The sequence below is a fragment of the Lutjanus erythropterus genome, chromosome 1 (genome assembly GCF_056507025.1).
Source record: "Lutjanus erythropterus isolate fLutEry1 chromosome 1, fLutEry1.hap2, whole genome shotgun sequence".
Classification (NCBI taxonomy): Eukaryota; Metazoa; Chordata; class Actinopteri; order Lutjaniformes; family Lutjanidae; genus Lutjanus; species Lutjanus erythropterus.
Window position 1 is genome coordinate 27,234,963 of NC_139317.1, and position 254,178 is coordinate 27,489,140.

General features: G+C 39.6%; 5 protein-coding genes and 2 long non-coding RNA genes across 18 annotated transcripts; 4 read left to right on the forward strand and 3 right to left on the reverse strand.

The window, feature by feature from the left end:
- Positions 1 to 325: 325 nt before the first annotated feature.
- wt1b (WT1 transcription factor b) lies at positions 326 to 10,784 on the forward strand. The gene is made up of 9 exons (XM_084718422.1): positions 326 to 1,141; positions 3,682 to 3,804; positions 5,229 to 5,334; positions 7,414 to 7,494; positions 8,012 to 8,120; positions 8,255 to 8,402; positions 8,587 to 8,676; positions 9,780 to 9,872; positions 10,026 to 10,784. Exons 1-9 carry the CDS (start codon positions 724 to 726, stop codon positions 10,145 to 10,147), a joined length of 1,290 nt encoding a protein of 429 aa, XP_084574548.1. The 5' UTR covers positions 326 to 723; the 3' UTR covers positions 10,148 to 10,784.
- A 10,031-nt stretch (positions 10,785 to 20,815) lies between these two features.
- On the reverse strand, positions 20,816 to 29,153 carry rcn1 (reticulocalbin 1, EF-hand calcium binding domain). Its single transcript, XM_084718431.1, has 6 exons — positions 28,640 to 29,153; positions 26,552 to 26,745; positions 26,284 to 26,462; positions 24,350 to 24,410; positions 22,405 to 22,604; positions 20,816 to 22,280 (listed from the first exon to the last, which is right to left on the reverse strand). The coding sequence occupies exons 1-6, from the start codon at positions 28,861 to 28,863 to the stop codon at positions 22,173 to 22,175; spliced, it is 966 nt and encodes a 321-aa protein (XP_084574557.1). The 5' UTR covers positions 28,864 to 29,153; the 3' UTR covers positions 20,816 to 22,172.
- An 8,850-nt stretch (positions 29,154 to 38,003) lies between these two features.
- Positions 38,004 to 43,446, forward strand: LOC146333027 (uncharacterized). The gene is made up of 3 exons (XR_014770597.1): positions 38,004 to 38,166; positions 39,178 to 39,263; positions 41,896 to 43,446. It is a non-coding gene; the product is annotated as an uncharacterized LOC146333027 (long non-coding RNA).
- Positions 39,083 to 51,800, reverse strand: LOC146333028 (uncharacterized). Its single transcript, XR_014770595.1, has 3 exons — positions 51,194 to 51,800; positions 48,533 to 48,593; positions 39,083 to 39,254 (listed from the first exon to the last, which is right to left on the reverse strand). It is a non-coding gene; the product is annotated as an uncharacterized LOC146333028 (long non-coding RNA).
- Positions 51,801 to 51,936: 136 nt separating this feature from the next.
- pax6b (paired box 6b) lies at positions 51,937 to 80,498 on the forward strand. 9 transcript variants are annotated; one of them, XM_084718479.1, is made up of 15 exons: positions 55,007 to 55,165; positions 62,726 to 62,908; positions 65,500 to 65,573; positions 65,836 to 65,889; positions 66,706 to 66,729; positions 69,074 to 69,204; positions 69,523 to 69,558; positions 69,644 to 69,859; positions 70,158 to 70,323; positions 75,146 to 75,304; positions 75,704 to 75,786; positions 75,930 to 76,080; positions 76,680 to 76,792; positions 77,475 to 77,616; positions 78,743 to 80,498. In XM_084718479.1, exons 4-15 carry the CDS (start codon positions 65,877 to 65,879, stop codon positions 78,826 to 78,828), a joined length of 1,320 nt encoding a protein of 439 aa, XP_084574605.1. In that variant the 5' UTR covers positions 55,007 to 55,165; positions 62,726 to 62,908; positions 65,500 to 65,573; positions 65,836 to 65,876; the 3' UTR covers positions 78,829 to 80,498. The 9 variants fall into 9 exon arrangements, with proteins under 9 accessions (XP_084574585.1, XP_084574605.1, XP_084574615.1 ...); XM_084718459.1 differs by lacking the exons at positions 55,007 to 55,165; positions 65,500 to 65,573 and adding an exon at positions 51,937 to 51,953; XM_084718489.1 differs by lacking the exon at positions 66,706 to 66,729.
- Positions 80,499 to 85,813: 5,315 nt separating this feature from the next.
- On the reverse strand, positions 85,814 to 163,990 carry elp4 (elongator acetyltransferase complex subunit 4). 3 transcript variants are annotated; one of them, XM_084718519.1, is made up of 10 exons: positions 163,793 to 163,989; positions 162,380 to 162,415; positions 155,853 to 155,974; positions 153,980 to 154,114; positions 152,393 to 152,529; positions 147,095 to 147,179; positions 141,654 to 141,842; positions 135,181 to 135,289; positions 131,875 to 131,981; positions 85,814 to 87,479 (listed from the first exon to the last, which is right to left on the reverse strand). In XM_084718519.1, exons 1-10 carry the CDS (start codon positions 163,968 to 163,970, stop codon positions 87,351 to 87,353), a joined length of 1,227 nt encoding a protein of 408 aa, XP_084574645.1. In that variant the 5' UTR covers positions 163,971 to 163,989; the 3' UTR covers positions 85,814 to 87,350. The 3 variants fall into 3 exon arrangements, with proteins under 3 accessions (XP_084574645.1, XP_084574662.1, XP_084574654.1); XM_084718528.1 differs by lacking the exon at positions 85,814 to 87,479 and adding an exon at positions 95,738 to 96,718 and having other exon boundaries at positions 163,793 to 163,990; XM_084718536.1 differs by lacking the exons at positions 162,380 to 162,415; positions 163,793 to 163,989 and adding an exon at positions 157,805 to 157,944.
- Positions 163,991 to 164,010: 20 nt separating this feature from the next.
- On the forward strand, positions 164,011 to 183,724 carry immp1l (inner mitochondrial membrane peptidase subunit 1). Of its 2 annotated transcripts, XM_084718556.1 has the most exons (7): positions 164,075 to 164,148; positions 173,417 to 173,480; positions 174,004 to 174,113; positions 174,222 to 174,310; positions 174,495 to 174,621; positions 182,873 to 182,983; positions 183,565 to 183,724. In XM_084718556.1, the coding sequence occupies exons 3-7, from the start codon at positions 174,009 to 174,011 to the stop codon at positions 183,649 to 183,651; spliced, it is 519 nt and encodes a 172-aa protein (XP_084574682.1). In that variant the 5' UTR covers positions 164,075 to 164,148; positions 173,417 to 173,480; positions 174,004 to 174,008; the 3' UTR covers positions 183,652 to 183,724. The 2 variants fall into 2 exon arrangements, with proteins under 2 accessions (XP_084574673.1, XP_084574682.1); XM_084718547.1 differs by lacking the exon at positions 173,417 to 173,480 and having other exon boundaries at positions 164,011 to 164,148.
- The last annotated feature ends 70,454 nt before the right edge of the window (positions 183,725 to 254,178 follow it).

Below are 254,178 nucleotides of genomic sequence, written 5' to 3' on the forward strand. Positions count from 1 at the left end.
AGGTGTTTAAGAAGCCTTATATTTAACTAAAACCTGCAGAAATCTTGTAATTATAATTACTCATTAACTAATAATTACTCATGTCCTGTGTCATGTTTTAAGTCCGTCAGTACAGTTAATCATTTTCAGAAAAATTACACAAAAACACCTCTCTCCTCTTATTCACACATACTTACACAAACATTTTGATATGAGCAACACTTGAACTTGTACAAAGAATGAAGAGCAACACCCGCTCATACAAATGTGATGTTAGTCAGAATCTACTCAGAAGAAGGGCTGTCTGTGCTGGCCCAGCCAAGGCAGGGGAGTCATCTTCTCAGCCTCCTCTCGCTCCTCCCCCTGTCCAATTAGTTACACAGTATTTGAGGCTTCAGGAGAGTAAGGAAAGTCAGACATTATAGAGACAGAGGGACAAGGCACTGTTACCCTCACACACTCCCACTGCAGATACCACGGAGGTTGAGACTTGGCATCCAGATTTGATCATCATCTCTCATTCATCTCTTTTCATCATTCAGTTCATCGCTTGTGGTTGGAAAAATGGCTTCTCTAGTGTAGTGTGACCACTGATGTTTGTTTCTGCAGAAGAGTTCGCTCCATGCTCTTTGTTTCTTCAGGTGGTCTTTCTGTTAAACTTTCAGGAGTTCATTCCTGTGTGACTTTTTAATCTACTGGAATACCATCTCTCCATCTTTGGACCGTCTCCAACCACCTTAACCAATGCTGACCGAGCCGTGTGGAGCCATGTCGATGGGGTCAGATGTTCGAGATCTGACCCTCCTATCTCCAGCACCTCCTGTGCCATCCTTACCAGGAGCCGGTGGTGGCTGCGGGATGTCTGTCAGTGGAGGCCAGTGGACCCAGCTTCTGGACATCCACCCTGGTTCTCCCTACAGCTCCCTGCCCTCCCATCACTCCCTCATCAAGCAGGAACCAGGCTGGGGCACCGCCGACCCGATAGAAGATCCTCACTGTGGACTCGGGGCCTTCACGGTGCACTTCTCAGGCCAGTTTACAGGCTCAGGCCCCTGTCGAGTCGGGGCCTTCGGAGAGCCGCCTACGAGTCAACCGAGGATGTTTACTAATGGAACCTACCTTCCCGGGTGTATGGACAGTCCTCCTGCACCCAGGAACCAGGGTGAGCATGCTCAGTGGCTGTCCCACCCCACTACACCTCTCTGTCCTCTCTTGTCAGTTTAACACAATGATTTTCACATAAATTCAGGTTTTATTATAACCCAGTGTTTCTCTGCAATTCCTGCTGCATGTGTTCATGATGTAACTCAACAGTGTTGTGTCTGAGCAGGATGTTATGTGCAGTACTTGGTCATTCTGTTCCATCATGTCAGGAATAATCTTCCTGGTAATGCTCTGGCAGAGATCTATAACAGTTTTGTTACACTGCTGGTTCACAGACCTTTTCAGTAAAAATGTATGTTTGATTTTTTCGTCACGACCAAACTCACAACAGCTGATATGATGTCTGAGCATTCATAATTCAGAACAGGTAAGATCATTAATAAGGGTTTACCAGGGCTTATTACTGCACAGCTTTTTATGTCCCAAAATGATGAACTTTTTAACACGTCCATCTTAAGTTCAGATACTTTTGCATATTCAAAGTATTTTATGATGCTCACTAAAAAATAGTGGGTAGAAAACCAAACAAGACAATGAGTTGTTATTTTTTATATGATTATTGGCCTTTTGGGTTATTAACCCAAATTAAATGTGGTGTGGTCATAAACCGGTATAATGTACCTCTTTTTAAACTTATACATCACTATTTCTCAGTGGTAATTAAATATGTGTATTAGTTGCAGTTTTGAATGTTGTGCATGTACTTTGGTACAACTAAACAAAAAACTGTTTAAAGCAGGGTTGCATATATAATTGAAATATTATCAAAACTGTAGTATGGCCAAGCACAACATCCAAATTACAGAAGCTGCTTTTTTTTTTTTTTTTTTTTTGATAAAGAAAAAGTGTGTGACAAAACAGCATTGTGATGAAGAACTGTAGTGCTGCAGTGATGTCCTGGCTACAGATCTTGTTCTCCAGGTGTAAAAAAAACAAATGTCACATCATCATGATTTTAATAGTTTGTTTGTTTTTCAGTGAAAATAAACACTGTGATGCGAAAATGATCATTTCTACTAACCATGATATTATATATTGCAAAATCTGCCAAAGTAATTGAAATATGACTATTTTCACCATATCATGCGGCCCCAGTTTTAAAGTCAAACTTGACCTTGTCCGACACCATATACAAAATATCACCAACACTGGCTCAAAACATCCCATCACTACTGGGTAAAGTTAACACAGTATTGGATTCATACCAACCAAGTTAATAAAAGAATACACATATTTGAAAAATATGTTGCCTCAGTGAATGTTGCAGTAGTCATACAAGAACCTTATTTAAGAGGCAAAGATATACTGAAATTACTTATCAATTTATTGTGTATAAATGACCATTAAGCTTTGCATTTTAGAGTTTTGGTTTTATTGGCATGTACAATGTTATTTTGTATTGTGTGGATACTTATAAAAATGAAATCCTTATTGAAAACGAAGAAGGAGATGAGTCCCTTCACAACTATTGCTTTGATGAGCAGCAACACAGCAGAAAATTCAATAAAGAGAATGTACTGGGTTGAGATCTTAATTCATAAGTATTTCTCTAAAAGCATTCCCAATCTGAAAAGGTGAATCATAAGCTTGATTTAATACCCAAAACAGTATCTCTGGCATGTTGTAATCCCATTGGACTTGTACAAAACGGAACGCTGGGATTTAAGCTTTTATTTATCTGGAATCTTAATCTGGAAGATCATCGTTGTTTCCTGTGAAATGTTGACGTTGCTGCCTTTACTGTAAACAACGGCCGTGTCTGTTGTCTGTGGGGGCTAGTTACTCAGTGGACAAAGATTTGAACCTGTACACGTGTGCCGGTGTGAGTTTCAGAGACAGTATGCAGTGGGTCTTGTTTGCTCACTGGAAAGTAGTTTTTTGTTAAAGTGATAAAACAAACAGTGAAGTGTTCTGCAGGCTGCAGGGATTTAAGTAAGAGTCGCGTGAGTCATTTTTCTCAGAAACTTTTCAACATCCTTCTCAGGCCTGACTCAGGACAGAGCACCCTGTCTACGCCACATGTGTGTGTAAAATAAATGTCTCTCAACTTTTCTCTCTACCCTAAAGTATTACATTAAAATGATTACAATAATAGACACAACAAAGTGCATTGTTACCATTTTTTGGCATTGAAACTATGATTAAGTTAGCATGCATCCAAGTCTTCTTCTACTTCTCAACCTTGTTTTTTGTACTGACCGTATTCGACAGTAGCTCATGTCAAAGCGATTGTGGAAAATTTCTTTTTCTACCTGCCATAAATATTGCAACCACAAGGCCAAAGATAGATGAGGGGAAAAAGAATACGTTACAAGGACAGAGGATTTAGTAGTTTAATGAATGTCTCTCTGTGGTAAACCTGCCAGGGACTAAAAGCAAGATACTAGCAGGGGGATTCAGATAACTGACCAGATATTGGAGACTTTGCAAAGCCTCAGAATGCTACAGTCATTTACGAGATTTTAATCTAATGACTTGGCCAGGCAAATGAGATCATTTTAACTTTCCGTTCTTCTCTTTTTTATTGTCTCTTTTCAGGTTACGGAGCCGTGGGTTTAGACAGCAACCCCAGTTACGGTCACACGCCATCCCACCACACCCCTCAGCTCTCCAGCCTGTCCTTCAAACACGAGGACACGCTGTCACCGCCAAACAACATAGGTAGCTGTCTGCATCCTGAAGTGTTTTTCACTAAATTGACTCACAGACTGGGAGACTGTCATGTCACAGCAAGGTTATATAAGTAACCCGTCATTTTTCTTATCACAACAGAATCGCTATTATCCTTTTTCCTTCATCTCCCTCCATCTCTGTCTGCACACACATTCATACACACAGACATACATAAACACACTCTCCCTCTCGCTCTTTAAGCATACGTATGGTTAATGACTCTGGAAATGATAACTTGAGGAAACAGCTTTATGTGACTCTGCTGGAATGTCAAAAACTGTCTGGGGACCAATATACTATATGAACCTGAAAAGGACCACTGTGTCTGATTGACCCGTTCTCTCTTTGAGAAGAATAGCTGTGCGTCTCTGTGCACACATGCGTGTACAAAAGTTTCCCTATATGGCTTTGAAGTGAACTAGAATTTATTTTAAAAGTACTGTATATTTTTCATAGGTGTACTTGAATGTGTTTTGTGTCTGTTCCAATGAAGAGAAAGTAATACAAACAATACAAACTTTTTAATACAAGATCTTAAGAAAGTTTTCAGCTTAATGAGATAGTCAGCTGTTGAAGGACATTTTTAACAGCTAGCAACCTTTTTAAGTGAAGCTGTAAATATTAACTGATTAATCAATTAGTTGATCACAAGAAAATAACTAACAATCATGTTGATAATTGATTGATTGTTAAAGTATTTTTTTTTTTTGGCAGATGCTATCAGCACCAATGTGTCAGTATCCAACAAAACTATTTACACCAAGGATGGAATAGAAAATCTGGCTGTTTACACTTGCATGGCAGAGAGAAACCATGATCTGTTCCTAAACCTAACCAAGTGGTTTTGCTTCCTTAACCTAACCTAAATCTAATCAAACTGTGACTGAAAATTGAAAATAATAATAATTAAAATTAAAATACTACATTTACTTAGTTTCACACCCCAGTCTTCTAGGGGAGAGTCCTGTGTTTAACCCATTCAGCCACCACAACCTCACCTGGTATAAATAGCCCTATTCTTACCCTGATGCAAATAGACACTCTGATTAGTTTTTGTTTTTTTAAAAGGGGAAATGCCAAAAAATCACAGGTTGTAGCTTCTCAAGTATGATATTTGTTATTTGACTATTTCTGCTCCTGGGAAAATACATTTTACGCTATTTTCTGACATTCAGTGTAGCAAACTATACCTGAGCAATTACCCACAAATACCAAACAGTTTCTTTAGAATCAATATAATAATTGGCAGAACAATTGATTGGGTCTCTGTAAATAATATTATAAAGAGTACATTCTAGGCATGCTCTGTGAAAAGGGCCCTGAGATAACTTCTGGTATGACTGGGTGCTATACAGATGAAATTGACTTGACTTCGCCTATCTTGAAGCAACTTTTGTGTTTTTTATTTTCAGTTGACCAGCAGTACCCGGCTCCTCCTCCTCCTCCCATGTTTGGTTGCCACAATCCTTCAGAATCCTGTCCGAGCAGCCAAGCTCTGCTGCTGAGAAACTACAACAGGTACAATTATTTGTCCCTGCATGCACTTATTGTTACTTTTATTTGACTCGTGCTGCCTTGAATCCCCTCTCAATACAATTCCAGTCTTCCCAAAGGTTTTCAGCCTCCTCACCCATCAGTTAATGTCAAATTCTTTCCACTAACACCACATGCAGGCTCTTCACTCACTGGTGATTTTTCGAAGTGTGAACTCTCTCTGATCCTATGTTAAGCCCTGCGTCTGCTTCTGCGCTGTCTGGATTGTGAATCCTAATTTGTTCTGAGGTTAAGTGCTGCCCACTGGTGCTCAGCAGGCCAAAACAAACAGTGAGTGATCTACTGCTGATGTGTCTGAGTCCACCCTGAGGAAAAACGAGGAGAAAAGTAAAAGAGACAAGTTCAGTGAAAGTGAAAGTTGAGTCAGGGGTGGAGTAGTTTAAGGCTGAGAGTCTGCTTATTTTAACCTCTTGAGTGTTTCCATCTTGTTTTCATTTTGATGCAAAACATCTCAGAGGGGTAAATTAGGATAAAATTCTTTGAATGCCGCTCTGAGATGTTGTTGGAGAAAAGGAACATGTGCAACCCAAATACAGGAACAGCAGCTGATAAGAGAAGGGAAGACTTTGCTGTTGTTACAGCTTATGGCATGAACTGGAAACCCTCAAACAAACAGGGATGTGCACGCAGTGCGCACACACTCACACACACATACACTGTGAAGACTATATGTCAGATATCAGTGAGTCTTTCCACAGTTTAACATAGTTCAGAGCTGATTAGTGAGCCATCACGATCCTTCCCTCAAGGACTTCTCAAGGAATGCCGTCCAGAATTCCCCCGAAACCAGTTCCTGCCTCTAATGATACTGAGGACAGAGTGATGTCATGCACTGGTCCACGGTGTACTAGGCACGGAGACACTCACCCCCACAGAGTGCACAACTGCATCTCCAAGTGTGTGTGTGTGTCTGTCAAATGTGTGTGTGCACTGGTGTGATCTGCCAAGGTAAAGAATGGCTCAGAGCCCATGTTTTTTAATGAAGCCAGTGAGGAGTGTGGTGGTGGGTGGACAGGATGTGTTAATAAGCGAGCCGTTTGGAATTCCCCCCGAATGGAATGTCTTCATTATCCATACAAGGGAAGAGAAATGACAGGAAAACTGCACTGTAACATAAATATTGTCGGTGTTTTCTAATTTCAGGATTTCCCAAAAATAACTTATTAATAAAGAAAGAAAAACCGAAACATGTCAAAATATGTGTACAGAAGGCGAGATGCAGGGCAATTATAACAGGAGACAGGATCATTTTGCCCTAGCAGAAGTTAAAAAAATAAATAAATATTGTGAGGTATGAATGTACCGTATTTTTCTTCTGCTGACTAAAGTTTAGATTAGTGGTTCTCAACGTTAGGGTTTTTGGGGGTCGGCAGATGGTTGTGGGGAACAAAATAAAATAACATATTGCGGCAAGCAGCACAGAATGAGAGCGACTTGTTTGTCTCTGTTGACACAATGTTCTGTTAGAAAATTATATCTATATTATATCTTATTTCTCTAATTTTAAAATGACTTTAAATGCAAGTCAAATGATTAAAATCTAGTTTCCACTAGTTCAGTTTCCTAGTCTTCTGCAAAATAGAAATAGACTTTTGCTTTGAATGCTTGACGATGCCTGACATCTACAAGTCACTATATACAATAAATAAATAAATAAATCTTGATTTTCAGTGTTACAGTTGCAGCTGCCCCCACCAATAGGGTAACTGTACACTCTGAATTCTTGTATTAAATTTGATATCATAGTCCTATCCTTAGTAAAAATTATATTATCAATGGTATTATTCACTTGTGAACACATATTTTTCTTATCAAAAAAGTTACAATGTTACAAATGTTACAGCTGCCCCAGGTCTCACCTATTTTCCTCCTCATCTGTTACAACATCAGAGCTAAGCTTGTTCCACGACCTTTTAATTTATGTACAGTATGTAATAACATATTTAGTTGCCTTGAAATTTCACAAACCAAATAAAGAATGAAAATATTTTTCTTGTACCACAAATACAACATTGTAATGGTTGTGTTGTCTGTTTCACGCAGTGATAACCTGTACCAAATGGCATCCCAGCTGGACTGTGTAACATGGAACCAAATGAACTCCCTGGCATCTTCCATGAAGAGGTGAATCTTCTTTTTATTATTTCTATTAAAGCAACACGCTGTATTCGTCAGTATTGACCAGTGTTTGTGACGGTGCAGAGGAGGAGGAGGAAGAGGAGGATTTGACCAGATGGCGGTTGGCCTACTGCCTAGAGAAATCAGGAAGTGGAGAGGAGAGTAGTCGTATGTGTGTTTATGTGTAGTCTTGTACTTCTGTTATATGTTTTTGCTAAGTGGGGACTGGATCTCACTTCTTTGAGGACTCGGTTTCAGAGTTAAGTCTTGTTTAGGATAGCTGTGTAGTGGTGATGGTTAAAAGGTGCATGTCCTGTAGAGGACTGAACTCTTTTTGAACTCACTTTTGGCTTTATTCTGTGGTTTTACTCTTGATTTGGACCGGATGAACACAATCTGTCATGTACCTTTTCTCCCTACGGATCTGCCTGACAAATCTCTCCACAAATTGGCTTTACTAAAACTATCAATTTTACTAAAACTTTCAGTGTTTTAATTCATTTGTAATTTTGCCCTTGTTCAGCAGTGGACATACAACTAGCTATGACAGTGACCCCACAGTCCCACCTCCACCTGTGCTCGTCAGTGCCCAGTACCACATACATGCACACAGTGTCTTCAGAGGACTTCAGGTCAGTCACATGCAAGAACAAAATGTACACTCATACAAATACATTCACAGATCTGCAATGAATAAAGAAAAAAACATAAATTGACCTTCTCAACTAAAAAGTCCGTTATCTTCTGCTTCCTCTTTTTCTTACAGGATGTTCGAAGGGTAGCTGGTATTGCGCCACCAGTTGTGAAGTCATCAGAGGCAAGCGAAAAGCGTCCATTTGTCTGTGCTTATCCTGGCTGCAGCAAGAGATACTTCAAATTGTCACATCTGCAAATGCATGGCCGCAAACACACAGGTCTGAGATCTGCCTGTTATTTAAAAATTGTTATAAATAATAAAATTGTTTGTCTGCTTCCCCCAAATGAATAACAACCTTGAAACATATGTGGTGATAAAGGGTAAAGTTTGACTTATTCTGACATGGTGATGGCGCATGTGGGTGATGATAATGATGCTGATGTGAGCGGTTTATTTTCCAGGAGAGAAGCCTTACCAGTGTGATTTCACAGACTGTGGTCGCAGGTTCTCTCGTTCAGACCAGTTAAAGAGGCACCAGCGCCGACACACAGGTACGCCGGTATCAAACCACTGAATGAGTTCACTCCATTGCCGATGCTTCCATTGAGGACACTGATAATCTCAATTTTGTTTTGTTTGTTTGTGTTTTTTTCTGGGAATCTGGAAATTTTAGAATGCTTGAGGGGAGGCAGGTATTTTATAGGCTGATTAAAGTATTTTCAGACTCAAAATATTTCAGTTTGACTACTTTTAAGACAATACATATGGAAATAAATGTAAACTTGAGGGATTTAATGGAAAAGGCCATGGAACAGGCTTTGGGATGTAAAATTCTTTGAAAATAGATGTTGTTATCATTTTTACAAAACAGCAGAAATTGTACAATATCCTTAAATCAAGCAGAAAAATACCACAAATTACATCTTCAGAAATTTTGTCTCAGATACAGGCCTAACAGCAAATTAATGTTAACAATGTATCTGCCGGCTAGAACAGTCTGCTTCACTTCTTAATTGTTCAAATATAGGACCCAACATGGAAAACAAGACAGATCCAATTAATTGTTTTGGTTAATTGAGGTTATTGATTTTTCTTCTAGTTGGTCACTACATAAGAGGATAAGGATTAATTAGGAAAAGGATGAATTATTATGTGCGAATTGGAGGCGTTGTGATATACTGGTATTAAATATAACTGTGATATTTAAGAAATGAATTACTGATATCATGTTGATAATAGAAAAAGAACAATACTGTGATTCATAAATAATTCAACACTTATTGTATGTTATAAAAATCAATTCAAATTCTTTCCATTCTCACTTAGTCTCCCTCCTCCATGGTTAAATGTACACGTAGCATTATTATTATTATTTTTTTTTTTTCATATTTTCTATGAATATTGCCATCATGAGTTCTTTTTGCCATGATAATTGTGTGGGGGAAATCTGATATCGTGACAGCCCTAGTGTGAATTCAAAATGATTTGAGTTTAAAGAGTGAATTTTCTCTCACAAAAATGTGGAGAAACTGTCAAGTCTCCCTAAACAGTTTTAAATTGTAATGCTTGCTCTGTCCAGTTTTATATATAAACTTTTGACCCTCTTCTCATCTCTGTCTCCGCCACCACAATACCTGTTTGCATTTCTGTGTAGGAGTGAAGCCATTTCAGTGCGAGACGTGTCAGAGAAAGTTTTCACGGTCAGACCATCTTAAGACGCACACTCGGACTCATACAGGTAAAACAAGTGCGTATACCTTTATTTTCTACCTCTCCATTTAAGATTTTTGTGTTAACATGGTCCACTTGGCTTTAATTCATGTACAACAATTCCAGGAGATGAAGTCACTCTAAAGCAACGATTTCTCTTGTTTTTCCTTGTTTGTCCCCTCCCTGTCAGGTGAGAAGCCCTTTACCTGCCGCTGGTCCAACTGTCAGAAGAAGTTTGCCCGCTCTGACGAGCTGATGCGCCACCACAGCATGCACCAGAGGAACCTGACCAAGCTGCAGCCTGCCATCTGAGCAGCAAGAGGAGGAGGAGGACGAAGAGGAAGGTGACAATATGTTGTGCCAGCTAGTAGAGAAGGATGCTGGAGCTTGGTCAGCGGTTATGGTGCCTTGCCAGACTCACTGAAGTGGTGAGCACAGCTGATGCCTTGCCTCCCTCAGCCAGCCGACACCAAGAGATGATCCTGGAGATCTCCAAGATGCACCTCGAAGAGCACTCTGGTTATCTGATATTAAAACTCAGACTGAGGGGGTACAAACCCCAGTAATCCTGAGCCAAGAAGAAGATTTTTTTTAAGTGTAATGAGGAAAATGTTGATACACTATTTTGGATATTTTAGTACACTTGCACTGGCTTCTTTTTTATTGTCAAAATTGTGTCACTTTGAAAATGTGCTGGACAATGTAAACTGGATTTAGGAAATGGACAACATGTCTTTTTTTGGCCATTAAGTTGAACACAGAGAATCTTCTTACATCAAACATGATATTCACGAAAATGCTTTGTATATATGTGATGTATTTGCTTACCTTTATAGACATTCCTTTTGTATTTTCTGTGTTTTTGTATGTTTATAAAATGTTGACTCACACTGTTTTACAAAGAGTTGGTGATTGTGTGCGAGAGAGAAAGAAGAGGTGTTGGCGTTGTCAGGTTAAGCGGCCACCTATGAATGGTGGAGGTGGTGGTGGTGGAGGGGCGTGAGGAGGCGGGGTGACAGACAGTGAAACAGCACCCCACTGTGACTCTGACAGGGTGCAGGTCTCACCCTCCTAAATCTCCAACACACATCTTCATAACTAGGAACATCTGGAGCCCGGTAAATCTCATTAGAAAAGACACATACCTCAGTGTCAGCTGGCTGTACTTCACTGACTGGCCCCTTCTGCAGAGGCTGGGCCCCATAAAGCGCACACACACACACACACACACACACACACACACACACACACACACACACACACACACACAAAAGCACACACACTCAAATCCCTGCTGTAAATAATAGCCTCCAGTTTTAGAATGGCATTTTACACGCTCAAGCCACATGATGGCAGTATCAGCCTTTTCAGTCCAGCAGATGGGGCTTCAGCTGTGAGTGCTGGACCCATAATACTGCTCAGTCTTCAAAGAGCCCATGTCCACTTCACTCTTGCCCTCAGTGCTCCTGAATGACCACAATAAATATGTTAAAATCAACGAAAGTGAGAAACACAAGGGCGCATTCAGAGTCACATCAAATATACATGATGTGGATGAAGTTGTGTGTGTGTGTGTGTTGTGTGCGAGTATATAGGGGAGATGATTCAGCTGCAGCAGGTATGTTAATAAAATATGACTCAATGTGGCAAGAAAAGAGCTGTTGCATGGCTCTGTGGGCTAATGATGTCACATACCTGGAAAAGCAATGTAAACACGCACATACAAGCATGGTATATTTAGCTGTTGGCTACATGTTCACACATGGAAACCACAGCACTTGTTTACTGAAGGCATTCATTCACTCAGCAGAAGTACACACGTGCAGTATGTACGTACTCATGTGCTCCTTTAATTTCCACAGCAGATCTCGACACTTTCCAAACTAACAGAAAGATTAAAATGCCGCTCTTCCTATTTCAGGGTCACAGACTGCTCATTTGAAGTGGTGATTCAGGTTGTTTTCCAATCCACTTAATGGCAGCGAGGTAGTATCTCTGTGATGTTCTGCTTTTTTTCTGCTTCTTAATCCAATGCACTTTGATTAAGAAGTGCTTCTCTTTGTTCTCTCTCTGCGGGGAAGCTGGGAAGCGGAGGAAGATCAGAGGGACAGCGGAGTTGAACATTTTACTCACTCCAGTTCATTCCTAACTGGAGACTGTTGGAAGGTTGTGTGAAGCATGTGGAACCCGTGCTTTAAAGACCCAGTGTGTGAAATTTATGCAGATTTACTGGCTGAATGTGGCAGAAATGGAACATAATGTTCATAATTATTTTTTCATTAGTGCGTTATCACCTGAAGATAAGAATCACTGAGTTTGTGTTACCTCAGAATGAGCTGTTTATATCTACAGAGGGTTCAGGTTCTCTTCAGTGGAGGCTGTTTCTACAGTAACCCAGAATGGACAAACAAAACACTGCCTCTAGATAAGGGCTTTCACATTTTGCACATTCAATCACTATTTTAGAAGGGCCAGATTTGGAAAAAAAAGTGAAAGGGTGCCATTGGATCTGACCTGTAAAGTTATAAAGTGAAATGTATATGTTATTTTTTTTTTTTTATTACAGGAAAAACGATGCATCTTTGTAATTCTTTGTAAGATTTAGAAGTAGCTTGATGTTTTAAAGTTATAACATTATGCATTAACATGTGTAAAAATACTAGAAAAATATGTTATATATTTTCATGGGTTGTGTACTTACATAATCCCACGTTTCCAACAATGGTCAGATCCAAAGAAATCTGTATTTTATTGAAGTTAATCGTGTAACTCTTTGGAAAACACTGGATACGTTGGATACAACAGAGAATGAGGAAGGAAGTTGGCAAAAGTTATTAAATGTAAAGTGAATAAAACTTAAACACATCATCTCTTCCATGAACATGATTTCTGCCTGAGTTATGTCAGGTAGATTTTCATCAGCTATAGTGGTTGTTGAACAATGAACAATGAAGACAACAACTCCCGTGATCGCATTCCACTTAATGACATCATCAAACTACATCTTTAGTTATTGTTTTAGTGTGAGAGAGGACCCGAGCAGCAGAACTTACATAGTCTACATTTGATAAACAGTGTTGCCTTTAACTTTTTTTTTCATTCAGTTTGACCTTCCTAAATTCTCTCTGCTTAAACAGCCTGAGTATAAACTTGAAAATAAGTGTCTCTGTGCTTGACAACAGACATGACCAGAATGGGTTGATTAGCCTGCCAATAAATGATGATTTTCAAATAAATAGTTTAAATACCCATAAATATAGAATGTTAGTAGGTTATTTAAATAAAATTACAACAATATTCTTTTTTCTTATTTATAAAAGGTCAAAGTGTGGGATTTAGGTTGTTAAAGGTCATATTTGTCCTACAGGCCCAAACTGAACAGGTCTGTCTGACACAATTGGAAGGGGAGAGTGAGATGAGGTGTCCTAAATCCTAACTCCTATACACTGGTCCTTTAAAATGCCCTGCCATCATTATCACCCACACTCAAGGAGACACTGAACACACATTGATCTGTCTGATTGATTGAGAAAGTGTGTGAGGAAATGTAATGCCTGAAGTCTGCACTCAGTCCCATTCTGCCAAAACGTTACCACTGATCTGAATGCATGAACACATATACACACACGCACACACATTTACATGCACACACGCCACCAGATGCCCCCTCAGCTGTACTGTTGGCTGTTTGCCTTTAAGGGGTGTCAGCGTGGGTAATCTCAGGTGACGTACACCTGGTAATGCACAGCCCAAGACATCTGTAGGACAGCAGGCCTGCTAGCTTCACAGCCTCCGTATCCACGTGCAAAAAAAGGTTTCTCTTTGAATGCAAGTGTGATATAACCTTACTGACACAATGAAAACCAATAAACAAGCACAGTTCATTGCAAGTTCTAACCTCTCCAATGTTTTTCTTATAGTTTTATTAAATAATGAGTCTTTTATTTTTCAATATGTCAATCAGTAAAGTCCCAGGTGCACCCAACTTCACTACAAAGCTCCTGCTGGGGGCAAAAAAGACGTTATTTAACCTCTGGAGCAGGAAAGGTCAGTGCACATGTAGCACACAGAGGCCTCTATGAGCCCTGAGGGATTGTTAACAAGGTCAAGGCCCCAGAGAGGAAACTTAACGGGGTTACAAGGAGGCCCGCATGCAAAAACAATGCTGCGCCAACAGGAGGCGCTGTCAGGGACTGTTCAAATGTTAAGTGAAGCATGTTCTCAGTTGTATTCCCAGACAGCTTACCCCCTCCTCCCCTCGGGCTAGCTCTCTTGTGCAGAGCTGCTGCTGCACAGTCTGAGGGGCCTAGGGGTTCTTGGGGGGTATTCCCTGTGGTATAGCAGGGAGCCTGAGGGGCTCCGGTGTGTCGGAGCTCTGGGAATGCAGAGGCCTTGGGGGGCCTGGAGCTCAGATGGGGCCTAGAGGGTAAACTTTCTCACTCATGGAGCAGAGATGGAGCAGATAGAGAAAGACAGCGAGGGGAAAACACCTTGAGAGGAGTCTGTCAGATATGCAGGCGGCAGCAGCCGGGAAGATCCCATGAGGGTACACACACGGAAACACAAACACACACATATGTACACTCAAAAACCAATATGTGGGCCAGCGAACAGAGCTTTTTAAATATTCCCCTCTCTCCTCAACCATCCTGTCTTTCATCTTCTTCTCTTGTCCTCCCTCCTGCTGTCTCCTCTATTCCGCTGTAAGATATTAATGCCTAACAGGATTAGATGTGTCTCTATCATGTGAGACACAAGATCACAAACCAAACCCCAAGCCCCCTGGGGAACATCAGTGGGATAGGAGGGATGAAACAAGGCCTCATCTCCTCCCCCGTCCTCCCCTCCATCCCAAAAGTATCCAGATGCTGGGACATAGGGGTAGACAGGACCAGAGGAAAGGACGAGACAAATGTTGACAAATGGAGCGAGAGAGGCGTTTTGTCCAAAGAATCAGTCTCACTGGGATAGCATTGTCCTCCAAAACAACTCCACCGTGGGCCCGTCTTTTAATTAAAACTTAAAAGTTTCTCTTTGCGTATATCATGTAAGATATGCAGCGGCCTGTCAGGATGAGTGGGCGACTAAAGCAGCAAAGCAGCTGCGTAAAAGCTGTTTGAAACTGATTTTGAGTCATCCTGACCTCAGTTCAAAGGGCTCCCATTACTCCAGAGGCACTTACAATTAGTTACCAACTCACTAGTTTTATGGTTCCTAAATTGAAATGTATTGCTCTTTAAAGCCTTCTCTCTAATTGTGTAGTCATTAATGGCCGATCCCGTATCTACACTGCGTTGATGGGCACATAAAAACTCATGATGATAGACGAGCACAAGTGCAGTTGTTAAAAAAGGAGACTAGGTTGTCTCCTGGTGTGTCTCATCATCACCACTAGGGGGAGTAGAGTACTATGGTGTGAGAGAGAGAAAGATAACCACTTTCTCTGAGATGACATGAAAGATAGATGGATTCCTTCAAGCTTCATTGTCCAGAAGTAGAAACATGCGAGCTGCTGAATTAGCCTACATTCACGACACGCACATACAATCACACAAACCTGCATGAATACAGAAGGGTTGGTCTGAGTATCATCAGAGGTGTAGCCTGCATTTAAGAAAAACTGAGGTCATGAGACCTCAAGTCAACCCAGTGCAGAAAGTTGGTCTCTACATTTTAAATTGTCATTTAGATTAGTCATATTTATTTTCCTGTTTTTGGGATAATTTATTTTAACTAGTATAATATATTTCTTGTATTACCTGAACAATGATCTTAATACTGCTTACTCCACAGTGTAAGGAATTAATTTCTGAAGGCAAAATATTTTTATCACCCTAAAAGTACTCATATTTAAACATACTGACCGTTAAAATACTGAAATAACTTTCCACTTTTGAGTGATGGGCTCTTCTGGATGGATAATTTTTTAAAGGAGAAACTTTTTGGACAGATTGTAGGAGGAGACAAAGGTCTTGCAGTGTAATAAAAGAAGTTCTATTTGGGGCCCCCTGGTAGCCCCCCCCCCAGGGACTCAACAGTATTTCTTGTCAATGTGGGTATAACACAATAAATCACAGACGAATCTAACTGGAATCAGCCTGAAAAACCCTCCATGTGGATATATTTGACTGTAGGATGTAAGGTCTTCCCTTTAGGTTGGTAAAACTGCCAAATTCCCAGAGAAATTAGAAGACATAACACCATAAAATTATTGCAGTGACTGAATTTCCCATGTGGTTGTTTAGGCTGGCTATGTGTATGAACAGCATTTGTTTTTGCAAATTTCATTCATGATAAATAATGCTGAGTGTAACAGCCCAGCAGGCAACTTAATGGTCTGAGCAAGCTAGCTGCTGAGTGCTGGTCATAGTTACCCAATGTTGCTAATGAATTCCTGCTGTTTGACCATTTATTTTTCACATGTAGCTATATCATTACCTTCAGTGCATGTCTATCAAATAAATTTAATGCTATCTACATCAGCAACACTCACAGGCTTCTGTACAGCCTAACAACAAAGCTAAAGCTAGCTGAGCTAGAGCATTAGCGCTACAGTATTTCACTACTTATACTTACACAAAAGCAGCATGAAAAAACAGTTAGCTGCACCAAACCTACTTGGGTGACCATGTTTTCAAACCCACAAAGCAGAACCCTAATGCCAGAGATATATTTACTGCTTAACCATGAGTCTGTGCTCAGTGTTAATTTCTGAGGATGTACACAACCATTGCGCAAAATGGACGCAGGATTTGCAAAGTATCTACGATACGTAGGGATGCATTTGTGAATGCATAGTTAAAAGCAAGTATATTTCCAGCCTAAGTGAATGTTTACATGTACATGCACATGTTTACACAGTGTTTCAAAATTGCTGTTATTGTGACAGCCGTACATATAACTAGATAAGCTATTAACACACAAAGAGGTAGGAGGCCTTGTAATACTATTAATGTTGGTGGTGACAGCAATAACATTCTTTGTAATGTTATTATTCTAAATTTTGTGTAGCATGAAGAAAATTTTCCTGTGGGCAGCTGCAGAATACAATTGGCTCATTCACTGCAGTTTCAGCAATAAAAACTATAATTTGACCTCCAGTGAGAGGAGAAAAGGAAAGCCTATCCCTTGAGCTGTCATGCTAAGGCAAAGACTCATATTAAGTTCCTGTTCAGCTTGGTAAATACAAAATGTTTTGTCTAAACAGCTCGATAATGAATAGAGATTGTACTTTTTTTGTTTTGCTATTATGCATGTTATTATATAATGGCCAAAAAGCCTGTTATGAAAGCCTCGGCACAGGATGGGTCAGATGTCCCAAAGATCATTGCAAACAACACCCTGGGCTACAAATCCCCAGGGCAGAAGGAACAAACACAAGAGATAAAAGACAAAGATGAGGGAGTGCAGATAGATTCAGATGAAAAATAGGGCATCATGATGGTAAGAGTCAGAGAGAGGAGCAGAGGAGTCGAGGGGAGAGGGAGCTGGATGCAGTTTACAGTTTGTTATGCAGGCAGTTTAATTGTAGTCGTCATTTTAGCTTTGCTGCTGTTAATTGCTGATATGGAAATGGAAGTGTGCGATGAAAAAAGCTCTTTAAAAGGACACCATTGGTGGACTAACTGAAAATTATACTGGATGGGGGGGCTTATTGTCTCATACATTAATATTCTACACTTTATGACCCTCCTCTCCCACTGTCTCCACCCTGTTCTCACCCAGAGGGCTCATTATTATCAGTGGAGAGGGCTTGATCTACGCAGACACTCATATGAGAGCTGTCTGAAGGCATTACTATACACACACTCCCCCAGTGTGAATGATTAGGAGCCTATCATAAACAGGAGGGGCAGGCTGTTAAACATGACCTGGAGGCAGGCTGCACACACAGTCCGTGTGCCCCCGTCTTGCTCAGGCAAACACACATTTGGTTCTTTTAAAATCTCTGTACGCTCTTAGAAACAAGGGTTCCAAAACGGTTCTTCTGAAAGGGCTGATCCATTTGCCAGGTCCATTAGCTTCTGAAGAACTTTTTTTTTTTTTTTTTTTAAAAAGAAAGGCTTCATCAACGATTCTTTGTAAGACTAAGGGTTCCATTAAGAGCCCTTTTTGAAAGACAGCGTTCTCTAAAGATGGTTGAAATACTTGAAGAACTTTTTCATCAAGGGTTCTTTGTATCATAACATAAAAGGGTTCTTGGTAGAACACCCTGGGTGAGTTCTAGATAAAGCCCTTGTAATATAAAAGCCTCTCAGTAGTACCTCCCCTAGTAGATTTTTGATACAATGCTTGGAATATACAGGGTTCTCGAGAGAATCCCCCCACTTGGGTTCTAGATATAACCCTTAGAATACAAAAAGATTCCTGATACAACCCCCTGATGGATTCTAGAAAAAACTCTTGGGATATAAAACAGTTCTAAGTAGATCCCCCAGGCGGGTTCTAGATAAAATGCTTGGGATATGAAAGGACTCTTGATTAAGCCCCTGGAGTATAAAAGGGTTCCCAATAGAAACCCCCAGGTGGGTTCTACATGAAACCCTGGGGATATAAAAGGGTTCCGGGTAGAACCTCCCCAGGTGGGCATTAGACAAAATGCTTGAAATATAAAAAGGTTAAGAGGTGGAAAAGTTCTTAATAGAACCCTAAGTGAGGGTTCTAGGTTGAACCATTGCACATAGAAAGGTTCTCTTTAGCACCTCTCATAGGCGGGTTCTAGGTGGAACCTTTCATAGATGGTTCTAGATATAACTGTTTATGTTGGGTTCTAGGTCGAAGCCTCCGAAAGGCTTCCAAGGGGAACCTTTAGAAAAGGTTATATTAGACATAAAAAAGTTCTCTCATGGGGACAAGCTGAAGAACGCTTTATCGTTCTAGTTAGAACCTTTATTTCTAAGAGTGTGCAGCACTTTAAACACTCCTCCACTTCCACTCAAACATTGGCCTGGACACACAGATGCACTCTGACACATGACAAACCTCATATGCTATTTGGAGAAAGTGCATTGAGCTACTTAGTGTTTTAGGCCTCCCAATTATTCAAATGTAGGATGCAAGACTGACCCCACACTCTTTAACAAGGCAATAGAGCAACCATTACATTATCTAATGGAGATTTTTTTAAAAAAAACTTCAGATGTCACTAGAGGCAACACCTCCACTTTGAAGTATCCTCAGATCTGGAGCTTTTTGTCAGATGAACAAAGAAAGAAATATTTTCTTTGATGACGCTGTACAAGTGGAGCCACGCCAGAATCTGGTAACCTATTTCTGCAAATTTTTATGATATAATCATTCTCATTGTCATGTCGCCCTCTTGCAAAGTTATTTAAACCTGGAGAATGTCAAAGAAATTTATATAAAAGTCAAAATATCAACCGGGAGCTGAATATTTAATAGTTTTCCAGACATTTTTGGCTTGTGCAGAGTGTCTGAAGACGGTCCTACATCACAACAGAATAACACAGCCCACACATACATCGCCCTGTCCCTTGTTCCTAATGAGCTTTATCGCATTGGTCCCGCTTGACTTGTCTTGCTAACTGGCACACATATATCCATATGTTCCACATGAGCAGGCAGAGGGGACAGGCTGGGTGGCAGCGCTGCTTTCTCAGTTACATTTGAGAGTTTTACTGCAACAGCCAGCAGCAACAGCAAGTCAGCTTAACTCCATCTCTGCTGTGCGTGCATGCAGGCCGTAATTAGTCATGAGAAGTGTTAACAGCATCTGCTTGTTCCTGATGTTCAATGAGTCAAAAGTTGAAGAGAGGCTTGAACATTTGAACCCGATATAACTACCTGAGATACAGTATGCAAGTGTGAAACTTGCAACTATGAAAGCACTTGCAGCACACACACATACAGTACATGTACTGGGACTAATAGTTAGGAGAATCTAGTCAAAGTACCAAATAGCCGCTCAAATACACACACACACAAAAAAACACTGGCCTTTGCCAGTGAGCAGAGGCAGAATTACTAAGCATTGGAAACTGAGAAACTAGCTCAGTGAATCAGTCTGGAGGACTGAGAGGGTGTTTAAAGTATTATGTGTTGTAAGCTGGAATCTGCTAGACTGCAAGTGAATGGACAGGGGTCCACCTGTTCCTGTGCTCTTTAACAGCAGACAGACAAAGAAAGTAGGACACTGCTAAATCTAGACACAAGTCCAGTATTTTAATTTTATCTTTAGGTAAGTCTGATGATACTGAGGATCGTCTTCAATATCTGTCAGGACTCGGAATTCTGAAATTCTGATAGAACATACCATGAAGGTGCATGTAAAACTACACTAGTGTTTTAAGTGCATTGTAAAATTGTATTTGACAGATCCACAGTGAAATGATTTGGCTGATTAAAGGAATAGTTCAACAAATTGGGAAATAAGCACATTTACTTTGTTGGCTAGAGTTCCATGAGAACAAGGGCTAAATAAGAAGCCACTGTCACTGATTAACATTTTACATCTTGTTTTTTAACCAGTAAAAAAACACAAAAATTGTTTTATAGAAGGTTATAAGTTGGACTTTCTCTTGGCCTAAGTAACATCTGAGAGTCTTTGTGCTAAGCTGAGCTAACCAGGTGTTTTCATTTTCACTTTCTGTCACAGTTTGTACAGGTATAGATAACAAAACTACTTGTTAGCTTTAGGAAAAGATCATGGTTTGGGTTAAAATAGACCATTAACCACATGTTAGAAAGGTTTCTGTCAGAAAGGCTAACTTCCCCCATGTGTGCAGGTTTGGTCTGCTTTTGCCAAAAAAGTGAAAAAGCAAACTTTCCATGATGTTTAACAACTCCTTTAAGCTGTCTAACAAGACACAGAGCAGAGTCTGTTATGTGTCTGTCCTTGAACAGCAATACTCAAACAGAAATAATGACACTTATTGTTTGGTATAAACACACATCACTTCTAAAAGCCTCAGTTTTCTTCTAAGCTCAATGATGATGCTTTGTAGCTTAAGACACAAAATATACAATAGTTTTTTCTTTTTTTATTTTGACACAATTCATGAGCATGTGCAGTGCAGTAAAGGAGAGACAGTGATGTGTTTGTTCCCACATGGACTACTAAAGCAACTGAGGTTTGGGACAACAAAGCACAGCAGAAAAAGGTAAAAAGGAAAAAATGGGTTTGAGTGAAATTAATTTGACTAAAATTACAAAACCCTTAGTTTCTGGTCATAGTTTGTTATTTTCATGAGTTGCATATAGGTTCTATGCACCTGTCATACAAACTATCCATTAAACAACACACAAAATGTGATAAAGAGAAAAGAGGAATATCTGATGTTCGAAAACACCAGGCTAATATGTACAATACCCAATGGAGTGGAAAAAATTCAGTACATCAGATATAGAAAATGACCTCCGAGTGATGTAACAGGAAGCAAAGAGTCATTTGAGGTGAGGGAAGGAAACTTTTCTGTGCTCCTCGCATGTATTCAAGCTAGTAGAGTATGAAAATAACAAAAGAGTCAGCCTTATTTAGGTTAGACAGTTGTAAATGGGTAAAGTTCAAATATAACATAGGCAAATGTCAATAAAAAATGAACATGGAGATACTGTTGGCCTTTGTATACCAATAAATACTTTGCAAACTAAGTATGAAGAAGAATAATCTTTCACAGGCTAAACTAAAACCAAATACGTGCAAAAACCATGCCATTAAACATCAATTAATTAACAGTTCTTAAAGCACTTAACTACTCAAAAACAACAACATTGAAATCATTTGGCCAGAAAAAAAAAACTGTAAACAAAGAAACATCATTTGTGTCTTAAAAAAAATCTCTAGTTGAACACTGCATCCCACTCAAACCTACAGTTCAGAGGATATTCGATAAATAAATAAAATCAGAATAAAGGTTTTGCACTGTAGTTTCACATTAACACCACTATCAAAAACTGTTCCTGTATCTGACAATTCACATAAAGCTTGGCATTCGTCTTTGACAGGTTTTCTTAAAGACTATCTACACACATCTTTGAGGCAGCGAAGCCGGCGATGCGGCTGGAAGGCACCATTGATGGAAAGTAGGTCCACTGGGTCCGGATTTGCTCCTGAATGTCAGAAACAGAGCCGTCGATGGACCTGTAGTGTTAGTGGTAGGACCAACTCTTATCCCTCCTCTTGTTTGGTATCTACAGTGTTAGTTCACAATCCAACACGCTGACATCTGTCCCGCTGTCATGAAGAAAGGATGGAGTTGTGCGTTGCGGTGGTGGAAGGAGGTGCAAGAGTCTGTGATTCTGTCTTAAGACAAATATGTTCACTGCCCCTCCTCTCACAAACACACACACACACACACACGTCAGAAGAACCGAGAGCTCAGAGCTCGTCATGGTTCTTGGTGAGGTCCTCTCCATAGTTGGTGGCCTGACTGCCCACAAACATGTTCCAGTTTTCAAGGATCTCCTCTTTGGTCAGCATCTGGTCCTGATGGGAGAAGAAGTGGGAATTGCAAGATAAGTAAGCCTTATTCTAACCATATAAAATGCAAATGAATCATTATCAGTGTGGAAACGACCTTATATACACAAGATGACATGAAATGTTGTACCTTGTCTTGGTCAGACTCATACACCAGATGTCTGGCCTCAGCTTGGGCATGGTCGTAGTCTTGTGGCATAATCCAGTGACGGATTTCGTCCTGGTCCATCTTGCCATCCTTGTTTAAATCCCGGAAGTCAGAGAACTGCTCCCTCTCAGTCTTGACCCATTCTGGCTCTGGACCCCCATCCTCATGAGCAAACATGTCAGCTGAAGCAACCAAGGGCAATGGTGTTAGGAAAGGAGTGGAAATTAATGACAACAATGGGACTGAAAACCTTAGTTTTAAGTCAATGTTTAGAGTAAAAAACTATTTGCAACAAAAGTATACTGTGATCTCTACATAAATGGAACCAATTGTGGCCAGATACACCACTAGTCTAGTCCAGACCTTGGAATGCAGTTCAAAACCATAAATTAATAAAAAACCCTAAAGGCACATGGAGTATACGTGCCTTAATAGTGGGGGCAAAATAAAGAAAGGTAATGGATTTTGCCATCAACAAGTATGTTTATGATACACAACTGTATATAGCGGTGTCTGTCTGACAGTTGGCTTGTTGTTGTGTCTTTTTGCATGTGGAATGTTTACAATTATGAATTTCCAGAGTTTAATCAGGACAAAATGCTGCACTAGGACAAACGATGCGCCATATTTACTCCATATTCTCACTTGTATAAACAGAAAGTGAGACTGCTAATTTTTTTTCTACCTCCACCTAGGCGGTTATGGTTTAATTGCCATTTGTTTGTCTTTTTGTCAGCAGGATTAAGGAAAAACTACTGGCTCGGTTTCATGAAACCTGGAGAAAGGAAAGACAAAGGTTTACACTATATTCACACTTGCTCAATGAATGCCAGACATTACCTGATACAGTTTAAGGTGCTGCACAGATTATAATATTCAATACCTCAACTCAATAAAATATTCCTGAACATCTCCAGTCTGTGTGATAAATGTTCCAAGACACCATATTAATCCATAATTTTGTACTTTGCCCCAAATTAGAAAGTCTTTGGACAGAAATATTCAGCATTTTTTCCTCTATACTGAAAATCAGATCCGGAAATGATTGTATTGGGAATATCAGAAGCTTTAAGAGAACTGACTATCTCTCATCAACACTTTATCTCCTATGGCTAAAAAACATATACTTAAATTTCCGAAGAAAGCCAAAGCCTCCCCAGTGAAGTTGTGGATCATGGAGCTAACTGATACACTCCAACTAGAGCAAATTAGGTTTGTCTTAAATGATGAGCAATTTTTAAAGAGTTGGTTACCATTTATCTCTTTTCTTAAACAACACACACCCTCAATAATTACAAATAGTACAGGGCAGACGGACAAGTGGGTGGGTTAGATGGGTTTTTTCCCCTCTTTTTTCTTTTCTTCTACTTTTCCTCTCTTCCTCTACTCTCATCCATTTCTCTTTCTTTCATGTTGAGTCCCGTCTGTGAAACACTGTAAAACCTGAAGCAGTTTCTTATTCTGTAAAAATGTCAAGCCTTATGCACAAAAGCTTCCTTTAAAAAACATTCACAGGCACCAGTAATCCTCTGGGGTAAGCTACACATGAAGTCACTCAAAAATCATACAGAAATTCGTTGTTATTGAGGGACAATGGTTTCATGGGATATTACTTTTTTTCCCCTCAAACTAAGGTGTGGCTACGGAAATATAAATACACACATATCATGCAAATAATTATACTCTTACTCACATCCAAATGTGAATTGTCAGCAATAAACTCCACCAGAGATATTAAGAAAAAATGTCTGCGCTCTTTAAATGCCCTTCCAGTTAAGGTATGGTTTTATTGCGTTGAAGAGCATATTGCAAAGCTTTATTTGTCTGTAATGCTGCTGTCATTTTGTATTGTATTGTATTATTTGGTTAATTTATTGAAAATAATTTATTTGATTTAATTTATTTTAATTAATTGCTTAAAACTTACCAATATACTCATCTTCATCCACGTGTCCGTCACCATTCTTGTCAATATCCTCCAGGGTTTCCTGCAGTCATAAAGAGGTAATGATGTCATTAAAGGGGGACACAAGGTGTAAACAACAGTGGAACTTTCACTCTGAGCAATAAAAGAGAAACTTGTCTCTTTAGGCAGGAGTGAATGTATGAGATCAGTTTACAGCTGGGCTGCAAGACTGACATTACAGTCAGAGAATTACACTGTTGATGGGAATCAAACTCTGATATTAAAAGAAGATACACACTTGTTTAAAAAAACTGGTGAAACACTGGCTTCTCTCTTTTACATCCTGGATGTAACAGAGTGTGAATTTGACTAAATGGTTGCTTAAAGGCTTGCCGTGTGAGCTGATCATTAGTAATCAACTGCACACACACACGCACAGTTATTCCCATGCATCTAGGCATATCACACACACACGCAGCTACACAGATTCAAATCAGTACATGCATCCTTTCCTGCAGGTGAGAGGCCCTCTCTGAACCCTGCTGAATGATTAATAGCCATGTAGCCCCTGTAGTTTTACAGCTGACTAATAATAAACAAGAACATCCACCCATCTTCTATACCCACTTAACCTGTGAAAGGTTGTGTGTAAACAAGAGGAGAAGTTCATTAAAAATATAAAACCTATAGACCACTATAGACCTCTGTGAACACTGACCCTATGAGAGATGTTCTGTACATTTAACCATGTGAGAGTCACACTGGTCTATTCAGGGATACATATAACTCCGGGCTCAACAGTAACTTTTAAAAGCGGTTGCCAGGCTGGCAACCAAGCGTCACCTTTTGGTTGGCGAAACTAAAAATATGGTTGCCATTTTAAGTTACGTCATATTTTGAGTAATTAAGATTAAGATGTAAAATCTTGCCAGGTTCTTTCCCAAGAAAATGTACTTGCTGTCTATGCAGAGGCATACAACACACTGCTGATAGAAAACATCAATCTACTGGACAGTGAAAAGCAGGGGAGGTGGTCAGTGTTTGTTTAATTTTATAGTGTACTGTAGCAGAGGTGTCTGGCCTCTGAAAGCAGATATCAGCAGGTAGACGTGAAGTGGGACATTTAAACAAAGTGCTCTGTTATGTGAATGAGTGTGTAGGTGTACAGTTGGCATACAGTCAGATGACTTCATTTTTCTGCCTGACCCAGCACTACAACCTCCATCAGTTATCTATCCTGCTAGCATACAATCACGGCCTGTCTAATGCTGTGAAGTGACTCTTTCTTCGAGTAATTTTCCAGCATATGACAACATACAGCAACAATTACTCTCTGTGCAAGATCTGTGTTATATAAAAGCCCCTGACTACTGTGAGAAATGGGGCTCTTTATTAGCTTCAGCCAGATTCACCACAATCAGTGAAGATGCCCTTGGCTGAACAGTTCTTTGGTAACATTCGGTGACATCATAAAAATGAGAGATTAATAATTAACTCAGTCAAATGGGTAGTACAACTTTTATGAAGACAGCGGCATAGTGCATCACTGCTAACGTCTGCCACGCAACTGTTCCATGAAGCCAAATTTATATTTAAAGATCGAGTCTTAAATGGGACAGTCGGTCCCATCCCACTGGACCTGTTCCAAAAAATATAGAAACTCAATCATTTCCTGGCCGAGTTAAAATTTCATTAAGGAGTTACCCAAATGTAACACATTTATCCAAGCAGCCCATCAGATTAAACACGTGGAATAGAAACTCAGATCTGTTCCTGTAATGAAATAATATTTCTTAGAGGAGAGACAAATTACAGAACTCTAAATTTAGGGAATTTTATTTTCTCCTACATATGTACTGAACATCTAACACTGAGCTTAGTGTACCTTCTGCAAAAAGCACCAGCCTTATTACCCTGCCCCTTTCTAATCACAGTTGTGGTCACAGAGCACTTACCAGAACCACAATATCCTTCATGTGTTCAAACTCCTCAGGGTGGAGGAAGGATGTGAACTCCTCTCTGTCAGCTGCCAGGTCCCCGTTCAGATCAGCTGTTTTAAACCTCCTCTCATCACGAGGAAGCATCTTCTTGAAGCTGAACTGGTCTGTTGCATCATCAAACTCCTCTGGGTTGGCTAAAAGGGGCAATTAAAAACAATAGATGGCTATGTTGTACTTTAATACTGTAATGAATGTGAAAAGAATGCCATAAAAACCCACATACCAAGGTAGTATCCATATGTGGCTTGCTTGTACTCCTCCCAGGAAATCTTATTGTCTTTGTTCAGGTCATAATCTGTCCACACCTTCGCCACATTGTCATAGACGTAACGCTTCTGTACACGTTTGATCCAAGTCTTGAGTTCAGCTGTGGTGATGTATCCATCAGCGTCACTGTCTATCCGGTCCACGATTTTACTGTAAAGCAAGAGAATAAAGACAGGGAGCATTTGTTATACATGTTTCAGTACCATTTTTTAACTTTCTGATACATGAACTATTGTGTATTGGCTGATACAGTAGAAAATATATATAAGTATGTAATTTTTTTTAAATAGTTTTTTTAATCAGCTGTATACTACTATCCCTGTATGGATGTGATGTGATATGATTGCTATCATTACAGCCTGGACCAGGTTAAACCTTTTGTAAAACATGAACAAATACAGAGAATGAATGCCATAGCATGTGACTTCACCATCCTGGGAACAAAACATGCGGGACACTGCTTGGAAAGTAGCAGGGTCCCGTTTTGAAGATAATAACTTAGTCTATGTGGTATCGGATTGATCCACAGATTCACATGCTCACCAACACCTGTTACAACATTTTAGGTAGTTTCAAAATGTATTTTAAAATACTACACTAATCCTTTTTAATGCTGCAACATGGTGGTAAATATCCGGTATAGGTGCAAGCATGTGCCACAAGGTCCCAGTTTACATACTGATTTTGTTATGTGTGTCTAACCACTAAATACAAATATACTATAAATAGCATTGTGTAGCCGTTTGCTGTGGCACTGTAGCCGAGTGGTTGTAGCTGGTCACATTAGCAGCAGCAGCCAAGGAAGATGTCCAAGAAAAGCTGATGTAAAGAGAAAGCAATTTAATGAGACTTGCAAAAGCAACACAAATTTCTAGTGAATGAAGATGAGCTTTATATATTTCATTTTTTACACAAATTTTGCTTGTCATTGTTTTTCCTAAATCTGTGTTTTCTGAGCTTATTATTAAATTATTACTAAAACAAATAATAACCAAATGTGAAGGCAATTATTTACTATGATACGAAGAAGATACATATATACAATTTTACATGTACAACTGGCCCTTTGAGGGCAACCATACTGCTGAGGTGGCCCAGGATGAAAGTGAGTTTACCCCTGTTTAAAAGCCTACATTACAGTAAAGTCTTGTGGTTTTCCGAACTTACCAGACTGTTCCAGCTGTTTTATTATTTCCCTTCCATCCCTTAGTCAGTCTATCCACATTACAGTTAAATATATATCAAAACTTTCATTGTGCTAATATTTTAAGAAAGAATCAATAGTCACTCCTACAATATAGTCCCAATATCAACAAATATCAGTATCAAGGCATTTGGTCAAAATAACAGCTTGATTCTGGCCGTATCGCCCAGCCCTACACAGAAGTCATCATTTTTACTATAAGGTACCTGGCTTCAATGGGATTACTCTAGTAGGAGGAGCAGCAAACCCATTCTAGTAAAAACTGCAGTGTAGCAGCTGTGGTGTATTCTTAGAGCTGGGTTGCCACGTTGAGATGTTACAGGGGTCCTCCCACTCTCACACCACAGGAAAGAGCTGTCTTTTGGAGGGGAAAGCCCATCAGCCTACATAGTGTAACATGGTGCCAACTTGTCACCCAGGCAAAAAAAAAAAAAAAATGAAGAACCACACAACAGAACCACGTAGCACATACACTTAAGTTAGTGACAGCAGCTCTATACAGCCACATAACTTTATTCAAACTTCATCGCCTACAAATGGTTCTTTAATGATGATCTATAATTAAGATTTCGACTTAGCAATTAACTCTTTAGGAGTGTGTGAGAATAATGCCCTGTTTCAGTCTTGTCGACCTGCTGGCATGCACATCTTTCTCAGGCACTTGTGCTTATGTTGTTAAATTTTAATATCCTGAATGGTAACACGCAACAAACTCCAGCAGAGGAGAAGTGAGTGTGCGTGATTTACTCAACGCAGCACCCAGACTGTCAGTACCTCACAGACCTCGTGTTTTCCACAGATACCAGCTCATGTATATCAGAGTAATAATCGTGTCCTTACCCGAGCCTGTCCTTGCTCTCCTCAGGGGTGAGCTGGTCAAATGTTTTGGCCTCCTCTTTGCCAAGAAAGGCCTCATGATCGTACTGGAAGCTCTTATTGTCTTCGTGGGCTTGTCTGGCCAGTTCGGGGTCCTGATAAAGAACTCTGTCTTTTCTTAATGTTGGCTTGCTGTGCACCATCACAGTGCAAAGGAGCACCGCGCACACGAAGCCGAACACGTCCATCAGTCTGGGATGAAGCTGTCTTTCCCTCTCAGTTGTTTCTAAACAGGCCGGCCTGTGACACCACAATGAACAATAAGCAGAGCCTGTGTGTACACACTCGCCGCCTATACCGATACACACTAACCTTTTTCTTCCTCTTTTCTGCGCTACACTGTTGCAGCCGCCTGTAACCAAACCTGCAGAGAGCACCTGAGGCTGCACACAGGTCCACTGAGAGCACCACAGTCCTCACTCAAAACCGTTTTAGGCAATCCTGTCCCTTTTCCCCAGGAAGCGATGCAACCAAACCGGGATTTTCTGCCGCCTTACGTACAGCCAATCACAGTACTCGTTTCAGGCGGGGCCCAGCCTCCTTCACGGGCATGAGCACTTCCATTGGTCCGTGGGATGTCGGTAACAAGAGAGGGATTCAGGCGCCACGTTGCAAGCTGAGTTTCCCAGCAGCTCGCAGTGGAGTTTAAGGACTAAAAATACAAGTTGTTTAAAACAGTGGCATTTCTATAGCCTACAAGAGCTGCTTCGTTATCATGTGCATCTTCCCACCAACATGCACCCGCCATGACAGTGTGGCTGTGTGTAAATGTGTCGAGCTCACAGGTATGTGTACGTGTTGTTGAATAAAAATAGGGTTCAAGCCCCCATTGCTTTAAAGGGAAACTTTGCCACTTCTCACGTGGATGTCTAGTAAGTGTTCATGGTAAATGAAGTCAATTGAAGCAATAAATTCCTCCGTGTGTGCTGTATTTTAAAAAAAAGCTTTTTCAAAAAAGCAAAAGCTGTTGGTCTTCCTGCATCCAGTGAGGTCCTTGATTATAAAGAATAACTACAGTATGTTTCAGCTTGGATTTCTGTAGTGTCTGTCTCTAGCTAATGACTATATCTGTCATCTAACTTATTGCTTGGTTGGCTAACAAACTAATAGCTATAAGCTAGGTTGGTGAGTTGGAGTCAAAAGCTCACCCACAATGCATCCTGGGACATGTAGGCACTGCTGCACAGCTTCATGAGCAGGAAAACTCACTCCTCTGGCCTTGCCTGGAAAAGTAGACAAGATCACAAGAACCGTAGCAGGAGTTGGTGACAAATAAGCTGCAGTCAAGTCAGTCAGTTTCCAGCACTCTTCAGAGAATATACAGGAAGAGACAGAAATTTCCACATATTGTTAGATCATCTGTAGGTTACCTGTAGTCTGTAGGCCGCTTTTGGAGAGCAGAAGGATCCACCTACATGCACATTATCCTCTGTTCTTTTCTCTGCCACATAAAGCACTTTGTAAGTGCTCATTTTGATGAGTCACATATGTATGTATGTATGTATGTGTGTGTGTATTTATGTGTGAGCAAGTTGGGATCATTTCGGGCACAAATCTTACCAGCATGCATTGTGCAGCAATCACAGCTGATTGAGTCTGCAGACATGGCTCATCTCAAACAAGCTTAATATAGCACACAGTGAGGAAATTTTTGCTTCAATTTACTACATTTACCATCAATACTGACTGCACATCGACGTAAAAAGTAAAAGTTTCTCTTTAACTATGCACTGTCATTTGTCATATATGACCCTGTAAAGTCTTGTGTCTGCTATAGTTTGTCATCTAGTAGACAGACTCAGCAATTAACAGAGCAACCTGAAAAACTTTAAGGTGTCCCCAGTGCACATGTTCAGTCATTGTATTTGTGTGTTAGAGGCAGTGTTGTTTTGTGACTAAGGAGATCTCTTGTCTATACAGAAACAGTTGAGTCTTTTTGGACTGTTGAGTTCATACTTATGTTAATGATAACCAGAGTGCACCATCAGAGTGAGAGAAAAAGGAGCCTAATGCCTCTTACTGTACACATGTACAGATATGCAGAATGATAAATGCAAAATCTTTGGAGTTTTTAGGCTTATAGGCTGGATAGTTGCTAACCTCCAGTATTTGAAGAATAGGGACTGTATAAAAAGGGACAGTTAAGTTACCTTTTCTTTTCTACTAGTTAAAAACCAGATAAAGTAAGAGCAGTATATATATAAAACCAAACCCTTATTCAAGTAGTTCAATCTCCTCTCCACCTCTCAGCGCCTGGGCCTATTCCCACTCGTCCAGCTCTTTCAGTCACCTTGCATGTAAAAGCCACGTCAGCTATGCAGAGTTCCCTGGTACGACAGAGTGAGAACACACGCAACACACAGCTTTCACTATTTCTTCTGTGCATCAGCAAGCACTGTAATTTACTGACAGTAATTAACATGTGTTTTGATATTTATGTCTCCAACATGTCTGGCCATGCAACTTGGGTGTCATATGATTTAATTATGACAGACAGTGAGACATCTGATCTGAAACATAGCACAGTACAACATCACCTGATGTATTTTATATTTATTTTTTATGATTTTGAAGTCTAGGAATGAGGTCAAAAATCAAATATTGTCATTGACGCTCAAGTCCAGCACCAACAGAGCTGGCACCTATACACAGTTAATTACAGTAATACACATTTATTTAGCGTTGGTTCAGTCCAGTTATGATACACTGTGAGTTCAGGGAAACACTCTTCATATACTACAGAAAGAAGAGATGATGTGATACTTTACATGATGTATTTTTTGCTCATCACTCATTTCAAAAGCCCGACCTCTGACACTATACATCCACTAACTGTGAGCACAGCTGGAGCTGCTCTGCCAGGCTGCCTGGTTGAAGCTGTTGCTGTGGTTATGGTTAATGTTTGGACTACAGCTGCATTTGTGTTTGAATCTATGATGCTACCAATATGGCTACAGTAGCTCCTCTGTGACTACTCTTTACTGCTGTTAACATCAGCCAAGAAACCATTATTCTGCAACACATGACTTACACTGGCAGTGCTTCTATCAGATATGACAGATGTTTTACCAACACACCATAAGTGTTCAGAGATACAGCATCTTTATCAGACTCAGCCAGCATAACCATGTGCCGCTGGAGTGTTAGACCCCTTAAAAAGCACAGTCGGCCACAATTGGTAACAGCCTAAGCAAAGTCATCCCTTGGCTATAAAGTCTGTCACAATCAGCCACAGCAACAGTCGGTTATAATAACACGGTGTTACATTACCTGCAGTGACGCAAATGTGTTGGTGGTGGACCTCAGAGCGCCATCTAGTGGGTCCCGGTGGCAGTGGTGCTGCCAAATGGTTAGATTAATTTTTTGGGTCCAACTTATAAAGCTAGTTATTTTTTATAAAAATGTGCCCAACATTTCACATAAAGAATTAAAATGCATAATTACAATGAACATGTTTAAATATCACCACTTACAGCACATCATCAGGTAGAGACAAACGTGTTTTGCCCCAATTAGCCAGCTAATGTTCATGACACAGAATGGGTCACTTCTGAAACCAGAAAGTGATATGGGAGACAGCCCTGCACCATTAAAAACTTCAAAGTGTGTGGTGAAGAAATAAGACCCTGAATACATTTGGATTCATAATAGCAGGCAGTGATGCTGAGCCAACAGCATAATCCTGTCATAGCACAGTTTATTTTTTTCTAGCATTTTGTCAGATTTTTGTGTTGATTTTTTTTTTTAAACAATCAGTTGTGGGCCAGTACAACTCAGGCTTCCTCTATGGATCAAAGGGAATGGAAAACTGATTCTGAGTTCACACCAAGTAGTTCAGAAAAAAAAAATCCAACTTTGAGAGCTCTTTGTCTTTTTTTTCCTTAATAAAATCACCTCTATAATTTTTTGTACAGGTCCTTAATTTAGTGTACTACTATCATTTATGGGAGGAACACATGTAATCACACACATCAAGGATGACATGATAAAGTCCAAGACTTGTTTCCAGTGACAACAGTGGAGACTGAGAGACTCTACACTAAAACTATCAATAAAATTACTGCAAGTCAAACAGTAAAAAGTGAACACAAAAATACAGTCAACCTTAAAGTCTCTATTAAAGGTTTAGTGTGTGAGATTTACAGTGATCTATTGTCAAAATATGGCAGAAATGAAATATAATACTCACAAATATGTTTTAATATATGTATTATCACCTGAAAATAAAAATTGTGTGCTCCTCCTCCCTGGAGGCTGCCATGTTTCTACAATAGCCCAGAATGGACAAACCAAAAACTGGTTCTAGATGCAGCCTTTTTGAGTTTGCAGATATTTTGCAGCCACCATAGGTCCTCTTACACCCTTGGAAGAGGTAAAGCCTTTGCAATCTGCAAGCTCAGGACTAGATGACTTTTTACAGTGTAAACATGTGTAATGTTACTTGAGTTATGTCACATGACTTATGCAACGTATTTAAGGTCCAGTCAGCCTGTCACTGCCAGTATTCCCTACTGATAATATATTGTATGTCATTTTGAGAGTAATTGACAATTGACCTATTCTGTCATTTAGGTATGATGATGTGTTCAATTTAAACTTCATTTTAAAAATTCATTTTTTTAAGTGCAACTTAAGTTATTCCAGTTTCTGGCACCAGAGAACCACAAGCAGCTGACATGCCCCATCAGTATCGGCTCTAGTACTGAGCTCAATAAGTGGATTGGTTATCGGCTGGGATGTGACCGATTCACAATAAAAAGGGTTTCATTGTCATTATGAAATTTACTGTTTCCACTGTCACTTTATTCCTTTGTTTGCTGTGGGCTGCTGACTCATATAGCAATATTTGGCCTCATGTTACCTTTATATGGCAGTTGTTCTAATTAATTCCACACAGTGAGGTAGAGGGATTTTAAATTTAGAAAAAGAGATCCCTGATAATGGATCGTACTCAGTACTAGTAGATACCCTTAGTTGAATTTGAGAGAAAAAGGTAAATCAGTGCATCCTGGTATTAAACCAAGCACAAGTCAGCAACACTAGTTCTAGTCTGCAGTAGGAAGTCTTTCTCCATCAGTGGATGTAAAGAGAAAAGTCTGCGTGTTAGAGTCGGAGTGTGAAGGTGAATTGGTTTTGTTAACTCCATGCTCACAGCGTAACGTTTTGAGAAAGACGCAGAAAGAGTTTGCATGGGAAGACGGGTGCGATCATAACTACATGAAGGAGACTAGAAGAATCACATTACTCAGATGCATCTCAACACGCTGTAATGTGGACGAGCAGTCTCTGTACCCTGGAAACAACTTGCTGACACTGCCATGCCTAATCCTCCTTCGTGGGCAGGAGAAACATGTACTTTGCCATTCATCAGTAGCATAATAAGTCAGCACATGGCACTTTGCTGTTTTGCATAAATAGTACACCCCAGTTTATGATTATAAAGGAGCCCTGGGGCTAACTAGCCTCTTTATTCAATTAATGAATAGTTAATGTATTTAAATTAGTCCTGCCTGGTCAATTTGAATCAGTGTGTTGTGCAGACATGAAGAAATGCAAACATGTTTTTTTTTCCCAGTGAAACAGTGAAATTTACATAAAAAAACTAAAAATCAATATACTTATGTTGAAATAAAATCCTCTATTGATACTTTATTGATATTAGCTTGAGCTGCAAGAATAAATTATATTTGATGTTAACAATATTATAGATGTTTAAGCTTCAGTCATAGTGTTTAATTCACTTGAATTAAATAATACACTGTTTATACATTTTTATTAGCTCAATCCTGCATAATAGTGGATGTTTTAAGGGATAGCCAATATATTGAATATTATTGATAAATTAGGATTAATCTCAAACAATAGCATGGCTGAACAACTGCAGGCATTAACATGTTGAAGGGAGAAACTAGATGGGAAGAGTGGCTTTCAACATGAATATTTCACTGAGGAATAGAGAGAGGGGAGGGGGCTGCAGCTACAGGGGTGTTCAGTTAACCATGAGATCACACACACTGCAGAAGGCATTTGGTTAATGTAATTAAGAAAACCCTATGGTGGGAGACACAGAGCATTAGTGTCCAGGATATACAGTTCCTCCTGCCCCACACTTACAGCCACAGACTATTTATCGAATTTGATATATTTTTTTTTGTGTGTGTGCAAAAAAGCTTTGTAGTGAGTTTAAGCATTAAAAAAATAATCTGAACATGTGAATATTTGTGATTATTAATAACTGAGATCTTACATGGATCAAAGAGCTTTTTTTTTAGCTTATGTATTAGTGGTAGTATTTACTTGAAAATAAATCTGTGTCATCTGAGGATAAATATATGGTAGTCTAACAATATTTAGCTCAATACTCGTAGAAAAATAGGTGGTCTCCTATTGTGTTTGAACAAATGTACCCGCATGAATCTCATGGATGTTGCTGAGGCTGTCCCTCTTATTTTTGCTGTCAAAGCTGAGTTTGTTGCTCGGCCATCTGACCAGTTGAGGTAAACTTTAAGATTGTGCTTTGCTCTGTGTTGTCAGTTAGCTGCAGCTCATTCCAAAAAAGCTAAGTGGGTTCATCTTGCTGCTTTCCTTAAAGCTTTTGCAAAGCAGAGAAGAAAACAATTCAAACTTATAGCGTGATTTTAAAGTGAAATGAGAAGCTGCTGAGAAACTGAGCTTTTTGCCAAAAATAAGTTTTATGATAAAAAAAGTTGCTTGTTCTGAAATGTACTCATACCCAGAGAAATCCAATTTGCTTAACAATATTTGAATTCAAGCTAAATTGCAATTTTTGTTTTGAATTTTCTATAACAGATAGCTGATCATGCTAACAATCATTAATCAATCAATCATTAGTGTTTAATAAGTTACAAAACACCTGAATTTTTCTCAGTTTAAGTTTCATGTAAGCAACTTTAGCAGCACGTTAGTTATGTGAAACATTAATTCATGAAGCACAAACAATTTAAACAAACAGAATGATAAAACAATATGGCTCCCAGTCAACACTGCTGTTCTTCTCCATCTGTGCTTATTTAACTTATGGCTCAAAACGATGTCAAATGAGTCGCAGATACTCTAATTTCTAAACTAACAAGGCAGACCAAACAAAACTGTGAGAAAAACTGTGAGCTTCGGAGACGTGGTACACAAAACATACATCATCAGTTAATCAGTTAATATTTAATCAGTTAAATTCTTAATAATGATTAACCAATTAATGATTAATCATTAAGGTCCCCAAGCAAGGTGATAGAAAATGAATCTGCAACTGTTTTGATAACAGATTCATTGTTTTAGACATAAAAGTAAACAAAGTAATTGTAGGTTCCAGCACTCAAATGCCGGGATTTTATATTTTTCTTAATCATAAATGGCAGTAAACTGAATGAATTTAGGTTGTGGATAATTCACATATTAATCTATAGTGAGAACAATTGTTAGTGGCAGCCTTAAATTTAAAAGAGAAAAAATGTATAAGATGCATCTTAGATTTATGGCTGCCTGATTGATTTTCCTTGTTTTGCCTTTATTATGATAGGATAGCTGAAGATATGACAGGAAGGGGGGTAGAGAGAGAGAGGGGATGCCACACAGCAAATGGGCTGCAGGCGGGAATCGATCCGGCAGCTGCTGCAGAGGACTGAAAATAATGATGACTGAGGCAAACATTTACAGCAGGATGCATGAGAGTTACAGTACAGGGCTTTTTCACCACCCTTCCAAAACTGCAGATGTGTCTGCAGACATTTTTGTTTACCTTCTTCATAATCAGCCCATTTAATCATTCTAGTTATTGTAGACGCATCAATAAAAGCACTAGGTGACATTTTCTTCCTTCCTAAGTTGTTGTATAAAAGTTGGTAACAGTAGAGTCAAAAAAGCAGATTAGACTAAAACAGTCGGAAAAATCACTGGCTGATTCCTCAAACAACCAGTGAAGCCTTTATAGATCCAAACCATGTGCTGATTTAACGAGAGCAGACTGGCTGTATGTAATCCTTGTAGGAGAGAGAATTTTGCAAATTTATTGTTGTTGTGACCTTTGAAGATAATATGTTTTTATTTCTTAATTTACTCCTCTGCTTTGTTTCTTCAGTCACCATAATAACCTCACCAAAGTTCCTCCTTTGTTTTGTTATTGCAGTTGGGTTTGGAGTGTGATCAGTGTGATCAGTGTGATCAGTGCGGTGTGCTTGTGGGATTTCCCGCTGCTGTTCTTAATTAATATGAGTCCTGTGTCACCTTTCCTGCAGCAGTTTTCCAGGTTTTAGGTTGGCGGAAGAGTTGAAGTAGAATATTGATGTGAGTGAACAATAACAGGGAATATAGAGTCTCTCATCATACAATTACTCTCCCCAATTTCCCTCTCCCTTGTGAATTTTCATAGTTATAATAACTCACCGCCCCTACTATTCTGGATAGATTAATAAACTTCTCATTGCTGCCACATAGGAGAAAAGAAACCTTTGCTCTGTTTAATGACAACTGTAAAGTGGAGGCAATCATGGGATGCCTCCCATGACATTTCCCCGGTCCTGTCTGCTCCACTTATCTTAGACAAATGGCCGTGCCAGGCCACTATCGAGATGAAGCGTTTTCCCCGAGTCATTACGTCTGTCACCGGGGCCATTTCCATATTGAAAAATCTGAAACAATAAACGACGCCTGAGCCTTTAATAACTGTGAAGGAATCATATTTGGAAAATTGCATTGAAGCAATAACCTTTTCTCCCTGTAATTAGATGACAGAGAGGTCCTGGTTTTAATTAAGTCAGCAATTTATAGTCGCGCAGCCATACCTCAGCGTGCTGATTAGTATAGGAGGGATCACAGAACAGCGTTGCCTCAATTTGAACAGATTTGATCTAGTAATTACTGTGTTATATGGCAAAGGCCGCAGCAAGTCTCCGACTCAAGACTCTGTCGATGCGCTGCTCCGTGAAGCATGGCCCTTCCCATCGTTACTCGAGCTGCAAATATGTGGCGAGCAAGTGTCTGTCTGAATAGGTCTTCAAAGGGGGTCATCAACAGAGGACATAATGTTTGAGGAGGCATATTAAGGTGGAATTGTGAATGTGAGGCCCTGTGTGTGTGTGTGTGTGTGTGTGTGTGTGTGTGTGTGTGTGTGTGTGTGTGTGTGTGTGTGTGTTAGAGGGGATTTGTTTGGGTGCAGCATCATTTTATGCCACTTCTTAATTGATCCCATTGGTCACTGTTAAACGTTAACATTTGCACGAGGGGGCAGAACAGTTAAGGATGCTGTTTTAGTGCTGTGTTAATAAACATGGCAATTTACTGTCAATTTATGTCCTGACAGGTCGTAATGAAGACCATGAAAAGAAGATTAGCTGGAGCTGTTCTAGCAGACCGTCTGGGGACCGTCATCATGAGACTGTGGGGACCAGCGCTTGTTGTTGTGTGAGCTGGCACCCTCTGGCTTTCTGTAGCTGTCCACATGATTGACATTAATGGTCCGGTTTGGGGAAAGAATGGTAAGTTCGTGTTCTGTCTTTTGGGAATATGACATTTATCACATTACACAGACATGCGTCTATAGGCGATCGGTACAATAGCACATGGCAGTCCCCCTGACACATCATTAGTGACATCAAACAGATGCTTGTGATCTGTCCTGCTAATTTCATTAGCTTCTCCAGCTAACCATCACAGTGTTACAGTGTGCTAAAGGCCTGTGTAGCATGGAAGGATCTACTGTGCATGTGTGGAGCACTTCCTCCAAGTGGACTCCAGAATGTAGTGAAGAAAATCGATCATTTTACCATGGAGAACACAGGAGCTGGTGGTCTACTGCTGCCTCAACTGGTAAGTTTCTTTGTGTTATTGTGTGACTTTGGTGAATCCAAATGGTCGTTTTTAACAAATTAAACTCACACAATAACACAAAAAACTAACAAATCAAGGCAGCAGTGGACCACCAGCCCCTGTGAGCTTCAAGGTAAAATTACTGATTTTGTCCATGGAGTCTGGTTGGTGAGGATTTGGCTTATATAACTGCAGTTTCCCATTGGAAAAGACTGTCTGAAGGCAAAGTAAAGTGGGGAGTGTAAAATCTGCTGCTGCGTTGCTCTCTGAAGTAGCGGGGGATCATTTAAGTTGTTATCTTCACTTTAAAGCAACCACCAGAGCTAACTGTTTGACCTGACACAGGCAGAAATCATGTGCATTGAGGAGGTAATATTAGGATTTTATTCACATTACATTTAGTTATGCGTGGCAAATTCTTGCCTCATTCTCTGACATATCTGACATATCCTGTGTTTTCCTGTAAGTTATACCAACTAACTAGCAATGGCTTGTGGAAATGCACCATTACCTCGAATAAATCATGGATATTTTGCATTTGAACATTTATTGGAAACATTTGGGATAATGTCAATACACAACTTAACAAAATATATACCATATGTCTAGCATTTTTAGACACTGTTATGCAGAAATGTTACATATTATAGTTTTTAAGTGGCTGAAATCCATTTTTGCAGCTGATCCTGTCCATTGCTGAGCTTCTGTGCTGGTACTCCTCTCTGCTTCTCCAAACTGGGGGCGTGTCGACCACCATCTATTGTAGGTAATACACTGACTATCAATAAGTACCTCATACAACACCACATCAAATAATCTGAACTATCCCTTTAATTTTTGTTGCTTACTTACACAGTTACGCCACAGGGGAGAAATGGTACACAAAATCCTGTCCTCCAGCAAAATCAAGGATTTAACAATACTATGACACATTATGACACATTCTTGGGGGACTATGTTGTCTTTAAAATTGAACAGGAAGTGGCCACACCTGGTAGAGATCAGAGGAACAGTGCATGTAGCCTCCTCCAGGACTCCCAATCTAAAATATGCAAATCCCAGAGGCCTAATGGGAGAATGGGGTTAATTAATCCTAGAGGACATCTCAGATTGAGGAGAGGGGCCCCTCAGCCCCCTAGATCTTCCCTACATAAAGGTCATATTTCACAATAAGATACCAATGCATGTGTTGCCCCTCCGACGACTCCTCGTCCTCTTCCCCTCAGAACATCTAATTTGATCTCCTTCCTTCAATCAGCAGCAGCCATATCGCCTGAGAACAAACCCTGGAACACACTGGGACATTAAGTGCTAATACTAAACGCCGTCCCGAGGCTTTGAATCATCCATAGATCTGTGACAAAGTGCCCTCAGAGGCCATGGAGTCTGGTGCTAAATGTCCGCCACTGGCTAAACATCATTTGTATGCTGACGCTGGATGCTAAAGAGTGACTCTAGGCCCTGGCTGCGTGTCTGCAGCCTGTGATTTATGGGTCATCATTTGGGTGACATTTTCCTCTGGTCCAACGTTCGAGTCAGTTGTGATTACAATACTTTCTTTACACCTTCTCCACAGAGAGGGAAGCTGCGCTCAAGTGTATGCCTGTGCCACAACTCCATTTCCAGCCTTTTTGCTGTTGCTGCGAGGTTATTCAGTGGCAGAGGACACTTTTTACAGCCACAAATATCTTAATATTATGTGATGTAGAGAGGTTTGTCTCCACACTCTAATGACCCTAATTCTTCTCACCTTACTGTAGGGATGAAACAGTTATCAGTTTTACGATAAACCATAATAAAATTCTTGATTTGTAAGCATTACTGAGTCAAAGCTCAAAGGCACTACAGAGAACTTTAATATTACGTTGACTTTGGAGGCTCCTGTGGACAAAAGCCGTAGTGTTTCCCCTGTAATAACCACAAAATATAACTTTAAGCATAAAATTATCTAAATTAAAATCTCCTCCTGCTTCTTTCTAATTGGCAAATGTACGACTCACTGTACCTTTGCCTGGGAAAATGTAATCACAGGCTCATTTCATTTGATTTCATGGAGAATCTGAGACGGTGGCAGGCATTAAGAACAACTATGTAGAAATACATGACTTTCTCGTCTTGTTAACTTATGTAGGTCATATAGAGGCATCAGTAATGAATTGAGACAGTTTCAGAATTAGTCAAAAACTTCTTGTAATAGCTTGAATTATCATTAAAATCACATTTAATTGCTTCACTTTGAAAAACTCATCAATATAAGGGTTGGTGAAATGATTTCAGTGTGTGTATTAGTACTTTTTGAATATTATGGGAACATTTTAACAAAACCATGATAATAGTGATAGCAGTGAAATTTTCATACTGTTTCATCTCTAGTTCAGCGCATCAATAAACACTGCAACAGAAATCAAGAAACAAAACATTTGAGCTGCAACAATTAGTTGATTAATGATGAGCTGATTAAAAAAGAACTCGGTGCCAACTTATTTTGAATATCAATTCATCTTTCCAGTCACTTCTAAAGCAAAAATGTCAAACACTTGCTTGTTTCAGCTTGTTTGCTGCTTTCCTTTATTTGTAATAGCAAATGAGGAGTCATTTCTTTTTGGAAAAGAAGCAACTTGAAGTCGTCACCTTAGGCTATGGGAAATTACAATGAGCATTTTCATTTTTTATAGACAAAACGATTAGTTGATTAATCGATTGGCCCAAGTTTCAAAGTGGGAGGGGGTTGGGAGGGGTTCCACACAGTTTCAGAGGAGGCTCAGAGAATGGAAGTAAAAAAGTATTGCATTAGTTAACAAAATGAGATCACATAGACTAAATGTGTGTGATTTGGTAAAATACTACTGTATCTCTGAACTGTTTTCCCAACTTTCCCAGGTGCAGAAACTAATAAAAGCCTTTGGATAGACCTTTTTTATGTATTTCTTATAGTCTGAAGTTTTGTCATACAGCAGTATTAGTCTATCTGCACCAAATTGTTGAGTGTCTGTCATTGAGTGAAACTAAGCATGTAAACTAAGGGCAGGCACCTTAATCAAAGCTTTATCTGAGGTGAGGCCCATAGTCTGCAACCTTCGAAACCCCTGGGATTAGTTGATTCAAAGAATATTAGTTACCAATTACTTTGACAATTGGTTAAGTTTTTAAGTAATTTTTAAAGCAAAAAATGTCAAACATTTTCTGATTTGAGCTTCTCTAAGATTAAGATTACTGCTTTTTTTTTTGCAATTTATCATAGTAATAAAGCGTCTTTGGGTTTTGACTGTGGGTAGGACAAAAAAAGACATTTGAAGATGTGGTTTTGGGTATTTTTCCCAATTTTTTGACAGTTTATAGACTACACGATTCTTCCTCTGTAATCTCTGACTGACTTGCTTCCCCGCTTCTCCATCCAGCAGATAGGGTGGTGGTGGAGCGGTTTTTGGCTGCAGAACGAGCGTCTCCCCTGGGCTGCAGCGCGGCTCCTGTCCCCTTCTCTCCCTGCAGCTGGAGCTACCAGAGCCAGATGCTACGTAGCTGCACCACCCTCTGTCCCCCCTCTCCCTCTTCCAGGAGGATGGTGCCCAGAGAGGAGGATGACAAACGCCTCTGCCTCCTCTTACTGACGGATTTGGACGACCTGACTCCAGCCCCGCACTGTTCCAACCGCCAGCACAAGATGTTGACTTAATGGAAGGGGGTTGGCTGTGGATTGGCCCATATGCGTTTGTATTGGGAAATATGGCAGGGCGGCGTGTCTGTGTATCTGTGTATTCAATAGGATTGTGTGTGTCTATGTGTGTGTGTCTTCACCTAGCCCAGACTGCCTACATCCATCATGCCATGGCACTCTGGCAGAGAGTGGGACTCAGACAGCTTCACTAACACACGGTCAGTTAAATTGCCTGTTAAATTGTCCTGGTCCGTAGCTATCTTAGGTGTAGATAAAAACACTGCACTTAAAGCCTGCACTTAAAGGCAGAAATTGTCAAGTAAATGCCAGCCTCCCTCCATGCATAGAGAGAGGAAGAGGGTGAGGGAGGGAGAGACAGAGATCCTCTGAGGGAAACACATTTCCATTACGAGACAAAATTCTGCAGCACACACTCACATGGGGGAATGTACGTGTCTCTATTGTAGATGCCACAACTGTTAGCTTATTTAGGAGTTATTTCTCAAGCTAAAATATCAATAATGTTTAGAGTTTCATCAAATTATGCAGTTTATATTCAGATATTATGACTTAAAGGATATGATTAGGAATGCATCCAAATACATTATTCAGAAAAGCACAGATAAAGCGATGGAAGCAGATATTTCTTTCCAAAGTTGCTCATAATTATTTGGAAAAGTCAGCTCCACAATGACTTTGGCACACATAAAAGCTGCTACAAGGAGATTTTATATAGTTATGAAACAGTCTCAGTTGAATAACGATGCCTCTATATGACCTACATAAGTTAATGTGACCATCCGATAGTACACTATTTCTGTGTAGTTGTTCTTAATGTCTGCCACCGGGTCAGATTCTCCTTGAAACCAGATGAAATGAGCCTGTGTTTACATTTTTCCAGGTAGAGTTATAGCGAGTAGTATGTTAGCCAGTTAAAAGTAAGCAGGAGGAGATTTTTATTTAGATCATTTTATTTTTAATATTATATTTAGGGATTACAGTGGAGATTGCTTTGGCCCACAGAGGCCTCCAAAATCAACAAAATATAAAAGTTCCTTTTAGTAGCTTTAAAAAAGATTGCATCTAAGATTATTCCCTTTAACTGAAGGAGATTTCTATACACTTTTATATCTTCACTCTAGAGTTTCTGTTTTCAATGCAAAACAAAATCTTTTGATTTATAAAACATTTTTGTTCAGTTCCTGATTTTTCAATATCCCACAGTCAAAGGGGAGGGGGTGGTGGGTTTCAGACAGCTCATAAAACTTAGAATAAAATAAAAAATAAAAAGAGAGATGAGACGAACAGGATGGGGATGTGGAAATACTTAATTATCTGCCTTTGAATCATCTTGATGCTTTGAAGGCACAATAATTACATTGCCAATGAATGCTAGGTTAAAAAATAAAACATTTGACTGATTAAAAGGCATAATATGCACTAATAGACTCATATGTGGTGGTCTCTGGATCTGTAGAGAACCTGCCCACTGCCTGTGTTTCTTTATTTCCTCATTATTTTGCTGTACTCAGGACACTTAACCATCCAAAAACAGCAGTATTTGACATCCTAGGATTGAGACTCAACTATCAATATCTTTGTGGTGCGTTTACGAAATAGCTTGGACAGGTCCTACTGATGCTACCTTTAACATGACTTTCGGTATAAACCCTGCTCACTTGTGGCCTTCTAGCCAAATACAGATACAGAAACAGATTATTTTGTTGGCTGAACAGATTAAGATACAAATAATGACATCTCCGTTCACTTTTAGATATTATACACTTTTTTCACTTTGGAAGATTCACAAAATTAACCAAGAAGCCAGTATATTGACTATATAATTTCCAGGCCCACCTGATCAATAGACGTAATTATGCATGAGCAGCAAAACCATAATACCTCTTCATCAACTGTCACTGTGCTGCCTTAATGATTAAAACAACGGTCTCAATCCAATACATTTGACATTTCACTCCATGCAACCAAATGGAAAATTAAGCCTCATTCTTTTAACATTACTGGGACATTATGGATAATTGCCTGCATCCTACATGTGGAAGAAAAGCTTTAGAGAGCTGCCCTCCTGTAACCAGTCAAGTAGTGGAGAAGAATAAGGTGGGATAGTTAAAGCCTCTGGTCAGTGTTTTATCAAAAAGGAAACAGTTGCAAATAAGAAAAAATTGAGATAGGCATAGTTTTATAAGATTCGCTAAATCTAGATAGGAAAACTTTCTTAAACACTCCACTATCATATGATAAAAAATCTAATTTTGATTAGTTTGACAGATACTGCAATACAATTCAAGATTAGAATGATAATTTTTGCGTCACAATTTTCATTTTCACTGAAATGATCATGATGTGACTTTACTGGGCTCTCTAACAAACAAACAAACAAATATATTTCTTACCCCTGGAGAGCAGGATTTGTAGGCTAGAGCATTGCCGCAGCACTGCAGTAGTTACAGTGCTGTTTTGTCACACATTTTTCCTTTATCAAAACTGTGTGTGCAAATTGCAGCTTCTGCGATTTGGATATTGCACTTGGCCATATTGCGATTTCAAGAATATTTCGATAAACTGTGCAGCCCTACTCTCCACTATACCACTGACTAAAACTCAGCAGTCTGTGTGATTAAATTATTCTCAGTGAAAAATCACGTTTTGTGCTCTTAAGTGTTTTATAGGTAGTGTAGGTTTGGCTTTGGTTCTGGATTTGGCCCAAAACTGAAAAAGGGAACCTTTGTTTGTATTCAAATTAATTTTTAAACACTAATATGTATTAATTATTTACACTAGTTATATATTTATGCTTTCTAAAATTACTTTATTATTTCTTGGATCATGAGAACTATGTTTCATGTACACAGCCAGGGGATGATAACCTGACATTAAAACTCTGGATCTAAATAGATAAATGGTCTATTGATACACGTGCTCAAAATAATAGATTCATAAATGCTGCAATGAGAATCTCTACCAGTTCATCTGAATAGAAACGGAGCCAGGCCACTTTTGTTCAGCAGAGTGAAAAGGAGCACAGCAGCAGCATGTTTCGATATCAAACTCTTCGACATCCTCAGTCAGAGTTGTGTGTGTCTCCAGTTGGGCGCTAGGGGGCAGAAAAGCTCCACAAGTGGCGCAGATGGAGCTCAGTGTAGCTGCTGGAGGAACTGATGCAGCACAGGCTCAAGTTTTCTACTATCTGTTACATCTGAAGATGGTTTGTAAGATTTGGCTTCTGGTTTGCATTAAGAGCTTCAGATATATTTGATCAGAAGTTGTTATTGTCTGTTGCTTTTATTGTTCTTTATTGTTCCGAAAGTGCTCAATAAGCACGTTAGGACGTCCTTTATGTTTCTGCATCATAAATGTTTAAGGACTCATGAGTAGCTGATGTGCTTGTAGGAGAAAGGGTAGGGTGATGGTTGCACTTTGGGTCCACATGACAACTCTCCCTCCTTCTGCCTGTCGCCCCTGCCTGCAGCTCTGGATCTGGACTCGGTTTCAGGTGTGCCATTTGTGCCAGGGAGATGTGACGAGGTCGAGAAGCCAAAGTGCAACCTTCTTGTGATGTAGGCCCTCTCCTCCAGTGGTGGCTGAGCAGGCAGAGAACTTTGCGGGGGATTTTGGCTAAAACGTCTGCCCATCTGCTTGCCCATCTGAAGAGGGGCAAGTCTTAACTTTCACAATATAACTAACTATGGAGGAAGAACTCTCTCAATGCGTGAGAATGTGCGTAGGCGAGAAAAGGGACTGATTGAAGCCAATGTGATGAATATTCATAACCACACATGACATGACACAGTTTGTATTGCATTTTCTACAACGTGGTGTGCGTGTGAGTAGGCTGATCAGGATAGACGCTTGTGTAATGATATTCCAGGTGCACTTTTAGGCACAACATATGCAAAAAATAAATAAATAACATAAAATACATTCAGAAATACCCCTTTTTTGCAGGCTTGGAATAGCAATTAAGATTATTTCCTGCTTTATTATTATTGTGTAGTTTTGGTACATATTGAAACCCGCTCATGATTTAATATATCAGCATAACTTGTTGAGAAGAGTATTTTTTTTTCTAATAGAGCTGCAACAGTCAATCAAATAATCGATTAGTTGTCAACTAAATTAATCGCCAACTATGTCAACAGTGGATTAATTGGTTTGAGTTTGATTTCAGCTTCATATATGTGAACATTTTCTGGTTTCTTTACTTTTCTATGACATTTAACTGAATATGTTTGGGATGCGGACGAAACAAGACATTTGAGGACATCACCCTGGGCTTTGGGAAACACTGCTAGACATTTCTCACCATTTTCTGAGATCTTATAGACCAAACAACTAACTGATCAATCAAGAAAATAATCCAAAGATAAATCGACAGTCATGATAACCAGTTCCAATCAAAAATCTAATTTCTAAGAGAAACCTTCAGAGAAACATATCACCAGAGAAAGTTAAGAAAGCTATTTATTTAACATCCAAACTCGATTCCTTAAAATGTAATCATGTGTGATTCCAACTTTTACGCACACTCCTGTGTGTGTACAATGACGATAATGTGGAGCCCCGTCCTTTTTGCACCCTCGACTGTCGCGCTATATTGCGCAGGCATCACACTAATGCGGGGTGACCGGGGGTCTCTGTCCTGCGACCAAACCCCAGAGCTGTCCTCAAATCAATACATGTCAGAGAAATATGAAAACAAACACAGAGACCGCCGCGACTCCCTTCAGAAAATGGGAATGTCCTTCTGATCTCAAATGAAGGGTTAAATAATCAAGTATAAACTCAGCTAACCTGGCTCTACCCTCCTAATTAGTCCCCTTTGTTCTTGTTTATATTTCCACAGTCATTGTTATTGCATATTGCATCTATACATAAAGGACTGTGCGCGTCTTAGTTTGTGAGCTCCTCATTTTGCACCAACGCAGGAGGAGGGTTGCATCTGTTAGGGTCCAATGTTAGTCTTAATTACTGGCCTTCATGTTCTCCATGGCCCTCAACCGTCTTTAATTAAAACCTTGATTAGGGGGAGGAGGTCTCGGGCAAGACTATTACCAGATGGGTTTCCAGCAATAATAATAAAGACTTTATCCGCTGCTGCCGCCGCTGCTGCTGCCTGTGTGCGCCATAAAGCGCAGAGCTCTCCGCCGCCCGTCCATATCAAAGCACAGCGAGCAGAAAGAGACTGTTAATTACGCCGGTAATTACTTGTCTAATTACGGTTCGTTTGTGATTAGATTTAGAAACGTTTCGTGGTCTATACAGAGGATTTCTGTAGCCAGTATGTAGGCTTAACACTGTATGGGCTGGACTGTAGTGTGTATCCACAGCGGGGTGCTGCTGAATAACCGGCCTATAAGGGATGGAGTGAATGAGATCAATAGTGAAGCACTGACCCGAAACTTATCTTTATTTTTCTCACAGAAGTCCTCAATAATCTGTATGTTCAAGGTACAACAAAGTGCCTCCGGAATGAGCCACAAAAACATGTTGTCAAACACATTTCACTGCGCTCCTTTCTCGCTTCTTGTGCATTATGTTTAGCACAATTTTTGGAGTTTAGGAGCTTTCTTTTAAAGTAATGAAGAGGTCAGCTTATGTCACATTTTAACGACGAGCTTTTCCACGACCTTTGACAGCCTCTGGATCACCATCTAACTCATATTTTCAGTGTTAAAGGAAGGGGGGAAAGAAAAAAAAAATCAATAATGCATCCTGACATATTCTGCAGAATTGCATATTAGCGGTTTAAGACTCGCTACATTATGAATATATCTTGCCAATGGTCTGAAAATCATTATGAGTGCGCGCAGGCACGCCGCCGCTTTTATATTCAAGACAGACAAAACTTGCAAATAACAATCAGTTCAATTATCCTCAAAATATTTACTGCAGGATAGGATTTGTCATCCAGACACAGAGAAGGAGGGAAGGGACGGGAAGTGATTTCTTGCTGCACTATGTGCGTCCATTTTCCAGACGGTTTGTCGTCGTTATTGCCTGATTTAGTGTGTGTTGTTTTACATCCAGCCCAGTTATCTGTGTGAGTTCACGTACAGCAGTGGTGCCGCTACATCCATTTATACATATCACACAGATCTGCGCTGAGTTTGTCACATTTGCTGTTTACGTTCCGTCTGCTCTCTTGCTTGCAGCTGCAGGCTTTTTATGTGGAACTGGCCTGTGCGCAACACTGGCATCACATTGTAACTTTCTTTTTTTGCAATTTAGCGCACATATCTATCTATCTATCTATCTATCTATCTATCTATCTATCTATCTATCTATCTATCTATCTATCTATCTATCGTACATTTATTGTCATGTGGACATCTGTGCAGCGGTGTCGACAATATAATTACCTTTCCTCCTCCTCCTGCGCCTAGTTGCTCCTCTGCAGCAGGTGCTCCGGCCTCTCTGACCCTGCACAGAACAGTACCAGAGGCCAGGTGATGATGACATTAGCGAAATTATGTCTATTTTTACGCGCACGTCCCGCCCCCTCCATCCTCCACCAGGAGTGAAAGGAGCGCGGCTGAATAAGATCTCCACAAATGTCATCCCATCACCTGTCACTCACCGGGCCGGTTGGATCGTGCTAAGGTGAGCCTCCATGCAAAGTAATGATGTATAGCATAGTCTGTGATTATGGTTTTACTTAATATTCAGCACACTGAGGAAAGTATTACACTGTAAAGAGGCTGTAGTGAAAAAAAACTCTGATTTTACTACATTGGTTGTTTGCAGTGTAATGTGTCCATTATTTCTGTCAGTCAAATATCTTAATCTGTGTTGCAATTTAGTCCTCAGTTTCCCGAGCTCATTTGAACACAACTTTTGCCAGGATTACTGGGGGAAAAAACATGCTGATTCCAGTCAGTCTGAGTCAGCTGATGACACAGAAAGCGTCATTAAGAGTACACATGAAACCAGAAAATAGGAGCAGAAATTATCGAATAGATTTTTTCAAACAAATATAAACGTGTAAAAAGCATCTAATACAACTCATAAAGCGTCTCTTTAAAGCAGCAAGGTTTTACTTGTAAGCGCCCAGCATCAGTCCTGTCTGCCCAGGGGATTATGTATCATGACCATAACTACCATACCGTGTGTTGGCTATATCGCACACCATGAATTACACAGAAGAATGCACAACCTCAGCGCTCCACGTTATTCACAAAAATCAGCCGGATCACAGCACTTATTACACGAGTGACGATGGGGAAACACAGTCGGTGCAGACCACTGCAAAGGTTGTGACAGGTGATAAGAAGTGCATTATTTATCTTAACATTTACACACGAGAAATAAGTCATCAAAGTCTCCCTCCAGTTGCTGTAAAGAGGCAAATGTGCTGCACACACGATGGGGCAAACGTGTTTTATCACTGCTTAGAAGACAAATAAGGATGATGTTAAATCTTTAATATAAATACTGATTATTATTTCATCTTTTGAGTCTGGATTTAAGATAAAAATATGCAAGGTAAGGGTCAGTACCCTACAAATCAGCATCAAAAACATCTATTTATTCCAGTATATTTATTTTTAAAATCTGTTACCTAATTAAAGGGTGATAAAAAAATCTGGTAAACTATTCTCCAACTGTTGATAAGATTTGCTCAGTTTTCCTTTTTTTTTATTTGTAAGTCAACTTTTCGTTTATAGTAACACAAAGTCCAAGGTCGAGCTGCTCTGCTGACTACAAATCATAGGTGTTATATAGATACAATCCTCTTCGGTGGTGCTGAATCCAGGCCAACACCCTTTAGCTGATGCGTAATTTACCTCGCCGTGCGTAATTAACTGCGTCGCCGCCAGAGCCCGGTATGTGTAACACTTTATTTTGAACGGTGCAATACGTTTCCATTAAACGTTATTAAAGCGCGGGGAGTGACGAGCTCTCATTTGTCTTGTCAGGACATCTGACAACCTCGTTAGCTCCCATTTTCCCCTGTCAGCTCACAGCGCGACACGGACACTGACTTCAGCCACTCCTGGCAAGCGAGTGATAAATGCGCCTACTCAGCCCTGCGCAAAACAGCAGCATTATTGTTGCCAGCACGAAGCATCACAATCAATCACAGGCGAGTCTGCGTGGCAGGTGTCACTCTTAGGTTTTTCCTTTTTTAAATCCAGCCCACTGTCAATCTTTAATCTAATTTAAAGGGTCATAGATTTGGGGCATAATATCCCCTCGTTTGGACTTTCTCTCTCCAGACTCTGCGGACTGACCATGTGCAGCACAGCCCGCGTTTAGCGCTGTACACAGGCCTCACTGGCAGATTAGAGGTGTCGCAAATGGAATTGTTATGAATATTTGTGAGCAAATGGAGGATCTTGTTATTTTGCACAAAAAAGAGGAGGGGGGGGGAGAAGAACACTTAATGGCATGGGATCTTTCCGCTCGCTGCACTTTCAGATGCAATTGTAGATCGAAGTCAGACTTGTCACGTTGAGCCAAAGTGAATTCCTAACATCCAGGACGTGCCTGTCTACTCCGGACAAATTGCATCCAATCACCCCGGGGGAATTCGGCTAATGTCTCGATCCAGGGCCGGGGAGCATGGAGAGAAAACAAATCAAACTCTGCACACAGAGCGTGTAGGGCTTATTAAAACATTTCACACAGGGGGAGAGAGAGGATAGAAGCGAGGAGTGTGTGTCTGTGCATGTGTGTGCTGAGTGGGTTGTGTGTGGGGGTAATTAGGCTATATTATCTCTGGACTCTGTATCTTAAATTGAAAATATCAGATCTAAACATCTCTGCACACTACATGCCTACTGTTTGAGTGGCAGGAACAGGCCTGACTATTTTATCCAGTCCATGCCAGATCAGGCTCCAACTTTTACTAACTTTATTTACAGTTTTTACACTAAGACAGGCCTATCCAGTTCTTTATTAAGAAAGAAACTCAAACTACTGTTAAAACACATAACTTCATGGATATTAAAAAATAGTTTCAATCAGTCAGAGAGCCTATGTCACAGCCAGTTTAAACTTGAAGTCCAGATATAACTTACCTCACCGTGTCCATTGCAATTAATCCTAATTTAGATGGGTGAAATAACGCCGCCTTTTAACGCAGCATCAACTCTGCGTGCACCCTCTGCTTTCTGGTAACGTGCTCGGTCCCCTGGACATTTTTCTCTGTCTGCTACAGCAGCAGTAAACAATACGCTCATGAGGCGTAGGCTATGGCAGCATAATGTTCTGCATGGCTAGAGAGGGGAGGTCGATCATTACACAATTTGTTTCAAATTTGATCAGTCAGAGGCAGGCAGGAGACTGGCATTTTCCCTGGAAAGCTCGTACAGCTGGCTCCCATAGGTTTGAGACTTTCTCCTTACAATAATGTAAAGTTTCAGTTTAAAGAGGCCTGCTCACAGTCACATCATTACCATGTTGAAAAGTATGTTGTGAAGATTGGGACTACATGCAAGTCTAGGCAGATATTTAAGACCAGACCAGGAAGTGGTAATTGTAACATTGTCAGTTTGACCAATCAGAAAAGTGCTATCATCAATATTGCACATTTCCATTTCTTTGTTATTGAAGTGTATGTGGCTGTGATTTGTGGCTGTGTGATTGGAATTACATGCAAATATGGGCATACATGCACATCTTACCTGAGACCAGATAAGGTAATTGTAACACTGTCAGTGTGACTAATCAGAAAAGTGCTGCAACAATGTCTGACACTATTTCTCTTTTGAGCTCACAGGAAAAGTGGTATGTCTCTGTGAGCAATGTGGATTTTATGACCAAAGAGCTGATTTTCAGGTAAGAAAATAAAACTATTTTTCCAGATTATTTTTTGACTGGAGTTCACTGTATTGCAGATACAGTTGTTTGAGTTACCTGAAGTAGTAGCAGTTTTTCTAGTTTAATTTGATGCTTTGTGTTCATACTACCTTCAAGCCAACATGCTATACACTATAAATTATTTTAAGCACATTCAACTTAAAAAACAAGGTTCCCTGCTGCCTTAAAATGTGAGTTGACTGAACTCAGATGAAATAATTAGTTGTCTAATGATCATGGTTCATTTGAAATTTAATTTGAGGAGTTGAGTAAACTCAGCATTTATTCAACTAATAATTTCCAAACAAAAGAACAAGTCATGTTCATAAGTTCTGAAGTGATCTGAAAATATAAACTAGAAATGTTAAATTGAATGGATTTGAGATTAATAGAATCTCTAAGTTAATGAGAAAAGATTAGTCTATTAAATTGCTGTGTGATGTTTTGCAGTGTAACAGGTCAGTCATTAAAATTATGACAATTTCTGCAATGAATGCAAACTGAAGACAGAAAGAAGTGCGGGTCAAGTTTGTGCATTGTCAGTTGTGGGTCCACAAAGCCTGCAAACTGTGACAACTGCAACAGTGATTGAAGCAAAAGAAAAAGTAAATGTTTTTTAACATTTAAAAGCTACTACAAAGTGTTTTTAACTGCTATGAAACAGTCTCAAGTTATTGTTTATGCCTCTAAATTATCTACATGAACAAAAAAGACGAGAGGGTTTGCTATTTTTATATAGTCATTCTTAATGCCTGCCACTTGATCCAATTCTTCTTGAAATCAGATGACACAAGCCTATTTACAGAGCTAAAGTGAGTGGTACATTTGCCATTAAGAAGCAGGAGAACATTATGTATTATTTATTTAGATCATTTGATTTTTGATGTTATATTTTGTGGTTTTTAGATGGGCCTTGTAGTAGTTTTGAAGTATTCACTTTCAAAATTCTTTAATTTTCATTCTTATATCAAGTTATTTCTTAAATCAATTAGTGTGAATCTTATTTCAGCAAATTACCTCTTCTTGTTACATCTGTCAACAGCTAGTGTTGCAACTCACCCCAGTAGTTTGGTAGACTGTAACAACAGAACTCTTTGTATTTGACATTAGCTCATGTAATCTCTGACCGTGTAGAAGGCGTTTTTATTTGTAGTAGAGAAATGTGGGTACCATTTATCAAAGTTTGAGAGATCTCTCCCGAACAACCACTGCTGCTCAGACAAAATGTGTTACTACCATCCCCGGTCTCCCCTAATTACAATGAGTATTGGAGTTGCAAAATAGTTTTCCATATATGCATAAAAAATGAGAGTCAACTGTCAGTGTGGTTTAGTGTATGTGTGTGTGTATGTGAGAGAGGGAGGTGGCGTTGTGCAGCAGCAGCAGCAGCAGCGTGGTGGTGGTGGTGGTGACGGCAGAGGGAAAACCGGCTGGACAGATTTGCGTTCACGCCTGATCTGCTTCTGGAGAGCGGGGCTGTGTGGGAAGGGAAAGGGAGCACCTGGCCCGACCGCTGTATCCCATCTCGTTTTATTGACAGCCTGATAAGCAGGGACCAAGCCGTGCGGTTTCCAGCGCGCATGTCGAGCACCCTGCTGCGTTGCACAGTATCAAGGCCTCTTAATGGCTGTTCCTCCAAATAATGGCCCAAACACAGCCAGTCCTGACTGGCCCGTACCTGCGCTGCTCCGGTCTCTTCCTGAGAGACAGGCGGCGGCGCGGTTGCCCATTTACTCACCGTCTTGTTCAAATTGACACAAACATCAGAGGTTGTGAAATAGGATTCGAGGCTTTTAGTCTGCCTTAGTAAAAAGGGAAGCTGAAGCTCCATTACCACTTTATAGGGCTGTAGAAATAAAACCGTTTCTAGCGCAGCCCACAGTTGCATTGTTTACAACGTCACTCATGTTTATGATTATATTTTAATCCCTGAAACAGAACAGTGCCAGGACAGAAATGTCTGCAGGCTTACCGCCCAAATACATCACGAGGAACAGTGAGGGGCGTTATCAGGTGTATTGATTTGGACCTGCCTGCACCTGTTCTGTCCACACCTGTTGCGCACTGAGCATGCTCAGATCTAAAAACACAACAGCAACAACCTACTTTATCATGTCTTAATACCATTATAGTGAGTCTGGGTCGGTTATAAGAGTATAACGTTGATATAAAACGTAATTTTGGTCCAAAAACGATTCCGTGGTTTGCAGAAACGCATAATATCAACAATTTATTCTAGCAACTGAACTGGAGTATTATCCTGTCTGTTTAGTAAGTATTAAAATCGACAGCTGTTAAGGAGAAAATGCTGCCATTGTGGTGATAGTTGAGTTTACATTACAAGTTATATGAACAATATCTTGGAAAAATGTTCAATGTCTTGCAAAGTTTGCAAAAACTCTACATGTAAAACTATAAAACAAACAAACAAACAACTACCAGGCTATAACATTTAAGTCCATGTTGCATGTTGTTTACATGTTTATATAGAATCTATTTTCCAAAGACTCTTTTCAGTTTCAGGGTAAACGGAGATCCTCTCTCTGCGCAGGACTTTTATTCTTAAAATCAAACACACCCGGGACATGTCTTGTTTCTTGAGAATCTCGGGGACGACAGGAAATAGTATGGAATAAAATAAAAATAATACAATTGAAATAAAAATAAATCGAAATTAAAATTGAATTATAAAAAGATAGAAAAACAGAAATGGAAATTAAGTACAGTAAGCTGAAAATAGAATAAAGAAGCTGTAAAAAATAAGATAAAAATAAATAAAAGAAGACGTGTCCCGTGAAGAGTGAGGCGTTAGCTGTCAGTCCCTGCACACACACAGCACGCACTCATACACACACACTGGGACAGTAAACAGGCCGGTGTGCTCCACATGTACCTTGTGCACTTCCCCATTCTCTGCTGTGTCCTGTCCAAGGTATGACGTCGACCCGTCGCTCCAGCCAATCACTGCCAACTTGAGGCTGATGCTGAAGGGAAAGTTGCTGGTAAGAGCGGCAGATTTTTTTTCCCACTCTCATTGACATTTCAACTCCACGACGGATCCAAAGGTAGATAGATTTTAATCGGGACCTATAAGTTTCTGTCGCTGTGACGCGGAGGAGATCCGGGGAGGGAAGAAGCGACTTTTTACGCACACAGGATACCGCTCAGACGCGTCTGTTGCCTTTCAGCCGGTGAGTTTGGACGGACTTTATTTTAAAAGAGTTCTCTTTTTAATATTAAAAGCTCTGGCACGTTGGAACCTCCCCTTTTACTAACCTTAAAACACTCCAAGTGTGCGCAGTTCTGCACACTTCCTGATCTCCTCAAACTTAAAAAGCTGTAGAGAAATTTTAAGGCAGAAACTTGAGAGCGCACACAGATTGATTATAAGTCTGGTGCTTTGGAAAAGTTAGGTACAATTATTGGTTAAGTGTTTGCACTTTGCTGTGTGTAACCTACGGGAGGTGTACACCCACACACAGTTGAACACAGCGAGCTCACTTCGTTTTTGTTGTCATCTATCACGCGCACGTTACAGCGTGTAATTAGCGATCTTCAGCGAGGAATTAAGCGCACGTCACTCCTTAAAAAGCGCCTATTATTGTGAGCTTTACGCCGGGGGAAATTAAAGGCTTCGACCTGTACAGTAAATTGAATGTGTATGGGATCTATTCAGCCCTGCTCGATCCATCAGGGCGCTGGAAATGACGCTGTCCATCAGCGGAATATTTCAGCCAAACGGCACTTCTGCATCGCTGCAGTCCACGTGCATGGGGATATTTTTTTGGGGGGGGGGAGAAGCAGTTTGTTTTTAATTAAATGTTGACTGTAGAGAAGTTATTGGTTGTGCTGTAAAATAGAACAAATTTTCAAGTTTGGACTGCAACTTAAAAAAGTGTGCCAGATAATTGCAAACGCAACTAAACATGCAGGGAAATGACATGTGCACCCTGAGGGTTTTCTGATTGCTTTCGGTCTATAAAGGGCCTAGGCCTTGTTTTTATACTTTATCCTTTTCATATTTGTGTGTTTTTTAATATATATGTATTCTATTTTAATCCTACCTCTAATGAGCTTCCATTGTACTTGTAACTCTATTTTTATTTTTCTTATACAAGATAAAAATACAATGTGACTGTCAAACAGTAGCTGTAGAGTCTTAGCATGCCTCAGGTCCAGGATCTTGTATGTTTGGGTCCCGTGTTTCTTTCTGTCACGCTTGCCGAGCAGCACTGTGACACCATTAGCCCCGGTGTTTATCCCAGCCTTCAGCCTTTTGCCAGGAGAGGGCTTCTGTGGGCTGTTACACCTTCTGTGGGCAACACAAGAAGCCCTCGGTCCTCTCCTCGTCTCCTCAAACTTTAAAGATCGGGCACTAGGGAAGCTGAACTAGTACAGTGATTTCAATAAAAAACAAAAACAAAAAAAACAACAACTTTTGCATCGATGTATTTATCTATCAACACAGAAGGAGGAGGATGGTGATGAACCGTAGTCAGGATGAACTTAATTTAGTTGAAAATGCAGAACATGGTGAAACATTTTAAAAAGCGCCTCTAAAGCAGAGGTTCTGTGTTTGTTAGGCCTTTAGACCAAACAGAATAAGAACCAGAACATTTCTTCCTGCAAAGCTACATATATTTTTCCACGCCGTGCTGGAGTTGTTTGCTCATATTTATTCAATGTGCTAAGAAATAAGTCGACATTATTAACAGATCCTCTGTTGCGTTTCGCACCCCATGTGCAGATTAATGAAAATATCTGCGCACAAGTCAAACAAGCATGTGATTGTTTAATTATTGTTGATGGAAACAGAATTACACTTTGTAAAAGTGCAAATAATGTATGCAAATAAAGCGGCGATTTCCTCATGAATCTCAATAAATGTGACAATTGGAGGCCGTTTGATGAATGACGGGTCACCTCAGCAAGAATACAGCTCACAAATCCATGTCAACATTTGTAGTGAACATTGTGTTTACAGAAACAACAGATAACAACAACAACAATAATAATAATAATAATGATAATAATAATAATAATCATCACAATAATAATAATAATAATAATAATAATAATAATAATAATAATAATAATAATAATAAAAGATGAAGAAGATTTTCATGATTTTTAAAAATGTTATTGATTTAACCTCAATTTCTTTATACTGACCGTCACAGTCCATCATAATACTGAAGATTAATTAATATCAAAATATTATCAGAAGACTTAAAATTACCAGCCAATGATTAATAATTATCACCATCAACAATAACAGCAATAAAAAATGTAATAATAATAATAATAATAATAATAATAATAATAATAATGATAATAATAATGATAATAATAATAATAATAACATGCAAGGGTATTACAATATTGGATTTGTTTATTTGTTCAACAGTGCATAAAGCAGGTGTATTAAAAGATGAGGCCTGGTCAGTTTTAATCAGGTAAAAGTGGAATTTGTGAGAGGTAATAACAGGTTTTAAAATGTACATCCAGTAAGGTCCTGAAACAAACAAAAAAAATAATAAAAAAATACATGAAAAAATAAAAATAAACACACAGGCTTTGGTTTTGTTCCTTACTGAAGGAATCCAACACACGCCTTCCCTTTAAAAAATTAAAGAGAAATAAATCAGTGCTCCAAATTTCCTGTTTAAAATATATGAATCATTAAGATTCAGCTCAGCCTTCTTTTTATTCACTGAATACAGTCTTGTAACAATATTCTAACATTTTCTAATAGACCAGACAGAGATGTCGTGGTACATAAAAGGTGAGTAAACTCTGACCTCCAGTGGGGGATCATCACAAAAGCAAACAGCTATCAATAAAAGTATCACATTCAAAGATTTAAACAGGTTTTCCTGGAAACAAATCTGATTGGAAACACGTTTTCTTGCAGTTTTGAACACGATAAATTCACCTGCTGTATTTTTTTTTTTATATCAGCCTGTAAACTATAATCCCAAACATGAGCTGCACTACATCCCCCTCCCTGTCCAAAAACAATGTCACTGTTTTCTCACTGCAGCTCCCTCCCCTTATGTTTTTCTTTTTCTTTTTCTTTTCCTTTCTTTCTTTTTTTTGTATTTAAAAGTTTCTATATGGGTACAAATACCACATTGCCTCAGGGGAAAATAGCGACCAGATTAGGCTTTCTTTTCAAGGCCTTTGGCATTAGTTGCTGCTAATCCGAATTGGGCTAATTGCTTTCCCAACATCAGCCTATCCCGTTTTTTCTTTTTTACGAACTTCCCCAGCAATCCAGAGACTACCTTACAAAAACAGAAAAAAAAAAAAATATATATATACATATATATAAAGAAATACATTTTCTAACAACTGATAAAACTGAAGGCCTACTTGGCATGCGAGTGAAGATTGTGGAACGTAAAAAAAACCAAAACAAAACAAAACAGAAATCTCCTGAGAGTGGAGACAACGAATTAGCTCTTGGAGCGGATTTACAGCTTAACCAAGAAATCAATAACCTACTGGAGGTATTGTTTCCAAAGAAAACTACTTGACACACTCATCGGGGAATCTGTCTTTCAGCGAGGGCAGGTTAGTGGTGTGAATTTTTGACAGCTGCAGTCTGTGACACAAGTGAGTGGCAATAACATTTGCACTACAAAGGTAGGCTATAACCGCAAGAATAAGACTTGTAAATTCATGAATGGAGGCTGTCGGGAGATTTCGTCATTTAGATCAGATTTTAATATTTATTTGGACGAGATGTTACATGCTTATCAGCATTTTGTTGAAGCATTAAGCTCAGTTAATGTGTTAAAATCAGAAAATTAATTCTGTGGCTGTGTTATGGTGTTTGGCGTTAGTTTAGTAAAGACTGCAGGAGTTCACACTCAGTTCACATTTTTGGTCCCACAATCAGCAACTTTATTGTACTTTTTTAAAAAATGTTGCACACTGTCTATAACTTAAATTCAGCCCAAAGACACTTGGTTGAATTCTCCAGAAAATAATTTCCCTCCATGAATATCGAGAAAACACCAGGACAAGAATCTGGTGATGTGGTACATTTGGCAATGCAGGGGTTAAGATTCAGTATACTGCCATACTTTAAACGAATCTAATTTTAGGACTGTCATGGTATAAAGAACACACGACCTTATGCATAAAATCTGAGTTTAAAAAAACAAAAAAACATTTTCATAGAATCAAAACATTGGGGGTAGATAACACCACCACTGCCCAAAGGTTTTAAAACTCTTGCTTGAAAATCTTGTGACAAAGTTTCTGAGTTCAGTTTTACTTTGTTTTTTGAGAAAATGTGGGTTAAAATACGCAGTCCTACAAAAATCTGGATAGTGAAAAATCTTTGAAGCCATTTCTCAGTTTTACACTTTGTGTATATTGTATATGTATAATGTATCACAGTTATCGCGATACAGTATTTTTGTGAATGTTACAATATCACAAAACATAATATCACAGTCCTCAAGTGTATCGATATTTTCTTACACCCTAGAAAACAGAGAAACTAAGAGTTAAATCTGAAAAATAATGACTTGTATTGGAAACTTCGCTTCTAGTGCGTCCAGACATGCAGTTTTACAGTAAATCATAACGTGAGGTTCCACGCATAGCACAATTCGGGTGTAGGGGGGTGAATGTGGGGGTGAGGAGGGGTTTTTGTGGTCTAATGCATGTCTAATAGGGGGGTCCTTGACGTGCTGATATAAGCTGCGGCCATTCACGGTAGGCCTATAGGCTGAGCCACCAGTCTAAGTGAGTAGAAACAATGCAGCAAGGAGAAACAGATGAATGTGCTCGTTTAGTTTACGGGTTGTTTGATGAAGGAGTATTGGCCAAAGTGTTGTTCCTCACCGCGGGACCCTCGGTGACAGTTTGAGCCGGTCCTCTCAGCTCATTATCTCGCCGGCCCACTGAGGGCCCCATTCAAGCCGGGGCAGTCCCTCTCTCCTCTCCCCTCTTCCTCCCTCCTCTCCCTCCCTGCCTCTCACCCTCTCCTCTCCTCTCTCTGGCAGCGTCGTTTGTCTACTCATTGAACCCGTAGTCAGGAATGCGATGGTTGTTAGGGAGCCCTCTTTCACCTCCGAAGTGTTTTATTGATGAGCTCTGACTTCTCCTACTTTTTCACATGTCAAAGAAAGTCAAGTGTAGGCCTCCATGACTTCATTTCACGGCCTCCCCATCCAAAAAAAAAAAAAAAAAAAAAAAAAAAAAAAAACCTCTCCCCTCCCCCTGCTTATGCCTCTCCTCTCTCCTGTCTCTTTGCCCTTTCATGCACCCCCTTTTCTTGCTTTCCACATCCATACAACCCTCACTCTCTTCCCCTTCGGGTTCTCCTCCTTTTGGAGTAAAACGACGGGGCTCCTCAGTGCTGAGACTGGTGCTTGCCCAAAGCTCCGGGTGTATGCTCAAACACGGGCGCAGAGGGGTTGCTTTTGGGTGCGTTGAGGTGTGCGTTAATAGCCAGTCATTCAACCAGCGCCGTTTGGGGAGCGTGTGGCCATGGCTACACAGTCATTTGCTTTACTTTTATTTACGCGTGCTATTTGCTGTCAGGTCGCAGGAGTGACGTCGCCGCGCCTCGCAAAATGTGTCCATAAAAAGCAGCGGAGCTTGCCTAAAGGCTGCGCTCTTTACGCATGGTGTTCTTGTTGACAGGAGGGGGAAGGCTATTCAGGGGAAGGTGATACCCAAAAAGAATCAACAAAAGCACGTGGTGGACATTTTCTGATTGTTTTTTAGCGAGGGGACGTCATATGCAGGAGATGTTTAGCGTAAATGTGCTTCCATTTGGAGCTTTTATGTAGTACTTTCCATCTCATCTCTCAGGGATGCTTTCGGAACTTCAGAATCTTTGTTTTGTTTTGTAATTTATTTTGCAGCAATATAGAACGTATTCATGTATGGATCTGATTTAAGTAGTAGACATCACTGGGTCAAAAAAAAAAAAAAAATAATGTTGGTGATATAAAAATGAAAAATTAAGTCCTTTTCAAGGCAGAAGAAGCATAAAACAAACAGTAACTGTCCACCTTACTAGTAATGGAAGTCTAAGGCATGCCATACACTCCATGCCCTGATGAAATCAATATATTTAATCAGCTGGATTTGTCCGAGCTGTTCGTAAACGCAACAGAAAGATATCTAGGTTGTTTGGTTTCTTTCCCAGGACACCACATGCAGACGTTTGGGGTTGGTAAAGCGTCCTGAGCACAGCAAAATATTGAGAAAATACAGACCATGGGCTGCAGATACACACCTCTAGTGGGTCATAAGTGATGACTGAAAGGGATTGTGTTTATTTGAGTCTATAAATTATTTTTAGTTTTAGGAAAACGTTACATATGCCTTTAATAAATTAGTTTTTCATTCAAAACCAGAGTGGATTTTCTGCCAACCAATACTAGTAAGCTGAACTGTCACTGTTTGTTGTATGCTTCTCTAACTGCTGGTCCAATACTTGAGCACTTGATTTTTAATTTTTATATCTTAAGCATAACTTTTTTTTTTTTTTTACCCAGTGCAGCATTACATATTTTTCTCCATTTATATTAACTTACACCAGTGTGTAAGTGTCTGTTTAAGGCTCTAAAGTACAAAGACTTAAATCATCTTCGCACACGAATTAGCTCTATAGTACTCCATAAATAAAATAAATAAAAATCAAACAATCTAAATTTCCCAAGACATCCCTGAAAAGAAACTTATGGTGCTGCATTACTACGTAAATGCATCAAATGGGAGCATACTTACGCTGAAAATCTTGTGCATTTGAAAATGATTTATGCTTCTTTAACTGGTGCAGTTTTTTTTTTTTTTTAAACATTTTGTGGGTTTTTTTTTTTTTTGAAAATCTGTCTGTGATGACTTCAGCCTGCAGCTCTTCATGTAACACGTGGATGCTGAACCACACACAAAAATTAATAAAATAAACAGAGGTGACATTTTGCTACATGTCAACAAACTTTTCAGCATTAATCACACGCGTCCCTATAACATTAATCTCATCTGTAGAGCATCGGCTGCTTCATCTTTGTAATTTTAATTTGCTGTTATGAGATCCACCGCTATACTTTCCCGTCCTCCCTTGCAGCAGCATTATAGTTAGCCTCAGGTCGGAGCTGAACATGCCTGAGATTCCCTGCGCGGACCCAATTCAGCCTGGAAGAATAGAGCTCTCCGTCCAATGGGCATTTCCGAGGCAGTTGCTTTGCAATAGGGCAATATTCAGCAAGTGAGCGCAGGGTATTTGCATGCGTGGGCTGATTAGTGGGTTGGGAAGACGAGACTCTCTCTCTCCTCCTCTCCCTCTTTCTCTTTCTCTCTCCCTCTTTGCTGTGGCTCGGCCCCGTTTCCCGCTTTGGCTGTGGTGCAGGGGGAAGTGTTTATATGGGGGATGATGACAGAGGTCGGGTCGCGCTAATGGGCCAGTGAAGAGCGGCGGAGGGAGGCGAGGCGAGGAGAGGCGAGGCGTACACAGCAGACCAGGAAACACATACATTAATACACTTGTTCCATCACCAATCAGCATAGGTGTGTTCATTCTCTTTACCCCCACCTCCTTCTACCACTACCACCACTCTCCCTCCTTCCCCACCCCCCCTCCTCTCTCGCTCTCTTTTCTCTTCCCCACTCTCTCTCTTTCCGACTCTCTCATTCGCTCTCTCACACGCCAGCGCACATCCTCGCCAAACTCCGTGCGTCCTGACATCTGAGTTCACTGTCAATCTCTGTCCACTTCGCAGGGATATCCCCTCCGTCTCCCGCCGAAGACCACTGGAAACTATTTTTTCCTCTTCGAAACTTCACCGAGAGAGACTGAACCTGGTCGGCTTCTGTTTTTTTTTCTCTTTCTGTGGTGTGGAGAACTAGGCTGTAGCCTGTAGTTTGCCAAGGACTTTGACAACGACACAGGATGCCCCAAAAAGGTGAGAGCTTGACTAAAAGTTTGTCTGTGCTCTTAAATGAATAAATTATTATATTATTAAATTTTGTCATTATTATCTATCTATTATTATATTATTATTGTTATTATTATTATTATAGGTCATATATTGAGGTTCAGTGGTGAGGTTGTGTGTGTTTTATCAGCCTGTCTTCTGACTGGACTCTCTTCTCAAAAAGTGCGAACAGCCTTTAGCGTCTCTGTATGTTTTATCTGCTCGATGGTTGTTGCTGTGTTTAGGCCCACGGATAGCTTACCGCTTATTTATGACAGTAAAGAGTAAAAAGTCACGTTGGGCCAGGACAGTGATCATCGTGGAGAATGGGGCGCAATGACCCGTTGAGGAAAGGTGTCAGATTGATTCATGCAGGCGAGTCACCCAAGCGCCTTCTAAAAAAAAAAAAAAAAAAAAAAAAAAGCTCCATAGAAGCACTACTTGGGGAGGAGAGGAGGCCCCGATTTTCCGTGTTTGTGTGCCAGACAAAATACAGCTTTACCCGTTTTTATGAGATGTTTTTGTCTGCCTTTAATGACAGCGAGTTAAACTACTTTTATATTTTTAGCAGTTGGGCTGTGTAGTATTTTAAAATACTCACACACTATCTTTGCAGGTCTATCAGTCTATTAATAGTTAATTATGTTTCAAATAATTCCAATTATTTAATAAAACACAAAATATAGACACAACCTGCTGCTGCTTTAAAACTATTTTGTCAAAACAGTTAAGACAAATTAATAGAATAGAAACAGGAGGAATTTACTTAATTAATTGTGTGATTTTCTTTTGTAATTGTTAAGATAAATTCAGCATAATTCAGCGTAAAAATATAATAGTATTAAAAAAGACTGATAGCAAAAACTCACCAGGCCTGTGTCTTAAAATGTCTACCAAAATATTTGAGTTGAGATAAAACCTGTTGGCCATATGCATGCTGTAACTAATTCACTAAATGTATTCTATAATATTCAGCACATTTTTAAACCTTCATGTTTATATATGATACACATTGTGTTGGTCTCTGTCACTTGCACCGGGGCCATTGTAGTGCAGGCCTACATGCACCACCTCTGCATATGAATGTTGTGAGCGGCCAGAATAAGCATGTTGAATTAAGACATTGTTGTTACGGATTACTAAAGGAAAAGAAATGCAGATTAGATCGCAGTTAACCTCAGAAACAACAACAACAACGTTTGAGCTCTCGACCTTAAATAAATGATTAACCACCTTGCGAGGCTAAAAGCTACTGACTGTAGTGCACTTTACAGGCTGGTCAGGCTTAAAACGGGCTGTTTTTTTTTTATTTGATTTATTTTTTCCACATTAACTTTAACACCATGTCTTTGCTGAATATTAATATTATCTAAATTGCACAGTGGTTGTTTTGTTAATTTTCGGTGATGCTAAACAGGCTAACTGCGGCTATGTGGGCCAGTGTGATGGAATCTGAATTTGATTAATGCTGCCTATTTGTTATACATGAAAGAAAGCTACAATCTAAATGCAATGGCGGCCTTCATAGCAAACTAGCCCAGGACTAAAACACAGTTTGTCTGTTAGGAGACGACGTTATTAGGCCATTTTGCTCTGCACACAACACAACTTTGCATGGAGGGAGAAAACTTCAGACTTCTCCCTGCCTGGCCCCCTTTTTATCTGTCCCCCCAGTCAATAGCTTCTTTAATGCATTTGTCTTTTCCAATTGAGCGCCCTACTGCGCTGTTGTGTCTTTCAACCCGCTTTACAACCCGCACCAGCAGCACAAAATAACCCACCAAATATTTAGAACAAGAAATTACGTTTTTTAATTTTTTTTCCTTCTATAAAAGCAGGCCAAACAAAACCCACATTCACGCACTAGCGGCACCGGGGTCACGGTCGTGTGTGTGTGTGTGTGTATGTGTGAGTGTGTGTGAGAGTGAGTGTGTGTGTGTGAATGGTCCCGGAGGGGGTGGATGCATGCCTCCGGCTCTTTGTATTAATCTGAACTTGTTGGTGTGTTTAGTGGGGAAGCTGTGTGTTTCTAGTCGCGGAGGCCGAGTTTTCGCCCCGGGTTTGGAGGTATACGGAGGCAGAAAAAGGGGGTGCATTGTTGGAGTCCAGCAGGCTTTGTACACCAGCTATGTACCCCCTCCTGGTCTGGACTTTTGCAGAGCAGTGAGGCGAGGTAGACAACGTGTGTCACTGTAAAGTTTCTACGATAGACTCCACAAGAGGAGGGATATCAAGTTTTTAAAAGAAGAGAAAAAAAAAAGAAAAAGAAAAAAGAAAAAAAAACTCTTGCTGAGACGATGAGGGCTGATTGCTTCATATGAATTTCAGAATAAAAGGAGCCTCGAAAGAAATAGCGTCATTAAAGAGTTACAGGCCTAGGCTGTTAGTTTGAATTTATTTTGACAAGGCCTAACAGAGAAGCGCAAATAATCTTTGTCCCGCGTCAATTTCGATTTATGTGCTTGGCAGCAACATCGAGGTTAATTGCAAATGTAGGGCACAGATGAGGATACAGTAGGTTTAAAGTACATCAGTATAGCTGTGGCTGTGCTAATGTGTTGTTTTGCTTTGTCCTATAGGGAGACATTAAGTAGTGAAAACGGCAGATGATTGACTAAATTGTTATAGAGTGGACAGTCAACTCTGTTTCCAGGCAAGTTTAATTAAAATACCCTACATACACTGAGGATGTACTGAAATTCATGATGCATCAATAATGTTTAAGCACAGTTTAAGATCCGCAAAACAATTCTTATCGAACGATGAGATGAGAAACTTTTGTTTATTTGATTAAAATAAAATGTTGCAAATAATTTGACAGTATATATATATATACATAATAAAAATAAAAATGTGTACACTCTGTGTTTATGATTTGATGCCAACCAGCTTTGTTTTTTCCTTGTGACGCTTAGAATACCACAACCAAGCCACGTGGGAGTCTGGAGTAGCCTCAATGATGCAGAACAGTAAGTTGTTTTTATGTATATTTTTGTTTTCAAACTTTTGATTACAACCGCAAGTTCCTCCTAATGTGGTTGCATGGAAGCAACACCCACTGACATTATGCACTGGTTGTTATAACTTTATAAGAACACTTTAAAAGGAAGAAGAGAGGAAATGTATGTGCAGGAATAAATTTGCATGACTTTGAGGTGCAGGGGCGAAATATTCTCAGTTATTTGATGGCCGTTTCATTGCTGTTAATTTATTATTTTATTTTGCAATGATAGGTCGGCAAGTTATTATTGAACAAGTTAATCACACGTCGTCCTGCTCCAGAGAGAGGAGAGAGGGGAGAATAGAGGGGGTTGGGTTGAGAAGGAGATTTTTGTTTCTGCTTGAGTTGGTATTAAATAATTGCACAGCCGTCTGCATTAGCGTTAGAGCTGGCTGCCAGGCTGCATACAAGATTAGCCGCGTAGAAGAAGAGCCCTGCATGAAACATGAGGAATAGCAATAATGTCTTATGTAGATTAGTCCATATTCTTCTTCTTCACGGACAGACAGCATGAACTAGAAAGAAAATGCTCATATTATAACCGCAGGCCTCACTGTTAAGGCGCAGGCTGAACTCACAGTGGAAGATAAATATTAACAACCATATTGTCGTGGGTGCCAATCAAAAAAACATGGTAGATGAAGTTGCTTATAGGCCTCTTGTGTGTTTTAAAGTGGCCCATGAGTTGAATATGTGTCTGGTGTGTGTGTATGTGTGTGTGTGTGTGTGTGTTGAAACAAAAAAGGATAAACATGAAACATTTTTTCTCTTGCTGCTGGACAAGAGGTGTATGACATCTGTGATGAAGGTGTGTGGAATAATTTTATTATATTATTCTCCATATACCTCGATGATTGACGTGTCTGTGCTGTAATCTGTGCGCATTTTAGTCCAAAATGTCTGAATCCAAATGTTGACAGTTGGATTGTTTGATGTGTCGAGGTGTGATTCACAAGAAGAGGAAGAAAAGAAAAGAAATAGTCTAACAAACTGGTGGCAGCAGCAGAGTTGTGTTTTCTGGGCCGCAGCTCCGTCCATTACAGAGATGATGGGGCCTTATCAAAGCTGCGGATTGATGATAATGGGATGCTCCCCTGGCTTTGGCGTGTGATGTCTGGTGCGAATTGCCGAGCAGATATCATTGGGCCCGGCCCTTTGGGTTGTCTAAAGGTCGCGGCGGCCTCGGTGGCTTTTGTGCTAATAACTCCTGGGTGTATATGGTGGGGAGCGTCCAAATTGACACCATATGTTTTCCTATTAGTCGACTTGCAATAGAATACAAGGCGCATAATCAGCGCCAGCGGGGCGAGATCGACTCTGCTGCACTTGAGGGAATTGTGCCATGATTAAGATTTAACCTTAGGAGAGGTTTGATTTTTATGTGATGTCCTTATCTGACGGTTTTATCGATCCGGAGGATTTATATGATAGTTATAAATCAGAGGTGATGGAGCAGCTCCAGAGCAGGACCCGCTTAATGCGGGGAGGCCAATTTCAGCGTAAGAAGTCTATTAATTCCACTTAATCCTGGAATTACCAAAGAGCAGGAGGGATGATAATGGGTTTACTATCAATCAGATCCACGCTGGAAGATTATTACACATAGCGGCCAAAAGGGATATGTTGCTCAGTTAAACAGGTTTATTTGGCCCTTTTGATCATTTCTATAAAATAAAGTGTGCAGTTAAAAGCAGAGCCTTGTGACATATTTCAGAGTAAAGACGCCTACTGATTGCACACAACAGGACTGCAGTGGCTGTGAGCATTTGTTGTCAAATACAAACAAGGGGGGAAAAAAACTGCATGTCACTTTTAATATGTTAAGAATCCAGGCGCGCCCTCGTTTGTGTGACCGCGCGTAGCCCCCGGCCACCTTAAAACGAAGTCTCCCTCGGAGGGTAAACGAGTAGCGTCCAATTTTGTCTGAGTGATATCCAAATGCAGACAGAAAGGGTCGTTTTATCATGCTACTATTTGTCGTGACGATGCGATTTTCAAAAGCAGAGCGGTGTCATAAAGTGACATGCCTGCCACAAGTGCTCCAACTGATCTTTTCAATTAGCCTCCCATGCATGATCCGAGGCGACTTCCGCCTATTTCCAGAAATTAAGCTCAAACTTGACGTGCAGCTAGCTTTATTTTAAAGACAAATGTCAGGCAGGCTCATCATATTTTCCCCCTCTTCTATATTTGGAGCTTATTTATTGCTAAGGAGCCTCTGCTCCCGGAGTCAATGTACCGGGCGGCAGCGCAGGGGAAGGCAGCGGAGAAACAGAGAGCAGCAGCAGCAGCAGCAGCTCAGGCACTCCGGGGAGTCAGCTCTCCCATTTGGCTTCAGGTTTGCGGGCTTATTCTGTGCTTTAGTGAGATGCCATAGAACAATTTAAGAATAATTTGCAAAAAGCAATGTTTTTTAGACAATAACCAATCATGAAAATTGCTATTTTACAGCTTATATCCAATGTGGTGGCTGTCTTATTGACGCGTAATTATTGTGTGTTTTGAAGGAGCATCGTTGTCACTTTAAGGTCAATTTCCAAAAAGCGATGCTTTTGAATGAAAGCTAATTTAACACATTATTTAAGCTTTATTGTTTTATGTGATTGTCGCTGCTGCTGGTTATTATTTTAAAGATAGTTTATGAGTGAGCTGCTGGTGTTGGTGATGCGCAGCTGTACAGGAGGGGATGGATAACGGTGCGAATGTTTTAATACCGAAGTTTGCCGGTTTGATAAAAGGTTGGTTGTTTTCTCCGGGCAAAAGATTGACTGAGGTTTTTCTTTTTTTATATATAAGAAAAAAAATCATATTGAGGTGTTTTGGTTTAGTTTATGTGTCGTTTAATCCATGTTCTGCATGTGTTACGCTACTGAATATCTGCGCAATGTTAGAGGGGAATGCACCGAGCGGTGTAACAGCTTCTTAAAACTATTCTTTTATGAGTGCACTTTGATTTAAACCTGTTTTTAAAGGCATATGAGTATTTTTTTTTTTTTAAGTCAACAGCAATAAACCTTCTGTCTTCATCTTAACCCTCTGAGCGCTTCTGCCATCCTCCTCCTCCTCACCATTCACTGAAAATCATTTGCTTATGTTTTTTAACTAGAGTTATGATACCGTGTGATGACTCCGATGTTTTTGTCTCCATGTAGGTCACAGTGGCGTAAACCAGCTTGGTGGTGTGTTTGTTAATGGTAGACCGCTGCCGGATTCCACCAGGCAGAAAATAGTTGAACTTGCTCACAGTGGTGCTCGACCCTGCGACATCTCCCGGATACTACAGGTGACAAACTCACTTCTTTCTGAAAAGAAAACAGGTTTACACAGACTTTGTTTCCAGTGGATACAAACGACTTTTTAAAGCTCAAATTAGTAAGGAAATACGGCATGTTTTTCACCTTTAATCCATGTTTCCTGTAGCCTGAATGTCGCGTTTTAGGGATGTTTTAAGTCAGTAAAATTCTAATAATTCCATTTACTGGAAATGTAATGATGAAGCAGACAAAAAAAAAAAAAGTAATGTGCCTGCTCTTTTAAAGAATAGATATATTGTTAAGAAATGCCTAATATACCATTCAAGGCATATTTTTTGTGTTTATAGACCCATGATGAAGTCCAAGTGCTGGACAGTGAAAAGGTGATAATTATTTGACGCCATCTTAGAAATTCCGTTACTAGTCGTAAATAATGTATGTGAATTGTGTCTGTTGTTTTCTATCCAGGTATCCAACGGCTGTGTGAGCAAGATCCTGGGCAGATATTATGAGACTGGCTCCATAAGACCGAGAGCGATAGGCGGCAGCAAGCCCCGGGTCGCCACTCCAGAGGTGGTCGCGAAGATCGCGCAGTACAAGCGGGAGTGTCCGTCTATCTTTGCGTGGGAGATCCGTGACAGACTTCTATCGGAGGGGATCTGCACCAACGACAATATACCCAGTGTAAGTGTACTGACTGGAAGTTATGTGCATGATTTAATTTGCCACATGAAATGACTTTTTTCTCATGCAGTGGAGGAAAAGGAGAAGGGCAGCCAACCATTCAGTCTTATTAAATACAAAGTGTGGGTTGCATATGTGATCACCCAAACATACATACAGTCAATTAGAAGGAGCGCGTTGACCATTTGTGCGTCTTTCTGTGCGGATTTATTATGATTTTAAGGTGTGTGTGTGTGTGTGTGAGTGCGCTGCATCTGATCCTGATCTTTACTGTTATCATATGTAATTTGTCATTCAGGTGTCATCGATAAACAGAGTCCTCCGCAACCTGGCTAGTGAAAAGCAACAGATGGGCGCAGATGGCATGTATGACAAGCTGAGAATGCTCAACGGTCAGACAGGAACTTGGGGGACCCGGCCCGGCTGGTACCCCGGAACATCAGTGCCAGGGCAGCCCAACCAAGGTGAGCCTCATTATCACACAGTGGCGATAAAGACACCTTGACGCAAAGAAGGATACAGCTCTGATTTGGCTTATAGGTAAAATATTTATCTCTGATATAATGTGTTTTTGCGTCGCGTGAACTCCGCAGAGGTCACCATACATTGTCTGTAGTTTTACAGCTTACTCCTCCAGAGGTTCCGCTCCACGGCTCTGTTTGCAGGAAGGTTATTGTATTGGCAATGCTTTGATGCCCTGAACAAGACCCCCAATTAAGACTAGTCGATTAGAGGAAGCCATAGGCCAAGCATGCAGTCTGAATGCCTCCACTGTCCCAGACATGGATGTGCGTGACAGCGGCTTGTCCTTTCAGCAGAGGTGTCCGTCCAACAGCCTGCATTTTGCTCGCCTCCTCCTGATGGGGAGGCAGAGCCGGGGTGGAGAGAGGGAGAGCTGTGTGCGGGAATATTTAGTACAAAGGAATGTTTTCCTTCACACGCAATGATTGGTTATGGGAACGGTCCGCACTACGTGTAATTGCTCATTAGAGAGGGCTTTGTCTCTCATTATGGCAACATGCAGGAGTGTGGAGATGGTCAGGGCTGCTGCTGCTGTGGAAATATTCCACTTCAGAGGGTTTGCTGTCGGCCTGCTGCAGGCCAAACACTCAGCTCAGTCTCTTAGAAGAAACGCTACATTTTTAACGTTTACTTTGCTTCTTAAACATAAATTCATTGAACAATTGCGTCTGATATCACAAAAGTGCGACGCAAGTGCTGGAATTCAGTCGTAGGAAACAAGAATTTGCATTTGTTTGATGACCATTTGGACACATGGGGCTGTTATCAACAAGCAGTAAAGCGGAAACGATCGTATTAACAGCTAAAATTATTAACTTAATTTTATTATTATTATTATTGTTATTATTATTATTATTATTATTATTATTATTATTATTATTATTTATTGTTACACAGGCCTCGTTAAATGTACATTTTATTGGGTTTTACTTGCCTGTCATAACATTAATTATTATTGATTTTTTATAACATTATTATTATTATTATTATTATTATTATTATTATTATTATTATTATTATTATTATTACATAAACTATTATGACACTAGAAAAAAGAAGAACAACAATGATAATAATTTATGGTTTTATTCAGAAATGTGGCACTTAATTGAAAACAATGTGACAATGAAACCACAGTAATATCAATAATTATAAATAATAATAGTATAGTCAAAGTACTGTGCATCTCAACTGAGTTATACTTTCTGCCTTTTAAGGTATTTCCTTCTTATTTAAGAAACAAGAAACACCTCCTCCAAATAAATAAATAAATAAATAACAATAATAATAATAATGATAATACTACTACTACTACTACTACTAATAATAATAATAATAATAATAATAATAATAATAATAATAACAATAATAATAATAATAATAATAATAATCATTATCATTATCATCATCATAATAAAGAGTCCTTTAATGTCATTCAAGTATTTAAGTGAATCAGTTGTCTCTGGGGAACGAAAATATGTTTTCCATCCGACAGGCGAGTAAGCAGACATAAAGACTACACGGAGAGTGACAGGGCCCCCAAAAGAAGACAACTCTATCCAAAGAGGAACGAATAAAAAACTCCTCACCGATTTTTGTCTTTTATCTCTTTCTCATTCTGCGCTCGCTGGCTATATGGCTCCAAATCCCATCTATAGGATTTAGTCTCTCACTTTCTCTTTCAGTTCTAAGCGGTTTCTCAAGAGTGTTTTGATCCGGTCTCAGCAGCTGAAAGGTGCCGCAATTGGTTCGGTATCTCTCTCTCTCTCTCCTTTTTTTTTTTTTGCTGCTTTTCCGCCTCACTGGCTGAGACATCGTGATACTAAAGAATGAGTTTATTTCCCAGCGCTTTTATAAAGAAAACAAATCCCATCCGAGCGTCAGTGGGTCTGGCAGACGGATAATAGCTGCACATTCACTCCTTTTTATGGATTATCCAGAGTGAAGAAACAAATAGCGTGGATACAAACTATTGGCCTATAGAAGAATACTTTTGTCTATTTTTGCAGCAAGGGAAATTGTCAAGAAACGTGTCGCATCAGGTTTCCTCCAGTGAACCGAGACGTTTATATTTAGACACACTAAATATGTTGTCAGGCCTACAGAAAGGCGTGTAAAATGTGCGGCAGCAAACGTGCAACTTGCTTGAATTCACGTGTTGAAAAACATATTTTTTTCCTGTTTCACACAAGTAGGGCTGCTAGTAAAGATTACTTTCAACATCGATTAATCTGTTACTTATTTTCTGGATTAATCAATTTGTTGTTTGGTCCATAAAATGTGAGAAAATCATGAACTTGAAAAATTATGACACTTTTCCCAAACCCCTAAAAGACAAGCCAGAGACATTCAGTTTACTGTCACAGAGACACCAGAGAATGTTCACATTTGAGAAGCTGAAGTCAGAGAATTGAAACAGTTTTTTTTTTTACTTCAATAAAATTACTCAAAAACGATTAATCATCATCAAAATAGTCAACAACAATCGATTACTTGACTGGTGGTTGCAGCTCTACACACAAGACAACTTAAGATTGACAAAATTAAGTTTAGGGCTGCAACTAATGATCATTTTCACTGTTGATTAATCAATGTTGATTATTTCCTTGATTAATTAATTAGTTGTTTGGTAAATAAAAAGTCAGATAATGGTGAAAAATGTTTATCACTGTTTACCAAATCCCAACATGAAGTCCTCCAATGTCTTATATTGACCACAACCCAAAGATATTAGTTTACTGTCATAAGGAAGTTAAAACAAAAACAGAAAATATTCACATTTGACAGACTGAGGTCAGAGAATTTTAAAAAACAAAAAGGTTATCAAAATAGTTGCAGATTCATTTAATAATTGACAAGTAATCATTAACTGAATTGTTGCTGCTCTAAACACGAGACAACTTGGAGTTTAAGGCTGCAACCAACCATTATTTTTCTTTTGATTAATTTGTCAATCTTTTTCTTGTTAAATTGTTTAGCTGTTTAAAATGTCAGAAGAGTGCACATTGATGATCAGTGTTTCCCAAAACTCAAGATGACATCCTCAAAGTCTTGCTTTTGTCCACAACCCAAAGATTTTCAGTTTACTGTCATAGTAAAGAGTAAGGAAACCAGAAAATACTCATATTTAAGGTGGACAGAGCATTTCAACTCTTAAAAATAATAATAATACCAATAAAATGCATCAAAATGATTTATCAATGAAAAAAGTTTATTAATTTAATAGTTGACAAGGAATCGACTAATTGTTGCAGCTTTAAACACAAGACAACTTGAAGCTTATGACCACAGCTAACGATTATTTTCTTTGTCAATTAATGTGTTGATTATTTTCTCAAAAAAAAAAAATCCCCATTTGTGTGTTCTTAAATTTCTTGTTTTGTCAGCTACCAAAAATATGCAGTCTGCTGTCATAAATCCTATCCACAAAAAATCCACATTTAAGAGGCTGAGGCAGAGAATTTGACTACTTTTTCTTAAAAAATAAATCAAACTAATGATTAAGAGTTGACAGCTGATCGATTAATTACTCTAATGAAGTTTACAAACTCACTCTTCATGTTTACTATGTTTGTTTTTTTTAGTGCATGGCTGTGTAGGCCGTCCTACACCTGTTCCATCCTTGCAACAACCTCTGACCCTTGAGCAAGGCACTATACTCACTAAAACTATCCCCATCTGCTTAAAAACATCAACTAAATCTGCATACAAAAAGCTGAAATGCCCCTGCACACTGCAAACACCAGTGAGATATTACATAAAACCAGCCCTCTATGAACGCAGCCCTGCTTAATTTCGCATTAACTCCTCGGTGTGATAATGATGTCCAACAACAAGACAGACATTAGTCGATAAGCCTCGCCCTGCCACTGAAGGGGCAGTGAATAGATTGGCCTTATTTTGGTTGTTCAGGGGGTTGCATGCTCTCTCCTCACTCATTTGTTTCCAATTGAAGACAGAAATCCTGACTGGCGTGTAGCTGGCCGGGGGACGTGATTAATGATGGTAGTGGATAAGGGTTAACACACTGGACTCAAAGCTCTGTTGACTGGGATCCTCGTACGCACAATGCCAAAGCACTATAGCCTGTGCGCCTCCAGAGAGAGAGGATCCTTTTGTCATCTCCTCCAATAGCCCCCCTCCCATATATTACACCCACCGAGGGCTCACTGCTCGTCCCGGGCTGTGTCCATAGTTTAATGGTTTCCCTTACTCCTGAAGGCATTGTATCATTCTGAAAAGCGTCTTCTCCTATTCAAAAGTTGGTGGTCACCTCAATGGCTATACCAACGCCCATATGGGAACGACCATTGAGGCATTGCTCTGCCCTAAAAAAGGGGGCTAGAGAGTTTGGGGTTTTAATACATTTCATAGGCTCTGAAAGGAGGCTCGCCACATCTTGTCACATTTCTCTTAACCTTTTGAGAACACACGCCATTGTTGGCCAGAGATAAGTACGCGGAGCCCTTTCCCCTCGCCAGCATGTTTTTCCCACAATATTTTATAAACAGTTTAACTGCGAGGTCCCGTCTCTCATATTGTTCCTTTTCACTCCAGTCTCTAATCTGGAAACGTTAAGAAGAAACTGCAGTCATTCCTCTCTGATTTTGAATTAAATCAACCATGATAGGGGCTTTTAATTAATGATGTCACACCGGCTCTGTACAATTAGCTGTAGGCTCATAGAACAGGAGACCCCCAGAATTAATTATTCAATTAGCTTAATTGAATGTATATTTCCATTATATGTTTTTTTTTGTGCAGATGGCTGCCAACAACAAGACGGTGCAGGAGAAAACACAAACTCCATCAGCTCGAACGGGGAGGACTCAGAGGAGACACAGATGAGACTGCAGCTCAAGAGGAAACTACAGAGAAACCGCACGTCTTTCACCCAGGAGCAGATCGAAGCTCTGGAAAAAGGTCATTAAGACGTTTATATCCGCCATATAGTTTCTTTCTTTTACAAAATGACGTTAATGTTATTAGTTAAGAAACAAACAAACACGTTCCATATTATAGTATTAATGTTTTTCCTCGCTACAGTCGCGTCAGTGCTTGCTCTTGGTGGGAACTATTCGGTTTATAAATAGTATGATCTAGATATGCGCTGTATAAAACGTGTCCTTAGATAATAGTTGTGTTTTTTCATTATTATTTTGTTGGTTATTATTGAATTAAATTGCGTTTAATTCGTATGTCAATCCAATCAGAGATAATACAGGATTAACAGCTAATAGCCCTGCAAAAAAATTACTCACCCTTGACCTAATTCATTACTTATTTACTGACGATTTTCCTGTTCAATGTTTTGCATTACAGAATTTGAAAGAACTCATTATCCAGATGTTTTCGCGCGAGAGAGACTAGCAGCGAAAATCGACCTGCCCGAAGCAAGAATACAAGTGAGTGATTCTAACTTTTTTCTCCTCTTTTTATTTTTACACAAAATGGGTTAAAGATTGTAGAAGTTGCCCTCAAAAAATCTAAAAAAAACCCCCCCAAAACTAAACAACAACAATACTATCAATAATTTCTTTACTTGCAGGTATGGTTCTCAAATAGAAGAGCAAAGTGGAGGCGAGAGGAGAAGCTGCGGAACCAGCGCCGGCAGGCCAACAACTCCTCCAGTCACATTCCCATCAGCAGCAGCTTTAGCACCAGCGTCTACCAGGCCATCCCACAACCCACCACACCGGGTAGGTCCACTGTAGCTGGGGTAGTAATACTAACAGAACACCCCCACATCTTAGAATAATATTAAAATAGAGTCTGACCATATGTAGGCATTTTGCATTGCATTGTGGCTGAAATAATGTAAGTAACACCGCGTGGGTTCCTGTCCCTGTCAGACATGTGAGATATGACTAAATATTACTACGTGACAGCCTGCGGATTAATATTAAAGGTTGAGAAGAGGCCTCGGTGGCTGTGCGCTCTAGTTCACATGAAGAAGAAGCAGCACCGGTGGTGGTTTCCTTTTGATGGATGATTGAGCAAAACTTCTCAGCTGACTATCTGCGTAATTACCGAATCAGGCAGGAGGGCTGAAGCTCACAAGTCAATCACCTGAGACACACAGACACACACATACACACACACACACACACAGAGTACAGTATGTGTCCGGGCCTATCAGCCTGTCAAACAAGGCGTCACCTCACGCACGCACGCACCACTTAACGCTAATGAGACGCGCTCTCACGCTGGAGGACTGACTGTGTGTGTGTGTGTGTGTGTGTGTGTGTGTGTTGCCATTTCAGCGGGTCTTTAACCACATTTTCATCTTCATCCACAGTGTCTTTCACCTCGGGGTCAATGCTGGGTAGACCTGACTCTGCACTCACAAACACCTACAGTGCGCTGCCCCCCATGCCCAGCTTCACCATGGCAAACAATCTACCTATGCAAGTAAGTAACAGACAATAATGATCAACAGTTAGTGATGTCATGATAGCAGACTATCTGTAATTGATGAATATAATTGTAGTGGCCAATAGAATTCATGATAACAATATTACTGCAATATCTATAGAAAATTTGAAAAAAAAAGTAAATCTATCAGTCAAATAAATTTTTAACTGTTTACTGTGTATTTTGTGTCTTATTGGCAAATTAATTGAACTCAAAATACAAGTGTAGGGAGGTGGAGAGAGTCTGTAACCATAACTGTACAAAAGTGTACTAAAAAAAACTGCAGTTCGGCTGAATGGATAGTGCAAAGACAACCAGGTGAACTAATGAACAAAAAAATCCACAAATTTATTTATGTATATTATTAGGATTGACAAGATATAAATGATTTCATTTTTATATATCACAGGTATTTTCAACTCTACTTTAAAGATGTACATTTAAAAAAAATATATTTTATAGTGATTGATATGATTGTAAGAGTGGAATCAAATACACAATGAATAACTTCAATGGACTCCTAGCAAAAAAAAACAAAAAACATTTAAATAAAATTTCTCAGAGAACCGGAACTAAAACGATAAATAAAATTAAATCAATCCACACTTGCCTTTTAGATCTTACAGTATTACAGACTATGGTTGGCTAAGCTAATGTAACATTCTCTCCCCATCTATAGCCCAGCCAGACCTCCTCTTATTCCTGCATGCTGCCTACCAGTCCGCCTGTGAACGGGCGGAGCTACGACACATACACGCCCCCTCATATGCAGGCACATATGAACAGCCAATCAATGACCACTTCTGGTACCACCTCAACAGGTAGGCAGAAAGTTCATTGTTTACTACCAACATGCTTGGGAATAATTAATCCTATAACAAAACAGTGCACTCTTACTTTGAAACATCTGCCACCTTTCCTGTAATTTTGGGGGTACTACATAGCCATCTTTGATTCATGATCTGTTGCTGCAACTTTCATTTTCCTTTTTTACATCTATTTATGGTTTAAATCACAGACATATACAAGCAGATGCCACATTGGCCTTTGGGTTATATGTCAACTTTCCCGCCATTTTGGTCAGGTCAAGACTGACCTGTAAACACATACATGTAAATGTTTTTTTTTTCTTGATAAAAAGCACTAAAAGGCTCATATTTCTCAACCAGTTTCAAGGAGTCATGTTATATTCAAGGATTCATAATCTTTGGGGAGTAAGTTAAGGAGTAAAAAAAAGATTTTTTCCACTCTATGTAGCTCATAAACCCTTGAATGCAGCATGAATCATTGAAATTCAGTTGAGAAATGTCAGTTTCAGTGCTTTTTATCCAGAAAAACAGGCTATATGTATTTGTTCACAGGCCGATATGGCAGCGACGTTGACGTATTGCAGCTGTCTACAAATTATATGTCTCAGGTTTAAACTGTCTGCAGATCAATACCTCTACATTTTCATATCATTTTCTTTCTGCAGTTGCATGAACGCAGCTCATTTCATCGCCGCTCTACGCCATCATGTCAATCCCACTACTCCAGCCCATAGTTTAGTTCCACCCCATTAGGATGCTGTTACTGAGAGCCATATATACTGGTTATAGTCATGAAGAGTTAATCATGCATAACCACATTTCCTCTGTGCTAAATTGCTAATTAATTTGATTCATTTGCTGTTGTACTCTCTCTGTTTAAATGCCATTGCCAAAGCCTCAATTTATCGAGCTTGCGAGCCTTTTACTGTGCAACCATGTGCAGAGCATTGTGACTCACTGCAGCTCCACAGCTCGTCCACCTATTCGCAGGCGTTTAAAGCACAATGCTCTGTGCTATAGCTGTCACACTAACAAACCATGCATGGTGCATCCGCTCATCTAATTTAGCATGTTGACTTCTTTTTGGTTTGTTGTTTTTTCGTTTTACTGATGTCTTTTTTCCTTCTTGTCTCTGCAGGACTCATCTCTCCTGGAGTGTCTGTCCCTGTCCAAGTCCCAGGGAGCGAGCCTGACATGTCTCAGTACTGGTCAAGACTACAGTAGAGAGAAGAGCTACTTCACCCTGTAACCACCCACTCCACCATCGCCCTCCGGCAGTGCTCCTCACACATACACGGCACAGGAGAGAAGAGAAGGCGAGGGAGGGTTGAGAAGAGGCAAAGGACAGAAAAAGGAGAGGAGGAAGGAAAGAAAGAAAGAGACTCTGGGAGAGCCTTGGGACGTCTGGGCTTTGTTTTTCCAGTGGGACTGTGTGCTGTTCTGTAGCTCTAGGCACATTCAAAACGAGGACTTGGAAGAGAGAACAACGATGGAAAAACTGAAAAAAATGGACCTCTGTAAAGTGCCCGGTGTTAAAATTTTTATGGAACAAAAACTTATCTGTTTTTTTTTCTATTTCCAACTTCAGTCATTGTTTCCTTTTTTTCTCTGGTGTGTTAGTAAATGGCCATTTGTATGTTAATATGAAAAACCAAGATCAAGTACTGATAGATGGACTGCTAGAAAACCATGTTGGTCTTGCGTTTTTGTTTGAAAGAGAGGAGGAGAACCTGAGAGATTCTGCCATGACTATCTTTTAATCTGCTTATATCGAGACTTTCTACCAGCCTTTGCATGGTCTCTGGACGCTGTTGCATATCATTAAAGACGAAAAAGCTGGAGGGAAGACTCTTACTGTGTCGAGAAAAAAAAAAACTATTTATTGGTCTTATTTCTTACGAATGGATATTTAGCAGAGGAAACTCAAACTCGATCCACCCACTGAGGCTGTGGTCTTGACTCCTCTCTGACACATGGGCCTGCGCTTGCTGGCTTATTAAACACGGATCACTATCAACAGCTCGGTGCGCCATGCAACACAACTTGGACCTCTCGCTTCGGTGGTTGGATTGACTCTAGATTTACCACGAAGAACATTAAATGTGGAGAACAGGTGTAAAAGAAAACCTGTAGTCTGTAAATGGTAGACTGCGTCTTCGATATAATCCAGTTTGTTTATGTCAAAATGTAAAGTACTTGTCTTCCCTAGAAATCTTCCAGAAAGATTTCTCCAATAAAAGTTGATTTCATTTATATCCCCGAGAATATTCTATAAATGTTCCATGCATCATAAAATACATTTCTTTAGGGTCAGGTACAATTTGTCTCTTAGGTATAGTTGTATTATAGTGTCCTATGGTCAAAAAAAATTGTGCAACTAGAAATATTTAATTCCTATAATTATGATTAAACATTGCTTGACAGAGTTTTAAACTTAAGTGTTTGGCAGTTGTTTACAAGTACATATCAGATTTAATCATTGTTGATTGTAAAACAGACCAAAGCCTTTGTATTTCATCTAGTACACAGTGTTTTTTTAAAGATATTAGTCTTGTGTTGCAAAATTTTGTAAACACGTTCTGTTCGATTACATTGGCTTCGAGTTCGTGAGACTGCAGCCGAACCCCGCAGTCCTTATTTATAATTGAAGACCATGGGAGGGTTTTTCTAGCATCATCTGTCATGCTCTTTTGAGTTTTGCATTTTTATTTCAGTGTGTACGTAGAAACATGGACACACACTGGGTTTACGTCTGAGCAATGCTTCTGAGATAAAAACGTCTACACGCTGTCTCTTAAATATTTCAATTTAATTTTATTTAAAATGGAGCTTTCTAAATGTATTTTGTGAAAACTATAAAACATTTTGTACAGTAAAATTGTGTCTTAAAGAAAGCCTTTTTGCCTGTTCAATGCTTATCAGTGTCGAGACACTTCTAAAAAATGTTGACATGATGCATCATAGCTGCAAATTTCAACAAATCTAATGCTGACAAATGCCAGAACAAGGCCTTGCAATACACACACAAACACCTCCAATTTCCACCAAACAAAGGTGTCCACAATAACAAACCTCTCTTGATGTATGGGGCTGAACATAGTCAACACAGACCACACAGCACAACACCACCGCACAATGAGAAAGGTCAAGCAATTCACCATCACTGGCTCTTGTTGTAGCAGAGTTACGATGGTATGAAAAAAATACAGAACCACTGAGGAGGAGGAGGGAGCAGAGAAGAGAAAAAAAAAAAGTCATGGAATAAAGCAGTCAGTGCCTAGAGCAAGGCAAAGGAGCGATTGTGTGGCAGAGTGAGTTATTTTGCTTCACTTGCTGCCTCAGCAGGGGGGGTTGTGTCTGTGTGTGTGTGTGCATTTGAGGGGGTGTGTTAGAGAGAGAGACAGAGAGCATCTAAAAGGAAAGGATGTCCAAGAGAGACTGAGGTCAGGTAGCACTCACACAGCATGTAGCAGCACCAAGTATCTCGCTAAAATTGATTAATTGAATTTACACACCTCACTCAATATTTAATAGTCCAATCAGAACGTTGAGGATGGGAGGTTAATCAGATTTTTAAGAGGATTTTTTTTTTCTAATGCAATTTCTCTATTCATTTAATCCGGTTTATCACACAGGCAGGCAGAGAAGATACTGTTTTGAGAGAGAACAGGTTAGCAGCCGAGACAGACAAGTAGCATTAATAATTACAGAGAGAGAATGAAAGAGAGATTCAACATGCAAGAAAGACTGCAATTAGCAGAAGTCTAAATAATACACAGCTTCAGGATGAAAAGGTTTAAATGTAATTCTCCCTTGGAACAAAGTCAGGCAATATAAGTTTCTGTAAAAAAGTCCCTGAGAACTTTCATCAGTTTTTTTAATGAGACAAAACAATTCTGACCTGAATCTGAATTTCTCCAGCAACAGAACAGAGGCTCAAGTTGTCCCATTTAGAGTTAAATTGAAATGCTTGCTTCTCTGATGGTAACGCTTAAGCTGTGGTGTCCTCATTTGAAATTTCTATTTCTGTCTGCAACCTGTTATTGTTTGCCCATTTCACAAAAATTCAAGTTAAAATTAATGCCAAATGAGTTAGTGCCTGTTCATGAACTGTAAGAAATCATTAGTAATCTTGCAGAAAGACTAGATATTAATAACGATAAAATCGAGCAAGACGTTAATGGAGTCTGGTCATGAGGCAACTCATGAGTGTGTATTTTTGGAGCAGTGGGCTTTTGTTTTCAGGATAACGGGGTCAAGCTTTACATGACAGAGAACTTACAGTAATAAACAGCTGATCAACTTACAGTGTAGGACTCACCACTGTGTGATATTGACAAAATGACAATGTTACGCTCGTCTTGCACTCCTGCAGCCTGTCTGAGCTTCCTTGAGTTTGGGGAGGAGGGGGCAGGGAGAAACAACTTGCATCAACCAGACTGTACGTGAAATAGGATTTCAACCTATTTAATACACAGTTTGTGGCTACAACTCACTATTTGGACAACAATTCTTATTTTTGGACTCGTAATTGTAACATATTTTCCTTTAAGCAAACATGAAGTGACATTTTCCTCATTGCTGTAAATACAGTAAGTCAGTGTTTCTTAGATGGGGCACTGAGTGACAGCTGAAAATAAAGAAAATGGATTTGTGGTAGAAATACTGCAGCAATACAGCTGAAAACTGAGAGGAAGAAGTGAAAAAGAAAGCAAAAATAGAGCCAACAAATACTGTCAGTGTCAGGAACAATATGTTTTAATGGGATTTACCTCAACAAGCTCACACTAGTGCTGGGCTGTACCTGTTTATTAAGGTTTTTTTTCCTACCAAAAAGGGCACTTGGCTGAAAAAATGTTTCAAAGGTGGTAGATTATTGAAAAACCTTGTCAACGACTGCAACAAATTATAGTCTAACTTTTTTGCATTTAGCTTACAGATGTGTTAACCTTATTATTTAATATTTAAATGTAGAATCAGTAGGATTTGTCTGAGGAATGATGCTGATATTCTCTAACACATTTAGAAATTTAGGAGAAATTTATTGTATACTTAAATAGCACTGTAATGTGATGGCCATTCAATAGTAGAGCCCACAAGACCTCAGCTAAAGCTACTGTAGGAAAACAACTATGGCTTTGGTTGGGAATCAATAGGACATGAGCGACAGCAAAGACGCGATTATAAAAAGGTATTCTCAGTGCTCAGTTCCATCCTGGCTTTCTTTTTTCGCTAAAGGCTATGTGAGGCTTTCAAGAAGTAGGTCCTCTAAAATGTGCCAACAGCATTGAGTCCTCATCTCACGTGCTACTGTTGCAGATTTCATTGAGATAAAATGTAGGTTATTTAACATAAAAAACCCCAAACAAATGTAATACTGACATTTTCTTTTCCCTCCAGGTTTAAATACTTCATGATATGTAATAAATAAAAGAAAAAACAACATGTCATGACCCGTTACTGAGATTTGAGCAATAAGAAAGACAGATTAAGAAAGAAGCTGACAGAAAAAATCCAAAACAAAACAAAAGACGACAATTATGTCGGGGTTATCCTGAGTCCAGTGTACTGTTTCTTTCTATGGGTGAAGTGAGGGGTTCGAGGGCACCTGAGGAGCCACATATGACTATTTATTTTAAAATTCCCACACAACCGGAGCAAATACTGTACAACTTACTGTGATATTGTATTCAGAATGTTGAATTAATTGACGAGATATACTTACTCATACTCATTACAGAAGTGTGTCTAATCGCAACCCACAGCACCGTCAATCATCTGTGAAAACAATTTTATGAGGGCAGAATATTTACAAATGCACTGTCAATCAAGTGTTTAAAATTTTTTATTTAAATCTAGAAAAATGTGCACAGACACATGTATAATAAGGGTTCCCACCCTTTTCTAGAGACCTTTTTCCAGGACATTTTCAGTGATAATCAAGCTGGTATGACAGACTAATCTGTCTCTATGGCTATAATTTATCTATGAAAATCATCTTTTACATACCTACAAATCATGACAAATTCATCAGAATAACACAAACAATAATACAAATACTATCTTTGACTGTTTTTTTTTTTTCTTGCCTTATTTAAATTTTCTGTTTTAGTGTTGTTATTATATGGTATAATCCAGGACAACACAAGATTTCCCCTTTTCTATTATGTGTTTTCCATGACTGAAATAAAGTTAACTTGAAGTTTTCCAGGACACATGGGAAGCAACACTTGAAATTAAGGATGTCCTGTTGTCCCAGGGACAATAAAAATAGCACCTGGGACACAAAGATACAGTGTCTGGAACAATACTTGGATAGTAGACATAGATAGTAGTAGAGAGTCTTATCCTTACAAATGAAATTATTACATTTTTATTTTTTATTCTTTTATTTTGCACTGCAGTTTGTAGTGATCAATTAATTAAAAAGTTAGAAACAAACAAACAAACAGATATCTAACCCTAAATATAAATCAATGTCAGATGATAGCTGATTTTGTTTCTAAGATTGGATATATAAAATAAATAATAACTGTAACAGTAATGAAGTGATGCTGGTTACTAAAACAAAGTTATTTATCTATATGTGTTATGCAGGACAACTGTTTTTGAGTTTGACAACTGAAAGTAGAATGTGGGACAGTTGCAGGACACTGAAGAAAAAAGTTAACCTAGGGGCTCATTACTTCAGTTTTAATGCATTTAAAGGGAATTATTGATTATTTTTATTTAGCATCACTGTGCATGGCCTTGCCAACACCAAGACCTATTTCAACCTAAATGGGCGGAACAACACACAGGAAACATGATTTCTTGTTGTATCCATCAGTGCATATCACACATGACAGATGTAACAAGAGAAAAACGACCTAAAAGACATAGCAAGACAAAAGAGTTGTAACAAGACAAAAACAAGGTAAAACACACAAGACAAAAAAAATGCAACAAGACAAAAATGACGTAAAAGATGTAAGAAAGAAATTATGTAAAATTACAAGACAAAAAAGACATAACATAAACATGATATACAAGACGTAAAAAAACAAAAACAACATAACATAACTTGATTAAAAAAAGAAGGAAAAAAAGAGGAAAAAAGACATAACAACACAAAAAAGACATAACAAGAGTAGCAGACAGAGTGAGACTCAACCGCAGAGAAAAGGTGAGGTTCAGTTAGCTTTGCACAGAAACAACTGGTAGAAATGTTCTTCAGGGGGGTTCTTTTTTACTTTTATACTTCGAGTACACTTCAGAGCCTGTACTTTTCTTGAGTAAAGAACACGTGTGCTATTGTCATTTCTGGAGCAATAAAGTCTAAATGTAGTCCTAATTCTGTCCCTAAAATATGTAAACCCTCATTCTTCATGATTTGCGTAGAAGAAACCGGCATTATAAATTTTTGTTGCTGGCTTATAAAAGTTAAAAACTAATTCACTTTCTGAACTGACTGAGCAAGCAGTGATTCATGGTGACATGGCGACATGTCAAGTGTAGAAAACCAGAAGCATGGCAACATAAACAAAAGCCAAAATTAATCTATTGTATGTTAATCTACCTTAGAAGTGTACCCTGAATATGTCAGCTCTTCAACAACAATAACTTGGAAAACAGTTTTTATCTTGACAACACATGCTTTCGTTCACCTGTATAAGTGACCTGTGTATGTCATCCCTCTCTGATATAAGAGCACTCCATTCATGCATGAAACTGTCAGGTAACACTACCCTCTTCCAACACATGCTGCAGATGGTTACCAATACTGCCACTTTTCGCAGGCAAAAATATTCAAAGTGGCATCAGGAGCAGACTGAGGAAAACAAAAATGAAACATTTAATTTTTCATGTTGTTTTTTCTCTGTTTCTCCATGTCACCATTTGACCTAATTTGTTCTTTTGGGCTTGTCATGGCAAAGCAGCTCATCCAGCAAACATGCCTGATGAGGTGTGAAGCCTGCACCCAAATCCAGCTCTCCTACCCTCTGCCCACATTCCTGCTCTGCTCTTCTGCTTACTGGAGGTAGACGTCACTCACCGGCACGGTCTCAGGGTCAGATGGAGGCATCCCTACTCAAACCTGAAACCAGTGAGGCACAGCAGAGATCAGTCATTCATAAGTCACTTACTTAACATCGTCTCACAGGCAGGCAACTTTCCCCGCAGAGCTGGTGGAGAAATACAGTAAGGTAAAAACGGGATCAAGAGCATATTTTGTGTGTACAGTGTATTTATTTTCTTTTGCTAAACAAAAACACATTTTATAGAATTGTCAAAGAAAATAAACTAGTATTGTACATTGTGGAGCTATGCAAGAGAGGCCACTTGTTTTGCAAAGTAGGCCCAGGGCCTTGGAGAATGCAGTTAAATTATTTAATGTTTGCCAAGACTCAGAGTCTGTAGAGATGAAAGAAACATTTCATGATTACATTTTACTTGTAATCAAAATCCCCTGAGGAGGAGAAAAACAAAAAGCAAACAAAGTGTACCAAATCTTAAACAATGCTTCCATCTTGGATTTTAACTGAGTTAAAATAATAGTTCAGATTATTTGATGTGGGGTTGTACGAGGTACTTATTGACAGTCAGTGTATTAGCTACAGTAGATGCCAGTCGGCACGGCCACAGTTAGGAGCAGCAGAAAGAGCTACCAGCACGGAGGATAAGCAGAGAACTGCTGTGGACAGGGTCAGCAACAAAACGTATTTTAGCCACCTAAAAAATTTCTTATTTTAATTGTACACTATATTTAGAATGTTTTCACTGCTTTACTTCGCTGTGAGACAGACTTCTCTGCCTTTATATAAGCCAAATATCATTCTCTCCAAGCCAACCAAACTCCATGGACAGAATCCATCATTTTGCCTCGCAGAACATGGGAGTTGCTAGTCTGCCGCTACCTGGGCCTATTAGTTTGTTTGTGTCATAGTGTGGCTTCAGTGAAACTGAACTACACATTTAAAACACAAGTCACACAATGACTCAAACTGATTAACAGATGGAGGCAGTGGTAGACCAGCAACTCCCATGTACTGCAAGGTAAAATGACTGATTCCCCTATGGAGTCTGGTTGGTTGGGGGAGAGCGATTATATAATAGCCATTTCATGTCACTGATATTGACCTTTTTTTAAGGTGGGCCTTGTTTTTGGCATCTAAAATATGACCCATCCATAGCAGTACATTGCTTAGCTTCTGTGCTGCTACTCCTCTCTGCTTCTCCAAACAAGGGGCGTGACAACTGGCATCTACTCTTATGCTTATATGCCGATTATCGATAAGTACCTCATACAACCCCACATTAAATAATACAAACTATGCCTTTAAGTATGAGTCACCCGGCCAATCACATACCTTCATATAAAATGTCGAATACCATATGTTTTTTGCAACTTACAGTGGAAAACAGTAAACTGTGGGTATAAATGCGTGGCCAATAACATAAGCTAAACTGACTTCTCATGACAGCCTGGAATGTGCAAATATCCGCTGTCAGAGTTAGAAAAAAACACAATGTACTGTGGTTTTATATAAAAAAAGAAAAATAGGATGAAATGTGTCCATTACAAGGTGAGGTACTGCTGATGTTTAGATCTTCACCCCTGGCTGGGACAGTTGGCAGGTGGTAATGGCTGGCAGAGTTATGCGCTTGACATTACATGGGCAAGGGAGCAACCTGGTCACCACGGTAAAGAGGGCAATGCTGCAGCGTTCCAGGTGTTAGTCGCCCGTGGCGACTGTGTGGGAGCTCTAGAAGTCCAGGTGTTTGTTGCCGGAAGTGCCAGAGCCACAGGCTGAAGTCACTGCGGCCGCTCCTGCCAGCTCCCCCCTGCTCACACGACTCACCGTCTCAGACAAATCTGGAGGCAAATGTAGTCTCTACAGAAATCACAGAGAGGGAGGGAGAGAGGGGAGAGCAGAGTATTAGATCAGCTCGTATGGAGAAAAAAGGAAGCACTACAGTGGATCAACATACAGTAGATGGTACACTTCAGTGATGTTTATTCACAGAAAGCCATGTTGGGTTGAAATTGCATTAGATGCTTCAGCACTCCCCTCAGCACTGGCAGCGTGGAGTAAACCTGCTAGCGTGCTGCTAAATGCTTCAGAGAGCTTTAGGTCTGTTACAGCTCACAGGGAATATGTGTGTGTGAGTGTGTGTGTATGTGAGGTAGGGGTGTATTGAGAATTTGTGTATGGGACACAGCAGCATTTATAAGCTGCAGTAACGGTGCCTACAGACTGTGAGATTTCAGCAATCTTATAAGTTTATTGCAAGCAACACTGCAACATGGATCTAATAAACTTGGGTAGAACATCAAGTTTGATGTGTGGTGGCTGTACGATGATGACATCTATCGAATCGTAGGCTACAACGCAAGTTCATATACAACCCCAATTGCGAAAAAGTCGGGATGCTGTGTAAAACATAAATAAAAACAAAATGCAATGACTTTTTAAATACTTTTCAACCTATATTCGATTGAATACAGTACAAAGACAACATATTTAATGTTCTGTGGGCTCAGGAATACTTTGGAAAACTGATATAGTTAAACAGTTTGTCGCTGCATCTACAAATGCAACTAATAACTCTGCAATGTAAAGTGACATAGGGCTGCACCTAATGATTATTTTTAAATGATTAATGTATTAACTTTTTTGATTAATCAATTAATCTATCAATTAATTTATTGATTAATCTAACATTTTTCTTTATTATTCAGTTATATAACAATCAATTTACTTAAAGTATATATCAAGCCAGGTGCAGACATCACTTTTAACACATGGGTGATGAGGAATCGTCTAGAAAATCTATCTTAAGTGATTTCTACTAACAGAAACATGTTCCACATGTTGATAATCCTCATATATCATGTTTGGGTGCTGCAGGAGAAGGACAGGTTGCTCAGTGCCTCACTTCCAGCACTGTTGTAGAGCAGCTGTCCTGCTGTGATAAGTCACGTCCAGTTTGAGCACCTAACTGTTGCATCTTTGTCTAAAGTACGACCACACTTCAAATGATCAAAGCGAGGCTTGCTCTCTGCAGCTTGTTCTCCAGGTGAAGTGTGTTCTAACCAGACGCAGCAGTTCATAGTGACGCATCCACACGTAATATGCAACTGGACTTATTTTTGAAATTGATTACGCAGACAAATCGCCCCAGCCCTAAAGTGACAGCCATGTATCAACAACATCCAGAAACACTGCCAACTTCTCTGGGGTGTAAGCTTATCTGAGGAGGACTGACAGAAAGTGGAGAAATGTGCTGTGGTCCTGGTGTGTTAGTGCCCATGGCATGGCTAACTGTGAAGGCCATCTATGAAGGCCACAAGATGCTGAAAGGTACATATAGGTTTTGTCGTAGCAGCACTCAAATTGTGACACTACTATCCTAAATTTGATACTGCAAAAATTCCCTGTCTCTCTTTGGTCACAATACCATGAGAACGGACATCTTTGAACCTCTCTCACAGTGCGACATAGAACCACGAATTTGGAGCCATGACTGAAGATATCTCACAGTGCAAACCTAGCATCAGAGAAAATGTGTTCAGACACAAACGTGCAAGCAAAATCCGGATGTTTGCACTTTGTGTTGATTTTCTGTGTTGTAACACAGATGATTATGTGCAGCTAATACTACAGTCATTAGAATCAAGTCTTTTAGCAGTTTCATACTAAAGCTAAATCTATGGAGCAGCCCTGTGCCAACTCAAAGCACAAAGACGCTAAGAGGTTAATGAGGGCCACTCATGTAAAGCCCCCTAACACCAACACGCTAACTGCTATAAAGCTTAAGAGGGCCTACACTGCCCTGCTGCTCTCTCCACAAGCTGCAAGAAAGTGGCACTCCATGAACAAAGTATTGAAGAGGTACTGAGAGAGCTGAGAGGAGGTGAAGTATCTCCAGAGTCAAGTGTGCACCCAACAATGGTGCTGAGTAGCACATCGCTCAAGTGTCTATCGAGGAAGTTAAATCAGAATACAGGCATCCCGGGTACAAGAGAAGTTAAAGCCTGTAATTTGCCAGTGAAAGAATCTGCCATGACATCTGAAACCCACTGGTCAAAGCCTGCACTCCCACCCCACCCCATCCCCCTAAACCTTCCCTGCCCGACACATCCTTACCCCCTCCAGCCATGCAGCTTTAGGAGGCCCTTTCCACTCCCACAGATACTTATCTTTTTCTTAATGACTAGGTGTTTGGGTACAGGGTTTAACAGCGTCATTACTAAGAGATAATTCAGGACTACACAACACCATTTACCCCCCTAGGGTCAACTACTTCCTCCCTGTGCTAATACTGTCTTTTAATTAGCATTAAAAACACCTGAGTCTGAGCTGCAAAATATTTTTACATTGCTGATGGTCGCATCTGATACGAAGATCCTGCTACTGTGGCTGACAGGTCGGAGGCGCGTCATGCTCAAGAGGACTCTATTGAGCACATTGCTTTTGTGTGTGTGTTTCAGAGGACCGTTTGTCAGGCAAGTCGAGGAAACAAGAGGAGTAGTCAGAAGATTATCTGGAGCAGGTGAGCACTGAGACATTGTGAAGGACCTGTAATTTAATGTAAGATGGTAAAGGTAAGGTTACAAAGGACTTATAGAGGCAAGGATGGAAGATTTCCACTGGCAGAGAAGATGAGAGATTCATCATGACCATAAACTAACTCTTGTGACACCACGAGAAAAATGATCAAGTTGTTAGAAACACATGATAAATCTGTTAAACTTTTCTCTGCATTCAACTTTTTCTCTGACTTTCCCTCTTTCACACACACACACACACATCCATGCAAGCTCATATATTGGCCTTGAGGGGGCCTCCAGAAGCTCTGCTCTGCTTCCACCTCTCTGCCAAACCTCACCTGTGTAACCTTTCGTGTCTTCAGCTCACTCGAGTGTGATTGAAAAAGAAAAACAATGCATTGATCAAGCCTGGACTCAGTCCTGCTTAGTGCACTGCAGCGGAAACACGGTAGAGAGAGGGGTAGCAGAAAAATCAATCACATATACATCATCCTCAGTGGGTGAGTTAAAAAAAAAAAAAAAAGACATCACACCGTTGTCTGGCTGTCACGCACCCACGGGCCTGGCTACACCGTGTCTGTTTGGCTCTGGGCTCTGTGAACCCACTGAGCATGTGCAGAGCGAAGGTCAAAGCAATCCAGAAGTGCAGCTCAGCTCCTCTAACCTTTGAGTTCAGGGGCAGATGAGAACAATCAATGGTAACATCAAAGTTGGAGGGAGGAGCAGACAAAACCAATCGATCGGTTTGACACACAGAGGGAAAAGAGGGCCTGGTAACAGTCAACAACCATACAATGACAGCTGATATTAGAGCTGTTATTGGTTATCAGGGTCATAAAACGTATTTTATATTCAGTTCAACTCCAAATAAACTTATTTCATGCAAGTTAACTGGATGAAGGCAATCCAAGTAAAAGGTTTTCATTAATTTTTCGCCCAGGTTCTGACATGGAGACACAAATATGACACCCCAACTGCAGGGCTGCCATGAACATTTGCATTGACACCAAATAAATGGAGGTCAGTGGAGGACTCAGACAGACATAACCAGGGAGGCTCTGAGTCTGCTTCCCTACGACCTGCACACTCCATGATGTAAACAAGGACATCCGGAAAACCCTCAGAGGCATAGTGGGGTGTATGTGTGTGTGAAGTCTTTCTCTGCTGCCTGGCAACCTTCACGAGGGTGGAGAAAGAGGAAAAAAATAAGGGGGGGGGGTGTTGGATGGGAGTGGACGGCGGGAAAATAGACCATTGGTTGTGGTGCATTAAGGGGGGGGTGAAAATGGATGTGTGCCACAATGTTAGTGCAAGTATGTGTGTGAGTTAGAGTTGTGATGTCAGTGTTCCCTCCCTGGTGGCGGGCAGGGGTAAAGGTCTGTGGTTCAGCTCCGCTCCACAGCCAGAGGGGCTGGGGCCATGCTGGCAACAGGGTGAGGGGTGACAAAGCTCCAAACGAGCGCTAAGCACTTGAAATGAGCCCTCAGGGCCAGCCCACGGACTAGCTTTGCCTAAGAGGGTTACTAATATCACCCCACAATGGACAATTCCCTTTGGCTTACTAAACACCCCAAAGACCTGGCGCTTAAGGAATATGGCATTTCATGCTGCTCGTTCACAATCTCCTCATACAGCAGTTGGTGATTTACAGCTCAGAAAAAGCACCAAATCACAGTTTTTATTATGTTTTGGTTGTGAGTATTACAATGTTATGTAAGCGCATAATATTCCACATGGACAAATTTCTCCAACTGGAGCTTAAACAGGACCTACTCACACAAAGCAGCGCCATCAAAGGCATTCCAGTGGTGGTAACGGCTTGCTAATGACTGGAGTATTAGGTGCTAATTTAACGAGTCATTTCTTCCATAGGGTTTTAGCCACACTTTCAAATGGCCCGTGTCACTGTACAGCTTAGAACTATGGGAAACCCAACACCTTGTTGGAACACATGACGACCGGTCTGGCTGTTCCAATCAGATTAGCTGTTGCTGGAACATGCTCATGGAAGTGACACGATATTTACCATAAACACCTACTTAACGCAATCATTGTTGTAATTTGGTCAGCATATTATAAGCTCTATTAAGTCAGTGAAATGAGAGAAACTGAACATTGTATCACTAAGCTGAAGTCATTACAATCACAGGAGAAATGTCGACTAAGCAATCTGGCTATATGCTGCCATGCATGAATGAGAAATGCCAGTTCTTGTATTGATACAGAATCACACACCAGTGGATTTGTATGGATTTATACAACACAAGTCCAGTATTCATGGACAGTGGTCACATTAGAGGTGTTACCTTTTGCCAATTCCATTTCCCCGAGCAGCACAGCTGCAGTGCAGCCACTGTAAACTAATGTGGTCGTCTGTCCATGACACCAGGTCAATGTCCTCCATTTGCAGTCCTATTTCTACAACCAGCCAAGGGTCAAAATGGTAGCAGAACGAAATTGGTAAAAATTTCCCAGACTCGCTGGTCTATCCAGTCACTAAACCAAGCTAAATCACCTCCCAGTGCCGTAATCCCTCACACCTCTTAAGTTACACTGCATTGTGTGGGAAATCATTTGCTGGACCTATAGGAACTAGTATTAACTTAGGCACACCAAACCCCACATAATGAGGTGAAGTGCCTTTCTATTACAGAAGTAAACTATCATCACATTTACGCTAGAAATTTCAGAGAATACTTCCGCCACCTTGCCAGAAAAATGCAGAAGCAACTCAGCATAAATCCCATCACGTTGGTAATTCTAGCCCACCTGCACCTAACAAAAGCTGAGAAGAAGCTCTTCCTTCCTCTTTTTTTGCGATAACAAAGAGTGCAACACGATCCCTGACCTTAAGAATAACCTGGTGACTAGGGAAGTTTTTATCCCTCAAAGAAATTCTTTGTTATTTCAGTCATCTTCCTCATTTATGTGTGTTTATCTTTTTTGTTGAATAAATGTCAATACATTTATTTTTGGTTAGAGCATTTTGAACCACCTCCCTGCAGTCCTCACTATTAGCAGCTTGAATTGTTGGTAACTAAAGCAGAAATCTGTAATATATTTATTGTAATAAATCATAAGATGACCATGATATGTCATCAGATATTAAGGAAACATGTTAAATTGAACTGCTTCCTACTCTGACAACAATGCTACAGCAGCAGTGTCCCCCTTGGACATTTCTATTTTGGCTCATAACTTGTGTTATTGTTTGCCTGTTTCTTGTTAATAAGAGTTCAAATTAATGCTGAATGTTTGCTGAAGTTACTTAACTCCAACTCCAGAGTGTGCATTTTCAGAGCAGTAAGCTTTTAATTTCAGAATAATGGGCTTAGCTTTACATCAACAGACAAATGACAGTTATAAAGAGAAACAAATTGCTTCAACCACAGACTATATATTAAATAGGATTTCAACCTATTTATTAAAGCTGCAAGCAGCGTTTTACGGGCCCTCGCACACCCGCGCCACTCGGGGGGCCGGCGGCCGCGGCCTCGTGGCAGGATTCGTCCCGGGCGAAGAGGCTCTGTGATTGTCACGGCATTTTGACGTCTCCTTAAGGAATTCGATGCCGCTTACTGTCGCCGCTAGGTGGCGCTATGAGTATGTCTCCTGATTGGCATGTGGATGTGTTCAGACCGGGACTTCTATGACACCTGTGAAGTTTGGTGAGGATCGGACCATTTGCACCCAAGTTATAGCGATTTCGTTTTTCATGGCGAGACATCAAAACTTGACGCCACGGCCACACCGTTTAACGTTGACCAAATCTTTTAATAAGTTTTGATTACATGCTTGTCTAGATGGTACACACCAGTTTTGACGTCAATTGGAACATTTCTGTAGGAGGAGTTTGTCAAAATGCGACACGTGGAAAACGCCAAAAATGACCACTAAATTCAAAATGGCCGACTTTCTGTTGGGTTTAGCCTATGAGACCCTCAGACTTTTATGTGTGTCTGGGCATGATCTACATGTGTACCAAATTTCGTGAAGATCGGTGAAACCTGCTGAGGAGGGCGCTGTTTAAGGGGCGTGGCCAAGTCATATGGCCATACCCATCGACCCAACTCATGCCATATGTTCCGGCCTGGACTGTTTATAAACATGTGAAGTTTCAGTCAGATCGGACCATTTATGGTAAAGTTATAGCAATGTCGTGTTTCATGGCGAGACAAACTTCGCCGCCATGTCCCGGCCACACCGTTCAAGTCTGATCAAATCTTTTAATAACTTTTAATCACAATGTTGTCTAGATGGTACACAGTGATTTTGAACCCATTCTGATCAATCCTGTAGGAGGAGTTCGTTAAAATACGACACGTGAGAAACGCCAAAAATGGACGCAAAATTCAAAATGGCTGACTTCCTGTTGGGTTTGGCCAATGGGTCCAAGAGGCTTTTTTGTGCGTCTGGGTGTGATACATATGTGTACCAAGTTTCGTGCCTGTCGGTGAAACGTGCCGCAGGGGCTTCTGTTTAAAGGGCGTGGCCAATCTATTTGGCCACGCCCATTAACGAAACTCATATCACATGTTCAGGCCTGGACCGTTAATGCACATGTCAAGTTTCAGGCAGATTCGACTAAGTATAGTGAAGTTAATGCTAATTTTTCATTTTTGGCCAAACATCAACTTCGCCGCTCCGTCACGGAAACACAGTGTGACATCACGGCACGATTTTCATAATACACGATTATCAACATGTTAAAGACGGTTTGACCAGATTTGAGTTGGATATGGTCAACGTGCTTGGAGCAGGACCTCAAAGAGTAAAACATGTCATTTCCTGTCGCCACCAGGGGGCGCTATGACAATCACAGAATATTGTGACATAGATGTGGTCAGGGCGGGACTATTATCCATCACAGCAAGTTTGGTGCAGATCGGACCATTTATGCTAAAGTTATAGCAATTTCGTGTTTTTTTATGTGGGTGTTGCGAGATATCAAAATTCGCCCTTCCGCAGCGACCGCGCCCTTCAACGATACGAAGATCTTTTAATAACTTTTGATCACACAGTTGTCGAGCTCGCACAAACCAATTTTGAAGTCAATTCGCTGAAATCTGTAGGAGGAGTTCGTTAAAGTACGACGTGTGAAAATGGCCAAAAATGACCTTATTTTGAAAATACAATTCAAAATGGCCGACTTCCTGTTGGGTTTAGGGGGTCGCTCCAAGAGGCTTTTTTGTCCGTCCCGGCATGATACATATGTGTACCAAATTTCGTACGCCTAGGGCAAAGTTAAAGCAGGGGGCTTCAATTTTGAAAACTGTTAGGGGGCGCCGTTGAGCCATTTTGCCACGCCCCTTTCTAACGACCATAAAATATCGAATTTTTCGCAAGACCTGATGAGTGTGCAAAAATCTGGGACTTTTTGAGCCTGTTTAGGCCCTCAAAAATGCGATCTTAGGGGAAAAAGATAAAAAATAATAAGAAGAAGAATAATTCCTTCAGTTTCAATAGGGCCTCGCACCGCCTTCGGTGCTCGGGCCCTAAATATTCCATTTATGGCTCCAAACTCATTTTTGGATATGCAGTTGGTATATATGGCTCCTTTAAAGGGATTTAAATTTATTCAACCAATTCAGCATCAGCTCAATTCATCAAGTACAACTCTCCACTGCCGTGCTGATATGCCATACTTAATAGTACAAAATGGTATGTTTTATAAGTAGAAGCATGGCATAAAAGAGTATAACAGAGGCAGTAGAAGAAGGAAACAAACGGAAACTACTCTGGAGCTTATCTCGAGTTTCTTTTGGGTAAATGGGTGATGGTCACCTGCTCGCTGTGTCACCTGCCGCCTGATCCAGGATAATCTGAGAGGCAGGCATACAGACATTCAGGCGGACTGACAGATAGACAGATACAGACACAGGCTCCTCATCTCTTCTGCTTCATGGCTAATGCATTTGACAGAGTAGGCAGCAGGCAGGCAGAAGGATGAGTAAGCATTTTGAGTGTAATTATATTCCCAAACAGTGGAAGAATGGGAAGGGACTAATAACTGACTGAATTTCATTAAAATTGAGCATGTCCAAACAGGAAATTGATTAGCTGACAATATTTCAAGGTTTTTAATACCTAATGGAATGTTTATTCCTGTTCTCTTGAATAGCTAGCTCCTCACTTACCCTTCACGCTCCACGGACTGATGCAAAACAGCATTTGATAGTATCTGTCATGTTACTAAACATGACATGCATGGGAATCAGTTAGCTCTGCGATGCTTCTGAATAACCAAATGGACAAACAGGGGCCAAAGTGTAACTGTGCTGTAACACAACAACTTGACTTGTTATCTCCATCGTCATCATCTTCAACTGAACCCTCCTCTGGGGGCCCCTGCCCGGGCCTGTCAAGAGCTTTGACAGTGGAAGCAGTGTGGGGCCATTTTGTCTCTTTTCAGTTCAGTTTTGTTTCTCTTTGGAGGGCAGTGTTGGTATGGACCGTGGGCGCTGTAGGGCGAGGGCACATTGACCCTTGTGGTGGTGGGTAGTATCGGGGGGGTTAGTTGGTGTTATGGACTTGGGCACAGCCAGAGAGTGCTGGTCCGACCCTGGAGTGACATGGTGCCTGGGGAGAAAGGAAGAGGAATATAGGGCGTAGAGTACAAACATGTCTAAGTGCTGCCTTCACTACCGATAGGCCCATAGCAAAGAGTGTGTCTGCATGGGTTATGACAGCATATCTGGGGGACCTCTTGTGCCCTCCACCCCTCAAACACACATTTTACCCCTCAAACCATGACTCTGATATAAACATCCTCAGGTTAAAACACCACTGACACTTTTGGTAAGAGCAGGTTTGCTTGTGCAGTATAGATGCCCTGCTTGGGTGAAAAATTCTAAACATCCATATTTTGAATGTTTAAAAAAACAGCCCAGTGCCTATAGCTTAATGTGTTATTCAACTGTCTATTGGCAAAGTAGTCCACTTGTTTATAATCGCATTTTTAGGCCACTTTAAGGGTTTGTGTTTTTAATAAAATGACCATACCACAGTTTTGGGAAATGCACTTATTCACTTCCTTGCAGAGAGTTTGATGAGAAGATCGATACCACTCTCATATGCATCCTTTTAACATGAATTCAGATAAAGCAGTCAAGTTAGCTTAGCTTAACATAAAGACTGGAAACAGGCAGCTAGCCTGGCTCTGTCAGTAGGCAACAAAATCTGCCTACTTATGTTGCATTCACGTGCTCCTTTGGTGATCCCATTTTTGAGTTGGGAAGGTGTTCTTCCAACTTCACTGTGTTCATGAGCCTTACAGACATAATGTGGAAACAAAATGGACGCTACAAAGAGCAGGGTAGGATTGTTGTTGTACTTGTTGTAGCATCTGGGTGATGGGTAGGTGGAGAGTATGCTGAAACAGTCTGAAGCTTTATATTGCAAAGTTATTTTGTCACAGATGGGTGTTGCTGCATCAGTACATTCCCTACAACCACTTGGCTTTATTATCAGAATTGACTTGTTGTCAGGATTAATGCTAATAAATAACCTCTTTATCTAATATATGTCACTCTACGTAAACAGTGACTTAAAGTTGTCTACCTCAAACAATATAACAAATTATATGTGAGCAATAAATTGATGCAACATATGAATTAATAAGTTAATAAGTTATCAACCAAAATTTACTTTTGTCCACCATGTTTCTGTGTATATGACGTCAACAGACAACAACGGCCGTGAACCAAATGGGTGTTCAAGTGAATTTTCCCAGTTGGAAACTCTTTATAACATTTCAACGCTTTATATTATGCATGCTTAATGCCTAGAAAAAGCAAGTGTAAAAACACAAATTTTGGATTTTTGAGGGGTTTGTGCAGGGCAAGAACAGTAACTTCCTAGAGACACTGCCTGGCAATCTCACGGTGATGACAAGATAGAAAGTGAATAAGCATATTTCCCAAAATGTCAAAATAATCCTTTAAGATCACTGTCCTAACTGGTTCCGTTACTGCTTCAGTCACCAAAAAATAAAAGCCAGAGAATTACCAAGGATATTTTGTCATACATTATTCACTCTTTTTTTCTGTGTTGCATTCAGTCTACAAGCGCATACTTCCATGTACAAAAACAGACAGACACACACTGCCACTTGACTATGCATGTGTCACACAGAGGTATTTACAACATGAGTGCACAAAGCCGACTAGTACAACCAGGGTTTCCTGAACCTAACCTAACCTTCCCTCCAACAGAAAACCCTATTTCTCCCTCGTCATTTGTGCTGTGATGGAGTTCAAGCAGTTTACAGGCATAACATTTGGCAAAGCAAAAGGTCGTCTGGAGGTTACTGTGTCAACCTGGGTAAGTGGGTGACCCCTTGGGAGGGGTGGGGGAGACCACTCTCACAGAGGAATAGTCTGCTGTTGTTTTAGCAAAAGACCAGGATGGAATATGGCACACCAGGACTGGAAATACTAGAAGGGAAGATGTAAGATGACTACATATTATGTGCTGTTTGAAAAAAAATATAGTATAAACATGATTCTGTAGCTCCCACAACAAGTTTGTGAAACCTCTTCTCCAACCATCTGCTTTCTAGTAATTATCCTGCACAGTTTTATCATAAAAATGCATGTTTTCTACCAGCTCAAGGCCACAATGTGCAGCGCAAAACCATATATATATTGCCCTCTGTTTACTCCTCAGTTAAGGTGATTGAATAGAGAATAGAAGAGACAGTCGTGTTTAAATTAATTTCACGGGAACCTGTCCATACAGGATCATGTACTCAAGTTCAAGAGCTTGAAATCATCACACACTATCCAAGCAATCATATGGATCACACAGAATACTTGGATGTTCCTGGCAAACTGGAAGCGTAGGATTTCTACTTAATCTCTCAGCAAGAGAGGGGAGAGGGAAGTAAATAGGGATATTGGTCGAGTGAAAAGTTGAATCATAAAAGACCTAACTGTTCTTGCTCTGTAATTCAAGACAAGAAGAGAGGGTTAATCGGGAAGAACCTAAATCTTTATCCTCATCTCAAACCTTCATATCTACAGCTGCATCCAAATATATTTTCATTTTAAAACAGTATCTTAAAATGCAAACTATCTCCAGCAAGACAAGCATTTTATCATTTTTAAGAAATAATCTCCGTACGTATTAACATGCCTGAAATACACCACAAGATAATTCATTTACACTGGGCATGCCTGTGCCGGTGTAAACAGGAAGCAGATTGTCTACCCTGCAGTTTGTTGCTTAGTTGCAGAAAATACCATGAAAGAAGAACAGCAATAGCGAAAAATAAGACCAACGAAGAGGTGGTACTGTTACTTCAGGTGACACAGAGACAACAAGCACTGCAATACCTGTAATTCACTATCCATGTTGAATTAAATGCTGGTGGTCAAGGATGTCATACGTTTTCTTCCAGAAAAGGTCACGTGATTGGGCTGTGACGAATCAGGGACTGACATATTGTGACTTTGTCTCAGTTACTGCCTGTCTGGAATAAAATGTAATCCTGGAGCTTTCCTGGAACTAAAACAGGGTCATCAGCGTTTCCAAAAGTCTACATTTTCGGAGTTTGAAAAAGCTGGAGTAGAGCGGACACTAGGCTTTAATGCAGCAAAAGTTATGCATTTTACAACAAAAATGGATTTGTGTGGATGAAGTGAAGGGGGCAACAACTGAACAGTGTGAAAGTGTTTAATGTTGACCTGTTCTAAGAATACCTGAGAAAGGTGAGCACATATTGTGTAAGATAATGTGCTGATGAGTTTGTGATATTTTTGATGTCTTTGTGGTTGTACGTATGTGTGAGAGTGTGTGTATGTTTGCATGCATCCGTATCTGTTAGTCTGCCCGGATGAATAAAGGGGGGTGGGTATAATCCATCACCAGTTGATAGTCCTCACAAAAAAGGAGCCCTTTTTGCTGAGAGGACAGCCCTTGTGTGGACAAAGACCACCATACTGGGGACTTCATAGGACCCAGCTGAAAAGGTGTTGCCCAGAGTAACCCCATTCACATTAACAGGCATGCTGGCCAAAGCCAGTCATTACTGCTGACTTGGACCAGCCGGGCCACACATAGACCAGCCTAGAGCCTCTAAGGCCATTCACTCCACATCAGCCCACAGGCGAACAGCCTGAACTCTGCCACTGGGGAGCATCTAGAATTGTTACCGTTCCATTGGACTGTTGGTCTTAAGAGCTTCAATATATGCAGCCTTTGAGTAAATTTTTAAAAGAATGAATGTACAGTTTTAAAGGGAAAGATCTGAGTCTTTGCCTATTCATTAAAATGTGTGAATAATGTGGCAATATGAAAAGTAAGTGGTAATTTATGTGACAATATAAAAAGAATTTACTGAAACAACTTAATCTGGGCCTTAAAGTAAAACAACTATTCTGACATGATGATGTGGGAATTGAAAAACAGTAGCTTGGGAACGTCTCTAGGATTTTTCACTTTTAGTAAGATGAGACTGATGAAACGGTATTGAAAGAAAAGAAGACCTTAGAAACTGCCTAACTATTCATGGTAGAAGCACAAGTAAAAATGACCAAATCAACAAAATATGAGCAAGTCAACAAAATCAGGTGGGAAAAAAGCTGTGGCTCTGAAACACTCCGAGTGACGCAGCTTGTGGAGGACAGATCAAAAACACGTTGCAGATGTGACACGCCCACTGGAATCAAGGCGTAAATATTGGGATCTTTAACATGGTTTATCATGACACCTTTAACTTTTTAATCCCGAAAAGTGACACAGAAGACCTGCCACAGAATAACAGTTGCAACAGCTATTTTAACATGGACAGCCAACAACCAACGAAGTAACTGTTAGTCTTACTACTGTTAAATTAAAATATCTTGGAGGGAAAAATGTTCTCAACAGTGTAACATAAAAGAAATCAGTGTTTAAAAACTTTTAAAAATGTCTGGCAAACATCAGCCTTTATCAAGAGGACAACTGAAGATATGACAAAGAAGAGGGGAGAGAGTAGGGGAATCACATGCAGCAAAGGGCCGTAGGTGGGAGTTGAACCCACGGTCACTGCAGAGGAGTCACAGCCTCAATACATGAGGCAAACGCTCAACAAACCAAGCTACCAGGACAATAAGAAGGCCTTTCTTATGGGAGACTTTATATTCAGTCTTGCAGAGGCCATGGAAATGGTAATATTCAGGTATTCATGTCCACTCATTGTCAGTCTACTTTGTGAAATAAGGGTCACATCTTAAGAGTTACACAGCACAGCATGTTCCACTAATCTACTGAACTCCTAATAACATGGTAGATGACTCAAATCTCTATGTTTTTGCTCTGATGCAAACTTGCAGTACAATAGAGATAACCTGCAGAAAGGAAAAGCTGAGCTAAGAGGAACAAAATACTGAACAGAAATTATTAAACAGCAAAACTTCTTGCCTAAAAATCTAAAGTCTAACTTGAACACCCTCCAATCAACTTGCAAATTTCGTTCAATGTAGCTACCTAAATATATGATGCATCGCATCCTTTGACACACAGACACACTTCAGTCTCCCATCCCCCAACATCTCTTTTCCCCTATTTGCCCTCCACCCCCACCACACCTCCACCTCTTCTCTCCTCCCTGGTCCGCTCCCTGTGGGCAGGTGGTTGTGTAAATTTAGCCACAGCTAGGTGAGGTGCTTCCTGGGTAGACTGTTGGCAAAGCCACCTTTAGGGTGTTCAAGATGTCAGAGGGAATGAGACATCACCTCGACTGCCCTGTCAAAAAATTCACCACCTTCCATTTCCCCCATAACCTCTAGCTCCTAGAAGCACTGTGGCTGATGGGGAATGCTTGTTTTGTGTTTTCTAATTTTGCCTCTAACCCACCAGCCATTAGCTAACCTAGAGCACTGGCTGGGTGTTAATTGTGAAGCATTACTAAAGCCATTAAAACAGTGAGCCAGGGCCTGGGGAGAATGCATGCTAAAGTTAAAAATCAGGGAGACAGAGCTGAATGCATGTGATATCCTCTCTGCAAATGACCCCTTTAAGAGGTGGCACTGCAGAGAATGTCTGGATTTTAAAACAATGACAAAACATAACGCGTAAAAAAGGGGATTGTTTTAACTCCAGAAAAAATACACTGGCAATCTGAGGAACTCAATTAACATATTTTTTTGTCAAATTATCATGCTGTTGAATTTCAATCTGCATTGCATACAGTACTAAATACTCTATCCAGTATTGCAATTTTTCTTTTACTCTGTGGGAAATTTTGCATCACAAATTAAATTTGTGACTACTGATATAAAATATTTTAATGTTTTAATTTTCCTTGATGGTTAAAGAATTTTACAGGTGTTGAACATGAGACTGGACTGACATGAGATATCCCTCATCTAGTTCATCTTTGGGAAAAGAGGAAGCAAAGTGAGAAGAAAAGAGAAAAATAATGAATCAGATCAATGGGAAAATAAGCTCCCCTTTGTTTTAGCTTCTTAAACTGTCCAAGGATTGTACTAATGTTGTAGCTGTGTCTAATATTAAGAATTAATAACTTATAAATGAGACAGACATAAACTACTCCTACTATTGCTACAGTAAAAAATATATCTATTAAGATACGAAGAACGCTCAAACTATTTCACGGTCTCAAAATACAATAAATAGTTGTGATTAAAGGGTAACTCCATCAGTGTTCTTTTAAAATGGAAACTCTCACTCAGCAGTTCACAAAAAGAGGTGACATAGGATGGAGCAGGGGTTCTCAAACTTGTTCATATCAGGGACCCACAAAAATGATGATCACATTAGACCACAGAACCCCAAATGGAGAGAATTCTGACGTAAGTAATCCCCTCTTGAGTATTTTATTTTTCAGGTTTGAAGACAGATTCATAGTCAATCAGTGATCAAACTGGGATCACTATAAATTAGAATCAACCAAATGGCCAAGCCCATTTCTTCCCTTGTTGTTCCAACTTAAAAAAAATGGGATAAAAGCTAAAATATTCTGTTCCTTATTAGGCTGGAGACCCCATGCAACCTATTCAAGACCTCTGTTGGTCCCCTGACCCCAGTGTAAAAAACCACTGGGTTAGGGCGCTTCCTCTTTCTCAATTTAGAGGATTCATATTTAGCGACATCATCTTGCAGAAACCTTTGTCAGGTCACAGAAAAACGTTCTTGGAAAGGCTTGGGAAAATAGCATTTTAACCTTTTCCCTTTAATAATCCAGATTACAATAAAGCAAATTAATCTGTATTTTACCTATATTTCTACAACGCCCAAGACATTTACAAAACTACACAAAACTGTCTGATGGCCAAAGATGTGGTCAAAATTTTGCACCATCCCATCACAGTTTCAGTGGATACTTCATGTGGATACTTTGGAGTCATGGACAGCTACTTGTTTTAGAGCTGAGTTGGAATGGAGGAATGATCAATATCAAATCAAAACTTTAGTATGGTCAGTGTGTATCTGCAGGTGGCATGCTGCAATAGCAGGTTGGGTAGTAAGGACACGATCAAAATAAAGTTGACATTGTTTTCCTAATTTCACAAAACTGCATCTCATAAAATGAACCAAATGGATGAATTTCAGTCAAAAACTCGCTTTAAACTTTTGCTCAAATTTTCTGTAATTACTGAGGATTCATTTTGTGGTTGAGTTTCTGGAAACTTGTCAGACAAAACAGTTTTAAAAGAAAAGTGAAAGCTTTGCTGTGGTTAGGGTGGTTAGGTTTTATTTGTCAAAAACCTTTGATCATAAAACCACAAAAGCTCGAGGAGACTAATGAGTGAGAATATTAGTTTGATGGTGTGTAATTAGTGCGCAATCATGTTCTATGAAGTATAATTTAAAATAAAAAAGTAAGGGTAGGTACATAGATGGCTGCAGTGAGGCTGCTGAGTTGAAAAGAATAACAAAATTGGAAAGCGTTCCAAATGTGACTATCAGCTTCTTCATTCTCCCCGATGTCGAGTTAGGCGTTTTGCTGGGAAATGGGCGGCCTGCCAGATTGGGGCCAAGTCAGAGTTGTCAGGGGATTACAGTTCTGCCTTGCTCACTGCAGGGGGTGCGGAGTGGGCCTCAATTACCCTGGAGCGGCGTGTTTGATTTGGCCCGGCACTTTTGGGGACAGACCAAAAGCTGAATAATGCACCATTAGCAACTCAAAATCCTGCCCTAAAATGAGTCCACTTATGCATCACATACAGTAATTGTGTGTCTATCAAAGGCTGGCAGGTCTACACCAATTACCCTGATAACAACAAAACAATCTATGCATAATATTATCTCCTGAACACCTGTGGGCAGCCTCAAACATCCAAGCTCCCCGGTTTTAAAACTTCTACATCTCATTTAAAGTCCAAGTGTCAACTTTAGAGTGCTAAAACACGAGAATGTAACATTGCTCTGAGGTAATATGGGAAAAAAAAAAAACTGTGATGGTGGAGCTGTTTATGTTTGTATTTACAAATATGGGAGATGGCAGACAGAGAGTGAGAGTGTGAGAGGAGGGAGAGTGAGAGGGAGATCCCCCTGCACTGGCTACAGTTGGAGCTGTGCAATTGAATTTCACAGGATATGAGGCAGCAAATGGCATGTAAAGGCTGAAGCGTCAGACGGTTGCTGCCACACAGGCCAGACAGATAAGGGAGGTGTAAGTGAAATCATTAGGTAACTCTGCAGGACATCAGGGGCAGTTTGAGGTTGGCAGGGGGCTACAAGAGCCAGAGGTCCTCCTTGAGCTCCATTGAACACCCACTCAGCCTGATATACATGCACTTACAAACACACAGGGAAAATCACTTATACAAACACAAGCCGCAAGACAAACAAGGACTCAAGACAGAGACAGGCCAACAACCAAGCGCTGTTTTTTCCCCTCTTCACCCACAAATACATGCACATGAACACACACAAGGATATGTACTCATGCACACACGCACACACACACCACTTCAAACTACAGACGCCTCATTGAGGTATCAGCCCCAGTGATTGTGTTTGTCCACCTGGGTATGAAAGAGCCATTCTGGCCTGCGTGGAGGAGACAGCAGTGTGGTACAGCTCAAGCCGGAGCCCAGCTAGGCTACGTCTGTCTCAGGCTCTCAGGGAGGGGAGCAGCCAAGTGTGGATGCACCTCATTACCTCACTCATCCACACACCAATTACCCCTAAATAAATACACCCAGCCCACAGGCAGCAACAATGACATCCAGCCTGAAAGGGAAGAAAGGACGCTGTTCAGAAAGCATTTGCACGCACAGAAAAGTGCTGCTGGATAATGATGAAAAAAAAAGTACAGAGAAAAGAAGCAAAAAGAAGAACATGCAGGGGGCTTCGAGTCTTTTAAAGAGCTCAAAGACGAGCCGGAGAAAAGAGAAAGAATGAAACAAACACCGACCAAGCAGAGTGAAGTGATTCAGAAAATGATAATTTCTTGCTAAATTTCACCCAACACATCCGCAAATGATTGTTGTGGCGGGGGAGGGGCAAAGTTTAATTGTTTTAATGCATGCAGCCATGAGATAGCTCCGCCGTGGACTTAAATGGTGATCGCTGTAGCACCGACACATATTTGCATGTTAGACAGACCGCTTGGGGTAATGGTAGCAGCAGTGTGTCCGAAGGCCAAAGAACATTGGCTAAAAACAGGACAAACTGGCAGCCAAAGAGCTTGATCCCTAGAAACTTTGACGAAATATGGCAGGTGGCACGAAATGTGACAAGGAACGCTCTGAAGAGATGCACTTTCTTGCCGGCCAATAAGATGAGAAAACACTTTAAAGCTGTTAACAGCGAAAAAGTGGAGTGAGAAGGTGAGCGAAGGATGCAGAAAAGGTGTGTGGCAGAGAAAAGAAGACAGATGTGTTTTCAGGGAGGGGGGGGTGTACGAACGAGGAGAGGAAGCCAAGAGTTCCTTCATGCCCCCCTCTTGCCCTCCTCCCACCCTCTCTCCCACTCTCCCACCTCCCTCCATGTGGGATCTTTCTGCATGAGTGACTCTGTCATACCTGGGGGACAAAATGGTCTCTCTCTCCCTTCCTCTGTCTGTCTCTCACCCAATTTCTTCCTACCTCTCCTCTTGTATGTCTGTGCTGTGACTGTGAGCCAAGCATGGTTAGGCATGTGGTACTGGCTTGCAAAAGAGGACTAAGGGAGTAAGTGAAAGGCTGTATAAAATGTTATCATCATCAATAGTATCTTAAAAAGACCTAAATGAATAAAAGTCCTAAACGGGATAGATCAGACTATTTGAAGTGGGGTTATACAAGGCACTTATCAATAATCAGCATGTTACCTACATTAGATAGCTGTCGGCACGCCTCCAGTTAGGACAAGCAGAGAGGACACAGGAGTACCAGCATGGAAGCTAATCAATGGTCAGTAATAAAAGGTATTTCAGTCACTTTAAAAAGGGTCCACCTAAAAACAAAAAATCAATACCAGTTACAATACAAGTGTACACTATAGTTAGAATTTTTTCTCTGATTTACTTTGGCATAGGACAGCCTTTTCTAGTGGGAAAATGCTGTTAAATAAGCCAAACGACACGATTTAGTTGCTGGTCTATTGCTGCCTCAATTTGTTAGTTCATTTGTGTATTTTGTGACTTTGGTGTTTTAAAAGAATAGTTAGGAATCACTTAAGTCACACAATAACACAAATATATAAACAAACTTTTAGATTGAAGCAGCAGTAGACTCATTTCTTCTGCAAGGTAAAATGACTGGTTCGCCTATAGTGTTTGGTTGGTTTGGAGAGGGTGATATTTGGCTTTTATAAAGGTGGCGTGCTGACTGCCATCTACTGTAGGTAAAACACTGACTATCAAGAAACACCTCATGCAGTCCCACTTCAAATAATCCAAGCTCTCCCTTTAAAATACAAAATTTGAAATCTCAGTCAAGGAACAACTTGTACGGGAAGTGAACCACTTGTATCTTGGCACCAAATGTCAGAGGAGATGATTCACTTCCTTTTCTGACACCTGAACAGTCAGGTGATGGGTGGAACAGTAAGTCATTGAGGGTGGTGTGTAAATGAGGTGCATACACATGTAATTCCTGATAGGCTGCTCTAGAGTCACCAGGATGTGCGAGCAAATCCCAAAGTTGAAAATAAGCCATATGACCAGAGTCGACCGGTTCACCTGACCAGAGGCAGATTCCTGGTTAACAGAAACAACGGCTAGGAACGTGTCACTTTTCCACGCCGTTGATTCGATGTAATAAACAGAAGGTGATGGATGGAATGGAAGTGAAAGGAGCAGGTTTATTAGGATTCCTTCCTGATGGAGGGCTGATTGAGGGAGGGCATGCTGCACAGGTCTGGTGCCACAGGTGGGTGGAGTAGCATTGACATGCTGTGGCAGCATATTCAGGATTCTTGGTGTACGGCTCAACCCTCAGCTGGAATCAGACTGCATGGGAATCCCAGGCTCTGTCACATACAAGACAACAGGTAAGGCCTGTGAAGACCTACTGGCCTTAACTAACACAGGCTCAGCTGGGGTGACCTGCAGCTGAAACTGAAAATAGAAGGGTCTCTTCACCCTTTCTCCCATCTTCTTCACTGTTAGTCATGGCCTAGAGGTTCCACGTTCCAGTGTTTTTAATTTCCTGCGCCCTATAACACCTACACATGCTGTTGTCAAACCCTGCAGCACCCTGCACACACGCTGATATACTGTGAACATATCACATTGTCTTTAAGGTTTATGGGTCTTGTTTTTATTTGATTAAGGTCTGCAGGCACTCCTGCATGCAAAACCTCATTTCGCTATATCAGCGCTACTGCTTTCTGAGAAAGCGTGAGAAAAACGGTGCAAATGCCCTGGCAACTCCAGTATCTGAGGCTCCGTCATGGAAAGGTTTGCGTGACCTGTGAGAATTCACACACTACCTGTGCCTGAGAGGAATGTACAGGAGATATGCAGGATCCTCGAGTACACACCCAGAAATGCTTGATGAGCTGTACAATTCACAAACATACAAAAAGGAAATCATTCTTTTGTTTCTATTCATCAAAACATGTCCAGTGGGCAGGATCTGGCATGCCAGCCACTTCTGTCTTTCACACAACAAATTATTTTACTCACTCATGATGAACTCAGTGTCAGTGATTTGTAAATATAAACTAAATATAAACTATATGTATAATACAAGCAAGTATTATTGACACTTGTACCTGTTGGTAATAGTGTGTCAAAACATAACTTTTTAACTTGATCTTTGTGAATCAGGTGGCTATATGATTGTCCTGTGTGGCCACCATACCTTGTATATGTATCCATGGCAATGTCACTGAATGTGCTCAGGTTCAGTCTACTTCACAGTCATGTGGTGTTTATTCTTAATAAGGCAGTGGTTAGTTCATGACAGTGTGATGACAAATAAAGAAACTAATTCCTACTATTCTCATCTTGAAAAAATCTGGCAGTTTATTTGTTGACTGCCTGCAGCAAAGTTTAAACTGCCTGCTCCAACGAGATTTGCACTGGGTGCTGCGGGACCAGTGGGATCCCATTGCCAAAAGCAGTGTTCGCCTCCACGTCTCATCTTGCATGCTGCAATGTTTAGCCTGTGACACCTTACCATTGATTTTTGTCCACACTGCAATGCAAGATTAATCATAACTCTTTACTGGTGGTCTTAATAACATTAGACCATCAGTTAATATCATTAGTGATACTGATAAGGAGAGACCTACAGAGAACGGCATTTTTAAAGTCTTTGCTCACTTCTACTTCCTCATTTGCTTATTTCGGTATGAGCGTGTCAGGTGTGACATTTTGTTATTGTTCTTTGCACAAGCTGATGAGTGCAGGAGCATGACCTGTTGAGACAGGTATCAGTAAAGCTTGTTGTGTGAAAATAGGATTAGTATCCTGTCTGAGGTGTTAAGTGTTTAAACTGTCAGGATGCACATAAATAAAGAATCCTACATATAAGTATAACCCAGATTCCAAAAAGTTGTGTAAAATGTAAATAAAAACAGAATGCAATAATCAGCAAAAGCTTTCTGACTTATCCCAAAATTGAATACAGTAAAAAGAAAAGATATTTAATGTTCTAACTGATAAACTTCTTTTGAAAATATATACTCACCTAACTTTATCTCTGAGCTAGAGAGGAAAAGGACAATCTAGATTGTTACCAGCACTTCAAAAGTCAGCATGGTGTGTTAATGCCCATGGCATCATGGGTAACTTGCACATCTGTGTTGGCCCCATTATTGCTGAAAGGTACATGCAGGTCTTGGAGCAATATTTGATGTCCCTATTGTCCCTATTGATATGTCCCTGCTCATTTCAGCAAGCCAAAGCCAAGACACCTTCTGCACGTGTTACAACAGTGTGACTTCGTCTGGTTAGTAGACTGACCTGCCTGTAGTCCTGAAGTCATATATGAAGCAAGAACAGGAATTTCACTTTCAAAGTTTCAACAATTAGTGTCCTCAGTTCTCAAACACTTACCGAGTGTTAAAAGAAAAACTAATGTAACACAGTGGTTAACAAGCCCATGATGTTTTTCAGAATGAGCTTATATTTACAAAAAACAATAAATTTAATCAGTTTGAACATTAAATAGCTTGTCTTTGTACTGTATTCAACTGAATATAAGTAAAACATAGTTTATAAATCACTGTATTCTGTATTATTCACTGTATTATTTACATTTTACACAACATCCCCACTTTTTTGGAATTAAGGTAGACAAATGTTTAGAACTGTTGTGTGGAAACATAGGTACTTGAACGTTAGATTCACTACATGATAATTTTATCACCATGAACATGCATGTTAAACACGTCTCATCTGTCCATCCATCCAGTCAAGAGAACCCCTCTGAATAAGTAGGCACACTTAGGTAAGACTTGTAACATTTGATTTTTATGGTGCCCATTTAAAAGTGATTGGGTCTCAATGTGCCATATCACAATGTAATCTCACAATCCCATGCAATCTCAGAATTAGCAGGACAAAATGACGCATTCCAATTATATGGGCCATATACGTTGGCAAACACACTTACTTCATCTGCCAAATCCCTAAATTAACACCTTTTTGGTGAGAAAGCTCAATTTGGAACACATCACACCAACACCACAGCTGGCATTCAAGGGTAAAATTAATTACTTCAGATACATGTGCTTCCTCTCAAAGTGGCAGACTTATTTGCATTGAGGAACATTCAGCAGAAGTAATCGATGCACACACAAAATACGGCCACCCAATGACCCCAGCCCCGTCTCAAAGTCCCTCCCCGTCCCCAAAGCCCTGACGGCTCAGCCATGCATGGAGGAACAAACACAGGTAGCGAGAGCAAATCAGACTGCAACAAAACACAGAAACATGAATGGGAAGCATTACAATGACGGGCTGGATGCAGGACAATGGGCCCGGCATTAAACAAACGGCAAATCCCAGGATGGGCTGCGGGAGTATGATACAGATTACAGGCGCCTACTCCCTGCCTGGGGAACAGGGGAGACAGAGAAAAAAGGACACAATATTGCAATCTGACAGCTGACGTCTTCATATAAATGTATGAATTTACATTCCAATTAGAGGAAATTTACATCTTAATCACAGAGAGCAGTGTGTCGGTCCCTCGGTTAGTGTGTTGCTACGGTAATGAGGTGGGATGCTGCTGTGCTCTCTCATCCAGACAGTGATCTGTCAGCAGACGACACCTCCCCGTTATGAGGGAGCTGCACCCTTAAATGCAACCGCCGCCACAATCCGGTAATATCCGTTGAAATCTGTCTTAAATACCAACAAGGTGTGAGCCGCCACCCGAGGATAATATGCCAAATATGGAGTTTGAAAAACATCAAACATATCTTAAATACAGTGCACTGAACCAGGAGTGTCTTTAACTGTCACTCAAGTGACAAGCTTTCAGTACTCTATGGCATCCCATTTCTAATTTCCATACTAATAATGGGTATATTATCTTTAATGGTTTGACTTTGTTTTATGGCATTTGAAATGGATGGTGAAGCCATCTGTGGAATTACTCAAACATATCATGTCATCAGATCACATGCTGCTCAGCTGCTGACAAAAGCAAAGTGAATGGGTGAGATGGAAGGATTATGACTGTATCATCAATATCCTTCTGGTCATCATTTTACATCAATGTAAATCATAGCATCCAAGCTCACCCTCAAGGAAAGCAGACAATGAGTCGGTCAGAGGGCATGTGTCGACTGGTGGAGAGAGAAGAAAGGCAGACGAGCGCAGATAGTCAAGTGGAAACAGTAAAAGTCAGTTGAAAGAAGAACTTCTTGGTCTAGTTTGTAAAGTCTATTTGAGGACACTTCTTGTGGTTTAGTTCAATTAGCAGACAAGAGCTGCTGGTTTGAGGTTTTGGAAGTGAAACCACAGAGACAAGCCTGAGGCCTGGGCAGGGTCCTTTTATAAACTCACAACAGAAAAGTAATATAATGTCGTTTTTACACCAAAATAAGCGTGTATATGCATGTTTTTTTTTAAGGGGATTACACTTGCTAAAAATAGATGATTGACTTCTTTCTCTTTGCCAGAAGACAAGTTTGCCCTTCTGTTTTTTTTTTTTTATTTCTGATAAGTGCCGGAAAGCCAAGATTCAGCTCATGTCTGTGTGGGAGAGCAGAGAAAAATGTGTTTTTAGACAGACTGTGTGTTCAGCTGTCACTCCTTTTGTGGCTTCTAACTGAATGCCTGTGGTTTGAAGTTTAGTTTCTCTCCTCTCCTGCATCCTTGTGTGTACATTTTGTTTTGTTAAGTTACTGCTGATGAAAACGCAACATTTCCTAATTTTGCTGCTTCACAATAGAAGCTTTTAGATAACAAAGTAATGGAAAACTTTTACTGTGAAGAATTAAAAGGATGTTTGTTCATCGTTTTAAATCTGCCAAATGTTTCAAACTCTGCCATGCTGGACTGACACACAGAGCCAAACTGAGGCAAGTCAAGCCAGCACATATGCATAGAAATGGGGCAAGAGTCACAGAAGTTCCCTTCAGAGGTGACAAGTTTTCATTGCCTCTGATGCAAAAGGGGTGTCCACATGGGTGTTTCACTGCCAACCCATTTACACTGCTTAAAAAGCTCACTAACACCAACTAACATCTGGCTTTTGTATTTAGTGGGAAAGGGTATGATCTGCGTTCATTCTCATATCAAATGATTCTGTAGCAGTCACAAGTATTTATTGGCTCAAACTCCGACCAGCAGTGATGAATATATAACACCCTGGTGAACACACTAATATTTGCCTCTTTTCTGGCGGAGGCAATGAAGGCTTGTTGCCTCCTTCAGAAAATTATGCAACTCGTTTGTCCCTTTTTCATTCATACACATGTGCTGGCTTGGCTTGACTCAGTTTGACTCAGCACATCAAGGAAGCACGGAAGGGAATTGCATTCCCATTACAATATGGCTACTCGCTTGGAGGTGTGTCTTTAACTGAAAATGAGCAGCTTAGCTCAAGTCAGGCACCTTTAAAATGGCAAATCAATGCTGAATTTGCTATGAATTCCCAATAAAAGTCTGTTTTACTCAAAAGCTTACAATATGACGAGCAACACCAATAAATTTGTGGTTTTCATCATCATTTTCGGCTTGACATGATATCTATATGGCTCACAGTGAACATGACAGCAAAATACAGCAGATACCTGATCATAAAAACAGTAACACAGGAGAGAAACTAAACTTCAGACCACATAGATTAGCTTCTAAAGAACTGAGAGCTGAACACAAAGTCACAGACTCTAAAATACATCTTCCTCTCTGTAGCCTGCTAGGAGGTGGGTCAGGTGTGGTTAGACACTCCGGCCACTGGTGCGTCAGCCCATTGGTGCGTCAGCCCAACACAACAGGGATTTATACCTGCTTAAAGGTGTGTATTTAATTGACACTCTTGTCTTGAGTCGAGGGGCTGGAAAATAGTGGATAAACACATTTACTATTAATTCTTAACAATAAAAGTTCCTTGATATTTGTTATCAAAATGGAAATACTGGGTTTTCATCTGCAGTAACTTAACACAACTCTTATCAACTGAAAGCAAACATGAAACAGTAAAATAAAGCAGACACCTGAATGCACAAACAACAATGCAGCAAAGAACCAAAACTTCAGAACACAGAGATTCAGTTAGAAGCCACAAAAGTACTGAGAGCTTAACACAGAGATGCTTTTAAGACCTGCTTGATCTCTGGTCTCTTGCACAGACATGAATTCAGTCTTGGCTTTCTGACACACATCAGAGAAAACAGAAGCTCACTACTGCCAATGGTAAACGAGTCAATTGTCTATTTTAGCGGGTTTACTCTATCTAATCTACCACATGTATTTGTTAATTTTGGTATAAAAATGGCATAAAAATAAACGACTATTGCGACTTATTTGACCTGGGATGGACTGCCAATTGTACTCTTTCCCACTTTAGAATAAAGCCAGATGTTAGTGGGTGATATTGGGTTTTTGTCCAGTGTAAAAGGGGTTTACGTCACAATGTTCTACTGATATCAATTTTGATGAGTTCAGAAAAGGGAGCATTTAATGAACTTCAGTATTGGAACTTTGCTGAAACAACTTCCATCCAGTAAAATCATTTACTTGTAGAGCTGCACTGATTGCTGACAATGCAATCAGGAGGAGCAGATTAGCTAGCACCACATAGGAGAGCACATAAATCAGTTTAACACAGTCCTTTGCCATCTTCACGCTTGACTTTAATACAGGGATGTGTGAACAAAAAATTGGAGGTAAATGAGGCATGGCTTCTTTATCACCTACCTCGTAGCCAATCAGGCCTCTCCCGTCAGAGACACTGCTCTAATGGCTGATATCTATGGAAGCAGCCTATTACTGGATACTGCCTGTAATTAAGACAAGTCAGATTACACCAGGCCAGTGCCTCCTCTCTGATATGTAGGCTGCCATTAAGGCCAGAAGTGGTGAGGTGGTTGTACACTGCATTGAAAAAAGATAGGCTGCTCATGTGGCTCTAAAAAAAAACAGAGAGACTCAGAAAATGTTGCGTGTCCAGAGTAGGTGCTGAATGTGTCCCCAAACATCACATGGGGTGATATGTGGGGCGTGGCTGGGATTTCACTTTAGCCTGCAGGGTGTTTGGAGAGGATGCCGGGAAGCTGCACACACCCCCTTTGGCACTTATCTCGCATATTCTAACATTGCAGATTGATTCCCACAGCAGTGCTGCTGCTGTGTCTCTGCACTTCTGTCCAACCATCCAAATGAGCCTACTGCCTATCTTTTTTTTTGTTTGGAGAGGGAGGGGGGGGGGCAAATGAGGTTCAGCAATTGAGTTTATCTTGAATGTTCGCTGTGATTACAACATCTTAAAACAGGCACCAGCTTATAAGATGCCAAGCTGACTTTGTGTCTGGCAGCAAATGAGGTGAAAAGGGTGAATGTGAAGGCTGTTAAGTTGGGATAAGGGCTCTAAATGTAGGGAGAGCGACACTCTTAGAAAGCTCACTATGATTAAAAAAAGAGGAGAAGAGGGAGGGAGCCTCTGACAAAAGAAAGAGTGAGAAGGGGTGCAAGTGAGTTTGAGATGGGGAAAGCACTTTTTTCTGTACGCAGAGTGACCTTGCTAACACTTTGCCTACTCTAATATTCACCACTACACATGCTTTTGTGCGCTATTCCTCGCCCATCTAAGCACGCAAACCCTCCTCTCAGTACGCACACTACTCATTATACAATTTCACTAGCCCGTTATCCAAGCCTTGCACATGCATTAACACTCTTGCAAAGACTCAAAGGCACACAGACAAACACAAGGATGAGTTATCTATTGAGGGGTGCCAGAAATTCACTGTACTGATTTAATTATAATTTTGTGCATTACATCTTTCTCCTTGCAAGACTTCTGTCGATGCAGAATGCTCAAACGATGACTGCTGAATGTCAGAGTGTTTTTAAGGATGTGCATCAAAGGAGGCTGTTAAGTTTTATATCCTATGAGATTTATCTGGAGAGGGGTGTTCAGTGGGATCTTTCGTCTGCTTGAGGTAAGCAGGTTATTTCTGATATGAGTAAATGAAGTCACTCAATGAACGAAAACTTTGGATCAGAGACATAAAATATTCCCATTATACCTTTGAGTGAACGAACAATACAGAATAACTTCAAAAGTTTCTGAACTTAAGCAATTAAGCTGAGCTGTGTTTTAGTGCTGCTTTTTCCTCAAATAAAGTTAAGTAATTAAACAATATTTAGGAGACCTAAGACAGGGTTTCTGCAGGTTTCAACAAGTTAAAATTAAGACCTTTTTAGACCTTTTAAACACAATTGTGAAAGTAATTTAATTCATATTTTGAGTCAATTCATTCATACTGGCAAAGAAGTTTGCATTATTGTTTTTCAGTCCAATGTCCATTTTGTAGCTGTTACAGCATGAATAATACATTTTCCCCAAAACACCTTTAAAATCAAGACTCTCATTAAATCCAATTTTATAAAAGTAATGTTAACTTCATAATTTAATTTTTAAGACCTGTCAAAAGCATAATTAAGACATTTTAATGCCTAAAATTCAGATGACTGGATTTTAGAATTATACTGCAGAACCCTGTAAAACAAAAGCAATGTTTTTGGAAAAAAAACCTGCAAAAGCGTGTGAGGATACACTGTTAGGATTAAATAAGGCACACAAATACACACACATATCCATGCAGACACACTCATTCAGAGTGGGTGATGAAGCAAGCGTACATGACGTCCCCATACAAACAGTCTGTGTAAGTGAGCGTACAACATCAGGCCATCAGATCACTTCCCTCTCCAAACATGAAGCCTTTAATAGATGTGAAACTCCAGGCCCTGGATCTTTTCACACCACTGAGTCGCAACTCACACAGAAGAACAGGATGCACAGGATGACAGAGCAAAAAATAAATAAATGAAACAATGAAACAGACTCCAAACTGGGCAAATATATTTATGATGAGGGGATCACTTGATTTGATTTGATCTGATTCATACAAATCTCTCCAGCCTGGACAGAAAATATACTTGTCTGAGGAAAAAAAAAAGATTCATAAGAATCCTCAGACTAACATATGGAGTAACCTTTGTGGCCTTCCGGGACTTGGGGGGGGGTGGCGATGGGGTTACGCGGGGGGGTCTAACGCTCCGAGGACCGTAGGCACGCTAGGGAGAGGTGAGCTGTCACCCCCCATTATGATCACTGCCTGCGCTCAGAAAGGGGGAGGGGAAGGAGGAAAGCAGGCAAAAAGAAAAAAAAATACTGGTTCCTCGCTAACCGCCATCTAGAGCTATCCCCGGGCTTCAGAACCCTCAGTCTATAACTGCCTCCTGGGAAACACTTGCACGCAAGTCCTCCTCATCCCCAGCTCATGGTGGGGCATAACGAGTGTGCGGGGGTAAGGGGAGGGGTTTCTGTGTGTGTGGTTAGGGTGTGTAAGCAGAATGTATGGATTTTGCGTAACAAAATAACAACTGTGCAAATTTTCTTACTTGCGTTGTGTAGTGAGGTGATCTACTGATGTGCAGTTTGTTTGAATTAATACAAGGAAGTGATGCAGAGAAGAAGAACAAGAGCAAAGAAAAGGCAAAAGGTATTTCAGGGGCTCAATGGGATAAAACTCCCAGTAGACATGTTTTTGATAATCAATAACTGCCGGAATTTGTATAAACTGTAAAAAGTACATTTCAGTGGCAGTTGAAGCAATGTAATGTTTTGAATTAGTCTAATTTTGTGGATTATAGCAACTCAGAATTACATCCTGTTCCTTTGACCTGCTATTCTCATTTCAGTAAATGTGCATCCCTTAGGTTTGATATTGTGCGTCTGACGTCACAACGTCTATGTCTTTTCTAGATGATTCTCCCTGCAGTTGAGCCACCATTTTCTCTTTGGAGAGAAAGTTAAGTCTAATGCAAGATAACATTATATTTGTATTGTATTGTAATGTATTATTTAAGGCTGCAACTAATGATTACTTTCATTGTTGATTAAATTGTTGATTATTTTCTTGATTAATCAATTAGTTGTTTGGTCTATAAAATGTCAGAAAATGGTGAAAACTTTCAATCAGTGTTTCCCAAAGCCCAAGATGACAACATTAAATGTCTTGTTTTGCCCACAGCTTTAAGATATTCAGTTACCTGTCTTAGAGGAACAAAGAAACCAGAAAATGTTCAAATTGAAGAATCCAGAATCAGAGAATTTTTACTTTTTTTCCCTTAAAAATTACTCAAACCAATTAATTGATTAATAAAAAAATATTTGTTGATTAATTAAATAATATTTTAATAATTGATTAATCATCGCCGATCTAAAATGGCCCACCTGAATTTGTTAAATTGTGTTTAAGTTTTCATAAACTCACTTAACAAAGCCAGCTATTGCTAAGTCATGCTAACATTTATATTCATTATACTTAACTAATTGAAACAACACAGTAAGGTTACCATAAGAAAACAAAAACTTTTCCTGAAACAATTCTATTAGGTTGTTAAGGAACAGTATTTTACTTTTGGTAAAAAACTGAAAAATTGGAAACTTTTAAGCTGACCTGCCTTAAACTAAGGTTGCATTAATGCAAACTGATGATTTGAAATCAATCAGATTCTGAAGTAACTTGGCAATTGTGTTCATCTACCTTGTTTAGTTGATTTTTAAAAACTTAATTTGTGTTTTTCCATTTGAAGTCATTTTTAAAGTTGGTCTAGCAATTCTCTTTTTTCAGTGTACTTCAAAAAGTCCTTTTCAAAATTATGCACAGGATGGTAGTGAAACTGCATTAAAAATAATACTGGCATGTAAGCTTTTGAGGACAGCAGTGAGGCATGCAATGTTTTAGCTAATTATGTGATGCACAACATGCTGCAATATTATATGCCAGTGGATAAGAAGCTTGCCTCAGATTTGACCTTTTGTTGCCTTTTGTGTGAGTTTGGGTGAGCACTGCTTAGGCGCATTCTGTTCCCCAGATCCCACTCCTAACACCCCTGTCACTCATCATCACTCATCATTGTTAGGGACAAAAGGAAAGTTTGGTTAAGCCACACACTGGAGTATTCTCCCACCCAGTGCCTCCCCCCACCTTCACACATTCACGTATGTGTGTTAGGTAGCACACACACACACACGCTGGCAAACACACAAAGAAAATTGTTCTATTTTTGCTGCATAAACACAACACCACTGACTCACTCACACATGCACCCTAATTCATGGATGGGGTCTCAACATTTTTGATAAGGCGCCATCACCTTGCCCTCTAACTTGCCTTTTGAAGTGCAGGCTTGTCCTTTAAATGGCCCTCTGACTCATCTACTGAGTGTAATTAAAGTCTATTCAGGGCTCTATCTGTGTCCTAACTATCCTCCATCATCTGGCCCGGCCTTTCAATAGCCACCTGTGAACTCTGAAGGACAGGGACACTTGCCCTCATAAAATTCATGAGCACTGCTACATTCAGCGGCCGGCCAACTTCTCTCAATGGCCAACGCCACTTTAAACAACTCTGTGTTGACTGTTGGGTGAATCCTTTTTAAATACAACCATATTCACAGTAGCAGGGGTTAAGTAGCTGCCATGATTAGCTGAAACAAATGCCTTTATGGTGTGCTTGGAGATAAAGGGAAAGAAAGAGGATCAAGAGACCCAATTTGTTTTCGTCATTGAGGGATAGCTGACAGAGAGAGCATTTAGAAAAAGGCTAAGTGTCCAACTTATCTGGCATCTCTATCCCTACTTTTTGTGATGCGAACAAATGAATGAAGCACACATATTCTGCTGTGAGGTGTCTAGAAGTAAATAAAATAATAAACGATGGACTCCTCACAATAAGTCTCCTCACGTGAACCGAAGAAGACATTATTCTTACGCTGTAGTGAGTGGAAAAACAAGCTTTTTAAAAATGTTGACATTTGACTGTCAACTTCCGTAGACATGACTGAGCACTTTCAAAGAGCAGTATTGTTAAGGAGCAGACTTACTGACTCAGACTCAATCTGTGATCACACATTTGGTATGGAAATATAGCCAATCACACACTACAAGTATAGTTGCTGAAAAATTGTTAGGTTTATTATTTCAGCTGATTGCCGTGCATATAAGGGTCTAAATGCAGCAGCCAATGAAGTACATTTAGCAATGATCCTTTGACTGAATAACTATTTTAATACAACAGAAAGAGATTCGTCATTAAGCGATCACAGAAAGTAGCTGACACATCAGAATTGCAGGGTTTTCAAAGTCTGGGGGCCTCCACTCAGACAAAACTTGGTAAAGATGTCCCTCTTAGTTTACTTGCTTTACTTTGCTCAATTCCTGGATATCTATGGGTTCATGATTATGTGATTTGATTCCACAGACACTAAACCATTGAGCCAAAATAGACTAATATTGCTGTTTTACAGAACTTCAGATAGCATCAAAAACATCTAAAAGGTCTACCCAAAGACATTTATTAGTTTGTGACTCTAGAAAAACTGTAAAACCCTCCCAAAATACAGTGAGTGAACAATCTCCTTAACTAAATCAAACACTTTAAGCTGTTCTATGTGATCTCCTTTTGATAACTAATGTGATAATTTTTCATTTCCATTCACTGAGCCTCCCTTGAAACTGTCTGTAGGCCCCCTTGGGACGGCCCACCTCCCACTTTGAAAGCCTCTGCTCCTAAGTACAGTATCTGATTATCCTTCTATGTTCGTCCATTTAACTCCTCTCTTTTTCAAATGTTTGTAAAAATGCACACCTTTGTTGTCTCCCAACTACTGAAGGGGAAAATTACAGAACTGTTTTAGAGCACAAATGTTTAATAAAGCAATTTGAAAATTAGTTTGGACAGCATCCCATTAGTTGGTTGTTTTCAAATTTATCTACTTTTTTACAAGCAGCACAACATACATAAACACTGAGCAGGCACACATAGAAATACATACACACACTCCTCCTCCTGACCCCCCCAGGACACTGAGCGGTGAGAGTGTGGGAAAGTTATTTTTAGGACCCAAGCAGAGAGCCTTCCTGAGTTTGATGCTCCTGCTCCGGATCAACATTCCACCTTTGAACCACTCCGACCATGGAGCTGTTTGTGCCCATGGTGGCAATTTTAACTTTCTCTGTGGATCAACAGCAGTGGGGGGACTGTTTCATTTTGGCTGATTTAACCAAAAAAAGGCAACCTCTGCCTTTTGCCACTGTTTAGTCAAGTCTTAATAACAATGTTACATTTTTTTCAATGCAATTTTAGAATGGACTTTCAAATACCAACATTTAGCGTTTCAAAAACATGCATGAGTGCAAATGCACTCACTATAATTTGCAGAGTGACTAATTATTTGAAAGTCTGTCCAAACACTACAGATACACTGATTTTCAGTGTAGCATCATATATTCATTAGTTTCTATTGACAACCAAGTCCAAGTAACACAACCCTGATTCCTAAATAGTTGGGATGCTGTGTAAAATGTAAATAAAAAGAGATTGCCATGATTTGCAAATCTGTTTAGACCTATATTCAATTGAATACAGTACAAAGACAATGTTCAAATTGAACTGTATTGTTATACACACACACACACACACACACACACACACACACACACACACACACATATATATATAGATCTTGATACAAGCTTGCTGCATGCTTAATGGCTCATGGACACTAATGATATTTACAGCTTAGGTATCTAAATTTAGTATTGAATGATAAGGCATTTTTCAATAATACTGAAGAAACTTGGTCTGTGTCATAAAAGTATAGAAGTTAAGTACCCAGCCCTAGTCAGAGAAGAGAAGAAGGTGCAAAAAAAAAAAAGAGTACTGAAAGCATTTCAAATGTTCAGAGACGATATGCATCAGATAAATCTTTTTTTCACAACTAGATTTACAGAACCAAGGATCAAAAGAAAATGGTTAATAATGCTTGACTGTGAGAAGAACTGTGGATGTTTTGTGGAGGATTTATACTGAACACAGTTACTACTCTTACAAACAGTTTTTAAGACTTGCAGAAAAGTGCATGGACCTGAGGCAAAATTAGACACCATTTTCTAAAGCCTGGGAGATAATTCAGAAGCCAAGGATACAGTGAAGACCCAGTTTATAAGCACCAGGGGGCCTATGGTTCCCCAGTCACTACCATTATGCTAATGGCGGGCCCTCTCTGAACACACTTACACATACCCTATAGTACCACAAGACCCCATGGATGTAGGGTGGCATGTAAGTTACAGCCTCTTTCCCCTTCTCTCTCTCTAATGGGAGCTGAAGACAACGAAGGCTATTTTAATCAGGTCTGAGTCCAGTGTGGGCAGTCTAGTCTGATGGGGGCTGAGTGGTGCATGGACTATGTTAAGGGTTCACTGCTCACTGATGAAACAGCTTCACTTCCAGGGCGAGTTCAGGCAGACTACACTCTTACTCAGTGTGGCAGGAGGAGCACATATGCCCTGTTTTGTTTTCCTTTAATACTGCCTGTTTGCAAGAAACGTTTCGGCATTGTGTTGATATAGTATAGAGGGCAGCACATTTGGCAAAGTCCCAGATATTCTCTTACTGAGCTTTGACCCAACTACAGCAAACACAACTGCAACTACTTTTTGTCCCTAGATATTTCCAATACAAAAACTCATTGAGGACTGTTTTACCCAGTGTCCTTAATGATTTCTGAACCTTAACCTTGTCAGGACAAACACGTCCTCCATGCCTTGACTTCACATCAGACTGGCCAAAAAAAGATTTTCTTAAAGGCATAATATGCCACATTTTCCTAAAAAAATTTAAATTAAATTAATAATAATAACAATAATAATAATAATAATAATAATAATAATAATAATAATGTATAGACTCAGAAACTCTTTCAATCATCACTTACTTAAGGTAAGACCTTGCCCTCTGTCTGTATTTCTCATTACTTTGCTGTGCTCTGGATGCTTTACCAACCCAAAATATTGGTATTTGACTTCATGGGAAGGGACTCAAAACACAACAACTCTTTCTGGCTTGAACAGTTTGTACAAAGAGATTATGTTTATATGGTCTATACATGGTTTTTAAAACAAACAGCTTAGACCTTTAAAAATGTGATAAATATCGCATCGGCTCCCAAATATTGTCATAGTATCAAATCAGGAGATGAGCCTGTCATCCTAGGCCCAGATGATTCTCTGTGATATTTGGCATTAGTGAAGTGGGTTTGGTTTTCTTAATCAATAGATTATACAAAGATCAGTATTTAAGAAGTCAATAAACACACCTCAAAAAACGTACACATTTGCACTCCCCACACACCCACAACTCAGCACAGAGACCTTACAAGCAGGGCCTTTTCAAACACACATGCACATTTGCAGAATAGATAAAATCCCTGTTAAATAATAAATGCAAATCTGATGTATGTTGTGAATATTGTTCGGCTGAGGGGTCCGATCGCGTGCCACAGACTGGCCTGCACTGGGGCTCTCTCCCTCACTCTTTCTCATACACGCACAAACCATAAGCACACCTCATTCCAAAATGCGACAGAGGCTTGTGTGCACCAAGGGAGGAAGTATAAATTATTCAATTGGAATATTATTCCAAAAGGTCCATTCCCATCTGATCGTAATTCTCAAGGCAGTCGTCAGAATCACAGGAGAACGTAAGGATTTTTTTTGCATGCAACTAATAGGTTCAGGACATCCTATAAGCCTACTGTTTGCATTTAGTTTACTCTCAGTCTGAGAATAGTCATTGTGATCCACTAATGGAAGTAAATATTAAATGACCCTGTTCACTTCTGTCTCCATATGAGTTCTTTTCAACATTGGCTGTTCTCTGATCTTTAGTACCAAGCATTATTTGAGACATGGGGAAGCAGATATACGACCAGGCATGGAATACAAACAAACATATAAACAAATATACAAACAAGCCCTGAGGACCTGGTCTCTGTCTAACTCATTCTGCATTCTACAATTCTTTCTTTCCCTCCCTTTTTATTTCTCTCTCAATAAGACGGTTTGGTGCCTCTGAGGAAAAGCCCTCATTTTAATTAGACCTGACCTGAGAATCACTTAACTGCTCCTCTCCACTTATGCCTCCCCCCTCCTCTCCGAGCCTTCGCTCTGTTCCTCACATAGGTCCATTAACACCCTTCCCTTGGCACCCACAGGCTTCAACAGGGGGCAGACACAGGCGTTGTCTTAAAGACGTTTTGAGGACATGCCAAGAAACATTAACCTACTCTACACACCTCCCTCGGACTCTTTCAGTTTGGCTTCCTCTTTTCCGTAAGTCTTCCGTAAGTCTCACCATTAGCATCTTCATCCCCTTTTTCTGCTCCCTCTCTGCCTCCCCTCCACTCAGCTTAAAAAATTTACTCATTTGGCTGATGCCAAGTTCATGCCTTGTGGGATGGAAGGTCATTGGACAACTCGAGATGTTCTTATGATTGCAGAACAAGTCGTGTGAGGGGTAAAAATACAGCGTATAGTCGATTTAGCACTTTAAATTGATGTTTAATTATCTTTAACACAGAACTTTGGCTGACATAAGGAATCTGTGTGTGCTTGCTTTTTTTGGCACTTGTGAGTGTTCAGACCAAAAACAGCCTGCCATAAAACAGCTCTTGGCCTGCATTGTTTGGGATGTGTTGTTTCGAGTAATGACGAGATGATGAAATACAATCCAGGAAGTCCAGTTTGGGTAAAAGATCCAGGGATTTCAAGGCCTATCAGATGCCAAATCAGTGCATTGAAGTAAATGATACTCCAAGGCAGGTTTTGAGAACTCACACTGGCAATATCACGGTAGCAATTATTTTGTCTTCCATTACAGCAAATGCAAGGTGAACAGAATTAATACAGCGTTCATGTTACAAAGTACTCTGCCACTGCAGTGGCGTCACTGTGTTTCAGTAAAAGTTGAGCAAGATTCAACTTTATTTGCTAGACAACCCTGTGATTTCTACAGAGCCCTTTGCGTTGGTACACCACCGCAATGATAATGCAATGTCGATTTTAATGCATGCTTCTAGCATGCCCACTTTTTGTCTGGTTCTGGAAGGGAATTTTGCCCTTTATTCATGTATGTATATGTATATATATATACGTGTGTGTGTATATACATATATATATATATATATATATATATATATATATATATACATATATATACATAAGTCTATCTTGGATCTTACAACATGACTAATAGTCTAAATCCTATACACAGAATATGAATGGGATTTTCATCTCTGGAACCACAATGTTGCATAAGGCACAGCAAGATCTTGGGTTTGAATCTAGCCCAGGACCTTCATCACATGTAACCCCCCTCTCTCATCAAAAAATCCTTAAAATAAAACTGAAAATTTTCCTTAAAGCCTACGCATGCACACAGACTACGGAGCCATTCAAGTGACAGGGTCTGTCAGTGCAACAGACACCGCCAAATAGTCTCCCTAAGAGAAGACTAATTTGACACAAATCCCTGTCTTATACTGTATTTGACCCCATGACCTGCTGCTGGCACCCCAGTACCCCACAGGCACATTGCCTGTCAGTTTAAAGGGTCAAACAGAGGTAAGGAGAATGTAATTGCGTGCCATATGCATTCTTCAGAGCTTCATCCTCAAAGCATCTTGCATTGTGAAACTAGTGACAGAAGCCTGTGTCGGCTTAATATGAGTGAGTGAGAAAATTCTCACACACATTGCGTGTCACATATGTGCATGCGTGCGTTTCTCAATAAGTATGTGCTTGTGCCGCTGCATGAATGTCAATATCTCAATGTGTGGGAGTGAACAATGTTTGTGTATGTGTCTATGAGTATGTGTTAATCTTGTCTAAACACCTAACACTCCCCTACCTGCTCAGACAGGGCCATGGGTTAATTCTGGCTTCAGGCGTCATGGCTAATAACTGCTCATCAACCGCTGTTTGAACTCTTGGAAACGTCAACTGTTACTGTGGTAACCGTAACACGGAACCAACAGAACCCTGATGATGGTACTGAATGTGGGGTTGGGAGTGAATGTACTAAAACCTTTCAAATTAAGGAAAATCTAATATTGCAAATAATTTAGTACAAGAGCACACCTTTATTAACTCTTTATTGTACTCTGTGTGTTAGCAAACAATTAGATTTCCGCGTTCCTGATGTGCTTGGTGATAGAAGCATGAGTCAAACAGCAGTTAAGAAATTAGTTACCAGCATGACTCCATGCACGGTCAGGGTGACATGTAGCTGCCTGACCCATCTAATGAAGAGGTAGCGCTGTCACTCACCTGTCATTCACCACCACAATATCACAAATTAATCCTGATACATGATATACAGAGTAAGGCTAGATTTACTGCATTTAAAATATGAAAAAGGAGTCAAATGTCGAAAGAACAAGTGCTCTACCACTAGCCCATTCAATGTGTGGTAGAAGAAAGACTGTGAACACCATAGAAAAAAAAAAACTCTGTAAGAGAATGTTGTATTCTGTGGCCCCAGGCAGACAAGTCCTGTAGCTTGAGTAAATGAGGTGATTAGCAGGGATGGTGTGAGCTGTCACACTTCAGACACTCGGCTCAGAATCCAATCACCATCTCATGTGTCAATCAGTAGCCCACCGAGGCAGTTGACCAACAGGTCAAACAGATGAGTCACGTAGTCACAGCACAGCGGTATACGGATATAAACCGATGCCTCTGCAACAAGGGACGCAGAGCCAACATGCACTCATACCTTTGTGACATCTCCATCTGAGGTGATGTGCATATTAATGACAGCCAATCACTGTGCCAGAGAAACCCAACACGAGAACATAATAGCATATAACAATGACTAATCCATGTTTTGATTGATTTGATGCATGACTGGTGATATGATACAATGTTCTCTGGGAAATTCCCTGACTCAGAGCAGTGTGTAATGGCCAAGGATTGTGATTGACATTTCATATTATGTACGCTCTTATGTCAGCAATCACAGCCATTTTATAATTTTGAAAGGTGGGGCACAGGACATGTTAAAAGTTCTGATTCATCCACAGACTTATGTCAGACATACGTGCAGTCGAGCTGTTAACTGTAATTGTTCAAGTTAAACATAAACATGGAAATTGATGTTGTGATTTCTAATAACATTTTGGTAGCATATACAGAAGAAGTGGGCCTATATTAGAGCCCTGTGGGACACATCACGCAAGGTCATTTTTTATCAGAGGAGTGGTCAATCATGGCCATACTGAATTGTTGATCAGTTACATTTAAGAACTGCACTGGAGAGACTGACCCTGTGTTCAAGTCCGTCCAGCAAAACTTTATGATCTTTTATGATCTGATGATTTTTATGAGTATGAGAATATAGCGCTGAGATTCAGCAGACATGGAAAGCTTTTCCTCTTCAGTCTTCATTCTGAAACCAGACTGGACTTTTCCAAACACAGTGTAATGACAGATGAAATTATTCAGCTACAACTATTGCAAACAGCATTACGGTGACAATATGATTCACAAGTAGTGGGAATGATCATTTTTGCATCACAACTTTCATTTCCAATGAAACAAATACTAAAATCGTGATACTGTAACATTTGTTGAGATCTGTACCAAACAAACATTTCTTTCTTACATCTGGAGAACAGTATTTGCAGGTCAGGGCATCTCTGCAACTCTACAGTAATTAACTATAATACTGTTTAGTCATACATCTTTCCTTTATCAAAAAAATACAACTTCTGTGATTTGGATATTTCACTTGAATTTGATAATATTTCCATTATTTGTGCAGCCCTACTGAAAAGTTCTACATGGTTATCACTGATATTTTGTAATGCTATTTGTATGAGTGCAATCCTAGAGTATGGTTACCATTCAACAAAAAACTCCAATAAAACTCCTTAAACAAGAAAGGCAGACAAAGCTTGATCTTTACAATGTGCTGCTGGGATATATGACACAGTATCCCGGCCCCACAGAGCTTCAGGGATGCTCTGGGCCTCGGCCCCCTGGCCTGCCCAATACAGAAGCCTAATTAAAAGACCACTGAGGATAACCACCTTGACTTTTACGGACCTTATAAATCTATACTGGAGTGGCCTATTCAGGGGATCAGAGAAAGGAGGGGGAGCGGGCCAAGGGAGACAGGAGAAAGGGTAAGAAAGATGGTGAAGGCTGGCAGAAAATGGGAAGAGGCTGACCGTAAGACGTAGAGAAGGTTTGATGGGGGGGGGGGGGGGGGGGGGGTATTCCTCTCCTCCCCCTCACCTCCTGCCTGAGACAATAGGACTCACTAAGAGCCAAGGACCAGAGGGTGTGATAAGGTAATGATAATGTAATGAGGACCAATCATGAACCTGAGCTAAGAGGAGGGCCCCTTAATTTGTCTCTAGAGTGGTAGCTCAGTGACAGATTGATTGCTCTGAGTGAGAGTGATGATGTGACATGCAAAATGGATGCGTCTCTGACAGAAAGAGAAAGAGAAAGAGGATGAGAATCATAAATCAAAATGAAAGAAGATAGGGTAAGGTCATGTAATTATGTGCCGTGTACAATGTATATACCGTATGCAGGCTCAAAATGGTCAAGCTAATTGAAAAATTTTAAGCCATCATGCAAAATGAAAAAAAGTTTTAATTATCCCAATAAAAAAAAAATCAAGTATGTATTATTGTTTACCACTATTCAACAGTTCTGTGTCAACAGTAAAACAGTTTTTAAATGGTGGTACTGGACTCCAGAGGCATCTATGTGGGAATAGGAAAACAATGATATGCTTGCCCAAAGCCTTTGGCAATGAAAGTGGATGGCAGAAATTTCATGCCAAGTGGAACTGATTGCCTGTTGCCCCACTGCTACTTAGTTGGCTACTTGTCAAGTACTGTCAAGTATTTGCTAGAAGTTTTGGCAAAAGCTAGTATTTCTTTTAAAGAAGAGAGCAAATGCTGTCACCACAAAGCACAAACTAAAAATCAAGTGTGATTTTTGAAGAACAAATGGAGATTAAATGCCGTGCTTATTGTTATAAACCAAACCATTTGTTGAAACAGTCGTGGATTTAGTATGGAGTGGTTAGCCATTAGCTAGCTTGTCAAAGTTTTTTTGCTTCTCATTGTAAGGATGCATGATAAATATTAATAAATAAAAAACACTGTCTGATATTGGCCTATCCAGCTATATCAATTCATATTGAATGAATGTAATTTGAACTCTTGGGCAAAATGCTCGATAAAAGCCAAAGAAAGTTTTTCAATGTGCTTTACAACAAAAACTAAATTAATATGTGAGGACTCAGAACTGTTCTTCGTTTTTGTTGTAATAGTGATGTCAATTAGATTTGGTTCAGTCAGAACTATTAAATATTAAATCATCGATCTTTGCTCACTAAATTTTAGCCTTTCTTACCCTCAGGTGTGTATAAACTAACTTCTTGTAAAAATGCAAACATTAAATTATCAGTTATTTTTTCAGTATTAGCCAAGAGAATAAGATTATCAGTTATTGTATCGGTTGGAAAAAAAAAATCCATATTGTGCATACCTATTCTCATGTGTGTTATTTGGAGGGGGTGGTACCTGGTCAAGAACAGGCTTTCTGGATCTCAAGCATTTTATAAAATGGAATACCAAACATAAAAGCAGGAGTCATCCTGACAACATGGTAAAATTGGGGCCTGGCAGAGCAAACATAGCTACCCACGTTCAGAGTCCATACAAATTGAGCAGCGTAACTAGCAAGTTGAGGATGTGAAGTAGGTGAGGTATGTACTCAGTTGGACTATCACCTGTGTTAAACTGTATGGAATATGTCTGAACTCTGAGATATTCCTGTGCCTATTTGAAACTATGTGCAAGTATGATTCAAGGCTCCAGAGGGGCACTGTGATGCTTAGCCAGTTTTCAAAGGGACCTCTTGCACATTTCACAATCAGCTGTTGGACTGCATGCACGAGGAAGCATATGGGGAGGAAGTTTTTAGACATGACATTGTTATTGTTGTATTAAAATGCATACTGCCAAACAATACAGTGACAGACAAGCAGACAATACAGACAGAACTTTTTTTGAATCTAGTTTTGCAAGATAAGGATAAAACTGCTATGAGCTTGTCTGACAACATCAAACATGTAGTGGAGCCGGTAAATTTAGGAGTAAAGTTGATTTCACAAATGTGATGGTGCCCTCTTCATGAGAAGGAATGTCTATAGTGTGCAGGTATTGATGAAAGAAACATGCTCTGTCATGGTGACCATTGCGAGGGTGTTTTTGTAGACCTAGTCAACTTTGCCACCTTCTTGCTGGGGTGTCCAAAATTAGTTTTAGCCCTCACAGAAGACACACAAACATGACTAACTAACTAACTGACTAACTAAAGTTGTTGGTAGCTCTTTTTTCTCAGTTTGTTTACACCTTTCCTATCTTAAAAATAACTGCAACAAAACTTTGGCCCCTTGGGAACAAGAAGTTGAAGACTGAGACTGTCAAGCTGCTAAAAATCATCATAACAACTCCCAAGACAACACTTGAGTCAGAATCCACTCTGAAGAGAAAACAAAAAAGTTCACTCACAACAATGTGGGAGAGCAACAACTCAATGCATCGGTCATACTCTCAACTGAGAATGATCTGATTGAGCTGCTACAGAATTTTAATATCAAAGTCTTTGAAAAGTTTGCTCAAGTGAGCCTAGATTTAGTGAGTGACAGATTTTTAGTTTATCTTGCTAGCATGGTATATATTTCTAATATGATTATATCAGGTCACTTTTCTAATGGTTTTGGTTTGATGTTATGTTGAAACTCCTGTCCAAAACTCATTGCTATTGAACTTCTTATCCTGTGAATAGCAACATAGTTATTTGACTTTATTCATGGGGATGCCCCCGAATCCTCTTCTGCTCTTCTCATTCTTACATTCAGTTCAAATATGGGTTGTGACAAATGCCGCTCCTCTCTTATTTTTCTGTTGCTATCCTTCAACATGCAAGCAGTATTTGTACGACTCATTCTACTTAGCTCTGCAGTGTTTTGTAATTATTCTGCAGAGGAGTCAAAATATTAATTATTATTTTTGAAAGGATATCAGGCATTATTAAAGCTACTACAAGAAACTCTGACATTTTGTTGATTTTGGAGGCCTCTATGGACATAAGTGTTAGTGTTTCCAGTGTAACTACCACAAAATATAATGTTTAAAAAAATAGAATAAAAATCTCCTCCTGCTCCCTTTTACAAAGCCGCCTGGGAAAATTCAAAAATAGGCTTGTTTCATCTGATTTCAAGGAGACCCACCCGCAGGCATTACATATCATGTAAAATTATTAATCAACCAGCCAAATCTGAATTAGAAAAAAATCACTAAGTATATAAAATTAGGTCTCAAAATCATGAAAAAATGAGTTTTTCTCTGCTATGAAATGCTGGATATGTATCCACTCCATTATCTCAGTGTCAAACACCACCATGACCTGAAAACGACCTGAAACATGGACGCTCGGTCTAGCAGCTCTATTAGACATGTCCAGATATGTTTGAGCCAGAGGATGGTGACAGGATGTCTTTTTTTTCTTATGTGTCAGGTTGTTGGAACTGAAGTGAACGGCTGGGCTGATTTGGATTAAGAGAGTCACTGAAGGTACGATTGTAACTGACTGTTAGGGTAGGAGAGGGAAGGGGGAGGCGTCGCTGTTCGTGGGGTTTATATAGTGTTGGGGGACCATGTCTCCGGCATGTCACCGAGCCATGTTTCCACCCAAAAAAGACTGAACACGGAAATCATTAACAACACCCTATCAGTCCAGAATGCAGTACTACACAGCTCTGTCTTTTCACATGTTTTCAGCAACCATTTTCTAACATGTATAATGTGTTTAGAATAAAAACTCCAATTTCTCCTTTACACTGACTTTAAGAAGAACTAGCGGATTTTCTTATGCAGGTCATCTAGAGGCATTAGTATTAAATCAAAACTGTTTCCTAATCTGGAAAAAAAGACTCCTTGTAGTAGCTTTAAAATTGTGTAATTTTCTGGTCTTGCATCTTTCCAAAGCAGCTGTTTCCCAAACTTTTTTTTCCCCCCAACCTAAAACCGTCTCTGATCCCCCTACATTTCAAATTAGCTTATAGGCAACAGTATAAGGCAGAGCTGCAATCTCCCGTTCCTTTTTCTCAACAGGTCATGGCTGTTACCAACTGGAGAGTGAAAGAAAAGCGACCTGCCAGACAAAGCAAACAGCACCTCCTGTACATATCTTGTTCTCTTGAGAGCTATTGTATATCAAAATATAAATACCTTTGACTTAAACTGCCAGCAGTTCTTTTCATTGCATATTAATGAATATAGATAGACACTTTTCTCACCCTGTTACCTCTCTACATTACACTGCAGCAAGTGTGGCAACAACAGTGAATAATCAATAGCTTCAACTTTGATTTTGACACCCAATAAAAGATAAAAGTAAACACAGGCTGGCAGAACTTGACCAACATGAGAGACTGCTCTTCATCAGCAGCACTTAATTTCAGCACTGCTGTGATGAATGGTAACAAATGTAATGGCTGTCTTCATAAATAATTAGTCTGTGTCTAAATTCGGCTCTTGTTTTAGGTTAATGGTTACATGGCAAGTTATAAAAAACACATTAGAGGAATAAAATTGGGGCAACAAAATAAGACAAAAAAAAATCTCACTGAGAGACTGCATTAAAAATACAACAAGAGGGTTGAACCACTGAACACTTTTGTTCATAAAGAGACTCTGAGTGTGCTGAGTAACCTTGACAACATACCTCAATACTGAACTGTTTTCTCTTGAGCTTGAAGGCCAGGTCCTTGTGGTCAGGGAGTTTACTCGCCAGACAGTTCAGGTGAGGTACTTGACGCACATGTAGCAAGCCTGCGAAAGACAACGAGAGCAGACTGTAGAAAAGAAAAGTACAAGCAAGATATTCCAGTTCTGTCCACAATGTGCATTTTTTTATGTTAAACTGTGTCAATAAAAAATAACCTAGTCTGCATTCAATTTAAAATGTAAAATCTTGTTAAATATTGACACTTAATTGCTTGTCCTATCTAAACTAAGGTTTCAAAAATAGGAAAAATCTTATCCTGCTCTTAAAGAAGCAATTCTTAAACTCATGACTGCGTCCTATCCTATCCCAGACCTCATATCTTAACTTAAAAAAATCCTAACTAGAGCTGTAAACTTGATTTTTCAATCGGCACTCGTCCTGTCATGCCTATCTCTGCGTTTAGAATGGACACGAGTCTGCCTGTATCCTTGACAACAGATGTCTCACTTCACTTGTCTCTGGCTAGCTTTCTTGCAATAATGGCCAAGATAAATGTTTAATTTTTGCTTTGAGTGGAGGGCATTAACTGTGTCAGTGTAGGAGAGGAAACCGCACCTTTTTGGTAAGTTTTCTTCCCAGTTACCAGACAAGGATACAAATTTGAGTAGACAGAGCACGCTGATCAAATCAAATCAATCATCCTGACAGTCGATATACACCCATTAATACATGATTCAGGAAATGTAAAGCATCACCACAGGGCTTGAGGAGCCTTCCAATCATCAGATTTTGTGTTCATGTTATTTCCCATCACCAATGTCATTGACATACAGACTCAACTACAGTGGTGCTGCCATTTTTGGTTATTTTGAATTAAGGATAGGCTCTATGCCATCTTAACTTATGATTCCCAAATTAAGAAATTCTTCGGTTAGGATGATCCCTGTCCCAAGATAACTTAAACGCAGTTAGGAAACATATTTCTGTAATACAAAAAAATCCTAAATGTCATCTTAAAATGAGATTAAATAGGATTCCAGACTTTGGAAGTTTCTGTAATAAGGCTCCAGATCCTCAGAGTATTTTTTTCTCTGTCTAAATCACTCATGCAAGATTCATTATCAATGATTACTAACTACGCCAACATTCTTGTACTAAATACACCTATTTTGAAGGAAAATTGGCCTCATCTAGGGGTCATCATAGTGTCTCACACTGATTTCACACATGGATGATTCATGGATGATGATGTTTGTTGAATAAATACAACGTGTGTCATGTTTGTTCATTTTACACATAACAGGCAAATTCAATTTTAACGTGGCAACAAAAAAAAAATCAAATTATAAAACTGTGTCCTCACTTTTGTACATACAGAACTTTTGTGATGACCAAAGAGAGCCGTTGTTCTCTTGATTTCTAACTTGATTTTACATGAAGCAAGTGTGACATTCAGCATATTAAAAGGAAGCTTTCAAGGATCCACCTGCTGCATTTTTAAAGCTTTTGAAAATGCTGTGCCAAAATCAATCTTACATTTTTCCTTATTTGATTTGTATTTTTCAGACATTTACATCAGTACTAAGCATCATAGTTACAGTAGGTCAGGTCCATTGACAGAAACCAAAAACATAGTGGCATTGTAGTGAAATAAAATATATCACTTTGAGCATTTAAGACAAAATTAGCACAAAAATGAATATCTATAAAAAGTTCTATATCAGCATTCTTCTCTTTGTCCCTACAGCTCCGAGTATGGGTTTACTGTAAAGGAAATTTGCCAATTAAAGGACACATTAGAGTAATGAGGGACAGAAAGCAAACATAAAAGCTAAGGATTCCTGCAAATGATAGGAGGAAGTTGGGAGTAGTTTTTACTGTTCATTTTTAATTTCCTGTCACCACAAAGTTACATTTTCATAAAACTGTAAAAGGTACTGTAGAAGTGGGGTGGTATAAATGAGCGTGAGAGAGAGAAGAAGAGATCGAGGGAGTAATGGAGAAAGGGAGACAGACAGAGAAAGTGGGGGATGGTGGGTTCTCTCCTCTGTGCACTTGGGTGATTTCCCCTTGCCTGATTTGCAGTGACAGGCTTCCCAGCATGCTTTGAGCAGCCCTGAACTGCTGCCGCAAACACGCATGCACGCGCGTCCGCATGCACTCTCACACTCGTACCAGATGCGTTTGCACTCATGAACACACATCAAAACAATCATGCACATAAATGTATTTCATAACCTGACCAGAATCTCTCTGGCTGGTTAAACAGAGGACAAATATATTCTCCAACAAGAAATTCAAACAATATTAATTGCAAATTTAGAACAGCATTTTTGTAAAACAAAATTATTTTAAATAATGATGCACTACAACGCTTATATGTTGAAAAGGATTTACGTGCCACCTGCCTTTACAATGCAGAGGAATGTGATCACTACGGGATGTGTTATCTAAATAAAACATGCTGTTGGATGAAACCAAAATCTGCCATTGAATGTTTTTACTCCTCATCCCTTCATCTGTCACAACCAGGGCTGTCTAACCGGGGGCGGGGGGCGGGGGGGAATAAGAGGAAAACGCACAAGAGTGGGAGAGTTCGAGAGGCACGGCTAAAAATACCCCACTCGCTTAAACTGACCTTTATGCGTGAAGAGTGTGATAGAAAAAGAGGTAAGCAAATGGGAGAAAGAGGGAATAGTACTAGGAAAAGTGATGGCGAGAACCGGGAGAGCAGAGACAAACTATGTTGCACCCTCCCTCCTCCTCCTCTTTATTCGTTTCCGTCCCTTACCGGTGTCCTCTTCCCCTACTGAAAGCCTTGCCCTCCATTTATTAGCTGAGCATGCTGGCCATAGAGACATTGAGCGAGGGATGGAGAGATAGAGGCAGAGAGGAGGAGAGAGTGATGGTGAGAATATCGATTCCCCAGTGTTGGTCTGCTCTGCTCCAGAGCCTCAGGGGTATGGGACTGGGGATGGAGAGGGGGCGAGGCGAGAGGGGAAGAGGGAAGAGAGGCTCTGCTGGAGGGAGGGTGGGGGAGGCAGGGATGGAGGGGGGGGGGTGAGGGTGCGAGGGAGAGGGGGTACAGCGTGGCAGCTGAATCCCCCCCGGCCTGTCTACTGAGGAGCACGTCTGATTGAGCAGCAGCACACTAACGCGCACTGACAGCCTGGCCTGCAAGGGGGCTGCCCTGCCTCCATCCACAGCCCAGCCCCAGCCTTAATGCACTGCCCGTGTGTGTATGTACGTGTGTGTATTTGTTGGAAAAGAGACAGAAAGATAAGCGAGTGTGTGTGTTCTTACCATGGTAATCTTTGTAGAGTGGGTTGGTCTCTCTCTCAGAGCCTTTGAATGATTCCAGGGCTATGGCATTGTCACATAGCCTGGTTATGCTGCCCATTAGAGCTCTGTCCTGTAGGATGGAGAGGGGGAGAGAGAGGGGGGGAGAGAGGGAGAGAGGAGAAACATGAGCAGGTAATTAAAAGCCTCCTGACGGGCCATCAGTGTTGCAATTAAATTAGGTCATCATTTCCCGTGGCCAGGTCATTTCTGCCCATGGCTTAGGTGAGGGTGATGAGGTATAGAGGGGGGAAAGAGCACTGATAGGGGTTACAGGTGAGGTCGGGGGCCGGCAAGTGGACACACACCTTACATCAGACATCTACAAAAGCAGGTCTCAACAATAAGGGTTGTCCACTTGCCCAGAGCAAGTAAAATACTATGTTGGACAAGTAAATCTGGCAAGTCACTTGCTTGACTGGGAAAGTGGTTGAAAAATAATTATCGATTAATTGTCAAAGTAATTTTTCAGTCAGTTTGTTTTCAGCCTCACAAATATGACGATTTCCTGGTTTTCTCTATTTAATAACATACTATACTGATTGTCTTTTGATTAAAAAAGGCATTTCAAGATATCACTTTGGACTCTGAAAACCTGGGATGGGCATTTTTCACAGTTTTCTGACATTTTATAGACATTGCAGACCTAGATTAAATATGACAATTAACTTAAGTAGAGCTGCCACCATGAATTGATTATTAATTGACTGTTTTTTTTTTGTTGTAATTTTTGAATAAAAAATGTCCCACTTCTCTGATATCAAGACACTTAAGGATGTCAACTTGGGCTTCTGAAAACACTGTTCAACATTTTTCACTATTTACTGACATTTTATAGACCAAACATCTAATCAATTAATTGAGAAAATAATTGATAATGAAAATAATTGTTAGTTGCAGCCCTAAACCTAAGTTTTTGTTGTTATTTCTTAACCACTAATAAATAAGCTCATTTGCACAGGGGCAAGTAAAAATTGATTGCAGGCAAGTAGATTTCTAATCCACTTGACAAACCAGCTGAGTGAAAAAAAAAAAAAAAACCTTAATGCCGAACCCTGAAAAGTGGCTTAAGGGAAGACAGTGGCAACACACTGAAATTATTTTACTTCCTCAAACAACAGTTTTTATGAAAAGGTTCACAGTTGGTGCGTACTCTCAAACCTGCACTCAGCAGGGGAGGATGAGGGGAAGTGGGAGACAGTAGCAAGCAGAGGCTTGATGGGGAGAGCTCCCCCTACTGGTTAGGTCAGTGACTTGATAACAAAGAGGACAAATCAGGGGTGAATACAGTAGATAGAAAGAATGAGGGAGAAACATACAAAAGGGTAGAGGCAGAGGGTAAAGGGAGTGGAGGGGAGGGAAAGAGAGAGAGAGGGACACTGGGATGGAGGGAAAGAGGGAGTCCTGCATTATTAATCCCTTTGCCTCTTGAATCATTCACATCCTTCTCTCTGTGTTGGCTGCCACCGCCTAATGCAGTTTTCATGCCTTCATGTCTTTTCCCCACTCTTTCTTCTTCCTTTTCGTTTTTGTCCTACTTTTAAAGTATGCATATCCCACCAGTCAGGGGCCACCTGCACTTTCGGGGTATCTGAGGTCACTCTAATGCAGCAATTAAAGTCAGTGTAAGAGTTTGGCTACAACAAATTATTCAATACACTAATGGTACAGTATGGCCGGCAGTGTCGAGTGAGAGGATGAGCTATAACGTCATCTGTGCTTACCTGGTGCTTTCTTAAAAGCGCAGTTTGGATTGTTCAATGTGGGGCTAAATGAAATACTTATCGATAATCAGTGTACCACCTATAGTAGATGCCGGTCAGCCTGCCCCTAGTTAGGAGAAGCAGAGAGGGGCACCAGTACTGCTGTGGAAGGGGTGAGTAACAAAAGATGTTTTAGCTGCTTGAAAAAGGTCCACCAAAACTATAAAAAAACAAAATCAACATCAGTTTATAAATGTATGCTATATTTTGAATATTTTCACCACTTTACTTTTCCATCAGACAGTCTATTTCAATGGGAAACCATCATTATATAAACCAAATATCACTCTTTCCAAACCAACCAAAGTCCATAGGTGAAATCAGTCATTTTGTCTTGCATAACACAGGAGTTGCTGGTCTACAACTGCAATGATCTGTTAGTTTGTTTGTGTTATTGTGTGACTTCTGTGTTGTAAAAGGATAGTTCAGATTCACCAAAGTCACACAATAACACGCTATTTGAGCCAGCAGAAGACCAGTTACTTTTGTGTTCTGCAAGGTTAAATTACTGAATTCACCCAAGGAGTTTGGTTGATTTGGAGAGAGAGCTATTTGTCTTAGGCTATGTGATAGCAAAATAAAGCAGTGAAAATAAACTAAATACAACATACACTTAAAATGATATTGATTTTTTTAGGTGGGACTTTTTAAAGTGGCTAAAATGCCTTTTGTTGCTGACCCTGTCCACAGCAGTATATTGCTGCTCCATTCTGGTGCCCCTCTATGCTTCTCCAAACTGGGGGAGTGCTGACCTCCATCTACTGTTGGTAATACACTATGACAAAGTATCCCATACAATCCCACACTAAATAATCCAAACTATCCCTTTAAATACAAAAATTAGGCTTCTTGGCAAAGACTCAAAAGTTTCAAATTCAGAGGAATCCAAAACGTCCACACAGAGCTGCTCAGTAGAGTGGCAGAAGGGCAGCATGACATCAGTAAAGACATACACGTGATCCCCAGCTCCTTGAGTTTAAGGAGGTGATCTGGGAAATGCTCACCTCAACTATACATCTTTTTTTTAAAAATCTTATTTATAATTGATGAAGGGCTCAAACAAGAGTCACTTCAACTGTAACGAAAGTCTACGCTGGCTCAATTAGCTCAGATTCCGTCAGTGTAAATCCTCTGAACACCCTGAGAATCAGCTGACTGTCACTGAATGAATGACAGCTCATAGGGAGAGCCCAGTGCTCATCTTACCCTGCAGTATCTCATCTTGACTAAAGCACAGTCGGTTCATGCAACCACTTACAGATTAACCCCGTTTTTATCACAGTTGATTGACTCAAATGGTTTTGTGTAGCTGTATGGCTCTGAGGTTTTTGTTTGTTTAAAAACATGAGTCAATGTGTGCGTGCAGAAAAAAAAATTCAATATATCACTCTGAAAGAGGCAGGAACAGACATCACGAAAAAGTGTGTGTGATATCTTAGAGTAGAGTCTATATATATATGACACAAAATAAATGCACATCACTCCCAAGGCTCGAAATGGAAACAGAAGCTTAAAAAAAGTGATTTCATGGGGGAACAGGCACAGTTTCTCCATCAAAAAATTACTGATAGGTGTAGTTACCCTGATAATGATATGCCCTGTTTAAAACCTGTATAATATACTTAAAAATATTCTACAAATCACAATTCAAAATAATCAAAAACTACAATAAGTAACATCATCTGATTAGCTGATAAGGTCATTCTAGTTTTCATCAATTTAAAGGAACAATGTGTAGGATTTAGTGGTGAAATCTGCGTGCGTTGCAACAGTGTGACACACACAGTGAAAGAGCTGAGGTACGAGACTGGCCTGCCTGTCTCCCATCTGAGTTTACTGAGTGATCTAACACAGTGGTAAACGCCCCTGTCCCAACTTTTTTGAAACGTGTTGCAGACATCAAATTTAGAATGAGTGTATATTAACAAAAAACAAAAAAGTTGATCAGTTTTAACACTAAATAAGTTTTTGCAAATCATTCCATTCTGTTTTTATTTACATTTTATATAACTTTCCAACTTTTTTTGGAATTGGGTTTATATACACTGGACCTTTGCATCAGCAGTTAAATACTAGAGCATTATATTCAAGTTTGTTATTAACAAATAAAAACTGTTTGGGAATGCAAACTACTAAATGTCCACTCAATGACTGTACAACTTTTTTCAAGCTAAAATGCCAAATATTTGACAAAAAATAAATGAGAAGATTTACTGCTTTTCTTTCTCCTATGTGATAGTTAACAAAATAATTTTTTTGGCCCTGGGAGTTTGTTTTTTTTAAACAACTTTTTAATATTTCATAGACTTAAAAAGTAATCAGATAATCAAAAAATTAACGAGCAGACACAAGGCTGGCAGAGATAATGTGTGTGAGTGACCAACAGGGCTGGAGCTTCTCTGCAGCTAATCTCACATAGCACTGGACACATCAGCCTAAATTTTTTTGTGCGCACTGTATACTCTAGGACCTGTCGTCAATGTAGTGATTAAAAATTTTTGAAAAACGTTGAAAAACTATAGAAAACCTATATATAACTTCTATGGACTGACTACAAATCAAAATGTTGGGGAATTTCAGGTTGAGAGTACACTTAATAGAATCGAATAATCATGGTAAATTTCTGTAGAGGGTTGCTAAATATTAAAAAGAACTGGTAGTGGTGGTTTTGGAGTCCCTCTACAGTAGAAAACAACTGTGCCTGACAAGTCCAAACCCTGAGTCTAAATATTTGCATAGGTCAGGACACCACTTAGTCTGAGCAGCAGGTGAGGTGTATATGGGCAAATTTTAGACTGTTTATTTTGTGTTTGTGTGTGTTTACTGTGGGGTTGGGCATGGTAGCAGGAGATAGTATGATGGAGGAGGACTAAGCTAGGACAAGCCTAATTAATGTTTCAGATGGACTGTGGCACTGGGCTGCCGTGAGGAGGCTTTCAGTGAGTTGCTCAACTTCCCAAGCTGCTCAATAATGGATAGAGAGTCCAGTGCGGTCTTGGCCAGCTAGCCCACCGCTACTAGTCTAGACAGTCTTCCAAAGGCCACACTCCGTTAACTAAGCTAATTATCTAAGCAAAGGCACTGGCAGAAAAGACGCTCTTCTTAAAATGAACAATCTGCACACCTTGGTGACCTCAGCTGATCAATTAGAATCATTTCTTATAACAACATCAAGTGAGAGTAAACTAATCATAAGGTCATTTCATTGATGCCTATCTTAACAGCCTCTCATTACCTCCATGTTGGCGTAGTCACCCAACACCTGATTCAGTCCAAAATTTCCCCCTCTCCTCTTCTTCCCCCACTCATTCACTTCACTCCCCAGGGTGGAGAAGGGGGAGGGGACAGATTAAGGGTTTGGAGGCCCGGCCAGAGAGGGACAGGGGGACCGCTCCCACCACAGCTGACATCTGCTAGTTAGCCACTCTACCTTTTTTGAGTAGGCCAAGGCCGCTGTGCGCTGAGCATATAGGCTTGGAGCCAGAGCGTGTTGTGACAACACAGCTGTTCTGAAAGTTAAGCATCGACAGATATCTTTGTACAAAGGATCACAGATAATGAAGCTTCCCTGCTCTTTTGAATGAGGGCTATGAGGAAGCAGCGTGTTTAAAGTGAAAGCGAGATAAAAACATTTTGGTACAAAGTCTCAGATGGCTTTTCTTGTGAGTGTGCTTCTATGGTCGACTGTCTGGGGGAGGGCTGTGGTTTGCCATATGCCTCAGCAGATGACTCCACCTTCACACTGAGAGGCCAGACTGTACACAGACGCATGCACGGACTTATACCCCCCCACCCCCAACACACACATATACACACAGTCAGAGACACACACGACTACAGGGAGGGATATTTGTAAGAGAATAAAATGCACACACAGACACACACTCACTGTGTACAGCTTCAAGTAATTATAACCCCAAACAAACAAACATAGTTTTAGAGGCCTCTGAATGAAGTGTGCACTCAACTGGGTCTGGGGGGAATGATGCATGGGGGGAAGAGGCCCCTCACAGGCCTGAGTCATACCGGGGTGACACTGAACTACGGGGTCAAAAGGAGGCCCCGATATAAAAGAGTTCAAACTTTGTACCCCATTGATAAACAAGACAAAGAAAAAGTATACAGGCCAAACATCAACCCATGCACAAAATTTCCTGTCTCTTTAAAATCAAGTAAATTCAAGCTTAGCATGCTATTTATCCCTCTGGTGGCAATCTAATAAGTGGTCTAGGACACATCAGGGATACAGAGGTGAATAGAGTGAAACAGTTGTGACTTCTAAACCTTGCACTATCATGCGTCAGAAAATAAGTAGGATAATGTACAGAGGTGCTTTGGGGTCCTGCATCACCCTGTCGCAGTTTATTTTGCTATAATGACCCATTTACTGTACATTATCCCACTTATTACACAGCTGTTCACTAAAAAAATCCATTATTTGATGCAAAACATTGATTGAAATCCTTCAGAATCTATGATCAGACCTAAAGCCATAGTAATGATCTCCTATTCATAGCATTGGTCTACTATTCACAGATAGGAGACCATAAAATGCAAGAAGTTAACAAACCTGTGTAATAAACTTGTTATATATCAAGTCAGCTAATCAGATAAGTTGTCTTGTAAGTACCTGCTGATGCTTGTGTTGTTGTCACGTGTCAAACACCATCTTACCTGGATGAGGTGTGAAGGCACAGTAATGACTGCGACTGACAGCGAAGACCTTAGCAAAGCACGCAGTCCGTAGAGGAAGGTAGTGAGGGCGTGGGCGCTTCTAGGGTTGTCATGGCAACACAGGTCATCGCCCCACAGAGCCGAGCCGAGAGAGTGAAGGCCAATTCGCAGGATGTTGCGAGACTTTGACTATAAGAAAGAACAAGAAAGAAGAAAGAATTAAAAATGTGAAGAAAGTAGTGCTGTCAGTCAATTAAAATATTTAATCACGATTAATCGCATGACTGTCTGTAGTTAATCGCGATTAATCGCAAATTAATCACACATTTTTATTGGTTCAAAATGTAAATGAATGGAATATTTTTCAAGTGTTTAAAATGTAATTCAAATGTACCTTTATTAAATAAAATACATGAACCAAAAACTATGACAAATATTGTGCAGAAACCCTCAAAGGCACTGCATTTGGCAAAAAAATATGCTCCAATAATAACATGACAAACCCAAGTCCATCAGGCACAGAGGAGCATATTGACCTGCTCAATTTAACATTAAGGCCAAAACACACGAAAAACTTAAATAGAAAAGTCAACTGAAGCTTCTATGACGCACTGCAGGCTTCAGATTTAAAATTCCAAGACCACAGAACCAGCAGTAATTTAGGAAAATGTTACTATTTCTATGCATTCATTTATTTATTTATTTAGTATTATTTTGTTAATAATAGTTTATTTCTTTAATAAAATATTGTCCTCTGAGGAGAACAATCCTCGCCTTTATTCGCCTCAGTTTATATAATGACGAAACGGTGCGCGATATTCATGTTTTTGTATTAAGACAACAGGATAATTTACATCAGTGTCACTCTGACAGTTTACATCAGTGAGGATGTTTTAGACAACAGCAGACAGGAAACTGCACACCGACACACACCGAGGAGATGAAGAGGAGAGAAAGAGTCTGGACTCTTCATCATGACTTACAATGTGACAAATGTTTGTGAAGGAGACCAGCGTCTGTCAGTTTGGCCTTTACAGTGAGAGATATTTTAATCTGTAGTGTTCAAACCACAGAACTGTACAGTAACATCAGGATTCATCATCAATAATGTTTTATATTAGTCTGCACTTCACACACTCACTCCCCTCCCTCCCTCCTCTCTGCAGCTCGTGTCTGCTCCCTTGTAGTTGTGATCAATCAGGATGAAGTAATTAAGTATTAAAAAGTACAGAAATCGAACCTGGAATTTAAAAAAAATCACGCACCACGGAAGTGTACATTAATATTATGATTTATGATCATATTTTTTTATATATCAAGTTGGCGCATCTGTCCATATTCACACGCTCTCTCAATACAGTTTAATTTAATTTAAAGTTCTCACAGTTGAGCTAAAGATTAACAGATTGTTGCTTTTGGATTATTTTGGAAAGGTGCTGTTTTGGGTAGTACTCCCAAACTCTGGGAGAGAGCAACTGGACAGTCTGCTCACCAGCACAGACGATCGGAACACAGTGCCCAAACGTGACTGGACACAACTGCCCAATCACAGAGGCCATCTGACACACGCACAATGGACCTGTCAGACAGGCTTCCAATATGGCCGCCACCCAGAAACCCCAGCACATTCTTGGCACAACAGCGATGCTCTGCAGCCAAGGGGGCCTGGGTAAGGGTGGAGTGCCTTCCCTTGAAACCCCCCCCACTACCCCACCACAAGAGATCAACAGTAACCCACTCTCATGAAGACGGAGGAAAAGTGGCCAAACAGTTGTGGGATATATATCACTGAAACAGAGAATGGAGGAGCCTGTCCAAAGTGTGAGAGGTTTTTAACCTTTGGTACAATTGCCTTTTATTTGAGGTTTCTTCAGGATGGCTCCTGATTACTGAGGTGAGAGCCAAGAGTGATTAACAAAGCTCTGGCCCTAAAATCTGCTCACTTTTTCCTTTTTTTCTCTTCAACCTCTCCTCTCCTTTATCCCTCCTCCTCTATTATCTCCCCACTCCCCATCGCTTCCTCTCCCAACAGTATGACCTAAGCTTCGTTTGGACCTGGATCAGAATCGCAGGCATCTAAGAAAAATAAACCCCATTGTTTCTGGGAGTTTTTCACAGTTGGCTCATAGTTTCCCAAAGGAAGACTCTTGCACTGGACTCTACATTTATCCTCCTCTATACATCAACTCTTCAACATCAATGCTGCAACTTTATACCTTACTATACTTAAAGGATACAAGGTGATTTATCATTTACAATAAAACTGTAAAATTAGATTTTGTTGTATTTCCCTCTTAGATTGATTGATTGGGAATGATTGTAGATATAAATAAAAATAGGAGCAATATTTAACAATTGTGCGTCCAAAACATAGTTTTGCACTCTAAATAGCATATTGGAGCAATATACTATACCACAGACTGTATATTAAATAGGATTTCAACCTATTTAATATACAGTCCATGGTTAAAGCAAGTTGTTTCCTCCTGACCCTCTCCTGCCCAGACTTGAAGAAATGCAGGGAGGCTGCAGGAACACTATGAGAGCACAAGACAAGAATAATGTTGTAATTTGACAATAACAAGTGAGGAGGAGTCCTATACTGTAAGTTGTTTATAACTGTCAATTTTCTGCTGATGTAAAGCTAAGCCTGTTATCCTGAAAATACACAGTTGTTCTTAAGTTACTGCCTGTCTTACTGCCTGCCAAACTCCATGAACATATAGCTCAATTTAACCATAATAAAAATCTACTCCCTCTAAAAGATAATCAGTGATTTCTTATGCCTCATAAACATATACTTACTTATTCCACAAACATTCAGCATTAATTTGACCTCTAAATAATGTGAATTGGGCAAACAATAATACAAGTTTTGGCCCAGAATAGAAATTTTGCATTGTTGTCAGAGACGCGAGTATTTCAATATAGCATGTTTCCATAATCTCTGATGACATATCATGGTCATTTTATGATTTTTTACAGAAAACATATTACAGATTTCTCCTTTAAGTGTTAGTACTGTGTGTGCGTTTTTTGTTGGATATGTCCTTTCTTTGTTTAGCAGGCTTTGCCTACACAGGTCTTGAAGGGGGCACAGAATTAGAAATCTATTTCTATGTCTGCAGCCCAGCAGGGGGGAACTGTGGTAACAAGACTGTTGCTGTGGCATCAGAAAGAGAAGCCAAACTTAACTCCTATAGTTTAGCCTATAGAAAAATCAGGGAACAGTGCCAATAGAGTCCAGCCAAGGACCAGAGGCCAGCCATATAGGCTACAGCCAGCCTGGGACCGCAACCTAATCACCAGCCAGCCTCTGTGGAGACTCACAGTCCTGCTGCCGCCCCGTCCCACTTATCTCAAAAGACTTCAAACAATATGCCCGGTGAGATTAATCCATGTTCTAATCTGTTATTTACATCACGCATTTACATGAAATCTGCATCTTGTTACCAGTCCATGATGGGAGATTAACAAATAAATATCTAAACACACACGCACTGACTATCACCCATACTGGGCATTCTTGTGCCAGAGCCCATGTCGCTCTGTGCCGGTCTGCATTCCTGGACTGTGCCAACAGCATGTCAGGCGGCCACACTGCTTTAATGATGTCAGCAGTTAATCTGGCGTGTGAGTGACAGCGCTTGGGGAGGGAGGGTGGGGGGCACTGGAGGTAAATCCTGTGTGTGAGTGACAGGGGGGAGAGGTGGCTCCAGGTGACGAGCAGTGGGGTCACCGAATGTAGGTGAATATGGCGTGCACACACATACACACACACACACACACACACACATTAATACTGTATATATGTACATATATATGGGCACATCAGAGTGTTAACAGGATTACACTTGGCCCTGTGGAAAACAGACGGGGCCATGGATGTTTCTGGCATTCTGTAGAGGTTTGATGATTATTAAAAAGATGTATGTCAAAGGTAAGACACACACAGCTGAGACACACAGGTGAGGCCACCCTGAGCAGGTGAGACAGAAGTGGTGGTTGGAATGTCACAGATAAGTCAGGGTTAACAGATGCAGCTCTGGTATCTACTTTTAAGAAATGCATCTCAGACATAATAATTTAAATACAAAACAGGTTGACTGTGCTCACAGTAATTAGTGAGGCTACAAGCAGAATACATTTACAACTAGATCTGCAAATGTCAGAATTTGTGAAAGGTGCTTATCACAATTTCTCATAGCCCAAGATGATGTCTCTCAATTGTTTGATTTATCCAAAACTCAAAGATTACTTACTAAAAGTTTCTGGATTTGATTTTATCAATCACATATGACAATGAAAATTAGAAAACCCTCACATTTGAGAACCTCTACCGAGCAAATGTGTGATATTTTTACTTGAAAAATGAATGGTATTAACTGAATTTTCTTCTGATTGACTAAACGATGCAGCTCTATTTACAACCGAACACATGAGCACCAGCAAGTCACAGAGTTCATCTTTAATGACATTCAACAAATGTAAGGGAAAAAAATGCACACCTGCCTTTTGTGTTGCATCACTGTTATTGGCAGCTCACTACATGCCTCACTGCATTTCAGCAATGTTGTCTGTCAGTCAGAGGCAAAACGTCAAACTATTTACAAACACTGAAAGTGGATCTGATTAAAAATTTCTGGATTTGATTTTGGGAATTGTGTATGGAATAGAAGAGTGTGTGTGTGGAATATGTGGGATCAAATTGGTGCCTTTTGTTATGAATATGGAGACACTTCACTCTAACTAAAATGGATTGAAGTAGTGATAATACTTAACATGAGGAGAATGGCAGCCTGAGTTGGACAATTTTTCTTGTTTAGCTGTTTTGTCTGCCATTTTAGCTATTAATATACCTGGTGTCTGCAAATGTCAACAATTTAAATTTAAGACTTTAAAGAGCTTTCAAAGATCATTATGAACACAATTCAAGACTTATTTCATGTTAATTCAGCAAAAAAGTATGCAGGTTTTTGCAATGTCAGTATCAGGGAATATGGTTTGAAACAGCTCACCTGTTTTCTTTGCATATCACTTACAGAAGACAATATCAGACCATATCAGTTTAATGTTGTAGTTGTCACAGCATAATCAATACAAATATTTACCCACAACATATCTAGAAGCGAGACTGAAGTTAATCCAACTATATAAAAGTAATACTAACTTTATAATCCAATCAATTTTTAGCATCTGTCAAAATCGTATTTAAGAAATTTCAGACATTTTAAGGCCTAAAATTCAGATTACTGGAAACCTTGATATATACAGAGTCTCTGATGATTGCTATTTTGTGAGAGGATGTGTTGGTTCACTTAAAATTTTTTGACGACAATTGGAGACACAGATTTCGAGAAAATTGTACTTGCAGAAAATGTGGCAAAAAATAATAATTTTGGTTGACAGAAACAAATGCAAAGCAGTTGTTCACTTCTTACCATGGGGGCAGCTAGATCAAAACCTTCCTTGTGTATGACCTCTTGAAGTGACTGCAGCAGTGCGGAATAGGACTCGAGCATGGCACTGGACAGAGAAGAGAGTGGACATAGAGGAGGAGACATAAAAAAAGGAACATAAAAGGGTTGCTTAGGACATGCAAACTGTAATTGAAACCATTTTCATAAAAACTGAGCCAAGCCTATCATGGCTGTAGCTTAATCTTCTATGACTGCAGCATGTTCCTCCTGACTGTGCTTTTCTGGAGCCACTGAAGCAGACAGATGATCCATATCAAGAGATCCAATTAATTTATTTGGTTGATTAAATTACAACATGACTGGTTCTCTGTCAGCTCCCCGAGGATCTGATTGTGCAGAGACAGACAGACAGACAGACAGATGATATGCACAAACATACACACAACAAAGATGATAAGTGAGAAAAGGGGAGGGAGGGGATTAATGGGCTGATATCGAAAATTAACAGAGAACAGCATTTTGGTGTTTAATCAGGGGTAAGATGTGCACCACTTACAAAGGGCATACGGTACCATCGGAGCAACATTAAGCAACATTCAAAGGATGGATCACTGCTGTGTCTATAGGATGGCCAATAGCAATGTTAACCCCATCTTTTTACACAGGTCCCCCCTCTTAAGGACGCTCCACTATTGTAATGACCACTCTGCAGTGAGTCACAGTGGGCTGCTACGTCAGTTGTCAATTCGACCTGCAGGGTACAAAAGCTGATACACATAGATTGGTCACACGCCAATAGCCCTGCATAAAGAACAGTAATACACACTTGTGTTGATTACACTTGCGCCAAGTATATCCATGTACTCTATTTCAGTTATTCAGCCCAACAATGGTGCCTCCTGACCCCGCTGGGGCTAATGATAGAGCTGGTTTGGTGAAAGAGGGACACCTACCCTCCTTGGCCTCTCTGCCCATGCCCCTGCTCTGAGGTAGGGGGCTGGGATGGTTTGACATGCAGTTTGAGCAGGAGGTTGCCTCTGGTTGGCAGCCATTGTGTGGGGCAGCATTGTGTTTTAGCTACCCCCATGGAGCTCCCCTCATTCAGGTACCAAAAAGGTCTAGGTGCTCAGCTACAGGGGCTAGCGTGTCAGCTAATTAGGATCATACGCGGGGAAGCTTCTTTATCTCAGTGTCCCTCTTTCAGTGAGGGAAGAAAGGAGGAGAAGAGGGGGATGCTTGGTCTTAAACAACAGGATCTGTATCACCTAGAGAGCAATTTGTGCCAATTATGCCTTCAAGTGAAACGGAGCAATTTAACAGCTAGGGTATCAACATGGGGCTGTGGACACGTGCAAGGGGGAGTAGCCTGCTTAGGAGTTTGTGTGGTGCATGTGCGTGTGCGATGTGTTGAGTGTGTGCGTGCGTGCGTGCGTGCGTGTATGTGTGTCAGTATTGGGGCGGGGTTGGGGGCACAATGGTGCGGTGCAGGTGTAGTTTCCTGCTGTCAAAATGTCTGTGAGATCTATAACCCATTCAGACACCACAACAGTACCACCGTGTCAGTCTTACTCACTAGACTGTCGTACAATGTTGCAAACATCACTGGAAAAGATATCTCATTATTTTATTTGTTTGGCTTTATTAAGTTAAAAAATTAACACTGCAAAGAATTCTGTATATACACACACTAAAGAAAGTTGTTAGTAAGTGTACACTACAACATTTATATTTCTTGAATATAGAGGGGGGAAGTAACAAAGTACAAATATTTCATTATTGCACATATTGTACAAGTCATGAGTTTTTAGGTATCTGTACTTGAGTATTTATTTTTCGGACAACTTTTTCTTGTACTCCTGACATTTTAACACAAATATCAGCACTTTCCGCTCTTTACATTTTCAAAACAGATTTGTTACTTTAGCTTTAATGCATTTGAGGGGAATTATTGATTTATTTTTATTTTGCATCATTGCACACCACCTTCCTAACAGCAAGACCGATTTCAACCTAAATGGACGGGACAATAACACACAGAAAAGACAATTCCATGCCATCAGCACATATCACAAACGACAGATCTAACAAGACGTAAATGACATACAAGACGTAACAAGACAAAAATAGCATAAGAAGACAAACATGATGTAGCAGGACAAAAACCATGTAACAAAACAAAACAACGTAAAATATGTAATGAGAGAAAAATTATGTAACAAGACAAAAATAATGTAACAAGACAAAAATAATGTAAAAAGACGCAACAAAATGAAACCAACATAAATGATGTAACAAGACAAAACAGACAAAGAGGGAGAATCAGTCACAGAGAAAAGGTGAGGTTCAGTTAGCTTTTTTTACTTTTATACTTTGAGTACGTTTCGGAGCTTTTACTTTTTCACATTTACTAGAGTAAAGAAGTTAAATAAGTACTTTTACTTTTACCAAGATCTTTTTTAAAGAAAGTATCTGTACTTCAACTTGTGTAAAGAACATGCGTACTTTTGCCACCTGTGTCTGGATGTGGCCAAAGCTTTAATCGTATTAATCATGGTAAATTGTAAAAAGTAGAATACTGTCACCTGTTCTCTTCCGTCTGTGTTACATGAGCACAAAACTGGGTGTCTGGCAGGGGATAGTCTTAACCATCTGATGTGCGCTGATGATTTAGTTGCCCTGTATCCTTATAGTGATGGCATACAGCAACTGCTCAGGGTCTGCTCAAGCTATGGTGTGCAGTGCCACAGTAAAATTTAACCCTAAAAAAAGTGTTGTCATGATTGCTAACACCAAGAATGATCATAAGTTAAATTCCTTCATTCTTTATGGCAGACCAAGCTCTAATGTGTTAAACAAAGTAAGACATTTGGGGCAAATTATCAGGGCTGATCAAAGTCATATATTTGTGATGTGTGGTGATAGTAATGTTCCACCTTTCATTTCATGTTGAGGAATTTTATGTACAAATGTATTTGTTGATTAATTGACTCAGAACCTGTAATTATTGTGGCCTTAACTGAGCCCACACAAAGTAACACAAGGTGCTTTGAAAACCCTGGCACAAATGTCTGTGTTTTAATTATTGTGGACTTATGAACTGCTATGATTGTACTTCTATGCTTTTATACTTGTATATTATTGTTTTTACATTGATATGAATCTTTGTGTCTGAAATAAAGTTAAACTTCTGAACTGATATTTGGACAAAATAGTGAATGCTGTCCACTTCATGGCTCAAGCTTGTGAAAATGTACACTTTAAACTGAATATCTGCAACATTTGATGTGTTTGCATGGGTGCTCTGTTAAACAGTCTCTGTTTGCTGAAATAAAGGAAGAGGGATTCTATAAAGCCTCCTCCACATCCTCTGTGCTCCAGATTGCTGTATTTACCCAGTGTGTGTGAGTGTGCCTTCGTGTGCCCTTGTGTGTTCAGCAGCACTCTCCGAGTAAAGAGCCTGCATGACCTCTGAACCCTAAGTACACTCAACGCAGGAGAAATCAAACAGACACAGAGCAAACAAGACCCTTATTTGAATAGACATACACAACCTTTCCAAGAGGCTGAATGTCTTTGGCCAGTGGCAAGCTACTCAGAAGAGAGGGTGAACCTGATTTGTATCAGCTGCTTGAAGGGTAAAAAATATTATTAGAGTTATTAGAATTTAAAAAAAACTCAGTTTCATTGAAACCTGACATTTCATTTAAATGTTCATAATTTTATTTTACTTAAACAAAGAATCACTGAGGTTGTGCTCATTTCCAGTGATGTTACACAGAAGTGGGAAAAATAGGACAGACGAATATAAACAAACAAAAAAACCCCACTAAAGCTCATTTAAAACACTAACGTATTTATTTTCAGCATGTGTTGAAGATTGTGCCAAGAATTTGGGGCACTAAAAGACAAAGCTGGCTCTCCGAATTCAGACTGTGCTTGGTAACCTAAGTGAGTTTGACAGGCTCCAAAGTTCCAGTTCAACATTGCTGAGATGTAAGGTGGTAGCCTTCCACCAAGAGTTTTACAGATAAACACATACCAGATCTCTGCCAGAGAAGACCAACCCACTTTATTGTATAAGATACAATGGTGAGTATCATAGCTGTCACCAGTTATAAATCTGAAGGCAGAATGATAGACCATGTCCTGGGGTTTAAGAGAAGGAGGAGCATTTCCCTAAATTACATCCCCATAATCCAAAACGGATGGAAAGCAACATAAAAAAAAATCCTCTTTCTATCAATCAGAAGCTAATTTGACACAGTTTGTTGACAAGATTGTGGTATTTATATGTGATGCTGATTAATTTTGTCCAAATATGAAGAAAACTGTGGATGCCTTACATCTCAGCTGTGATGATTCATTTTTTTCTAACTTTCAAGAATTTAATTAATCTCAGTGACTATTCGTACAAGACTAAGAAAGGAACCTGCTTTTTTTCTGCAGCTAGAGGCAATAAATGTTTATTAACTGAAATAATGAATTGAACAATTTGCTTAATGCCAGAAAATTAATCAGCGACTATTTTGATAATGGCCCAATATGTCACACATTAATGTGAGATTAATTAAGATTTTCTGCTGGGTTTTTTTTTTCAGTTTTATGTCATATTAAAGAGAATATCTTTTTACACAAAACCAGACATCTTAATATTTAACTTGGGCTCTTATCTCTCCTGTGATGGGTATATCTTTTACTGTTTTCTGACACTTTATATAGAGGACAATCGTGAAATATGATTCACAATTACTAGTAATAATAATTTTTGCAACCCAATTTTCAATTTCACCAAAAAAAACAAATCTATTATGATGATGTGATATTTGTTGGGGTCTGTACTAAACAAGGATGTTTTATTACATGTGGAGAACAAGATTTGCAGGCCAGGGCATCTCTGCAGCACTACAGTACTTATAATTAGTAATTATAATGCTACTTTGTCACACAGTGTGTAGCTTTAATGAAAACAATCTTTAGTTGCATCAGTGAAGTTTACTGAATTCATATAAGTTCCTCAAGAAGAGGGCTCAACATGATACTGGGGAGGAATGGGAATCTAGAGTTTGTTCCTTTCTCTAACACACATGCTGGTAGTGAGGCTAATAACTTAGGTGCTCTTTAAATTACGTTGGACTCTCTGCATTGTTGGTTTACCTGTATTCTGTGAACGATGCCATGTTTGCTTACCTGTGTTCCGTGGATGATGTCTTATTTGTGTATCTGTGTTTTGTGGATGATGTCGCATTTGTGTGCCTGTGTTCTGCAGATGGTGTCTCATTGGTTTCCATGCGTTATGTGGATGATGTCTTGTCGTTTTACCTGTGTGTGGGTGATGACTGGGTGGGATGTTCTGGAAGGTAGAAGCGGTGGCACTTGGTTGCCTGGCGAATTTCTGGCTCCATCGTCTTGGAGACGTCATAGTAGTGCCCGAACCGGGATGAGGATGCCAGGGCAGTCTGAGAGGGCGAACAAGTCAGACACATGTTAAAGCAAACAAAAAAACACTGAAGACCTTTAATTGAAGAGCTTTTAAATGTATTTTAATTTATTTTCAACCATCCCTGCCTGACAGTACTATTTGCTTTAAACTTCTCCCAACAAATGGTGTGCATTTAAGTAATTTTAGATAAGAATGAAGCAATTCATAAAGAGAAATAATCTTATTTGTCTTTCTAATAAGTTAAATGAGTGTGCTTCACCATACTATGGTAATGCAATTGCATTGTTTATGGGTCATTCCTCAACATTCCTAACGGCAGAGAAGTTAAATAACCACTACGACCACACTCTTAATCATTTCTTCACATAAATGTCCACTTCTGGCTGTGAAAGCAAACGTGTCGGGGACGCAGGGGAAGGCGGATGTTTTCCTGCCGCTGAAAGAGAGAGTTTTAGCTCTTCTCTCTCAGTGAAACCAGGGATTCCATTGTTAGAGGGGCCCTTAATCTACTCCTAATCTGGATTAGGGCCCCCGGTGTGTCCCTCTCCTGGCGGGACGAGGGGGTCAGCAGGGCAGGGGGGTCAGGGGCTCATCTTCTCTTTGTGAGCTGGGCAACCCGCTTAGCGTTCCATCCCCGCCCTGATGGCCTCACCTTTGATCTGATGTCTTCATCGAGAGAGCGACACAGTGGGCTCTGCCAGGAGAGGTGTGTGTAAGGGGAAAGTAAGCGTTGACTCTGGGGGTGAATTTGTGATGCAAATCCTCTGGTGGGGCTTACTAGTGGTTTGTAAAGACGATTTTACAGGGGAAGGGGGAGAGGTGAGGAAAGGACACAGATATAAAGAAGTTTCCAGGGAGAGAGAAAGAGGGAGAGGATCCCCAGGGACACACTGTGTGCTGTTAATCCACATAGCGATATGGATTATAGACAGAAGGGGGGAGACTGCAGAGAAGTAGAAGGGGAGGGTCACCTCTCAAAGCGGAAGAAAGAGTGTAGGGCTGCCGACCCTAGCAGGGGGAAAGGCAGGGATTTGGGGGAAGACAGAGGCGCAGGTCTGGGTCATAGGGTTGAGCGAGCAGACATGTCAATGCACCGACTGCAAAGTACTCTTGTTTCCCAGGCTAAGCAGGGGTGCAGGCGTGTGTGTATGTGTGTATATGTGAGTTGGGGACCAGTGAAAAGCCTACCTATTGCCAGCTAAGTGTGAGTAATCTGGTCGAGCTCTGAAAGGAGAGGCTGAGGCCTCATTCACTCCACAAAGGAGTTTAGAAGCTCATGGATTTAGTGGTGGAGACAATTGCCAAACCACTAAGACCAGAGAGCCAGTACCATTCTTTCTCATACTGTTATTAACAGAGACACATGATGGGCATTTAGTAAAATTACCTATCATCTACTCAATATTGAACTCCAGATATGCTGCAACCGTTATAATAACAGATAACATAAATTGTCATGTGATCACCTGTACTTTTGGAAGATTCTGATAGCGCCAAGCAATTTTCATGGCATCCAAACTGTCCTGAGGTTCACCAGACAGCCTGGGTTGCTCCACTGGTTTGGGGATAGCAACATCATCCAAGATGGGAGCGGGGAGTTCCTGCACAGAATGATACAATTAGTATAATGGATTAAAATATGTTGATTGTGAATGGTCAGAGACATTTTAATTATCCTTACTGCTGTGTAATATCAAGCGACTTGTCACAGTGTTACAAGTACACCTTTATCCATTAGTGAATAATATACATGCATTTAAGCATCATCTTTCTACAGTAACCTGAGCAAAATCTTTTGGTTCTTTCATTGTGCTGGGAAAAAAGTTTTTGGAGAATGTATTGTTTCCTTGGCCATTTATGAACTTAACTAGGTTTCTAATGTTTTTTTTTTCAAGAGCATACGTACATGACAAGGCCTTCAGACAGGAAAAGTATCACTGTGGCAGCAGTGCAAAAGGAAAAATGATCGTTGTAGCATTGTGTCCTTATATCAAACATAAGATCCAAAGTCAAAGTCCTAAGCTAAACAGCAGGGCTGCATAGTATGGTTAAAAAATCATATTGTGATTATTTTGACAGATAATGCAAATGTGACTCACAATTAATGGGAAGTATCATTTTGCATTGCATTTTTCCTTTTCACTAAAAAATACTATTAAAATCAGGATGATACGACATTTTGGACATCTGTACTGAACAAACATGTTTCTTATCTGGAGAACAAGATTTGTAGGCCAGGGGGTCTCTGCAGCACTTACAGTACTTTATTATAATACTGTTTTCTCACACATTTCTCTTTTATAAAAAATAAAATGCAGCTTCTGCTATTGGGACATTGTACCTGGGCATATTGTGATTTCAATAATATTTAGATTAACTGTGCAGCCCTACTGAACAATAGACTGTTTTGTAAAATTCAGACAAATGTGCATGTGAATTTCTTATTGGAGAGCCTTATCTGGTTGCACAGACTGTGCAGAAAATAATTCCAACTAAAAGGAAAAAAAAGCCCTGGTTCAAAAACACGGTAGGGGTGGGTGGGCAAACTGATTGATTAGCTAATGCAAGCAAACACAAGTTTTTAAGTGCGTGACTTATTACAGTGCATGTGAATGCATTCTCCAATTTCTTGCTTCAACTTGATTTCTCCCAGTAAGCTGGTTTTTTGTATGCATGTTAACATAATGCATAAAGTACAACCTTAGAACCTGAAAATCAGCATACTGTGAATGTAGCTGTGAAAACACTAAATGATGTGATATATCCCCATTGGGAGTTCCCCTCTCTTAATAAGCCTTTGATATGTAAAGAGAGGGTGAGGCTGTGACCCCTCCCACTATCAATCAGTGGGAGAGAGGCCCTCCTCCTGTATGATGGGTGGCAGTCAGCTTCTGGGGCTATGGTCCTCTTCACAGAGTGATGCATCGGGAAACATTTCAACAATGCCACAAGCATGCCACCCTCAACCTCTCAGACACCCCCGCTGACCCTGACACATCTTGGGGAAAGCTGTGCGCTTACAATACCTGCTAAATCATGGTCTGACCAGACCTACCCAGGCTGAATACTGTACAGTGAGGGCTGGTTAGTATATTGTGACTAGGTAGACTATTTTCAACATTGTCTGATAATTAAAATGTAAAGAAAAGTTTTTCAAAAATGTACTTTCGTGTCTACAGCAGTTATACAGGAATGATGATAAAGCAGACATATTGAGGCCGTCTCAGCTCCTTTGTGGATGGTTTGTCAAGACATGTAGCTTGAAAAAATATAATACTTTGCAGAACAACACATTTCCTTCCTAAGAGCTCAGAGAATAGATGGCACCTCCTCTCATACCTGTAAGATGTCATCAGGGTTATCCTGAGCAGCTGCCACAAAAAGTTCATGTCGACACACCACACCTTCTGCCAGGAAGTACTTTAAGATCATACGAGAGTAGCTATCATATCGGTCCTCCTCTAAAAAAGAAACAAAAGACAACAACAACAGAACAATCAGAGTTTGAGCGCGAGTGGAAAACTCAAATAAGCATACACTCTACAGAAACTGTCAATCAATGCCACACTGCAAACATAGTCTGCAAGGCCCAAGGAAAGGATTTATTGATGGGATAGGTGCAACATCGTCCCTATGAAAAATATATCAACCTCAAGTCTGTCACTGGCCCTTGTCTTACTCGGACCATTCAACCACACACCACAGGTGCAGCAGTTCGTGGCCACATCACAGCTGTAGACTGTAATTGCTGTAAGGACCACATTCGGTCTTCCTTTAGTAGGGAACATGTGAAGTGGCACTCGACACGGCACTGAAACACAGGTGTTACTGTTTAATCTGACTATCAAAGTGGAGATGACATCCTTAACTCTCTCGTTAAGGTCTTTACAGTATTCCTGTCCACTTTCAGCTATCATACCCCCAAACAGCAGCGAAGATGAGAGGGAGACACCTGTCTTGAGCATTCACCTGGCCCCTCCCTGTGAAGGCCAAGGTATCCTATCTGTCATGACAACTGACAGGAGAAGGCAGAAGTAGGATAAGTCCTCAAAATTCTTTTTGACATCTGGTTCATGTGAATCTTTGTTCTTTTTGTGTGAATTCTGATGACAATGGCATCCTTTCATTACTATGTTTCTAGTGTCACTCATATCAGGTGTATTTATTTTCAAAAAAGTAGGTTAAAAGGCATCTACATGTAGGGGTGGACAGTATAAACAGTATAGAAAGTACAGTGGTATGAATTTGCCTTTTGCTGTAAATCAGCTGCTGTGGTGATGCTTGTGAAGTTCAGAGACTTGCCGTACACAGTTTGTCTTTGTGTCTTGTGGTACCTTGCAGCAAAAATAATTTCCCCTTGTTGGACAATAAAGATCTGACCTGAACCAATCACACGAACCTACCTTTATATAAATATTTTTAAAAATTTTTACTTTTCAGGGGATTGAAAACAACATCCGGTTCATGTGAATCTCTGTGAATTCTGGTGAATGGCATCCTTTCGTTATTATGTTTCTACTGTCATTTACACCAGGTGTATTTATTATCATAGAAGTAGGTTAAAAGGCATCTACAAGTAGGGGTGGACAGTATAAACAGTGTAGAAACCACACCGGTATGAATTTGCCCTATACGGTATGACTTTTGACTATACCGTCCAGAGCAGTAGAACTCTTATTTTGCTTGAACAAAAAGAAGTGTCAACATGGGAAAAAGCAGGGAACAATCATCCACAAATTATGTCAGATCACAGTGGTTACAAGGGGTGGTAATAACTGATATACTGTCAAAGCTTAAAATTATAACATGATGTGAATTTTAGGCCTTACCGCCCAGCCCTATCTACAAGTTATGTAAGAGACTTTCAAACACAACAGGAGCAGGTGATTCTCAGTTTGGAGAGATAAGATTACAGTATGTTGAGCATTAAATGGGCAAACATATTTTCCCAAAGGTGGCCGTTCTCAGTGCACACAAAGCTGCCACCCAGCCATTCCACACCCCAAACCTACTTAAAAAAAAGCCTGAATCATCACCATGAAACCCCCCGGAGCAGAGCACATAACTCTACCCAGCATGCTGCTGCTGCTTCCTGTCACGATCATCATTTTGTAAAGATTTCATAGGCCTCTCCACACAATGACAAACAGTGGGCACAAGGACAAAGGCAGCAGTGACAGTTAAAGGTAATGGGCATACAGCTGACAGCTTGGGAATGACATCCTGACATGTCATCCTCAAACATCCGGAGAATTCCCCCCCCCTCCCACGTTCCCGGTCCATGTCCTCACCTACAGACTCAGGATGGCCCAGGAAATTCCATGGCTCTTCAATTTGTTGTCGGTGGGGCTCCCTGTTCTCTTATTGATGGGTTTCTAGGTCAGCAGGCCTTTGTGGCTTTCAGCAGGCCCCACAAAGACTCCCAGATGGGCCCTCTCAAGATGGGGCCTATTGTGGCTGTGTTTCTATGGGAGCCTTACAAATGGAACCTCCAGGAGTCATTAGGCTGTTGAGGCGGGGGGTAAGGGAGGGGGTGGGAGGTGACAGGGCATACGAGCAACAGGGGGTGGTGGGGGACAGTCATATCTTTGAGGTAGATCAGTCACTCTGGACAGTCACGGGATGATATTTTTTCTTCTTTTTTTGGTTATTCTGACTAAAGTTTGGTAAAGGGGGGGAAACGCCTCTGCCTCATTTGCCTTCGAACAGGGGAGTGGGAGTGCAAGAGTCCTGAATCATATCTGCTAAAGCTGCAGGGGGAGGAGACAAAATATCTAGGTCACAGTGTTTTCCCCCTTGTACAAATCTTTGGTTATGAAGTGCTATTATTTCTACTGAGCAGCTAGAATTCATTTAGGCAGGTAAACAAAATATAGACACTTACTGAAAACAAGATTTAAAATATCTGACTCACCAATATAAATACTGCTACAAAGGTAGGTTATATTAGATTAAATGCCAATTAGCAGCATTTGTCAAGCCCTGTATACTGTATATGTTTGACATATCTCTATTATTAAGCTTGTGACCACTATTCCTTTTTATTAAGGATGCACAGATAATCAAATTATAATTAAAATTGCAATATGGCCAAGTGCAATAACAAATCAAAGCTGCAATTTTTTTTGATAAAGAAAAAATGTTGGACAAAACAGCATTATAATGAATGAATCTATGTACTGGAGTGCTGCAGAGATGCCCTGGCCTACAACTCTTCTTCAGATGTAAGAAAACATGTTTGTTTCCTACAGACCCCTACAAATGTCACATCATCATGATTTTAATAGTTTTTCTCAGTGAAAATTAAAAATGACAGACTTTTCTGATATTTGCCAATATTGATATAATATTGTGTCGGAATGAAACTCGTGACTTACACCCTGTAGAGCTGCATGATATGGTAAAAAAGTCATATTTCGATTATTTTGGTTATTTTTTATTTTGATTTTGCCACTGTGATACACGTCATGATTAGTGGGAATGATAATTTTTGCACTACAATTTTAATTTTTACTGAAATAAATAAATAAAATCATGATGATGTGACATGTATTGTTGTTTGTACCAAATAAATATTCATCTGAAGAACAAGACTTTTAGATCAGGTCATCTCTGTAGCACAACAATACTTCATTATATTGCTATTTTCTCAAACATTTTTCCTTTTTCAAAAATAAAAAAAAACACGATTTGGTTCTGGTTCTGTAATTTTGATATTGTATTTGATCATTGCAATTTCTATAATTTCACAATTAGTTGTGCAGCAGTTGTACAGTTGTTCATATAAATGTCACTAACAATTTATTGATCAAGAGAAAATGTATTTTAAAAAAGAAATTGTTACACCTCATAATGTACTGTATTCATAAATAAAAACCTCTTTATAAATACTGAGAACACCTAATTGAGGAAACAGAACCTGAGAGGTTTGCGGTAGTCAACTGTGATTAAATAACATCAGGGATCTTTTCATTGCATGTTGTGATACATTCTCACTGCATCTCCTGTAGTTATACTAAAGTACTTACATAATATGTTGTAAACGATAACTCTTAGGCATATTTTGTTTGTCAGATTAACAATTCTAATGAACTTCTTCATAAATTCATGATATGTGTTATAGTCTTCTACATAAATTTTAAAACTGTGGTCCAAATCAAGATAATTCATATTCAAAGTGCACTGCAAAGCATAGAAATATCTAAACATTTAAAGCAATTAGGCCTAATTTTATAGTAATTATTATGGGTACATTAAATGAAAAACATTCACTTAAACTAATGGAATGAAACCATACATGGTCACACATAATAAGAGCTGGGCAGCTTTGTTCCTTCTCTTACAAAAACACAAGAGATGAGAGATCTTCAGACAGCAGCCATACTGGGCTGATCCCCCTCTGGTTGACAAATCAGGATGGACAGCTCAAGACACTTCAAAGGCAGACAACGACCAGTCTGATAATTTTATGTCTGTGTCTCACAAACAGGCCATCACGGCTAAAGGGGCAGACTGTAGGAGACGACTGTCTGAAACAAACACAAACAAACACACACTCCAAACTCCCCCCATCCCACCCACCCACACACACACACACACACACACACACACACACAACAAAACAGATAGCACAGTGTACACACATATGCCGCTCTTTCAGAGACAAACACAAGAGAGCTCACACACGCATTTCACCTTTACTGTGTCTCTCATTACCAGATGAAACCAACCGTACGTTGATTCACAAAATGGAAGGGAAGAACGCATTAGTGTATAATCACTGACTCCTGCATCGATTGGGGGGGTGAATTAAAGGGCAAAGCAATATCATCAGTTGGTATAGGCCTTTGCTACACACAAATTACAGCTTCAAGGGGAAACAAGACTACCTTAACCTCACTGTCTACCAGTGCATATAGCCTAACCTATGATGAATGATAATAACAATAATAATACAGCGAAAGACATTTATGTCCCTAGAAAACCCACTTGCTTTGAATGTACTCCCGAAAACTTCTATAACACATCTGCAGATGAGCATATTCATTAAGGATCGCAGTGGAAGTGTGAACACCTGGGATTCTAACTAGAGACCTTCAAGTCATTAGTCTATTTGCCATTCTGCTAGACAGTGACACGCTAACCACAAAGAGCCTGAGAACAGAAAGACAGTAACATTAGCTGTGGCATGCTAAAAGGTGCTACTAAATTCAGTTTTGAGAATACATTTGATTTTTAACTATACCTGAATATATTAACAGTATGCTGAAGCTATGTTTCAGCCACAGCTATGCCAAAATGCTTAGTGCTATAATGTTTTAGAAAAGAGTAACATATATGCATCTTCCTCGCTCGAAGTATTGAATGTTACTTATGCTGTATCTTTCTGAACACCTAAGTCAACCAAGACGACCTCTGTTGTAACAGTAGTTCATTATTTTTCTTCCATGGCTCCAGTCAGAGCAAATATAACAACATGGCTTCAGGCATTAAGGCTGTTTTAAGAACTATAATAAACACAACAGAGTCAAAAAACAAAAAGTCTCATTGTAGTGGAGGAAGAGTCAGCTGTTGTTGTGTACTTTGTACAATGTCAGGAACATACATTGCATTCACCACAGACTGTGCAACCTGATGTGTATCATTTGCTCAAGGTTCATCTCATTTGTAAATAGCTAAAACTTTGAAGACTTTAAGAAGTATCACAAAAATTACTCACCAAAAGGTATAGTTATCCACTAACAGTATCTACTAATATAACAGAAAGCTATCAAAGGTCCAATGTGAAAGATTTATGGGGCTCTATTGGAAGAATATGGCCAGAATTTAATATAATATTCATAAGTAGGTTTTCTATGTTTTTTACGTATGATCACCTGAAAATAACCACTGTGTTTCTGTTACCTCAGAGTGAGCCTTTTATATCTACAGAGGGCACGGTTTCTCTTCCAGGGTGTTTGACGTGGTGAACCACTGTTTTTCTAGCCCACCAAAGACAAACCAAACACTAGATAGGGCCTTTCATGTTTTTGACAATTTTCATGGCTTCTACAGTTTTTCCTAGATGTTTGGAAGGGGAGGGCAAGGCAAGCGGTATTCAGTTGGTTGCAGTTAGTGCTGCTCTCAACTTAGGAGTTTCCTAGTCAACCAGTAGTCATCAGTTCAAGCCATTAGTCAACTATTCGTGACACATTTATGATATTAACTTAATTATTCAAATATATATATTAGAGGCACAAAGCAAGCTGCCTGCTACATACTAAAAAGGGCGATGACTTTGGTCAAAACAGCCAGCAAGGAGACTGAACATTTTGTTAATTTATTTCAATACAGTATAACCTCAAACAACTCTTGTTGTTCAAAATGCAGGAACAAATAACTTCCAACTAGACAAAAACAAATACTTAACACTATGAAAAATGTATACTTGCAAACTTGCTCCTCAACAACTTCGTGCATCCTGTTCCTTACTGAACTGAGTCACAATCCAGTCTGAGCCGCTGTAATGTTAAATCTGCTCAGGTGCTGTATTCCCAGGTGTCACATCAGCCCCCATCAGTCTCAGAGGCTCAGAAGCCCCACAAATGGAGTTTGAGGCGTTTTTTTTTTCTCAGACTAACAAATAAATACAATGAGGTCATCTAAAGACTCTTGGCACCGACTAATAGTTTAGTTGACTATTAGGGGACAGTCTCTCCAAAACTGATAGCTGATTGGTTTAAACTTACAACTCATTCCTCACTTTTTATGTCCTGCTCAAACAGCCTTTTTCAATAGGAAATACATCATATTAAGGAAGTAATCATTTTATTTAACAGGACCTTTTTATTTGTTTGATTGTTCAATTTGACAAGTAAGAGGCTCACCTATGAGAAGTACTGTTCCAACTGCTAACCCACCACCTGTGAAGACAAAAGATAATACCAGTCAAATATTACAGACAGTGTCTTACTCTGAATCAATGTGAACCAGTTAGAGGCTCCAATGACCAATTGCTGCTTCCTTCACACTGTCATAGTTAAAGTTTCATTAACCCCATAAAAAATTAAGACCACTGGTAAGTTAAGAGCATTTCAGCCATTGATTATTGTGATTGCTTCATTAATTCAATCAAGAAAGAATTTCAGAATTTTTTTTTTTTTTTTTTTTTTTTCTGTTTAAACAATAATGTTTAAAAAGGTCTTAATAGGCTTAGGCTCAGAGAAGAACATCTCAGCTGCCGCCACAAATGCAAATTTTGCTTAGTTACAACAGTTATTACAGAAAATAAGCTTGAAAACAAGAATCCAGGCAAAACGCTGTTTCCATTGATGCATTCTTACATTTCTGACAGTACTCCTAACATATCAGTTATAAACAAAAAGTCACCAGAAAACAGTGGTGTCCCTTATCAGACACAGGGACCCATACAATAACATACTTTATGAGCATATGCGGGCTTACAGTGACCGAAGATTTGTTTCTCTATTTAAGGGGAGAAATAGACCATAAAATGTTGATTCCCTTTACATATGGCCAAAAATAAATGAAGATGAGAATAAGGATGATCTAGTTTGAATTTTTAATTTTAAACGTATAATGAATTAAGTGTTTAAGAACATTTTTTTTTTACATTTCTTTACATTTTCATGGTTTAGGAACCAAAAAAATGTATTATTTATGAAATATATACAGATAAATAGATTACAGTACAATGTGGCAAATACACAGACAAATTCCTCATAATCAGACTGAAGTTTATCAGTGCCCAGCGATATCATGCCTACAGTCAAGACATGCTAAGCGTGTGAAGTTGTGATACACAACTTATACTGTCAATGTTCTGTTATGAATCATCAATGTCAGGTTGTAACAACTTTAAGATGTTATCTGATATCAGTTCAAGTTTTTTGGCTCCCTTATTATTGAACCATAGCATGCCAATTCTATTATAAGACATTTGATTTTAGAATTGACAGCTGTTTCATTAAAATACATTAAGATTAAACAGGGATGTCAAAGTCTTTGGGGCTAGTTTGGTCCTTAATTCAGGCAAAGTTGAGAATGGGGCATTTCTAATATCAGCTTCAGGAGAAAAATTATACAAACAACTTAAAAACAAAAATCTTTCAATGGAACAAGGACAGTTCTATGTGAAATCATAATATGTGACTGTGTTCTGACAAAATATGCCCGAAATCTAGTTATCCGTAATGTTAACGTCTAGCTAACGTTTACATTGAGACACACTGTTAGCCTGAGAGGCTAGCGCTAGCATTACATCACAACAGCAGACTGACCGAGCAGATAGTCGAGCGACGTGACACCGGTCGAAACTAACAGCTGTCCATTTTGAACCGAAGGTCTGGTACCAGGTATGGAGATTAACTTGCTCCTCGTTTTCTTCTGAAAACTCGTTGTATTGAACGATGGACGTTCAGCTGTGGGCTTACCCACACTGCTCATGGGAGCTGCCATAGTGCTTGTAACGTGCTGACGCCCGTCAATGTTTTGGAGCAGATTGTCCAATCAGAGAAGACTTTGGTAGTGCTCAACCAATGAGAGCAGAGATTGTTGCGGGGCTGCCTGTGGACGCCGTCAAAGGGAAGTTCAATTTGCTATTACTGCTTGGTTGGAGTATTGAATCACTCTGTCGGTGAGTAAAGCTCTTGTTTTATATTTAGCCAAACATAAACGTGAATTTATCTTTTCTTGGCAACGACCAGCAACTATTCAGTGCATAAAAAGTCACCCAACGCTCTGACTATGACCTTGTTGGTTCATTGCATAACAGTACAGAACCCGAATATTGTATGACAGACTCAGCCTTCTGTTATGATCACTGCCATGTCTTGTTTATCAGTCACATGAAGTTTAACTACAATTAAAACTGTTAGTTAATAATGGCATATGGGTGATATCACGCCACGATAACGTCCTTATCGTAAATAAGGAGAATATTACCTACACATGTGAATGGGTACATTATGTTCAGTAAGAAGGAATCAGTCAGACAGTATAATGTTTTGCTTTTAGTGTCACTGAATTTTCTAAAACTGTTTGATAAGGGGACAGAATCTGAGTGTTTTAACACACACTGCAGCATGTAAATGAGTGACATTACTCACACCTGTATTTAACGCAGTAATACATGCCTGTAAGTGGACTCTTTTAATGGGAGTTTGCTTTTATGATTCACAGTATGTGCAAGAATTAAACATAAACATATTTAATACAACACAACATCCAAATTACTACATTAAAACACATTTATTTCAAATTCCGCTAAAAAACATCAACAGACAATCTTATAGTAGTAATAATAGTAGTAATATATTTCAATCCTTGTTGACAATTTCACATAAAGATTTTAAAAAAGTATCAACAGGTATCACTAAGTGATTAGATAGACCGAAAGGGTTTAGGCTAAAACGTTAGCTTAGTATTCTTTTTACCTAAAATGTTCGAATAGGTAAAACTTTCACAAATTAAAACAATAAAAACAAACAAAAACAAAACAGACAAAAAAACAGGATATTCCAAAAACAAATCGGAGACTGAAACTAGGTTCCAAACATTTCATACACAGTAATCTTCATACTTATACTTACATACATATTAATCTTCTTAAACTGGTTTACCACCTTTATTTTTACACTTTTTTTTAATTTACCAAGTGAACTACGCATTTGTAATTCATTGTCACAGCTGTTCCAGAAGTTTACACCAATTCACATCTTTTGCAATGTTTGTTCTTACTCACATCTTGTGGAATGTTTGCAGTGTTTGTTTTTACCCTTTGTTGTGGTCAGTGTATTGATGACAAATGGCAAAATTGTATATTGTGTTGTTGAGTTGCTGCAATGTATGAATCAATATTATTTATATATTAGGGCTGCACAATTAATCACAATGTTATTGTAAAATAGGAAAAATGTGTGAGAAACCAGCATTATAAATCTAAAATAGTCTCTATAAGGCTAAAAATCTTGTTCTCCAGATAAAAGAAAACATGTTTGTTTGATAATGCAAAAATAATTACCACTATTCAAATCACAAGAGTACTTTCGGTCAAAATAATTGCAATATGACAGACAATATGCCCATGCAAGTGGTGGCAGCTCTGTGTACATTGCTACATATGGGTATTGTGGTTCAGTGCACTTTAGTAAGTTTAAGCTGACAGTGAACGTCACTGTCAGTCCCTGTGTGTCACCTCCCCGATCACATTCAGTTTGGAGGGTTCAGCAGGTGTAAAGGTTAGAGGAGGACCACTCATAGCGCTGCAAGCATAATACTACAGCAGGAATCCACTGCGGCTCTGGGATATCTGTGGATAAACGTGGTGAACACCGGCATCTTCTGAATGGCATTCACAGTTTAAAAATTGTGAGTAAAGAGAACTATAGGCTTAAATTGTTAACAACAATACAGACTATTCCAGTTTATACCTGCTCTACAGCAATTCAGCTGAGTGTAATCTGATGATGAACTGCTGGCATTTACTCTTTTTTTTTTTTATCTGAAATAGATTCATATTACTGGTAAGACTTTCTTCTCTCTGGAACACAGCAGTATACTGGAGCATTTGAGAGTTATAGGTGTAGTCAGTGGGAAAATAAGGAAGAAAAAAAATCACATAACAAAAATAGTTTTTACCATTGTTAAAATTGTTGTATGTGAGTAAATATATTTTATATAAACTTGGATCAAATTTTGACTTCAGAATTGTCCAGAATACAGAATATATTATTAATATTATTTAGAATACCTGATTGGCATTCTTTTCTTAGTCTATAATCTGTAGTATAATATAGTGTAATCTATGTCAGATATTTGAGTGCATTGCCCATCTGTGTTCTGAAGACTCCAGCATTGACAAAAACATAAAAACTCTGAGCTCATGTACAAGTTTGTAAGGGCAGTTCAGCACTAAAATGTAGAATGTATTGCAGCACTCTGCCCAAAAGCTAATGCACATTTTTATGTGAGACATGTTGGCATGTTACAGAAGTAAAAGCACATTTGTGAATAATAAAATTGAGATGGATAAATTCCATTATGTTGCTTTGGTTACAGGGCCTTGGTATTGTCCATGCATGGCTCACATAACAGAAGACACTTAAATAAAATAGCGGCATCATTAATGTTATTAGTAACACCTGTTTTTCCTACCATGACAGGTCAAAATATCTGCTGTGATAAAGGTCTATTAAAGATGGAAACCTTCTTCACATATCTTAAGAACTCTGAATGGTCTGTCAGATTAGGCGAACCGCTGGCGGGGGAAAGGCCTGCTTCTTTTGTGCTATTTAATGTCCACTATTAATACCGTCTGACTGATGAGAGATCAGTGTAATCCTTAAGACAGCTGTAAAAAAGCTTTGTGTGGCTGAGAAGAGGCCAGAGGCAGCACAAGATCACAGGATACTGTAAAGGCTCCAGAGGAAGCGATAGCCCAACTGCTCACTTTACAAATGCTCTCAGCAGAGGCAGTCCTGCTGTTTTGACAGCACTGTTGAGATTTATATGTGCTGACAGGAGACCAAGGGAATATATCATGACTGACAACACTGGGCATTGTGGAAAGCCCATATGAGACAAATAAGATGCGCTGACTGACCTGCATCTCTGAAGGAAGAGAGCCTGCTTCAGCAGTGCAACGTGCAGGACGTAGGAGTACATTGCTGTGGAAACTTTCTTCGCATCCTCTGCACAGTGCCAGTCACCTCATTTCCAGTTCTCTTAAATCCCAATTTAAACAGTCTTACCAGGATTTCGTGGGCTTTTTTTGAGATTGCTTTTGACACTGGCCTGAAATGCCTGATTTCGCAGCCGCTATTCTAAAAGATTGTGATGCATGCTGTGATGTTTGTGGGCATTTTTTGCAATGAAATTGTGGGAAGTGAAAACTGCAACCAACAAAAAGTTACCACAAATTACAAAAATTCTAACAAAATACGCTGTATTTGTAAATGAAGACATTCAGGAAATTTTTTTTGAAGTTCAAACTCAGTCAAAACAGCAAGCACAAAATTATAAAATATAAATGTGCGGAGAGCATTGATAAATGACATTAACAATGACAATCCTTGTGTTCTCTTCAGTTCTTTTCATGACCAGAAAAAAGTAGATAAGAAAACATTCAGTCGGTTGAATGAAATTGCAAGGTCATGCTGAACTGATCCTTCGTGAGACCTGCCCCCATTTTGGTCTGTGCTCCAATGGTTAAAAGATGGAGGACCTGTGAGAGTATACTATATGTGGCTACAGGTCCCCCAGCAACATCTTTTAACCATCTTCAGAATGTGGTTTTCTTTTCAACAGTCTAGCACGTAGCATATCTAAGTGCAGGAGACAGTAAAGAAGAAAGTTAACTGAATTTCCAAAAGAGGTGTGACGTATGAAGGGTCAGTTCACAGGAATTTTGATTGAATTGGTTGAATTTGCATTAATTGTAGCAATTACAACTTCTGGAGGGACTGTTTAAACTTTGGGCTCTGTGTCACAATTCAGTTTGTGGTAGTGTAAACACAGCAGCTTAATCGTACACAATCCGCCCCCCCCTTTTTTTTTCCAACGTGTCATCTGTTCATGTGTGTGTTTTTCCTGTAGTGTTTTTGTCAGTTTTATCAGTCTCTGTATCTGATTGAGCTGTATAATGGCAGCAGTCATAACATGTCAGACCTTTCCTGGTCAGGCTGTTTTGGTTCCTTCAGTTTAATTCTGCCATCCGTGTGGAGCTGCAAGAAGCTATAGACTTCTTGTGTCCGGGGGATGCAAGATTATCATCAACATGCACCATATTTGTTTTGTTAGCCTTTAAAGTAAAGTAATATTCTAAGGGCACAAGTACAATAAGCTTAGGCTGCTAATTTTGTCAAAGGACTAGATTTTTTCCATGGTTTGAACGGCTTTATTTTGATTTCTTGATATTTTTTGCAGATGTTGCATGAAGCCATATTTAGCTTGACCTATAGGATAGAAAAGGCAGACAATACGAAAATACATAAAATGTTCATTTAGAATGAAAGGAAATCACATTCTTAAAAACCACAGGTTTGCTTTTAGGTTGAGGTGTCTGTCATTAGCTAGTGTTAAAATATACCAGGCTTTGCCATGAGCTGCTGAGTGCAAAACACAAACTCCTTTGTCAATCTGATACAACAACAGATAAGATCGCTCAATTCTCTCAGCACCAGGCCGGCACCATGCACTCACTTGTGGTCAATACAATAAGGCTTAGTGGCTGATTTTTCCATTCTATGTAATTGGCTGGGGACTTTGTCAACCCACACTTCCTTTCAATTCATAGCAGTTGTATTCATATCACTTGGCTATTATTTGCTCTGGCTGACCCATTGATTGTAGGTTTAAACCCTCAGCTCCTCAAATAGTAACCTCGCTCAGCTGTTTCACGGCTGTGTTGCCGTTAGCAACAATGAAAAGAGCAATATGGAGATCAGTCGCTTCAATTAAGCCTCTGATAGAGGACAGACCTAGAAAAGATGGGGGCTAGACATGGTACTCAGTGACTGGGACTTCTACATCTGTCACTCTCCATCCAGCCAGGTGCCTGTGTCTAAATCAGCAGGATTATCTCTGATTGGACTGATAGTTGAAACAGACCCCCCTGGTTGTCAAACCTCCTCCTTTTTATAGCTCACGTTAAGATCAAATCAAGCTCTGCGCAACAGGACTCATGCCCCTCCTTCCCCTGCCTTCTGCTGCCCAGAGGAGGACATCAGAGGTGGGACTCGTCCCCTCTCCGGTGCTGCCTGCTCCTCCAGACTCCCTTCCATCTGGGATCCTCAGGGAGAAGAAGAATATCTGACAAGGGGCTTGTAAGCCTCTTAGCCCCCCTGTTGCCCGGCTCTCTCTCAGCCCATGTTTTCCTAATTTAGTTGTGTAAGGAGTCCACTGCAAGGCCCTTATGTGCTGTTTGGATTGAGGTTCTCTTTGTGGTTCTAATAGACTGGCCATGTATATCAATTAACACTGCTCAGCCAATGGCAGCTTCAAATCTCTGGAGACTAGTGCCAGTAATTCCTTTTTAAATATTTCCTTATGGTTTCAGTAATGTGTGTTTGATTAGGTGTCAGTTTTGATATGATGTTAGTAGTAGTAGTTAGTTTCATTTTCAATTTGTGTTGTTTGGGTTTTGCTTTTTGTTTTGTTTTTTACTCAATGTTCCAACATTAGTTGAGTGTTTCAATGATTTTTATCAAAAGTCAAAGTGGAACTGTCTGGATAACTTTTTCCTGTATTTTCCACCCACATAATAAGATTCCCACCCACAACCCAAACTGCATATATGAAGTCAGAGCAACTATATGCATCATAACACGGTAGTTAAGTTTACAAAAAAAGTAAATACTCACAATCAACACAATATTGAATGGAGTATACAGGAGGAAAAATCAAAACCGAGAAAGAAAAAATAAGAAAAACAACAACAACAAAAACTAAACAAAATGAAAGTCAAACCACAATAAAGAGACCAGGCTCTGGATTCTATACTAAGTCATTGCATTTTACTGTCCAACTAACCAATTTTCTCAATTGATCTATTACTTGATTGGTCCTCATTATGCTAGAAAATGGTGAAAAATGTCGACCATTGTCTCCCTAAGCCCGATATGACGTTCCCAGACATCCCGCTCTGTCCACAACCCAAAGACACTCAGTCCACTGTTGCAGAGTAGTGAATATACTTGAAAATATTCACACTTAAGAAGCTGCAATCAGAGAACTCATGATTTTTTTTCTCAAAACATTATTCAAACCGATTAATCACTTACCAAAATATTGCCAATTGATTTGTTAGGTGACAACTAATTGATTAATATTACAACTTTTTATGCCGATTTGAAGCAGAATGTTTTATCAGTTTTATGATTTATGACCACCAGTCTTGATCATATAAAATTTCCTTAAATTTTGGAACATTGCCGAGGGCATTTTGATGTTGTCAGCCTCAGTAAGCATCACATTTAATGATGTGAAAGAAGCATAACAACTTGCCCTATGCTTATTAGTATTTGAGAGACTCTTTCCATTTTGTTGTGATTGTGTATGTTATAGCAATGTTCAGGAAGCCTCTTTATTAATGCCAGTGCAGATGAGAAACACCTAGTTCACACTTTTTTTTTTTATAGTGTCTCAAATTGTGACAAGGGCTTCAATGATTAATATAGATATTAAAACAAGTGCCAACTATTTATCATTAATTAATCATTAATCATTTGAGTAATTTATTAAGAAATAAAAAGTCCAGTTCCAGCTTGTTAAATGTGAATATTTTCTTCTTTCTGGACTTCTCTGTGACAGTAAATTGAATATCTTTGAGTTGTGGACATAACAGGACATTTGAGGGCATCATGTTGGGCTTCAGGAAACACTGATCAACATTTATATACCAGTTTGTTTTTTTTGACATTTTATAGTCCAAACTAATTGATTAATTGAGAAAGACAATGAAAATAATTGTTAGTTGCAGCCCTGCTTTTGACCACTTGGTAAACACAGTGATAGACATTCTCACCACTGTTGCACACAGCTCATAGTTAGTATTACAAAAATTCAATAATCTACTTGTGATCACTATGCAGCCCTGAGTGAAACAGGGCTGGATCACAGAGTTAAACACACAATGATGTGTTTCCATTGGCAGCTATTCATTTGGGATCCCCCTCTTTTCCCCACTGTAGCGCTGCGCTGTGACCGTGGGAGGCCGGTGGCCACAGATGGTTCTGCAGAGAGGGCTGCGCTGACTTTCTTTGTTTTCCCATGAACATGTTTGGCGTGTAATCCTGGATTAACAGAGAGACTTTGTGTTAATTTACAGCTGTAATACAGCATTCAATTAATGTTGCTACTCCCTAACACACACACACACACAGGCCAGGGTATTAGGGGCAGGAGATGGAGATAGTGTGTGATACTGCCTGACTCTTTGCTCAGGGGAATTAGAGGTAATAGAGATCCAATCAGAGGTCTCTGTGGATGTCCACCTCATTCTGACTCCCAGAGGAGTCACTGCATCTCATATATGCACTTTGTATGAAACACATAGGTAATGCTATTGTCTGTGCACATTCACACCACATGCGCACACACACAGACACACAATATCAATGACAGAGGGTGCCTCAGAAAACCAGGCGGCTGCATATGGACTCTCTTGATATCAGTCACTGGCTGTGTGATCTTGTTATGCAAAGTCCCTTAATCCCTACCTATGATGAATGCACGCTGGAATGGAGGAGGAGGAGCGGGGGGAGCTGAAACAGAGATATGAGGGCAGCTGTAAGGGAGGCTGTCCACTGTGCTTTGCGAATGAGTGCTAGCAAAGAGATTCCTGATCCCCCGGCCCAGCAGAAGGAAGAGCACATGTGAGATCATGTCTGTGAGTGCATTACAGCACGGCAGCGACAAAGAAGCTGGCGGAGGCAGCTGAGAGCAAGACAAACAGAGCTGTACATGTCGCCTTAGTGCGACCTGAGATTCACATTAACCTTTAGACCACTTGCTTCCCAACAGAGGAATTATAGGGCCAGAGGTGTTATTGTACCAGCTGTGGGAGGACTGAGTTTATAGTTCCTGTGTGACTGGAAAGGGCCACTTCATTTGGGCCCTGCGCTGAGCGTATATATGTGCCCCTTCACCTGCTCGAGTGCTGTCATTCGCAGTGGCGGCAAAAAGCAGAGGGTTGCCAGGGGTGATCAGGGAACAGAGGGAAGAACGGTGTAGCGGCGCACGAGGAGGTAAAAGGACAGAGTTGGTCTTTTTTGGATCAGAGACGATGGTGAATGGGCCAAAGAGACAAACCATGCTCGGGATGAAAGAAGAGATAGAAGGTTTAATAGGTGGAATATAGTTGGCATGAATGAGAGAGCATTGTGGGTGTGTTTGTGTGTGTGTGAGAAGAGTGGAGGGGGGTAATGGGATTAGGGGTAACACCTTTGGCAGGGCTGGGAGAGCCACCTGACACCCGGTCTGTTGGGGACCTGGGGAGAAAGGGGGGGTGGAGGTGGTGGGGCAAGGGAGAAATTGGGGGTCTAATCCGTGTCCATCTTTGGGAAGTCATTCCCAGAGCTCTGAGGATTTGGGGCTTTGGTTTCCGCTCTGCTTGCTTTGGTTAATAATACCCTGGGAGGGAGAGAAGACATGGAGAGAGGAAGAGGGGAAGAGACAGAAGGATTCGGGGAGACAGAGGAAAGGATTTCTTTACCCTGTGGTGGACTGGCAGGACAGCGGCCTCAGATAAAAATGTTTGAAGTGCAGACTAACCTCTAAGCCAAGCTGTGTCTTTTCTTTTCCAAACACACAGTTTCAATCTGTTTGTGTATATGCGTGTGTGTGTGTGTGTGTGTGTGCAGGTGTCCCTGCGTACGTACACTTTGTATGACACTGTTTAAAGATTGACTCACTTTCTTCTGTCCGTCCAACAGGTTGCACCTTGAGTAAAAGTCAATAACCTGAGTGTGGTTGGGATGTTTGCTCAGAAGACACACGGATAGTCCTCGTGTGTGTTTGTGCGACAGAGTGTTTGCAGTGCAGGTTGGTGGGTGGGTGGGTGCAGGGGGTGTCATTGTGTTTCTATGGTGCCGACAGAAGTTGATAACTGCTCTAATGATTGTGGTGGTGGTGGAGGCAGCACAGTGTCAGGGACTAGCTGCAGACGGCGTGGAGCTGCTCGGCTGGACGTGTCACAGCTCCTTTGTTTGTCCGTCACCTGAGCACAAGGTGTTGATTGGGCCATCCTACACAGGAGCAAAGTTCAGGGCAGTTTTCTGCCGTGAACCGGCCACTCAGCCTCTGAGAATGAAACACCAGGGAATGTGCCATCTTAGCAGTAGGCCAACTGTGACAACCTTGTCCACACCTTTAAGAATTAAACCTCAAATAGCTTTTGTTTTCAGAAATCCTGTGAAGGACATAAGCCTACCATAAATGGACCAGACACTGAATCATCTCCTCATCATACTATGTATATAGCATTTGATCACAGGGCATGAATCATACCACATCCAAATGTATGCCCCAGAGTGTGACCCCCTCTAAACTGATCTATCCACACAGCCAGTTCGGCATACGCTGTTTTGAACTGGTGGTTGTGGATTTCCACATTTGACTCCATACAACACAGCAAATAAACAGACTCATGTTTCCCTGTGTGTCCGTCATCATTCTGAAGATCAACAGGAGGGCGGGATTTAAAAATTAACTGCTAACCCACTAGCTATAATTAGTTAACAATTAACATGTTAACACAAGAAATTAAACACTATACAGTGTAAATATTAATGCACATATGTTTTAAAGTTTACCAATATATTGCTTATTGTGCTTGCACCATTGGTTTTGGCCTTGGTGCCTTACATTTTAGCTGTAATGCCGCAGTAAATTTGTTTTTATCAAAAGCCCCAAAACTGACTTAATTCCAGGCCTGTGATAACAATGTACAGTGACACTGTGCCATAACCTGTGGTTGTGTTTTGTGCTGTAGGTGGGATGTTCCGCGGTGTGCTTGGGAAGACTTTGGGGTTCGTGGGCTACACAATCCAGTATGGCTGCATTGGACATTGTGCCTTCGAATACATTGGAGAAGTTGTAGTGGTTTGTATTATTAAGATCACGGAATTAAGGCTTATATTTTTTGCAAATTATATTAACTCATCTATGCAAAAGAAATCATTGTTTTTTGTTGTTGTTGTTTTGTTTCAGTGCTCTGGTCCATCCATGGAGCCCACCATTGTCAACCATGATGTTGTCTTCTCTGAACGGATGAGTCGTCATCTTTTCAAAATAAAAAAGTGGGTTCCAGTCACTGGATTCATATGCAGTCGGGATATGTATACACATTTCACAATGTACATTTTTGATACACAAGATTTGTGGCCATTTTACAAGATATATTATACAAGATATTAAATCTTTTCGGTGAATGCCTGAACCCTGAAGAATTAAGTGATTGAGTTTTTATTTTTTTCTTTCCAGGGGTGATATAGTCATTGCAAAGAGTCCATTTGACCCAAATATGAACATTTGTAAAAGGGTAATTGGATTGGAGGGTGACAAGATCTGCACAAGTGGCCCATCAGATGTGTTCAAGACCCACACATATGTGAGTATGTTTACATCCTACCTGCACATACAGATGAGGTTGAAATTATTAGCCCCCCTATGAAAATTCCTTTTTTTTAAAGAGTGCTGTAAAACAGAGCAAGAAATTTTTAACACAGCTTTTCCAAACATTATTTTACTTTGCACACAGAAACAAAATTATTTCACAAAAAACAAAAACCACCAGGGTCAAAATTATTAGCCCCCCTGATGCTAATAGTCAATTGTGTATCCTTTTTGCTGGATAACAGCCTGCAGTCGTTTGTAGTCGTTATAGTTTTCATCAAATCTCAGACACGTCTCCTGAGGAATCTCAGCCTTCTTCTTTGACAAATCTCTCAAGCTCCTCCAGATTTGATGTTCTTCTGACATGGACCTTAGTCTTCAGTTCACCCCACAGATTTTCAATGAGATTCAAGTCATTGTTTTGTGCAGGTCAGTCGATAACGTTCACGAGGTAGTTCTTCACCAGGAACGATGTATGTTTTGGGTCATTGTCACGTTTGAAGACAAAGCGACGACCCAGACCCAGTTTTGCTGCTGACTGCTTGAGGTTTGCTTTCAAAATCTTCACATATTCTTCTTTCTTCATGATTCCTTCCACCTTGATGAGATTCCCAGTTCCAGACGCACTGAAGCATCCCCACAGCATAATACTCCCACCATTGTGTTTCACTGTGGGGACGGTGCTCTTTGGGTTATACGCTTCTCCCTTCTTTCTCCAAACATAAACAACGTCTCTATGGCCAAAGAGCTCTAGTTTTGTCTCATCTACCAAAGGACACACTTCCAGCATGTATAATCTTTCTCCAGGTTGTCCTTAGCATACTTCAGTCTGACTTAAAGGTGTCTCTTCTGCAGAAGTAGAGATCGCCTTGGTCTGCAACCTCGCAGTCCATTCCTGTGCAGGGCTCTAGTGATTGTCTTCTTTCCCAACTTGGCTAAGTCATTCACTCGTGTCTTGGCAGTTGTTCTGGGGTCTTCAGACACGTCTATCACTAGTTTTCTTTCCAGAGTCTTTGAAATCTTTCTCTTCCTACCTCTGCCAGGTTTGTTCTGTACTGTGTGGCTCTCTTTGAATTTCTTGATGATACTTCTCACTCCAGTTCTTGACACTTGGAAACGCTGTGATAACTTTGTATATCCTTCTCCTGCTTTATGAGCATCAACAATTCTTTTTCTCAAGTCTGGACTGATTTCTTGTGTTTTTTGCATAATGCTTTCTCAAGTGACAGCTCAAACCCTTACTGAAGTTTTTATACTGTGTGTAAATTTGAAGATAAGTTTTAAAATCAGTTTTAACTTGATTTTACAAACTTTGAGCATTACAAAGTTAAAGCACATCATTGCACAACAGTGATTTGTGCTATGGCTCAATAAAAAGGTAATTTCTTAAGGGGACTAATAATATTGACCCTGGTAATTTTTGTTTATTCTGAAATAATTCTGTTATTGTGTGCAAATAGAAATAATTTATGCTTTCTAAAGAAAACTAGTATGTTTAGAAATGCTATGTTGAAAATTCCTTGCTCTGTTAAAAAAAACTCTTGGGAAAATTTTGAAAAAAAACCCTCTAATTTCATAGGGGGACTAATAATTTTGTCCTCAACTGTATTTGTTCAAAGTGTTTCAGCTGCTCTTCTTATACATCATGTGATTACCTGCTTTACCAAGTCAGGCTTCCTGGTGGCAGTTGTGCTGTTTTGCTTCCAGCAACCAGAGCTCAGTGTCTCTTTTGAGGAAAAAAGGTTAAGAAGATACAGTAAAAATAGAGAATAAATGAAGACAACAAAACACTTTGACTGAATCTCAATGCATAATGCAAAACTGTCTCTCAGTTTTTGGTTTTCTTTGTCTGTGTACCGCCGTCTATATACTATTATAGTTGTTTACATTTTAGACCGCACACATCCATTTTGTGTCATTGGTCAAAATATCAGCTTTTGACAACACCTATATTTCCTCAGAACAGTGATAAAACCAGAGAGTGAGCAGGGGTTCTGCCGCTGAAACCACTGTCATTGCTTTTCTATTACTACTCTCCCCAACGCCCACAGCTCAGGCCTGCAATCTCTCTGAAGCCTGTTAGAGTTAGTGCCAGCCGAATGGACAGACTGATGGGTGGGCGGAGGTGTGTGTGCGAGTGTGTGTATGTGTCTGTGTGAGTGTGTGTGAGTGTGTGTGTGCGCATATGTCCAAGAACCAAAGGTTGCGTTTATGTTGCATGTTTTTGAATTTCTTGTGTATTTTATAGACTATGGGCAGACTGCTGAATGAGTTCAGTGAAACATAGCATAAGGCCAAGCCTGTAAGTGTCATTCAACAAATCAAACAGGAAATCAAGAGGTTTCAATCAAGACGCTCTTCTACCAGCTTCACCTCCACATACACAGGACTGAACTTGTAATGGGGGACATCTTTGCTTTGTGATTCAGGGTCCCAGGATGTTGTGACAGAAGATCCAGTTTGAGTCAGTTTTTAAACTTGCCACTAGGTAGACAGATGCTATATTTTGGTTTATCCAGCAAGTGTAGGGTAAAGCTTATTGGTTTCTATTCATTTTGGATTCTCTTTCACTTAACACATCTAAACTAATCAGTAGATGATGATATCTTGGTGACATGTTCCTTTTTTTTTCAACCATATGTCACACTGGCAAGATTCATATTAGTCATGGTGTGAAAACAATTTAATGCAAGGGCCTCTGTTTGTCAGTGCATTTGCTTTTTGTTTAGAATAAGGCTGCAGCTGTCTTTTTTCATTATCAATTTAGGGTATAATCTGCAAGATTGTTTGTGAATGCATCATTCAAAGTTGGCCGCTCCTCCCTATCTCAGTGAATGAGAAAGGGCAATTCATATACTGTGAATGAGGAGAAGCAGCGCCACTAGTGAGAACAAAGCGGTGAATCAGAGAGATAAAATGTTATTTTCTGATTATTTCACAGTTTCTAGTTCTAAAGCATAAGTAAACAAGGCCACACCCCACACAATGTCATTATGTGAATACAGCCAAAGCAATCCTCAGTCTGCTCTGCCTGTGTGTGTTTGTGTAAAACTGTCTGCGGCTCTCAGCTGTGGAAAAGGAAAAAGAATGCGATGAAACCACAACCGCAATGTTTTTATAGAGTCCCAACCTGCTTGCTGTATTGGCTAGGGGCTACACACCACTGCCAAACAGGCTGAAGCTCACAAACGTTCTGAAAACAGCAAAATATGAGAAAATAAGAAATTACAGGCAGAGGGCAATGATCTGCAGATACAGACACCACCACACACATCTAGTGGGTTCATAAGTGATGAGTGAAAGGGATCATGCTTAAATGAGTCTATACATTGTTTTCTTTTTTAGGAAAATGTTGCATATAATACATTTCAAGTAATTGATGTAACACATAGTCAAAGATACACATCACAACTTCTAATAGCCAAAGGTGACGTCTTCAAAGTTCTTGGTTTTTTGAACCAACAGTCTAAAACTGAGGAGAAGAAACAGAGGTGGTTTGAAATTTTTTGCTTGATTAAAGAGCTTAAATGATTAGTCAGTTGTCAAAATTGCTGCTGATTGATTTTCTGTCAACTGATAATTTGATTATTTGAATGTAATCCTTTCAGATGTAGTTTAGAATCTGCTCAAGGACACAGTGCTTATGTATTGTCACTTCATCAGACTGTGTTTTTGCACTGCTTTGGTTTTGTGTCACATGCTGCTGAAATCCTTATTTTGGAACATGCAAAAGTGCTTAATTTGAAAAACATTCCAGATTTTGAGGCACTGCATTTAACCAAGCAATTTTTTCAAATGGTTACAACCCAACATGTTAATTCTCTTCATTTTATCTGATCTGATGATGTTTGTCAAACACAGTAAAATAATGCAGAAAAGCACCTGGATTTTCTTTTGTATCTGGTGGATGACAGGAGGTGGACTAATGAATCACGATGCAGAAGGAATAAAGACAGAGAGACAAAATGGTATAGAGAGCCTAAATTTTTTTGTGTTTCCCCTCCTTTCAGACTGCATTCTAGGCATAAGCATGTGAGCTGATGTCTTGTTTTTCATCTTTTTCAAGAGATTTTGTTTGTTTATTTGTAATACTTAACTAGTACTCTAAATTGTTGCCGTTCTCATCTTTACAAACAAAACAGATGAGAACTTTGAAATAACCATCACACTAGTTGTTACAAAACTGATTGTCATTTAATATTTTTTTAAATAAAGCAGCCTAATAAAATCTTCCCCGCATTAATGTTTTAACTCCCTGGAGTAAAATCCCTTTCTTTATGTGACAGCTTTTGAGGTAACTGAGAAAATACCCGCTGTTCACATAAATGTTTGGGCTCCCTTGGGGAGTTTTTTTTTCCTCGGAGGATGTATGTGTTTGTGTGTGACTATTAGGGTGGTGTGAGGCATTATGGGTGGACCTGTAAAGATGAATTTTGGAAGGCGGTGTTAGACCCTGTCATCACCTCCTTTTTTTGCTCTGACATGCAGTTCTCCTCCACCCTCAGAGATCCAACAGCAGACTAATTGCCTTGTCACCTTTTAGGAATCATTTCTATGTCTGAACTATTGTGTCAAAACAATGACACTTGATCCCTAATATTATAGCAGACAGAGAGGGTGACACAGACGGCGAGATGAGATGTCCGCAAATGTCCTGTTCTGTGCAGTAAACATAGACATAGAGTAATATGGTGAAAGATAAAGCCTGTATGTATTTAAGCTGAACATAATTCACCTCCTCAAACATGTTAACATAATGAGAACCGTAATGGTGTGGCTGTTTAACAACACACCTCTACCATGAGCATAGGCTCCAGTTTCAATACTTCCTGACACGTCTCTGACAGATACACAAAGCCTTGCATTGACCCAGCTAGCATCCTTCACACCAACAGAGGTAGCAAAAGTACGCTCATTCTTTACTCAAGGAGTACAGTTACTTGTGAAAAAAAGACTGGTAAGAGTAGAAGTACTGATTCGACTCTTTGCTCAAGTAAAAGTAGAAAAAGTACTAAAAAGTAGTGGATGGACATACTCAAGGAAATCTTTGTAATGAAAAGGTTAACTTTTCCTCTGAGTTCTAGAGGAACCGCCTTCCCCAAAAATGGGAGGAATGGTCTACCTGCATTACAGCAGATGACGACGCTACTTTAGTGTGCTTTTTCCCCATTCTTCCTGTTTTACTTTTTTGTTTAAAAAGTAGGGTTGCAAATTGCAAGCACTTTGGTATTGTTTGGCATAAACAAAGTTTATGTAACAATGTATCAAATAATTAATTGTTAATGTTACCGCTGATCAATTAAGCAAAGGTGTGCTTTTCATCCTCAATCAAAGCTTTATTTCTGCAGCAACATATCACATATTTTCTGACAGCATAACAAAGCCCATGACATAAATATATACATGAAGACCTTGAATTAGTTGAAATAGGGTCCTCTGCGGTACATAATCATCAGTGTTTCCTACAGTAGAGGGGGGCTCACCAGCACGGAAGTTGAGCAATGAACTGCTGTAGACCAGACTATACTTTGCCATCAGACACCCTTTTCTGACAGGAAACTGCTGTTCTACAAGCCAAATATTGCTCTCTCAAAACCAACCAAACTCCACAGGCAAAATCAGTACTTTAATAACATGGGAGCTGATGGGCTACCGCTACCTCAGTCTGTTAGTTTGTTTGTGTTATGGTGTGAGTTGAGTGAATCCAAACTATACTTTATGCATACCAAAGTCACACAATAACATAAACCAGTAGATTGAGTAACTGTAGACCAGCAATTCCTTTGTTCAACAAAGTAGAAATACTGATTTCACGTAGAGGAGGATTAGGTTAGTTTAGAGAGACTGACTTATTTAACAGCAGTTTCTTGTCAGAAAAGGCTGACTGATGGCAAAGTATAGTGATGAAAACATTTTAAGTATAGCGTGCACTGAAAATAGATAAATCTTTTTTTTAAGCGGCTAAAATGCCTTTTTTTTTGCTGACCCCATCCACATTGCTTAGTTTCTGTGCTGGTACTCATCTCTGTTTCTTCTAACTGGGGACGTGCAGACCACCATCTACTGTAGGTAATACACTGACTGTCAATAAGTACCACATGCAGCCCTTCTTCAGATAATCTGAACTGTTCCTTTAAACACAGCATTTATGTGCATGCAGAAGAGTCAAGTGACACTCATGGTGTTGTGGCCATTTACAGGTGCTTGAAACAGCAGTTGTCTTTAAAAAGCAGAGTCAGGGGTCTGGTTACACCGCTGTTTTGCATTAACCTGGTTTTAATTCAGAGGTTTGCCTTTGGCTTACTACGTTTTTTTTTTTGTTTTTTTTTTCTTCATGCACACACCTGCGACTTGCAAGGTGATATGCATAAGCTTTTATCCTCATTCTGGCCGCAGCACAGCAGGTCAAGTTTCAGACCTCTTCACTTTCTCACTTTTCTGAAACACAGTCTGGTTGATCCTTAAAGTACTTTCCTCATTACTTAGGTTTGGATTTCTTTATGAGGTCATTTATGACGACTCAGAGTCAAAGTGCTGAATTCTGCCATTGTCGATCGGATTCATTAACCTTCATAGAGATTGTACTTAGGGATCCTAAATAGAACAGGAGTGATATCAAGAAGCCTCCTCCTTTTGAATTAAATTTGTGTGTGCAGTTTCACCAAAATCTGGACAGATGTTTGAAATTTCTTAATCAAACCTCTACATCCTTAGGATAAGCGTGATGAAGATAGCGCTTTTTTCTTATTAAAGAGAAGATGAGGAGAAACAGGGGGTTCTGGTTTGGCAGATGACAAACGGTGGTGTTTCTTTTTCCTGTGCTTGGGAGCCAGCATATGTTACCATGTTAATGAGGTGTAATGGTGGGAATCCAGCATGCTGACATATGGTTCTCAGATGACTCCTTTAATGATATTCATTTGTGTCGTCGTTATTCAGTGAGTTGTTTACCTCATGTTAGGTCAACATGTCACTGGCTCGTGATTATGTCACATCATCTGTCTCAATTATCGAATATGAAACAAAACGCAGCATCTCACAGTAGGACCGAAGACTCTAATCAGAGAGCCGGGTGATAGTAAAAAGGAACCCGAGCAGAGAGGCGAAGACGTGACGTCACCTCAGCGTGGATTATATTCTTTATTCATGTTATTCTCTTTCCTCCAGAGGACTTTTGCCGTTAAAAAGTTAGGCAACACAAAAATAGACTCGTGGATTGTGATGCCCATTATGACAATATAATGTGTTGTTGATCCTGTCTGCACATATAGGGGGGACAGCGCACTTAATTAGGGCCTTGACAAGCCTACTCTCCTAAAGTGATGAGATTAATCATAATTGGTGTCACTGTGAATTAGAGCCCGCTTGGATGACCGCCCCACTGGCAGGTCGGACTGCGGTGGAGACCCTTGGACACTGCTGCTAGCCGCAGCTTAGCCTTCTACAATTCTGTGTCTCTCCCTCTCTGCCCAGCTATCTCAGGCCCCTCTCTTGCTTTGCCCTCCCTGGGTAAGAGGGGCGCAGATCTCAGCCAACAGCCTAATGACCCTGTTTGAAGTTCTTCTAAATCCCCCCCGACCCTGCCCGTTACCCATGACCCCTCTCCTAAGACGGTTCGGGGTTAAAGAGGGACAGGCAGGTTGACGTTAAGATAGGCTGAGGAGGGCGGGATGGCTTAGGTGACTCGTTGGGGGTAGGGGGTGGGGTTAAGGTGGGTTCTCATTATATTACAGGCTAACTCACTTTTACATGTTAAAATTAAAGCAATAATATGTAACATTTCCACATTGAAATGTCTAAAAACAGCAGACATATGTTAAATAAATTTCTGTCTAGTTTTATACTTACATTATGCCAAATGTTTCCAACAAACACAGACAAATAGCTATGGTTGCTAGCTAGCTGCAAATTTCTAAACTTCTTAGGAAAACATGGGATACGTCAGAGAGTGAGGAAGGAAGACGGTACACATGACTAAATATATTGTGAATAAAACCCTGAGTCATGTCAGTGGTTGTTGTTGATAACAACTCCTGTAATTCCATGCTGCCATGATGTCGTCAAACTACATCTTTTGTCACTTTTTTGTTGTGAGAGAAACCCCCAGCAGCAGAACTTACATGTTGTGTGTTTTAGTGCTGCAAATTCAGTGATTTGCTTTCTATTTGATTCCTTTGTTGCATGGTAAAACATCTACATCTTAATCGTCTTTTTCCCTTTTTCCATGTGTGTGGTGATGTTTTTAGGTTCCCAAAGGCCACGTATGGCTGGAAGGGGATAACCTTAGGAATTCCAGTGACTCAAGGAGTTATGGCCCAATTCCCTATGCCCTCATCCGAGGTCGTGTTTGCTTAAAGGTAACAACAGAAACACACTGTAGGGTGGCATGTATTTTATTTTATTTTATTTTATTTTATTTTTTAAGTAATGTGTTCTTTTCCAAAATAAGGAAACTAGTTTGAATTAAACTCTTATATATGGGTTCTAACAGTGTTAGGTGTTAAGCTTTACAAGATGTTTTTTTTTTACTCATATATGAGCCATTTTAAGCACAATTCAGGGACGTGAGTCAGTTGGAAGTTCAAAGCAACTGTGTCTGATTGACCAAAGCCTGGACAACATATTGTCTAGCTTTCCATTCTGCTGTGTTGTCATGTCACTGGATGTCATAGCAACCACGACCCTGGAAACAGGTCAGCCAACCTTCTGTCCATCTGATTGGACAGCGGCACTCCACTGGAGGCCCTATTACGACAGCTGATGTAATAACAAGATTGTCTATGAAGTCAAACACATCATTAAATGCCCTATTAGCAAATGTGTCCAAGAAGTGTGATACAGTGTCATATGTAATGGCTGGAAGTTGTTTATTTTGATGTTATGTGAGTCTTATTCCTTTTTTAACCCATTTTTTCTCTGCACCCTTTGTCCTATACAGCTCTGGCCGCCACATAGTGCCGGGACACTCAGTCAAAGCCCAACCAGACGGATCATTAAAACTCAGAGTGACTCAGACTCAAATTGACTCATTCAGTTTGTTTATACCAGATGTTACTTTGATTTCAACCATTTTTGAATAAATTTTATATTTATTTTAATTTTATTTTGAAAAGTGGTAATTATTTGTGATCAATCAGGCTTTTGAAGGAATATTTTTTTGGGAAAACACTTTGCAATCATACATACTTTTTTCTCTAGATTAATATTACTGTTTTATAACTGAGAAGACCTCGTCATCTGGGGTTTACTGTGCAGCACTGTGGGATCTGCATTGCGTGAGCAGTGAGTAAAGCTGTGTCTCTGTGGAGCTGCTAATGGCAGAGAGTGGGCAGATGCAAAGATGAGACACAAGATTATGTTGGCGATCTTGCTCATTCAGTAATAAGACATAAATAATTAAGCTCTAAATCAACAAATTAAAGACCCAATCTTACCTAACTGTACATATATCAGAATGGCTATTTGCGATTGAATTTAACGGTTAAATTTAATTGGTTCTGAAATGCACCCAAACCCCATATTCACAGGATGTTTGTCCATGTGCTTTAAACAGGGATATCTGTCTAAATGTACAAACTCTGACCTCAGCAAAGACATGTCTCATTCCCTTAAAAAAGATGTTATTAATTTCATGTTTACCCTTTCTTAGTATTATGGTAAAACAAAAGCTCTCTTATTGTTTAATATTTCATTAGGCTGCCAAGGCAATTGAAAAAATGTTAACATTTCCCATTTAACCATACAATATTAATAAGCACTTAGTAAGGGCCTCGCTCGCTCACCACTGAATACAGTGTGTGTGTGTGTGTGTGTGTGTGTGTGTGTGTGTGTGTGTGTGTGTGTGTGTGTGTGTGTGTGTGTGTGTGTGTGTGTGTGTGTGTAAGCAAACCTGAGTCTCACACTCAGTATGTTACATGCACTTAGGCAGGGCGTTATTGTCAGCTTTCTGTAGTAACCAAATGTCATGTAAACATAGTTTCTGTTGTCGAGGTAAAGGATTTTTTTTAAAAAAATGGAAAACAGTCACTGTAGATTTCTACTTGAGAAACCCGACTTCTTGGTCACATACTATATGTTTACCCAAGTTTCTAACAGGATTTTTACACAAGCTGTTGTCCATGACAGACTTAACAGGGGAAGTAATGTGGCCGTAGTGTAGAGGGGTGAGAAGAAAGCATTACCCACACATCCTTGTTTTGTATCCAAAATAATTAAAGCTACTACAAAGAACTTTCATGTTGTGGTGTTTTTGGAGGCGCTTGTGGACAAAAGTGAGAGTGTTTCCACCACCATAACCATAAAATGTAACATAAAAAATTATTTACATTTTTCCAGCTAAATAGAAGCAGGTGGAGAGTTTTGTTTAGATCATTTTGACATTATATTTTGTGGTTATAACTGGTTATTAACACTACTGTTTTTGTCCACAGGGGGCTCCAAAATCAGCAAAACATGAAAGTTCCTTGAAATAGCTTTAATTCAAGGTGTCCTGTTGGTGTTTTTTTTATTTATAGTTATTTAGAATTATTAAAAAATACCAGTGAAAGTTTACTGTTTCAGTCATTTTGGATTTTATGCATATAAAGAAAGAATGTTGGCTGATATATATCAATATTGTAATTTTTTAAATCCTTAATTTGGCGTTCCCAAAGTACAATATTGGTCGGACCCTATTGCTTATGTAGGTCATATCGAGGCATTAGTATTCACTAGGGACTGTTCCATAACTAGTTAAATACTCTGTGTAGTATGTTTAAATCCAAAATCTGTTTAAAACCAACGCTAATATAAATTAGTCTAAGTTATGCAGTTTCCACCCCTGAACAGCAGGTAAAATTCAAACACAAGCACTTACAGTGAAAGATGTGTTCTCAAACACTACAGAGCCCTGAGCAGAACATTGTGACTTCATAAAAGCAGCAGCTTTACAGATATCTGACCAGAGGGAAAAAGTAAACTGGTTGTGATATCATATTTTTTCATCAGCCTGCTGACTCTCGCAAAAAGCACTGCACTGCTGCACTTTTCTGCGGCCTGCTCAGACCTTCCTGGATTCGGGGACATAACGACACAGTCACATACTGAGCTGTGGAAGCTCAGCTGGTCATTCTCCGAGGCAGAGAGGGACTCTTCTCCTTAGAGCTCCCCAGGGGAAGTGAGTTCCAGGCAGCCGTGGGTCCCTGTCCAGCTGCTTCCTCTGTCTGGAAGAGGCCAGAGGGTCAGAGACAAGGCTCCCTGTGACACTGAATTATCTGCCTGAGTGTGATTGTGCCTGCTCGGAGGGACGCTCAAGATTGTGTAAGTGTGTGTGTGTGTGTGTATGTGCATATGAAAAATATTTATGCAGGGTTTTGCTTCAAGCACATCTTTGTTTCTCAAGGTTTAATATTCATCTGCTGCGTGTCAACACAGTGCCAGTGTTCAGCTGAAATGCTGACACAAGTAATCTTAGCATGTCCCCTTAAAGACACTGCCCCATAGAGGGAGCTCTCACTATTTACTAATGTAACTACATTCACTATGGATGAAAACTTTTTATGATGTAAGTCATGTTAACAAGGTTAAAGCTGAAGATTGTGTCATCAGGTGTAGCTCAAGTTGATTTTTTTCTTCTCAAGGAGAGTAAAAGGCCGGCGTAGCCTCAAATATTTACTATTTGTCATAATTATGCTTGTCCAGACTCTGCTCATATAGTGCCTAAATATGATCTGTGTATTACTTCAAGTATACATCCTGTGGGTTGCTTTTGCTGTCATACTTTGAGTTGTGACAGGAGAGTGGAGTTTCAAAGAGATGACCGGGCAGAGGTGTATATCATTATCATGCTGAGTGGGCACAAAGCTTGGAGTGAGGCAGGAAGAGATAGAGATCGGAAGAAACGGACAACAGACAGCTGTGCTGAGCTATGCAGCAGCACAGAGTCAGGCTGTGGGCTGTCAGCAGGGCTGAGGTGTGTCTGCTGCCACTGCCTCTGTTACAGAACAGGGGGACAGAAAGTGTGTTCTCATGTTGCCACAGCATGTAGTGGTATCTGTGAAATATTATGCCCAGTATCTGATGTCATATAGGCATTAAGCTTGATTAAAGAGTTAAAAGTTATTTGATATTAGTATTTTAGTTATTCATAATTCTCATTGCTTGTCTTTGTCTCACTGCTAAGCCTTTAAAAGAGTATTACACCAATTTAGTATTGCACTCCTACACCACTGTCAGACTGTCATGAAGTATTTTTTTTTACTTGTAAAAAAATTGAAGCACTAGCTCCAGAACCAGCTTATTTTTTTATCCACACATTCTTATTTCTCATCAAAACCTACATTGCCCCCAATGCAACTTAACTGCCAAGAGTTACTTCTGATATAGAGGGTATGCACCAGACACTGTTGCCAGATGTACAATTATTATCATGTTTGTACCATAATTCCAATAACTGTATGATATATGATCAATAATTCCAAATAAGTGCAATAATTTTGACATTCCTATAAGCCCATTGTGAAACCTTGTTTGAGAGCAAACAGTCACATTAGCACTGCACTGATCAAGCAGCTGGTGGAGCAGGGCTTTTATTTTGAAGAACAGAAGCGTGATTTTGTGATGAGCCGTCATCAATTCTGTGTGAGGCAATAAACGGTTGCCGTCTTCCTCCATGTAACATGGTGCACATGGTATAGTTTTTCCATTTGGTGTAGTATTCTAGCCCTCCTCCCAGGTTGTTTCTGTATGTATGATCATTTTTGTTAAAAGAGTCACAGTACGATAACGCTGGATTTTGCACTGACACTGTACTGATGTTGCATTCCAACCAGTATATGCCCTCTGACTGAGTCAGACTGAGTGGCAAAACATCCTGCAATCAGGGCTGCCTTAGTAGGGGTAACTGTGAAACTGGGAGTAAGACAAATGACTCACTACTTGAAGTAAAGGCAGTTGGACTCCACATTTATATGTACTCGATTTTGACACCGGGAAAGTACGCAAAACAATGAATGCACACAAAAGCCTGAACACTCGATCATAATATTACTCCAAGCCGAGATTTATTGCCAAAATTGCAGTGACGATGACACCAAAGAATATTCTGGTTGTATGTTGACAGGTTAGTGTAATTAGCATGAACATAAATGAAAGATGCAATATTTACTTGATGAGAGACGCTGGTCGATAAAATGTGCAACTTATAGTATGATTTGATCAACCCACATTTCAGCACCTGGATTCCAGTTGTTTCTGTGAATTACAGTGATCCACTTGCTTCTATTTTCCTTCGCTTTTGGCAATCTGTATAAACATTAACCAAATTCTTATTGAATCTGAATCTGAATTAAATCTATTTTAGATGTGTTTTTTCATGGCATTCAAACTCATTAATGTTGTTTTGCCACTTGCTGGGTGTAACCACACTGATCTCCTCATACTATGATGTCATCTACCTTCTATTCAGGTATGTTATGCTAATAGTGCCTAATGTAACTTTTGGCTGCTAGCCTGAAGCAAAGGAGCATGCTACAGGGGTTTGGTGAGTTCACTTCTTACTCACTTCACACACCCAGATTTTTTTCATTTTCAGACTTATAGTCTTCTGACCCAAACAACGACATCACCTGAGGCAATACATGCAGCTCCCGCTGCAGCCAGAAAAGGCTTCGGGCTATAATCAGACTTTGTGGTGTAAAACAGGTGGAGCTCTTCAATGCAAATCCATTGCATAGAAGTCACTGTTTAGTTTTCAAAAAAGTTTTTAAATTTCAAATCAGATAACAGTCTTTTGTTTGAACCATCATTATCAGTGGCGGGGAGGATTATTGGTCCACAGTTTTCTCAGGTTTGCCATTTTGCATTTGTTATTCTAGTTTAATAACATTTATGACTTACTTGTCCTTGGCAAGCCAGTCATGACAAATTGATCCCTCTGTTGCTGCTCTGCCAGAGAGTGTGTTTGAGCCTTTTAAGACAAGGGTTTCTCTAAACTACTGTAATCATCCTATTGCATGATGTGACAACAGTAGCACAGCAAATTACCCTGATAAAGTGCTCATTATGAAGCTAATGAACAGTGCCTGTAGGTTTATTGTCTTTGGCTTGTTTTAATGTGTTTACTAAAAGCCACAGCAATGATTTAAAAAAAAAAAAAAGCAAAGTTACCAGATTTATGGGAAACAATTATCAAATCTTTTCTGGGCAATTTGGATTTTCAGATAAGATTTTAGCCATTAATTTCATACTGTGCAACAGAATTTCCTTTAAATAAACATTTTCATTAGTGTATTGCTTTAAGAGTATAATGACATTTATTTTCATTAATATTGTCATTATTTAACTCAGCACAGGGTCCTAATACTTGCCCTTGCCACTGTATTTACTAAAACTGTTGCACAAACAAAATAAAGGAGTTAAGCAAGAGGAAGATGACAAATAACTGGAGGGGCCAGGAGGGACAAGAGGGAACTGGAGTGGAGAATAGTTGAATATGGGGCAGAGACAGGAAAGACAGGCAATATCTGTTTGCTTGATTCCTCAGTTCATTTCAGGTTAATTGAATCCTTTAAAAGTGCAGAGACACGTGAAAGAGGCGAGCGGGAGGTATGGGTAAAGAGAGTAAGAGAACCGCCCGCCACTGGTAATGGCCTGGTTTGTTTGTTTTCATATCCATGGTAGAGAACGTGACCCAAAAGTAGCGCTGCAGCCTTACTCTGACAGCCAAATATCTCTCTTAGTGCTGCTGTCTGCAAACAAAAATATCTCTATCTTAAACACATGACACAAGCACAAGGTCACTTATGAAAACCTATGTATCCTTTATCAAACTAAACTTGGTCACACTTTATTAAACAGTGAATTAAGTAGACATGAGCTATAATCTGTAACAAATTAGACAAAAACAAGAAACAACTTGTTCTTTATTACACATAATTAGACTCTTTATTAGTTTTTATTAGAGTATAATTATTTCCACACACTAATAAGACTCTATTAGAGGGTAATTAGTTGGCTGGGTAATGGCACTCAATACATTTAAGGTAACTTCTCCAGTCAAACCATACCTGCATTCAATCCTTTTGGTACCCAAATAAAAAAAAAGACCATTGGTATTTACATTACTTTAAGGGTACTGGTATCGGTACTGTAGCTTTTTTTTTTTTTACAGAACTGTACTGTAAACTAAAATGAAATCGTATATCTGCTACATCCCCATTCAAAACCAATACACGAACCAGATCTACCAAGTACAGGCTGTAATTATAGAGGTAGAGGACCATTTTGTCTATGGGTGACTGCACAGACTTATTGTTGATGTATTGTAATACTGTAGGCAGATAATGTAATTTGATCAAAGAGGTAGGCACTGGTCACAGCTACAATGGTATGGGACCAGCCAAAGAAGATGTATCTCAAGTCATATATATGATTTCACTTTAATTTATGTTACAGTTATGATGTAATGTATCTCTAATTATCATAATAGGAGCCTAACAGTGGGAAATAATACACTTTAGTTTACAGTACAGTTCTATTGTAATGTGTCCTAAATTTAACTCCAAGAAACTCTAGTAAGGATCTAATATAGGGTCTAATACTATCTATGATTTGTTTTTTGTTTTTTTTAATCCAATTTAATACAAAGTACAATTTTTTAAGTTTTGTTAGTGTACTGCAAAATAAAGTGTGACCCTAAACTTTTTTCTTGTCAGATACTTTGTCTAAGTTGAAGCTATATCAATCACACTGCTGCATGAATTCAATCATTTTTCAGTTCTCCTCCTTCTTCTCTTTGCATATTTCTCCTCTGTTCACGCATTCTGTTTTCCTCCTTCACTTTCTCTTTACATTCCCTCCTCTCCCATCCACTTGTGTTGCTGTTAGCTGATAAGGGAATTGCTCCTTTCATTGACGGATCCTTTCATTCTCCCCTTTTAATCAAGCCTGTTAGTACTTCTTAATTAAGACATCACAGTCCTGTTTGATCACTCCTGCTTTTCTGTGTGCGCGTGAAAGAGGGGGAGAAAGACAGAGAAAGAGAGCATGAAAAAGAGTGGGGATCCTCCACCAGTCCCTATTCTGTGTGTGAAGATGACTGAGCAGCTTCAATTGGGGCAGATACACCTCCTCCAACTCTGTTCTGCCAACCCTTGAGGCTTGCGGTGTGTACATCTCCCAAGCCAACAGGCGTCAACCTCCAGAGATCCATACTAGACAGATGGTATTGGAGGCTGGGTAGGACGGCTATCGAGCTCCCTACTGTCAGTTTGTTGTGATGATCACACACACCAGGCTGTCAATACTCACAGTCCACTAATCAAAGTGGGGGAGAAAAAAAAAACCAACCCAACACAAAGACTATTTAGAAGGCAAAACTTAACTTTTACTGGATTTCATTAAAGAAGTGAGACTGTGAACTCCTAAACACTATGACTGGGTTTCACCAACAAAGATTAATTTAATCTAAGATTAGTTCTAATCAGAGTTGATCAAAACTAGGTTTAAAATGAATAAATCCAGATTAATCAGCACAATTAAAAACTAATCTCAGTTTAGTAAATTTAAGTTTAATTATATAAACCTAAATTAAATACGGTTTAAATAACATGAAGCTGTGCCTATACCCAAATTTAATGAACAAAAAATAAATAATTTAAATTAATAGTAAATAAATTTGAATGTTGTCTGCAACTACTAAATAGCCTTATTATAGGATTATTCCTTAATGTTGCATTGTTTGCTAGCAAACTAAGAAGTTAACAAAAAGTTACATTGTCTGATAGCTAGCTAAAAAGGTTTTAAAATGTTATATTGTTTGCTAGGTAGCTAAAAAGTTAACAAAATGTTCAATTGTTTACCAAATAACTGGCCAATGTGGCAAAATGTTGGCAAAAGTTTTTAAAAAGTTATATTATTTGCTTGATAACAAAAATGTTAACTAAATGTGTGCTAGATTAAAAGTTTATTTTTAAGGTATGTATTTAATAGCTAGCTAAAAAGGTAACTAAACATTTTGTTGTCTCACAGCTAGTTAAAGAGATTTTTTAAGTTAATTAGCCTAGAGTCTGCACTGTAAAAAAAACTTTAAGAAAGTTAATGTTCAGACTTCCTTGAAATTTTAAGTTGACTGAAAAGACAAGATGATTTTTTAATTATTCAAAACAAATAAACTTCTGTACTTAAATAAACTTTGTTGTACTAGAAAAAACATGTTCAAAAAGACAGATATTAGATATTAAGTTGAACCAGTAACCCATTACAAACAGAACAGTGCTAATCATGTTTGATGATTGAGTTGACTAAACTCTGGACAGTACATTCATTCAACTCATCATTTCAAGTCAAAAGACTTCAGGTTAGAAGAAGTCATGTTGATAAGTTATATTATGTTAAGAACTATTAAGCCTAATTAACTTGAATAAATGAAACATATACATTTAAGTTAAATTAATGAGAAAAGATTAATTGATTTTTTACAGAGCATAACTTTCTTCAAGGAACTTGATTATTTTGCACCATCCACCTAAAAAAGCTAGCTATTTTAAAAGTTAAACGTCCTCAAGTTTAGCTTTAAAGTTAAAACTGGATCATCATTTTAACTTGGAGTTTAAAGTTTTGGTGCAACCAAATTAAATTTAATCTACTTTAATCTAGATTTTTCTATGTTTCAACTTAATCATTCTTAATTTTGAACTAGTTTAAAAGTTTGGTGCAACATAATTTAAAATTAAACCATGATTTAATTGGGTTGAAGGATGAATCCAGCTTAAAAGTAACACTGTTTTTGCTCGTGTTAATACATAGTGTGAATGAAGTCAATGGGACAGTGAAGCCGAGAAACATCAACCTGCCTTTGGCCTTGGTGTTTTTCCCCCCTAAAGGCAGTCAACACTATTAGTGCTTCTTGTCTCTAATGGTGTGGGTGGGTGGGATTATGTGTGTGGGGGGCCACTGCTGTACATACAGTACACTCACAGAGGGTCCTAATGGAAAGCTATGGGACCTCTATCCTCAGGCAAGGCGTGATGCATAGAGGGGAGGGCGGTGGGGAATGACAGAAGCCTTAGTCTGACAGGCCTGACCTATATCCCTCTTTGCTTAATAGAGAGAGGGAGAGAGTAATTGGCAGATACACATTTGCAGTTCGGGGGAGTGTTTTCTGCGGCCGATATAGAGCAGGACACAAGAGTGTGGAGTTTCCTTCATCTCTTCGTCTCTTCAGGAAATTTGTCTGTCACCTTTGGAAAATACCCAAGTTAATTAGATGACGCTTGATTGACACAAAAATAAAATCACATCTGTGTCATTGGCATGATCATAAGCCTAACGTCTGCATGGCTGCGGCAAACTAAACTGTCTGTCTGTCTTTCTCTCTGATGGCCAGTCAATTAGTCAGTCAGTCGGTGTGTGTGTGTTTGCACTTGTGAGTCAGACAGATTAAGGTACACAGTGAGTGCGCATGTGTGTGTGTATGTGGTCCCCCTGGCATGTCCTGGATCCTGTAGCGGGATACGCAGCCCTTTCTGCCTGGTTTACTGATGGGGGCTGTTCGGCTTCCAGACAATTTAGCAAAGGAAACTCTGCACAACAAACATAAACAGACACAGGCTGATCCAGGCAATAACAGAGAGAGCAAACACAAAGAAACACACAAACACAGACAGTGACACACGTCGAGATATGCAAACAAAAGACATAGTAATTATGATACATGAAGGGCATGGGTGAGTACGTAGCACACAGATCAGAAAAACAAACTTACTGCCTTGCTAACTGAGTTTCTTATTCCCACATAATAACTCTCTCTGCTCCCCCATTTTCTAAATACAAGCTGAAGATTCTCTGCTCCAGATTAGAGCTCGCAGCTTCCCTTTCTCTCAGCAAGCCATTTGCCCCTAGGGTAGAGGAGGACAGGGGCAGAAGAGAAAGAAAGAAAAAAAGAGAGGTCAGGATGGAAAACAACTTAGATCCTTAGAGCGGGGCATAGGCCCGATTGGTGATGGAGAGCTGGCATGGGGAAGCAGAGCATTGCGTGCGTGTGTGTTTGTGTTCCTCTTCGGTCACTGTAGTTCAAAAGCTGAACCGCGTCCAAGCCGTGGTAATGATGCAGCCGGCCACAACAGACTACAATAACCAACAGTCTATGGCTGGCCAATTACTGTCCGCCACAATTATATTTCCAATTCAGAGGTAACAGGGGAAAGTGGCCCAACTCAACTAATCATTTCGAGCAATTACTTTTAAAACTAATTAGAATGTCAGGTTTGGCTGTGCGTGCCTGAGCTCGGGGGAGGTTTTTGTTTGTGTTTTTGTTGCTGTTTTCACTTTGTCAAATGGGTGGACTTGAAAGGAGAGAGCAGGAGGAGGGGGCAATATCAGCAACAGTGCAAGCCAAACATCAACCACAGCCACGGATTGAGAGACTTGGTCATTATGGGACTTCGGTGAGTTTGGGGGAATCTATTGTGTAAGAGAGAATGCTGCGTTCATCCTGTTAATGCCGGGCACTTTGCTAGACTGTGTAAAATGAGTTCTTGGTGATGTCAGCTGAAATGCTGTGAGAGAGCAACGGTCCACAGATCCTCTGTGGAGCCTCTGAACTGGACAGAGAGAAAGACAGAGACAGGGGGATATGGAGGAGACACTATGTCAGAGCATCTTCAATCGGTGTTGGCTCCAGCTGTAAAAAACTGAAGGCTTGAACTGAATTCAAAACAAGCTGAATAAGATGGAGTGTTGCAGTCTGAGTTATACTCCAAAGGTCATGTATCAGTAGATTTGAGGAGATCAGAGGGTGTGCACTTCACATAGAGCACATACAGTAGAGATAGTGTTTTTCTGTTAATTCAATATTATTGTTTATGAATTGATTTGTATTAAGGTTAGGCAATGTGTTAAAATTTTCCTACCAGCCACCGTCACCCCGGAAACTGAAAATTGCCAATATATTTGTTGTATATTTGTTGTTTTACTCATTCTGCAGCGACTCCCACCCTCTCCTCAAAGGCAGACCATTATATTAACAAAATAAAATGACAAAAATTTCCCAAAAAGATCACCCAAAAGAAAAAAGCAATGGACTTAGCCAATCACAGATAGCCAATTACCGGAGCATAATTTGTATTATGATGATATGTTATCAAAATTATTTCGAGCAAACTGTAACTAGAATTTTATTTTTAAACTATGAAGTCAAATAAAGGTGGAAAACAGTTCTTTGCTCTGAGCATCAGTTAAATTATTGCAAGTGATTTTACATTCATTTGCAGTATTGACATTTTATTTTATTCTGGGAAATATAATATCAATATCAATCAATATCATACCTAGAAGTTAATGTCGTGATATAGATTTTAAACACTATTTTCAGCCCTATGTGGAGAACAACTGAACAAGTCACTGAGATACTAAGAAACAGTGAGACTGCACATCATGAGTGATGTAAGAAGTCAATACTAAAGAAAACATTTATGTATAGCAATTTAACTATGGGGAAAAACCACAATAACTCACTTTAAACAGTGTTTACCCCAAAATGACAAGTTTGCGATATTCATAAGAGTTTGTATAGAAGTTCAATGAAAAAGAATGACTGCATAACATGTAACAATTCTACTTACTTTCCACAGAAAAGTGTAGTACTGTATAGTTTTCATTGACTCAGATGTTCTGTATTATATTAAATAAAATAGTTAATAATGGGTCTTTACAGCGGCACTGAGAATGAATGAAATGTGTTACATCATAGAGAGAAAAAACAGATTCAACAGTCATGTTTAACAACTGACTGAAACAGCTTAAAGCACCATTTCTAAAAGCATCTGCTTAAAAATATGATAGCACACCAGTGTGTGGGTGCATGTTGAATTTGTGTGTGTGTGCCAATGTTTCCAATCGGAAAATCTGCAAGATGGGCTGCGTTATATATTTTATGAGTCTGGGGGTTTCTTTTTATACCATACCACTCTTAGACACGCAAATACCTGCTATACATACAGCTGGTTAAGACACACACACGCACACATAACACAGTGACTTGTAAATGTAAAAAGCTTGCTTTAAAAAGCAGTGGAGGGTCTGGTTCAATAAGGCTGATTCATCTGATAATGCACAGCAGGCAACTCACGCAAGTCTAGTAGACACGTGTAGTTATTTAATGTGGACAATCCTAACATTAACTGCTTTGTTTTTGTTTAGATGATTAATATAATCTAATAACTTTAATTGGAAATAGAATAATTATATTTTCCATAATTCTGTCCTACTGCATTCTTCGCATGATAATATTGTACAGTATATCCAGTCTTTCTTGTGATTGTGTCATCTGTCTCAAAAGAGTGTCATTATTATTCTTGTCTCTTCTCTTGCATTACTATTTTTGTGTCCATCATGACAAACGTACTGTAGGTCTTAGAAATTTGCATTATTCAGTGTTTGCTTCAGGCAATGAGTGCCCAAATATACACACACGCACACACACATGCTCTACACAAAACAAACAAAAACACACAGAAATGCCTCTGGTAGTTGTCATAACAGACCACCCCTGATGGAGTGATGTCTCATTAATAGACAGCTTGCAGCAACAAAACGGCGTTACCTCTCCCACTTTTACTGGGCCATGGTGACAGTTCTGCTTTTATCAACAGGCAAGTGTTTTCCTCCCTCGACCATCGCTCAGACACATTCCCACTGGAAGCGGAACAAGAAGGGTGCACTTTAAGGAGACAATTCACCAAAATCAAAAGAATATATTTTACCTTTTGCCTGTAGTAAGAACTATTTTCTTCTCATTAATAGATGGTTTGTGAGTACCATAGAAAAAACAAAGGAGTTGGAGTGTCAAAACAACTCATGATAGCTAGTTAGTAGTAGAGTGCTGATCTCCGTCAGTCAACCCAAAAAGATTCAGATTTAATCCATCTGTAATCACCAACATTTTGATTAATAACTGTAATTACATTCATTTTGTCATTTAATTAAATGTTAATAGTTCCATGTAGCTAGTTACTTTTCAAAAACATGTTTTGTGAGGTAACAGTGACCTTTGACCACCAAAATCTGAGCAGTACATCCTCGAGTCCAAGTGGACATTTGTACCAAATTTGAATAAAGTCTGTCCAAATGTTTCTGAGATATTGCATTAACAAGAATGGTATGACCCCAAAGCATAATGGCTCTGGCCATGGCTGTTGCTGGCATGGAGCCATACATGTGTTTGTTATTTAAACATTGTGAATCACAGAGGTCCCTCAGCATATAAACATCATGAATGTTGAAGTAGAATATGCATTCCAGTAGTACATGCAATATTAGCTGTAGACAAGATGCAGGTCTGTTGGTGGTGCACGCACACACATGTGACTGCATGACCTCCTCCAGGCTAAAACTTAAATATAAGAAAGTGCTCACAACATGGTCTGAGAATTGAGTAACCAAATAATTATTTTTGGAATGCCATCTATATCCATTATAGTTGACTGAAAGCAGAAATCTGAACCGTCTCTTTAAGGTATGACAATATAGTCAACAAGCTATCATCAGTCAAGGGAATTTAATGTATGATATCTACTCTTCTGTAAAGAAAACAACTAGTTTTCCCTGTTAGATCACTGTCACACCCATGTTGGCAAGACATTTCAGTCAGTTCAGTATGAAAGCATTGAGCGGAATAAAACTGATTAGTCAGGATGCTCTCAGTAGGAGGCTGTGTATTTGTTAGAGAAAACATACAGTGATGGAGAGTTAAATGACAAAATCTACATATTAGCATAAGTAATCCAGCTTCTGTGCTTTCTTCTACAAATCAGAAACTCAAAAGCAGTTTACGTGACACCTTTCAATATGTTGCCATGTAAGATAATGTAACGAATTTACCCAAAGTTCCTGCCAGGTAAAATACCACAAAACCAATACTTTATTGCATTATGATCAAGAGACTTTGTTATTCAAATTCTGATTCATGTAGGCCTTTGCCAAACAGTCAAGTTACAGTTTACATCTGTCCAGACTCATATAATGTTTGTAAGTAGTGAAAACTTTGAAGGAATTTAATAAATGGTGCTAAGTGTATTTTTGTTGCTGTTGTTGTTACAATGCAAGTAATCACTATATATGCGTGATTCTTCTGAATAATTTCCAGTGAGAAACCTGTTGTCTTCATTTAGAGACTATAGAGAGAAGTACAGAAGACTGATCGAGAGCTGAACATTATGATGTCACGGTGAAGTTGACTTTTGGATATAAAATGTCATCACCTCATCATTTTATCCTGTTAGATAAATGCATGAAATGTTGCCATAATTCGTGTATGAAACCAAAAATGTGTCTTGTGAGGTCACAGTGACCTCTAACCTCCAAATTCTACTCAAATCATCCTTAAGTCAAAGTGGACAAATTCCCTCATTCCCTCGTTATTGTGAACACGATATCTTGAGCTATGGGATGGACATGAGGTCACAGTGACAATGACCTTTAACCTTTGACATCCAAAAGCTAATCATTTCATCTCTGAGTAAAAGTGAACATTTATGCCAAGTTTAAAGAATTTCCCTCAAGGTGTTGTTGAAATATCACGTTTAAAAGAATGTGACAAATGTGAGGATGGACAACCCATAAACATAATGCCTCCAGCCACAGCTGTCGCTGGCAAAAAGGCTAAACAAGGCTTCAAAAAGGACGAAAAGAAAAACTTGGCCTCATATAATGACCATGTCGAGGTACACTTTTCTCCCACAAGAGGAAAGTATTATTGCAGGGAACATAACAACTCAGAGCATAATAAAAACTCTTAAAAACATTAAATGAGCTGGTACAACAATATACACACAATAAAAAGTCCATGTGATAAAAGAAAATGAAAACTGCTGCAACAAGTATAAGGAAAGGATATGCTTATTGTGCATGGAGTAAATAAACTTGAACCTGTTGCACTGTATTTTTGCAAACCTGTATCCCTGACCACAGATTCTGGCTTTGTGCCTACATATATTTTTCATTTTTTGCTAAAGGATACACTCGTATAACTAGTTTCTCCTATAATTCTTCAGGTGGGCACTTGCATCAGTTTATTTTTTAAAACATCAGTCACAGAGTTTCCTGTTAATTCCTTGTTCTTCTTTCTTCCATGCAGCTTATTTTGTTTTTGTTTTTTAGAAGTGATGGATGGATGATTTAGACTCAAAGTTACAAATTAAACAAATTGAGAGGGGAATGCACTTTATTCTCATAACAATTTGTTTCATGCCATTGCACAGTCGTGTAATTATCATTGTGGTAATTACTAATTAGGTAAAAGGGATCTACAATTGTTGATTGTTATTTGTTATCCAATGCACTAAGGGAAAAAGGAAATGCAGTTAGACTAAATGTTCTGATGTTTGTTTGCTACTTTTGTGTGGCTGTTGTCCTTACTGATACGCAATTAGCAGACCCATTAAAAAGCCTTATTATTTACACTTACACATCTATAATTGATGTTTATCTTCATCGGTGCCCCGACCAGTCTTTGTCAGAGCATCATGCCCATTATGTTCACTGCGAGGATCTCCAGGCTGGAGATTTGAACCAGAGAGTTTTCTGGAGTGTGCACACTGTGAAGGAGAGGAGTCAAGATGGAAGACAGAGAGACACATCAAGAGGAGGGGCAGCGGCGACCAAAAGTGGAAAAAGAGGAGAGGTACTTTGATTGGCAGTTGTCTGGCCTGGTGCCTGCTGAGGTTGTTCCCCCCGTCGACTGCTATTATCAGCAGAAGGACTTCCCCATCGCCTTGGCAGGGCCTGTGTCACCCCTCTCCCCTGGAGGATGCTATCCCATTTGGGAGGAGATGAATAGGGGTCCCCTCACCCCGTATGAGGTCTCTGTGGACAGAATCTTTACAGAGGGAGCGCAGTGGAGTAAACAGGCTTTATGTCAACACCAGCATCTCCGACATCTCCGTAGAAAACACGCCGCCTCAAAGACACCACTGGCCCTCCAGTAGTTGGGTATCAAATTGATCCACAGGGGGAATCTGTCTGTGACGTATCTGTAAAAGACGGGCCCATCTAATCTACTGTCCTCTAGTTTTTAAACATTCTCCTCTGATATAAATGACAAATGTGAGAAAGTATAAGACACCGTAATGTAAAGACAATTAACAGATGTATGTACCTGTTGAAATTAGGACTGCCCCCTAATAGTCGACCGTGCCGTTAGTAGGTGAAAAAAGTCATAGTCAATCAAGTTTTTGTTTATTTGTTAGTCGGTCTCCTATTAGACTGGGACACAGCCACCAAGACCGACAGAGGTCAGCTTGACACTGAATACAGCACCTGAGGTGATTTATCTGACCAGGACTCTGGGGATGATGAAGACACAGAGGGTTCAGGCGGGGACAGGACATGAGACTCGATTGACAAACAAGATTGTAATCTAGCCAATTTTCAATTTGTACATCATCCATCATGTTGATAAATCCGCAGGTGTTTGTTTTTGAGAAGTCAGAAGTTATTTATTAAATGTCTTAAACTACAAGGTTATATTCTGTTGATTAAACAAACAAAATGTTTAATTTCTTAACTTTGTGGCCCAAAAATATATAGTTAAATAAATTAATTAATTTCAATCAATATCAATGAGACTAGTAGATTCAGCTAACGGCCGCTAGTTGATAGGGTTGGGTATCGATACTTAGTAACTTTAAGGTATTGATTGAAATAACCCAGTACCAAGTAGTACAGAAACTTCTCTAGTCAAACGATACCTGCTATCAATTCTTTTTGTTCCCAGTTCTAGATTTAAAAAATTATTTGTATGCATTGTGTGATTGGACAGCTACCACAGGTACAGCTACCAGCCAGGAACTAAAACAAAAATGACACCAAAATGGAAGAAAAGGTATCGAATGAAGTAATCCATCTGTATCGGTACCACTTATGGGTACTAGTACAGGTATTGATACCCAGTCCTACTAATTGACAAGGAAAATCTTTAGCCTGGGCCAGTGGACAAATATAACGTATGTAAGTATGCATTATATGTATACTCAGCAGTGCCTAATGAACGTCTTTTTACAAGATGAAACTAACAAAGGAGAAATGCTCACATGGATTTTAACAAATTTGCAAACAAAATCTGACAGAAATAAACCCTTTGTGTGCATAGAGGAAAAGTTGTAGATCTTTTACATCAACTAATGAAAAATGGGAGCAAAAACCTGCCTTTATATTTTTGTATATTATACAAATACAAGTATTACATATATTATATTATAGTATATTTAATTGAATTTTTTGGGTTTTTGACTTCTAACTAGTTCATATTTATCCACCTCTGGTTTTACCACAATGCTGTTGTCAGCTGCGGTTCAGAGACAGAAATTACAACGGTTGTCTGTCACTATCAGGTTTCACTAAGCTTAAAGGTATGTCATCTTGAAATTAATCTTGGAATTAAAGCATGGTGAGGGGGTGTGAGACCGCACAGTAGCAGAGCAGCTCCCCTTTCTGTACCGAATGAATCGTTATGATATAAATTTAATATCTTTGAAAAAAATGGTCAGCATTAGTCATTCAGTTATGGTAATTAAAAACTGAATGATTCTGACATGTAACTGATGGAACAGCTTGTCATGACATTTGTCCCCACTTTGGCGTTTTTAGCTGCGTGTCTGAAAGTATTTGAGGTGCACGGTTAATTTCTAAAGGAATGCAGACAGCTCACAGACAACACACAGACAGCTGCACTGTCGGGTGATTGGCAGGTTCAATGTACTGTGTGTAATACAAGTAAATCCTTCACTTAGGCAGGTGTGTGTGTGTCATAGAGAGAGAAAGAGAAAACACAAGAGACACAGAGAGAAAGACAGTGTGTGTGTGCGTGTGCAGGTGTCACGGACGGGTTTATTAAATTTTGTTCCTTTGACAACATCCCTGCAGCGGTGGGTGTGGACAGCCTCTTGACACGCTCTTAAATTTACATGTGTTGTTCTTTCTTTACTCTGGGATCAGCAGTGAGCAGGCCACCAGGAGGGAAAGTCTCAGGCAGGACACATGTGAGCGCAGACGGCTACACTCTGAAGTCCATGTCTAATATTATCCCACATATGATTTTCTCCCATTGAAGAGCCATCTGGGTAAATGGCTATGCTTTTATCTGCAGCATTGTGGCCTAATGTGCTTAGTGAGTGTGATAAATTCAGAGGACAGTATCCCTGGTGAGAAACTATAGAGATATATTGCACATTTTATGTATACCAGGACACCTGAACCCACTCACACCTACATGATGAGCTTTCAGCCTGCAGCAGCCTATACTGCTCTACAACGCCAAAATGCAGTAAGTACATATTTAGTCAAAATTTAGTTAAGATCAAAATCAGACATTTATATTGCCATACAGCCTAACATCTTCATAAATTAGTCATGGAGGGAAAAAATACTGCTATAGTCTTGTTAAGGGGCTAACTAGATAGAGATAGCCACACCTAGCTTTCACAGTTGCCCACCGTTAAATAAATTGATAAATATATAAGTTTTGGTAAACTAATATCTTGGTGAATTAGCTTGTTATCACCCATACGTAGGGCATAAGGTAAACCCAGTCATGGATAAATCTAAACTGCTAAAAACCGCTAATCTCATCTAAAAAGCCAACTAGCTTAATGTTAACTTGGCTAAGTAGCAGTAACTACCAGATCACTTTCTGACTCTTGTGGAATTCACAGTATGTAAGTTACTTTTAAATCACTGACTTAAACACACTAAGGTGGAAATGATTTATTATATAAATTTCAATGAATTTGATACTTTGTACTGATTCGTCAGTCATATTTCCTGACGTTTTTCAAAAGTTTCATGTCAATTACATTGTAGTGAAAAAAATAAATACAAAAAGACATAAAAGGAATTACAGCCCACCCACACTTTACCCAGTCAGCTTGAAAACTTGAAACCCTTTGCAGGGTTATCTCTCTCTGCCTTTGTAGGGCAGTATAGCTGACCATATATTTGGATCATGCAGCAACCCTTCTTCCTACACACCCCACCACACACACACACAGAAGCACACTTCACTTCTTCACTCTCAATTTAACCCTGGTGTGTGTGATGGGGCCCATGGTTAGGCTCCTTGCGGGTGTTAATGGCCAATGGAGCAGATATCGTAATGAGTGATCAATCTAGTTGCTTGCCGTCACAGCAACACATTAGCCATTCATACAGATTCAGTCCACTCGCCCAAGCAGAAGATCTGGATGCATATTTAATGTTTATCTTTTACAGATCTCGTTTAAGCGGACCTGTTCGTAAAGCAAAGTCTTTGAAAAGGTGGCGAAGTCCGTGTGAAGCCGGCGCCTGCCTGACAGAATCAAACAAGTTTGCCCTGGATCTCTAAGAAGTGATACTCGTCCTTTTTAATGAAGAAGCAGGAAATTCTGCCTCTGTTACTGTAACGATAATGAGTTGTCACTGTCTTACAATTAATGCTTAAGCTTGCAAAAGGTGCATTACATCAATTAATCAAGAGCAAAAAAAATGTGGCAGGAGATGAGAGAAAGCTGATGCACATAAGGTCAGGACAGAAACGCACGAGGAGAATCACAGTGACCCTGGGAGATCAGGAGAGAGGAGGACAGTCGCTGAGAGTGTCTGCTTTTAAGTACCTCAATCATGCACCTGTCACTCCGTTTCCTCATGTAGACATCGGTGTTTACTAAAATGAGCTCTGACAGAAGACATCAGTGCTGGTTTGTGTGCAAACAGCTTGTGTGGACAGTCTCATAGAGCCTTGCTGATGCATTTTTTACAATCATGCAAGATCTCATTTAAGGCTATTTGAGGCGGGAGAAACTTTCATATGTCGGGGAGAAATTCTGTGACAGTTTGCTGAAACAGTTCCCTGTTCATGCCCTAGTGGCAGGCTTATTGTCATTAGCTGCATTTACATGGATCCTAATATTCTACTAATCATTGGAATGATAGCCCAATCAGAATAAAAATGGCACCACCTCAGTTGGAAGAGATCATGTAAGAATGGAAGAGATCAGAGATAATCATGTAAATGCTTAATCTGGTATATATTCTTTATGTGTATGGTTTCTCCGCATGGGGGTAATATTAAGTGATGCGAATGAGTTTCTTGATAAGCTGTAGAAGTAATAATAATAATAATAATAATAATAATAATAATAATAATAATAATAATAATATAATAATAATAATCTTTATTTATAGAGCACTTTTCAAAATTCACATTACAAAGTAGAAGTCATCTTGGATTCTCTTGTTTAAAGATCACAGGTGAAGTACAGTATGTGTTGCTGAGACTTAACACTGTAAAAAATAAAGTATTTCATTTAACTTGAAAAGTTTGTCTGGGGTGCCTTAAAAGTTTAAGCTGACTGAATTTGAAAAGAGAAGTTGAGGTAATTTTGTAATGATTCAAAACAAATAAACCTTTCTCATCAAACAGTACACCGTACTTCAGGAAATATGTTCAGTGAACTTAAGACATTAACTTGAACCACTTATTAACTAATTCAATACTAACCTTAATCATGATTCACAAGGTTTGATGAGTTATTTTAAAGCATATTAGAGATACACATCAAGTTTTCATCATGTTTTCTTCAACCTGTAAAAAAGAAGGGTTTCAGGAGAGTTTTAACTCTAAAACAATGCATGCTGGGAAGTCTGCTAATATGCTGATCATGTTTCTTTATAAACTTAATTTAATGAGTTGATTTAACTCTGTGCATCTTGAAAAGTGTATTAACAGACAGAACCATTTCTTCTTCTTCTTCTGTTATATTTCCAGCAGGTTAGATGCTTCACAGCAGGCAGAACCAAATTATATTCTGATTAAATGTTTTGGGACATGTAAACGCACATCTTATCACATCACCTATTTAGCATCCATGCAAACAGTTAAAGGTATAATCAGTGCAAACTGTTTGTAAACACACCTGAAAGATAACTGATTGCTGAGTCTCATTCCCAGTAAAATACTGACATTTTGTGTCATAAGTGATGATGGAAAGGGATTGTGTTTATACGAGTCTGTACGTTGCTTTTTGGGAGAAATGTTGTACATTATGCCTTGAAGTTGGATTGGATAATCTGAGTGATTTCAGTCAGGTTGAAGAAATACTGCCTGAGTAACCGCAGCTGTTATTATCTCAAGCCAGTGAGATACAGTCTGAAACACATGAAGTATCCCAGTATGTTAAAATAACCCTGAATACATTTGCAATGGAACCCCCATTTCCGCGAGCTCAACAATTGCAGCATCATGCATCCCAAGTCACCCGAACAAAGTCTGAAAGCAGGTTTCAGGCAAGGCTGGTTCCAATTCAACTGTGATAAATGGGCAGATAAGACAATCAGTGCACACCGTGACATAGTGCAGTGTTAGCTGTCAGACCGGCGCTCTGCTGGGGGAGTCCAGGTGCACCCACGTTCCTGCAGCCAAGGAAGGAGGGAAAAGCGAGGGCACAAGGAGGCGTCTTGCAGCCTGTGTGTATAAATACCCAAACTACAGTATTAAAGGTGGATATTAGTTGCAGTTTCTTTCTACCTACTTCACCATTGACAATATGCTTGTTAGTGAGGCCTGTAAACATGGAGAAAGATCTTTTTGGAGAATTAAAAGAGAGCATTGAGGATTTAACTGATGCAGGATATCACAGTGCCCCCTCCCCAGGATGGAAAACGGGCCTGCGTTTGAGAAACCCATACCTGTGTGAAGTGGTGAGTTGGCCAGAAACCTAAATACCATTTGCCAATGACTGACAAATGTAAACTATGTGCTTGGCTGGCTGGAGAGTGTATGAATGGGGGCAGGCTGTTTGAAGTGCTTCTGCTGTATTGTTGTGGGAAATGTGTACATGTGTACATGATTCACTGTCTCCAAAGGGTGCCAAGTCACAGCGGGGGAATGCCCACGTTGCACTTCTCTCATCTCCAGGATACAATAATGAGTCTAATTGTGTGTTTGCACTTGTACACATCATGCGGCTGTTATTGCCTCTCTCTTTCGAGCTCGCTCTCAGCATCGGAACAAGTGCTGCTCTGCACGCAAAGCTCCCAACAACGTCAAACCAAAACACCTTGCTCTGTATAACATAAGAGAAATTCACACACACACACACACTAAAGCCTGACAAAAATAGTTTAATGTAGATGACTTCATGGCTGCGATGCTGCTGCTTTTGTTGCCCTCAGCACTATGATGACTTCACCTTTGTGTCATGTACAGTAAATATTGCATTTTTTAAACGTTAGACAGATTTAATGGAAAGAGATTTTTTTTACACTACAAGGTCAGCTGGGAGTTTCATCTAAAGGCATAATTTGAAACATGTTCCTAAAACAGACCCCCACCACCACTGAGTCAGGTGTGAAACACAAGCATGTTTCACAGGGAAAATGTACTGTATATTTTCACCTCTGTGGAGAGAGTTTGTGCGCAAAGTACAGTAAAGATTTATTTTATATGTTTCTGGTGTCGAAGAGGTTAAAACATTTAATAAATTTAAACACATAATATGCAATATACTCTTAAAGAACAATGTATAGACTCATATAAACATAATCCCTTGGAGTCTTCACTCATGACCCACTAGAAGTGTGTGGTGGTGTGTGTATCTGCAGAGACCCAGCCCTCTGCCTGTATTTTCATATTTTGCTGTGCTCTGGTTGATTTACCAACCCAAAACATCCATATTTGGCCTATTTATAATGAGACTCAGCAATCAACTATCTTCCTGTTGTGTTTATAAACAGCTCAGACAAATCTTACTGATTCTACCTTTACATCTTGTTAATGTACAATGTGATAGATGATAAGTTGTGGGTTTTGTGTAATGAAGCTTTTATGCAGGATCAAATGCACACAGAATGGCCCTGTCCCCTAAGACATGGAATATTTTATGTATTTTGTGCTGCACTGAGAGAGTACAAGGTAGATGATCAGCTTTTAGGAGCAGTCAAAGACTGTGGATGAGGACTTGAGATTTCTGTGGAGTTGCAGCAGGCTGAAGCGCAGAGTGCTTCAGGAAGTTGATATGACAATACTGCCACCTAGAGGCTTGGGGAGGAATGAGGCAGGTGCACAAGCGTGACTAAACCCTCATTCAGTCCTGCTACAGTTGATGCAAAGGCCACTGCTCAGCTAAATACATGTGCAACTTCCATTTCACAGTGTTAACATTGTATTATTAGTATTATTTTGAGGCTTTATTTGAGCATTTGTGTGCACCTGCACATGTCCCTTTCTCTTGTGGTTATCAAAAGGGTGGGAAAAGGCATCTCTAGCTGCTTTATGGTTACATCAGGTGGGTCATCCACCGAATGTCATCTCCATCGTATCCCATCTGGCCTGCAGAAGTAACCCGGCACATGCTGACCTGCTCCCATTTGCTATCAGAGAGACTGGGACGTGGGACAGGACTATAAAGAAAAGAAGCGGAGGAAAAGAGAGGCCTCACCTGTGAACCAGAAATGCCCCGTTCAGGTGGGACCTGTTTTGACCTGTTGCCACGGGGACCCCAATGTAAGAGGTGAGGGGCAGAGTGGCCATCTGCTGTGTGTTTGTCGCCGTATTTGCTTTTGTTTATGTGTCCATATAAAGGCATTAATAGGCCAGATGATTTGTCAAGCAGCTGACATGAAAATATGATAAACAATGCTTTTATAGTCAGAATACATGACACAAAACCTGATACATACATGAGAAATCTTCTTTTTATATAATTTCTTTAATGTGGATGTAGCATATGTGCTACCCATTTTACAATATACAGTTTGTGATTTGAGTAGAGCTGATAAAACACCCCTTATATTATCCTAATTCTGTTATCTATGTCCAGATGTATGCAATTCAGAAAAACTGAAGCCAATTCAACTTTTCTGTACGATGGGAGCTATAGGCCATGAAAGCCTCTTTTACCATGTAGTATTTTATACAATTGAAATATGGTGTAGCTATTTATTCTGTCATTTACATTAAAGCAATATCCTTGCTTAAGACACTTAATGTGTTTGTATGCATAACCTCTGACCTAATCATTTTTGCAAAACTAGTTCCAGTTATTATTACCAGAACTGCTTTTTTATTTTACTGAATGTGAACAGACAAGTTGAGGTAATTTTGTCATGATTGAAGACAAACCATTTCAGTGGTACTTCAGAAAACATGTTCAATAAGTTTAAAATTAAGTTGAACCAACAAATGTTCAGAAACACTGATTAACGTTACAAACAAATTTGATTTCCTTTTGCATGTTCACAGTTTGAAGAGTCAGTTGTTAATTTCACACAAAGAACTTACTTCTGCTCCTGTTGAAGCTACTTTGTTCCAGCATTGACACAAAGACAATATGTGAATATGTATAACTTTAAGTGTAAGGGAGTAGGGGCTAAATTCAATACTAAACTTCATCATGTTTCAAACAAACAAACAAAAAAACCAGCAAGTTTTCATTAGAGTTTTCTTTACACTATAAAAAGTAAGGTCACAGGAGAAACAATGCTGGGAGGTCTCCCAATACATTGATCACATTTCTTAGAAATTTAAATTAATGACTTGAGTGAACTCTGTACAGTGCATTCATTTAATTCATTTCAAGTCAAAAGACTTCAAGTCAGAAGAACTCATGTTTGGAAATAAATACTAGAAATTAAATTTAATTCACTTGAACAAAAAAACTTGCATATCTGGGTTAAGTTAATTAGAAAAGAATAGTTGACTCAACTAAATTCCTGTATGACATTTTTTTTACAGTGAGTATACATTTTTAGTATCAGTATTGACATACTATGGCATGATAAGAAATTTTTGAAAATCCCCTGACAATGACAATAATGTGATCCTCTATTTTTTACAGTCAAAGGTCAGCTGCATCCACGATTGTAACAAAAGCAGTCAAAACAAAATCACACACACTAATCGCAACAATAACATGCACCGACTCAGACAGGGAATGACCTTTGTTGTTTAGAAGGAAGAGCTGGTTGTCTGATGATCCACAGGCGTGCACGCAAAACATATACGCACAAGCATGAACAAAAAATATATGGGCACACACACGTACCTCTTGAGAGTATCTGAAAAATCTAATTGGGATTTAAATTGGTTAGAGGCCTGGGGGCCTTGTTTGGCTGCACAGTTTGTCTGTCTCTTGTTTCTTTCTCTCTGAGGTCATTTAGAAAGTACTTGTTTAGGGATGAGTGATTAGCAGAGATGTCCAGGGGCTTCCTACTCATCTGAGGCTTCCTGGAAAGGCAGGGTAGACCTGCTACAGTGGCATGGCTGAACACTGGAGGCTCCGGGGGTTTTGCCATCCAATACAGGGGGGGATTCTGATGTGGCTATGAGCTTGGTGAATCAGTAACATGCAGGCTTTTGTGTTTAAAGCTACTACAAGGAGTTTTTATGAAACTGTCTCAATTAAAGAGTGATGAATATATGAACCACGTGAGCAAATGAGACCATCCGCAAAAAGACTGACTACTTCTGTATTCTTAATGGCTGCCACTGGGTCAGAGACTCCTTGAAATCAGACGAAACGAGTCTGTGTTTACATTTTCACAGGCAAAGTTACAGTATGTTAGCCAGTTAAAAAGAAGCAGGAGGACATTTTTATTTAAATCATTTTATTTTTGATGTTATATTTTTTATGGTTGATGAAAATTCATTGTAGTAGCTGCATATGTAGCAATTGTGTGTGCAAAAATGACTCCATAGCAAGCTGGAGCCATAGATGCTATATTAAATAGATTGAAATAGGTTAACATATAATCTATGATTGAAGCAAGTTATTTATCCTGCCACCTCCTCCCCAGACTTTGGGAAGTTCTGCAGACTGCAGGTGCTCTGCAAGAGGTGTGCAACATTGCAAATGACAATAACAACCGATGATGTAGCACTGTTGTCAGAGAAGTGAATATTTAAACTTATATTAGAATATTTCCTTCATTTATGATGACATGTCATGCTCATTTTAGGATAAGTTTCAGATATTACAATGTGCTACAGATTTCTCCTTTAAAGTTTGGTTTGGAATTTCTCAAGTTAAGGTATTTCAGCATTGTTTTATTCTCTGACCCAGACCCTCTAATACCAAGAGACAACATGTTACCACATTTAAACGACGGCATTGAACACACACGCACACACATTTATGCACACGCAGGCTAACACATGCACACAAACAGACAAGCATTCGATGTAACAAAGTCCTCTGTTGACCCTGACATCCAATTTAACAAACACCAGTTTAAAGTCCTGTTGACAAGAAGCAGGAAGCGAGAAGAGAAAGAGGATATGACATGAGGAGAAATCGGCTCCTTCTGTTCCTTGTCACTCCATATTATTGAAGACTTACCCAACATGCACCTGGGGGAATCAGTGTCTGTCCACCCGAGTCTCTCTGTCTCATGTTGCTCTGCCTCTCTCTAACACACACACGCACACACACACACACACACACACCCCTCTCTTTCTCTTTCGTCTCTGCTTTTTTCCCTCCTTGTTTTAATCAAATTGGCGCCTACTGTACACTCTCTTTTTATTCTTTTTTTGTGTGTAAGTGTTTGGGCTCCAACGGGTCCGGCGTGGGCATGTATGTCAGCCTGTGTATGTTTATACATATGCGTACATGTGTGAGCAGATGTTTGCTCGGGGCAGTCTCACATGTCTGTCCCTGATAGCTCAATAGAAATGTGGGACAAACTGGAGATCACAAAAGAACTTTGCATCGAGATGTATTCAGCAGCACACATAACGGAATAACTAATATGACTGCGATCAGTTCATCTCCATCAAATCACACTGCCCTCATTTTGGGCCTGACTATTCATTACATGACAATTTATTATAATTTGCATTATTTCTATGTGTTCAAGGAGGAGGAAAAATACATCTGTTAATAGTGCAAATCCCTTGATAATGTCCCCGCAGAATGGGCTTCTCCTCTCCATCTGATATTAATAGGTCTTAGAAACACAGCTATAGTTATTACAGTTATTTATATATTTTACTTCACAAAGCCGGCATACCTCAGTGAGCACCAAATATATTTTGTCAAACTCTTTAATGGTAATTTAATGAACCGTGACCTTTGGATGACAATTAATGCCAGATGTATTTCCACAATGTTCATTTATTACTGGCTAATTTTACCTTGCCTGCGTTTTCTCCTGTGCAGATATTCATGCAAGTCTCGTCTAAATGAGCTCTTCATCATTAGTACCAGGACAAAGACTGTCCTCGTCCACTTCCTGGAACAGTATTTGAAAATCCAGCTATCAATTCTTAATGAATGTGTTTATGAAAAGCAGAGGCAGATATATTAACTAGCCTTTTTTTTTTTCTTTTTAATCATGAGTGATTTTGATAAAGACGATAGAGCCAGAAAAAGACATGTATTGGGGTACAAACAGATGGGCACAAATACATCAAAAAGTATCTTGTTATAAATTAAAAATATTTGTTTGTTAAATTGATCAAAATACAAAATACTGGTATGGAAAATGAATTTAATTAAAGTACAAGTTATCTGTAATGTAAAAAAAAAATACATTCTATGTAAACTGATACTGTCACATTTTAGGTCGCCTCATGGGTCTGAACTTAACATCCCTACATTGATAGAGGAGCTCTGTTAAATTGCCACATCATAGCTTCGAAGCGGCCAATCAGGACATCTTGGAGGAGGAAGACTGAAAATTCAGTTTATTGTTACTTTGTGTTTATGCTTATTGTTCACCCAGGAGACTGGGGTTTGTGTCCCGTGTGAAAACAAAAGTCAAAGTAAAGTTTTAAGTTACCTAAGTTATGTTTCACGAGTAACATTGCTCACGAAACATACCTGACGTGACATGACGTGACCTGACATGACATATACATATGTGACAATTTCACAACATTAATCACATTTTTAACATGGCATGACTTACAGCTTACTGGGCAGCTTACTGAAATTTAGTATGTTACAGTTACAAGTTACTACTAATTTTCAGTTACAAGTTACAAGCTACTTTAATTTTCTGATGAATGCACTCATAGCTATATTATGTTAGTGTTGTTATATTATTCTATTGTTGCTATATTAATTTAGTGTGGTTATATTATTTTAGTGACAACTGTCAAACTGTTATCTATCTTTGTACCCGTACTCACTAACAGGAGTTAATATTCCTGACCACCTGAGGGCAACGACTAGCATCTTCCTGCAAGCTACACTTTTACTTCCTCCGGTTAACAGCGTTGCTACAGTAGTTAATAGAAAATTAAATAATGAACAGTTTATATTTTACTATGATGAAAAGCAAGCTCACACCACCTGAACTGTCTTGTGCCACCATAAGGTTGGGTGACACTAGATCATACAAAGAGGCTGCGCTTGTCTGCTGTGTCTGCTGTGTCTGCTGTCCTCTGCAGTTTCAGGTTAGACAAAAGTAACCAGTCCATCTAAATTTCAATCAGTGTTATTATCGTTAATTTGAGAAAAGTAATTAGTTACATGTCTAGTTACTGCAAAAAGTAGTGGATTACAGTAATGCATTACTCCCAACAAAGCTTATGTCATGTGACTCACATAACAACTGACCTTAAGATCAGGTAAGATCTGGGCGTCATAAAGTGTTTTGACACAAATAATTTCGTCTTGTTTTTTTTTTTCTTGCCCGGCAAAAGACAAGAATAAATAATTATGCATTTTAAAGCTGCTGGAACTTTAATATTACGTTGATTTAGGAGACCACTGTGGACAAAAGTGATGCTACCATAATAACCACATAATATAATGTCAAAAACAAAATGATCTAAATAAAATTTCTGTCTTGTTTTTAACTGGCCAACATCCAGCTCACTGTAACTTTGCCTGGGTGAATGTAAACACACGCTTGTTTGATCTGGTTTCAAAGAAAGTCCGACCTGGTGGCAGCCATTAAGAATAAGAAATGTATAGAAATGGGTGATCTTCTCCCTGATGGTATAATTACTTATGTGGGTCTTATAGAGGCATCAGTATTAAGTTGAGACTGTTTCTTGACCAGTTAAAAACTACTTGTAGTGGTTTAAATTTAATTGAAATACTGCCCATATCTGGATACAAACAGTCTATATCTAGACTTTGACATATGTGTCACAAAGATTATCCACCTTTTTAATGAAGAATGCTTCTATTGATTATTTCATCTGAATAATTGATCCAAAACCAAGGCATCCTCATGAAGAGGTTTTTTTTTTTTTTTTTTTAAGCCTTATCATAAGTCTGGAACTGTTTTTTTTGGATCAAGTGAGACAGTCATCACAAGATCTCAGAAATATCTAGTTTCCTTTTTCTTCCCCCCCTCCTTCTCACTATGTTTCCAGTCTATCATACATCCCCCCCTTACTGGGATCAGTGGGGCCATCACGCGCGCACCTTTGATGTCTCCCAGAGTTAAGCTGGTTTTGAAGTCAGATTAGTGAATTGTAAACACCCTTTTAGACCTTCAGACTCTCTCCACAGAACGAGGGAGAGTGAGAGAGGGAGAGAAAGTGAAAGAATTGTGGGATTAACCCGTACACTACAGCTCAAAGGTTAGCGGACGTTAAAAAAAACACACACACACCATATTGCCATGTGCAAAAACATCATAATTTAAGGTGTTCAACTCATTTATCATTTTTTTCTCTCCCCCGTCTCATCCTTTTTCATTTCATTTTATTTGGGAGGATGCTATGGAAATGGCTGGATTGAAGCAGACAGTAGATATGTGTGGGAGCCAGAGTGCCATCACACACACACATGCTTACACACACACACACACACACATATATACACACGTGTACGGAGAGAGGGCAGTGTTTTTCAGACGAGAAGCCCGTCTGTCTCTTTCACATTCCATTAGTTCCTGGAGCTACATCAGAGGGCAGAGAGAGCACACAGACATTCCTGCAAGACGCAGATGTCAGGATCAAAAGTCAGACTGACTCCTGTACGCAGCAGGGGAGAAAGACAGAGAGGAAGAAAGGAGAGGGAAGAGAGCAAAGGAAGAGAAAGAATTTTATGCCGGGGATACGGTGAGAAAGCGTGGCTGCATCTTTTTGAACATCCCGTGTGTCGAAACCCATAAAAGCGTCGCACCCTCCTTCAACAAATTCTCCAATTTTCTGCAAACAAAGGCCTTATCAGCTGCCGTGTGCCTCCGTCTACACCTGTAATGCTCTGTGTATTTACTGTTCTCAGGGCTATTGTTGCTATTGTTACTTACTGCTCTCTCGCTGCCAGGCTGATGGGAAACCATGCACCATGCTGCCTACATCTTGTGCCTTGTTTCAGTTATTAAAAGGCACGGGACCAGATGGTGTGTGTGTGTGTGTGTGTGTGTGTGTGTGTGTGTGTGTGTGTGTGTGTGTGTGTGTGTGTGTGTGTGTGTCTCCAGGTCTACACTTTGGCTCCAGGCTCTTCCAGAACTGGCACAAGCCCAACTGGGTCATCCATGCAAAGACTCTCCCTCTCCTCCTCACCAAGAGCGCATCTGTGTAGGCCTTTACATGGGGAGTGTGTGTGTGTGTGTGTGTGTGTGTGTGTGTGTGTGTGTGTGTGTGTGTATGTGTGTAGCTTTAGTAGAGATACAGTATGTGTTGTAGAAAGGCTGGGGGTGCTGGGCAAAGTACGGCCGCGCCTCAACAAAACATAAATTCTGCTCTGCATATGTCCGTCTCTCCTCCTGGGTCTTTCTCTATTCTCCCTGTTTATTTTCCATCTCATTTGTTTTTTTTTTTAATCTCTTCCTTCCTCTCATCTCGAGCCAGCAGAGCAGCCAGGTGAACACTCAGTCAAGTGATCAACTGAGGCTATTTTTTACTGTTTCCACAGGAGAACTATAGGAGAAAATAAAAGAGCGCTGTGGGATTACACTCTGATGAAGTAAAGATGCTAACTAGAACCGTAAAGGTTCAACTGGGAACTCTTTCAGAGTTCTACCTGGAGCCTGATATACAGGGTTATACTGAGAACCATCTGTGAAAGGTTTCATCCAGGACCCTCTATGAGTGGTTCTGCAGAGAACACTTGTATAACGTAATGGTTCCACCCAGAACCCTGTCTGTGGTTCTATACAGAACCTTTCCACTTTCTAAGGGTGTTCACAAGAACCCACCCAGGAGGTTCTCTTGAGAACCTTTTTATATTCCAAGGGATTTATCTGGAACCAACCAAGGGGGGTCTTTCAAGAAACTTTATTCCATGTGCTTCATCTAGAACCCACTGAGAACATTTTTATATTCTCAAGATTTTATTTAAAAGCCACCAAGGGGACTCTACTGATAATCTTTTTATATTCTAAGGGTTTTATCTAGAACAGTGGTTCCCAACCATTTTTTTCCTTCTTGGAGCCCCCTTGTGAATTGTGATTTTAGTTAACATATGAACACACTGAGGGGTTCTACTGAGAACTCAACAGAGAACCGTTTTAAATTCCGATTCCAATTCCTAACCCTAACCCTTTATTTAGAACTACAACTGGGTATCGTTTAAAATACCAGTACCAACACCTGTACTCTTAAAATGATACCAATACTAATATTTACTTGATACCCATCACATGAATGAAATCATTCCTGTAATAATATAGCTATACTTTCAAAGTTTTAATGCCATCTCAGCACGCTGAACTGCCAAATTGTTGCACTAAATCAAAGAACGCTCGCAGTGATTGGCGGCAAAACCACACAAATAGTCATCTTTTTTCCCTGGTCTGGATGTAAAAAGGATTGAATGTAGAAGTTTCAGTACTTCTTGGTACTGGGTTCTTTCAATTGATGCCTGAAAGGGGTTGAGTAATGATACCCAACCCTACCAAGAACACACGCAGGGGTTCTACTGAGAACCTTTTCATATTCCAAGGGTTTTATCCAGAACCCACTCCAGGCGGTTCTAGCGAGAACCTCTTTATATTCCAAGGGGTTTTTATCCAGAACCCACCAGGGAGGTTCTATTGAGAACCTTTTTATATTCCAGGGGTTCTACTGTGAATCCTTTTATATTGTGTACAAAGAACTCTTGCCAAACCCTTGCTGAAAGAGTTCTTCAAAGAGTTCAAAAGTTCTTGAAGACTGGAACCCTTAGTCTTACAAAGAACACTTGACAAACCATTTCTTTGAAAAGGGGTTCTCCAAAAGCAATTTGTTCTACCCAGAACAAATTGCTTTCGGAGAACCTTAACATTAACCCTTATGGAACAATCCATGTGGAGCCCTTGTTTCTAAGAGTGTAGAAAAGTGGAAAAAAAAGTAAGCGGGAGTCAAGGTGGGTGACGGCGAGCTGCAGACATATGTGCAGGGACACTGAAGGTAATGTTAGAGGATGGGAGGGTAAACACTTTCAGCACTGTGCTGAGAAAAAGATAGGAAGACAGAAGGAGTTAAGAAGAGCCATGGGCCTAGTAAAGCTGTCAAGACGGCCAGGGAGCTGTGGGACTGCAGACTGTCAGGAAACATTGTGTCCCTCCAAGAAACAACCAGAACTCGTCTCAGCTCACAGCGTTGTTGTGATTTTACAGATATGTCTTTAAGTAGTAGAGCACTATTTTAATATCTCCTCATAGATTCGAATATTTACATGTCACAGTTACATTAAGCCAGCTTGAGATGAGACGTCAGAGACTGGGATTCAGCTCGGAGCTTTGCCGCAGATCTTTTCTCCATCATAGTGTGTGTATTTCAGCTGAATGAAACAAAGATTGAAATTTGACAGCAAGAGACTGCGTCGGTTTGCTTCGAGCAGGGCTTTCACTCTATGTAACCTCTAAAGAAAGAAAAATGTACTTGTAATTTACTTGAGTATTTCCATTTTGTGCCACTTTATACAGCTACTGCAGACAAATATTTTACTTTTTAGCCCAGTACATTTATCTTACACTTGAGTAGGTTTAACTTATAAAACTGCCTAATTTTTATATATGGTTTTGCATAATGATGTTCTTCGAAGAAAGTTAAGGGACAGACTGAACCCAGTGGTCCACTGAAATAAGCAGTCTACTTATTTCCTTCGGCTGCTACTGTATGCCAACAAGTTTTTCTCAAAGGAGAAATTAGAGTTTCTCTGCTGAACCATCATGAGTAGGCTAATTTAGCTAACTAACTTTTTAGATAGCTAGCAAACAATATTGCATTTTCTTAGCTGCGTAAGATAATTAGCAAACAATGTAAAGGTTGATTTATTTATTTATTTATGTATTTATTTATTATTTATTCATTAAAGCGATAGTTCACCCAAAAATGAAATTTCACTCAATCTACTCACCCCTGTGCTGATGTGAGGATGGGCGAAGATCTCCAGTTCACAAAACTGGAGCTTCAGTGGAAATCAGCGTTGCAGCCAAATCCAGTACAATTGAAGTGAACGGTGACCAGTTTAAAATTTAAAATTAAAATTTGACCCAAAAAGACACCATTTACACCATGTTTTTAGCCTAAATGTCAACTGTAGCTTCTCAGATTGGATCTGCGTGCACACGCCTGAAGCGAGTACACAGGCTCTCGCCCAAGCAAAGAAATGATGTTCCTCTTCTATGTCGAAGTAGTCGGACATTTTCTTCTTTGTTGAAAGTTTGCAAAGTCAACTGTGCGTGTAACAAGTCACTATTTCTGAGCAGATCTCTCTCTGTTGTCTGAGTCATTTCCAGGTAGCATGTAAACACAGATGTGAAGGTATCGCGAGATCTCGTATATCTCGTCTCGCGCTCCTTGGGCGAGAGCCTGTGTACCTGCTTTAGGCATGTGCATGTGAATCAGGTCCTAGAGGCTACAGTTCACATTTAGGCTAAAAACATGGTGTAAATGGCGTCACTTTGGGTCAAATTTTAATGTTGCATCTTACAGACACTTGGATCACACCACACGAGAAGTATGGAGAAATTTTGTGGGATTTTTGTGTGTTCTTTTTTTTACATTTCAAAACTGGTCACCGTTCACTTCAGTTGTACTGGATTTGGCTGCAACGCTGTTTAAATTCGCTTTAAATTTGAGTAAGGAAATATCTCCATAGTGAACTCTATCTAAGTTTGTTTTATATTGGCCTATTGGATGAACATATGGATTTGCTAAAGTCACATTAGTTTTGAATCATGCAACAGAGCTCTGATTAATTTAAAATCTGGACTTACTAATTTTAAACCTAGTTTAGCTCAACTCTGATTAGAGCTAATCTTAGATTAAATTAATATTTGTTGGCGCAACCCCAGTCTGTATAAATGATTCTAAAATGGGCAATCTGTACAATAAGTACTTTTGCTCTTGGTAGTTTAAATACATTTTCAAACTAATACTGTGTATTTTCACACTGTGATCTTGCTGTTACACTTAAAATACCTTTTCCACCACTCTAGAAACATGCGTTCTCTGTTTCCTTGTGCCCATCTTTACCTTGCAAAACAAAATGTATAAAATGTAAATATATATTGTGAATAAGGGCTTGTCACTGCTTGACTCCTGCCTATTCTCCCACCTGCCTGTCTGTTAATGTCACCCTCCACCACCTGCCTCTCCGCCCGCAGAGGCAGAGGGCACTGATTACATTAATCCTCAGAGGGCTGACCAGATCAATAGAGAGTCACTGTTCAATCCAATACAATCACAGTCACTTGCTAATGAGAGGGAGAAAAAGACAGACAGAGAAAAAAGAGACAAGAAAACTGGTAAAGATCTGTTCTGTGTTTTTTCGTCAAAGTGGAATTGTATCATATAGATTTGTCTTTTGAGTTACTGAGAGCTCCATTTTTCCTTGATCAATACTGCATCTTGATTCTGGCATTTACCACAGCCCGCCTGTGCCAATCTGCCTCTTTCCTTTCATATGAAGTGTCTGTCTTCCATCCTGCCTGTCTCTGTCTGTCCCATTGTCTATCACCAGCTCTCTTTTTTTGGCTCCTTCTTTCTCTCTCTCGCACATCGCTGTTTAATGATGGTAATTTTCTACCCAGGTCCGAGTGTGAGCTGATGTGGCGAGGCTCTTGGGCCCCTGCTGTTCCTGATGAGGCATGATGGGAAATTACCCAGAGCTCTCTGTTGTCAGATTGTAACTCACTGTTTGGTTGTAATAAGCAGGCAAACCCCTGCACGGGTGTTCACGCACACACACGTATGCAGACACCTCTGATTGTGTGCATTAATTACACTGTGTGAGATCACCACGGTGACCACAGCTGTGTGGGCCACGCCTTGCTTTCCGGGTCACTGGGGTCATCAACTCCCCGTAACAGCTACAGCACCGTCGCTGTCAGACACAACAGCGCATAATGAGAGTTCTCCTCGCTGTGCTCGCTGTTCAGACGCCACGGAAATGCTCTCCTCCATCCGTCCATCCATCACTTCCTTTCGTTCACGTACTTTCTCTCACTGTCTTGTCGCTCCCCTCAAAATTTCTAGGCTGTGTGTGTGTGTGTGTGGCCGCCTGCGGTTTATTGACTGACGTGGCCGAGGTGCAGGGCTCACTGGGGCACCACCGCTGGGTGAGTGGATGTTGGTGCAGAGGGTAGAGGGGGGGCTGCCCCTGTCACTGCGGTGTGTCACCTCTGCAGCAGCGCTGTCACCAACAAATGGAGCTGTAGTGGAACCCTGTAAAGAGAGTCCTGCTGAGGTACTGTTTGAATCAGCTTGGGGCCAGTGGGGGACTGCAGGTTCTGTTTGATCAACATCAGTGGATGTTGGGAGGATGTCCACTGTCAGCTTAACTACAAATGACCATCCACAGTCAACACAGACAGTGGGGATTTATTATAAGTGGCCCTACATTTAGGCAAGGTTAAAGAGAATAGCATGTAATATTCTAAAAGTACAGGTACAAATCTAAGTAAAAATGAGCTGGTGCTGTATTCTCCATTTGTTACAAAGTAAGGATGGGTCGATCGATTCTGTTTGTCTGATTGATGCTTCGGTAATCACAACCTATTGGTACTGATTCCTTAAAAAAAAAAAAACAATAATAAATTATGTAAATTCAAAAAGTGTGCAGCTGCATTACTTCCAATTGTAGTCTTTGTGTCAAATTGTGCTATTTGCATCTGTAATAAATTTGTTATTAATGTCCAGTACGTGTCAGGTAAATTATGTTTGTCTTGTTTCCAAAAATTACAATTTTCAAAAATCCCCATAGACATAAAATATGAACTTAACATTGCATTGCCACTCAGCCTTGACACCATTTTCCCCAGTGGCCACTCACGGTATTGCAGCCAAAATTTTACCACTGACCCAAAAAGCATTTTCCACCGCAAGCCACAATCATAAAGGAGACGTCTGTAAAACTATTAACAGGACACAATAAAGCAATTTAAAAATCTATGATATCATCACGATTGTGAAGTTCATGTGCTAAGCAGGAACTTGTAGTCAGCTGGAACCATTACTGTGCATACTCAGTGGGCCGTAAAACCAGGAGGTAAACCTGGAAACTAGAAAAGATTTTGGTTTGTGCACCAGGTGAGCAGCTCTCATTGGACTAAACTGACACCATCTTTGCATGCTGTATGCATTTATGAAAACATATCAAAAAGTATCAGTATCATTGTTTTTTAAAAGTTTGGTATCACCCATCCCCGAATCATCATTCATCATCATTCATCAGAAGTAGAAAGTGAGGAGAATTTAAAAATACTGAAACACTTGAGTATGATGTTAATATGTTTTGTGAATCTGAATCTGAATCTGAATCCTCAAACACTGTATCATAATGTGGCAGTGGTTCAGTTTGTGTTGTGGTCAAACACCCGTTATCTATCTGATTGCTGTTCTGATTGCATAAAAAGTCGTGCTATTATAACTTAGATTTCATGCATATGGCTGTGTGTTCTTTATACAATGTCACTTTTCATATAATTAGATTTAAAAAGCAACATATCAACTTCCTCACAGCACCATAACATATTGCCATATATTGAATCATAACCTCTGTATCATGATATGTACCACATTGCCAGATTCTTGCCAATATACAACCACATTAGATACAAAGGCCTTGATAGGAATCTGGAAGTCTGTGACCTGCAGTAAGAACTAACTATGAATTAGACCTATATGATATTTAGATTAAATTTAAGACATACAGAAGATACTTGCCAAAGTACTATTTAAATCATCCATCTTCAGTATGTTTGAGATTACCATCCAGACATGCTTTAAGATATATAAAAATGTTCTCCTTTGAATAATATTTTTTGTCCAGTGAGGTTTATCATCAAATAAAAACAACTAAGTAAAAAGCCATAAAAGCACATCTACTGCCTTGTCACATTCAAAGCTCCAGCATCTATGAATTTGCAAATATTTTTCATTTCAAAAGTCTAACTGTCTCCTACTTTCAAGTCAATTCTCAGTATGTGTGCTGGAGTTTTCAACTTTCACATGACACTTCTATTACAAGTTGCATTTTGGACTATCATTGGCTACCAAAGAAGTTTTAATTTCACAAAATCCTGTTGACACATCTGCATTAAACAGATAAACTTTCCTTTCTCAGTAGATATAAATGAACCCAGCTCCTAATATTCATAAACATGTATTACTCTACACAGTGACGGTCAAACACCAAATGAAACATGAGCACATTTTTGAGTGGAGGACTTAAACTTAATTTTGTTTTTACAGTTGGGTAGGCCAAATATTATATGTAATTTTACACCTTGTTTTCTGTTTAAGTATGCTTTGTTGTACACAGGATTAAAAAAATACAAATTTAAATCAAAAATATGTTGTATGTAAAAAATATTTACATATAATGTATCAAGTGCTTTAGAGATGCACTGACTTGAGGAACCCTTCAAGTCCATTGATGAAGTTGACAGGGACAGTACAGTACTAACATATTGATTTGTGTTAAACATCTGAATGATAAACAGTCTATAAACAGAATAGTGTTGTTATTTTATAATTTGAAGTTTAATTGAATTTTACAATAAGAATATCCTTCAACAAAACAGGAGAAGAAAAAACAAAACTTGGGCAGCTAATGATGCAGAAACTGATTTAAGAAAAGCTATTTGGTTACAATTATGCGGTGGGCATTAGTACTGTACATGGCACAATTGCATACTAAACCAAAAATAATGTACTAAATCATTGGATTCTTGTCAAGGTTAGGTCACTCCCTCCAGATGCATCTTTTCACATGCAGCTACGTCCATCATTCATTTCTTCCACAATTTCAGTGAAGGAGTTTGAGTCCAATATCTTAGATTCACCCTAGCACAAGAACAGTACTCAATTTTATGTAATAATTGTCTTGGCTCGATGAAAATTAGAATGTGAATCTCAGATATGTTAAAGAACAAGCGTGATATCATAATATCAGCTTTAGGCATGCAGTAGCTTTGAAGCATATTAGAGACAGCTCAATAAGTTTAAATCATGATTGAATCCGAAACTAACAGAAAACACATTCTAAAAATATGTCCACTTATGATAATAAAGTACTTAAGACATGTACTGACTTTAAAATGTATTAGGCACACTTCAAGACATCCACTGCTTAGGTTGATAAGGACATTTTAACTCACCGATTTAATTGTGGTAAAAACCATGAATGATAAATGATGCAGACAAAAAGGAGCAGATCTGAAGATGTTTAAATAATGTGATGTGTTGGTTGTTCAAAAGCAGCCTGATTATTTAGAGAAAGATTATTTAGAATACTTAAAAATGATGTAATGAGCTCCCTCAGATTACCTATTCTGCTGTGGTGCCTCTCTCTCATGCACAGTGAACGTCCACTTCACATCTTTGATATATCTGTGATATCTGTATCATATTGAGGGCATAGTAATTACATTTCTCCCCGCAGCACTGCATGTCTGCAGACCCCAGCACCTCCCTGCCTGCATCGCTGTGGAGATACAGACCCTCCTAAGAGAAGCTTTAGCTAATGGATAATGGTCAGCATTACCACTATCACAGTGCCGCTGGCTGAATGTGGGCAAAATGGCAAGGCCCGACTAAACTGGTGTGACTGAGAACGGTCTCAGATAGGGCAAAATCAGTCCTGCTCTCACACACATACACACATACCCAGGGGCCAGGAGCTGACAGTAAATAAAATCAGAGTCCCTTCTTAATTAGCTCTCCGCCTGAGGGTGAAAACACAGAGAGAAAGTGTGTCAGTCTCTCCCCGTGTTGGACACTAAGCTGCCACCACATCCCTCTGATCATGGAGGCCAAGGAACACATCAGAGCACTGATTTATGTGCAGATGTAGCTAAACGGCCTTTATTTATACAAGCATGAGGTGATTGTTTTAAAGTCTAATTTTTAATCTATTTACCATCATTTTTTAATTGTCTCTCAATACAAATTCTGTGCAATAAACAATGTCAGCTTTATGCAGGGACAGCGAAAATAGGTAGTTAGACATGCTCTCTAATGGTATCTAATTAGACATAGGGATAAAGTGAATTTAAATTTAGCCCAGAATGTCATGAGATATCTGAAATCACTGAGATGAATATTATAAACGCTGATTAAATATAACAAGTACAAGGTAACGTCTGTCTCTACCTTTGTGCATCAGTGATGTCTCAGCCTCGTATTCTAAACTCTGTTCATTATGATGTTGTCCATGAATTACTGACCCTCATCCACATTTTTAATACGAGCTGTGAGCATGAAAATAATTATCTTTAATGGTATGTGTTTTATTTCTTTTGTTAAATTCCAAATGATTTTACAAGTGATATTTAGTATCTCTATCCACTCTATAGAATACAGATGTTGATGTAATGTTGGAAACATATTTTGTATGTTTTATATGTAACCTCTGTAAAAGCTCGGTGCAGCTGGTTTGTGAGAGGAAGCCCGTTCAGCTGGTGATGAGCAGCTCTGACAGCAGTGCACTACTGACCCCTGCTGGTGTGACATTGCACAGAAAAAAACAGGAGTTCAATTTAAGTCAAAGATGGTTTTCCTTGGCTTAAAAGTTTCAGCTTTTTACTGTCTGCTCTTTCAAAACAAACCTTTTTTATAACCTAAACAAATGATGTTGTATTCATGTACTGAACACATGAGACACAAACTTTAACAGTAAACTTAAATTTGTGCCACTCCATTATTCTGCTCAAAGCTTGAAGGCATGGATAGACAATTGATTTTATTTTCCGATTATATAATTTTTACATATCTATGTCTAGACTTTTGGGGGGATTATTACTTTCATGATTTAGGTTAATTACCTAACCTTTAAACATAAGACATAGTTTAAAGTAAAGTGCAAGTGTGAATAATCTTACTATTTCATCTTTGGCATGGCCTTTACATACTTTATTTGTAATCTCTGTACTTTGGTGATATATTTATGTACTGTATAGTATTGTATCATCATGGCCAGCTCAGGATTTTTTCTCTCTTGTTGCCAATGGGGGATTTGACCAATATGTGGGATGCTGAGGGAACAGTAGTTTTTCATGACTTCAGAGTTACTTTATAAGGAAGTTCCTTTTTTCACTAAAAGCAGACACACAGCACATTCAGCATAAATATAATTTTGCATTGAATGTGGACAAAGAATATTCAACAATAGCAATAAGCCTAATGCAATAGACCACAAGATAATGGCGAAAACACTTTTCACATGCAAAGGTGAAAGACTTCAGCACCAGACAGTGCCCCTGCTGCCACAATTAACAACAACACAATACATCCACAATGCAACAACAAGTGAATTTATTCCATTTGGATAAACAAAATTTTTTAAAAATATTAAATAATTGGATGGTTGACAGTGCATTAAAAAGACAAGAGACATGAGAGGATAGAGTAGAGTATGACACAGAACAAAGGTCTCCTGCTGAAATCAAACCAGGGATATTGCAGTTATAATATTTACCATGTATTTTCCCCACCAAACAGACTTGTGTATCACACCTGACTCAACTGTGGCAGGGGTCTATAAGAGCAGCGGATTTACACCTCATTGCCCATCCGATGTCATTAAGCCATGGGTCACAGGGAGGAGGACAGTGCTTGTGAGTAAGACCTCTGAGGGAGAGCAGGTTCCGGAGGTTAAATCCATTCTGTAGTGGACAAAGGCTCGATCAAAGGGGACACAGAAGTGACTAATTATCATTCAACAGCAGGAGTAGATTATCTTAAAACATGATGAGCGTGAGAAGCATGGAAAACATGTTGTTTTAAGGAGTTTCTGTTTGAGAGTGTGTCTTCTCCTCTGACCACAGTGTGCAGCTGAGTGTCGTCTGAGACAGATCCTTGCCATAAACGCCAACAACTGTATGAGATCAGACAAGCACAGGACACACGTCATTAACAGCGCATGGCAGTGGCCCCGGAGCCATGGCTGGCTATGAGTGGACTATCAGTCGCCACTGTAAGGAAAGGCCCAATTAAGAACATTAATTATGCTTCCTTGGCACTAACTCTATCACTCTCTTTTTAGCCTGGAGAGCATTTAAGTCTGAGGCCGCGGCTGCACGCTCCCTCTCGTGCTATAATCCGATCTTAGTTGAGGAAGTTTGTCATGTTTGGCAGAACTGGACTTTCCGGGATGAGCTGGGATATCCAGATGGACAGGGTAGCAGAGTGGAGCTCATCCACAGGGTAAAGATGTGAAGTCGCACAGAAAATGCGGTGTGATCTCAAAGACTGATTCTACAAGGTTCTCCTAATGCACTGTGAAAAACCTGTGAGGGAGGCAGATGCAACATGTCTCGCATCAGCACGCCTCACAGCTCTTTACTGACACAGAAAATGTTAAACTGATACGGGCTTAACGTCAATTAGAATTTCTAAATACAGTGAAAGCGAGGAAACTGTGGAGAATGTGTGCAGTTTTTCTCTGTATATGCTGACATTAATTATAGGGAGGGAAATGTGCTTTTACTGTTAACAGGCCCATACTGCCTGAGGCCTGCTGCCGCCTTAATATATAAAGGGATTTATTTGTGAGGGTTGTGTCTCTCTACAGCTCTCTGACTTCCCCTCTGTTCACTAATTAGTAACATAATCAGGTTTACTAGATTAGCTTGAGTGTCACATTAGAAAAGGCTTCATTCCTCCAACTTTGCAAAAACTTTGGTGACCTTTGTTTCACGACTAGTAACTAGTTTGTATTGGAATAAAGACATTTTACAGCAGGCCTATTCTGACATTTAGAAATATGGAAATCATAGTTATTTTATTTAAATAACCTGATAATATTCTAAATTTATCAGTATTTACATTGTTTAGTGGAACATTAACATTTTGTTTGTAGACTAATTTGCCCAATATCGTGTTTACTAAAACAAAAAGCTACAGAGGCAACCATGGCCAAAAGTGTTGTGTGACGTCTTTGTTTGCATGTGAAATGTTTATTTGGGGCCCAGATAACTGAGATGATACAGCTCAAATAAGCACGGCCCATAGAGGGCCAAGAGTGTGTGAGTTTTCACTCCACTACGTTAGCTGATTTCACTCATCACTTCCTTCTCTCTGCTTTAAGTTGTGCTAATCAGCAAATCAGCTGGTGCGGTGGTTAAAATGATAACCTCAGTAGTCTCTGCCCTCCATGGTTGCTCATTCCTGTAATAGAGCACAGAGCAAAGCAAAGTGCCGGAGAGAGATCATATTTTTTTGAGTGTTGATGCTGCTGGGCCTGAAAATCTTTCATGAACTGAACTGAAACAGTGTAACATACCTGAAAGCATAGTGGGTCAAATTTTGAGTGTCAAATAACATGCAAACAAATTTTAACAATGATAATTTTAACAACTATCTCACATGTCACCTAGAACATCTGTTCTTTCAGAGTTTGTTGATTCTTTGAATGATGCATGTATGTTAAGGGCAAGGATTTTCCTAAAAAACAGTGTATAGACTCATAAAAGTAAATCTCAATGATCACATATGACCCACTAGAATTGTGTGGTGGTGTTTATATCTGCAGAGAACGTGCCTATACGTTCTTATTTTCTCATCATTTTGTTGTGCTCAGGGTCACTTCAGACTCAACTATCAACTGCCATTCCAGTGGGTTTATAAAGAGCCCAATCCTGCATATTCTACTTTTAAAATTCACTAAATTCTTTGCATCACACCATCTAATGCCAATCTGGTCTTTGACAGCCAGCTTACTGTGCCATAGAACAAACACTGCCAAACCAAGAGCCAGTTTTTAGTGTTGAAAGGTCTGAAATGTAATGACATTTAGTGTAGAAACTGGCTTCAGCTGGCAAAATGATAACAATGTTTGGCAAGTGGAAAATGTAATTTCACTTATTTATCCAATTTGCAATTAACATTCAAATGTGCGTGTTTAATCCTTTTGGCTTTATGTTTATGTCTTATCACACATTGTTTCCGTGAGTGACAAAATTATCAGTGGATTTCACAAACAATATTTTGTTCAGAATATTTACATGATTTTTGTTTTTTTTTTATGTTTAAGTTTGAAGATAATTAACTCTTGATAGTCAATCAATGATCAAACTAGAATCACTAAAAATCAATCAATCAAAATGACCAACCCTACCATTCCTCGTTCAAACTTCCATAAAATATGAATAAAGTTAAAATATTCTATTCCTCCTTTTCAGAGGCCCCTCTCCAATCTTCTCAAGGACACCTGTTGGTCCCTCGACCCCAGTTTGAAAACCACTGTATTACTGTATCAGTATCAATACTAAAACTATGCTGGATATATAATGTATGTGCCAACAGACAAAGCTGCCAATAAAGCTACAGTGATGCAAAGGTCACTCTACAGTTTCCAGAGATAAATGGTATCTTCAGTGTGTTTTTACAGCTCAATCAAAAATGCAAGTTTATTCCGAAAGACATGCAAGACTTCTGACGGCAGAAACAATGGTTATTGATAAGGACAGACACTGTTAAAGCAGTTTCTTTCAGAGGTCTGCATCTGCATCCAGCATCATGTCTGCAATATGATATGTAAACTCCATTTCAGAGAATGACAGAGATGATGGAAGACCTCTAATACAGTAAAACTAAGATCAGAGATGGCCATGGAAATGATAAGACATTTGTACACTTATCAAAAATGTGCATCTCTTGCATTTCACTGATTGAAAGTTGAAAAGTTTTTGTCTTGATCAAAGCCTGATGTCCATCACAGTCCCGACCTGCAGCTCCCACCCAAAGCACAACTTAGTCATGATCATCCTGCTCTAACGCTATTACCAGACCTCAGTTTTCATGGCCAACGGAACATTAGCATGCTTATTGCTCCCACCGATTATCCTCACTATGTACGCTACATTAGCAAACTGTACGATTGGCCAACCCCCTGCCTGCACAATCAACAGAGAGCGTGAATGAATGATCAGCCATTAGCAGGTCGGGTGTGAACTGTGAAAATGGGCTCTCACACCAATGACTGCAGGAGGCCTTGATTTGCTTTTAGCCTAGCCTAGCATCCTGCTAGCAAGGCCGTGCACTTGTTACACGGTGGCAAGTGCATCAGCTAGCGTTAGCCCGCTCTGCCCAATGTAATGCAGTGGAACACAGACTAGTGTAGCGTGCTGAAGCCCAGTCTAGTGGAGTGCTGTGTGCAAGATCATAGTAAGACTCCTTGCTAGCATATGCTTGTGCTTAATGCAGCGACCTGCTTCTGCATGGTGAGTTTACACATACCCTGCAGTGAAGGTAGTGAGTGTGTGTGTTTGTGTGTGTGTGTAATATCAGTAATCAGTGTACCTCAAACAGGCAGAGTATAACTAGGCCTGGTGTGGTGAGAGTGCTGTAGACCAGCTCCCTGCCAGCCCATGTTGACTGTTTCAGCTGCTCTGTGTGTGTGAGTGTGTGTGTGTGTGGGTGAGTGTGGTCATGGATACTAAAATTGGAGACTCCACCTTCAGATGCCACCAAGACAGTGAAGGCCCAAAGGTGAAGGTAACAGGGAGGTGTGTGTGTGTGTGTGTGTGTGTGTATGTGTGTGTGTGTGTGTGTGTGTGTGTGTGTGTGTGTGTGTGTGTGTGTGTGTGTGTTCTTCACAGTGTGTCTAACTTTTTAAAGCAAGAAAAAGTTCCTTTGGTGGGGAGAAATGATGTGATTGTCAGTGTTCTTTAATGCACCTATGACCTCTGTGTGTTTCACCTTAGTCTCAGTGTGTGTGTGTGTGTGTGTGTGTGTGTGTGTGTGTGTGTGTGTGTGTGTGCGCGTGTGTGTGTGTGTGTGTGTGTGTGTGTGTGTGTGTGTGTGTGTGCATGGATCAAGCAGTGTAGTCAGGTCTCTGTGGATGGGATACTATTAGAGTTGCCAGCATGAAGGCAGCAGCATGCCAAGAGTCATAGATGGACAGAAAGTCATAGAGAATATAGCCTCAGTTGTGATTTGTCAAAGTAAATGTAATGATAGAAATACATTCATGAGGAAGTTAGAAAGTAAAGCCAGACAGATATAAAAAGTATAAAGACATATGTAAATACCTCAGCACGCATGCCTTAAAATTGTATTCAAGTACACTACTTGAGTAAATGCACAAACAATGATATTATCAGATATCATTGGCCGATACCGATATTGGCCTCATCAGTCTACATTGGTGTCAGTGTATGCAGAGGTGAGAAGTAACAAAGTACAAATACTTTGTTACTGTAACAGTAGAGTACAGTACAGTACAGTTTTCAGGTACTTTATTTTCTGTACTTTATTTTCTGACAATGTCTTGCTTTAATGTTTTAAAAATAACTTTTTTATGAGTGGATTACTCAAAGGGTGACAATATTTTGAGAATAGTGTGTCAGACACAGCGGTGGATGAAATATTCAGCTCTTTTACATAAGTACTTAAGTAAATGTAGAAAATTAAAAGCAAAGGAAAAAAGGGAAAAAAGTCAAAACTACAATATTTGCCTCCAAAGAAGTATAAAGAAGCATAAAATGTAAATACCTAAAGTGCATTTTGGTATTTACACTTAATATTGTATTTAAGTACAGTACTTGAGTAAATGTACTTTGAAACAATGACATTATCGGCCTAGCACAGCTATATCAGTTGACACTGGTATCAGCGTGTATGCAGAGCTGGAAAGTACAAATACTTTGTGACTGCACTTAAGTAGAGCTTTCAGTATATGATGAATTTTTACTTTTACTTTTTTTTCACTTCTACCTTTTTTGTATCAGTGGACAACACAGAGGGCGACTATATTTTGTTCAGAATGGTGTGTCAGGCACAGTGGTGGATGAAGTGTGCAGATTTTTTTTTAAATAAATGTAGACATATCACACTATGAAAATACTCCACTACAAGTAAAAGTTCTTCAAAATATACTTAAGTACAGTACAGTAAAATTTCAGAAAAATATGTATTATATTACTGTGTTATAATTGGTGATGCATTAAAGTGTAAATATCACTAATGTAGCAGCTGGTAAAGGTGGAGCTAATTTAAGCTACTTTAAACTTGTGCACAACTTAATCAATAATATATCATATTTTATTAGCAGTTTGTATGAACAATCTGAATCTGCAAAGAAAATACAGCTGTCAAATAAACTTAATGGGGTACAAAGTACAACATTTACATCCAAAATAGTATAAAGTAACAATAAACATATCTCAAATTATATTGTGTAAATACAGTGCTTGAGAAATTGTACTTTGAAACAATGATATTATCAGCCTCATGTGCCTAGCACAGCTATATCAGTCTGCATTGGTATTGGTGTACATGCAGAGGTTATTAGTAACGAGAGTTTCCTGGTATCTGTACTTGGATATTTATATGTCGGATAAATTTTTACTTTTACTCCCTGTATCTTAACACAATTATCTCTACTTTCTACTCCCGTTCAAAACAAGGTTGTTATTTTAATGTGCATTTGAAGGAAATCATTGATTATTCTATTTTGCATAATTGCGTGCCACACCTTCTCAACATCAAAACCATTGTGTTATAACACATATAACAGACCTGACAAGACAAAACAGATAAGAGATGGAGACATAGCTGCAGAGAAAAGGTGAAGTTCGGTTAGTTTTGCAGAGCCTGTAGAAATGTCCATCAGAACTGTAAAAAATAAGAAAGCTGAGAAAACTCAAAATTTCAAGGCCACTTACTTCAACAGATTTTTGAGTTTTGAGTCCAACTCTTAAGTTTTGACAGTTTTACCAACTAATGTTTTGTTGAGATAATTTAATTTTTCTTTTCAGATAAACTTGAATATTTGAGTCCTACAACCAGCCCCCCCCCCCCCCCACCCCCCCCACCCCAAAAATATTTATTTCAAAAATTGTTGAGTAAACTTATTGAAGTCAAAGTGATTAATGGTTATTGATTTAACATTTTCAGTTGAGACCATTTAATTTTCAAGCTCCCAAATAATAACAAATCAGGTTCAAAGCTCACTGTGAACCATTTTTACACAGAACTATTATTTTAAATACCAGTAAAAGTTTACTGTTTCAGTGCCCTTGGGTTATTTCTGGATATGAATAAAGAATAAAGAAAAATACTGACTGATACATCAGTATCAGATTTATCTTTACTTCTAATGTCAGCCCCCAAAATACGGTATTAGTCAGGCTCTATTAAAAAGTAGCATGGTATGAAGTTTTTTATTATTTTATTTGTTGCAGTCTTTTCACCATTGTTGCCTCAAAGTAAAATAGAAGAGTTTAAGTTTCTTCTTACTTAATTATTCTATTTGGAGAATATAATGACTGAGAGATGTGTGCACAGCTTAATAATTCAGGTTAGAGATAAAGGAGACAGTATTTCAACAAGCTTGAGGCAAAGATGGCACATTAGTCACAAAAGAGAAACCCAGATACTTCTGATCGAGGAAATTTTCCTTCTTTATCGAGTCTGACAGTGTTGAGGCGCGGGAATGAGCCAGGCGAGAGAGCGTGATACCATGTTCCAACCTCATGCTTATTTGGTTTTTCCACTTTCACACCCCAGTCTAATTTCACAGTACAGAGTCCTGGATGCATGATGGGCTCGCTGTAGTCCCTCGAATCAGTGGACCAGAGTGGACCCGGGGCCACTGACTGCCTGAGCCTCACCAATATCAGCTCAACACGCTGACGCCTGCATGTGTGCATGGTTAATTTGGTTGTTATTGTCGCTTATGTGTGTCCCAACGGAGCCAAGGCGTGTTGGTTCGCGGGCCAGGTTTTAGTTCCACTCACTAGTCTAAATGCACACATGAAGGCTGATGTGAGGTCCCTCTGGGGCCGCTCCCCTCTTCATTTGTGAAAACCTGACACTCTTCTCCGACACTGACTGCATTAGTTCAGTTTTTTTATATTTGATTGATGGAGATGGTGAGGGCCTGGATGAGAAATTTTTGGTTAGGACAGTTTGAATGCACTCATGCTTTTATTTTGTGAGTTAAAATAATGCTTGTTTGAATATATATAATGTAAAAAATACACAAACACAGGGAGTGTAATATATTTAAATCCACAAAACACTTTTGGTTGCACATTATTTTACTGTGCTTTGTATTAACTTAGCATAAAACTATAAATAATGTGTTCTTTATTCAACAGGATTAGACCCTTTATTAGACTCTAATCAGACTTTATTAGAGGATAATTAGGGACACATTTAAACAAAACTCTACTGTAAACTAAACTATATTATTTACCATTGTGAGACCTTTATTAGATTTTATTAGAGGGTAATTTGGGACACATTACTCCAGAATTGTACTGTAATCTAAAGCGAAATCACATATCTGTTATTCCCCCTTTTAAAAACAATATGTGAACCAGAACCACCGAGTAAAGACCAAAATTATAGAGATAGAGGAATATTTTGTCTATGGGTGATTACACAGACTTACTGTACCTTTGTAAATAGAAGTAGGCATCAGTCTTGGTTACTGCCAGTTGTATGGGACTAGCTGAAAAAGGTGTGTCTCAGAGATGTGATTTCACTTTAGTTGAAAGTACAGTTCTTTTGTATTGTAGCCCTAACTACCCTCAAATAAAGTTGGATAAGGGTCCAACAGTGGAAAACAATATACTTCAGTTTACAGTACAGTTCTGGTGTAATATGTCCCTAATTACATTGTAATAAAGTCTAATGAGGGTCTAGTAAAAGATTAAACACTGTCTAATAACGAACATATTATTTCTAGTTTTTGTCTGATTTGATACAAAGTATGACTTGTTGTTAGAGTACTGTGAAGTATTTTTTGACATAAGAAAAGATCAACATGTATTGATCCTCAGCATAGTAAAGCTGCATCCTAAAGTAAGAAGACAAAGCTTGTAAATGATCTTTTATGTCAGTAAATTTCAATAAGAACAATGAATGACCGCCTGATGCAAGACAGTGAACACACATAAAACCTTACATTTCACAGCTGAGTGGCTCTATCTGTTCCACTACTGTTACTTAAACGATGACCTCTCAGTTCCCTGCCACTGAGCAGCCTAAGGACCATCAAATCCTTATTCCACTCCTTCACATTCACATCACAAGGCTTATCAGGGCTCCCATGTCCATCGACAGAAACAAACATCTCATTATCACTCTAATTCATCCCTCACATACTCAAATTTGGCAATTTTTTTGAATAATAGCACCTGAATTTCTTCTTACTTTGTGCATCCTCGAGTCCTAATTGGTCCGCCTCTGGGATGTGGTCAGTGGCTGTGTGATACGGACATTGTGTGCAAAGTCGCCTAATAATGGGTGAGCTTTAAAACAAATAATGGTTGAGCTTTACTATTAAACTCTCACACTAGGGATTTGTAGATTAGTGTCGCTTTTTGATCTCATATCCTCAACCCGTCGATGTGACATCATGGACGCACTGATAGTTCCCCCATGATCTTCATGCAGGCTGGGAGTCGTGATAATGAGCAACAGGATGGGTGCAACAAGGGACTGTGCCACAAATACTGGGTGCATGTGCTGTAAAGTGTAAACACTCTTAACTGGATTCACCTGATTTGTGCCGGTTTATGCCTCAATGTGCTGAGCTGTGTTAGATATTCAGCACCACAGCTCATTATAAGACCTAATTCAATTGACCTGGAGATGTAAACACGTGTATGTAGATGTAAGAGGACCAATTAGGAGTGCCACGACACTGAACTGTACCGTGAGGATAATCGCTCCAGAGCCTACAAAGTAATGTGAGAAACTATCAGGAAATATTTGTAGTTCCTTGTCAGAGAGGGAGACAAAAAGAGAGAGAAAGAGGGAGGGAGGGGGGGTCAGACAGGCCCAGCTAGTGTCCCATGCTTACTTGGGTGTAATGACCCATCAATGGTGACATCTTGTTTCATCAACTTCTGCTTCCCTTCACTTGTCTGTCTGGGCCTGGTCTCTCTCTTTCTCCTGCCCTTCTCCCCTCCTGCCTCCTGAAATCCATCTTCCTCTCTCATGTTTTCCATTTCGGTGTAACTGTCTGCGAGCCTCGGCTGGATGTAAAGGAGAACTCTGAACCATCTCCGTGAGAGCATGGCATTTTTTGTGATATAGTATTGTGCTAGTTAATGGTTAGGGACAATAGCAGTGATATTTAAAAAATCATCATGTTAATAATACACAAGATAATACACCTCTTAAACATACTGCATGCTGTTAAATCATTTCCGTTTCTTTCCATTCTCACTTTTTCTCCCTACAACACCCCCACACACCTTTTCACTATCCATATCCATCTAAGTGTAATTGCACTTTTTGTACACTTTTGTACACTTATGGCTACAGGCTCTCTCTGCACCTCACACAAAAAAGTGACAAAATGCAGAATGATGAAAGATTAATTTGACCGATATGATTTTTTCACATTTTCCATAGATATTGCGATATTGTAATATTGTTATTTTGAATTATTTTGGCCACGATAATCATGTGGTGAAAATATGATATTGTGACAGCACTAGTTAAACCTATAATTTGACATGCTAAAATCTGTTATATATTTTGTTGAGGTGTGTACTTAATGTTATCCTAGATGTTTCCAACAATGCTTGAACACAGAGAAATCTGTAATTGATAGCTGTTGACAACCAGACAGTAGTTGCTATAGCTTACAGGAATACATTGGATACATCAGAGAGTGATGAAGGAAGAAGGAAGTGACTGAATGTAACGTGAATGAAACTTACCTCATCCATGAACATGAACTCTTCTTGAGTCATGTCAGACAGATTTTCATCAGCTGATGGTGGTGGTTTAAAAGTGCAGAAAACAAGTTCCACAATCCCATGCCACCTCACGACATCATCAAACTGTGTCTTTTGTTATTGTTTAAATGTAAGAGAGACTTTTAGTGGCAGACTTTACATTTTGTGCATTTCAAAATCATATACCAGTTTATATTATAGATAACACGAATGTCTGGGCAAAATTACATCTAAAATAATGAAATTGATGTTTACTGCATTACAACTGTTTCCGATACTTATACACACACGTAGAACAAATCTTTTGACCGTCTGTGACCCTATCCTCACAATGTAGTTTTAATTTAAAGTTGATATACTGTAAGATATTATTATAATTTTTAATTTAAAGCTGGAATAGTTAGTGGATGAATTTATCGCTCAATCAGCAAATCATTTTCAGCAACAATTTTAATAATCCAATTATTGCTTGTGTCATTTTTTAAAAAACAAATGCCCCAAACTGTGAGCATTTTCTGGTTATTATTATTATTTTTATTATTTTTTTAGTTTTCTATAAATATTGAATAAATGATGATCATTTGGGTGAAGAACACAATTGTTAATTGCTGCCTGAACTGAATTATTGCATGGCTCTATGTCATGCCCTTTATCCTACCATCTTTTTTCACGTTTAGCACTTAAATACTGCATGTCTGTTTGATGCACAGCAAGGTTATTTTCAAAAGTTGATTCAATTATACAAAAAAAGAAAAAAAAACATACCTAAAATATAAGATTTGCATTTCAGGGGCATTACATACTGTAGTTTTATCCCAAAGAGTGTGAACAGCGGTGGAAGTGGTGTGAACTGAAAATGCCATGACAGCATAAACTGCATTCTAATTTTCTCTGTCAGAAGTGTTTGTCTCTGTCTGTTTGTGTGTGTGTGTGTGTGTGTGTGTGTGTGTGTGTGTGTGTGTGTGTGTGTGTGTGTGTGAAGAGGCAGGGGGCCCAGCTGACGAGGCCTCTCACTGGGACACTGGCAGGCCTAACTCGCCGCAGGCCCAGCTCTCAGCTCTACCTCTGACAGGCTTCATACTTATTGCTCAATGACATTCGATGTTTTCCTTCAGTTTGCTGTAAGATTGATTTCCCAGATATGTTTGAAATATCTCCAGAGCCCTAGAGCAGGGTGACTGGCACAGTGGCACCGAGGGAGAGACAGAGGAGGAGATGGTGTGTACAGGGCAGAGGAAAAGAAGTAAATATGAAAAGCAAATGCAGACTTCAAAATCAACAGATGAGCCGACTGTTACCTGCAGAAATCTCAAGGTGTCTATGCTGTACACAACAGCAGAATGCCGCATTTAAGCATTCAACTCTTGATTTTTTAATTTTATTTATTAATTTAGTTTACAAAATGTCAAAAGAAATATTAGAAAATGCCCATCACAATCCAATTCAAGAGTCAAAGTTAAAGGTGCACTATGGAGTTCTGTTGTAAAGTTACTTATGTTTATATTTATTGTTTCTTACTAAATTCAAATCAGAAATGTATCCTTAAGGTCAAGCAAACATGTTGAATACATTTCCTCCTGATAAAACATTAGCTGAAGCAGACTTTTAACAACAAACACAATTAAATTATTAACAATGTTCAGGCACACAGAAATCTGTAATTTATTCAAGGTAACAGTGCATTTTCTGCTAGCTGCTGGTTGCTATAACTTCTGGAAAAAATACAGGTTATGCTGGTCACATCAAAGAGTGAGTAAAGGTAACACGAATAAAACTTGAATACACTACCTTGTCTGTGAACATAGACTGAGTACCTGAGTCACCTCAGATAGATTTTCATCAGCTATGGTGGTTATTTAACAATGAAGACAACAACTCCCATGATCCCATGCCACTTCATACTGTCATCAAATTGTCTTTTGTCATTGTGCATTCAAATTGTGCTTTTTTTTACCTCCATGTTCTCAGTAACCCCACAGTTACGCTGTTGATGCATTGCTACACTTCTTTACACGTTACCGCCACCAACAGTAAGCAGTGAAAAGTATGATACCAGCTGCAGGACCATATATTGCCTAGCAAGCATAAGCAGATGTATGTGCGTTGTTTTATGTGTGCACACTCCAAACAAGCAGAGGACCCACTCATAAATACGGTTGGATACAAAAATGCAATGTCAATATGACACCAGTTCCTACATGACCTGTATCAGACTGGATCACAACACAGATGACAGTGCTTCATTTCAGTGTCTGAGCTGTTGAAATAGTCCTCAGGTGTGGATGTTACAGACGCTAAACAAAACTGCTAGCTAACGCTTCCTACATGGCCCTTTGAACAGGTAGCATGGGGTTTGCTCGTAGCAACTCTAAACATGGTTAAAATGCCAAGCTAATCTGACTGAAGTGGCCGTATTTCACTTGGAGGGATTCCAACACCAGGCGAGATGTCTGGCAAATTTTTAAAAACAAGTTTGTATAAACAGGACAACACAGAGGATACACTTGAAAACACATCTGCTGACAGTGTGGGTGCCCCTGATGATGGGACATATAGATATAAAACACTAGATGCAACGTGTCATAATGACTTGACATTTATATCTATGATGGGGAGTTGTATTTTGAATATGTGAGTTTGTAATGCAATTTTAAATGTTTTGTATTTATTTATATATTTAAGTAAAATCTGAATTATGAATAGTTATATTGTTAGATTTCAAGTCCAAATTTTCCTTAGTAATGAAAAGCGCTCCAAGTGGTCAGAAACTCCACAGTGCACCTTAAAGTCTCCAAATCTCTTGTTTTGTCAAACCAACACTCCAAAGATTTTTCATTTATTTTCATATAAAACACAGTTTCACAACAGATCCTTATATTTGAGAGGCTAAAACTAAAACTTTATCAATATGCTTGAGGAATGGCTGAGAAGACTAATTGATCAGAAAAATTGCTGTTTTCCGTTGCCCAATAAATCAGTTAATTGACTAATCATCTCTGATTGCATTTCTGGCTTTTGTTGATCCGTCATTGTTCTTAAATTCACCCTGCTCTTCACTCTGAGGTTAATGTGAATACAGTAAGTTCAGAGGAAATTAGGCCATATTGATGCACGACCCAGAGCGGCCTGACAGTCCCTTCGGCGTGACTTCTGTTGTGGCATCAAGTCATCTATGTGTGTGTGTGTGTTTATCAGGATTTGATGGGGCCTCATGATGAATTTCTCCCCTTTGTGAAAATGCGTCCTCGGTGCGTATTGCATTATGTCACATCACGTCACTGAGCATTTGAGCACATTTACTGCTTTGTTTTCTTGGGAGCGAGGAGGGGAGGGAGTGCACAGATCTACTGTTTTAAACTCTTTAATGCAATTTAGCAATGCCACATATTCTTTTCACGTTTCATTGGAGTCCTTTACGTGTGAAATTGCAAAGGCTTGCCTAGCCTGAGCGACACGGCACAGCAGAGGCAGGGTCACACCGAAGCGCCAGATGTGGGAGGGAGAGCGAAATTAATTGCTACACATTGTTCAGTGGGTGTGTACGCACCTTCAGTGAATTAACCGCTCTCAGGGTGTGACTGTTTGAATAACGGGAATTAGGTATGAGGCCTCTCACTCACAGCTGAAGCCAACTGCAGGCACTGAATCCAATTAGCTCATGTAGCCCCAAATTCACATGCTTAACTTATCGTTTGTTAGTGCATAAAGATGGAAAACAACAATCATATATGATTGTTATTCCCTGGTTCTCACGCATACAGTACACCCATATGACCTCTCTTTTTAAAATTTATCTTTCAAGACAGCATTACATTCAAATGTGATTTAATATTGCAGATATTTTGGGAATCATTAAGGGACAGTCACTTAATTCAAGTGACATACTCAGATGGACAGTTTTAATAGTGATGACCTGAAAGCTGTGCATTAGGTGCAAATGGCAAACCAATTAGAGAGAGCGTCACCGGGAGCCCATTAACGTGAATCTTAATGTTGTCTGTTCAGGTCTGTATTGCTATCAGATTAGACTTCACAGTGTGGCTGGGAGCAGAGGTAATGCACATTAATGACAGTTGGATGGCAGACATCAGGAGCATATGGTGCTCTCCTATGGCCATTACCAAGTTCATACCATCCCTTCACCCATATGGACGATGACAAGAAAATCAAATCCAATTTAAGACTTCTTCCTTTAATGACATATAAATACTACAGGTTTGTACTACATTTTATCTCAGCACTTTATAATAATTATCATTAATAAATGGTAAATGGATAGTTAATTATACTGTAGTTAAAACATATATAGTATAAATAACTTTCAAATAATAAATAAACCATTTAATAAGCAATTTTTAAGCAAGTTTAAGCAAGTTTTATCAGTTTTATCAGTTGCAACTTTATAATGGAAATTCACATAATGTTTATAAATGCACTACACAGTATTTATTAACCATTTATAAAATCCCATAAACGTCAGTTGTGACTTTATAATGCACAGGTATAACCTTTTATGTTGATTTTAAAAGTCTCTGAAACAGTTCCAAGTGGAACCTTTACAGAAGCTTCTTCCAGGAACTAAGATGTGTTCACCAATGGGGATTAACTGAAGATCCCTCTATGGTTCTAATTAGCACCTTTATTTCTAAGAATATACCTAAGTAGGTAAAGGTGTTATAATCATCATTTGCAATGGTTGACAAACTAATTATTGACCATTAACAAAATGTTACAGTATTTTATTCTACACAAACTAATGATAAAATAACATAAATCATAACATTACTAGTAATTAGCAATAGCAATTAGTAGTGTTTGTTAACAGTGAAATAGCCATTAACCAAAACTTAATTAACATCAATTTCCCATATATTAATGATGGTTCTGTAACTCTACTGTACTTCATGATTGTATGACATGTTCCACACTATTATCTACAAACCAACACTAGTACACTGGAGTGGCCGTACATCATCATATTCCTCTGAGCTCTACAATTACCATCTAAGCAGCGGCTCATGCTGACCCTAACCCACACTGCCAGCATCATCTGTATCACAGAAACTAGCAGTGGCATGCCCACCCTAATCGTGACCCTGGCGTAGTCTCCGGTGTGGAGAGCTCCTTGTTGCAGAGCCCAGCACAATAGAACACCTCTTCCCTCCACCTGCCCCCTCCTGTCTCTCTATTTTCCTGGGCAATAGGGGGGTTTGAGGGGTGAGGGTGGGAGGGATGGCGGTTTGATGGAGAGGTGGTGGTGGTGGGGCACTCTGCTTCCCCTGGGGCTGCCTGCTGGAGCGAGGTGACCCAGCTTGTCGCTCGGTGACCTGTGAGAGGGACATTATGAAGTGTGAGTGGCTGTCACCCTAACCGCTTGTGACAGCACAGCTCCCGGCACAGCTGTGCCAGCCTGCCCCAGCCAGAGACCCAAGGCCCACAGAGAAGGGGGCGGGAGAGAGGCCGCTTTGGAGAAGGTGCGGGCTATAGGGTGGGGTGTTTGGAAAGTGTCTGTAGTGGGGCAGGAGGGTAGGAGGAGAAGGAGAAAGTAGGTGAGGGTGTTCGAGGCCTTTGCTCTTACTGGTGTAATGACTTGTCCATTGATTCTGCTGCTTAAGGGATGGCCCTGCAGCTCCATGATGTCAAAGCAAGTAAGGTTGGGCTTTGAGCTACAGGACAGCACAGAGATGTGACGGTAGAGGTGTAAGCGACCAGCTGTTATCTTTTAAGCCAGCAGGGTTGCATATATTTGGCATCTATATGTTGAGCCAAAAATAACTTTGACTGGTCTTTTCCTTGTTTTCAGTCTCCCATCTCAGTCAGACTTGTTTCCTCCTCCTCAAGCATGAGACACTTTTACTCTGTATTCAGAAATGATTTTGTCCCATTGACCTTCCTCAGGTCTGAAGAAAAAGCATATGACACCATGCTGTTAATGCTGGGTTATGCTGAACCTCAGCAGGATTTTGTTCTCTGCAAATCTCTCTGATTAAGTCTCTGGTGAAAGGGTCAGAGACCTTTGACATGGCTGGGCTGTTGTTTGTCACCTTGTTAAACTCATTAGTTTGTAGAGTGACCAGGGGACAAGAGTGCCGGTGTCTAAATCCAGATCAGGATAATTAAGCTACAACCCCTCTTGCTCAGTTTCTTCTTCTTTCCAACTTTGATAGTTCATTGCAAACTTCATCATCTCTTCTTCCATTTTTCTGATCAGTTCATTAATTGACCCTTGAAACATCCCTTGATCATTTGTGTTCATCCCTATAATTTAAACGGTAGAATGCCAATTAACCCTTACAGTTAAACCAAGTTTGGCCTGCAAGTAAAGTTTGCCAAATAAGACAAGGGACACATAGGAAATTAGTTGTATATCATAAAATGCAAACAATGTGTAACGTATGTGCACCTTTAAAACTATTTCTGCAGAGAACCAATGACACAGAATAGATGTATTTGACTTGGGCCTGCTTGGTTTGGTAAAGAACCAGTCTGTAGGATTTAGTGGCATCTAGCGATGAGGTTGCAGATTGCAAACATCTCCCCTTATCCTCCCCTTTCAATCATGGAGGAGAACCTACAACTGCCACAAAAATAAGAAGGCTGTAAGTAGAGTCAGCATTTATTTTGTCCGTTCTGGGATACTGTAGACATGGTGGTGCAAAATGGCAGCCTGCATATCAGAGGACCTATGTCCTCTGTAGACATAAATGGCTCATTCTAAGGTAACGAATCAGGTGATCTGGTGATTATACACTAATGAAAACATACTTATGAATTTTATATGCTATTTCTGTCATATTCTACCAATAAATCCTCCTAAATCTTTCACGACAGACCTTTAAACGGAGTTCAATAAATGAAACTTATCTTAAGTTCTTATCTAAATGATGAATGTGAAAATGATTTGATCAGATTCAATACTGTCATGTGATAGTTGACTATAATATTCATGTAACTGTGAGTTTTCTGCTCATTTCACAAAATGGTGCTTGGCTATATTGGATACATTTTCAGCGTGGAGTCAAGCAGACTACACTGATTTTATTGTATTGCTAAGAAGAACCTTTAATGAAATATAGCTACCAGGGATCGGAAAATGGACTGGAAGTGGTTCGTACATGTCTGTTTGTGTGTTTGTTCAACTTTTTTGATAAACAGAATTTGACTCGCTTCCTCTTACACGTGCATATGCAAGATGTAACTAGAAGTAAGTCAGCAAGTTTAAAACATGACTTTAGGTGTTTTAGGTGTTTGCATAAAAGCTGCACTTTGACTCTGTTTGACTTCAGTAGAACTGAACATTAATAGGCGACACCTGTAGTAGTAGATTATTGAAAATACATTCCATTGATACAACTCATTGATATGAGAAATAATCAAATGTTATTTTAAATAACTATGTTAGAATGCCTCCGAGGAGCAGTGTGTCTCTCATTACTGTACATTAGTCACATGGCTCAATGTCTGACGTACAGCGAAACAACTCACTTCCTGGTGGAAGAGCCCACACAGTGATTTCTTAAAGCAAGTACCAAGTGTTCACAGACCCTGACTCCACCTGAAGTGTTCCTGAGCAACACATTAGCTTCTTTACCTATTTTATAAGTTGAAAATGCCAGAATGGAGTTATGTGATGCATAATTTCTTTATAGCTATAATATGAAAAAATGTAAATCTTGATATCTTTGGCAGCCCCTTGTACTCCTTTACAAACACTATTTTACATCAGCAGTTATAAAGATATCTCCTCATTTGTCCCACTTCGCTGCAGGCTGCAGGCTGCAGGCTGCAAGGAGACGACAAATATGCAAACACAAGAGGTGACGTGAAATTGGTCTAATTGAATAATAGAACCGGAATAAACCTAATAAAGGAAGCAAATATTTTCCCACAATACAAGAACTTCAGCTGCTCATTTACCCAGCCTGACAGTCTAAATACCAACATGCCAATCCATGTACAGCAGGACTGAACAAGCAGGTGTGTCCATTACAGGTTATGATATCAAGTTTGACTCCATTTAAATACACAGAAATGACGTCAACAAAAGAAAATCTTTCCGTCTCACTGTGGTTTAATGAAAGGGGAGATTCTATTAAGTGGGGTCCCCGCTCAGGAAATTTTGAGTGTTAAGCACTTAATTTCCTGCCTGCTGGTGATTTTCTACGTACCAATTTGTGCCTTTTCAACATCAGTTTATTGTGGTAATGTCTTCATTTACGTGATGAAAAAAATGCAATATTCAGGTGCCCGCTGACATTTCAAAATATAATGGAATATAATACAGTAAGGCTCACAGCAGGTTTACAATGCTTGTGTGCACAATAGTAACATTTGAGAGAACGTAATTAATTTCAACCGCCACTGCCAGTGGATTCTGAGAAAACCTTTATACTGTTTTGTAAAAAAAAAAAAATCTGATAAACCGCAATGTATATTAAATGGAAGTACTGGAAGCTAATTGATACACATGCTTTTCTTTAATTATTAGAGATTAAACAGCTGAACCTGGACTTTTGCTGATAAAAAAAAAAAAGTCGTACCCTAATTTTCATCATTTTAACTGTAACAGATACAATACTTTACAATAAATGTTTAAAATGATGTCAGCTAAGCATGTGCTTCTTTTTTTTACATTTGTATAGAAGTTCCTTATCACATTTGCCATGCAGTGCACTACATTTACAGTAACTCTGCTTCTTAGGATGTAAAAGGAGGCGTTATCAGTTAAATATATAATGGTCAGTTATAAGGTTGTAAGTGCAATGTAGGAAAAATAACGAGAAAAAAATGGAAAGTCATCCTAATGATAATACTTTCATTAAGTATAAAACTACTTATTTTATGGGGTAGTCTTACAGCTGCAGCCCTCCATTTCTGAGAGTTTTCTCTCTTTTTACACTTTCACACCATCTTTCTCTCCTTTGCCTTCAGTCCCTCCATAACTTTCCTCTCCCAGTATGTGTGTATCCCTGCCTGCTCTGTATCTAAACCTTGCCACTTTACTCCACACCTCTCTCTCTCTCTCTCTGAATCCCTCTGTCACGGCTGACCTGCGTCCTCTCTCTGCAGGGCCTCTCCTGGTAGCGCCCAGCTGGCGCACTGCGAATCGGCTGGGCAGAGGCAGGAGGCAGTGCCAGCTCTACTGGTGCAGAAAGGGGCACACCAGGCAGACAGGCCCAGTGTCAGCAGCAGCAGCATGCTATCCCCCCGGCTGCCACATACACAACACACACACACATATGCCCGCATATATATATCGCTGCAACCCAAACGCATGCACACCAGCATCAGCCGACCAATGCCAAATAGGTTTGGTCCGACTGGGACCTAGTTAACTGGGACAAAACATTTGTTTACACACTAGACTAGTGCAAACAGGCACACAGACAGAGAGTCACACACACTCTCACATGGCAGGAGAATCATTGTAAAGACACTGCCATATTCACATAAGAAGAGGTATTAGTGACATTTGCAGACTCCTAAGTGATTAGTCTGACAGTCCTGATGTCAGCATGGGGCATGGACACCAGCAACAGGGGTGCAGAAGGGGCAACCAGGCTTATAAAAGCCATAAATTGTTTTTTAAAAATGATTCAAAGTTTTAACATACACTGTTTAGTGTAGTACGCGAGTATCTGTGGGGAGAAATAGAATTGTCTTAGTTCTTTATCCATTTATTATTACGGCAGCAGCCATAATTTGTATTAAATTAGACAAAACCTGAAATAATATGTTCATTAGACAGTAAGCAAACACAACTATACTCTACTTACACACAATACACCCAGGAGTACACTAATAAAACATAACAAGCTGTACTTTGTATCAAATTAGATGAAAACTTCTTTATTATATTTATTATTTATTATACAGTATTAGACTCTAATTGGACATTATTAGAGGGTAGTTAAAAACAGTATGTACACCAGACCTACCAAGTAAAGGCCATAATAATTGCAGCAGAAGAATATTTTGTATGGCTGATTACAAAGACTTATTCTAACACTGTAGGCAGACATTGTGATTTGAGTAAGACATCAGTCTTGGCTTTGTTTCCAGTACAGTTCTGTTGTAATGTGCCCTTTATAACCCTCTAATAAAGTCTAATTAGGATCCAATAAAGCAGTGTTTCCCAACCCTGGTCCTCAGGGACCCCTGCCCTGCATGTTTTAGATCAGGTTGCTATCAGGCTTCTGCAGAGGCTTGATGGCGAGCTGATCATTTGAATCAGGTGTGTTGGAGCAGGAAAACATCTGAAATGTGGGGCAGGGGTCCCTGAGGACCAGGGTTGGGAAACACTGCAATCAAGGGTTCAATACTGTCTTAGAAAGAACATATAATGTCTAGTTTTTGTCTAACTTGATACAAACTATGGCTTGTTATTACTGTGATCCATTATTAGAGTCCAAGTGATGCAGATTTCTCACTGGCGCAAACACACTGAGGTGTTTTAGAGGAAGTTGTCATGGTTTGGGTTTTCTTGGTTATTTCCAATTTTATTTTGTAGTTCTGGTCTTCCCTCGCGTGTTTTGTCTTTACTTCCTGTCTTTGTCCTTTTCCCGCTCTTTTCGATTGCCATTGGTTTCACCTGTCCTGTCCACCTGTGTCTTATTAGTTCTTTGTCTATTTAGTCCCTGTGTTTCTCTGTTTCTGTGTCAGTTTGTTGTTGCCCATGCATGTCATCCTGCCATATCCTGTTTTCCCCTCTTGTGTTGGACCTTGTATCATTTTTCCTGGACTGTTTTTGTGTGTTTTGCCTTTGGGGAATCTTTTGTTTCTTTGGACTCTGGATTTGACCCTCCTGTGTTTTAGTAAATCTTTGTTTCTTTGTTCACTTAATTAAATACATTTGAACTGGTTCTCCCTTGTGGTCTGCATTTTGGGTCCTCCATCTTGTTTAGCCTGACACTTCCATAACGGTACGAACTGACAAAGAAACAGAGAAATACAGGGACTAAATAGACAAAGAACTAATAAAACACAGGTGGACAGGACAGGTTAAACCAATGGCAATCAAAAAGAGTGGGAAAAGGTCAAAGACAAGAAGTAAAGACAAAACACATGAGGGAAGACCAGAACTATAAAATAAAACAGGAAATAACCAAGAAAACCCAAACCATGACAAGCTGCCCCACTGAATAACCTGGTAATCTGGTCAGGGGTCACATCTCTTGCTTGTATCTCACTCCATCCCACTCATTCCTATTCTTGCAGTTTTCAGTGTGTTGGTGATCAGTTCTGTTGTGTGGTGTGTAAACACTCTTGTAAAATTTGTTGTAAATAGCTATTGAATATGGATGATCCAGGCCATTCAAACTAAAGCAAAAACCAGTGTCACTCTGCATTTAGTATGTCATTATGATTCTAGTATGTTAAAAAAATGTAATGATTTTTTTTAGTCATAGAATAGTCAAAGTAAACATAATTTAAAGAAATGTTCAAGAAAATGTTCAAATGTTCAGTTCCAAGAAATGAAAAGAAGATTAATTTCTGAACAAAATGTGTAATGCTATTGGCAAATATTCAATCGCCTCAACAGCTCTAAATCTAGGCCACTTAAAATGATTAAAGATTGAAGAGGATATCTTTTTGTTTGACTTTACCCTCAGGCAACATTGTACCATTGCAGAAGAGCAGAAGAGTCTATAGGAATGAATGTGTTAAAGAGTGTAATGATATTTCAGCAAATTTTACATCAACAATCAATCGAAACAAACAAGATAATGAGTCACATTTCAGTGTTTGACCATTTGTGTTCAATTTAAATGCCCCAGATAATATTTTCAGTTTTTTCTGACATACAGTGTGTTGTGACCATTTGTTGTATTGCTGCCATCTTTGGCTCACTGCTTATGTCTTCAAGTAAAATCATATAATATCAATGCATTTTATACCCTATCACGTTGGTTTAAAAGTATATTAACCTAAATACACAATACTTAACAAAGTCATGGTGGGAATCCATAATGGTACGGTGTAACTTCAAGGCAACATTTACTTTTTGACAGTTTTACATTACTGAATAATCAAATAAAGTACATTAAACAATTTAAAAATAACTTTACTCATCTACCAATATAATTATTCTTTTTCCAGATTGCAAAATGAAAGAAAAAGATGTTTTCAGAACATTTTTGAGGAGAGAGATGATGGAGTTGAACCATGACCTCCTACATCATGTGACAAATTAAAACATTGCTATTGGTTTTCTTAGGGCCCTGCCTCCTTTTTGAAGTATTTCACCATAGTGTAATATTTTACTAAAGGGTAATGTTTCCTAGAGGCTACACTGTACCATGGAGCAAGGACAAATATTTCACATCACAGTGGGGACACTTTTTTACCCCATCTTATTCTCCTTCTCTGTTGTCTGCCTGTTCTTCTGTTGCCTGTTGTCACAAAGTTTCAGAGTGACAGAAACAAAGAGTGTCCCCATAAACATAGTAAAAGTTGTTTGTCCTGTCTGTGGTGCGCAGAGCAAGAGCAGATGGAGAGATGCTGTGCGTCTGCCAGAGTAGTGCTGACTATTACAGCACACATTTGGATAAATTACAAAATAAACAATTTGTCTATATTTCTTATTTTCCCACTGATTAACTCACTAGATGTGTCACCAGTTATTTAATTCATGTATTAATTTTTTTTTTGCATTAAAAAAAAAAATGTGGCTACAGGTAGGCAGTGGACCAAATCACTGTGAGGTTTGACGCAATCTTTCAAAACTGAAAAATCTAATGTTGTGTGTCTATAAATAGCACAAGTGCTTTGTCACAACACTGAATCTCAATAACGAACGCTGACTAGACAATAACGAACAAAAATGGCTATGTCTTAATCTTTTAGGCAAAATTATTTCCAGGGTTTATTGGTGGGGACATGTCTCTATATGTCTCTCAGTTCTATGTCCTTGCCATAGATGGATATGGACTGAGTTTCTGTCAGGTCCCCCAACTCCGACCGTCTTCCAGTGTCCCTGGCTGAGGCCTGGTGCCCCCTGAAAGAGTCTGAGCTGCATGAAGAAACCTGTAATAGAGCACATATCCCTTATAATTAAGAAGATACCAACTGAGCTTCCCGCCCGTAGTTACCTCTTCATGTCTTCAGCCCTGAATATTTCTATCTGTTCACAGCCTGCCGATTCAACTTGACCTTCCCTGAGCAGCAACTTTATTAACCCAAGTAAAACCCAGCTGCCCTGACATCAGACTTCCAGTAATTAAGATCAGCGGGGAGACCAGAGAGCATGTTGCACCTCGACTGACATAACTTTAAAACTGGTGGACTCAGGTGGCTTGAATTGAAATGTCAAGAAATATACAGAATAATGCAATGATATGGTGATATATACGTGACATGAATTTCAACAGCATCCATAGTGTGACTTCTTCAAACTCCGACGCTCGTAGGGGAATTGTTTGTCCCTGCGTAGAAGGAGGAACTCGCTGATTTGCATACTGTTTGATTATCGGGTTTTGAGTATTCAGCCAAACTTCCTTATTTGTATTTGTGCCTCTTCATGTGTGTGTGTGTATGTGTGTGTGTGTGTGTGTTCTGACCTCTTTCACACAGAGAGACCCCCAATTGTGCTCCAGTAGCCAGCCGAGCTCACTGAAGCAGAGCCTATATGCTCAGTGGCATTTCACACACCCAAACGTGTGCATGTAAACACACATGAATATCATTTATCCAGCTGGGGTCCCATGTGACAAACACACACACACACACACACACCCTTAGAAATCAGGGCTCAAAAAGGGTTCCTTTTAAAAAACCCTTTTTGGAGAGAGGACTTCTTGTTTGACTAAGGGTTCCATTAAGAACCATTTTCATCCAAAGGACTGTTTTTGGAAGAAAGAGTTCTTAAAGGATTGCTAAAATATTGAAGAACTCTTTCATCAAGGGTTCAGCAAGGCTTTTTTTTGTAATGTTATGCCATAATACCATAATATTCTCACTAGAACCTCATGGGTGGGTTCTACATAAAACCCTTGAAATATAAAAATGTTCTCTGTAGAGCCCTTTCATTGTATTTTAGATAAAACATCTGGAATATAAAAAGATTCATGGGATTTATAGATAAAACCCCCTGAGTGTTTTCTAGATAAAACCCTTGGAACATAAAAATGTTCTCCTTAGAACCTCCTGAGCGTGTTTCAGAGAAAACCCTTGGAATATAAAAAGGTCCTCTGTCGAACCCCTGGGTGTGCTCCTGATAAAACCCTTAGAATATAAAAAGCCTGAGTGGGTTGTTGTTGGCACCCTTAGAATGTGGAAAGGTTCTAAATAGAACCTCTGGAGAGGGCTCTGGGCAGAACCATTACAACATATAAGGGTTCTCTGTAGAACCTTTCAAAGGGGATTTTGGGTAAAACCTTTCAGGTATAATTCTTTATGTTGGATCTTCTCTAAAAGGGCACCAAGTGGAAACATTAGAAAAGCTTCCAACAGGAACCAAAAATGGTTCTTCCATGGAAACAAGCCAAGGAACCTTTAATGGTTCTAGGTAACATCTTTATTTCTAAGAGTGCAGATGCACACAGGCTTGGATAAGAAAATAATGGTTGGCGTCTCCTCCCCTAATGCACGGTGCCTTGCAGCACCTCAGCCCCTCAGCCACGTCTCCCCTGTTATCAGTCCAACTCTTGCTCAACTCTGCAGGTCAGCCCACCCCTCTTCACCCCCCTCCCTCCAGCATTTGAAGCACACTTCCGCCTTAAAAGTTGTACACCACTACCTTTGATAATCAAGATAGAAACTAATTGAGCTCACCCATGCAGAAGATGCTCTCGCCTTTTCGCACACACACACTTTTTGAGGAGATGGGGGCCTATACTGTTTCAGCTCATCCAACTGTGAGATTCTCCTTTCCCCTTTCCAGTCCTGCCATCATCTCACTAATGGTGTTTCTATCTCTTCTCCATAGGAGGTAAATGAAGCTTTTAAGCAGGGTGGAGGGAAGGGGGGACCACTGAAAAGATTAATTGACTTTCTGCAGAGCTTCACTTATCCTCCGCTGGCACCTTTGACTTGTGAGTGTATTTGTGTTTGGATTACATGATTATATCACCATTATTGCTGCAATTTGTGGTTTGTTCAAAACTGTGTCAGGAAATATCAAACTGTGTCCCATCAAGCATTTCATCCACACAGTGGCTGCATGGCAGCTTTATGCAATTAGAGCAACTCTTGGTGGCATTTCTGGTAAACTATTAATTAATAATAAAGTATTAATGTAATAAAGATAATTCTGAACTCCTCAGCTTTTGTAGATTTACAAATTTGCTCAACAAATGTGAACAAGACTTGCCACAAAAAAACAGGGACCACAAACATGGGTGAAGTGTGCAGCTGTGGTCCTCATAGGGTGGATCAGAGAGCTCGATGCACTACAACTTAAGAAAATGCATGAAGAAAACACCTTCATCACTTTGACAATATTTAGAAAAGGATGCAACTAAATTGAACACACATACATTAAGATATACATTCACCAGTATGACAACGTGTACTTTTTTTGTTGTACAGAAAGGTACAAGAAAGCCTGAAAACACAAATAGATGCAGAATATATCACACACAGCATTCAATGTGTGATTTGTTTAAGTTGACTACTTACAAATTACACTGACAATGTTTATTTTAGTCTTCACATTGTGGTCGAATGAGTCTGACATTTTTTAAAGATAATAGCCACATTCATAGTGACCGTCATTACCAATCACTATCGTGTTCATCAGTGTCCCCCAGAAACATTCATTATGTTGTGGTTATCTGTATTTGCAGTGTGTTTCTTAATACTTTGTGTGTCTTCAGATTGGTGAATGTGTTTCTTAATTTGCTTGTATTTGCTTGCATTTCATTTATTTCCCTCATTATTTATAAATGCAAATGAGTGTTTTGTAACTATTAGAAGTTACTGCAATGATTTAGATTGTAGCCCACAATGTACAAAGTAATTAACAATAGTAGTAGTAATAAAAAATAAAAAAAAACTATGGAGTACATTTGTGTTTTTACATTGCAGCAAACAGAAGTCCTAGACTTTAGGCCTGCATCCTATATTTTAGTTGTTTTTTGTTGTAAAGTAGGTCGGGTACAACATAATACTTCTTGGGAACTTCAGCAGTCCAGGGTGGTGGTGCTGGATTATGTGGAAAAAGAATGAAAGAAAAGCTTTTCTGTGATGAAGTTCTTATAGCAAATAAAGCTGAACTGAAAACTAGGAGTGTCCATAATGTCTAAGTGTAGCTGTAGAAGATGATCGATTTCATGTCCAGTCATTTCATAACTTTCAAACTCAGCATGTCTCCTCTAAAAGTAAACTTACTTTAAAACTATTTCAACTTTCAGCCAAAACTGAGCAGACCCGATGCCAAAATCACAGACTAACATCTCTCTATACACAAATCTTTATGGCATCTTAGCTGCCAGTCATTTCACCAGCCAACATTAATGGTTCTAATGCTCATATTACAATTGTAGTTAAAAAATACTTTCAGTTTAGTTTTTTTTTTAAGTTCCCACATTGTCACTTCTTACTCCCATCTTGTTTCCTTGAATGTAAAATACTCAATAGAAGGTTTGATGATTTTAGAGAATATTACAGATCCTAGATGAAACTGACAAAATGGCAGGGCTCAGAGAGAAAGTCACAATTACAAATCCATCTATTACTTCAGCACTACAGACACCGCCATGGATTAATCAGTACACAACACCATTAGGCTACTGATATTTCAGTGTCATAGTCGAGACCATAGATTCTAACTTGCACAAACCTCAGTCAGATAACATAACATATCCAACAGCCCCATGGTTTGCTCCCACTACTGGAGAGGGGATGTGGCAGGTGGACGAGGGGGATGCATTTTGGCCATTTTGTCAAACCCCATCATCTCACCTCAAATTGCTTACTGCCTATACAGGTAGGGCAAAAGATTACACTGTAAATTTAGAAAAATTAAGCTGTACAATGCGGGCTGGAATCTAAAGTGTTACAGAAATCACTATTATTAAGTTAGTACTGGTGTGTCTCCACAGTGGATTTTATAAACAGCCAAAGATGTGCCCCGTGTACTGGGGCTAAGAGTCCTCTGTAGTGGCCCTGATTCAATTCCAACCTGCCACCCTTTACTACATGTCTTCCCCTCTGTCTCTCTTCCCCCCTTTCCTGTCAGTCTTCAGCTATGCTATCAAGTAAGACACAAAAAGCCCAAAGAAGATTATAACTCATCTACAAAGCCTTTCTGAAGTTTTGAAGATTTTGCAAATGAGTCATGCACCTTAGTAGGCAGATGGTTGACAGCTTAAATAGGTTGTCTTATTGCACAGGGTTCTTTATGTTGCTGATGATAGTGATATGTGACAAAGCTACACCTCAGAGGTCCTTTATGAAGGGATTTGTATGTAGAGAAATTAATTGTGAAGAAAACTTTGCTTTCTAAAACCAATTGAACCAATATGCAAAAGATGTCTTTGCACAATTTAAGTACAGGACAAGACAAGCTCTGCATTTTTTATGTAGATGGTTGAAATGCTCCTCACTGATTGTTGGTGAGGCAAGCTGTGATGCATTATTGTGTAGAACAAGACTACTAACGGCTGTTGTCTCAGACACTGAATGAGTTCGGTCTTGGACTAAGCTGACTTTGATATGTAGAATCTGTCCATTAAATGTTCAGTCTAATCCATGAAAATCCTTAATTGGGTTTACCTACATACGTCTGTGTACGGTTTTAGGGGGCAGAATAACCTCCTGCATGTCTTGAATGTCTTACTCTGATCTCACCACACAACTAGTTAGACATATTTGCCCAAAGTTTTCCACCTGTCACCTTCTTTTAACCTCCATCACCTCACCGCCTTTGGTTTTTTTTTTCGTACACCAGTCTCATACATACATGTGATGGACAGTCAGTGCACACACAATCATATCTTGTAGAGACTGAAGTAAGTTTGACTTTGACTTCCGAACACTGGTATGGTGAGAGAGGAGAGCCAAATGTGTGAATGTGCAAAGAGTTTGCTCCCCTATCCCCCACCTCCCCGCTGTAAACTCCACCACCCACAGCTGCACACACTTCTCCTGTCACGGTGATAATCTCTTTGTCAGGAGCCGTCTGTTAGAGATTTGTCCGTCTGATTCGCTGAACGTCCGAGTGGCAGGTCTAGCTGTAGTGCCACAGGGTGTCCGAGGGTCTGTGTATTTGTGTGTGTGTGTGTGTGTGTGTGTGTGTGTGTGTGTGTGTGTGTGTGTGTGTGTGTGTGTGCGTGTGCGTGTGCGTGTCCACCCAGTGCCATAGGTGGTGGGATCTCCGTCCCTGTCAGACTGTGTATGTTGCTTGTCTCCAGAACTCTGTTTTGTGACGGAAGAAGAATGTTGAGCAGAAGAGGAACAGATACAGATATACAGAGGAGTGTTTGCATTTTACATTTACAGGCCAATTCAGTATCAACTCGTCTGTATGGTTTATTTGCATCCATTGTTATCTTTCCTTATTTTGTAGCCAACATGACTCGAGTTATATCAGAGTGCTATTATAACCAAATGACACAAAAAATGTTAAATTGGAAATGCTCTTCCACTAGATGGCTCCGCTCTCTGCATAAAACTGTGACTAATCATGGAATAAAATGTGTATGACAAAGTGTACTTCCACCAGCTCACAAATATAGAAAGAGAAAATCATACCAGATTTTTCATATCACCTTAGATCAAAAGCTGACAGCTAAAGATGCAATAACCTTGTTGGCACCCTGGAGGCCAACCATGCCCATGTTTTCTGGAGCTGCACTAAACCTTAAAACCTTACTAGAATAATGTAAATGCAGCTATAAATGATATTGGGGATATACTGTTCCAAACAGCTGTGCTGTGATGTGTTTTTGATGCTCTTCATGCTTTGTGTAGAGCTGAAAATTAAATCAAAATCAAACAGACTACATCTAATCACTCTGCTCGTAAATTAAAAAGCAACATTGAAAATAATTTCTTATCTGTGTTAAAAAGGTTATTTGAAATATAAAATGACATCCAGGTGTTTCAAGTACTTAATCCAGTGATACTGTTTTCAGCAGTAGTTATTATTTTCATTTATAACCACGTTTAAATTTAGTTTCATAGTGCTCCGTCAATCTCAAAATAAGTATTACCTGTTTAGTGTTCAATCCAAAATATAACACGATGCATTCCATCTTAGTAATAACCTCCAGCACAATGTTTTCTTTCACCTACTGTGAAAAATAGTATCCTCTTCTCCTGTATGTTGGAGGCAGAATTAGTAATAAACACCTCAACATTCAATATCCGGTTTGTTAAACTCAATTTAGTTCATGGGCCACATACAGCTCAATTTTGAGTGGGCCTGACCTGTAAAACCTTTTCATAGTAATCTATAAATAATAACCCCCAACCTCCAAATTTTGCCCTTTTTTAGTGTAAAGAAGTACAATTCTGAAAAAACTCACAATCAGTGAAGCATCCATTTAAAAGCAGCTGCTAA

Excerpts from the sequence above, each read along its gene's own strand:
- pax6b (XM_084718459.1), top strand. Across the intron at positions 75,305-75,703 it reads GATCGAAGCTCTGGAAAAAG|AATTTGAAAGAACTCATTAT; the intron begins GTCATTAAGACG and ends TTTGCATTACAG. Across the intron at positions 76,793-77,474 it reads CAAACAATCTACCTATGCAA|CCCAGCCAGACCTCCTCTTA; the intron begins GTAAGTAACAGA and ends CCCCATCTATAG.
- immp1l (XM_084718547.1), top strand. The coding sequence starts at position 174,009 with ATGTTCCGCGGTGTGCTTGGGAAGACTTTGGGGTTCGTGGGCTACACA. Across the intron at positions 174,622-182,872 it reads TGTTCAAGACCCACACATAT|GTTCCCAAAGGCCACGTATG; the intron begins GTGAGTATGTTT and ends TGATGTTTTTAG. Across the intron at positions 182,984-183,564 it reads GAGGTCGTGTTTGCTTAAAG|CTCTGGCCGCCACATAGTGC; the intron begins GTAACAACAGAA and ends TGTCCTATACAG.
- elp4 (XM_084718519.1), bottom strand. The coding sequence starts at position 163,970 with ATGGCAGCTCCCATGAGCAGTGTGGGTAAGCCCACAGCTGAACGTCCA. Across the intron at positions 162,416-163,792 it reads GTCGCTCGACTATCTGCTCG|GTGGTGGGTTAGCAGTTGGA; the intron begins GTCAGTCTGCTG and ends TTGTCTTCACAG. Across the intron at positions 141,843-147,094 it reads TTGATCTAGCTGCCCCCATG|TCAAAGTCTCGCAACATCCT; the intron begins GTAAGAAGTGAA and ends TCTTTCTTATAG.
- rcn1 (XM_084718431.1), bottom strand. The coding sequence starts at position 28,863 with ATGGACGTGTTCGGCTTCGTGTGCGCGGTGCTCCTTTGCACTGTGATG. Across the intron at positions 26,746-28,639 it reads GAGAGCAAGGACAGGCTCGG|TAAAATCGTGGACCGGATAG; the intron begins GTAAGGACACGA and ends CTTGCTTTACAG. Across the intron at positions 22,605-24,349 it reads GGATGAAGATGAGTATATTG|CTGACATGTTTGCTCATGAG; the intron begins GTAAGTTTTAAG and ends TGGTTGCTTCAG.
- wt1b (XM_084718422.1), top strand. The coding sequence starts at position 724 with ATGCTGACCGAGCCGTGTGGAGCCATGTCGATGGGGTCAGATGTTCGA. Across the intron at positions 7,495-8,011 it reads CTGGCATCTTCCATGAAGAG|CAGTGGACATACAACTAGCT; the intron begins GTGAATCTTCTT and ends GCCCTTGTTCAG. Across the intron at positions 8,677-9,779 it reads GCACCAGCGCCGACACACAG|GAGTGAAGCCATTTCAGTGC; the intron begins GTACGCCGGTAT and ends ATTTCTGTGTAG.